This window comes from Odontesthes bonariensis, chromosome 24, assembly GCF_027942865.1.
Source record: "Odontesthes bonariensis isolate fOdoBon6 chromosome 24, fOdoBon6.hap1, whole genome shotgun sequence".
Classification (NCBI taxonomy): Eukaryota; Metazoa; Chordata; class Actinopteri; order Atheriniformes; family Atherinopsidae; genus Odontesthes; species Odontesthes bonariensis.
The window spans coordinates 17127152-17364273 of NC_134529.1; the positions used below are offsets into that span (position 1 = coordinate 17127152).

The 237122-nt window shown below is 41.6% G+C and overlaps 11 protein-coding genes across 19 annotated transcripts; 5 read left to right on the forward strand and 6 right to left on the reverse strand.

Moving 5' to 3' along the window:
• The first annotated feature begins 3325 nt into the window (after positions 1 to 3325).
• On the forward strand, positions 3326 to 10607 carry LOC142375108 (very long chain fatty acid elongase 4-like). Its single transcript, XM_075459032.1, has 7 exons — positions 3326 to 3603; positions 5330 to 5421; positions 5660 to 5847; positions 6551 to 6631; positions 7320 to 7491; positions 7606 to 7733; positions 8971 to 10607. The coding sequence occupies exons 2-7, from the start codon at positions 5355 to 5357 to the stop codon at positions 9238 to 9240; spliced, it is 906 nt and encodes a 301-aa protein (XP_075315147.1). The 5' UTR covers positions 3326 to 3603; positions 5330 to 5354; the 3' UTR covers positions 9241 to 10607.
• A 2853-nt stretch (positions 10608 to 13460) lies between these two features.
• On the forward strand, positions 13461 to 23138 carry LOC142375112 (microtubule cross-linking factor 3-like). 2 transcript variants are annotated; one of them, XM_075459035.1, is made up of 10 exons: positions 13461 to 14221; positions 14807 to 15031; positions 15355 to 15513; positions 16465 to 16533; positions 16938 to 17207; positions 17295 to 17672; positions 17915 to 18577; positions 18715 to 19030; positions 20689 to 20728; positions 23050 to 23138. In XM_075459035.1, the coding sequence occupies exons 1-8, from the start codon at positions 13478 to 13480 to the stop codon at positions 18823 to 18825; spliced, it is 2619 nt and encodes an 872-aa protein (XP_075315150.1). In that variant the 5' UTR covers positions 13461 to 13477; the 3' UTR covers positions 18826 to 19030; positions 20689 to 20728; positions 23050 to 23138. The 2 variants fall into 2 exon arrangements, with proteins under 2 accessions (XP_075315150.1, XP_075315151.1); XM_075459036.1 differs by having other exon boundaries at positions 20689 to 20733; positions 23050 to 23136.
• LOC142375113 (uncharacterized) lies at positions 21886 to 26952 on the forward strand. The gene is made up of 5 exons (XM_075459037.1): positions 21886 to 23325; positions 24233 to 24568; positions 24957 to 25036; positions 25143 to 26049; positions 26141 to 26952. Exons 1-5 carry the CDS (start codon positions 23182 to 23184, stop codon positions 26396 to 26398), a joined length of 1725 nt encoding a protein of 574 aa, XP_075315152.1. The 5' UTR covers positions 21886 to 23181; the 3' UTR covers positions 26399 to 26952.
• A 10634-nt stretch (positions 26953 to 37586) lies between these two features.
• Positions 37587 to 41631, reverse strand: LOC142375443 (E3 ubiquitin-protein ligase rnf146-like). The gene is made up of 2 exons (XM_075459462.1): positions 41436 to 41631; positions 37587 to 40260 (listed from the first exon to the last, which is right to left on the reverse strand). The coding sequence occupies exon 2, from the start codon at positions 40257 to 40259 to the stop codon at positions 39189 to 39191; it is 1071 nt and encodes a 356-aa protein (XP_075315577.1). The 5' UTR covers position 40260; positions 41436 to 41631; the 3' UTR covers positions 37587 to 39188.
• A 418-nt stretch (positions 41632 to 42049) lies between these two features.
• LOC142375126 (R-spondin-3-like) lies at positions 42050 to 45813 on the reverse strand. The gene is made up of 5 exons (XM_075459056.1): positions 44754 to 45813; positions 44222 to 44413; positions 42922 to 43062; positions 42657 to 42803; positions 42050 to 42577 (listed from the first exon to the last, which is right to left on the reverse strand). Exons 1-5 carry the CDS (start codon positions 44836 to 44838, stop codon positions 42384 to 42386), a joined length of 759 nt encoding a protein of 252 aa, XP_075315171.1. The 5' UTR covers positions 44839 to 45813; the 3' UTR covers positions 42050 to 42383.
• A 3384-nt stretch (positions 45814 to 49197) lies between these two features.
• On the reverse strand, positions 49198 to 51914 carry cenpw (centromere protein W). Its single transcript, XM_075459256.1, has 3 exons — positions 51745 to 51914; positions 51534 to 51647; positions 49198 to 49424 (listed from the first exon to the last, which is right to left on the reverse strand). Exons 1-3 carry the CDS (start codon positions 51829 to 51831, stop codon positions 49398 to 49400), a joined length of 228 nt encoding a protein of 75 aa, XP_075315371.1. The 5' UTR covers positions 51832 to 51914; the 3' UTR covers positions 49198 to 49397.
• A 310-nt stretch (positions 51915 to 52224) lies between these two features.
• hddc2 (HD domain containing 2) lies at positions 52225 to 54913 on the forward strand. Its single transcript, XM_075458570.1, has 6 exons — positions 52225 to 52309; positions 52864 to 52985; positions 53087 to 53189; positions 53287 to 53355; positions 53463 to 53601; positions 53705 to 54913. The coding sequence occupies exons 1-6, from the start codon at positions 52232 to 52234 to the stop codon at positions 53854 to 53856; spliced, it is 663 nt and encodes a 220-aa protein (XP_075314685.1). The 5' UTR covers positions 52225 to 52231; the 3' UTR covers positions 53857 to 54913.
• Positions 54485 to 71319, reverse strand: tpd52l1 (tpd52 like 1). 4 transcript variants are annotated; one of them, XM_075458566.1, is made up of 9 exons: positions 71191 to 71319; positions 65923 to 65943; positions 64461 to 64579; positions 64205 to 64353; positions 62607 to 62708; positions 60101 to 60115; positions 59470 to 59508; positions 59047 to 59107; positions 54485 to 55984 (listed from the first exon to the last, which is right to left on the reverse strand). In XM_075458566.1, exons 1-9 carry the CDS (start codon positions 71207 to 71209, stop codon positions 55862 to 55864), a joined length of 648 nt encoding a protein of 215 aa, XP_075314681.1. In that variant the 5' UTR covers positions 71210 to 71319; the 3' UTR covers positions 54485 to 55861. The 4 variants fall into 4 exon arrangements, with proteins under 4 accessions (XP_075314681.1, XP_075314682.1, XP_075314683.1 ...); XM_075458567.1 differs by lacking the exon at positions 65923 to 65943; XM_075458568.1 differs by lacking the exons at positions 59470 to 59508; positions 60101 to 60115.
• Positions 71320 to 72223: 904 nt separating this feature from the next.
• On the reverse strand, positions 72224 to 85224 carry rnf217 (ring finger protein 217). Its single transcript, XM_075458849.1, has 7 exons — positions 84139 to 85224; positions 81301 to 81522; positions 79682 to 79846; positions 78720 to 78817; positions 78531 to 78634; positions 77073 to 77144; positions 72224 to 76517 (listed from the first exon to the last, which is right to left on the reverse strand). The coding sequence occupies exons 1-7, from the start codon at positions 85129 to 85131 to the stop codon at positions 76435 to 76437; spliced, it is 1737 nt and encodes a 578-aa protein (XP_075314964.1). The 5' UTR covers positions 85132 to 85224; the 3' UTR covers positions 72224 to 76434.
• Positions 85225 to 87511: 2287 nt separating this feature from the next.
• Positions 87512 to 180904, reverse strand: nkain2 (sodium/potassium transporting ATPase interacting 2). 2 transcript variants are annotated; one of them, XM_075459427.1, is made up of 7 exons: positions 179526 to 180904; positions 132877 to 133014; positions 132173 to 132253; positions 117625 to 117825; positions 104898 to 104958; positions 96919 to 97000; positions 87512 to 92036 (listed from the first exon to the last, which is right to left on the reverse strand). In XM_075459427.1, exons 1-7 carry the CDS (start codon positions 179577 to 179579, stop codon positions 92027 to 92029), a joined length of 627 nt encoding a protein of 208 aa, XP_075315542.1. In that variant the 5' UTR covers positions 179580 to 180904; the 3' UTR covers positions 87512 to 92026. The 2 variants fall into 2 exon arrangements, with proteins under 2 accessions (XP_075315542.1, XP_075315543.1); XM_075459428.1 differs by lacking the exon at positions 132173 to 132253.
• A 21790-nt stretch (positions 180905 to 202694) lies between these two features.
• On the forward strand, positions 202695 to 221630 carry trdn (triadin). 4 transcript variants are annotated; one of them, XM_075459491.1, is made up of 6 exons: positions 202695 to 203120; positions 210851 to 211049; positions 212918 to 212959; positions 217960 to 218007; positions 219821 to 219952; positions 221347 to 221630. In XM_075459491.1, exons 2-6 carry the CDS (start codon positions 210863 to 210865, stop codon positions 221367 to 221369), a joined length of 432 nt encoding a protein of 143 aa, XP_075315606.1. In that variant the 5' UTR covers positions 202695 to 203120; positions 210851 to 210862; the 3' UTR covers positions 221370 to 221630. The 4 variants fall into 4 exon arrangements, with proteins under 4 accessions (XP_075315606.1, XP_075315604.1, XP_075315605.1 ...); XM_075459489.1 differs by having other exon boundaries at positions 219821 to 219982; positions 221347 to 221579; XM_075459490.1 differs by lacking the exon at positions 212918 to 212959 and adding an exon at positions 217559 to 217582 and having other exon boundaries at positions 219821 to 219982; positions 221347 to 221579.
• The last annotated feature ends 15492 nt before the right edge of the window (positions 221631 to 237122 follow it).

Below are 237122 nucleotides of genomic sequence, written 5' to 3' on the forward strand. Positions count from 1 at the left end.
GTACTGGTGAAGTACTGGTAAATACTTTCAGTTTCTACATCCACATGTCTTTTTACGCTAAAATCTTGTACACTGGACATCCATTAATCCCACTGGTGCCATTTCTAATCTTTTCATTTTTCCCTTTTTTCATTTATTTACCACCAAAAACCTGCACTTTTAATTTCAAGGACTTTATATTAATTTCTTTCCATGTTTGACTCAAACATCAATGAGTCACGAAAGACAAATTAAATTTCAAGTTTCCAGCATTTGTTGGTTTTGCCATTTTTATCATTTCTATCATTCTCTATCATTTTTCTGTCACTGTTTGTTTTAGTGTTTGATCTTATCGGACATGTTATGATTTCACCATATTTCTGTGGGGCTACATTTATGCTGATGGTTTCATATTTTTGACTTTCCAGTAGCTTGGAACATAATTTGCACTTTCTGATTTTACATTGACATTGTACGAAGTAGATCCAAGATTTAACCTAAATTCTGAAACACCACAAAGCTGAACAACCACATCTTAAAGGGGAATCAGTTTCCAGATGGGAAAGTCAAGTGAGCTTCCTTGCTATACACAGACACTGCCCTCTGTTTGAGAGCCAAACGTTGGTCAAAATGTTCAGAGCTGTTCTAATATTAAGTGTTTTTCTGCAGCCCAAAGCCTTCAGCTAGCCCAACCTCCCAGGCTGCCCTTATGTGGCTGGTGGAACCAAAGACCAGCAGTCATGACAGTTCTGATTACAGGATGGCTAACATTCCTTTTTCACATTCATCTGCCACATTATGAATAACCAGACTGGTACCTGAGCGTGTGTATACTTGTGATTGCTGGGACCGTCAAACCCACAGAGAGAAATCATGTCGAGACAGACGAAAAGGTGTGTGTTTGAATCTTTCTTTAATCTTTCCTGAGTCATTCTTAAAGCAAGCTTCCTATTCTCGTGATAGAGGATCTATTTGGCCACTGTCAGACCAGTCCAAAGCGTGTTGACCTGCACCACCAAAAGGGTGGGGGAGTATTAAAGGCACTGGTTTAGGTGAGCTGCTGATTAACATCTGGCCAAAACCACCAGTCAAATAAGATTATATATATTGCAGCATTTACAGTTTTGTAATCTGAAGGCAACAAGCACCAAAGCTGCCATTCCCTTGATGATGACAAATACTGACATGTTTCCAGATGCATGGCCTAACCATGTGCTCCGGCCTAAGACTCATGCAAAGGAAGAGTAGAATTTCCAGGCCTCAACAATCCATCTAGTTCCTCCTATTTTAATTAGAAAACAGCACTGACCAAACTGTTTGCACATTCCCGCTAATCTGATGATGATGATGATGCTTTAAGAAGTGCCGATTTTAGGAATGAGAGGGTTTTGCGTTGCCTGAGCAAATAACTCTGGGTACCATAATCACAGAGCAACTGCAGACATGAAACAAATCAGCAAGGCAAATGTGGAATCAATTGTGCCTGAAGAAACAAGTTGATTTTTTTATGCACTTTTATGCAGTGTGCAAAACGTGCAGAAGTCCCCACTGATATTACATACACTGTCTTTAATGCCGAGTTCAGTGGAGAATAAATGTCACTCTTTTACATTAGGGTATAGCGATACAACAAATTAGAGTGGTAGATTATTGGATATAATGAGTGCTTAGAGATGGGACTTCATAATTAAACCCACGGCTGTGTGTATTTGCAAAATATTCTAATTCCCTGACCACACTACAAGATAATTTTTTAAACACATTTTAGTTGTTACCATATGACTTGGTTCTTCCACTGCACAACTGAACACACACAAATACAAACACGTGCAAGCGCAGAGGCCCAATTTTCTGTTCTTCTTCACTGTTTTGAATCCCAACAGCTGTTTAGTTTTTGGTCCGAGTAAGCGCAGTCCAGCTGGATCTGTCACCCTTTTTGATGGAAAAGCAAAGTAACAGAGCAAAATCCATAAACGACAGTGTGGAAAGTCATAATAAAGCAGACTTTTAAAGGCCAGGGCAGTCCTGAAACCTCTGTGCCAAAAGACTTTAGATCTTTATGCTCCCTTGCAAGACAGTGTTTTGTGTCCTATGGGTGTTAAAAAAAATTAATTATGGCAAATAACCTTATACAATCTAAAACTTAAATGTAGAAAGAAATATTCATTAAGTGAATTGTTCTTTGGGAGAATGTTTTAGCAGACTGAAGCCAAAAGGACACTTCAAGTGTTTTACTGTCACAGCATAAAGCACACCTCTCTTCATGGAGTAACAGAGCGAGTGTGTTGAGGCACTGGGTGACATGAGGATCCATTTTTAGCTCGAGAGCACCATCTAGTGGTAGAATTGAAGCAGGAGTGATGTTTTTAACATCTGACCCCGTGGTTCCTAAGCTTTTCAGTTTCCAGTCCCTATAATATCAGTGGCAGAGATTTGCAATCCCCATTAGCTCATACAATTATACAAACATGACTACCAAATCAATAAAAACATTGGAAAATTGACCGTGCAGCCCAACAACTACAGTATTATGAGATACTGAATTTACTGACCAAGCACAGGCTCAAGATCAGTAAAAAAATGAAGGGGTTTATGACCTTAAAAAGATTATGTTGAATACATCAAAAACAGAATCCCCCCAAAAACCCAAAGAGACATAAAATGTGACACTGAATGAGCACAGATGAAAAAACGTTGAAACAGGGCTACAAATTTACCACAAAGGGATGAGACACAAATCATTTTATGACCAAATTAGACATAACATGACCAGGAAGATATGCAGAATGACACAGCCTGAATTAAGCAAAGGATTTGACAAACTGAGACTCAAAACCATCAACATTAGATGCTAAATGAAAAATCTGACACGAAATTGACCAAAGAGAGACAAAATAATAACAGGGTGCAGAGGGACCAGAAAAGGATGTAGAAATAATAGTTTTCTCCATACAGGCAGTTTGTTGACCACTGCTTTAATGTCCAAGTTAAGCTTAAATTGGATCATTTTGAATCTATGTTCAAGTTAGTTTTAGCATTCACTCCTTGAATACTTGACTTAAAACAGCGATGTGAAACGACCAAAACGAATTTTCAAAAAAAAGAAAAGGAAAATAGAAAAAAGAAGAAAAGATGCCAAATTATTTGAAAATATACCAGATAAGGTAAGAAAAAAAAACATGTTATAAGTTAATTTGTCGTTTGGATAATTAAAAACTGATAAACGCACAGGCAGTCAGGCTATATACCAAGAATGAGCAGAGCAGCCGACACCTGTCGCTCACGCGCATCCACAAGCCACACACGAAAGTCGATCCCCGCATGCGCAAAGCGATATGGCTTCTCTGTGTCCAGGAGATTGTGGGAAGATGATGCGGCTGAGCGGCCGGCGCGGACCTCATGCATAGCTGGCCTATTTTAGCCATAGATTTTCACCTGCCTTGTCTAGTTCCTTGCCAAATTTGCTGTTCAATGTCGAACTGTAAGCGGAGCGGAGAGGAAACTGATAAGCTTTGAGGCAGGAGGACGAAGAAAAAGAAGAAGAAGAAGAAGAGCGAAGCAGTATCGGGACGGAGTTGGGCATCACGTTACACCGGATGTCATACGCTTTTAAATATCGAGGAGGTAAGCAGCCGCTTGTTTCTAACGGTTTTTGTAATGTATTTTGCGCATACTGAGTATGTTGTTTTTTTAAATTGGTGAATTTACAGTTTGGGGGCTTTTTTTTAAGGGGCCTTAATTGGATAACTGTCCTCCGTGCTGTAAAACAGACCAGCCCTTTATCCACGTTTCTACGTGGGACGGCGTCATTTTGAATCACATTTGTGTTCTTCGTTAGCTTAACTTATCTAGCCTTTGTTATTTTCGCTCGCACCATCTTTCAACCACACACCTGTAAAGCTAGGGCGTCAACGGACACATCTCAGCTTCCATAGCTAAAAAACCCCGAAAATGAAACCGGCGTTAGGGACCTGGTTTAGTTGGCTGTGGCTGAGCTAGACTGTTGATGCATCATGTGAAGTATCCTCATCCCTTTTTTGTCGTTGCAGAATCGTGCAGTGTGTAGTAGCAACACTTTGCGAGCTTTATTCTCAGATTTATATTTTTTGTTGTTGTTGTTGTTGTTTATTTATTTTTTTTGCTTCTGGCATACAGCCTCACATGTAGGCAGATATCCATCAAACGGGCGTGTGGATCGTTGGGCATTTGTACTTAGGCCTACATCTAAGCTCGTTGATCAATTGAATTTAAGCCTCTAGAGCGGACCGAGCGAAAACCTGCTGACACATGCGCCCCTATCTTTTTGTTCTCGCACAGACCCGGTTAACCCTCTCTCATCTGGTCTCCCCCTGCAGCCACACATGGTGCGCTACCATATGAAATCCTGCGAAGATTGTCCATTCTGCAGATTATTTAATCATCACAACCATGCTGTGCCATTTCTCGCCACTGACATTGGAAGTAGACAGTAGTTACTGTATACCGAGCAATTAATCATTTAAAGGACAGCTGATCTGACGCATCGGATTAATAATAGATTAATATAAAGACAAAAGCTCTTAGCTCCGTGGTGGATAAGAGCTGTTTATTAGGCCTATGTAACGCTGGCGCTGCCTAATTAGTGTCAGTGAGGCGCACAGCTCCACCTCAGTGTAGACTGGAACCCTATCTATCTGTCTATTTATCTATCTAGCTATCTAGGCCTGTCTATCTATCTGAGGACAGCTAAAAACAGGGTTGGAGTGAGGCACACTTTAGGATGAAGAGTGGATCTGCAAAACTTTACAATTCTTTATTGTGAACTGCTTATAAAAGTGACTCAGCAAATGCAAGGCCCAGTTTTAAAAGCTCTCTCTTTGGGGGGTAATTCATCGTGTTGGACGTTTGGTAAAGATGTCAGTCCGGACGCCGTTGACCTGTTGCTTACTTGGAGCAACAGCTTGCAGGGATACACTTGATTCAGCGTGGCGTGATAAGAAAACTGGTCATCGTCCTCATGAACTTCATGGCAAAGAAGAGATGGGATTTCTCACCATGTGTTTCTCGCACACACTCCCGTTAAAATGGCTGCAAAAAACTTTAAGAGTCACTGTAAATGACAGTTCTGATTATTATCACATATCACCAAAAGCAGTGAAACTGATATTCTCCAGGATGGTTATTGTTCTGTTGGAATCTTGTATTTCTGCAGCGCGACCATGTACTCGTCAAAGATTATGCGCTGTATGCAACAGCTGCAAGAAATACTAGCGTGCGCTTAAGCTCGTAGGATGTTTGCATGGGCAGTAATCTAATTTGGTGTCTTTCACTGACTTTGCTATTCTTCCTTCTCTACCTCTCCTCACCGCAGTATAATCGAGACCAAAGGTTGAGCCATGGAGGTTGTAGCACATCTTGTGAATGACTCTGTAGAGTTTTACAAATGGAGCCTTACTATAGCAGGTAAGCAGGTGCACCTGTTTCCAAGCAACACATGGTTCACCGCTTCATGATTGCACAATCACACGTGTTCCCATGTTCATTGATTGGTAATATCCATGGTTTTTAGTGCTGTACAAACAGTAGTTACACAGAGATTTAAGACAATATGTTGGAGATGTAGATTGGTTACATGCCCCATTTTATAATATCTTCTTTTTAGAAGTTTCAACAAAAGTAACCTCAACACTTTTTCCCCCAGACAAGAGGGTGGAGAACTGGCCTATGATGTCGTCTCCCTTCCCCACCCTGGCCATCAGCTGCCTGTATTTGATCTTCCTGTGGGCGGGGCCCAAATACATGCAGGACCGTCAGCCCTACACTCTCAGGAAGACCCTCATAGTCTACAACTTCAGCATGGTGGTCCTCAACTTCTACATCGCCAAAGAGGTCCGTGCTGCTGTGGACTCAGCCAGGGAGGGACTTGTTGGTGATAATGTACAGATGCACTTCTATGCAAGATAAAGAACTTGCAACTTATTTAGATTTAATTACATTTTCTCAAAAAATGCTGTGGCGGCTTTTGAAATAACAGTCCTTCAGGCTACATTAAAGCCCTGTGTGTGATAATTAACTGGGCTTCAGACTAATTATTTTGCTAAAGGTCATCAAAGAAATCTTTAAAAGAAACTGTAAATACTGATTATTAAACATACTCTGCAGGTCTTATAGAGTTTAACTTCTGGCTTTGTAGATTGTAGGAGCACTAAAATGATAATAAAGGTCTCATAACAAATTAGATTTCCTTCCCTTTTTAGTGTGGCTGTTTTAAAATCCAGCTCCCTTTTTGAAAACCTATACCAACGTCTGGCCCAGAATAAGTCTCTTATTATAGCCCCTCCCATTAAGCATTTAGCATGTTTATAGTTTATTGTTGACATTACATTCAAGCAGAAGGCAAACACAGGTCTTACATGGGGCTCTCTTGTTGCAAATATCCAGGGATGTTGTCACCAAGCTTATTCTGGTTAAGTCATCAGGAATTGCTCATGTTCACTGCTTCAGCTGTAACTGTTTTCTAAATCAGTTAAGAATTGCAAACCATTCTCCTCTCAGCCTTGATCTGACTTTGCCGTTTGCAACCTCTCATCAGCTCCTGCTAGCATCGAGAGCAGCCGGGTACAGCTACCTCTGTCAGCCTGTTAAGTACTCGAAAGATGTCAATGAAGTCAGGGTAAGCTCACATATATTACCAAGCACATCCAGTTCACTATTGCACATTGATTCATTAACGCAACTAATTCACGTTTAAACTCGGGGACGAGTAGTCTATAAGCAGAGTCTTGCAAGCCTTAAGCTGCACCCCCACCTCAACCTTTAGACCTTTTTTCTCTCACAGTGGCCTTACTTAGGGATAAAAGATGCCACAGGACTGTGGCTTAGAGAGCGACGTCATAGACTTTGTGCACGTCTACAAGACAATGAAGAAGATAGCAAAGTTAAATTAGGGAATTTTCCTTTTCCTTTTTTTTACATGTGTGGTCACCGTGGGATTTTTTTCTTGAGTAGACACCTTCATTATGTATGGAACTTAACAGTGTCAGGCAAGGACTGAACAAAGCTAAATGATTTATTTTGTATGGTACATGAAGGCACACCTGCACATTACACTGATCTTCCCTTCATGCAATCACGATACAAGCTCTCCACAGCAGAGTTTTTAATGACAGTAAAGCTGAACAGAGATGACCATGATCTCTGTAGAACTTTCAGCTGCCTTCACTGACATGCAACAGCACCTTCTCCGGTATCTGAACATTGCGTTTATGTCACGTCAGATGCCGTTTCACACAGTGGTGTAGGTGTCTGCGATTCACCTCGGTGACATGCAGTAATTCACTCTGCCACTCTCCTGTCTTCAGATAGCCTCTGCTCTCTGGTGGTATTATATCTCCAAAGGAGTGGAATTCTTGGACACAGTCTTTTTCATACTGAGGAAGAAGTTCAACCAGGTCAGCTTCCTCCACGTCTACCATCACTGCACCATGTTCATCCTCTGGTGGATCGGCATCAAGTGGGTTCCTGGCGGACAGTGTGAGTTACAGGATCTTCATTTATTGTAGCATCCAGCTGCTAAAATCTAACCAAGCTTGTCTTTGTGCTCGTTAGCCAACTATAAATAACGCAGCCAAAATTACATCTCCGCAGCCTTTTTTGGTGCAACCATCAACTCTTCCATCCACGTCCTCATGTATGGTTACTATGGCCTGGCAGCCCTGGGACCTCAGATGCAGAAGTATCTCTGGTGGAAGAAATACCTCACCATTATTCAGATGGTGGGTAAAACTTGAAACTTGCATATAAAAAAAATCGAATGAGGATTTCACAACAGCGAAATTCTGTTCTGAGCTTTTTCTTCACAGTGCTGTTCTCCTCTGTTCCTCACACTTTCTTGGAGTGAACAGTGTGAAACTGCTTTGTCTACTCTTTAGACCTAAAGGCATCCACAGCTTGTGCTGCTTGCAGTGAATTGCTGCAAACATCAGATGAGGTTAGAGCTGCTAGCTCCTCCCCTTATTTGCTATATATGAGTCTCTTTTCACCGGGGGCAGGAAGGGGAGAGGAAGACGGTATAAATCCAGTTTAATGACTCAAAGTGTGCCTAGAAATCTACTTTCGTGAACAGTGGAGATCAATGACTTTACATAAATTTCAGATTAAATTAATTAGGTGTAATAAGGTTATAGCCTTGGCACACCTGATAATGAGATGATTAGGTCTGGTTTTAGCTTACAAAGAAAATATGTGTTTTCCTCTTCAATCTGTTTATAGTTTGATAGATAGATATCCCAGTTTAGGATCTGAATATGAAGCACAATAAAATTCTACTGAACTTTCACATCAGTGCATTTCTAACGACTTTGCTGGTGTGTTTTTGTGGGCAGAATTGTGTATCAGTGGTAATGCACTGATATGGGGGTGGGAATCTATAAGCTTGTCTTCGTCCCACTCCTTTCCAAGCTTATTTGAATCTAAGTTGAATAAATGTACTTCTAAAATACTACAAATAAGTTCAGTTTGTGTATTGTACAAAAATTGTAGTGTACTTAGCCGCTTGTTCTGTATATTACTTTTGCTTGGAATAAACTAAACTAAACAATGCAAGTCACACGGAAGGGAGAGAACGTACTTGAAGAGACGCTATTAAACTTGGCATAATATGCTCTCTAGGAATAACATGGTAATGCAGTTGCATTTAGTACGAAAAAGACAATGAGATGTAGCCCTGTGTATTTGCTCTGGAAGTGTTAGAATCTGTCACTTTATTGTTTAGGATTTGTCACAGTTCTTTTTATTTCACTTATATTTTGTCCTACAAAAATCTCTGTCTCTGTTCACAGACAGTACACCATGTGGAATGTCCTTCAATGGCAGCATTTAGCATGTGAAGGAAACTGCTTTAATGCTTGTGTACATTGCCGGATGCTCTGTCGTTTCATTTATTTATTTATTTTTGCCGTGTTTTGAGCATTTTTTACGTAATCATTTATTATTTCTATACATTTCCAACAGATCCAGTTCCATGTAACCATTGGTCACGCTGGCTACTCTCTCTATACTGGCTGTCCATTCCCCTGCTGGATGCAGTGGGCTCTGATTGGCTACGCCGTCACCTTCATCATCCTCTTCGCCAACTTCTACTACCACGCTTACAGACGCAAACCCTCTTCACAGAAAGGAGGCAAGCCTGTGGCGAACGGTACTTCTGCTGTGACTAACGGTCACAGCAATGTGGAGGAAAACGGAAAGAGGCAAAAGAAGGGAAGACCGAAGAGGGACTGAAAGAGGAAGAGGGGTTCACTTGATGAAAAGCAGAAAGAGGACAGATAAATAGAGGGGGAGGGGAAAGATAAATGGGAATTCAAACCAAACGACTAAAGTTTGGACCAACTTTCAAAGGTAGCAATGTGTATTTGTGGGCTTGGGTGTTGGTTGTCTCTATAACAGTTTTTTTTTAATCACAAAATGCTGATCACATAGGCTCCACACTCTTCTGTCCAACTGTTTTTTGGACCCTGCTAGGACCAAAATATTAAAGGACCTGCAACCTGCTCAGCACCGCAACCAAAAATTCACCTCCAATTTTTGTACTCTGGATTCCAGTATTGTTTTATCTGAGAGCTTGAATAGTCTTTAATATGCTAATTCATCTTCTAGTGCTCTAAAAATCCTTTAAATTAATTTAACTGTTACCCTAAAAGAACACACCAAGAGGTGATTTCTTTTTTGTTTGTTTTTGTTTATTTCTGTTTACTCACCTAAGGCTGCGGCTACACGAAAACGTTTTTCACTGTAAACGATACTTTTTCTTATCGTTTCGCTGTCGCGGCCACACGGAGCCGCCGTTCCCACTACCCCAAAACGATAGTTTTTGAGAACGGGTTCCAGAGTGGGAAAGTTTGAAAACGAGGTCGTTTCGTTTCCATTATTACAGCGAAAACGTTTTTGCGTCAGTCAAACGTTGACGCTGTGAGACTTCTCTATTGTCTCACAGCGTGGCGTGACACAGTGGCGTGTGTACTGCATCGTTTCATCGTTTTCATCCGTTTTCGTCTGGACCTGAGTCTTTACAGCAGCGTTGCCGTGTGGTTGCAAGAATTTTCGTACCCGTTTTAAAAAAAAAAAACTCGTTTCGTTTCCGTGTAGCCGTAGCCTTAGTTGACATGGTTACCAATTAAAACACCACAAATTTCTCACAATTGCCATTTGTATTCAACTTCTTTGCAGTCGCCTGCAGCAAACTACCAGTCCAAACTGTCACGAACTGTGTGTCGTTCTGCTGTCTCCATCTGTTACGACTGCGGCATTTACAATAACCTGCTGTTTTTTCTTTGTGTTCATTGTGAACCTAAAAGCCTGATTTTACTTGGGATTAAACTGTAGAATTGTTTTTTTCTTTGGAATTTATGCAAATTTGTGATTATCTTTGTGAAAATACATATTTTTGTGGGTCCTCACGACTTGTTTCTTTTTGCTGTGCGATGTAGCCGAGGTGCAAGACTAAAAAGATCGAAGTTCAGCTCGATATTGTCTCACTGCCACATAGAACTGAAGAGAAACGCAACCAAAATAAAGAGCTCTTTTAAAGAAAAATGACACAGCTTCCTGGCTGCACAAATAACTGAAATAAAGACAGCGTCAGCACTCCATAGCTTGGCTTGTGTGTCTTTCTGTTAGTTTTGGCAGGAATCACAAATCAGCTGCTTTGCTGCACAGTAATGCTCCCTCAGACTGAGGTCCTCCCATCCCACTTCCGACCGTTTTCTCCCTCTTGCCTCATCTCCCCCTCAGTTGTGAGATCTGCAGGATGGAAAGATCTCTTCTACAGGTGTGTGTGAGAGAGAGAGAGAGAGAGAGAGAGAGAGAGAGACAGAGAGAGAGGTTGTGTCTTTGGTCTGTTCAGACAGATCTGCCCTAATCTTGGAGTACAAATTGGCTTTAGCTCCAGAAGAGCTTATTTCCACGTCACTCCATGAGTTGCTCAGGAAAGCAGGTCACTGGAAGAGAAGCCTCCTCTAATCTTCCAACAGTTTGCTATTCTAAATGATCAAACTATGGATGGTACCAACAAAAAGAAAAGTGACCATGAAGTCCCGTCTCATTCACAAGTCTACAGACGTTTCCAAACACATTTATCCATTTCTTGAAACACACTACAGTCGACTGCACTTTGAACAAATTGTGGGCTCACTAATTGCGTCTATTTAATAATTCATCAACTATCTGTATCCTGTTTCCCAAACGCTCTGCTCGTATTCATTCTGTTAGTCGAAATGTAACTTTTTGTGTGTTTTTTTTTTTATTTTCCAAATTTTCCCACCCGACACCGTTGCTGACTCGCACGCCTTTACCGCGAGCTCTACTTTTTATTCGTCTCCACAAGCGCCAATTAACTTTACCTGTAATCCCAGTGCACCACCACCCATCTACCCCCACGGATCGCATCAGGGCAGAGGCAAAAGGAGGCCCAAGGGTGTAGATGTGAATGATAGACTCGAGGAGACGAGTGAGAGGAGGGGCATTTGTCCTCCTCAGGGACACAGAGGGATCTAAGCACGTACTAAGAGGATTGAAGAATGGCCAAAGCTTTTAGTACAGGTCACAATAACCTGCATCCCCCCCTGCAGGAGCAGGGATGAGCCAAAACATGAGCACATTCATAAAAGGAACCCTTGGCATGGACCTTTGTGGTAGATTTAGCAGATGCACAAATGATGCATTATTTGTGGGAACACATCCAGAAAACAAATCACTTTTAAAATCCAACTATTCCAAAACATGTCATTCCCACCGTGTCTTTAATTGTGAAGCATGGGTTTAATAGTGAGTTCCATGAGATTGCTGACCTTCTGTAGACCCTCTCTATGCAACATGTTAAAGGGTCAGTTGCAGGGGTTAATTCCCTACCAGCCTGATCCATCATCTCATTACCAATTAAATGACTAAGAGAGACTAACAGAGGGGAAACAGTCAGCGTTTTATTGGCTCTTTGTCCATGCAACAGATTACCGTCAGAGCTTGTGCAGAGGAAGCTTTGTGCATGAAGAGCACCCTCTGCTGGGTCCAAACTATACTTCTGGATCAGTTACGGACGAGAGGACGAGAAATATCATGTGTGCGCACCTGAAATCTTTATCAGCAGTCCACAAAATCTATGAGTTTCAACATAAAGGTTTTGATCAGTCCACCCTCAGGGGATTAAGTTCAGTTTCATCTTATTATGCATATTATTGGGGGAAAAAAACTAAATAAATCTTTGCACTTAAAAATGTTAAAGATAAAATAATCTTGGCCAAAATTGCTAACAGCTTCAATAGAGAGAAAAAAAGCCGGCACCGAGCATCGCCTCATTACAGCCGTTCCCACCGTCTAACATGGTGGTGGCAGCATCATTCTGTGGGGAGGATTTTCTGTGACTTGAATGAGTCAAAAATGCTGAAATGCTCCCTTCTTCTCTGGGTTTTTCAGGGAAGGCCTTGTTTATTTCAGCAAGACATGCAGAGTGTGCGAGAGTCCAGGTGATAAACTGGCTTCTTTGCAGTCCAGACTGAATCCACTGAAAACATTTCATATGCAGATTAAGATATTTCTCCAAAGATCTTGGAGAACTTTCAAAACTACAGTTTTTCGAAACCCTTAGATGGTTGTCAAAAGAGGAGGTGCAACACAGCAGTGCAGACAACAGCTTCTATCTATTCTCGTAAGAAACATCGTACAAAACCGATGATAAATATGTCCACGCCGCTTTATCAATCATTGCACTTTTTCTGAAGAAGACAGTTAAAAGGGACTCAACCTTCCAATCTCACTTTATCTAAGTTTCATCGACAATAATACAACACTGACAGGAGCCATTCTCCATTAACTAACTATTTTCGTTATGAGAATTACTAAATGTTTAGGGCTATGTTTTGTGTCATTAAGCAGAGATACAAAGAGAAATAAAGAAGTCTAACGGTGTCTTGAGCTCTCTTTATCTATAGATGCCACTGGAGAGGAAAATGAGGCCATACAATATTCAGATAATTCTGTCGCGTCAATTTGTGGGGCTGATTGTTTACTTCGTGGATTACGTCCATCCTCACGTCATGGCCTTTGCCCTTGCAGTGCCTGGTGGCACTGCGTGTTTGCGCTCTGTGGTAAGACCAGATGAACGTGGAAATGCATTTGCTTTAACTTTTTTACATGACACGACGTAACTGCCGGAGAGTGTTTATTGTTTTAATGTATAGTCGACACGGCTCGTCGGTCTCTGCAGGTTTGGAGGGGAATCCTTGAGTAAATTTGGGTTGGGGTGTTTATTCAGGAGCGCTCCCTGTAAGTAGAGAAGCGCGACATCTAATGGCCGGCTCACTAAAAAAAACTCAAACTTCATGTTGTTCACGTTTCGGTTTTTAAATCTTGTAAAGCTTGGCAATGCTTTGAAGTTTGAATCGTCAAGTCCTTAGCTCGATTTGTATAGATGGTGGGCATTTTAAAGTAATGCGCGTTTTGTAGGTTTGCTTCAGCGGAGAGGAACATGCGGGCAGCCAGCAGCGGCGCTGCAGATCCTTCATCACCGTCAAGATCAACAACGGACCACAGCTCAGGAAGCAGAAGCAGGCAGCACCGGGCTCCCTCGCCGGCTACAGCCCAGCGAACTGCCCCACATTCAAGTCGGTTGACATCCCCTCTCTGCGCAGAGAGAAGGAGAAACGTCGGGGTGAAGAAGACGCCGAGGTCCGCTGGCGGAAGAAAGAGGGAGCCCGAGAGCCGCGGCGGAGCAGCTGTTCATCCGGATGGTGCTGAGGCTGATCCAGTCAGAGCAAACAGGGCGGATGCTGTAGGAGAAGATCCGGCTAATCCATCAGCACCGGCCCGCCGCTCCGCTTTACGCATACCCTGCTGCAAAGGCGACTCCGACCGGCGTTTGTTGCCCGACAGAGCTTCGTCTCTGACGGAAAGCGAGAGAAAATCCGCAGAGGAGGAGGGGTACCACCCGGAGAGAAGCGGCGCTCCCGTGGGGTGCGGAGCGGGCCTCGGGTTGGGTTTGTGGAGAGGAGGATGCTTACAGGCTGAGCTGATCCACTTCCATCTGCAGAGGAAATTAAAAAGGAGCAGTGCGAGGATGCAAACCAAAGCGGACAGCACGGGCACGGTGCAGGCCGCGCAGGGCGAGCCGGAGCCGGCCGCAGGGGCGGCTGAGGCGGCGTCCGTGACACAGCAGGACCAGGCCTTCGAGGAGGAGATGGAGAGCCTGATGGAGGAAAATGAAGATCTCAAGGTCTGATACTTTTAAGATAACGTAGAATTTATCTAGTTCGTCGAAATGATCCTGAATACCTACAGTATAGAAAACCGAACGAGATATAGGCCACAAAAAAGAGTAAACATTTGCTTTACCTCTTCAGGATATCAGGAAATGTTTTTTTTTTTTTTTTTTTGTATAATTGAAACTTGTAGACCCATTTATTCTTAAATATTTGTTGTCTCTGTAGCATTTTTATTGGTTTATGAACAAGTAAACATCAGTTTATTTGTCTGCTGAACACCCTCCATGTCTCAACAGACCTCAACTGAAAACACACTGGCTACAGATGGTTGACTCATGATTGATTATTGATCCTCTAGGATCAATAATATGCATTGTAAAGAATGGACTATCCACACTGTCGATAGCTGGGATTTAAACTTTAAACATGTTCAGAAATGTTTGAAAATAGAAGTGACTGTTTTGAATGTTTGTGTAAAGATGGCTGTATTTTGTTGGCATACTCCATCTTGAGTGGCCGTTCAAATACTAAACTCCAGCAAAGTATGTCTGTATTCTGTAACTGAGCCACATGCACCGCCTCTGTGATTGAACTAGTGTGAAATAGAAGAGATGAGGACCGAGATGGAGGAGATGCGAGACACCTTCTACGAGGAGGACACTTGTCAGCTGCAGGAAATGAGGCGTGAGTTAGAGAGGGCCAATAAAAACTGCCGAATACTGCAGTACCGACTGCGCAAGGCTGAGAGGAAGAGGCTGCGCTACGCCCAGACGGGAGAGATCGATGAAGAGCTGCTCAGGAGTCTGGAGCAGGACCTGAAGGTAACGGGAGAGTGGCTGCAGGAGTGGGTCTGTGCTGATGCTCTGTTTTCTAACTGTTAAGATCCATGCTGTCGATGTGGCCACCGCCGCGGAAGAAAAACATGCTGATACTTTACAGATGAGGACAAGAGTGGGGTGGCTCCCGATGACTTTACTGGGGCTTGCCAGCTGTGGTTATGGAAAGTTTTGCGTAGTTTACAGCATGCAAAGCGATTCAAAAGCGAAGCTCAAACATCAACAAAATTGGACTTTAAAAAAACCAAAAAACTGTATGTCCTTACATAGCCTGATGGAGATAAGAGATTTCACTATGATTATTCCAGGTTGCAAAGGATGTGTCTGTGAGGCTGCACCATGAGCTGGAAAAAGTGGAGGAGAAACGCACAAAGACAGAGGAGGAGAACGAAAAACTGAGACAGAAACTCATAGAGGTGGAAGTGTCCAAACAAGCGCTGCAGAATGAACTAGATAAAACCAAAGAGGTAAGTATCTGATCTTTTCGGTTATATGTAGTACCCTGTAATCTGTATGTTTTGATTTGTTTAATAGATACACACATGTATAGCTTAGATGTATTATAATGTAAACTGCAAAAGTTAAAGTTATATATACTTTCTTTATGTTTTGCTTCTAAGCAGCCAGACTTTATTGTTATGGTTTAGAGATCTTTATCGATAGTTCTGCAGGCTTCCTGAAAATATTTCAGACTTTTGCCTTTTTTTGTAACATTGGCTGCATTTTCAAAGGAATGTGAATTCTATGTGGGTTAAGCCACGCAACACTGACCTACGGCCACTTAACTCGAGGGAACAACTGGTGTTGTGTCCACATGTAACAGAAGTAACTTAGCGAAGAACCATTTTTTCATTCTGTTTTCAGGCACTTTATTATTAGCTGCCTGCCAAAGACGCATCATTTGTTCCAATTTCTTTTGTTGCATCAGTGAAAAATACCAAAGATAACACAATTTTTGCACACATAACATACATTTGTTTTCAAAAACAAGATGATTGCCAAGAGCTTCTATCTAGAAAAGTTGCCGTGTCTCAGCATGGTGTGCAGTGCGTCCTGCAATGTGAGGACAAAAGAAGTGGCAGGCTTCCTCTTTGCAAAAAAAAGACCTGATACAGGACCTGAGAGATGGTTCAGCCCCTCAGATGATCCATCTGCTGTTCACTGAAGCCTCATCAGAAATGGTCTCCATGGAAGGGTGGCCGTGAAGAAGCCATTCTTAAGGAAGGGAAATCATTGGCAACAGGTCTTATGGAGGGATGAATCCTCCCCAGAGCCCGAACATCAACTTTACTAAAGCAACGCGGGACCATTTTGAGAGAGAACAGAAGAAAAAGACATAGGCACACGTGCTGTAAAAACAACATTCACAACAAAATAAATAAAAGATGATAAAGACACATTTTCTATCTTCTGTTAAGTCCCAAAAGAGAAGAGGAAGCAAGGACGTCCAGAAGACTGACAAGAAATCAGCACAGACTCCCACTGAGGTGAGCTGCTATTACTAATAACAGTGTTATCTTTGGTCATTATTTTGTGTCGTACTGCATTAACTAATGTATCATCCAAGATGATGTAAAGAAACAAAAGGAAGTAGCTTTTAGAGGAATATCCTCTGTCCTGTGTAATTTCCACACAATTTCTCAAATCAAACATTTGGCTTTTCACTTCAGGCTACCAGAATATATCTATGATTAAAGCTGAGAATTAAAACTTCAGCAATTAAGTTAGACTTTGTGCATGTTAAACATCCTCTTGGCAGATCTTTTCTTGGCTCAGAGAGAAGGTAGAAAATCTTTAATCTTAAGTCTTTGCAATTTTGAAGAAACTGACTTTAAAAAAACGATACGATCGTAATGTTTCACGAACTCAAGTCTGAATTTTGTTGTGTCAGGAGGATAACGATGACCTGAAGTGCCAGCTAGCTTTCATCAAAGAGGAAGCTGTGCTTATGAGGAAGAAGACGGCCAAGATTGACAAAGAGAAGGATCGTCTGGAACAAGAGTTGCAGAAGTATCGCTCCTTCTATGGGGAGCTGGACAGTACTCATCCTAAAGGGGAGGCCGGGGGGCCCCCAACCACCCGTGAGTCAGAACTGAAGCTACGACTTCGTCTGGTTGAGGAAGAGGCCAACATCCTGGGGAGGAAGATAGTGGAGTTGGAGGTAAAAGCAGACAGTTCTATGCTGGGTTTTTTTTTTTTGAGGGGAAGTTAAAGTCATTTATGAGCTGGTCGCTGTCTTTCCAAACAGGTGGAGAATCGTGGCCTGAGGGCCGAGCTTGACGACTACCGTGGGGAGGGAGAGGGTGCTGGGAGCTCTGGGAGCGGCGCCGCGGGTGGGTCGGGCACTGGGCGAGGCTTGGGTGACGATCTGACGGAGCTCCGGCAGCAGCTGCAGTTGGTGGAGGATGAAGCAGAGCTTCTGAGGAGAAATCTCGCCGATGCTGAAGAACAGAACAAGAGGGTGACTGCTGAGCTGAACAAGTTACGCTTCAAGGCTGGGACTCATGAGGGAGGCGCCAGGCATGGAGGAGCCACAGGAGGTGCAGCGATTGATGCCGCTAAAGTGGAAGCGCTGCAGGAGGAGCTGAAAGCAGCGAGACTACAGATTAATGATCTGAGCGGCAAGGTATGTAAGACTGAATAATATATGTTTTTCCTTTTTTATGAGCTGACTAATATAAATTGTTTTAAAATGATGTATTTGTCACCTTTTTTTATATTCAAATAAATCAACTTATCTAATAACGTTTCAAGCTTGTTTTCAGGGTTCAGCTTGCACAGAGGAGCTTTTAAAACAGAGTTCATAGGATTCATCATGTGGGCACATGAGTTTATTTGCCCCTCTACTGCCTCTCTCTCCCCAATCAGGTAATGCAGCTGCAGTACGAGAACCGTGTGCTCCTTTCAAACATGCAGCGCTACGATCTGGCCTCACATCTCTCCCTGCGCCCCAGTCCGCGTGACAGTGATGCAGAGAGTGATGCCGGAGGTGCCGCAAGCGGCCTTCGTGAAAGCGACGAGGACTCCACCTCCTCCCGCCTGCTTCCACCTCACCGCAAACGCGAGGGCCCTGTAGGCGGGGAAAGCGACTCCGATGAGGTGAGAAACAATAACGGCAGCAGCCGGTGCATGACGCCCACACGGGGTCTTTACACCCCCCCTGGGTCAGAAGGGGCTGCCTCTTCCGCCTTGGCCCGCTTCCTGCCTGGTGGCCGCTGCAGCTTCCGTGAAAGGCAGCAGATGATAGACATCCGCTTGGAAGCCGAGAGGCTTGTTCGCACTATCGACAGGCTGATCGCTGACACGGCCACCATCATCTCAGATGCAAGGGTCTATGTTTCAAATGGCGAGTTGATGTTTGGGAGGGGCGGAGACGAAGGTGGTGAAGAGGACGGGAGCAGGATCAGGGAACACGAACTGTTGTATCGCATCAACGCCCAGATGAAGGCCTTCAGAAAAGAATTGCAGGCGTTCATTGACCGACTGGAAGTGCCAAGGCTTGAGGACAGGCAGACAGAGGAGCCACTGTCGGTGAGGGCACGGCTGAAAATGTTTACGTTTCATTGGGTCATCCAAAAGTTCCCGAAGAGTAAATGCTGATTCTGCTTCCTCTTTTTTCTCACTTGGTTCTCCTCTGTTATCCTTTTCATTCCTCTCGTTTCCACCAGATGTTCCAGCCCATCATTTTGCTTATCCTCATACTCGTGTTATTCTCATCCCTCTCTTACGCCACTATCTTTAAATTAGTCTTCCTCTTTACTCTCTTCTTTGTTCTGTGATGTAAGCCTCCTTAGTTCACACCATCCCTCATTTGTTTTTGCTCTGTCGTCTTTCTTTTTTTTATTTCTTTTCCCCACCCTGCATTATTTGTTGCCAAGGTAACCCGAACGCACAGAAAAAGCTCAGCACTTGCCGCGCATTGGTTTTGACACTGGAGTCTACATTTTCACAACACTTCGCCCTCTTCATCAGTCTCTCAAGAAGGTGAGTTGCAGAGCGTTGCTGTGCTTTGAGACGCACTCAACTTAAAACCAAAAGTCTGAATAATTAATTTAAAACAAGGAGCAAGTTGAGTGTAATATTCGTGTCTCGGACTGTTACATCACATCACATTTATAGTGTTGTGTGTGGTGCAAATCACAGTCATCCTTATTTTCCGCTTGTCCAAGCAAACAAGGCATTCTGTGCAGAGACATACCTGAAATGAAAATATGTCAAATATATATGTATAAAAGTAGCATCACTTAATCAAAGACATCTCCAGGCACTTTAAAAATGTAAAAATAAATTCAGTCCTATAATGACCCATCTCAATAAAGGTCATATTTGTCAAATTAAACCAAATCAATTTAAATCTAAACCAGTTTGGGTTCTTATATTGCCAACTGATAAAAGTTGACTAGCAAGGGAAATCTGCAGATTGCGTTAAATCTTCTCTTCAGTTAAATCCAACGTCCTGATAATGCTCAAGGCGACAGTGGAGGGAAAAACTCCCTTTCAACAGGAAGAAATCTCCAGCAGAACACATGGAAAGTAAAGAGACCAGTCATAAAAGATGCCTAGTGCATAATGGGAGGTTCCCTAGCTGTCCATTCCTATCCCAACATAACTAAAGGGATGTATCAGGTTTACCCAAACCGTCCAAAAAGGAAAGATTTAATCCTAATGTTAAAGGTAGAGAGGGTGAATGCTTCCTCAAACCATACAGGCAGCTGGTTCCACAACAGAGGGGCCTGATATAGAAACTCTAGGAACGACCAGTACGCCTGCAGTTAGAGAGTGAAGTGCTCTGTTTGGAAAATACTGAGCTATGAAGCCTTCACGGTACAATGTAACTTAGTCATAAGTGCTATTAACATGTGAGGAGAAGTATTTTAAATTCTGTTCTGGACAACATGAGGCATAAGGGGGAAGGTACATGTGTCTGTAGTGTGCACTGTAAGATGCGGTATGGAACTCACTCACTTCTGTTTAAAGCACATTGAGAATGGAGGATGATGCTGCTTACTGGCTTTTTTTATACTAATATATACACAACATATCCCAACATGTTCCCAGTACTAATCGGTGAATAGAAAATAGAAAGCAACTCTTACCAGCACACACACACTCGGGAGTAAATGCTTTGGATAATCAGCCGGACATTTGCACACTGTTTCAGTCACTAATGTTCCGGACAATTTACTCCAACTCTGGCTGGAACATCTCCAGAACAAGTGTGGAACAAATGTTCCAGAAACATTTGCCAGCCCTCTGGAACATTTGTAGAACTTTTCAAGACTGTGTAAATGAAAAAAAAAACAGAAAAAAAAAACAGCAAATGAGATAGGTTTGCCTCACCCTACTGCAGCTGAGTACTGCAATCAAACTTACTCTACCCAACCCTTAAATAATGTCGGGCTCTTTAAAAGATAAATCCAGAATGCATTGCTGTATCAATAGATTGAAAAAAATTGAGGCCACAGTGTGATTATGGATACATCATTTAGAAAGTGAGGTCTGACTTCAAGGCTTCAGTAAGTCTGCCAGGGTGTAAACTCAACTACTCTTCCCAATGTGCTTTATCCTCTGGTTTAATGTTGCCACTGGCATTATTTTCTCTGGTAGCAGCTTCTGAACTCAACCGTTTCTTTGTTTTTCAGGGCGACATTTGCTGTGCCGTGCCGTTGTTGTTGCCTCAAGGTAAAGTAAGGACAAAGTTTGTTTGTATCCCTCCCCTCAGCTCGTGAGGGGTTTGTCATTTTGTACGAAACACAACAGGTGGAAGAATGATGATCACGGGGGGGGCTTTAAACTGGGAGGAATTTTAATCATCGTGTCAAGTGCCAAATGTCAGATCTTGTTATCTGGGGTTCCAAAAATTCCCAGAGGAGCCCCTGATTATCGGCAGGCGTTAATAATTGATGATGAGGCAGATGCAGAGTTGCACCTGCTCGGCATGAGGCAAGACTCCGGGTTCAAGCTGTTCCAGGATGTTATGCGTCTTCGCACAATTTGAACCATAAAGTGAAGCCTGTGATGATGTGTTGATTGCTTTACCTAATCATTTTCCAATACGCGCCATAAAACATTCAGGCCTGAGATTAGTCTAGGTGAACCATAAATTACATGTAAAGTTGTAGAAAAAATGTCAAGTATGACTGAAAAGTATGCCAAACGTGCCGGGCATCCAACTGCCAGTCTCCTTTTCGTGACAATCTTCAATAAAGATATTATTGACTGTGACACATTGTTACTCACTGTGTCACCCACACCCATTTGGCATCCTTTGGAAAGATGATTTGCAACACGACGTGGTCACAAGACCAAATCTGCCCAAGCATCCTAAAGCAGAGTAGCAACAGAGAAGCCGATTGGCCGGGAGACCGAAGCAGCTGAAATAGCTATGTAAACACTTTCCCTCGATCCGTGAGCCCCAGTAATTTTAGCCTGAATGCTGGTGACGACAGTCGTCCCATCGAGACTTCAAATGCTGGAATAAATGTGACATTATGCTATTTGAAACTGACTCCGAAGGCGCGCTCACGTAAACACTGGGAGGTGGTATAAAAACTGGGGACCCCGGCTGGAACAGAAGATGTTTACCCTTTAGCTTTACACGCCGGACCATATCCCAACAGCGTGAGGAGAAGGGGGCCCTTTAAATCGAGTCCGAGTCGCTTTACGTAACACGGCGAGGGGGGAAAAGTGAGTGGAAGCACCGCCGACAGGGGACTTTACAGTTTAACAAGGAGGGGGTGAATGTGCCGGGGAACCCAGAGCAAACAGCGCAGGGACTAGAGCTGGCTGCGGAATTATACCGCTGGGCAGGGAGCACCTCTGTGTGGACTCAGGTAAGAAAAGCGGGTTTAATTAAGCGAAAGTAGCAGCTTTCATGTGGTTTGAAACCACCTGAAATCTCTAAAACGTTTCTGCCGAGACTAATTCACATTTTTTTTTAATATTTCCATTTCCATTTTTTTTTTTTTATTTGAGTCAGAGTTGATCCCAAATGTGTTCCTTTCATTGCCTCGGACACGCACTCCCTCCGCGCGTCCCTGTCTCCTGTCCTCGGGACATTCAGTCACTTAATGAGGCATAGTTACAAGATTATTAATATCCCTACTCTTACATCACAGGTGGGAGGGAAGAGGCTGGTACATTCGGACACCTTCGACAATATACTTGCGATTCTGAATGATGTTAAAAACAATAACAACATCTGTTTTTTTTTTCAATTTGTACCCCGATTGGGGCTCAGTTTCATCAGCAATTATCTCGTTTGACCGACAGAATCGATCGCATCATAGATGTGACGCAGCAAATAAAATAATATAGATAATATTCATATGTCATGATATCACATTAGTGAATTCTGTACTTTTGGTGTCACACAATATCAGAAACCATTACAAGCTTTCATGTTTACGCAACTGACACCATTCGTTTAAAGTAGTGTCATGTTCCAAGCTAATGACCACCTCACTGCATGCTCGAGATATTTTTTTTTTCCCTCCACAAGTGTAGCAAGGTGTAACAGAGGCAGGCTTGAGGTCCAAGTGACCAATAGTCTAAATGGTTGCCTCGGTGCTGTCATGCTGTATTCTCGTCCACGCGTGCTGCAGAGTTACCGAAGACTGACATGCCTGTGAATTTTAGAGAAGAATGCCAAAGCAGAGGGCTGTAAATGCCTGACCTTTGTGAGAGTGGAAACCACAACAACATAAAAAAGAAAAGGTGATTTATGCCGTTAGGAAAAGTGGATGTAAACTAAGATTCACGGGGATTAAGGAAAATAAAAAAGGTTTAACACGCAGTTTAACCTTCATCAGGCATCAATGCGGCTGTTGAAGCAGCTTTTTCTTTCAGGCTAAAAAGAATATACACTAGAACCAGATTTTGATTCAGTAACACGGGAACACACGGAGAATGAAAATAAAGCAATGTTTGTTTGTTTTTTATTCATACATCTTTGGCTTCTGTTAACAGGCCTCTCTCTTTCTCGTTTCTTCGAACCTTTTTAGTATTTCCAAGCCATCAATCCTTCTCGTCCCCCTCGCTGTCAGCCTGACGGTGACCTCTGACAGGAAAGTGAAACGGGAGAAAGGGGAAACTGCCATTTGAAAAGGCCTCTGGGTATTGAACAGCCCCGCGTCATGGCAGCCATTGATTTGGAGGTTGGGCTGCAGCGCAGAGGCCGGGGATGGGGGCAGGAGAGGCCAGATCTGATGGACAACTTCGACTCAGAGATGCAGGAGTGGGAGGATCAGCTGCAGGACATCCAGAGGAAAATTGAAGAGGTACATGTTGTACACACAAACTGAGGCGGGTCGAATCCCATAGAGATGGGACTGTGAAGTCAGTTCTCAAATCATCTCAACATCACTTTGCTCTTTATTCCAATTATGTACATTGAATAATTCCCTGTAATGGGCAAACTAGTACGAGTAAGTAAGCTTCTGATACACCAGTGTAAGTGCCATAATTCAGACCTTCACACGACATCTGATGATGTACAGAAATAAAAAATGAATGTCCATAGCGTGTGTTCGTGGCAGGCGGAGCGTCAAACATTTTCTGTCGAGTAAAGTTGCTTAGATCTTCATCACAAAGAAATTTAGCGAGTTAGAACTTACTTTGGTTTAACAGTGATCCTCAAACACACGTGGGGAGCGTACTAATTGTCCGGTCTCGAAGTGAGACCTTTTGTGCTTCCTAGTGAGCATTAATTGGTGTAAAGTCTTTGTGTGTGCCATAATAAACCGTTGGCTGCACGCAGACCGACTCAGCCGCACGGCCTTGTTGGAAGGACGGAACAAACAAACGTTAACAAGCTTATTAAGCTGTGAGATGCTGGTCACGCGCAATTTTCCCTGTCATTCACACACACACACACACACACACACACACACACACACACACACACACACACACACACACACACACAGTCTGAAAGTGGATACTAACGGAGGCACCAAAGGTTGCGATGGCAAACGGATGCTCGTGCAAAGTGGAATAACACGTGTTGATCACAAATATAAGTTAGGTGGTGCTGAGAGCTTGTGGTAATTATAAGACCTGTTTGTTGTGGAAACATCACACATAGCTGAGGAACAGCGCGTTCAAGTTTAAATTTCTGAAAGGATGAATTAGATCCACGAGAAAGGAGCGGGAAGAGCTTCATGTTTTCCTGTTTTTCTGTTCCAGCTGTACAATGAAGTCCAAGCCCGCAGAGGAGCAAACGACAGCACTACTGACAACCAGAAAAATGGCAGCTCGTTGGAGTGTGGGCTCGGGCACCATGGCAACGGCCTTTTTGCGCCCGGCCACCACAGCGTGAATCACCCAGGAGATGTAGCCGTGCCACATCGCTATAGCAACAGCTGCAATTATAGTCCCAACGGGTACAGCTACCCCGGGAGTCATCAGAATGGCTACGGTCACTGCCGCTCCAACGGGGTCTCAGAGATCGGAGACTTACTGCAGGACTATTTAGGCAAAGGGACACAGATGAGCCGGAAGAACAATGGAGCTCGCCATGTGGTAAGTAGAGGCGTTTTGCCAGCTTGTGCCTCATTCTGTTGGTATTTGCACATTGGAAGAAACAAGATAAGAGGACATGATATGAGTCAAAGCTGCGGTTGTGGCAGGAACATATTGATTACAGTTACCCTCAAGTCTGCTTACAGAGACGGGCCACTAGACAAGAGTTAGTTTCACACTTAAGCCCAACTCTTGCATTTTCTTAACACCTGCTGATGAGAGCTCTTTCCTGGTCCAATATGAGCGTATCAGAATAGTTTCTGCTGTGCTATGTTGAGTGATAATCAGGAGTCAGTTCAGGTTTTGTTCTGGTACAGCAAAGCCACCCTCCCCAGGGATTCTGAATAGTTTTTTTTTTTTTTTAAATGTGTATTTTAATCTCTTTAAGCACTTCAGTGACACAATCAAGGTGAACCAGGGCATCTCTGCACACCAGGATGAGACGAGGAGAAGATCTAGAAATCAAAGGTAAGAAGTTTTGTCTTCTTAATCGTAATCATGTAGAATTAAAGAATCAAGCTTGTTCCCAGGTTTCTGATTGCTACTTTTATTTCAATTTTTTCTGTTAAACTAGGCTTGGGCAAGAGCAGGTTTTGGGCAGTTTTGAGGAAACTGAAAACAGGAAGAACCAAGTGTCTTACATGAAGAACTCCCCCTGCAGAGAGAGTTCCCCCAACAAGGAAAACACAGGCTCAAAGCCCCCTCTTGGACAGCGGGATGCTCCTTCTGTACAAGCACGCTCACAGCTGCCGGTCACAACAGCTGAGTCTCCCTCTCTGGACAGGAAGTCCTTCAGTCCAGGAGTCCTGGGAGACAGAAAGTGCGGCAGCCCCTCGGTTCTCAGGAAGTTTGGAGCCATGCTTCAGGAGAACGAGGGCAAAACGCTTACAGAATCTGGAGTTGTGAGCCATCAGGCGTCAGTCCCAGAGGCAAAGTGTCCCACTCCTGGCTGTCAGCGCAGAGCTTTTGGAGCCGCTGGAGCGGCCGGCAGAGTGCCCATGCGTGTGCCTAGTCAGAAAACCCAACCAGATTCCAACGTGCTGACAGCAGAGGTAGAAGCCAGCCAAGAGTGGGGTTTGGTATTAGACTCTGGGAGGCCGAGCTACAAGGATCAAAGAGGATGCTATAACAGTTCTAAAGGATCTCATCCTAGTCCCCAGCAGGCCCAGAGGAGATCACAGGTTCCGGGTAGCCCAAAGATGAGACCCAGGGCTAACAGTGGGGCTGAAAGAGATGGAGGGTTTGCTCAAGGGGAGAAGGCGAGAAAGCCTGCACTCCAACACGCTGACTCCAAAATGGACTACAGAGCCTCAAGTGCTTCCCCAGGAGCTCAGAGGATCCAGAGGGGACAAGAGTTGCCAGCTTGTGGCCTTTTGAGGGACGAGGGACTTATTGAACTGCTTGACATGCTCGAGATCCAACACGAGTACAGCTCCAGTCCCAGAACAGTATACACCGCATACCGACAGGAGTCCCAGCAGGTAGGTTGTGTTCTGCTTGGTTGTTTAGCATCAGGTCCACAATCAGCCAATCTCTGGTGCACACTGACACGTGGTGTGTGTTTCTATCCAGGTCCATTCGAGTGAGCTGTCCACAGCCAAACCCCAGAAGACTTTCTCTCGTCCCGCACGGCCGGCCAACCAGCGACCTCCCTCCAGATGGGCCAGCCGCACCCCTACTGCCAGAATCACTGCCCCGTCAGGCCCAATTTACTGCCCTCCGAGCCCCTTGATCCGCACCCCCAGCCCCATGAGTAGATCCCCAAGCCCTGCACTGAAGCACCGGCCTCTTATTTCCTATTCTCTTCAGGCTGAGACTGTCATTATGTGATAGGTTTCTATGTTAACAAAGCATGCTCCCTTCCCTCTGGGGCGACCCTCCGTGTAAATAGTATGGACCTTTCTCTTTGACAAAGTGCTTCAAGAGAGCTGCAAAGAAATGCGGAGTTTCATCTCAGTTTTCGAAATTAAACACATCCGCATCATTCTCCAGTGTTGCTGTGGCTTTAAAGTTCTTCTGTGCCTGACCTTTGCCAACACATCAGCATTTTGCTTTGCTGCCCCCCCCCCCCTTTATCCATATTCCTCTTTTTTCATAGTGAACTTTGGTGTTTCGTGTGTAAGGTGAATTAGCATGCAGCCCTAGATGGGGGCGCATGCTAATGTGTTCAATCCTCTTGGTTGCCATGTTGAATCAAATTCAGCCAAATTCAGTTGGAACTGCGCTACCGGCTGCAGCCTGCGAACCGTCGACACGTGTGTTTGATTGTATCATAATGCCGAAATATATTCAAGATGTTCAAATAACAGCTGTGAGAAATTATTCTAATATGCCTTTGATGTATTTTTTTTTCTTTCTTGGTAATAAATATGACAGTGCTTTGATGTCGAGGCTCCGACTCTGTTTTGCAGCATTGATGATGCTCTCATTCTTCAGGATATTAATGATTTATCACATATCACGCCTATGGCTATTTGATACCAGCAGATCCCCGCATGCCACTGCGGTGGAATCTCAAGTGCCGTAGTGTTGGTTGCCGTTGCAAATGAAGTAACTGGCCGCCAAACTGAGCAAAGCCTCAGCCGGTTGAAAAATAAGAAATGAAGATAAAATTCTTCATTGTAGTAATAAAAATAAACTAATTTCTTTTAGAGATGGCGTTCTTTTCGTTTGCACAACACTGCGCTGTGATTTGCTGGCTGGAATCCCTTTGAAGTACATTAGCTTTGTAGCGTTTTCATTCAACAGCATGTCATGTTACCCGTCGTTATCAGGATATCCAATGTGCCGCACAGACAAAGATCACTTTTCACGCAGAGTGTTTCGCGCCTCATAAGACTGCATCAACAACCTCTGGCCTCCTTGACACCTCCTCCTCCGTGCGGGGGGATTGAACGCACTTTCACACGCTCTCAAATTCACACAGATGCAACGCATAGAGAACAAAATGTCCATTATATGTGAGTATACACACACCAAGTAACCATTTTTCATACATGTGCACAATCTGTCACACATTCAAACCTTGGCAGGAGTAGCCAAAGAGTGAAATGTCATGTAAAGACTGGGTGGGGGGACACACGGAAGTCCTTTGGCCCCATGATGCCTCAGCCCTGTCACCCAACCTCTCGGTGCTATGTGGCACCTCAGATGGAAATAGCAAGCGTGACGTGTGTTTTGGTGCCAGAAATCTTAGCCTGCTGTCTTTAGGGGTATAAATAAGAAGTGGGAGGGGGGGAATTGGTTCCTCTCTCTGTGTTCTTAACTCCTTTTGGTTTATCTCGCCTGTCGCTATTTCTTCTCACCAGTGATAACACTGAAAGTTTACAAACTGAGGATTTATTTTGTTTGTTTTTAAAGATACGGTTTATCTGCCCCACATTTCCTCTTATTTCTCGACGCGATTGTTTTCATTCCTCTTCTCACTGACGTCTACATATTGCTTTCCCATCCTCTACTTTTCCTATCTGGACCTCCAGATTCATGCGTGTAAATGACAGGTTGGCATCTCCACCGGCTGTGGAATGTTAACGAGGCAGCCCATTGGCCACCCCTCTGCAATCCTCATCAGGGCCACTGTTAACTCGACCCCCTGCCTGTAAAAAACCAACTGTGAAACAGAAGATCCGCTATATGAAAGCGGAAAATTCGGTATATATTTTTTTTCCTCCTTCTCAGTCGCTCCCTTGTCCCGGCCCGCTCCCTTTCTCTCTGCCTCTAAAAGACACTGCTATCAGGCTGACACAGCATGGCAGAGCTTGGCACAGCGTGTCCTCCACTGGGCAAGCTATTCACGAGAGCCGAGACAGCCAGATGACAGAGGGAGAAAGAAAGGGGACACAACAGGAGCTGACAGCTGAACTGTAGCCATGGCTTCCTTGACGTCAGCGGGCCATGTTAACACACTCACTTTGACCCCCAGAGGAGGCGAACTTCTCAGAGCCTCTGGATTTCCTTACACAACTTGTGTTAAATGCCTGTGTTCGCATGTGCTACCCATGTTCAGTCCACAAACACATGTATGATTAATCCATCCTTACTGCTCATGTCTTATTTATGATATCTGTGTAGGATATGGTAAAGGTGCTGATCTGTCCCTCTGAATGAGTTACTGTCCCTATGTATACATTAATGTGCTTTCATCCCGGAGACATACGTGGACACCCGCATGACATCTGTCCTGTGAACCAATGGGAGTAATGCCTCGCCTTTAAATCTAACCTCCCCTTTCTGAGAATGAAAATGATGATAAATCAAATTGCAACCTACAGTCATTTGATGGTTAATATTAGCTGTACGCAAGTGCAGGTGCGGTGTGAGGGTGGATGCTGGGGAATCAGTGTCACAAATAGACCTCGTCCTCTGGGGATACTGACTGCGCTGTTAACCAAAAATTACAACAGGGGCTTGGGCACTTGATTTAACTGAGCCAAAGTTAAAAGCTACACCTGTGCATATGCTTCCAGATGACCTGCTGTTTAGTTAGCTGTTTATATGATAACATTTCATAAGTGACACATGATGTTGTCAGCTTATCATTTGATTATGGATTAGCATCAAAGTAAACATTTGCAAATAAGATCTGATCTTTCATACCTGGATCTTATGCTAAAAACTCCCTCAAGTCGCAAGTTGAATCAAGCTGCTTGACACACAGTATCTGTTCAACTGTCTTCTGGTAGTGAACACAGACTCAGGCCAGAAATTCTCGACAGATTTGGTTCGGATTTGGGCTAACCATGCGTGGACTGAGAATATGGTGTCATTTGGACCAACGGGTGTTGCAGTACTCTGGTACAGGCAATAAACGTTGCATTCAAAGAATGAAATAGCAATAAGCAGAAATACCAGAAGTGCTGTGTGGCCAAATGGAAAATGTAAAAGTAGATTACGCCCTTTTGTTGAAGGGTTGCCAACCACATTACACTTCCAGGAGGCTGTGCTAGAAAACCAGAACTTGTCAACAGGAGAGTTTTATTTTTATTTTTATTGTAGAATATATGATAGAATTATCTTATTCCCAAAATCGGTAATTCAAACAATGAAGGAAAAATTAAAACATTAAAAAATCTTGTCTGCCACTTCTCTGTCAATTCATGCAGTTAGGAAAAATACCTCGCAATAAGAAAGAAAAAACGGTCCCAAACATAAGATTACGGAGGTATAAATTGTGCGTGCATAAATGCTGTTTCACGTTCATCACTCGCTCCTGTGCTTTGCGAAAATGTATTTAAAACATAGGCTGGTTTTAAGCATGTAGACAGACAGCTAAAAGATTATGAGTGTTTCTGAATGAGCTCCGGGGGTCTGACATAATGTCTTCTAAGGTGTCTGACACACATGGGAGTCTCACGTTCCTTCTTGCCTCTTCTCGCCCCCCATCCACCTGTCCCCTGTCCTGCGCTCTCTGCCCCTGCCTGTCTTGTATCTCTGTCCTGACTTCCACCAGAGCTGGGCTGGGGGGGGGTCCACAATAAAACCCTCAGCATGTGTCAGTTGCTACTGCAACAGACTCAAAATAGATAGCGAAGCGCCTCCTTTATGTATGTGTATGTGTGCATGTCTCACAAAAAATGTGAATAGAGGAGTGACAGGACCACCCTGCTCCAGAGGTTAAACCTAAAGGGGGCCAGACGACCTGAAACTGAGATGTTTAACAGGCTCTTTTTACAAGTTTCTCCCTTTGCAATGTATGATGAGTTTTCTCTTGTTAAAACTTAACAGATAGGAGATGTTTGCATGGCACTCGCAACATTTGCTTTCATGTTATACAGTGTTTGCATGTCCCTGTCCCTTCACGGTTATCCACCTGCTCTTGACATGTGTGTGCAAGGTTTCGTAAATGAGTTGGGAAGATGGACACCTGCTTTACAGCCTTGTCATCATAATTGGCCCTCAATGCGCAGGCTTTGAAAAAAAAACCTTGATGAACTCATTGGTCAGCTGTTTAACTCGTGCTACTGTTCACGGTTTGAATATGGTGCGCTTTCAAATCCCATCGGAATAAACATCCACTTTTCAGCCATTTGTTCTGAAAGTACAAAACATTTAATTAAAGTGGTGTTAGTGTCACAATCAGGCTCACTTTATCTTTGTCCGTCTGTCCCAACTGTCAGTGCGGCTGCATCCATCCATCTGAAATGCCGTTTGATGAGCATAGCAGTGCAAGAGATGGGACCATTAAGGACAGCCTGGAGGAGCCTAAAGCACTAAGAATTCCAGACCTCTTTATTAAAATAGATAGGGGCCTAAATATCTCCGCTTTGAAATGCGATCCACGAGGGTCGCCTTTCAAAACAAGAGCTGCGTGCTCTCGTGGGATTAGCTGGTGTTGCTCGGCAGAGGTGACTATAGTGGTCTATTAATTGTGTGACAAATGGCAAATTTTAAGTTCAATGGAGTGGTCCGCTGGGAGTGACTACATGGCTCTAAGCTGGCCTCTGGCCCTTTGCCTCACGCAAATACAGAAGCGCACACACACACACATTCAGAGTGTTCAGCCATGTTGCTGAGGCCTGTGAAAGTAGGTTCCCAGTGCAAGCGTCAAGAGGAAGACAAATGATGTTGTGTTTCTTGACACTCCCGATGTAACTAAAGCGTTACACACTTTCATAGCTTAAAAACAAATCAGTATAAGGCGGTCAGCTCATAAACATTGGGCTGCAGCGAAAACTGCAACAGACCTCTATATATATATTTTTTAATCATGTGTCCATTATCCATTATACTAAAACACATACACCAATAGTTGGTCTACATTGTTGTGCGTTCAGATTCTGGTCACTGACGTCACGCTACACGTCACTTCCTGTTTTTACTGGCTATTTATTTTTGGCTATTTGGCCATCAGCCCCAAGTGAGCTCAGTCTTTTGGGGCTATTTAGAGCAAACTACACGACACATTCACACATCCACCTCCCTGCATGGCACCTCCCTGTTGTAGCCTAAAGAATACATTAGAAAACGTAAATGAGCTTGTAGGGTAGCCTAAATTAAAACATAAACCTAACTGAATATTTAATGAATTACATGAAGCACATCAGATGTAATGATTTACGAAAGGAAGGTGGGTTGTGTAGCAAGCGTGTTGTGTTGTAGGCCTTCTGTGCAACTGCTGATGCACCTATACCTCAAGAGTTTGACCCGGTAGCTATTAATCCAGGAAAAGGTTATTTTGATGTGATACATTACTACAATGTCTGTTGTAAAACAACAATAGAGAAGTTTGTGAGCCTTAAAACCATGTGTCTCTTACTCTTGTTGAAGTACACCAACCTTTGATAGACACATCCCCCCTGAAACTGCCCTCCAGTGCCTGGGGGCTGAGGTACAGCAGTTCATGACTTTAGTTTCCAGCCCTGCGACGCACTGTTTTGCTTTTGATGGCGTCTTCGTGGCCTCTTCAGCATGACAACAAATTTGTGTATGTGCAGGGCTCACAGAGAGACTAGTTTCTATGACAGCGATGTTACAGCTTGACCTTAACCACCTTGTTTTTCAAAACCTCACCTTAACTAAGGGGTCTGTAAAATGTAAAACAGCAACAAAACAGCGAGGGAAGGTCCGGGGAAACAGCAACTGAATTCAAAAACGACATTTTTAAAGTAGTTAACTCAAAGCACTGATAGTCAGGATGGCACTTGGTCAGTATCGTCACCCTCCAACCTTCGAATGCAGACCTTTTTCCTGTTAAATGGAGAGCAACGGTTGATAGTTGACTGTGACAATGTGTTAAATAAACCTGGATAAGATGTTTAGGTGACTGCTTCCCATTTTGCCACAAGACTGGCTTGCAGTTTGTCACAGGAATGCGACAAAGGCCTTCTTATTTCAAGAAGTCTCTCTTTCCTAGGCCGTAAAGGATTGTTGCATCTCTGGCCATCCCAAGATTCACGACCACTTGCGCAACTCTGTGTATGATGTGGTGGAGAGTGGAATGAGAAGGAGACTCACCCAGTTCTCCCACCAGAAGAGAAGATTCTCAACTGTGTGTTCTCACTCTTGGCTTCGAAGGTCCAGCAGCGCCGTCAGGCCCCCCTGCACAGCCTACAGTCGGGGTGTGCGGTGTGTGTCCTGCTCGGCAGATATCCAGACACACAGGCAGCTTTATTCATACGTTGCACTTTGCTGCTGTAGATGTTTAAGGTTTACCCAATTTCAGCCACTTTATATACGGTTATGTAGTTTAATCAGCAACATTGTGATCTATACAACTATCAGTGTGATTATTCAAATCAGTTGCTCTATTGTAATTTTTGCTCGTTCTTATATTTTTATTTTCTACAAACATGGTTCTAAAACTAAAATGTTTGCATCCTGCAACAGGTTTACTCTTGTTGCTGATATCTGAAATGGGTTATTGTTTTGTTCACTGATATTTTCTTTCATTTCAAGCTGAATGGGTCAGCTTTGGAGCCAACAGCTCTCGTATAGATTTAGTCACAGACTCAATTCAAGCTGTAAAATACTCACACGGCATTCCTCTTTCGGTGTTGCACGTACTGTGCGTTATAAAACGATCCATTTAGGGGACTTGTGCATCGAACTGGGACACAGCTTTTGTTAACTCGCAGATTGGCTCTGAACACACCACAGTGCTGTTACTGAGAAGAAAGTTACCGCAGCAGGTATGTTCGCGTCCATAAATCTTACCAAAGCAGATTTTTTCTTTTTTTTTTTCAAACACAGGCATCAAGTTTATCATCGGTAAATATCTCCTCATTTGGCTTTGAACCGTAAAGCAAGCCATGCAGTGCACATAAGCGGCAGGAACAGGGAGTCTCCATGGCACCAGCAAAGTCATAGATACCAAAATTCTCGGTAAGCACAAGGCAGCAGGCTTCACACTAAATTAATCTCACATTAGTACTGTATGACAGCGCAAGCCGATGATTGACGACTTGTAATTCATTTTGGCATTGGGAGCATAAATCCATGATGCAACGGTCTTCTTTTAGCAATGACATTCATAGCCCCCATTTATTAGAATAAGCACAACATTATTAACACACGACTACGGCACATTATAGTAAAGTATTCAACAATTCAAACTTAACGATTTAATATGACCCTAAGGTCGGTGGAAAATGGCAGACACTGCAATCGTGTGCACTTGCAGGCTCTACGTTTTTATGTTAAGTAGCACACAGAAACCAAAAATAAACTGTCCAATCATATCGCACTGTATTTAGAAATGGGGCATACCGCGTACTTTATGATTTTGGGCGTCATCATAGTAATAACATGATACGTTGCTGATAAAAATGGTTCAGTAGCACCAGGCTTAGGGAGGCATGTCACTTGATAGGCTCTAATGGTGTTCGGTCGATGAGAGTTACAGTAGGACTGAGGTCATCCTTGGCTCCTGCAACAGTGAGGTACCCCGTCTGTGAATCTCTGCGTTATGGTTTGAAATACTGATGACATACTGTACGCAAATTAATAGACAAAACATGCACAGCTGCAAGGCCGATCCAAAGAAGATATGCATGATATTAATGGGGATTAATAAAGTATAATTGAACCGATATATACGGCTACTGTTGTTTGAATATTTTTTTAAATGGAGCTACACATATGATGCTGCTGGATTTCATTTTTGGAAGAACTCGCACATTTTAAACGGGCACAGCCAGTCCACCTTGCTCAACAAAAACAGGGTTATAAATAATCCTCACATCAATAATGCTCAACTATGGGCCTCAGGGTGGCGAAAGATGCGAGTGTGACGGAACTATTTGCGGAAGGGCTGGAGGCAGGGAGTGTATTTTCTGTGGTGTGAAGAAGTGGGCTACAGGAGGCATTCTACCGGGATATTTGCACATATTTAAAGGGCAGCTATGCGCCTGAAAACATATAGCGCCGTTGTCTCCGGTCTGTCTGTCTGTTCAGCTGAGAAACTATGTCCGGCTGTATCATATACAGCATTCCCAGACTGGGGATAGTTTGACCCTTTTATAACTCACGCAATGAGATGCGCTGTGAGGTTGTCCAAAGCTTTAACTCAGCATGTTTCTTTGTCAGCATCGGCGTCCTTGCCCTTCACATTGTCACCCATCTCGTGTCCTCACACGCCCCCCCCACCCAACGCTCATCCATATATGTTTTCTCTAAATACAGTCTGTCTCCATGCCGCACAAATCTGTCAATGTGTTATGGTGTGCAGGGCGGGAGATGACCCACATTTTATGTAACAGACTATCGATGCATCTATAAAGTGTAGAGTGTTGCTGAGTGTCATAATGGAAAATCAAACAAAAAATAACCCCATGATGATGATGATGACGACACCCTCTTCTCTGGAACCCTAACCCAGCTACGGGAGTGAGGTTAATAAATGCAGTCTCATGTGTTCCCACGTGGGTTGAGCCCAGGCTGCCATTTTGGCAACTTTAATCAAAGCAGTTCTTGTCAATATTTTTATGTAAGCGGCGGACCATAAAAAGTATAGCGTGCATGTGGTCAGAAATGCAGAATTTCCCCCGACTGTGCAGCTGCGGTCAGCTTTAAAGAGAATTCTTGTGCATCGGAGCAGTACCAAACCCATGCCATCACTTTTTTTCATCCATAGAAGGACTCGGAGCGAACCTGTGACACTATTTCCACAGCGAAAGAAGAGGTGGAGTTAGTACAGCACTACGGATACTTGACTTTTCACCCGGACAGCAAACTTCACTTCCAAAAGGGGAAATGTAGAAATGCCAGGCCTCTGTACTTCGTAGAAGTCCCAAATTTTTCAGGAAATTCTGCACAGATCTTATAGTTCCTGGCACATCCACAGCCCTGCCCTGTTTTCTGTGCGCTTTGAGTCTGGAGTTCAGCTTGGCCATTTAAGCACAGACAGAGTTGCCTCGAAAACACTCCAGAGGGGTCTTGGTTGTATATTTCGACTCATTGTCATGATAGAGGAGGTCATCTAACTCTCTGGTCACTTCTTCAAGAACCTCTGTACATTTGGTTGTGTTCACCTTTCCCTCAGCTCTCATTAGTCTTACTTTCCCTGCTGCGCAGCGCCCCCCCCGTGTCATTATTCTTCCACCACCATGCTTCACTGTGGGAACAATTTCAGCCAGATGATGGGCAGTGCCTGGAGTTCAGCCCAGAGTTCAGTTGTTCGTCAAACCTTTAAAAGCCACTTGGTACACACCAAACAGACATTTACTATCACTTTCAAAAAATATTGCAATACAATTGGTGACATATTCTATAATGCTTTATCTCACCTTTATAAGTCAAAGTCCTTTAGGGAGGCTCAGTCAGTCCTGGCAGACCACAGCCATCCACTCTATAGTGAGTTCTCTCCACCAGGCCGTAGTTTAGCATTATTATTATTATTATTAGCAGCTTAGCATTTATTATCTTTTGTATATATTTCTTGTGATATACTCTTGTTGTAATGTTTTATCAAAGTGCAAATAAACCTATAAACTCTTCATGCATTTGTGACAATGGGATGTCACAGTTGCATCACGTTCAAATCTGCGCTGCACCGGTTTCTGAACCTGTTGCTCAACACTGAAGGCAGAAATTTAAACATTACATATAAGTGCTTCCATTCATCCGGTCACCACAGCTGTGCCGACTTATCCCTGCCATATAACTCATGAGTTAAAGACATGAATTCCAATAGGCGGGAGATAAAGATTAGAATATTTATGGCATAAGCATGTTTTACAGGCTGCTGCTGTAAATGACACCCGAGGATCCAAAAGCAGAAACACAACATCTGGCCATCATGATCTCTGACTGCGCAGCGCATGCACTTCTGTGGAAACTCTCCTGAGACGCGAGCCAAGATCTGGCCCATTAAGCCACGATTCTAATTCAAGTCACAGACCGACCGCACACACTGAGCTTGCGGCTTCTCTCCACTTGGCAAACGCGGCAGCTTCAGGGCCGGTGGTTTAAAAATCATTAAACTCAAGCACTGTGTGCTTCTGCTGATCGTTTAAAATTTGAGCCATTTCCCATGAAATTCACACCTGCGCAGAATTAACTGATCGCCTTTCTTTTGTCCAGAACAAATTAAGAACACACACTGTTCTGAAGGCAGTTATTGAAGGAAATGTTCAGTGTTGCTCGTCAGCCTTTACAATCAAGACTGCTTTTCTGCATCAACATCAACACGTGCATCGTAAGCACCAGCTTGAAAGGCAGCCTACAGATTTTACTATTCACTGTGCGCACAGAAAACACAGAAATGGGGCACAACAGCCTGTTTGTGTGGCTTCTCCGTCTCCCATTGGCAGATTTCCCACCAACTGAGTTGTTTGGAACTTGTTGAAGGCTCTCAGATTGGAGGTAGTTTCTTCATTTGTGCAACAGCAACACCCTGTGGACTACTGAGTCGCACTAGCGTGGGAATTCCCATGCTGCTTTGCGCGCGATTTCATTCACACTGCAAAGGCAGCCTGGAAACCACCGCCCTTATTTTTGCCTGAGTTAGGGAAGCAATCACAGAACGGGGGGGGGGGGGCGGCAGCAAGACGATGACGACGTCTATGCGCGACACCGAAGCTTGTAGAGTGTTAATCCAACAGAGTCTGCAGAGTGACCGTATATGCCTTCCACCCTCATATTAACTTTGCACAAACGACAATAATCTTTAAACGCCATCGTCTTCTCATACACAGTAAAGCGTCTTCTTCTTCCTCGTCGAATTTCTGTCGCTCTACATACGTCATCTGGTATAAGTGATACAATTGGCTATGAATCGCGCGCAAAGCAGCATGGGAAGAACCAGACGCCATTTGATAGACATTCGTAGCGCCCAATAAACGGCTCTAGGCATTCGTAAACCATGCCTCAAATACGAGAAAATGCACACCTAGTTCCCAGACCACCATCTCATCCAGATGTGGACGCGTCAGCCAGGCTAGAGTCGCACTGCATTTTGATCTAAAAATCACAATAGACAACGACCGCTTCTGCGTCTTTCCAAAAGAAAGTGAGATGTTTCACCTTCATCTCCGACTCCAATTAAAGCTCAGTTTAGAAACAGATGAAATCCGTCAGCAGGTTGATTTTAAATCATAAACACTTTTAATAACTTTGACAAAACACAAAAAGAGAAACACCACACAGACAATTGGTGGAGACAAACGGTGGAAAGGTCAAAAATGAGAGCAGCGGGAGCAAAAGGGGCAAGAAAAAGTGCGAGTGGCCCGAGCTCATCCGGGAGCGCGTCAATGCCGGCGCTTTGATAGCGAGCCTGTGGAGAGCGCTGCGGCAAGAAATAGAAATCCAAATGCGTCCCCTCTACATATATAAACCAATACTTTCCAGGGGATCTGCCAGTAGCTTTTCAGCACCCAGCGCTGCTCAGCACATACACGAGTTGTTATTTAAAAAAAAAAAAAAAAAAACTAGATTTAGACGCAAAATATGAGGGAACACAGCCTCCCTCTGCCTTCATACATCGTACACATTTACACACAAAGTTCAAACCAATTAAGTCACCTAAGCGTAGATATTATAAAAACTGATCAGCGCAGCAGGAAAAAAAAGCAGTTTTAACCCAGCTTTGTTACATTGGGTGCTACATTTAAGCTTGATTTTATTAAAAAAAATAAAATTGTTTTAAAGTGGAAAAATAAAAGGTCACAAAAGTATCAGCCGAATCAACGAGCTAAAGAGATCAGAGACCAAGGCCTCATTTTACATCTAAATGGTTGCAGATGTGAAGGCAGTGACGGATGGTGGTTTTTGGGCAACATTTAGCGACTCCATTGACAAAAAGAAAAAGGAATTTTACCTTGCAGAATATAGCAGGTGCTCATCTACTACTGCACCATTAAGTTTAATCTGTGTGTTGCTAATCACTGTGCTCAAAACTGGGGGCAATCTACTGTAGGGAACCGACTAATTAATAAAAAAAAAAAAAAAAAAAAAAACTTAACTGTCCCTGGAAGTTATTTGCATCAGCAGAAGTCGAACCGCCACAGAAAGGGAGTCTGTTCAGTATGCAGACGCTCCGCCATCGATCGATGACCCATGTGGTCTTTCTCTTTCTCTCTGGCTGCAATCAGACTTTAAAGCCTTTTGTATGAAAACAAGCTTGTTTTGACATGCATAACCAGCACTTCTGTACATTTATGTATGAAAACCAGTTTTTAAATAGGTGTTGGACAAAAAAACAGACAAAAGAAAAAGCTTTAAAACAGGTTAAAAGTCGCTTGAAATGTCGCTTCAGTGCTGTTACCGTTTCGTTTCTTTTATCCAGGTCCGAATGAAACACAATATTGGGTGGAGGACAGCACAGCCGAGTGAGTGTACCTAAGGTAAACTACCTTAGGTGTAAAGTCATTATATGCAAGCAGTAAGGAAACCTGACCTGTTTCCTGCTAACCGCCTTTAAAGACGGTTAAAGCTGCACAGTTTCAGTTGCCAGATGCGGATCTTTGATGAGTTTACTGAGACTGACGTAAAAAAAAAATGGGAAGAAAGCGATGATGGATGATATTTGGCACACGATCAGTGGAGGGAAATGCAATAACACAACAGCGGTACTTCTATTTCCACAGGACCTTCAGGATGCATGTTGGTTTTCAAACTTTTCTTTTTTGCTGAGCTGATAAAGAGTTTGAGAACTGTTATCTGAAGATAAGACGCCGCTGTGCGGTCACACTTCTGTCACAGTGCACTGTCCGTCAGGACTGCGAGAGCGGAGACTGAGGGCAGAGCTGGAAGGCATGCCTCGTGGAGGAACTCTGGTCGGCTGGCTCTCTCTCAGTGCCCTTTGCCTGGTTCGTCTTCGTTCCAACGGTTCCGCTCTCCCTCGCTCGCACTCTTTCTCCTCTTCACTCTCACTGCTCCCAGATGCAAACTCGTACGACTGTGGCTCGTCGTCTCCTTCCACCTCCTCGCCCTCTGGCTGACTGATGAGGAGCTGGGAGAAAGACTGTTCCAGGGTGGAAGGTGATGGAGACAGAGGACTGGTAAGATGGCGCCCCAGGAGTGTTTGGGGTCTAACAGGAGGGAGAGACACCAGAATCCCAAAAGATGAGGACTGCGGTTGGCCTGCAGAGTCTGATCCATCAGCTGAGCTGACGCGTTCTGTTGTTGCTGGGGCGACAGCTGGTAAAGCAGGGACAGGTCCAGGATCGGGCTCCAACCTCAATCCCGCCACCCCTTTTTTGGGGATATCGACAACATCCCTCTTTATCTTGCGTCTGCGGCCATGCTCATTCCTGCGATACTGCACCATATTTTCCAGATCGGCCACATAAAGAAACCCCGCAATCAGCATCTCTGTGCTCTTTCTGCCCTTTACAAAAGCCTCCTCCAACTCGCGGCTGGTTCTCTCGTCATACTGCCACCAGCCGTTGCGCCCCTCGTAGTACCATGCGTATTCTCCACGAGACTCACTCCCGCTTCGGCTCAGTCCTGCAGCTGCTGCCTTCAGTTCCTCAGGAGAGAGCAGAACCGGCCGCTCCAGGAAGTCCTCGGGGATCTCCTGCCGGCAGAGAGCACAGCGCTTGCTGTGCCACGAGGCACCTTTTACACACAGGAAACAGAAGACATGGCAGCAGGGGAGACGTACAGGATGGACGCAGCTCTGCAGGCAGATGGCACACTCCGGGGTGGTGGTGGTGGTGATGGTGGAGCTGGAGGAGTCCTCTCTTGCTTCGTCGAGCAGCTTGGAGGGAGCTGGGGCATTAACTGAAAAGTCCACTTCTCCACAAGCTGCCATGCTGCAGAGAGAATCAATCACATCAAATCAGGTGGGACACGCCTTTGACTGTACAGTTGAGGACTTGTGCACAAAACTGGTTTACTGACTCGGTTTTAAACATGGGAATGCCATTTAACGCCTCCTTCTAGTTAACGTGTAAATCTAACAGTTACAAAGTCTGTAGTGAGGCGACTTTGGGCTTGTTTTACAGGAGGCTCGTTTAGTCATTTAGAAAGTTTTGGGCTTAAAAAAAAAAGTGGACTTGCCAAATGGGCTTATTTCCAATGTGCATAATGTGCCTCTCCACTAAAAGTGAGAATAGACACTTAGTTTGTTGTAAAGACAGAGGATAAAATGACTGGATTTGCAAAATTACTAGTTACTGTGTTTACTATTAGCCTGTAAAATTCATACTGACAGACTGAGCTTCCGATCTACGACATTTGGTATAACTACACGTGAGGCAGCAGTCTAGTGATAAATCCCACTTTGGGATTATCACTATGCGTGGCTTATACTCATAAACATAAGTTTAAGAATAAACTGATTGTTTTACCAAAGTACTCCGCTGTATGCACGTAGAGATTTTTTTTTAAAATAGCCCCAGTCTCCATCACACACAGTAGGTAAGCGCGGCTGCTGTAGGTTCTTACAAAAAACCAAATGGCTTTATTCGGGGCTAAATTTCATAGACCTGGTTGCTTATCTTTGGCACGAGATCTGGCAACCCAGGCGTTGCTCTGTTGCTGCTACTTCTGGGAACGCCCTCGTTCACATGCAACGCCAACTTCTCCATTAAACCAAAAGTCTCTCTATAAATGCAATTACTCTGGTTTAGCTAACTCGTATGTCGACTTTCACGAAACGTGGAGCACCCCCGATTATTTTCCTCATTATTTTATTCAAATAAATGGCATATCAAGGGCCTTTTCTCTGTTTAACAGTGCTAACGTACCCGCCTTCCCTAGCTTGCTGCTAAGCTAACGCTAGCTGATTTGCAAATTAAATGAACACTTTTTATTTTTTCCTGATGTTGGATGATTGTCTCCGTGTTCTGAAGTACCATTATAACTGACTTAATATCACTTGAGGTCAAATATTCACCTTGCTGCCGTTAACTTGACAACTCCAGTAGCATATTTTTAGCCTGTTAGCTAATAAGTAGCTCTTTAGTTTCTCTATGGATACACTCACCTGTGCACGGGGAGCCTCTAAAAGCGTCTTCAACTAAAGCGGAGATGGAGATATTTATACAGCTGTATTCACATTTGGTTGTTCAGTAATTTATGCCGAGCAATGACAATGGTGCTGCGTTATTTGTGCCCTCGGAGTGGCAGTCCAGCCCTGGGCTGATTTCTGTGCGCCTGGATTGACCTCAAACCCACCAGCATACTGTGTAGATCTACTGCGGCTGCGCACTGTGCACCATCTTTCCACTCCATCGTGTGTTCTTATTTACTTGTTAATTAAAAAGTCCAGATGTCCAGCAGATGTATAAAAAGCTCCCAACTCTACCTACGAGGATCAAGACTTAATAAAGAAACAAAATCATAAAACACGCAGTTGCAGAAGTTTGTGGCTCCTGCAACTCCCAGATTGTATCTTGCAGATGTTTTGTGTCATTTCCCTTCTCACTGTGGGGCTTTTATTTGTGTGTCTCATGTAGGTCATTTTGTGGTCACTTAATCTCTCTGTGGTTCCTGGTAATTTTTGTATTAATTTGTGATCATCACAATTTTAATTAAGCTGAGCACCACTTGGTAGCTGTCCTGAATTATGCCTTTGTTAGGAGGTGAGATATAGACCTCTTTTCTTGCGTACAAATTTTATTTACATCATATTATCAAATTAAGAAATGCCTCAAGAGCCTTTACAATCTGTACAGCAGCAGACACCTACAGTCCACTGACACTCACCTTAGAAAGGATTCCGCTTCAAGGACAGACAGACATGCAATATATGTGTATACAGGAGAGCATTTACAATATGAACAATCAGGATTAAATAGCTAGAAGTTTTAAACATCTTTAAGCAACATCTGGGTGTCAATATTAGATCTGTAAAACACAGTAGGGTCATTTGTTTGCAAAAAAAAAAAAAACCTTTCGCAAGAATAGCAGGTTGAATGCTTCCAATCAAACATCACACCTTGGCTTTGTGTCTCTTTTTGACAACACACTTCCTGATCTCTGACACATGTGGACAGGGGTCACCGCAGGCGCTTGGGGAGCGCAGGACTTGTCGGGTGCGCGCCTCCTCTCCCCTCCGGTTGGCTCTCTTGTTTTCTTTCTGAGCACACTGACTCCAACCTGTCCACTCTCCAACCTCACAGTCAACTTGAAGAGACAGCAAACAATCAGAAAAACACTCGGTGGGGGAGACTGGTGAAAACGGGAGGAAGGGAATAAATCTCACTTTGAGGGATGCACTGCATTAATGGTACATCTGGCTCAAACCCTCTCGGACAGATGTGGTGGCACTGACCGTGGAGATGGTACATGTCGGCGTGACACTTTGTGCACGTGCCGCTCTTCACGCACAGCTCGCAGCCTGCAGGGCATTCTGACAAAGATAAGACACACATTACAATGCAGAGTGCTTTTGAAAAGGTGGAGAAACTAGTTTCAGCGATGCATGGAAGCTACATGCTCCAGATCCATGATGTGGAAAAGCTCCTTACCTGTGCACTCTTGCAGTTCCGCATTTGCTGTCCAGCCCTTTGGACAACTGCTTTCACATTTGCCTCGGAGCAGGAAGTGGCCCGGATGGCAACGTGTGCAGAAAGTTTCACTGAAGCAGGAAGCGCAGTCTGCCTTGCACTCTGCAGGCCAATGGGAATGAACCTTGGTCAGTGCAGAGTGACCACAGTGTTTAGTTTCTATTGAAACATGTCAGTTTTAGCACAGAGTGCTCTGTGGTTTGCAAGTATATTCCCATGTATTGTTAAAATAACGGTCATCAGAAATTTCGGGCTTTCAGAGATTTCTTTGAACTGACTATAGAACATCTTTAATAGAATATTGTCTGGATATCAGACAAGAATTTGGTTAACAAGTTCCATTTTGGGGTTTTGTGAAATAAAAACAGGTCAAAACTCTTAATGCACCCTCTTATATTATCATCCACCAAGGCGAATGTCTGCCAGGCACTGGAAGCTGCTGAAACACCAGCGTCTGTGTCTCATAGCCCGTTTTACTTTGCCATGAACTAAGAGGGTAGCGTCCAAGAACGAAGCCACTGCTCCAGACTCGACACCATCAAGCTCGACTTACGTGTGCAGCTGTTTGGAATGAAGGAACAGCCTTCAGGGCAAGCTTTCTGGAAAAATGCAATGTAATGGTTCCAGTGAACGCTTGAGATGTTTAGTCACAATGACCAGAGGTACCCGGAGTAAAGCACCATGCTCCGGGGATGATTTGGTAACCATAAAACTAGATGATGGCACAAAGTGAATGGCAAAACGAAGGTCTGAGGAATATCCCATAATTTTTCAGCATATATGCTCAAAGTTGAAACAGATAAAAACACACTTCAATACTGGCTGCGCAATGGATGAGGCGGTCTACGCCACGGTGCTATTTTTATTTTTTTTTTTACAAATTTGGACAAGAAGAATTATCAATTATCCACTAGAGCTCTTCCATAGAAGCCTGCTTATGGCTACCAAAGGCATCTGGTCAGTGTGAAACTTGTAAATGGACATTCAGCCAAGTATAGTGGAGTTGTATGTTCATTTTTAGCCCTTTGTAGGTTTTAGAAAAACTCAGAATAAAATAAAACTTGAGCTCCAAATTCTGGTTCTTTCTTTCTACTAAATATGAGCAGGAATACAAACATGCTGCCCTTGTAAAATAACTATTAAGAGAAACAACTGAGAGCCCAATATAGTCATGCTGTCCATGCTGATCATGAGTATATACCAAATTTGTTACCATATGCACTTCTTCAAATGCATCCACATATCAGCCACTTGTACCTACTGGTGCAGGTGCTGATGTGTGGAGAGCGCGTGCCAAAGTGACCTCGCGGACAAGAGGACAAACACGTCCCTTTCTGACGCATCCCGTCCAGCTCCAGGTGGAAGAAGAGGCGTGGTTTACAGGACAGACAGCCGTTCAAGGCTGAGCATGTCGCACATCCTGTCTGACAAAGCATGCTCGATGAAGAGCTACCTGTTGAGGATTTAAGGGAAACAAGGGTACAGATTTTACAAGTGTGTGTGTGTGCGTGTTTGTGGGGCTGGACGTTTCAAGTTGATAAAGTCCAACTATGAAAAAAAAAGTTTGGTTATCTATGCCCCATTTACAACATGCACATTTTTCAAACGACTTGGTTTTCCGATGTAAGATCCTGGCTGTGGAATGTGAAAGAACACACTTATTTATTCTCCATATGCAGTATCTGCCTACTCTGCCATCTTCTGCAAAACAATGATGGGGCACGTTTCACATGCCGTAGCTGACTGTAATATTGAAAACGTGTGGGTATGGAGAGTCATGCTGACATACTTACGTTTCCATCTCAGAATATTCGGGCCGTCTTGGCCATTAGAAAGATTCATTAGGTGCAGAATCCAAATCAGCGATGGTGTGTGCATTTTCCTTTTCCTTCAGTTCGACATTAATCCAGTCAGCAAAGACGCCGCGCCTCCTCATGCCCCAAATCCCATGGTCTATAATTGAAAAGTTGGTGCAGTACTCCCCAAGTCATTCAAATGGACCCACGTAGATACTCCAACTTGGGTAACAGAACAGCAGCTGAGAGCAGAGATGTTTTCTCGGGGGGGGGGAAAAAGCAAAAAAGAAAAGAAAAACTCCGGAGCATTCCTTGAGATCACTCGAGCCGCCAGAATGCCATGGAGAATGCAAACAGAGGAGCAACCATCATAAGATAGTCGAGTGTAAAGTTTGGGTAAGCTGCTGTGGGCTCTTTTCTTGCAAGCTTTCACAATCCCAGCCACTCCTCTCCTTCTTGTTCAACCCTCCTCCTGATCCATTATCACAGTGGCAGTGTCTCTTGCTCTAAACCGGCACACATAAAGTGACTAATAACGCTGCTCTTTCCAAATGACGAATCGGCTCACTCGACATATTCCTCCACGTCTGTGAAACACTCTGTACTTATCGGCCATCTAAAGCGTACCTTTCTGATTTTAATTCCTGCTCCACTGGGAAATCCGTCTCCCTAATTTCATTCCCCTCGGGTCTTTGAAACGCCCCTCAGGGGGAAAGCATCTGTGCTAACTTTACATCTGAATCCAGGACGTGGAGATAAAAGCAGGATTTTTGTGACATCAAACGGCCACTAATTAAACTCAGATGCAATTTACAAAATATAACACCTCCGGCGAACATAAACGGCATAAACACGTGCACTAACAGCCAAAGATCTTTCTATATCGCCTGGGGGAGCTCTATATTCGCTTATGACCAACACATGAACCAACCGCAAGACTCCTCAGTGTCAGACCGCTATGCGCAAGAAGACATTTTTCCATTTTTTCTTGTTTTTTCTATTGTCAGAACAATCTATAAAATCTTTAAATTTTCAAACCCTTACTAAATAGTTTTGGTAAGGGTTTACAAACCCATAAACCAAACCAGCTTTGGTCCTCACGCCTAGCCAATTATCAAGTGACCGTAAAATTAAATCAAGATAGGCCTCTAACAAGACTTACAAGAGACTTTGAGGAGTGGAATTCTCAGCATGACGTTGTAAAACACAACGAGAGTTAATGGCGAGAATACAATTACTGGAAAAATCCAGCATCGACCCATTCTCACGCTAAACTCATCAAATACCCGGCTGGTCGGGAGCCTGCCAGGCTGGTTCTGAACGCAGAGGGTACCCAAAGAGCGTCACTTTGAGACGCAAAGGGTTTCCCCTGAGCTAACGGCGCAACGATCGCAGGGCGTGTTGCCACTGCAGCATGGACAATGTCGGCGATGCTTGTTGTGATAAAATGCATTTAGCTGTGTTCTTGGGGGATCTAACAATGTTTTCTGAAACCATCCGAGTACTTTTGATGCCTTACAAAGTAGTGCAGTAGTAGAGCGAAGGAAGTCAAAATCAAGACCCGAAGTCAAAATAAAGACAAGAGTGAAAAGCTGTCTCAAGGTTGGACTTGAAACAAGAGTCGCATGCTTGGGAGTGGGGTGTCCGTCCTCCCTCCTCCCTAACGACCTCTTTATCGGCCCGTTTTAACTGTTGATAGCTCAGCACCATAGAATAAGTTCTCCTCGTTGCTGTTTAACATTACAGCGGCCGCTGTGTTACTTCCTACGGAAACTGACGGAAAAAAGGGGTACCCAATGCGTTGAAAACCGACGGCAGGGACCACGTGGCAGTACGTGACAAATTGTGGATGAGAATGCGTTGCATGCGTGAAGTGGCACAGACATAATAAAGTGTTAATATCTGAAACAACACAGATTTCTTTCAATAAGGCTGAAAACAGAGGAAGGCCATTTTTTTTTCAAATTTTTTAAATTCAATATGGTCGTGATGGACTTTTTGTGGAAAAACGAGAAAGGCACTAATGAATACATGTTAGTTAGACCATGTGTGGGGACGTTCTTTAACATTTACTAATGGCACAGTAATGACTGTGGAATATCATTTTCGAAAGGCAATACGGCAAATACAACATCTGATCAATTAACCATAAGAAAAAGAAGAATTAGCTTGCTAACATTCTGTCAAGTTCTTCATTGTGCACGTGTAGAGCTGAGAGTGCTCATCTGAAACACAAGCCTCTCCGTGTTCAAATCTCTGGCAAATCTATTCGCCACGGGAAATCGTGACCACGTAAACAAAATGTATCTCCTCATTTGTTTCCAATTACAATGATAAGTTTTGAAGCATTCATCACAACATCAACTCCGACATACAAAGAAGCTTTCGTGCCAACCGAGTAAAATCATAGTGATGGAGCAAAGTGTGATTCCAAGGTGTCCACACTTTATATATCCAAGTTGTGACACAAGCCATGAGCTGACATGGTGTGTTTCCCAATAGGATCTGGGTTCAGGAAACGGGGAACCCAAAACTACAGAATGATTTGACTGCCTCCCTGTGAGAAAGCAAAATGAAAAGAACTGGAGGTGTCAGAAAGGATCTGCGATTCCCTTCAAAATGCTGGAAGGTGATGAAAGTGTCTGTCCTCCAGGAGTTCAGTTGCTTGGAATCTCAGTGTGTATTATCAACTGTTTTGGGAACTCTGTGATTCAACTTCTCCAAAACAGACGTGAACTCTACCGTCATCCAGTACGCTCGTCTGGGAAATCCTTTGCTTCTTTAATTCAGTTCTGTGCTTTGTACCTTAACCTTTTCAGTCTGTCAACTCTGATAGCATCATTGCTTTTCTTTTTTTTTTTGCCAAATGTGATGAGGCATGTTCTTGTTGTCAGATTACTTTTAGACTCATGAGATGCTACTTCTGCAGGAAGACTAGCAGAGACGGCAAACCCTGTAAGAACACGTGTTCCTCATTAAGAAACGGAGAGCAAGTTTTCACTTCTTAGCTCGTCTGTAAAAACGTCACCGGAGGAATCGGCAGATTTGCAGTGAGACATTAAGGAGTCGATTTACCTTGAGAAACAGATTTAAGAGGACGCTGACAGGGCCTCATTGGTTGGCTTTAATTGTAAACAACTAGAGCAAACACAGACACAGAGAAAGAGTCCCTCTAAAATCGCCCTGGAATGAGACCAAACCTGGAATCAATGACAGTAAAATATCAGAGAGGAACCTCTGGATGTGCAGCCAACTGCTGGAGGGTTGATCATCCATCACCCTGTGTGCAGTGAATTAGTAAATAGAAATAAAAACGGTATAAAACCAGGAGTGTGAAAAAGGCTCAACTCTGTCGATGCTAACTGATTGCACCGCAACAAGAAGCAGGATTCAGAGGCAAAAAGAGTTCGCTTTAGTTCTGAAAACATATGCAGATGTGTTATCAGATGTTAGAAGGCTCCGTTGTAATAAAAACAAACACATATGTGAATCACTGAGCGGACAGCAAGACAGAGCGACTCCTCAGAGAGGTGTGAAAGGATCTGCAGACCCACTAACACCTCCCTAAATCTGACCGGGAACATAAACATGGCAAGAAGATGCTCACCGGGGTGCCAGATCAGATTCTTCAAGAAAATAACCACACGAGGCCAAGGAATGTCTGAACAGCCAAAAAAAATAAATAAATAAAGATGGACAACTTCAAGTGCAGAAGGTGGAGAACCGAGTGAGAAATAAAGCCCAAGCTGGGGACAAATGTAAAACACATGGACACATCACTCTTAAGTGAAGCCATTTTCTTTCAGATGCAGGCTCTTTCTGCTGCGTTTACAGATCTTCGCTGTAAAAACGGTCCAGTTTGATGTCAATAACGGGTATGAAACAAACCAAGCGGAACTTTTGCTTTGCGACAGACGACACCGTTCAAAGAATAATCTCCCAAATATTTAGCAGTTTTACAACATCAACTTTGACCTTTCTTTTTGAGGCAGATGTCTGGCTGTGAGGAACCCTGCGGTTATAAGGAGCGAGCAGGATATCATCTCAGGGCACAGATAATCTGTGTGGCGTGAAGAGGTGAGGAATTTGAAGAGGCTGTGAAGCGTGCAGCTGAAGACAAGAGACCATGACGGATGATAGGAGAGCGAGACGGGAGCTGAGAGTCATCCACAAACAGAAAAATGCTTTTAGGTTTTCTAAAAAATTTTGGTTACTGGCCTTTCTTTGCATGGAAGTATCTGACAAGTCCATATTTGGTTGCTCGTTGTTTTTAAAAAAAGCTGTATTGATGCTGGCATCCATTTCTTTGAAAAAAAAAAAAAAAAAACAGCTTCACAAACTGGCATTAAACATCATAGCTGCTGAAGCCATGAATGAATCATAATATAAGGTAGTTACTGTTTTCAGCATTTTAAGCCCCCAGATAAAATATGAGCCAGAATAAGGTTCACAAGAATTTAATAAAAAAAAGATAAAACGCACAAAACAATGACAAGTAAACAGATAGAGAAGAAGGGTATGTTTCAAACGAAGAGAGTAAATACATTACAGAGCAGATTTTCAAATGAAAACAAAACAAGGAAGAGCAAAGAGTCGTGCTACTGTCTCATCACAACAGAATGCGGGCGGTCCTCAGCATCTTCATCCTCTTGCCTTTTTCAGCACTTTCTACAAAGGAAGAAAAGGTCTGTCAGCCAATGTTATGTTCAAACAAACACCCATCCATTTTCTATACCCACTTAATCAAATTTAGGGCCTATCCAAGCTGTCATTGGGCAAGAGGCACAATGACACCCTGGACAGGCCGCCAGTCCATCACAGAGACAAACGAGACACACAACCATACACACTCACACTCACTCCTAGGGCCAATTTAGAGACATCAGCCCCAAACAAACATCGAAAGAAAAATATACCACAGCATAACATCTTTCAGTCCTGTTCTAGCCTCGTTTGCATGATTTAAGAAAGTAAAATGTTTATACGAGTACTGTTTTAATTGAAAAGACCCTGTTTATTAAACACCTTAGTTCAACACTACCTTTGTGTTGCTTTACACAGGCTAGATTGGCTAAACTTGTGATAAATCTTCCCCTCAAAATACATAAACTCATTCATCGTCAATAATAACAAAAATTCTGATAGTTGATCAGTCTAAATTTAGGTTGTTTTCGTGACACTCTCACCATAGTGACTCACCTTCACTTATTATCGGCACCAAGATGCTGGCCATCACAAATGAACACCTGGAAATTAGCGACGGAAATGATGCCATATTTCCACTGCGAGGTATAGCTCGACACTACTCGCTTTTACTACCAGGTACTTTTTCCCCCAACTTTGTTTTCAACAGCAGATGATATCCACACTATGGAGAGGATACTTATTTCATTGTGCGACATCGTAAAATGGAGCAATGGGCAAAAACCCACCGTGTGTAAATCCACGCCTCTGTTTGGCATCCGGAATTCCACAGAATATACAGACGATATTCAGTACATTTTTTTTCCTTTTTCAAGACAGAAACCAGATGTTCGGGGTGCCAGCTATGAAGCCATTTTTTTTCTTCTTAAGAGAATCAGAAACAAGCCTGTGAAGTTTTCGAAGCTCGACACAAATCGAGCAACCGAAACACTTGCCGGCCAATTTGCTTTTCCCAACATCCTGACTCGCTCTCGTTGTGGTCTCTCTCTGAAATCCACTACAAGAGCTGAGATGTGTCAATATATCTGAGTCAAAACCCAGATGCATATTAAAATACTAGAAATGCACTCAGAGAGTGCAGACCTCCGCCAATCGCCAACCTACCTGTGGATAGCGAGCCATGTATGGACATACGTTCCTGATGTGGGCTACTTGTTCTTTGGCGCTGTCAGCAGAAGAGGCATTCCCTTCTCCCTATTCATTATTGAACAGCAGTGTTCGCCGTTATTAATTATTATTAATACTATTATAATGTTTGGTCGGGAAGCAGTGTTCTGTCGGGAAGCAGTGTTCGACGTTATTATTACGCTATATGCAGTTATGCACACTGGCTTGCCGTTGCAATCTTTTGTTGTGCTAATTACAGCAAATCCGCGCAATATGCATTCAATCCGCGCACTATGCATTCTGTCTGGCTTTGGCTCTGTTTGGCTTTGGCACCTTGAGGTCGCGCCACCTTGTGGCAGGTCGCAAGATTGCAGCACGAACAGACGAACGAACATCCAGACAAACCAACAGACAAACTCGGGCGATCACATAACCTCCTTGGCGGAGGTAATAATGCAGAAACCCCACCACAGAAAAACTGTTGATGTGAGAATTCTCTATGATATGCTGGCAGTCCGCCATATTTTCATCTCATCAACTCTTAATGCAATGAAAACAACCTGATTCAGACCACCAAGAAGCCAACTGAGGTTTGGCCAGTGTGATACTAAATATTATCATTATTTTTATGACAAAATGTCTCAATTTCAATCATTATAGTCTCGCAAATAATAATCATTTTTAGTTAGCAAAGTGGCTATTTCCATGTTTTAGACTTTCGGAGACAAACAGTCATTCAAGCCAAGAAATGGTGCTGAACACTGTAAATCACTACGAAGACAGCCGCCGTTCTGCTAGAAGTTAACTTTAAAGGAAATTGAAAGAACACTTCATCAATAGTCTGTAAACAGCCCGCTGCGTGTGTGGACATTTCAGACAATGTTGTCGGCTGTATTGCGTCGAAGTTGTAACTAAAAGTAATAACAGAGTGAAAGGTGAAACATGACTAAAGCCCAGTGAAATCACCTTGTAAACTGCTCGGACATGGTGGGCTCGAATAGTTGCAGATTTTTCCTCGAACGCTTTGGCCTTCGCCTCCTCGGTCAGGCTATTCAAAAACACCAGCGTCAGCAGTTCAATCTGAAAACAAAGGGAGAAACGGAGTTGCTAAGTTTAACATTTCTGTTAGCGTGCTAACATTTAGACGAGAGCAAAGCAGACATGCACAACTACGTACCATGGCTTCTGACGCCGGCCCAACGTTGACGTGCCCTTTCGCTTTTGCTCTAATTGTTCTTTTTAATTTGGGTGCTTTGTTCAGCATTTTGGTTATTATTCCGTACAAAACACGCGCTCAGAACCGTCAACGAGTTTGTTTACGTATTCTAATCTCCCGCTTCTCTAACTTCCGGTGCAACTTCTTCTTCGTGTTTACTTTTCTACTTTTGTGTTGTCGTCCTGCCATCTGCTGTTTTCTTGTTGTTTTGTGTGGTGCAAAGCGTGGAGAAAATTCTATCAACTATTTGTCTTATTTTCACAAACATTAAAAGACAAAGACAAGACAATTTCTATGAAGAAATGGATCCCACGTAAAGCAAATTATTTAAAAACAAACTCAATATCTTTTCACTTTTTCCAATTGTGTCGTTTATGCTGCCACCTAGCCGTCGCTTTGAGCTACTACAATAGCAACCCTTGTTTATCTCTATCCGGGTTAGCGGATAATGATGGCAGCCTCCACGGAGAAAGCGGGCGGCATGAGTAATATGCTGCAATTTATGAAACTCATCGGGCAACTCAAAGTAAGGCTTCTTCCCAAAGTTGGCCTATGTCTAAAGTGATCTGCTTCCTGTCCGAGAGTAAAGAACAGAGTATATTAATGCTTAATTTTCTGTGTTTTTGGCCTGTAAAAGTTTTTGTCTGAATCAAAGTGGAGAAGCGTCTCAGCTCAAATAGCCTCTTGCGTGAAACAACATACACATTTGAATAAGTCAGTGTGAAGAAACGCTGCCTAGATAGAATAATTTCTAATGATCAACATGTTTATTTATGCAAAGTACTTCTAAATATGCATTTTAGATTTTAAAAAAAAAAACTAACTCACGTGTGATAAATGCAATAATACTTTGTGTATGACTTTAAATTGTAGTTAAGTTCCAAAGTGTGTTTTGTCCAATCCAGAGTTTAACCTTTCAGAGGCTTGAGAGTGTGAACTAGCTTAAACATGACCTGAAAGACTTGATGAAGTGCTTTCTGATTGCATTCATCAAATTAAAGAGATCTGGTGAGAATTGGTGTATGTTTGGGCAGATTTTTCCTCTGATGACTCATTTGTTGAGGCTGATGTAACTCACAGAGGGTGCCACGGACAGGCTGGGTGTACAGGAAGGTGGAGAAACCTGAGAGTGTATCGGACCACATGTACCGCATGGCCATGATGTCTCTGACCATCACCGACCCCACAGTGGACAAAGACAGGTGGGGGGGGGGGCATTGTGAAACGGAACCATGATCTGACTGACAATTGTTGATTATTTGAATCACAAGCAACTTTTCACCCATCATCTGTCTGTCCTCAGGTGCATAAAGCTGGCTCTTGTCCATGACATGGCAGAGTGCATTGTGGGAGATATCGCGCCATCAGACAACATCAGTAAAGCAGAGAAACATAGGAGAGAAGAGGCGAGTGACCAGCAGCATCAAAGCAAAGAGACTAATTGATAACACGATTCTTCTTTTTTTTTTTTTTTTAAACACGTTTCCCCTTTTGCGTTTCTAGGAAGCAATGAGACATCTGACCAGACTTCTGCCAGAGGGACTCAAACAGGAGATTTATGCACTGTGGGAGGTGTGCTGCTTTGGTTTAACTTGCAACAAAGCCTTTTAATATGTGGGCGTCCTGCTCGCGGCCCTCATAACCACATTTATAAACGGGATGTTCTGGTGAATGTGCAGGAATATGAATCTCAGAGCAGTCCAGAGGCCAGGCTGGTGAAGCAGTTTGACCTCCTAGAGATGATCCTGCAGGCTCACGAGTACGAAGAGCTGGAAGGAACACCCGGAAGACTGCAGGAGTTCTTCGACTCCACCGCCGGTAGACCTCCATCTCTCAGAATTCTAACCTTCTCATTTCAAGTCAGTCAAAAGTTTGTTTTATTATCAACTTTTACACCCCACTCTTATTGGTTTATCTTTAGGCCGGTTCGAACACCCAGCCGTGCTGCAGCTGCTCAGCTCCTTGAACGAAGAAAGAGGAAGTCACATGAGCAACAGCGATTGCACAAAGAATTCTGGGGAATCACAGACTGATGGTTCAGCATCTGAACAGCCACAGGCAAACACATCCTGACTGAATGCAAAGGAAAAGAAGAAAAAAACAACAACATTTGAGTAGATCGACGGTCGAAACACGAAATTCATGCGCAGTGATGCATCAATGGATCACACGACCAGGCCTGCAAACAGATGAGTGGGAAACCGCTCCACTGGTTTTAAAGTCTGTTGGTTCAAACTTGGGAGGTTGAACACGTCAATCCAAAGTTTCAACTTAAGCTGGGAAGTTCTTCCCTAAAAGAGCTTTTAAGATAAATCTGTTGTTGACGTGCCCCGATAATGTCACAGTGCAAGTAGTGAAAATACGGCTTAATGCCCGTAAATACCAGAAAAATAAAAAGATGGATTAAACAGAAATTCACCAATGTAACAATGAACGCGACGATTCTGTTCCTTCTACAGGGCTGTCAGTAGAAAATGAAAAAAAATAAGGAAATGTTTCAGCACCTTCCCACGTGGCTGTTCCCAACATCGTGCTCATACTCCCTCTGACGCAGTCTGCAGAACATCTCTGCGAGTGCAGTCGGAGACATCGCTTGAGGGTGTCGCGTAAAACTTCAGTTTTACTCGTTTATGTTTAGATTAACCACTGTTCTCGGTATACTGTCAAAGGAAAAAAAAAAAAACAGCCATGTCCTAAAAGATTTGGTTAAACAATCTTTAATTTTTATACATCAGTCATAAAAATGGCTATGTAAGTAGGTGAATACAGACGGTTATATTAAACACAACAGTATGATGCCGTTTGCTGCAGTACTGTCTTTGGGTGCAGGGGCACTCTTTAAGAAAATGTCTTTTAAGCGGTTTACTTTACTTGAACCCTTTGTAAGTGTTGAATATGTCATTTTCCCCAATCACAAACTGCTCTTTCAGTTCTGGAATGTTTGATGCAACTTTCAATAAAAAAAAGACATCTCAAACTCCCTCCTCTTCTGAAGCCACAGCAAACAAAAATGAACTCTGAGATCCGGGTGGTACGCCAAAGACGGTGAAAGTGATTCCATGCAGTGCTGCGGTATTAAATATGATTAGTGTTGCACCGGGAGGAGTTGGATCAGTTGGCAGATAAAATACGCTGTTATATAAACATGCTTTTTCATTGTGCTCGACACACACAAACACACGCACACAATGTTTTCATGCTTCATGTAGAGTAGTTCAGTCTACCGTGTCGCCAAATGTGAGAGCCATCGGCATGATGGGAAATTCAAACGGGCCTCAGCTGCAGGGAAATGTGCATTAAAGTGAGCTGTGATTGAAAAGTAGTTGTAGGTCTAACATTCAGCCGGTGACAGTCTGGGTGAATCCCACTAAGCCCCGTACAGCGTTACGTGTTAAAAAGCGTCGCTTTGGTGTAAAAAGGTAGCAGTTTGTTGGTGTCCTCAGACTGATCCAACATGGCTGCTTCCACTTGTGTCTACCTTAAAAAAAATTAAACCTTTTTCCTGAGGAATCCCATTTATGATGGTTTTTCTCTTATGACAACAGGGCAAACAAAAGCCCACACAAGTGGAGCTCGAGTTGAGTGATGGGGGGGAAAAGGACAGAAAAGCAGGGTTTAAGATGGTTTAGGTTTAAATCTGCTCAGTCTCCTTTGGCGTCACCTGAGGTTTGCCTGCTGGCTGGTGCGGTTTGGGAACCTCTGGAGCGTAGACGTTTCATTTTACCGATGTCAAATCCAGCAAAGGGCCCCTAAACATTGTAAATGTAGAAAAACACTGAAGGCTCATTGCACTCATTAGTCTCCTTGTAAGATCCCATCAGACCCTGCCTGCTTTTGACAATACCCGCCTTGAGCCTTCGAAAATCACATCAAAACAAACACGCAACTTTGGTCAAGTCCAATTATGTGGGATTGCAGGGAATTTCACAGAAGGGTCATGAGACTTACACAAGATTGTCTACGCTTATCAAATGGGAGTATTGTGCCATTTCGGTTAGAGCTTTGAGTAGATGCACGGCGACGTGCCGCGACACAGCAGAGGCAGTTTCTGGCTGGAGTCCCGCCTCGCGGCGCAGCTCTAACACGGCCTCTCTGCGCTGTCCGTCAAGTTGTTGGTGGGCGTGTCCTGAGAGCTGGCGTTTGCTGCCGATGAGAGGACTTCATCAAAGCTGCCGCCGGTCCCCGCGCCTCCAACCTTGGTCTGGTATGACACAAAAATGCAGCAAAAACAATAAGTAAACAAAAGATACACGGTCTTTAAGATGAAAGTCATTTTCCTCCTCTGCACCATCATGGCTGCAGGTGGCACACTTTTACAGGCGATGCCAGTGGTTAAACATTTACAGGGCGTGGACAACAGGATGAGAGGAGATTCAAATATTGGCCACCACAGTTTCTACATTTTGGGTTTACCCGCTGTATTCAAGGGGGCCTCATAAGTTCACGAAGAGTGTTCCGACAAACCGACGGTTAAAGGGATAGTTCACCTCTTTTGACATGAAGCTGTATGACATCCCATACTACCAATATCATTTATTAACATCGACTTACCCCCTGCTGCGTCCCGTGAGCCGAGTTCCGGCCTTGTTTTGGCGTTGACAAAAGTAGTCCGGCTAGTTGGCTAGGGCTTAAAAAATAAAGCGTTTTGCTTCTCAAAACAATATGCGTTCAAAAGAGTAATACATTTGCATCACAAAATCGTTCTCCAGGAAAAAGTCAGACCTCCCAATCGCTTGGCGCCATTTCCTCTCCCTTCGTATCACTGCGTGCTGTGTAGACCGTGCAGACCGAGCAGTCCCCTGCTTCTGAGCAGTAAACACCGTAACAGATGTGGCTGTCGGAAGATGGTAGCACGCAGTGATACGAAGGTAGAGAGAAATAGCGCCAAGCCATTGTGAGGTCTGACATTTCCCTGGAGAACGATTTTGTGATGCAAATGTATTACTCTTTTGAACGCATATTATTTTGAGAAGGAAAACGCTTTATTTTTTAAGCCCCAGCCAACTAGCCGGACTACTTTTGTCAACGCCAAAACGAGGCTGGAACTCGGCTCACAGGACGCAGCAGGGGGTAAGGCAATGTTCATAAATTATATTGCTAGTATGGGATGTCATACAGCTTCATGTCAAAAGAGGCGAACTATCCCTTTAAAAATAGGAAAGACATAAGCAGCGGCGTGAACTCTTCGTACACAGGGTAGACTCAGTGTTTCCCACACATAGACTAATTCGTGGCGGTGCGCCACAGATTAAACATCGGCCGCCACATATTGCGTTTCGTTATAATTTTTTAACGCTATTTAAAAAATACTCGTATTCGTTAAGCTGCATTTCCTTTCCCTGCTCTACCTCCGTCTCTCTCGCATAGCCTACTCACACACACAGCCCCTCCCCTCCGTGCTTCCCTGGAAGCGTGGAAACTTGCTAGCTTGATTAGCTCTATAGCTCTGGCTCAACCGAAAGAAGACGGCTGGCGAAATTCACGAAAGGTTGGTATCACGTGCACCTTTATAAAATCACACATTAAAAAGTCCTATAAAAATATTTTATATTTTTAATACAATGTTGTCCCGTCCCAACCCGACCCATAGCAAACAAGCGATTACGCCTTCTTTTTAAAGTTAACTAGTCGCAAGTTTGCCGTAAAAAAAAAAAAATGTAGTTGGGTTGTCGAGGTCAAAACACTATCAGCTGTGAATCAAATAAAGTAGGTTTTTTAAACTCTTACACTGAATGTTTGCTGCTTCAATCCAGATGAGTATTGAAAAATATTTTCCGCGATTGAAAAAGAGAAGTGTTGAGGATGAGGACCAGCCTGAACCGGAGGTATCAGTCTGAAACAGCTGAACAGTCCGACCGGTGTAATTAATGTTATTAATTTGTTTACAATGAAGATGTGAAAATCTGCAGATAAGCCGCACCTGTGTCACCCACCGTGACAGGTGTCACACATCCTTACGTTCCCCATAATTTTCCTTGATGGAGAAATTATCCAGGTTCTTAACTCCCAATGTGACACATATGTCACATTACAGATCTCTGACAGTGGGGGGTGGTATTCTGGAAAAAAATTCTGAAATGGGTTCTATGTGGTCTATTTAGTCTGTGTTATAACCCCCTTAATTTTAATTTAAGTAGAAATGGGTCTGGGTTCTTATGGGTTAATACAAAGGAATTATTTTGAAGAATTTTTTACCCCCCCCCCCTCCCGGCCCACCACCACCACACATTGCCTTCACATCTGTGGGAAACACTGGTAGACTGTTCCAGAAACAAAGTCGATCACACAGTTCGGGCGGGAAAACTCAACGCTTGAGCACCGTTAACATAAATAACCACGTCCCTCACTGTCAGAACGGATGATAGTAATTACACAGATTATAGTGTTATGCTGTCTCTGGTTCGCTGTCACTTTAAGATGCCTGGAAGCAGCAACTGGAGCACTTTCTTCTTCCTTTTTTCCCCCAAGGTTTTATCTATGTAATCATGAGTTAGATGACTGAGGAGCCATCTCATTGTGTTTGAGAATTTTAGATGGGGACATATCACAAAAAACTTTTTCGGTCCTCGATAACATATATTTAGGCGTCTCTACCTTACTAAAAAAAAAAAAAAAAAAAAAAAACAACCCAGCCCTTTGGGGTCCCATTAGGGCAGAAAATGCCACATTCATGGAGACGTTCAGCTTTTGGTCAGAACACCATGATGCATTGTTGCGTCAGTCCAACCTAAAGTTGTCCAGTTGTGATTGGACTGACACAATGAATCCGATTGTTCTCGTGTCATGTAAATGCATTCATTGCTGCCAGCTTGATGCTTGCTTTTATCGATTTGAATGCTTTTCAGACCTTTTTTTGGCAACTTCCTGCTTTCAAAAAAAGCCTACAGGGCCCGGAACACTGTGGCTACTCCACAGCTTAATATCAACACGTTTTTTTTTTCTTTCACGCGTCTGTTGTTTCCACCAACTTATTGATACGTCCGTTCTCCCTCCTGGGATGCTTTTCACAGCTGGAACAGACACTTTTTCTGGCGGGATTTTCCCCAACACCGATTCAAATTTCCACCTGACATCCTAAAGAGCGCGCATCTACATTTGTTGAGCAGGCAAGAACGCCATCGGTCTGAAAAGACTTGCAATTTTACGAGCTTGATTTTATGTAAATACCGCCTACTACAGTTTTACTGACGCAAACTCTCTGTCTTTTTGACAAAAGACACACACACACACACACGGACACAAACACTCAAAGGCACGGCTTACCTTGATATTGGAAACTGTACTCTCAACTTTCTCCTCAAAAGACTTGAAGCTGGGAGAGTTTCTGTGAAACAAAAACCCAAAATCTTGTTGACTTTTCTTTTTAGAATATGAACACTAAAGTATTTTGTATCGTGAATGGTAATTTCTAACAATATTCTTTGGGGCAGGGACAAACACCTAAGGTACATTATTGAAACAGGGGAAGCAGTGAAAGATGGGTTAGGATACACTAGGAAATGAGCCTGTGAAAACATTCCTGGAATTTTATTTTTCCCCAGCAGCTTTAACAGTGTTCAAAATCATAATTTGAGTAAGTACAACAACAAGAATAATAGCTATAAAGAGCCAATAAAAAGCTAGGAACAGTAAACGGGTCAAACTCTCGTACATATAAGCAGATACAGAAGCAGGAAGGGGTGTTACCTCATGGCGGGCATGCTCATAGAGTGTCTGACAGAGTAACTGTCTCCAGAAAGCGTGGCGAGAGAAGAGTCAGTGATTAGCACAAGTTAACACAAAAGCAACACCAACAGTTAGCAAGACAGATGCACACACCAGCAGGGAATGAATCGCCTTTACAGGGAAGCTGTTTGTTTGAGACAAAGCAGCCGCGGCCTCCACATAAACAAAGGGATATCACATCTACAGTGGAGCCACATACAGAGCTACAGTACGTTCACATGAAGGTTCACCTCATCATTTATCAGATCCACAAGGGGAGAAAAAAAAAGTCCTGCACGCTTTTTAATCAGTTTGCTAGCTTGGCCTAAAATAGCCTGGTTTTATCACTTTGCTGCATCTGAGGACGTGCAGGAACGTTCGGGACATCTCGCTCACATGGTTCAATTCCCTTCGCTCTCTTAGAGGCCGAAATCAGTTAGGGCTGATTCTCGGTGGAGAGAAGCACCTGAATGATTTTTCCTGTCCAGCATGACGGCAACATTTCCACAGCTGACTCAGGCCGCACTGTGCCATCAGCGTTATCAGCTGATCTGACTCAGTTCCACGGAGCCAAGAAACAATGGGTGTGGCTAATCAGCTGTGTCATTCTTACCCTATCGAGTTGGACCTTGGAAAGCATGCAGGGAGACGGGAGAACAGTTTAAATGCTTTCAGAAAAAACTTGGGACAGGGTAATGGTTACACTCGCACTCATCTCAGTTCACGTTGCTCAAACACTGATGCTAGCAATCTTAAAAACAGGAAGCAGACTGAAAGAAAGCGAACAATGTCGCATTAAGTAATTCAGGAGGCGAGTTTAAGGACTTTCTGTCACATGCGCACACAATGGAAATGTTTCACTGACATCAAACAACAGAAAAGCACAAAAACAGTAACTTCTCACGCTCACAGGAGTAAAACGGCCTCCTCAAATGAATGATTACCCAAAGCCTTACACACACAACGCACAATTCATAAAAAGAATAGAGTTAGCACTGAAAGAGAAACATACAGGGGGGTCTGTAATCACAGCTGTCAAAATATTTGAATGTTGGGATTTTGTCCATTGAGATCAAATCACTATGTTATCACATGTATGCCATCTATAAAATATCACTACTTACTGACATTTCTTTTACCACAATTATTGACAATACCAATCAATCATATGTTTAGGGCAGCTCTTTGATAATTAATGATTAGAGTAAGAAGAGTAAGACTGATACACGGAAAGCACATGCAGAAAGCAGTATATATACTGAATATATGTGAATATGAGGTCAGAAGGTGTTTCCAGAAGTTTGAAAGATCCCATGCAAGATCCGCACTTAATGTACAATTCAAACCAAAGCAAACTGGGGACGTACCTCCGTGGGAACAGCAACTCTAGACCAGCCATGCTGGAATATAGCAATGATTGAAATACATTTTTCCCTTTGGATAAGTCATATCCTAGAGACATTAGAACACAGTGGAGGATAAGAAAACCTGCTAACTGCATGATATTTTCACCACTTATCACTGTGGACACACAAGTCTCCACAGGACAAACCGGTATTTTTACTTTTTACTTCCCTTTTCACTCGAGATGCACTTTCTCTTTTAAAAGGTTGGGGTCATTCTAACTAAAAACTGCCTTTAATTCCAAAGTTTTGTTTTCCGTTTTGCAGCATTGTAAAATGAACATGATCACTTGGTCACACATGAGCTCACACAAGCCCACTCTCCAGGCTGTTGTCACCGTGCATACAAAATGCTCCCTTCACTTCACAATGAACAATGCAGCCACACATGTGCTTCCTCTCCGCCTTGCTTTTCATTCTCAGCATCTCAAACGGAGCAACGCGGCCCCGTCAAGAAGTCGACAACAAGAGGAAGAGCGTGGTGGAGGGAGGCGGGCTTTGCCACGAGCCGTTCGGCTCCTCTCAGAAAGCGGCTTAGTGCTAGCTTACATAATCCTGAGCTCTTCTGACCTGGTCAGAGCAAGAGTCAGAACTCTGCCCTCTGTGACGCAGAGATGGACGGCTAACGATAAAAAAAAAATAAAAAAACTGAACAAAAACAGGGCTGGATGAAAATGCAGGGCGTCAGGTGGTGGCGGTGGGCGGGTGGAACGGGTTAAACCAGGTTAGGCATGCAGAGGAGCCGATGATGAATCTTTATCATGAGCAAACGGTCTCCCCGATGATGCTGATGCTCGCACAGTGTGGAAACGAGGAGCAACGAAAATAACCACAGAGATAAGTTTTTCTAGAAAAGCTTAGTCAATAGAGGAGGGATTACACTGCATTGTTTGGAAGAGTAAAGGCTTATTTACACGACAGACGGCTACGTCAGTATGAGTCTGCATATTTAACGTAGAGTATAAATGAGCCTTTTAGCCCTCTTGCCTTTAAGTTTGATAAAAGTAAGTGGCCCTTAAGGTTTCTTCTCAAGCTCTCCGGGTCTGAGACAGTGCTGCGAATTTCCTTTGGATCAATGCAGCAACATTTATTGGATCATCTTATTATGTCTCACTTTGTCTTTGTCTATCCTGTTTTTGGCAGGTTAGCAGACGCAGGAAATCCGGCATAATATGCAAGAGGGCGCAACTCAATTCAGTGGGTAACGGTGGCCGGTTGGCAGGTCGTCTTTAGTGAGAGGATGCAACTGTATGATCTGCCGTATCCCGTGCTGCTTCCCCAAAAATGTGAATTGTCAGTAGATGTAAGCAGCGATGTTTGACGTCAAAGGCATTTGCCTCATCCAAAGCAGCAGGTTGTTTTCTACTGAAAAGGCTAAATACGAGGCAATGTCTGCTAAAAGTCAGGATGCTTGTGACTATACGCTGATTCTGAGCTCAAATCACGAGTATTTCCTTATTGCTAAACCTGATTGAAAAGTATCTAATTAAGTAATCCTCTGCAGGCAAACATGGTTTATCCAGTCTTATAAAGTGAGACCGTGAGGCTCCTTGACCACAAAAAAACAAACAAAAAAAAAACAAACAAACACTACTAAAAGGCAGCAAATTAATCTAAGAAATGTCGGAGATACTCTCTTGGATATTTACAAATCTAATTTCAGAATTCTTTCCTCCCTGGACGAATCGATTTGAAACATGCGACATCGCTGCTTACCTCATGTCTCCGAACTTCCTGGTGATGGTGCTACCGAAGTTATTGAAGGCTGCTGAGGTCTTCTGTCCTGCTGTGGAAAGCGTCTCTGATGTTTTCTTGTAGCTGACAAACACAAACACAAAAAAGTTGCACGTACTGCATGTGGAAATGAGGCCATATCGTACACGTGCAACTCATCTCCGAGTAAAAATATTTGTCATGCACACTCACACAAACCTAAGCTAAACAGACCAGCTCATTAAGTCTAGGTACATTTTGAATGAGTTCGACTGTCTTCATGTACATTAATCTTTACTAACTACCGTCTAACTCACTGAACATAAAACCATGTAACGTCTTTCAAACCGTTTTATCATCAACTTAAAAGGCAATAATTCAGACACAAAATGTCCTACCTACCATGATCACCTTATTTCCACTTAAATCTCCTAATCATCTTCTCAGCTAAATCCAAATTTGATCCAAATGCCTGTTTTCAAGTCCTGCGTTTTACATTAATGTTGGTGTGTGGGCTTTTTTCAACATCTGGATCATATATAGCGGCTTCGAGCCATCACGTGGCTGCATCGCCCAGTTTCCCCAGGACCTCACTCTGCTGCGGTCACACTGGTTCATAATAGATGAGGATGGAGGCTGTGAGTGTAAAGTGATCTTCAGGATGGAGTGTAACTGGATAAGAGGAGCAGCCTTCAGAGACTATCCACTTGCTTTTCTCTGTCTCTCGGTGTCTGGGTAAAAGCCCGGCTCTGGCCGTCTTATCAGGCAAATTTGATTGTTCATCTGCAGTACAGACGGAGTGACTCAAAAATGTTAAAGGAATAGTTCAACGGCTTAGAGAGCAAACTTTCTCTCTTAGAGTGTGATGATCAACAGCGAGCATGTCTGAAGCTCACTATCATCGTGCCATGTGATTCACGGTTAGTCCAAATATGTTAAAACCAGCAGAGCATCTAAAAAGGCACATTTAAATCAGCGTTTCGTTATTCTGACATTTCTGGACGATTCCGAAGGCATTTCAACCAGGATAAAAAACACATTTTAGTCGTCTGAATCCAGCACTTCTCATGGGAGTCGTCGCTATCGAGTTTGTTAAACTGAGAAGAGAGAAGCAGCAAATGCAGACAACATCAACAGAAAGTGTTCATGACGGTAGGAAACTGACATCTACCACTGGATTTCCACTGAAAGCGGTGAACATCTGCTGCTAATTGTGTTCCGAGGTCAACAACAACCTGAGGCGGTGTTTTTCCAATCAGGTTTGTGACGGCTGCTCCAGCAAGGACAACAGAGATCAACCGAGAAATCACACACATGCTGTGCAGCTACTAGCAGAGGATTATGCTTTTTAATTGGCTTTTGGGTACCGGTGTCTCATGGACACACTTAGTTTGAACTGTGAGCTAAATGCTGGCTGTTAGGAAACAAAAAACCTGCCATTGCCGTGTGTCAACTTTGACTTTGGAAAGGCACCCATGTTGACAGTGAACATAAACGCTGTCCTGCGATTGGTTGCTGCAACACACAAATGGAGGCACACACGCACGCTCCTTTCAAACACCCAAAATCTCTTCGGGTCTGCCATAAAGACACAAACTTACGCCGTGGAGCTCTGCATGTCGTACCAGCCTCTGCTGAAGTTGTTTCGGAACTCACTCAGGGGAGTGATACCCAGCTTCTGTTTGAGCTCTGCGTGCTGCTTCTCTTTGGACGTCAGAACCTGCCTCAGTGTGCTGATCTCCTCTTCCAGCTGCGCACACACACACACAGAAAGACAAGGGGCTACTTGTCATACAACACGTTGTGCGGTTGACTAACGCTCTGCTTGTGTGTTATCATTTGGGCATGTTTGCACACTTTAGCCAGCTCTTGCTGAATCTCCTCCCTCTCCTCTTCTGTCATGATGGAGTTGTTCAGGTTCACTTCGGACACCAAATCTTCGTCAGCCTCTCTTAACGGCTCAGAGTCCAGGAACCCTGTTTGAGTTACACACAGACAGACACATAAATGTACTTTCATGCGTGCGTGTACGGTGACAGAAGACAGCGATGGTGGATAAACAAACTCGTGAACTTGTTCCGTTTTATTTCTAGAGGAACTTTGTGACTTCCAGCTTTCATACGGAATCACTTTAGTTCAGTAAATGTGTGTTATATATCTTTTCAGCACAATCAGACACTTTTAAATGAGCCATGCCAGAGAGGAAATGCACCCACTTCACTTCTCTTGGTTTCCAAGCTGTTTGCCTTCCCTATGCTTTTGCACATGCAGTATCTTCATGCAGCGCCGGTGCTAATGCTGCTGTAAGTGTGTTCACACATCTGAGCGTTTGTCTCCATGTCGGACTGCGTCTCTGATAGTTATGTAATCTGTGGCTGCAGCCTGCAGGGCTCTAATCTGGCTTAACTAACTTGGATTATCTCGGCCCCGGTCAGACCAACACTACAGTGTACACTCACACAGGCCCGACGCTTTCAGATTCAACGGGCGGCCTGGATTTCAAGGCGGGATTATAGATTTCAGCACCTCATTGCGATCCTCAGACTTCTCTTTCCCCATGCACATCCTCTTACTCTTCTGGGTCAGATGTGTTCCCCAATGGGCCAAGATATATAATCTCTCCAACTGGGGTCTATCCTGAAGCCCCCCTCCTGGTGGGGAATACCCAAAACACCTTCCCTGGAAGGCATCTATAAGGCAAACCATCTCAGCTGTATCCTTTCAATGTGGAGGAAGCGCAACTGGCCATTTGTATTTGGGATTTCATTATTTCGGTCACTACCCGTAGCTAAGGGATGGTACATAGGTGGTGGCTCCACAAAAGGGTGGTCCCACGTAGCTGGTTCTGGCTGTATGCAACCAGATCTCATGAGACAAAAAGGTCACACCAACAGGGGCTCGCCAACGAGCCTCTGACCCAGCCCTGACTCCAGGGCGAAGCCCTGCTCTCTCTAATCAAGGTGAGGCGTTTGGGTGCCTTCTTTAAATTCATCTAACAAACACCTCACGATGTTATTCACATGCTGTATACCTCTGGCAACAACATACAACAGAAAACCTGACCCAACATACAAAAAAAACAACTAACACCATGAAAAAACAAAAGTCAACTTGTTTGTACGATTTGTCCTGTTTGTTGCAGGTTTTCTCAAAAGATATCTGTGAAACAAATATGACAAAGCAACAGCGGAACATTGTGTACACTCGACACGAGAAAGGCAAGCACATGCCGGTTATCGTATCAATGAATCTGTGGTGGACCCGGTGGTGGAAGTTTTGCACCATTTTGACATAATGGAAATGAAAAGAATTACTGTACCTGAAGCGAAGTGTCCTCTCTCTTCATGGAGCCGCATTATAAGACATTTGAGGAGACAGTGGGGTCAGTAAAGGCTGAATACTGCAAGTTATGCTGTCTGTCTGTATGATTATAGTTGTTACTATTAGAAACCTGTTGATAATTTAGTGTTTTGAAACATTTACAGGGGAAAGATTACAGGGGGCTCAGTAACACCTCACGCAGCTAACACACATATATACACACACGTATACAACTCTAACCACTTAACTCACAGCACAGCATGCAGCACAACACTTCAAGACAGGCTCCACTATAGCAGGGAGCTATTTCTACCAACATTACACAGCAGCAGGACAATGAGTGTTTCAAATGAATGTAGCACAAATGGAAGCTTTTCATGTCTAAGTGCATCAGGTATTGTTCATGTTTACACAGCCAAGACAAGGTATTAAGAAGCCAAGGGGAGTCGTGGTAACATTTTCTTTCTTTTCAAAAAACGCACACACAAGAGGTGGACACAACAAGGAAAACATGTACACAACAACATTAGCCAAGACAACTTTTATGAAAGAGCTTTTCAAGTTCAGTTTTGTTGTTGTGCAGGAATAAAATTAAAATTGTTCGTAGGTTTCCTTTTAGTATCAGTACCCAATGTGACCTGCTGGTCATGCTCCATTGATTTATCATAGCTATTATAGCTAAATGACGCAAGTTGCTAAACATGGTGCACATTGACACTCATTGTGTGTGAATAGCTAGGTTCTATCTAAGTATTATATAAGATTTTTGTTCAGGCATCCAAGTTCAAGCCCTTTGTTTTTTTTGTTTTTTTTTTACTTAAGTTAACATGGGCATGCTTTTAGCTAAAACGTTTCCTTTTAGCCATCATACTCTCAGTTTTCCATGTAGTGTTTAGCTAACACAGCCTTTGTTTCTAGTCATCACATTGGAAGGAAAAACAACTACAAAAAACTGAGCATGATTTTTTACACTCATGATTCTGCACCACTCAGAACTACACTTAACTACTTAACTATTTATTAATCCTGACTACATTCAGAAACATGTACATGTTTCTAATGTTATATGCTAACCATGTTCTACAACAGCAATACATTTAGCCTTGGTTGAACACTTAATGGAAGTAAATAAAATAAAATATTTCAGGGATTTGAATTTATTAACTTTTATTTTATTTATTTGGTTAACTTCTTTCCCCATTGGGGGCCAACATGGTCAACATGGTCTGAACAGAAGCAGGAACAGTAAGGGGTCAGTTTAATACAAATATCTTATAAGGGGAGTTCACCTAAATAGAAGTATTTATTGATTGTAACTAAAAAAAATAAAAAATGACATATTACTACTTCACATTTCTCACGTAATTATTGTATTAATAACATTATATAAATGATTGCATAAATGATTGGAACTGTACGTTTAGATGTTCAACCAAAGCGAAAGGTAATCTACTCTCTAGGTCATAGTCTATATCCCTTGTCACCTGTTCTGTCCAAGTGCATATCCCAAGTGGTGGACATAACCCAGCTGTCAGGGTGTGACACTGACGTGTGGCACCACTGATCCTGCCCTGGTGATGAGGTTTCACCCCAATCTGTCAGGTTTTCCCCATTTTGGACCAATGGAGCCAAGTCCTCCCCATATGAGATCCTCCGAATCGATTCCTCTCCAGAGGGATAAAACGTACTCTGATTCAAACCTGAGCAAAGTCACAGTGGAGTACATTTAAAGTACTTTGATGAAAACAGAAAGCGCTGGATTGAGCTCATCTCAAATAAGACAGAGATAAAATCATAATCTGAGCCCTTTAAAAGCGCCTAAAAGAGTGGCCGTTCTGTGAAAAGATCACGATACTTCCTGATTGGTTTGAGCTAAACGAAAAGACTTTTTGTACCGAGACATCGCACCAATCTCCACAGCAACGTGGCAAGATTTCAGAATCAGATTCAAATTTCTGTTCATCACAAAACATTAAATAACTTTCTAAAACTGCAAAAAATGCCTTCTCCCACTCTCACTTAAACACATTCTATAATCTGTTCCTGGTTTCTGGGAACAGCTTTATTTGGCAAATAAAACCCAACTGGGAATGATCTGCAGCTTTCCTCAATATATCTAACATGAAAGACAGCGGATGTATCTGTAAACTCACCTGGAACCTGAACAGATGCAGAGGCCAATGATTCTTGGCAGTAGCTTGTTTAAATTAGTACATTCTAACAGCATTTTGCTGAGGAGTTTCTGAATTGAGAGGTTCAAGCCTGTGAATGTCTTAAAGCAGATGCAAAGCCCTTCGTTACTGCAGGGGACAGTCTGGTGCGTTGTGGTAGATCCCTGCGTGTACACTTATTTTGTGTGAGGATTAACCAAAAATGTCCGAGGAAATTGGGAGCTTTGCGTGCTTAAAGGCGACAACACGGCAGACAGAGCGTGTGGGCATGAAGTTTTTTCCTCTGTGGCTGCTTGTGTGTGGCCACTCAAATTTGACAAATCCAAAATGTTGTGCATCTGAAAAGCAAACCGAAGACTAAATGCATTACACGACTCAGCGTGAACTCTTGTGGTTATTTAGGGGTAAAGTAAAAAAACAAAAAAAAAAAAAAAACAAGCTGAAAATATTCGAATGGCTCATCTGGTTTATCTGAGCAGAGAAAACTGCTTAGGATTATTCTAAGGATTTCAAAACCTATCTGAAACACTGTTTTAATCTTTCATGCTTATCAGAGGGGTCAATAGCAAAACTCAGATGTGGAATTTTCCATGTCTTTTTCAGCATAACAATGAAAGAAAAACTAAAGCTCTGTGTTTAACAAAGCCAAGTTGGCACGCTTTTTTTAAAAGTGCCACAGTGCCCACCTTATTTTGACGATTTACTCACTCAGAACACACTCACTCTCCGGATTATTTGTTAAATCAACACTGAATCACACTGGTCAACAAGTGCTGCTACGCTAATCTTTATTGACAACTTTTGAGGATGCTGTGCCTCTACCGCCACCCCGATGGGGGATACTTTGATGCCACTTCCATCACAGAAGCAGTTTTCTTTCTCCTTATCTTTTTTCTTTCTTCGTTCGTGATTCAGTGTGGATTTGCTTTTGTTTCAAAAGTTGCGTCTTACCCTGCTCTCCCTCATTTGAGGCTGAGTTAACCCATTCCTCTCCAGGGCCCATGCTGCCCCAGTCCACCACTGCTTCACTCAGAACACTAGAGTACAACTCTGCAGCACAACAAAGCAGCAGGGTGAGGAGAGACAAGAAAACTGGTTACAGACACACAAACACAAGGATCTGTGTTCACTCCAGCCCTGCCAATCCCAACGAGGCTTGTTCCCCCTGCAGTTTTATCTGACCGTTCATTTGCACAGGAACGGGAAATCTGTTTTTTCCACCTTTGTGAAACCATTCTAAAATTCTTGAGCTTCTTAAACAGGATATACCCGATTAGTATCATTTATACTTCCTTTAAACAAGAAAAAAAAAAATAATTGGTGCCACACAAGGTCCTCAAAAATATCTTGTAACTTTAAAACAAGCAGGACAACAATCTGAGTTTGTTCAGCAATGGAAGTTCTCTGGTTGCAGATGAAATCTTGTTACACCACGGGAGGAAACAGGCCAGCGCAAAGCCAGTTTCACTTACAATAATTTCCCTCCGGTTCCACACTCTGACCAGCTGCCCAGGGCAGAATAGACAGCAGAGCTCGGTGTGAAACAGAAACAAAGATTCAGGTTCATGTTACATGTATTTGCATTTGCATTTGTCAAAAATACTTTTTCACAAAGCTTCATTTGAGAGGAAGAAAAGCACTTCAAAGAGTTCTGCATGACTCTCTGCACCAATCACTGGCAGGTGGATTTTCTGTTTAAACATGGAAGAATACTGCTGTCTGTCTTTACTCCAACCCTCCCTCCCCTCTGCTTTTTCTGGGGGTGAAATACCTTTGGTCACAAGATTACCATTTAGCCCAGTGGTCATGAGGCTACACTAAATCAGAGGCCCGGCGATGGTCATATGGCTAGAAAAATCAATTAAATCTCAACTGGAGCTCAAGTTGAAAAACAGCCATAATAATGTATATACTGTATCTAAACTTTTGAAATACGAGGTCTTAACTTGCTACAAGGACACAACAGTTAAAGAAAACTTTGGTTCAAATATTTCATTTACTGCCTTATAACAACACATAAGAAGATTATTATGCTTTGGAAAGTTTTTGGGGAGTTCATGTTCCCATAATGAATGCAAAACATCCTGAACAATGAGTCTTTTTCTCCTCGCTCAAACTCTGCACTCACAGCCTCTCTGGCTCCATGTTAGCTTTTAACAGGTTCCCATTTAGGCCTGGAATGGAAAGGAATGCAATTACCTACCTGGGTAAACACAGCTTTATCTCACCGACTGCACACATGTAGATGTACAGCTCTATTTGGCCGGCTCAGTGTAGCTTGTTCTCATTAAAAAAACAAGCATTAGGAAACTTTACAAACTAAAACAGCTAACACCACTGGGTATGACACCACCAACGACAGAGAAGTTGAATGTCCATCACAGACAGATGAGTTAAAAGGACAGGAATATTCTTATAATTTAAATACAACTCAAAGGGAAGCATGCACTATAATCTGGATTCATAGGACCTTGCAGCAATGGCTCTCCTTCAGAGTCTACAAGTGCAAGTGAACATGCAGGAAAACATGCGAGGATAACATGGTGAATACATTGATTTCAGGGTTCAGTAGTAAGCTGTATGGCTCTTTTCTTATTTATTTGTTTTCTATTAAAAAAATAAAAAATAAAATAAAGAAATAATCGAAACCTCTGGCACTAAAAACAGCAGATATCCCCTGAACCAAAAAAAGTCTCCATACCTAGAGCTTATCTGCAGGACCCACAGTCCCACTTTGAACTTGTGAACGTCTCTGTCATCAATTCTTAATCCAGTCAAAAGAAAAAATAGACACCCATTCGAGCACAACAGGTAATTAATACAGTTTAAGTAACAGCTTGTTTTTAAGGACAAGTGGAGATGAAGTCGTCGCTCCATAACTATGACTAAATGACTGAATATTTCCTAATTTATTGTCATTCTCTTTTCGTTCCTCAGCGAGCGTGATTTACAGTGGCGCGCGCGGTCAGTTAAGCAAACATTTAAATTCAGCTCATTATCAGATCAACAGCAAACAGAAGTAACCCCTGGCAGCTGTGGCGTCTGTTTGAACCGCGATAAAGCTCCGTCATCAGCGGCAGCCGACGCCGACTCACCTTGTTGTCTGGTTTCCATCGGTGCAACACAGGTGAACTTCCCAAGTAACCTTCTGAATCAGACGAGACGAGGTAGCACGCGCAGCACCGAAAGATAGATCAAAAACAGTGAGGTTTCCTTCGATGTCACGCGCTGAGGAAGCTCATGGGCGGAGCTTGGAGAATCAGCCAATATGTTTGCGCGGTTGTAATTTACTAAATCTGACACGGGACATATTTTATGATCTTCACTCATTGGACAATATATACATATTTTTTTAAAACAAAAAGGTACATTAAAAAAACCATAAATTATTAAATAAGTCAATTAAATTAAATGAAAAATGATCATGCGTTTGTTGGTGGAATTTTTTTTATTTCTTGAATGAAAACAGGTAAACAACCTGCGACACAAACGCACCTAATTACGAGCAAAAGTCTTATTTCGAAGAAAAAGTTGGCTTTGGAATGTAATTGAAATACAACAATTCGCTGAAATGCTTGGTGGTACGTTCTGTTTGAGATATACTGGAGCAGAATAAAAAATATCGTGAAAATATAGAACCTGAAAACTAGAAAATACAAAAAAAAAACTATAATAAGGTTAAGTACGAATCATTTGCGTGTTAATACTTGTTTCAGTAAAATGCTTCGTCCATCTTTTATTTATTTCTCCTTCTGTTGCCTCGCTGTGTTAAGACCTTATCATTAATAATTCATTTTTTAAACTCCACTGATCAATAGTAATAATCTAAATCATCAAAATATTTATTTCTTTACATTCCTCTTCATATCTTTTTAAGCAACCTATTATTGGACTTCCATTGATGCAAGAAAAAAAAAGTTGCCAGTTTTCCCTTCCATGGTGCGCTTCTGACCCCTACTGACGTAAAATGATAGTCACAGCTGTGGTTGCAGAGCAGAGCAGAGCAGAGCAGAACAGAGGCTGAGTTCATGCTGAAACAGGGAGGGTGTCCTGCACACCGGCTGGTATTTATATACTCAAACCGACTGCAGGTAAATCTGTCAAAAAAAAAAGTAACACACATCCACATTTTTGGCGTTTGTCTCATTTTAGTTTATTCTTCATCAAGTCCTCAGAGAAAACAGTGTTGGCGCCTGGCTAAGTGAGCAATAATAACATCAGCAGGTATTTCCGACAGTGGCAGCAGGTGAAAAGAGGAGATTCTCAATTCAAACAAGGAGCATAACAATCAAGTCCATCTGACATTTCCCTGTAGGCAGATACTTGGAAACAAAGTGGCGTTTACACACGAACATGTTGCTGTTGCTCCAATAGGCCTGCATGTACCTAGAATAATTCTTGCACTACAACATCAGAAGCCTGTCACATGCGATCAATAACCAGACATTGGACTTAATGGAAATCTATCTTTTTTTCTTTTTGTATAATCGCTTCCTTCAAAGAGAGAGAGCCTGAGTGCGGTGACGACCTGGAGTCGGTGAAATGTTGGGAGGCCGGGCTCACGCGGCAACCGCTCCCCGGTTTTAATCTGAGAGGGAGAATGGCGCGAGCAAAACTAAAGTGACACTTACACTTGTGCAAACGTACAGGAGTATTTGGGATGTAGCTTAAACCCTGGACTGTGGTACTTCATCTCGACATGTGAAACTGCAAAGAGACCTGAAATGACTGCATATGTTGCCATGTGGTGAGTAAAGAGATCTCCAGTTCCACGCAATCTTCTCTCACAACAAGGGTGCCATTTTTATGATTTATTAAACTGCTTTATTAGATTTTCTAAGACATAATGTTTACAAAGGAAGGCTAGGCTGTGATAGATTTGACCCCCACCCCCCCTGCATTTTGTAATCTTGCAGCGGTCCTGAACTACAAGCAAGTAATGTGATCTATAGTTGCTGTGAAGGCACCGTTATATGTTTCTGACAATATCACAGGGACCATAGAAACAATAAAGTCAGGGGTATCGACCGGCCAATACATCCCAGCAAAAGGAAAAGTCATTCCCCCGGCTGACCGGGATAAGTACCCTGCCGTGACACAACCTGATTCATTTGCACTTACAAGAATATGGCCAAGCAAAACTAGCTCACAATACACAATTTCTTACTTGGAGAGTGTAACATTTTAACCAAAGAAGCCGTTTGCTTTCCCCAAATGTCAGTGTCGACTTCAAACATTACATCGGTTGTCTAGTTTCCCCCACTTTCTTGCTTTTCAACTATTTAATAGTTTCAGTGCACATACGGGGTAACTGTTTGGGTAGAATGTTGTGGAACAGGTACAAAACACATGTTCATGACATTGCAAGAAGCCCCTGGCAAATGAGAGCAAATTCCACTCCAGAGAGAACAATTTGAATCACAAATCTCCACCATATACCGTCAATAAAAAAGCAGCAGTTTCACATGTCAAAGTAGTATTAGCTGAGCACTATGATAAAACACGTGTGCATATGATACATGTGGGCAACTGTTACACAGCCCATTTCAGTATTTCGTTTGGCCCATAACTCAGACATTCTGTTGCCCAGTGCCGACTTACTAACGTGCTCGTCTTTTTCCTTTGTTCTCCTTTAGCGTCTCAGATCTAACTCTTGACCCGTATGTGGCGTTGGCAGGCCAGCTGAGTCAGGCAGGGAAACGCAGGCGGCGTTGGCAACGCCGAGACGGTTTGATCTCTTCCGACACTGCAGTGCTCTTGCTTCCTGGAATTCAATATGGTTGCTAGGCAGCTGCAGGAAGCACATCGAAGCTGCAGTGGTGTTCAGCGATTTCTTTGGCACAGCTCGTGTAGATGGAGGGCTCTGGGTACAGTGAACAGAACACAGACTCCCTGAGAGCGTACTCAACCCAGAGTCAGTACTGAAATCGGTGTGGAACAATATATATTCAGTGTCCTTTACAAAGCTTTCATGTACAGTGTAACTATATTGGAGGTTGGTGTTTATATCTCCTAGGTATAGAAAACGTTTCAGATCCCTGGGATAAAGCCCAGCAAATGGCTTTGCACTGCTGAATCTCTGCCAGCCCCACTCTTCCTTCATGTGGTTAATTCTGTAGTTGAGGATTCAGTGATGAAATGTGCCGTAACATTTATTCCACCGGTGACCACAACAGCGCATCCACTGAGACAACAATGCCCACCTTTCCATCTTCACTGTGGGTGTTTGTTTCCTATGGAAACACTTCCTCCTCAATTTCTCGTCAATGTATCAATCCATACATTTTCACACGCTGCTGCATCTTCTCCTCTGCACAGATCCATTGTGCTTATCCACGTCTTTTTCTTTTTTGGTTCTCTAAGCGTCTCTTTTGAAATGTAAACCGCTCACAAGGGAGTGCCGACACAAAAAACAGATAAAAACACAAAAAAGTCAGAGACCGATTTTGGAAACCTGGCAGCTTTGTGGGTTTTTTTTTTTTGCATATCAAGGGGCATCCAGTTTGGGTGTCTCTTCCAGCTCCAGTGGATGCACCTCCACTTTTTGCACTGTGATCATCAATCTCTCCACCTCAACTCATAGCTGAGGCGGGAGTCTGCTCCCACGTCAGAGGGTGGAACGGACAAAAGGTGCGAAAGGACAACCAAGCGGCAGTGCAACAGAAAAAGAAAGAATGAAAGAACGGGTGAGAGAAGGAGAGTCAGCTGACGGCTGCCAGGTGGTGACCTTTAAAGCTTTGAAAAATCTCGTGTCCTGGCAGCGCCCCACGCGGGCTCCTTCTCATGTGCCAAGAGTGAGTGATTGTGGGACGAGTATCTGCGCGTTAAAAGGAACAATCCAATCTCAGAGAGAAAAGCAAACTCTCTGCATCAATTTGCAAAAAAAACCTTGAAATCCATCGACATTACAATTTACATCCAAACATAATGGACCACAGCAAACTTATTGTAAAAAAAAATTAAAACTAGAACACCCTGTTTAACTCACTGGTGAATCACTGCACAAATACACATCAACAACAGCATTTCATTCTGTGCATTTATCTACTTTTACAGTAGTTTCTCTTCTGTCTGTGCTTCTGGACAGCTTCAACACCGCTCTCGCTCACACTTCTCAGCATTTGAGGAGCAGACGCAAGCGAGAGAGCGAACCTGTGCAAAAAAAGCCGACCTTAAAAAGTACGGCAGCAACAGAACCAACAAACAAAAGGGACAGAGCGAACTGCCTGTTGCGCCACATTCAGCGTTTTGTCTTGGCACCGGAGCCTTTTGTTTTGTCGATGATGCAGATACTGGCGTATCCAGTATGTGGGCACAACATGCCACACAGGAATGAGATGTGAGCATCCATTAGCAGAGAGGAGCAGTGAAAGGGAAGGAGGGAACAAAAAAAAAAAACTTTTCAGACCCAGCGTCGCTCTTAAAGTCGGGTACACGCCCACATTTCAGACCTTCTGGCAAGAATTTGAGATCCAGGTTAGTCTCAAGGTTGTCAAGTATCGCCCCTCCTGTCACATTATTCTCGCCGCTGCTCGACTCAGATTGCAGTGGAAACTTTCCACGGCCGGGAAAAAGATGAATGAAATCGACGTCCAGCTTTTGTTGCATCAGTTAGAACTCATTTCTCCGTCATGGCTTTTTTTTCCAAATTTGGTACCCAACGCTCACCTTTGGAATTCACACATTTCCTCACCCTTCTGAGAGATCCTGCCACAACCGCACAGCTCACCCCCTGCAGCATAGATCCGAACGCCCTCAAAAATCTGATTATCCAGCACTTTCAAAGTTTCCGACAGCATCCGATCAATGCTGACCAGTGCTAATGCATTCTCATAAGTAAACAAATCAGTAACTTTTGGTTTCAATTCTCCTGTAGTCAGATGTGTGATAAAGGAGTGGAAAACCTGCGACGTCCAAGGCCAAGAGGACAGTCTTCTATAGCTAAGGGATGTGAAATTTAAGGGATTCGTAAAATTCTCTGTCGCCGATGTGACGAGTGCTGTACAAGACAGTGGTTGCTTCGAAATTCAATCTAAATATATAAGATTGGATTCCGTTTTCCGCTTCAGTATCCAGCATCCTGATAAAGCATTTCTTCTTTTCTCGAGCAGTCCCATGCGATATAAATAATCTAGATCTGATTGGTCAATCATCCAGGCCTCTCTCTCCCGTTTATGGGGTCTCCTTCCTCCAGAAAGGTGCCAGTGTTCGTTTTGTGAAGTTTGTCTTGGAGTTCTCTCGTGTCTCAGGCCGACATGTCCGTCCCTGAGGAGATGTGGGTCGTCGCCCTTTCTGAGCTGAGTGTGCGTGGTCAGGGTGCACAGGAGGGCAAAAAAGAGTCAGATCCATCGCCCGGATCTTTGGGTGTGCTGCTGCTTCTTCCTCCTCTTACACATGTAGTAAACCGGGAAAACAACCAAACCTGCAGAAGACCCAAGAGAAGATAAAAGAAGGTTTATTATGTATTCTTTTTTTTGTTTGTTTGATCATTATCATCCTCATAGCCTGATATCAACAAATCTGGTATGTAAAATTAATTGAGCTGAAAAGTGGAGGACTGGGGAGAGACGGCAGCACAACGCTGATTCTATTAACGATGCAAGCAAATATGAATCTTCTGTCGCGGCGTATTAGCGTGCGGCAGATCATCTGTCGGATTTACAAACACAGGAAAGAGATTAACACTAATTACGGTTCAGCCGAGGCATCAATCGCATGCAATAAAGCCTGACAAATGATTCAGAGAGCACGAGCCTCCAGCTGGATGATGATTTAAACGTAGTTCCAGGAAGTGAATGTCAGGCAGTCGGGCTGATAATCTGGATCTACGGCTTTAGCATTTTTCAGAACAAGAAAAGTTTCCTTTTGTTTGTTTTTTTTGACATGAAACAAAACGGTGCCCATTGTTGAAAGTGAAAACTGCTGTTCACCTCACTGGAATCCACGTGGATTGTGTGAACGTGTGTAGTTATGTTACCTATCACCAGTGCGAGAGCTCCAAACACCACGACCAGCAGAATGACCACTGGAGCTATCAGCACCTTCGTGCCTGCGGACAGGAAAAACAGAGCAGTTTAGAGGTTATTGTGGGGGATCAACTCCATCTGAATTAAATACAAAATCTTTCCCGCTATCAAAGACGGCGTGAGAAAAAGCACAGAGCGCTGGAAAGGGCAAATGGTTCTTATTAGGGGACAAACTGGCCTCCCGCTGAGAGAACAAACTGGAGCTGCCACGCTGGAGTCGAAGGAAACAGATCCGTCGGGGGTTCGGCTCTCCGGAGGTTTGCTGGTTCACAGATCTGATAACTGTTACTGAAAAATCATGACTAAGAGAATCTGATGTGCAACACTTTTAAACTTCATTTCAAAGCTGTCCTCGTGAGCTTCTCCAAGTAGAGGTAGATGTGAATGTGTTCAGTTCTGCTACAAAGAAACTGTAAATTCATGTGAGTTTCTTTCGGCTTTACTAGACGCACTAGGTCAAGAAAAGAGTCATTCATAAGCGTTCAGGCTCCTTTCCTCCCAAGCTGTAAGTAGTACATAGGAACTTGAAGAAGAGCTCTTAATTCAGGTTATGGCATGAGACCTGTGACTCAGGTGAGCTGGCTTTGTTACATCCGGGCCAGGGTGGCTTGATATAAATGATGGAGCAACAAATTCTCTGAATAAAATTTTTGAATTCCTCTGGAAAACATAAAGACATCTGCCCTGAATCTTAAGGAAAAAGTAGATCATGCTGCCAGACAATGACTCAAAGCACACAACGGCGCCACCAAAGAACGGTTAAAGGGAAATAAAGTTTGTGTTTTGGAAAAGCTCTGGCCTTCTGACCTTTGCTCTGACTTAATCCAATAAAAAAGTCTCGGTTTGTGTGACAAAACCCACGACGTCCCAGAGTTAGAGATGTTCTGAAGGAGGAATGCGCCACTACTCCTCCAAGCCTGCACTCCAAGCCAAGCGATAAATATTTACTGAAACGCTTTGAGGGAGGTCCCTCCGCTTACTGGAAGAAGAGTTTAATATTTTGGATCATTTTCTTGTCAATAAATGAAAATAAAAATAACCTGCTTGTACAATTTAGTTAAGTGGGTTCTCTATATCTATTTTTAGTTCTATCTATTTTCAGATCTTCTGTTTGGGGGGGGGCAATGGTGTTTTTTACGGTCATTATCATGGAAGATTACGAGGGTTTAAAAAACTTCCAAGCAAACATCAAGCCCCCTGAGAGCGTTGCACCATGTAAACCCCAGAGGTTTGGAACGGTGGGAAAACATAACAATGCAAAAATTAATATATCTATATAAATAGATATATTATATAATATATAATTAAAAGTCTTTATAATCAGAGGGCTCCAAAAGCCTGACGATGTACAGAAGCTGTGGGAACAGTTCAAAAGGCAGAGTAACTTTAATCCCACCACACCAACTTACCACATACAGATCCTCTGACTAGCCTTCTAAGGTGAGGTTTATCAGGGAGATAGCGATACTTGCAGCCAAACACACTGAGGTTGGAAGTATGGTCCCCAAAAAATCTGACAACATAGAGAGAGATGAAATGAAAAAAGACATAAAAACGCAAACAAGGCGGTCAGAGTGAGGACGGAAGAAGGCTCGGACCTCAGGTGTCGGTAGCGCTCTCCACAGCGGTAACAGAAGTTTGTGTTGCACTGCGCGCAGGTCATGTGATCGCAGCCCTCAGTGCGCTGAATATGGATCTGAAGGAAAAGATAAGAAAAAAAGTGGTAAAAAAGTGTTTTAAAAAGTTTTCAGCCGACGAATACACTGCAAGGACCAAGCTCTGCGTGTAATACCTGGAAAAAGTCAACTTGGTACAATTTCCCAAAGAGAGTGACAGTTCAGTGCAGGGTTGTCACACTGCTCACACTGAAAACTGTGCAGTACATCTGTTGGATCGTCACTGTTTCGTAGCCATGGCTGCGAGCAGTCTTCCTATAAATTGTGCATTAAGTTAGTCCGAGTCTTTTACAGCTAAACACGGCATGACACCAATTTTGTCGACTCCGTGGCCAAACGCTCTCCTGTCTCCATGTGCTTCCAGAGCAGAAATCCAGAGAGGTGGAGCGGCAGTGATGAACACAAATGGAAAAGCCTCGCTGCTGTGGGAAAACACTAAAACCGGTAATTGGCTTAATTTATGTCTTCCTTTAGTCATCTGCCAGTCAGATTAGATATTGTGTAGACTCGCTTGGGTGTAATGAGACTGGGACATAAAACCAAGCTGGCTTCACGACTGTCAGAGAGATGCGAGTGCGTCTCGCAGCTACGGTTTTGTGCCGCAGAAACGCGGTCAGAGCTTTGTTCTGTTTCCAATACGTTCACCATCTATGCACCGCTACTCTGCTGTTCCGCGCGCCACCCCCGTCCCCAGCAGCTCTTCATCCATCACCCACCCCAGCTTTCACGCTTCTTAACCTTCAATGATTCCCTTATCTACACACATTCCATCCCCAATCAATCATCTCGCTCCTCATTTAAAGAAAAGTAACTGGTGACATCCGGCATCTAGGCAGCATCCATCCATCCAAAGCCCCCCCCCCAGCACAAATTCTAGTTCTTACCTTGCACTGTGGACATTTCTGGGCATTTCTCTGCCCGTGCTCGATGACACTCGCCCAGTTTCGTAACAGCTTGTCCCCTTTCCTGTACTCGCGGCATTTGAGTCCATTGTGCCAAGGCGCGTGGCATTTAAAGCACCACACAAACTGGCAGCTGCTGCACTGGATCTACATGAAAGACAAATGTTGCATGAGCATGATCACCAAATAACAGACAAGTGGTTCTGATAATGGCTACCGGAGGTTCGTTTGGTCGCTTTGCTCTTTGAGCACGGGAGTGGACAGTTTAGAGTTGTACACACACAGTGACTTACACAGTACACAGGCAGTGCCTTCATCATCTTAACAATGTGTAATTCAACAGTTTAATGCGCCAGGTCAGTGCCTGCATGCATTTTTCTTATTTACTGAGAGCATTTAAACTTTTGCCCCCAAACAAAATAATACAAAAGGCCTTGAGGTGTTTGTGCTCTGTTCACATTAACATTGCATTCAGCACCTTATTTTCTCGCCACGTCTCTTACTCACAATGTATGGCATTATCTATGTACAATTCATCAATGTGTAATTTACATTGCTGAGAAACTAGCACAGAAAACTGGAAAATATCTTTAAATATTGTATTTGTGGGACGGGTTTGGTGCTGCTACAGATCTACTTGATAATTAACCATCTCCCTCAGCACAATGCATTATGGTATACCTGCTGCCTGAATGACCATTGATTCTACACTATGTTCCACAGAGCATTGGGGGAACTCTCTACTAATTGCTAGTGATTTTGGACTTAGCCAATGACTGATATCTTTTCATAGCTCAAGGATAAACGTGCGCGTATGAGAAATTGATCCCACCTCACAGTTTACACTTTTTAGTCTATATGCAACTAGTAAAAGCTAAAATCGAGTGAAAAGTGGGGTCATTTTCCTCTGCTGGCTGTGTCATTTACAGAAAAACCTCCCGATAGTGTTCCTTTCTGCGGTGACAACACGCACGGCAGCTGCTGAGTGCGTAGCCAGAGCTTTGCTTCGGTCCTGCAGATTCCAGGGGGACTCCTGCGAGAGTGGAGCCCCCGCTGATTTCTGCTCCTCGTAACTTGTATTTAATCTATCACAGCAGAACTTAAAATTGAGCTTTCGGGAGAATCTGTTGTTATTGCAGAAAGCCACAAAACCCCAGTGGATGTATCACTGGCAGTCACTTTTTACAGAGAATGGAGCAGTTTTCTAGAAAACCTAGAGGGCTTTCCAACATTACAAATCAGTGATATAATGCAAGTTGCTTCTACTTTCTCCAATAAAATCTATTACATAAAGTCAGCAGAATGTCGGCCAAAACGCTGCTTTAATGGGAATCTAGTTAATGTCTGGTCACCTGTGGCCACTGAAGACACACGTGGAGAAGCTGTCGACCTGTAATCAGAACACCCGAGGTGCATCTTAATGTAAGCAGCATCTATGATTTCTACACGGTCAGAGCTCTTTTGCAACCACAGGAGTCATTCCCTGCTGAGCAGTAGTGATGACACGCAACCAATGTCTCCGCTGCGTCCGCCTGACTGCTGCCAGGAGTTTTTATTGCAAAAACATGACAGCAACCGTGAATGCAAGTGTCTGACCTTACCTTGTACTTGTGTTCAGAGCGGTTTGGGTTGTGCGTCTTCAGGGAGGTGAACTGGCTGCACTGGGGGCAGGGCTTTGTGCTGGAGTCCAACTGACTCAGCTCCAAAAAGTAACGGTACTTTGCAACCTCTTCATTGGCCAAATGGGAGATCACCAATCCCTCCTCCAGGGTGCCACTACACTCTGTGATCGGACATCTAATGAGAGCTTTGCCCGCCCACAGCTGGGAAACAAACACAGACAGATGTTTCAACATTGGACAAAAGTCTCATCTAGAAGCTTATTTTTGGCCTGCTATGGGCAGACTTCTAAAATCAGTGCTCCTCCTACAACATCAGCAGCGCACCAGCGTTATGTGTGCGTGTGTGTGGCTACTGCGGGTTCATGGTCGTGGGCTTCTCTGATTAAGAGCTTGACTATTGGCACCAAATATACATATGGAATATATTCCCACCACCGATGGGACCTGGTGAATAATTTACCAAAGAGCAGAGGGAGGGAGAGGAAGATGACTGGAAGGATGAAGCAAGCAGTGCAGAGTGGAGGTTAATGTGTCTCAAAGCGCACGGATACACATTAGTTAGCCCACTGTGAGCGCCCTGCAGCCACTTACAGTGAGTGGAACTCATCCACCGTCAGTTCAAAGTCTACCAACATCGTCTGTTCTAACATTTTTTAATAAGTCTCAAGTTAATGTATGTTTTATGCAGCACAGAGGTTAGTTATACTGTGTCACCAGTGGTTTCAATTCAATCAAAGCCATACCTTTGTTTTTAGAGCTCTTCTAATCCCACACTACATATATAAAACAGCATCAAAGCGTCCCCTGTTGGCTTTTTACAGTCTAGATATTTATTTACGCAGAACAACTAAGAGCCTATTACATGATTATGACAATGAATCCTCTGCGAGATTGATAGCTGTGTTATTGTTGTTGCCAAAACATCAACTCTGCGATGGCCGGACTGGTCTGACAGCTTATCCTTCACAAGCACGCGTCACGGTGTGTGGTCGACTTTGTTCGGTATTTCCATTGTCAGGAGGGGAAAGAAAGAAAAAAAAAACAATCATATATAGCCAATCAGGAATGATTTTTGAATAGGAGATAGGACAGCTTAAACGTCTGCTGCAACAATAGCTACAGCTAGGTTACAGCCTAGTGAAATGTTGTTACTATCACAATCGTCACCTGCATAGTCCTTCGAGCACAAGTAGCATGTAGAACATTTTCTATACCAGCCCCTATTATGATGTATACGTGTGGGAAAGGGGTTTATCTGTGATCTTAAGTAAAGAAACGTGTGCCATCAGGAAATATCAAAGGTCAACCTATAACGCAGCCTATAAAATTAGGTGAGCTGGACACGGAAGTGGGAAATGAAAAAAAAAAGAAACCGGCAACATGACAGAAACTAGAGAAAGCATGACAAAAAAGGAACCCCAGTAATGTTCCTTAGATTTAAAAAGGCCAAGAAATAATAAGCAAGTAGTTTGATAGCTTAATCCCTGTTTTCAACATGGTTCAAAGTAAACCAGTACAATCCAGTCTCCCATTTAAAACCGCAAACTGTCTGACATGACGCCTACTGAACCATACACCAAGCCTGTGTGCTAAAATCAGTCTGCAGTGCATTAACGGGGAAAAAAAAAAAAAAAGATCCACCTACACCTGGTGGTTTCCATGACCCTTCTCATTTTCAGTTAGCTTATCTCACTGCTGGCCTCTGTGACGGATGTGATTATTCGCGCCTTGTTATCAAAGCAACTGCAGATAAAACGTAGTCTGAGTGACTGATCAAACCGTTTCCTTTCAACAGATTAAAGCCGATTACAGTAGCAGTGGCAACGTCGGGCCCAACCTGTGTGACTATTTGTCAAATCTGGGGTTTTTTTTGGTCTGGGAGAACAAGGCCCTTGAAGACGAAGGAGAAGACACCCTGAAACACACGGACACCGGCAGGGAGTAGCAGCTGGCAGCGTGCCGTCGCAGTCTGTGCTCCCCTAATTGCAACTGTATGCCAAAGATTAAAGGAAGTAAATGCGCTTCTATCAATTATTCATTTCCTTGATGTATCAGAGTGAATCATCGGAATAAATGGAAAAAACTCTCCCCAGAAGCCTCTCCCACTGTAAACTAATTTGCTCTGAATTCATTGCATCCCTGTTGTCTTTATGTTGGCTGATGATGCCCCCTTTATGGATGTCTAAAACACACAGCTGGAGTGCTAGAGGAATTTTTTTTTTGGCATCCACACAAGGTATTTTTGGGGAAGTATGCTCGGAACACGATCCAGAGGAGGATGAATCAACATTTGTGTTTTGTTGGACTGGAGCCGTAGCTGGTAATGCACCTAAGGATAAAAGCACTCCATTTGAAGGTGGGATCTGACTGACCCCACCAGCTCACAAAGTCTGCTATTGTATAAACCATTTGTGCCAGATCCCTGTTTTAGTGCTGTGACCCAGATTTACGGCGGGAAAAAAAAAATGCTAATCACAAGATCAGGGGACCTGCAGGTGTTGGCCTGTAACATTTCAGTTCATATTTCATAAAGCTTCGCCTTCACCCGTTAAGTGACGTTGGAGAGCCTGTGGAGACCCTTAATCTAGATATTTTCAGAAGTATTCAAAGCATGTGGGGTCAACTTCTGGTGAATTTCCCAGAACCGGCCAGGCCCAAATGCCTCTGGGATGCCAAATATAGCACATGAGAAGTGTGACACAGAAAGGCAGTGCTGCTCAAAGACTCTTAGGCCAGCTGCTGAGTGAGCCAGCAACGACCAGGGGCCACCCTGCTCCCACTTCACTGTGCTGTGGTCTACCCCCCCCTCCAACCAACCTGGGAGGTGACGTAGATTTTTAGACATTCATCACACACGGCCTTCCTGCAGCAGGGCAGGGATGCGATTGTTTTCTCCACCAGGCACACCCGGCAACTTTGCATCTCGCTCTCCTCACCGGCCTGCTCCCTGTACAAACGGTTGGAGATATCCCCGAACGGATCCACCAGGTCGTCCAACGAGTACGGCACCGGTTCGGGACTCGTTCCCCCCATCTGTCCTGTCTCCAGATCAATCTCTGTTGCGTCAGATGTGAGCGTGTCATCGTGGCGGTCTGTGATTTCAGCGTCTGTTCGGTGTCTGTCGTTGGCGATGCAATAAACAGTGCAGTAGACGTGCTCCTTGGCACTAAAAGGCTCCCCCAAACTCGGTGGATTGCTGTCACTGTCACATATATGATGACACTGCTCTGTAACGGTTAAATATTCAACTCCTTGAACACCCGAAGTCGCTAACTCGCTCAGGGTTGGCTCGTTTTGTGTTTCCGGATGCCCCGTTTCTCCGTCCGACTTTTTACACTCGCCACATTCAGCTCCACATAGGTCCGTAACGTCGTTATTAACGCTTCCCTCGTTGGTTTCATGTTCGGCTCCGCTCTGCATCCGACTATTTGTGTTTAAATGGAAAGAGTGTGATTTGGAATCCCCGAAATTCCTCCTCAAAATCTCGACAGCGCTCGCGCTCCTCTTCGCTTTTCCTCCGCCGTTGCAGTTGTTGTTGTTGTTGCCCTCCGCTTCCCTCTCCACATCGCCGCTCCTCTCCTCCGAGTCTCTGCCGCCTCCGTCGAGTGATAACCGGGAGTTTGACCGGATGACACGTCGGTTCAAATCCCTCACCGGCCGCTCAACTTTACCGTCCGTGAGGGAACTTTCTGTCGGAAGGTTGCGGGACAATTTCGCCCTCCCCTCCTCGAAACTGCTGATAAAACTCGGCATCTTAGAGGCGTCAGCTATCGGTCCGTCATCTTCCATCCCCGATGTGGCTCTCCCCATTTAGTGAGCAGGTCTGCCCCGGGTGGACCCCTGCCTGCTTCCCCGTCTCTTCCCTTCAACTCGGACTGCCAAAACAAAACAAAGCAGGCAGCTCGCTGCTTCCGGGTGCAGTCGTAAGCATGCGGGGGAGCGGTGATAGGCCAATGGGAAGCCTAGTGGTGGAGCGCAGCCAAAGATCCTCTAGTGTTAGCAGAATAATTACTGGGAAAAGTAATGCTTTAACTGACTGTGAACAAGTTGAACCCCCCCCCCCCCCCCCCAGCTAACATGTCACCTGAAAGTTTTGGAATAATTTGGAATTGTTCATGTTTCTCCATGAACATAATCCAAAATTGAACAAAGGTGACCCAGTTCAACAAATAGCCAACACAATTTACACTGAGTTAAGTATTTACTGAAGAAATGTATATATTGCATATCTGTGCGTGGAAGGAATATGTGAACGACACGATGAGCAGCCAAATTTAAAGCCAAGTTAAAGTCATGTGTGCCCACACACTGGGATAACAATCAGGTGTCATTGGATGCCTTGTTTTATTGAAACATCAGGGACACACCAAAGCTTGAGGAGAATGAGCACAATGCAAAGTCAATCCCCTCCGAAAGCTCCTCTCATCTCCCTGAGTATTTACAGATATGCAAGTTATGAGAGGGTGATGCACAATCTGGGTCATTCCCTGTCTAGTAAACCTGCAGTGTTTACACTTCTGACTCGAGACACTGAGGCCTCTTATCTGGAGGACCCTGGCTGCTCAGGGCTCATGATAGTACAATAAGGTTAGCCTGACTCTTCACAATGACTCTTTGCCTGCTTACACCCATCACAAAAACAACCGACCAACATTTGGTGTGGGGGAAAAGTTGTTCCAAGATGATATGTAGTACTCGTCAAGTTGCAAGAGATGTTTAGTCTCTGTCAGTTATTGCTGCACACCGTATAGTGAAAGGCAAGATTCATCTACTTTCTTACCACTTACAGATATGTAACATTGGATCACTTTTTCCTGACTGCCAGGCTTTATGGAAGCCTTTCTTGTTAAGCAAAGCGAACCTCTTAAATCCATTCATACTTGTCACAGTGGGTGTCCAATCCAGAATACGAGTGCCGGGGACGCAAGCATCTGCTGGGCTGCAACAAACTTTGCGCCAGTACGTCAGTCTGACCTAACTTTGATTCACTGCCAAGCAGTGATCTGAGACCTCGATTGGCCAATTGTGCGTTTACTCTTTATGACTGAAAGTCTGTTTTGGTGTTATTGACCTCATCGAGCCCTACGATGGTGATTGGTGTCTTAATGGTGGCCAAGTCCGTGCTCACAGACCAAAATATGCATGTTATTAATGTTTGCCTTGACTCAATTGTAATCATTGAAGAGCAGCAGTGTGCTGTTTGCAGTTTGCATGGTGCCCACCGGGTCCCCCTACCCTCCATCACTGTTACCTCCTTCTGCCATCACACTCTGCTTTCATTATTATCATCACTACTATGATTACTGGCTGCTTTTCGTTGCGGGCCAGTTTCTTTCTATTGCATCATGGCATTCTTCTTTTCTTTTTTCCCCCCTTAAAATCCCTCCTTAATTCATAGCAGCCCATTATTTCCTTTCATCAGAACTAAAAACGTGAACGTGGTGGGAAGAAGGCAGTTTGAGCTGCCACATTTTTAGTTCAGCACTGTCGGCACAACCTGCAAGCAGACCTAACCGGCTGTCACACGTCTTCATTAATGCCACGGCCATTTGTTTTCTTGTCCCGGCCGTGATCAGCTGTGTTTCAGCTGAGGCAGCCAACGATGTTAAAAGACCTTTTACAAGTGCAATTACCAGCCTGCGACACAACACCTGAGAAACTACCAGACTTTTTTTTGTTGTTGTTGTTGTTCCGTGCTTAACAGGTCAGCCAGTGAGAAAAAGTGTGCGTGATAGAAATTGATATTCAAACTACTTCCAACTCAGTTTTTTCATTCAAGAGCAGGATTTTAGTCTAAGTTGGGTAGATGTTTCATGTCTTACTTTTACACTGTTATTCTCAGGAATTTAAGTATTGAGTTGACTATTGAATGAGTATTGAATTCACTCAATGAGGGTGCAAGATCACCCGTGACCCTGCTCCTTTAGCACTTCCTATCAATGACTGCAAGAGAAGGTTTAGGAGGTAGTGATAACTCCATGACTGATTCGAACATGATCAAGGTTTTTGAGATGTTCTTTTTAGATATTAAGATCATTTACCAATGGAGAACAGGCCTGGTTTCCTTTTTGTCATTTGAGAGGTTTTTTTATTATTTGATCGAACGACACAGCACTAATCAGCACTTAGCTGACAACAGCAGCTCGGCAAAAACAACAGAGAACAGACGACAAAGAAGACCTTCCTTCTCCACTCTCTACTTTAATCCCAGCAGTCTAGTTTATGTACAGTCACCAAACCTGTAATAAAACCATCATAAATAGAGAAGGAGTTCACATACATGTTTGGAGCCAGTGGCGAACTGTGACAAATCAACCCAGAACCCCAGAATTATTGGATATGTTGCTTGCAAATTGGCGCATTTCCTACAGTAAGAACATTGATATATGTGTAGAGATTATTGCAAAACCTTAAATGCAACGCTGTTCTCAGCAGTGGAACCCTTTACCTTTTCAGTTGCTGATCAATTAAATCAAAGAACTGCAAATGTCTTCAAGAGGGAAAAAAGGGCTTTTCTTTTAGAACTTTACAGTCGCTTGATTCTATGTCCATCGACAAGCAAATCATGGCTTTAATCTCTCTCCACTGCAAATTTAAAGCCCTCTGTGTGGTAGTGCGGGTTTAGAGCGACACAAAAAGGCGCTGCTGACTGGTCCAAAGTCAAACTTGGATCAATCAGCACTGAAGACAATCAAGGAGCGATGTAGATTGTTACAACTTTACGATGAATTCTTATTTCCTTATGTCTGTGAGTCATTCTCGGTGAGCTTTGCCTTCAGTTTTTAAGTGGTGTTGAGTTTCGGTGCAGATTGCGCTTTCACAGGATCTGGGTTAAGCGTTGTACGGTTCACCATGACAAAAAAACAATGAGCTGCAGTACAAAGTCCCATGTGTAGACACACACGCTCACACACAGATAATGATCACTTTATATTTCTATAATCCTTTCTGACTGGTGGAAGGTTTGCTGCTCATTACAGATGCCAAACTGGAGCTGTCCAGGCGATCGATAATGATAACAGAGTGTTAGTTAATGTCAAACTGATCAACTCCATCAAAGGCAACTTAGTAAATAAATTCACTTTCAATTCAAATGGTGTCACTATATAATCTGACTGTCTCTTTGTGTTAGGCCTCAATGAAATGGAAGTGTGGCCATTTTTACACTTTTCTGATTTAATTTGTTAAGAAAAGTGTGCTGCTGACATTTCAAATAGGAATCAATGGGCAATTTGCACTATACTAGTAGGGATGGGAATTGTTAGGAATTTAGCAATTCCGGTTCCATTATTGATATCGCTTATCGTTTCGGTTCCTTATCGGTTCTCTTATCAATTCTCATCCAATTATATAGGCTAGTACAAATATAGTACAATATATAACTCTATATATCTAACTCTGCGTCACTGTTGCAGTCCTCGTCAACTAAATGTTAATGTCAGATGGAAATTATTCATACAGCATGTGGCTAACATTATTACAACAGGGCTCAGAAGTTTTGAATGCCCGTTGGACGGGTCGCAGGAACGGGGGACTTTCATTAATAATATTAATTATATTATTAGTGTTGTTGTTGTTAATAACTGCTCTGCCGTGCTTGTTTCCTGCCATTTCCATAGCGATAGCGGCGCGCCAGAGAAATTTATAATATAACTTTTTTTCAGTGGGAGAAATACAATGTGTGGCGGGAGTGCGTGACAAAAGACTTCTGCCTCGACGCCATGTTGGAAAAGTTCTGAGACAAAACATGAAGTGTGCACATGACGTCATCGTGCAAATGCATCAGATGTTAGCAGAACCTATAAACGGGATCGTTAGACAGGCGGATTAACGATTCCACGGAATCGAACTACTGGGAGCGGTTCTCGATTCCCATCCCTATATACTAGTACTGATATGTCAATATCGTGCTGATATTATCGCAATTTGTTTGCGGCTGACAAATTCCAAACATAACTGAAGGCGGATTGGTTTTTGTACAGTTTTTTTTATCATTTCTTACTTCTATTTTGAGTGTAATTCACCTGCCGAAAAATGAGACTAAAAACGCCAAAAGCGAAGATGAATTAGTCTGACAGCTAAATGTTTTCTATCCGACACCACAGCTTAGTTTGAGCCTCTATGATGAAGTGAAAGTGAATTTCCGGCCCAGACTGAGCAGTGACTGAAAGAATTACAGACTATGGTGCAACTAATTCTGTTTCCTCTCATTGTCCACATACTGTCCCCTTTTAAATACACTGTACAGTTAGAAGAAATAAAACATAGTAGTCCCACTTATACACAACATCATACATTATTAGTCAACTAGAAAAAACAGTAAACACGGCCACACGTGAATAAAAAACGTCTAGTAGATCAAAGTTACGTTTCATTGTTTTACACTGTAGTAGCTATTTCTCTCCTGCAGACACGTTAGAGTCTTATTTATAGAAAAAAAAACACAGAAGTTCACATTTAGAACACTCTTTTTGAAGGGAGTTGAGGAGCATTCAACAAACCGGACAGTTCCCATTTTTACAAAGCTAGTTAGTCACACGCGGCATGAGATTAAATATGCAACTGTTTCGAAACACCTCATGCAAACACACAAAATGCCGTCTCAGTCCTCCGGAGAGACCGTCGGCGGAGCCACTCCGAATGTATCCCGCAGAGTTTTATTACAAAACTGATAAACTGCTGAATGTAACTGGCAGAGGGGAGGTGGTCTTGAGGGAACAGTCTGGTAGTCTACTCTTATGTGAAGAGAAGCCCCCCCTTAAGTGTTCCTTGGTGGAAGGAGAAGGCTTAAACTTTTGGTCCGGTGATTAAAACACAAAAGCCACATTTAGTCACATTTCCAGAAGGAGTCAGTACATTTTCTCACAACGGAATAAAAGAAAAAAAACCTGCTGTCTGCCTGGATTTTCTGTGATTTGCGATATCTTTCTCTTTCTTTCATGGAAACCCTGCGCAGTAAGCGTGAGACCTGTTTGTTTTTCGTCCCGGTCTGTTGCTAAACAAGTCCATGAAATGAATCAGTTGGCACTTTCGTCATTGAAATTCGGGCCTTGAGGTAAAGCTGCTACGCCTCCCTCTTTCCTCAGGGGTAATTTTAGTCCACTAGTGAGGGCTTATGTGTTCAGTGTCATCAAGGATTCAGCCACTGCTGCTTTTCCCGTGTCAGTCTTACCAATCTTTATCAGCCTCTAGCAGCTTGTAGGAGAATTAAAAGAACAAATAAATGAATCTAGAAGCGTCTCTTTTCTTGTAACCATAATTTTTTTTCTCTCTACAATCAGACTTTTCTTCCAAAGACACAAGACATGTCAAAACTCAGGCTGCTCTGACTGTGATTGTCATTTCTGTAAAGGGTGTGTCTTCTCTCTGAGTAAGCGTTACGTGCAGCACATTGCGGCTGCTTTTGAACTATTTCTGTCTTTTCAGAAGAGCGCGATACCGCTTATGATAATGCCGATTGGGCGCTTTATCTGCCCTCCAGCACTTTTTTTTAAGAATAAAATGAAGAAAAAAAGGGAAACACTCCCCTGCTGAAACATGTGACTAAGGGGGATGGAAAATGGCTGCCTGACCACCCTCTTCTGACACCTATCTACCTTTATGTGTCTGTCTTGAGTGGAAGACAAAATATCTAGAAAGCAAAAGACATCCCGAATAACTGCTTGTCTTTAGATGGCAGAGAAAATACTCCTGTCAGCTGGGATGCCTCAGCTCAGAAGCACGGGTCATCAGATGTGCCTCGGCCTGTCGATCAAGAGTCCAGTCTTTCTGTCAGGCAGACAGAATTTCTTTTGTAAACATTGAGATTCACATTAGTAGTTAAAGAGATGAGTGGTAGATCTGTTATAAGCTTGTGCATGTGTGTGTGTTCACATGTCTGCTTCTTGTCCACATGCAGGTATGAGGTGAGAGCATGGAAGTTTGACACATCACACTGTTGGTTAACATTCATGAAACAACTTGAGTTCAGTCCACGACTTGCACCGCGATCCATCTTCTCTGTCACAATGGGTTCACGGGTGCACCAAATAGTAGGTATGAGAAAAGAGAAGTCAAACATTCCTTGATCGGTAGTCTTGTGCGCAGGTTCCTGGTTAGAAGTCTGGTGTGAAATCTGTCAGGCACCAAGAGCATAAAGTTCCAGATAAGCTTAAATGGGCTCGGTTGTGTACACAGGGATGAAGCTCTGGGTTGACTTTGTTTGAACTCTTTGGTCTGCGCAATACTTTACCTCAAAAGGCTTTGAGACTTTCTGCTTTAGCTTGAAGGAACGGGGCTCGAAATTAACATTTTTTTTTGACAGCAGGAATGTAAATTCTCATCGGAAGCCTGAGGAAACGCATTGCCAATGAGTCGTTGCCTCTTTGCTTTCCTTCACAGTGCAGATATCCATTAGCACAATAGAGGGAGCAAGTCATTGGCTCCTAATTGGGTTACACAAAACATCTCAGTGTGGGTCCTGCAGTTACCATGTTCAGCCACGTGATGTCAGTGTTTCACCAGGAACTCCTTTAGCAGGCAGACAGAGCCGCAAGACGCCATCTGATCGAGCATTTGGGGGATTTGTGTTTGGAAAAGCAGAGTGTAATCTGTTCTCTGTCTCCTTTTCTGTGTCTCTGTTTGTTAAAAGAGGGTTGGAGAGGTAAAAGCAGGATTTCAAGCTGTGATCGCTGGTAAGGCAGCTCTCCCGGAGTAGCTCCTGGATTTATTTTGACCTGCGGGGAAAAAGGGAGAGGATGGTTAAAAGCAAATTCTAACTAGAGCCATCAAGCAAAAACATAACTTTAATTCTGCCTCTTAAGCTGCAACTGTTCCCCCTGGTAAGTCAGCATTTAAAGGCACATCTAGCCACCAAGATAAAAACATACAAAGTATGTGATATCATCATTTACTGAGAACTTTAAAGCTTTTGAAGAAGTTTCAAGTATAACTGAGACAACTGAAGGTTAAGAGTTTGATGATGAAACCCTACGCAGTCTGTTCTGTTCAGTATCATTCTTGAATAAGTAATTCACTCAGACAAATAAGCTTAATAACATAATGTTGCTTGAAGAGAACATCAGAAGCACTTGTTTTGTGTGTTTTATGTGCGATAAGAACACTCGAGAGACATCTTAACTCTCTCAGGGGGTACGCTGGTTCTCTCAAACGATTAAACGTATGTAAGGAGACAAAGTATCAGAAAAAGAAAAGAACATGCTCATCCATTTACAATCATTTATGTTTTTATTGCCAGTACAATCAATATGTGATTCAAAGCGAGATTAGAGCATCTTTGATTTAGTAAAACACACTATTGCACCCTTAATTTTAGACTGCAGTTTGCTACGAAAGCTGTGCTTTGTCAGACAAATAGTATCTGACAAAAGCATCAAAATCAGACTTTGTATTTGTATCTTTGCAATTAATACCATCTCATAACTGTCCCCTGTAGTCTCATTACTAAATACACTGCCAGTATGTCAGTTCTGCAATAGCAATGCTCCCAATCGGCCCCTTTCTTTGAGTGTCCTTGGTTACAGAGGATTACATTATGGCAATATATGTTCGATGCGGAGCCTGGGGAGGAATTACTTCCAGGATTCTAGTTTCTAAGTTATAAACAGTAAAATAATGAAAAACATTCTCAATTTAATGAGCCTAGATAGTCATAAATATGGAAGGAATCCAACCAGTGTAAAAAGTTAGTTAGTGACAGACACCCATGAGAATGCACTATAAAATAAAGATCATCGCCATCAGATATTCTAGGACTGGATGAAAAAAAAAGACATTTTAAAAAGAAATAGCAGGGACGAAGTGGAAAATTTTACAGCAGAATTTCCCCCTGGACCGACAGCTGTTCTTACTGGAACTAATACATGAATAGCACAGTGTTGCACTCTACGTATCCTGTTGATGGTAGCAAGGAAAATAATGTATAAATATTTTTTGGATGAATTCGAAATCTCCTACAGTCCTGCAGTGGCAAGATAATGGGAAACATGTCCTTATGATGGAGCACATAACTACATTGTTTGCAGGTTTGATTACCTTTATTTAGACGCAGATAGGCAGCAGTTGTTGTAAAAACTGGGTTTGCAAATTGTAGAGCGACTTCAGAATATTTATCAAAATAAAAATGTTGAGACTATAAACAATCCATCACCTACAGTACATAATATCATAAAAAAAACTCGCAAGGGACACGAATGAAAATCAATATTGGATGCCTGTGCTCTTCGGGCCCTCAGGTATCACTGCATTAAGAACAGAATTCTGACATTAGAAATCACTGCATGGGCTCGGGGACATTTCCAGAAATCACTGTCTGTGAACACAGTTCTCTGTGCTGCCCACAAATACAAGTAATAGCTCTATCGTGCAAAGAAGAAGCCATATGTGTACACGGTCCAGAAATGCTGCCATCCTCTCTGGGCCAATGATCATTTTAAACGGACTAAGGCAAAGTGGGAAACTGTTCTGTGGAAAGAGATATCGAAAATTGAAATTCTTTTCGGAAATCCTAAGCGCCACATCCTCTAGCTCAAAAAGAAGAGGGACCATCTAGCTTATCAGCGAGTTCAAAAGCCTGCCTATCTGATGATATAGGGGTGCATTAGTGCGACTTGCACACGAGGAAAGATGACGCCGTTTTCAGGGAAGGCCTTGCGTATTTCCGCAAGATGCTAAACTGCATACTGCATCTACTACAACTGCATGGTTTTGGAATAGGAGATAGGTGGTGGACTGGCCGGCCTCCAATCCAGACCTTTCACCAACTGAAAACATTTGGTGCATCATCACATGCAAAATATGAGAAACAAGACCGAGGACTGAGGAACAGCTAGAATCCTATATCAGACAAGAATGAGACGAAGCCTTCCCAAAGGTCCAGTAACTGGACCTTAAAACTTAAAAGAAGAGGGGATGCCACGCAGAGGCAAACATGGCCCCATTCCAACTTATTTGAGCTGTGAAATTCAAGATGAGCTTAAATTTGCCATTATATAATACATTTTCTATGTTTTCTATGCTCTATAGTGAATAAAATAAGGGTTTGTGAGGTTTGCAAATCACTGCATTCTGTTTTTAGTTACATTTCAAAGAGCATGGAGCAATTGGAGTTGAAACAATGACTGTTCTCACAGAATATGATAATTCAGCTCTATATAATTCCTTGTATCAACAGCTGCTTTATATGTGGTTATTCATATATTTTGTGCTTTTGTGCACTTTGAGTAATACATGATTATAGAGGTGAACAACAAGCATATCTAAGTAGTCTTTTTTTAAAAAGAAAAACAAAAAAAAAACTATGTCCACAGATCTCTGGAGGTGGCGATTGTTGTGACATTATTCTAGAGTGTGGGGGCGGTTGCGGTCTTGTGTGTGTGCTTCTCGGAGTGAGAAAAATTTCTTTGCAATGGCATGGCTGATGCTTTTTTATTGGTCCCTCTGGCCAGAGCTAATAAACGCCAAACCGAGGGGACAACAGCTGGGGAACAATGATAGCCTATTGATGATGCTTGTGTAGGTACGTGAGAACCTATACGTTTGTGTGTCTTTAAGGGCGTGTGTGTGCATTAATTTCTGCGTGAACAAAAGCCGTCTATCAGCTCAAATAATGCGTCTGGGTGTTTGTGCGTACAGTGTTGAGTGTGTGTGCATAGATGTGAGTATTCACGCTCCGACTGTTCCGAGTGTGTGTGTGTGTGTATGTTTGTGTTTGCAGCCATTATCTAGGGGGTCGATGATTTATGATCTGAGTTATGGCTTCCACAGGGGACATATAAAACTACAGAATGGTCCTTTATTGCCTTTCTTCTTTGTTTAGTCCAACGTGTCATCCATCACTCGGTTCCTCCTTTTTCTTTTTTCTTTCTCTCCATCAGACATCTTGATCCCACTTTCCCTCCCTCCCTGTGCATCTCCCTCTAATTTGCTCTGGCTCTCTTCTAAAACAAACTGGTATTGATAATCTGTCTGCTGCACATCAGTGGAATTACCATTATTTAATCTAGTTGTTTGTTACATTGCTGTAGCTTTTTCTCCATTGCTTGCTGCTTTCCGCAGGACAAAGTAAGACAGTGAGATTGATGCACAAATGTCCAGGCCCGCATCCTGACTCATTTTTGTGACATCTTATTGGCTCCTCATGCTAGAAATAGCTGGGGATTTTGGATCCACGGTTAGAGTTTCACAAAAGCTAGACTCACGCCCACAAATGCAGAGAACAAACACTTCTGCAAGAACAAGATCTACTTTATAACACAACTACACTTAAGATGGTGCTCTTCCCAGAATGCATGGGAAAGATAGCTGAGAGCAAGTAAAAAAGAACTTCCGCAAATACAATATGGTTTTCATTTCATACTCCACCTTTATTTAATCTATTTGAGAGCAGTGTTTAAAGCACCAACCTTATGCTGGTAAGTGATAAGCTCTTGAGCTGATGCTGGGAGAATGTGATTACATCATTCTGTGTACAGTGTACGTTTCAAACACAGATGAAAAGCACCTCCTGAACACAGCTCACAGCTGATGGCGTGGCTGAATCTTCAGTGTGTTTCTTCACTGTTAGGGGGATTTAAGACACCACGGAGGAATGTAACTAGATTTTTCATGATCACAAATAGGACAGTGGTGCCTGGAGAAATGGATGTGCTCTTAAATTCTGCCCCTATGTTTTTTTTTCCCCCTATTTTTTCAGGGGATAAATACCTTCTTTCATTAAATGGGACATTTTCAAAGCACTTTGCTGTGTCTGGTAAACTAAAATGGGCAAGCAGGATTTACACACTCTATTTTGCTCCTTGACATCAGGGTACGCATCGGAATGAAATCAATCTTGAGCCTAAACCTGATCAACCAATACCATGAAAATAAATTAACTTGGAGCACACTAATGGATTTGATGCACACCACAGGGGATTTAGAAGTGGGCATAGTCTATGATGAGTATACTCGCTTATATCCACACCACATCACTTGTAGCACTGTTTTATCTGTGCTGGAGTCAGCCTGAAAGAACCGGTTCTGGGTTTGGCTCTGGCTCTGAACCGTCTCTATAACTGCTTTGTTGGACAGAGGCCATTATACACCGATCAGCCACAATGCTAAAACAACCTGCCTACTGCTGTGCTCCTCCCTTTCCAAACAGCTCTGATCCTGGAGGTCATGAAAATGACACCTCTGGGTTGCCATGTGGGCGCAAGATTGGGACTTTGGCGGTAATAGATCAGGCTTGTTCGAGCACATCAACAAGTTTGATTCCAATCTTGAATTAGAATCTGGGTTGTTTGGAGATCGGGTTATTACTTTGGGATTTTTAAAAATCATATTTTTGTGTTTCCTTGAGCCTGGCGAGGCACACTGTCCTTCTGAGAAAGGCTGCCGACAAAGAGGGTGGTTACCACGGTGTGTCCTTGGTCCGCAACCTTCTTCATGTGGGTGGTACGTATGAAAGTAACAAAATGGTCAATGCTTTTCCAGCTGTTTTGGTGGTGTGGCTGATGATTGCATGCTATTTTACCCACACCATTACAAATTATGCTTTGCAGCAAGGCATTTGTGGAAAGAAATGCATACAAGCAGAGAGAGTGTAAAAGTACTTACATGTACATGGGCTGTAGCTGAAGGTGGGAGGTCTTCTGAGGGCCCTGGTAGCCATACGAGTCAAATCCTCCTATGAAATCAACTGCACACACACACACACACACACACACAAAAAAAAAACATTAATTAGAGAAAGCCTACATCGATGGTTAACATCTGGGAACCTCCCACCACAAATGATTCATTGCTTTCGGCATCTTACACCTACAGAGGTCTCATTGGAACATCTTGTACTTGAACCACCTCCTCCGTTGCTGCCTGCTAACCCTGCTAATCAGAGATGTGGGCATAAAACTGCTTCCAGTGAAAATTTGGCCTCAACTCTATGAAAATCAGTGATGCAAATCGTATTCTATTTTGGGGAGTAAGGCTGAGAATTATGCAGGAATACATTCACGCCTAGGGAGTGCGCTTAACTCCTAAATTATCAAGGATAGTTCCACAGATTCTCGAGCTGAGAAGCTGCCAGCAGGTGGTTGCTCTCCTCAGACAGAGCACAGAGCCTGGACTTCTGAAGAGAGGAAGCATTTTACTTTGATGTTGCAGAGCTCATAAAAGGGTACTTCTTTTCCTTGATAAGCAGCGCACTTTCTCATTTATTCAGTGAGATTTCGTAACATCCAGCATAAGATGGATTTAGAACGTCACTGCAGAGATGAAAAGAACACTTTTTGCTCAAGTCAGCAATAAACAGGGATATGTCCAAATGCCATGTTGCAGCAGGCACCATGCACACAGAGGAATTTTCATTTGCAAAACAAATGGCCAGTGTTGGAAGTAACATGTTTCAGCCTAGAGTACTCCTGTAAAACTAAGCAACGGTTTAGTCAGTTGAAGTGATCGTGTGCTGCCATGCAGAAAGATGTTTTCCCTGTACCTTGATGAGATATTTGCTGAAATGAAGGTCAACCTCAAAAAGACATTTGACATGGTTTAACACGTGTTTTAGCCACAGCAAACACTGGCATGCAAAAGAATGAAGGGCTTGCGTAATCTTTTTTTGGGAGTAAGGCTAAGAATTATGCAGCGATAGTTTCACGCTTTTTTCACAAGCTGACACAGTTCCTTGAGGTCTTACTGGAATGTCTTTGCTTTGGTCATCTTCCCTTAATTTACAATTACCGATTCCAATTTACTCTAATCTTCAGATGGACTATGGACAGCTGGTACTGACCCCTCTTTTAGGCATAGTCTCACTGTGAGTCATTTGTTGAACTGACCCAAGAGGTTAAGTCATTGCACTGCAGAACGGCCACTTGCCAGTTAATAACACCACTGAGAACTCATGTCATAATTTGTAATAATTTTTAGCTTCTAACATTAAAAACTGTTTCTTATATAGCCAATATTTCAAAGACGTTTGTGTTTGCAGCAGCTATTACCCTGTTCTGCACTAATGATGCATTCAATGACAAATAAAAAAATCAGAATCTCCAACATCCAACTGTTAGAAAGTTAAAAGGACATCAACTGGAAGTCAGATTTTCTTGTTAAACATAAAACAGTAAAAAAGCACTACTAGAGCATTTTTATTTCTATTTATTTCTTCTTTATTAAATTTGATGTTGATAGCTTAGCAGGAGCAAAAACTTCCCATTTCTGAATTACAGCAAATGTTGCATCATCTGAAGTTGAAGCTATGCTGAGATAAAGAGGAAGCAATCTGGATAACCTTGCAAAATGACAAATGCGTCTTTTTAAAAGTATAAAGACAAAGGGAAGAATCCATAATCTACTCAATAGAAAAAAAAAGCTAAGTGGAAGAAAAGGTTTTACATGAATTTATGCAACTTATGTAACTATTTCCTGCTGAGGTAAAGTTACCCAAACTCTCGAAAAAAAGTTTTTCATTTTGGCTTCCACACAAATTGAACAAATATGAAATGATGTGCCAATTATCAAAATTTAGAGGTGATAATAGATGGATTTGTTTCAAGCAGAGCCTCCTGTTCATGTCATGCTATCCAGCTTCTGGCTATGAGTGAAACTGATCCTGTGGCGATTTTCCGCCAAAATTTTGTAAAAAATGTCCTATTATTTATTGACTAATTCAAAAAAATTACTTTTATCGCTGTCAAATTTGTCTTGGTGGTTAAAAATGTGTGAAACACCCGTTGTGGCATCATCTTATCTATTATTTTTCACATTTTTCACACTGAGGCCATGAAAGATTCTGACTGCACCACGCAAGGAAACCCATGATCTTCTTTTTCTGGTCACGGTTTTCCTGATGGTATTTTCTGATCGTTGGGCTCATTATGATAGACAATGCAGAGCTACCACCGCGCTGGGTGTATTCCTTCTTTGTGTGGATCCTTTTGTTCGAGAGTGGCCTGGTGTAAACGGTTAGGCTTTCCTGCTGATTCATCCTGCAGTCAAATAGTCTCTGCGGAGTTTCTGCCAGGCTCGACCCTTTGAACATTAGAGGAAATGGAGCCTCTAAACCTGCAAGGGTGCTGCCTGTCAAGCTGTGGAGACCCAATTTAAGAATTCAGATTTGTTATTCATAAGGTTTTGGATTCTCCAATTCTCTCCAGAGTTTGAGAAAAAATTGGATGCAGGCAGAGACTCCCAGTGTTTCCATGTTATGTTTTAAGTTTCTGTGGCATTCGTTAATTTTGAACGTGTGAATTTCTGCTTGTGACTTAAGTGCCTCGTATGTTTCCATTCACACAGACTCATCAAGTAAAGTTGGCTTTAGTTACCTGTGTTTGTAGCTGTGTGGCTGATGGCAAGTATGTCTGATTAGAATCTGGGCATTTGAGTAGCTCTGAGACGGATAACACCGGCAATAATACATTATATTACACGCTCACACTCGCACACACACACACACATAAAAAATACACACAGACATACCCACACTCATAGAATAATTATCAGCGTAATTAGCTTTCCCAGCTATTCAAAATCTTCGTCAGTCCTCTGTGAGTATTAGCTTCTTAATTTCCCCACAAAGCTCGCTGATTATTGTTTATTCTCCCAGACTACATTACCGTGCAGCTCTCAGGCTATGCAACAGGAAGATTACAACAGATTTCAAAATTTTTCTGGAGAAAATAATCTGTTTGGAAATGGAAATGATGGCTGTGACGCGCTTTAATGCGTATTACGCCTTGATAGTAGCTGGAAACCTCAAATTGATTCCTGATTCTTTCTGAAAGCATTTGACCCTTAGCAAAGAAATGTTCAAATCAGTCATGCACCCGAGCATGTCTCAAATCTGGGAAGTTTGAAGTTTTTACTCATGCCTGCGAGATAGTGTTTGTCTTCCAACATGATCCACCCACATGCAATTTAGATGTACTGGAGGCTCTAAATTGGCCACTGATGCGATTCTTTACCATGAAATAAGCAGCAAACTAAATTAAAGTTTGATCAAAAAAGGTCTTGTGATGGCAGTGCTGTCAGCATAAACAAAGACTACTGCCTCATGTCATCATCTGCTGACTGAAATATTGGATTCAAATCAGTATTGGAAATACCATACATCCATCATCTTTCTCCAGCTGAGGCCCAGGAACTTAAAACCAGGCATCCAAATCTGTCATGTGAGACCCTAACATTTGAGTTATTTTATTAAAAAGGAAAGAATAATTGAATAATTGCATGTTTTAAAGCAGCATTGTTCCATATCGCCGAGCACTGAAGCATTCACATTAATACACAACATGCTCCTCCAGCTCTGTCTCCACAAACACTGCTGCTTAGCCTCACCAGACCCCTCTCTCGGGGTGCAAAATAAGCAGAAATGCCAGCACTGACAGCCAAGGGCCAAACCGCAACAATTAAAGAAAGGCCAAATACTAACAACTGTAAGACATTAATTATTTAGACACGGAGGCAAAAGGCAATTTGGCATTTTAGGGTTTACTGCCATCACCAAGCTCATTAGAATGCAGTGTTTAAAATAACTCATCTCAAAAGAAATAAATAACCCCTGAAACTCAATTACATTCCATTAAAATGGGGGTGAAAACAGTGTTCCATTACAATAAATTATTCTTCCAACTTTAACAATGTGATGGTTTAATATTTTACTGTGACCTCGATGAGCAGAGAGACAGTCTGGTCACACGAAGAGCCTCTCAGTGGTGACCTGAAGTTTTTATGAGACAGGCTAATTTCCCCTGTCAATCTTAACACCCAATCAGCTATGGGATAGAAGGAAAGCAGGAAAACGTGTCTACTCTCTTTGCTTCAAACCATTTCCACTGATCCCGTCTGCATTCATTACCTATCAATATTTATGCCTTAGCAAACAGCATCCTCAGTCCAGTGTTGAATAAGACATGCGTGGGTATTGATCCTCAGGAAGAACGGGTGCTCCTACTTTAAATGAATAAAGAAACTGATGGCCTCGGGTTAATGGGCTCATTCATGTTAATGCACGGAGACGCAGAGCGCATTTAAAATACAACAGTCGTTGAATTAACATGTCAGTTTGACTCATTTTCATTCTTTTTAACTGGTACACGCTTCACTAGACTAATTCAAACTGGCAAAACAGAAATTGTCAGTCAGTGTCACCTTGGTGAAATTCCAAAACGATGAATTGAAATATTGATTAAAGGCTGAATAAAGATAAGGTCCGTATTAATGGACTGGTGAGTAGTTTCTCTTCCTCTTCTTCAGTTTGTTGCTTGGTGATGGTGGTTAAACGTGGAAAGTATGTGGGAAAGTCTTACAGTTTGAATGAAGCAAGAATCTATTTTATCCTCCATACTCTAGCCCTCATTTCTTTCTCTGCACATTACTGTAAAAGAATGAGCCTGGCTGTGAGTAACTAGCAAGCAACAGGTTTCACTTTGAATTCTGTCGGTAAAGTCAGTGTTGCTTTGTCACGAAGAGAATGAAAAAGCCAGGGAGGACGGAGGGAGTGGAAGAGCTACAGAGCCTGGCTTAAAACCACCAAAAAGCTTACCTTACCAAGGATATTACAAAATGACTATTCACGATACCTCTCTAGTGTGTAGTCGGAGCTTAGCAACTGTAACTAAGCACAGCAGGTCTGCCAACCTTTGGATTTCTACATATAAAGAATTGGACAGAGCAACAACTCACACTTAAAGAGTTTTTATTTCTTAACCTTTCCAAACCCAAAAAAGCACAAGTGTCAGGAACGGATTAAACCTTGTGCTTATTTGCTCTTAAGTCCTGCCAGCTAGCATACAATATCTTTAGTGTCATTTGCTGTTAGACTCTGAGCTGTGTCCTGAATCACTAATAGTTATTGTGCCACATGTGTGTAAAATGTGCTCTGTCCTCTTATTACTGAATGTTTGTACAGATCTTGCTACTGTTGTTAAAAGTAGTCACAACTAACTCAGTTTTAACTCAGGTCAAAACTCAGATTATAAATTGGGCATTTTGCATTCATTTTCATGTTTCAGTGTTGGTGCAAAAATGTCCTAAGCTTGGTTTTCAGACTTTGCTGTGTGTGTAGGCAAACCCAGTTATTTTCTCCCATTTGGACTCAAATTTGTTTGGGCAGCAGGGTAGCATTAGTCAGAGCTTGAAAGCGAATGTTTCATTGCCAAAAGTCTAAGAGTTGGCAAGCCTAATCAAACTGGGATCAACTAGCACTATGCTCCAATACATGAACATTTCTTTTTCCATATGTCTCTGTGCTCTATATGCATCACTTGCTGGTAAGGATGCTAATTTAGTCATCATGTGCGAAATTAATACCCCTCTGAAATGCTCTCTCATATCAAATGGCTACATGAATAGTCTCTGTTTCCAAGTGATATGACTATTGGCCAGAACACTGAAGAGGTAAAGTGAAACTGCCATAATATTTTAAGAAGTTCAATTTTAATTTAGAATTGCTTGTGCAAACAAGTAAATATGGGATTGGTGTTGGGGTGGAGAGGGATCAAAAAGAAACAATGCAGGGAAAAGGAGCAATTTGTTCATTTATTTAGTCCAAAGTAGAAACATGGTGACAGAGGAAAATAAGGATAAGGACTGGTAGGTTATTTCATGCTTTTAGATTACAGATATTTGTTTGAAGGAAAATCGACTGCAAAAATGCTTCCAAGTTTAGTTACCGGCTGCAGACGCACATTCTTTGCGCTGTGAATTGAGTAATTTTCCTGGGACATTTTGCACCTGTTGGCAGATAGAACTGCACCGTGGAAGTGAGCTCTTATAAGGAACCAATCTAAACTTCAATATTCTATGGCTATACCACTGTCCAATCTACATTTAATCAATGACTACAAAAGGGGAAAAAAACTTGTTTACAGCCACTTTAAATAACTGTCCGGAAATAGCAGAATGTCAGAAGTATTTTTCACCTAACTCAAAAAGCTAGCTGTAATTATTCTAACTAGCAAGCAAGCTGCAGCTGAACAAATCCGCCAGCAGCAATATTTTAAGCACTATTTTCAGCTTATTGGCCTATGTTGTGTGATTTGCACGTTTCTTGTGTATAGTTTCTTGCCTCCCTGTCCTCCTTTCTTCCATGCATAAAAAGAGCTGCTCCAAAAGAGTGGCACTAAAATGAACACCTAAATATTTTGATAAAATTCTTGAGTTGGTATTTGCATTATCCTGGTAACATCACCACCTCAGATGAAGCTGCTCTTACTGCTGTTGCGACAATTGCAGCGTTTATGACTAACATTAATATTCATTAGCATAAATTTCACAGCTCATGCTACCTGAACCAAAGTTAATTTAGCTTTCAAATAGGCTAGTGTTAAGCTCAGATATCTGAGTTCACAGTTCCCTTTGTTCTGAGCTTTTTTTTTGCTCCCTATAAAGGGGCAGAGCCAAGGCCCCATGGCCACCCCTCACAGTGCCGACAGTGAAGTCCTTCAGAGGGCTACTCCTTCAAATGGGGTTGTAGTTCTAGAGACTATTTTATCAGTCAGTCCGACTTTATTTGCATGGGACTTTTTATGCAAACTAAATATAGCAAAACTGTGCTTGAAAACAAAAAATACAAACAGTTGTGTCAATAAAAGAGGCATTAAAAACAATTCTTTCCAACGCCTCATGCTGTCCTACCCACAGCTCTAAACAGCCTCCAGTTCCCACTTTAACAACTGAGCTGAGCAATGCATATATATATATGTAGTTATTTTATGTACTTTTAAAGTAAAATTGACTTTTATTATAACAATAACGAGACAGCTCAGTTCCTTTGCCACCCCAATAAGAGTGATTTTCTCAGCCGAGTTACCTCTATAAAGATTCTCTGGCTCCACCACCGCCCCGAAGCTTTGTGGTGTTATGGCTGAACACCCTGGCAGTGCTGGGAACTACTGGACAACTTAAACATACCCAAGTATTTGCAGTTCCATATATCACAAAACATTTTCACTGCAGACATTTTGGCTTATCAAAATAGGAATAACCAAAGACTGGCAACAAAAGATGGAGAGTCTCCATTAGTTGGAGAATGGTGGATTTGAAGCCTCGAGTTGGGCAATTGGGTGTCGCCATCTTGTTCTTTTTTGGAAGTGGAAGACACCGTATTTGGTCAAGAAAGTGGAGCTCGAAACAGCACACTGGTCAGAAGAAGAGAATCAGGTAAACTACTTTAGGAAAAAAATGTGTTGACTTAGCTAATAGCTAACTTAGTTAGTCTATTTGAGCAAGAGCAGATGACAGCATCCATTTGTTCCATACTTGGGGAATAACACAGGTGTGATCCAAAACTTTAAAAATAACTGCATTCCATTTAGGTGAGTTGGCAGACAGACACTGAGTGAAAATGAGCCGGACGGAATTTACGTCATCTACGTTTTTCCTTTAATGGCAACCTGTCTGTTGCTTATGTGTCTTATGTACATTGTATGGTATTATTTATTGTACACAGCTCTCTCTTATGAAAAAGACGGGACTGCTGATATTTTGTACGATTAAAAAACAATTAAATGATTAGATAAACAAATTAAAACTCCGAGAATACTTTTATATGGTGTTTGTGGGCATGCGTGAATGCAGTTTTGTGACTTTGTACTTACAGCTGTCCTCTTCTTCAGAAATGAGCTTGACCACATAACAGGCATAGATAAACCCCACCAGCTAGAGACAAAAGGAGAAGCAAAAACAGATATATTTTAATTAGTTTTTCTCCCTGTGCAACACACAGAGAGATAAAAGTAGGAAAACACAGACAAATAGTCAGAGCAGAAAGGGGAAACAGGTGTTGGTGTATGTGGAGCAGAACAGCAGTGTGGTCTTTTTGCTCCAAAATAGAGCACTTGAATCACACATACACGAAACGGTATCTTCAATGACAGCCACAAGGTTAGTCCAGATTTTCATGGTTGAGCTGTACTGACACTAAATGCACATCCTTACATCTTACAAGTTTATGAAAAAAAAGAAAGGCTACAACCTTCACCCCAGACGTACGTCTGTTTAGTAAGATAGTGATTACTGAAATTGAATTTTCAGCAGCCTCTGTTGTTTTTGTGTTTCCACATTGAGGTCGATAGCTCCGTATTTGTAACTATAATCCACACCTCTTAGGTCGGCCTTTGCTGAGTCTTGCTTGTAACCAAAAAGATCTGCATCACATTTCACCACCTCATAGACTCCTGCATCCATACCCATTCCTGGCAAAAATATCGGTTAAACTAAACAAAAACAACAGCAGTTTAGTACTTTAGTACAAAAGGTAGCATTAAACATGTGTGTCTGTTTCAGCGTGATAATTAGACAGCGATAACACAGTCCACACCAGCAGAACACCTTTGCTCGCTGATCTGCTCGCTTATTGGCTTTCTGTTTCCAAGGCAACTGATAGTAGGTGGCTGATTGGAGCAAAGACGCAGGAAGGTGCAGTCGATGTAAGGATGGCATTTTTGTGACCTTATTACCCTGCAATGATGAGGAAAGAGAGATATGAAAGAGAAGAAATGTGGAAAGAGAAGATACAGGCAGACATAGGTGTTTGTATGAGGTATTATTACACGGAATAAAGAGGATTTAGTCTTCAAATCAGGCTTTAAGTGTTGAGAGAAAATGACATTGACCTGGCTGGTATTCTATTGACTACATGTACAAGTGCTAACCCACCCACACACACACACACACACACACACACACACATAAACGCAGTTCAAGCTGCAGTACCAAGAAACCGCATTTGAGATTCAGCGTATATCTCAAGGTCTTGACCTCATTTAGTCTAAATAATGTTCAGCTCCCAAAGCTCCTCTCTCCTCCCTCAGTTTCTCCCGCACTGTTTCCTTCCAGCTTCCTGCTTCTCTGCCTTTGTCTCTTGCCCCTACAAACCGTTCCCTTCCCCTGTCTTTCCTTCCAGCTTTTCCTTATTTCTCCACCCGCTCCACTCTTTCTCATACAAGGAAACAAGTCAATGATATATAAGTGTTGGGGCCGTGTGGGGGATGCATTTATTCAAAGCTGAGCCAAATGCTGGAAGTAGACAATGATGCTGATTTCAGCACGGGCATCAACAGGGATGAGAAAATCAATGAGTTATATACAGCAGATATGCCTTGAAAAATGACCACTGATCAAAGATGCTGATAACCTTTAGTGGCTACAACATCTCAGCCGTCACTGCCATTGGCAGCAGTTTGTAATTTGAAAGATTAAGATGGCCTTGGCCTTCAGGCAGCCTCTCCTACGTGTCTGAAGTGGCATTTTCTATTTGTATTCACCTGAAGGAGACATAACATTACAAAGTCAAAATGTTGTTTAAGAGACTTTGAAGAGTTTGGGGAGACACTAGGAGCCCATTCTGTCTTCTGCAGGCTCATTGCCTCGGAAAATGACTTTCGGGTGCAGTTTAGTTAGCGCGACTGAACACGGTGCAGAGTGTCATGTTGGCCTTGCAGTACAGAACGCTTGATCAGATGTGACAGAGCAAATTTCCCTGCACATCAATATCCTGTTAATATTCCTGAGACTCAGTATTCCTTTTTGGTGTTGCTACATGTAAACATAATATCCTGTTTACAATAAATCTGATCTTATCTTCTTTCAAAGTGTGGAAATCCAAATATGATAGCTGGGGTGCATATCTATGGGGTTGTTATGTATGTGGCTTATCTTATTCATTGTTGCAAGTCTGAGAACATTTGGTGATTGCAGTTATATTTGAACTATCCTGCTCAAGAACCCTGCAAAGTTAAGCATTTACAGAGAATTTTTTTGAAAGTTGTTAGCCATTTGGGATTTTCTGTATTTCTTCATAAATATGACAGGAATTGGCAGCAATTTTTTAGTCAATGACAAAACAATCCCTGTTTTATTCAAACAACACGAATCCATCAAAGTCGGATCTTGACCATATATGTTTACTGAAGTGTATCTAGGCAATTTCTGATTCACCTCAGAGTTGCTTATCAGTGGAGAGATGCTTGTAAAATGATTTTTTTTTCAACAAAAGAAAAACGTGATTGTTCTGGAAAGGTTTGCAAATAATAATTAGAGACCATTCTGAGTGTGAGCCTGATCCGGGCCGGCAGAAGTTACAATCAGCCTACAAAACGAACCAGGGTTACATCTGAGCAACTATAAGGCTCTGTCACATCCGCCAGTGTTAATGTTAATAAGTCCTGAACACTGAACAACAATGGTGTGCCTGACAGGGCTGCAAGGACAAAGGCACTTCTCACCAAAGAGAACATTGCTGCCAATCTTCAGTTTCTTGAATATGATCAAAAGACTGTTGGACTTATGAGATCAAAGTAGAATTTCTCGATATAGATGACAGGCGTTATGTTTCGAGAAAGGAAAACACTCCAACAGTCCAGCAGTAAGAACCTTTTGCCATCAGTGAAACATGGTGGTGGTAGTATGATGATGTGGAACTGTTTTGCTGCATCTGGACCCGAATGACTTACAGTATTATCATTGAACAAATCCTGACTTGCAAATTTTAGAAGAAAATGTGAGGATATCTGTCTGTGACTGAAGCATAGGAATTAGTAATTAAAGAATTTGAAACTGAGATTTTCCTGCTTACAGATATGTCACATCGGATCGTTTTCCTCAATAAATGAATGTGCAACGGAACGAGTTTTGGAATAATGTTTGAGATCATTATCGCGCAGAACATAGAAAATTCCAAAGGATTTGCAACTTTTCAAGCCCCTCTGTCGTATTTGAGGCTTTCTTAGGCCAACCTGTTCCCAAATACGATCCTCATCTAAATTTTGATGAAATGCTTTCAAGCAACCATCCATGTCTCTTAACTCAAAATTAAAACTAACAATGGTACTGTCTTTGAAGGTAACTTAATTAATTTGCATTTCATTCTGTTGTACTGCACTCCCATTGCCCTTTTAAGCGTTCAGCATATTATACAGTTACCAAGAGAAATGAGAAACCTGATATAATAAATGAAAGTCTTAAGATTGCACTGGTTTCTGCTTGCGGGAGACTTCGCTCAGAGAAGTTGTTCATTAATCAGTTATTATGATACCAATTATATGAACGGATATTAATCAAGTAATTTGTATTGCTTTCATCTTTGGCTTATTAACTGAGCTTATCTTCTTTCACTTAAGCTGACACATCAAGCAAACACGTATCACCCTGGAATTATTCAAGTTTCTCTCCTTAAACAAAATATCCGACTCTCAGCACTTTCACTTTGATGTGACGCTTCAAATCGACTTCTTCTCAAGACGTACCACTACCTGTGCTTTATAACACATATTTACATATTTACTTGCCTCTCTTCTCTCCATCCTTTCTGCTTTTCAGCTTCTGTTTGCATTCATGTAATCTAAAAACAACCAAGCCACCCTCTAGTTTCTCAGACAAACAGTGGCTCGTTTTTTTTCCCTTTTGTCTTAAAGTTACCTGGTTACTGCCGAACAAGAAACGATTGTTCAGTGTGACGAGTGGAAATGGAAATATCAACACTTCAGCATGATCGCAAACAGGATGCCTGCCCTGATCAGCCTGACAAGCAATGACATGTTCACCCCACAGCTGTGTGTGCCTCACTCACTGTATCTGTAGCTGGTTTTTTAAACATACAGTAGAGCACACGCTTGCTGCCATGGCAAATACAGAAAATGTACTTAGTTGTTCAATAGGAAATCAGTTAACCAAGTGGCAACACCCTAAGCTACAGGGAGATGATGATAAACTGTATAATGCACACGCGCCTGTTATTTGCGTTGGTTGACTGTAACATTTTCACCTTCAGAGCTTGAACAGAACGGTCTGAACTAATATCTGCACTGATACTGACGGCAAAATTAGCTTCCTGTGCTGCTGCTGCTGTTAAACCCCCAAGTCGCACACGGTCTGCTCAATTTTACACTGCAACACTGACAGCAATTTGCAGCCACGTTTTCAATGTTAGCTCAAAGTTCATCAACAGCTTCTGGGTAATTTATTTCACGGCTCGGCATTTATAACAGATTAGTCTGCATTAACAGTAATTAAGTGAAATCATGAAATGAAATGGGATGTTGCAATGCTGTTACCTGGAAAGACAAAGCAATTATGTTCTTGCATTATACCTGCCTGTCAGCAGGTACTGCCAACAGTACAGTATAGTGTCTTTATTGGCCAGTCATGTCTTAGACTGTGACCTGATCATGAATCAACAAAAAGTAATGAATAACAAGACTACACCGTACATGTGTGGACTGTTTGTGTACAGGAAGGTAATGCTGAGTGAATTACAAGCATTCCAAAAGGATTTTTCATGACATTATGTTGTCTTGTTTGGACCCAGAACAGCACAGTGAAACAATGGCAACGCAACCGCCCGCTGGTACTGACAAAATAAATCCCAACAGGATAACAAAGTGCCCAAAGTGGGAGCCCTGTTGGATATAAAACAGTCAGTACACAGTTTGGCTAGACTGGTCAACAAATTAATTGCCCAATCTCTCTCTTCAGCTAATATCAAAGGAAAAAAAGGAATGACAGATTTTTTTATTATAGTCATCTCCTGCATTGAGAGAAATGGAGACCCTTAAGGTACAAACGGGGTACATAACTGTATCTTTGACAGCATCAAGCTATGAGCTAAACCGTTATTAGCTCATTCTGAGTTTTTAATCTATTTATTCATTTGAATTTATTTCAGGATAGATTTTATAATTGAGAGGGTTTGTTAATTTATTCACTATAATATAGTTCAATGCTTCCTCTTGTAATTTTGATACATTTTGGCATTCAGATCTTAGCCAGGACCTTTCTGTGTGAAGTTTGTATGTTCTCTTGGTGCCAGCTTGGGTTTCCCCCAGGTATTTAAGCTTCCACCCACCGTCCAAAGTCATGCATGTTAGGTTAACTGGTGGTTCTACAGTGACCATTAGAGTGAATGTGTGTGTGTATGCTATACAGGATAAAGAGGATATAGAAAATGAATGGATAGTATAAAAGTATATATTTTTGGTCTGATTATTTTTTAGGGTATGTTTTTTGCCTCCTACGAGGAACGTATTTGTACCAGGAAAACCAAAGTAAAGATATATGCACATTCAGGGATCTACTGGATTGGGCGCTTGAACAAACAACAGCAGACATGGAAAAAGTGCAAAACGATCCTAGTTTCCTAAGAGCCCAAGTATAGGATCTTTACTGTGATGACATTTTGAGCATCAGGCCCGTCTTTAGACTACATTTCTGTACCAGAACATAAAAGCCCAATTTTTGTCCCTAAGGATACAGAATTTCTCTTTCAAAGCTAGACTAGAAGGTAGAGAAATGCAAAGACTTTCAAAGCACAGTGCTTGTACCCCATTACAGTAGAGCTGGAGCGACAAAGTATCTGTAGCTTTTTGGAACCATCCCTGCACCTTGATTCCTTAGTGGGCATTCGGGTAGTTTAATTTGTGACTGACTTCTAAATTTAGGAGTGTGACACCTCACATAAACTACACGATGGTGCAATGAGAAGAGAAATTGCTCGGATTCCTCCTCTGAGCACCAAAAATGCCTGTTAAAAAAAAGAACAAGTTTAAGTCTATAAAGCACATTATAAACAAGTGCTGCCGACCAAAGTGCTGTGCATAAAAAAAGTAATAAAGGCAGCGCAAATACTAAGATAAGAGACAACAGCATTAATGCAATTGGAGTGAATAAGTAAAAGCAAAAAAATAAAATGGAAACAAAAAATGCAACCCCCATAAGGAATAAAGGGCCAAAGAATAGAAATGTGTTTTAAATGACACTTAAAAACAGAAAGTGTTGAAACCTGCTGAACATACACCAGCGAGGGCTAGCTCATTAAATACAAACAATAAAACCTAAAACGTTAATGAGAATCTAAAAACATTTAAGCTGGGTATTGTTTTTAACACACCAAACTGTGAGGTAACCAGCTGCTAGATATTTTCGTCTTCTTGCAAGGAAAAGTTCTAATAAAAGCCTTACTGATGATACCATTCGAGTTTAAGAATCCCATTAAAAGTGTGGAGACACTGTACATCTTTAGTGTGCAATTTTGGCAACGAGATCCCATTAAGCCCAAAAATTTACTGAATCACCACAATTTCCAACAATAATCAAGTCCCAAATGCTCACTTGGCAGAGACACTAAGAGCACCTGGAAGTTTTGAAAGCTGCAAAGGGAGAAATTAGCTGAATGTCAAACAGCTGGTGTTCAGTAAGGGAGGGAAATCTGCCGGGTGTGTTCTGCATAGCCTGAGAACACAAAAAAAAATAAAAAAAAATAAATCTAGTGTTAGCATCATGGGATGAAACCTTTTAGAAAAGTATGGACAGATACCAGGGGAGGGCATCTATAGGCCAGTCACCCCGAGGCGCAGTTTGTCCTCCAGCAGAGAGGAAGGTGAGGTTGCATTTTGCCCAAAACAACTGCAGCGAGAAAACTGCTGACGGCTTTGCATTTTCTCCCTGAAAGTCTGTAGACTTTTTGTGGGGGGGGACAAACAAAAAAAAACTGAATCAGCTCACAGGATTTCACAGCACAAAGTAATTTAGATCGTTAATGAATTCTGTCCTATTTCCTGTTTCTTTAGCCTTTCTCAGTGTTTTTGTTGAATCTTATTTGTAGAGTTTCAGTCTGTTTGCCTGCTCCACCGATCAGCTCCAACATTCTACATCTGACCTGTAGAGTGACAAACTCCACAAGATCGCTGAGGGTGTCCGAAGAGACTTTTAAAAGTGACAGCCTTATGAGCTACCAAACAATTACATTTTAACACAGAAGGTTTTGTCAGGTACGTAGTCCTGAATGGGAGAACAATCTGAAACTGAGCAACAGCATGTACTTTGACAATCTATAGCTTTTAGGATCCATTTGCCTGGAATTATTTCTTTGACACAAAATCCGCACCTGTGTAAATCTGAATACTAACCATCTCTGTGTTTTTTAGTATCTCAAGCACCTTCTATGATCTATGGAGCCCTCCTTAGGTGGGCAGGGCCCCAAGGTCAAGTCAAACATCTGGTGGCTCTGTGTGCAGCACCTGCAAGCTCTATAAGTTGTGAGTCGATGAGTCAGTGAGGGTTTGGCACCCGTGATCTGTTGTTAATTCACAAGTTGCCCTTCTTTAAACCACCTTTCAGTAACCACTGTGTACCGTCCAAGCCGCACAAGACCTGTGGTGCTGTCACCTAATCATCTTAACTCAGCTTTAAGAAATGCTTAATGTATTCCACTCATTCACACATACCACTGTAACGAGATAATCAGTAGCATTCACCTCAACTGTCAGTGGTTTTATTCTTGTGGCCGACAGTTGTAACCACGCTTTGTGTCGGATATATTACCCCATGTTGGAAAAAGCATTCATCTGCAGTGAAAGAATCCATTACAGCTGTGTCATCTTCCTGCAGATGAATTGCGCTGTGATGAAGGTGTCCCATCCAGGGGATTAAATCTGCTGATGACGCCTGGCTAAACTCAAACCTGCCATGTTCTCTGTGAATTATGTGATGAAAATATTTTGCCATCAAAAGCTGCACTAAAAAAATTACCCAAATCCTAAAATCAAGAGTTACATCTAATCAACTTTCATCGGAAAAAACAGAACAAAAACAAATAAATGGTTTGACGCCTGCCAAACAACACACAGCTCACAGCAACCTCAGATGAAATTAGGGAAAAGCCAGCATCAGACCCGCTCACCCTCAGAGGATGCTGGCTTTCATCTGGAGTCTCTGCCCTCGTATGCAACAGTTTTTCCGCCGCCTCTGATGCATGCTTTTGTTTAATTGATTCAGGAGTTTCAGTGCTACCTTGAAACAAACAAACATGAGAGGTTTAACTTATTCAGCAAATATGGGATTAGCGCTGTGGAGCGCAGCGGTTGCTTTGCTTGACTGATATTCAATTTTCCTACATTGTTCTTCCTCTTTCCTCTCTCTTCCATGATCTTTGGATGACAACAGCTATGATAAGCAGCCTGGTCTGCTGCCATGGGTACAATTTGACCCAAACATGGTATTATTTTCTGAAGCCAGAGAAAACAAAGGTACAGCCAATTCAGCACAAAAAAAATGAAAACAGAATCAACAGTCTGCATGCCAGTGACTTTGTACGTTAGCTGGTGGGGAAGGAGAAATTTGACATGTTCCATCATTAATTCCAATATCTTGTAAGTGTATTAACAATCATGTTTTGACTCTATTTCAGAATGATCACTCGAGAAGACTGATATCATCACAAGAATCTGAACATTGTTAAGACATTGAGTGAGGCCTTTTTAGAGGAAAACAGCAAAATGACAAGGATGAGGTGTATGATCTAGACCACAATGGGCAGGTTCGAGGATATTACTGCTTTCTTTTAATTGCAATTCAAATAGGGTTTTTGGTGCTGCAGGACGCAATACGACAATACACAAAAATGGTAGCTGTGGCTGTGGAGGTGGAGCGGTCCTCTGCCAATTGGAGGGTCAGCGAGATTGATTGCTGCTTTCCCAGTCCACATGCCGAAGTGGCCTAGGGCAAGATTCTGAGTCCCAAAACTGCCCCTGATGCATTCATCAGGGTTTGTATGGAGTGTGTGTAGAGAACAGAGTGCTACGAAGGCTGAAACAAGCTTGCTTAGACTGAGAAGTGCTGTATGAATGAGTGTGGGAATGAGAGAATCTGGCTCACAGTGTAAAAAGTACTTTGAGTGGTCAGCAAGAGCAGAAAAGGACTATTCAAATACGGTCCATTTAACAAACTCATCTCATAATAACTGATGTATCAGGGTAATTTTCTGGTAAATATATTCCTTCAGTCCCAGTCTTTTTCTCGTAATATCTCATCCCTCCCAGGTTTCATATTTAACCATTTATCATTCTTTGTTGCCTGAAACTGCCCGAAAACATAATCAAATATCGGAAATACTTTAGAGCACAGCACATTTAAAAAAGCGTGTTGCTATTGTGTAGCGTTAAAATGGCTGTGACTCGTGCACAGTCAGTGTCGCTCCTAAAATGTGTTCCATAGTCTAGTCTAAAAAGCTAATGATTATTTTCCTCACCCGTAATCATAATCCGCAAGGTTACACAGCTGTGTGCGGTGGAGGCCTGACTGTGTGCAAGTTTTCTTCTCAACCAAAAACAACAGTGGGTGATTCCACTGATTAGTTTCCCCACTTTAGTTAATGGCTGTAATTATTTGCCGACATGCACTTGACACCGCCGAGCCAGCAGAAAGAGTCGTCTTAGATGTCTTTTTGTTGTTGTTGTGAAATCTAGTTTAATTGCCCCTTAGCCTGTGCTATAAACAGGTATCAAAAAAGACTAAAGACATGCCTGCTATGCTACAGCAATGGGCTGTATTTCTTTAAGAGCTCTTTACATTACCCTGAAATTAACCAATGCTATATGTCTAAGCAAAGATTACATCCACACTGTGAAATATTTTCTTTTCAAAGCTTGCAAAAATGGAAAGCTAATATGTCCACTTTTTACTGCAACAGTCATGCAGCAAACTAATCAACCTGTGCAGCAACATTACAAGTGAGTAAATTAGTGAACAATAGAACATACATGAGATATTCAAGCCTTGGGGCACTGCCAGAAGGATCTTAAAACAAGATGTGCCCTCATGATATGAACATCAACGCTTCTCGTGGAAATAAAGAACAATTCAAGAGATTTGATGTGCAGTCAGTGGTGGTACAGTCCACCATACGGAATCTGTAACTCTGTAAACTAGAGACAAAATGAGACGGTCAGTGAGCCAGCCAGCTAGGCAAACTAGTCCATCACATGCCCAAAAGACCACCCAGCCAAACGAAATCATGCTCTGTGTTAGAACTTGACAGCTGCTGTGCCTCAGTGGCACCGCTCCACCCCCCCAACACTGTCCACATATATCATCATTTGCAATTTTTTTTTTCATACCCTCCCTTCCCAGAAGAGGTTTATTGAGGAAAAATCTTAAATGTGTCCAGTCATAAATACCCCCCCCACCCCTTTTTTTTTTTTAACTGCCAAGTATCAGAAAAGGCAGCCAACCGGTTTTTTAGTTTACGGTGCAACCCAATAAAATACTAACCTCCCACTTAGTCCAGTACCTTAAACCAGTCAGCCAGTGAACCCAATCAGACTGTTGAGTTTGTGCTCAGGGAGCATGACAGTGCTTCAACACACCAATTACAGTGAGACAGTGGTACAGCTGTTTGGTAGCTTGGCACTCAGCCACACTATAAGTAGCACTATCGATTGACAGAGAGACACAGTGAGCGCACAATGAGAGGGGACAGTAGCGCATAAGGGATGAAGATGCGGGAGAAAAAAAAACAAAAGAGACAGACGTTCATTCTTCCTGCAGGCGTAATGATGCGTGCGGTCACATTAAAGCACTGGCTTCTTTACTGTGTCTGTATTTGCCTGTATGTGAGCACCCAGAGCCGCACCACAGAGGAGACTGATTTAAAAAGTGGCAGGTCCGTCTCATTGCCGCTCCTCGTTTCTCCTTTCCGTCGTCTGATCCGTCTAATTATCACGGTTTGACAGTGCAGGAGAGGAGGAAATGCAGTGACAGGGTAAGGAACGGGCCAAAGAAGACGGAGAGAGGGAAATCGGTTTTGCAACAATGAAAAAAGACTTAGAGACATACACACACAGGAAACTGAGATAGATGGGGACTGTTTAAAGCAGCTTATCCAGGCATTTCTATGTTAATTAGAGTATGAAGTTATTAACTTAATGGAGCCTTGATACTTTATTTTGCTCTGAAAGAGATAAAGCAAGCTTGCATCACTATTCACATATCCCAAAACCACTGCAGCAGGCAAAGAAGCTGACATTGTTGTATATGATACACTTGAGAAAACATTGAATTTAATGTACTAGTAACTGTACAGATTATCAAACCAATAGTAACATTCATTTCAAAGCAACAGCCCAGAGTTTAAATACTAGGAAATTTACAGGTCTAAAATTTACAGGTAAAAAAAAACAAAAAAACATTTTAAATCCAGTTTTTCTAATCAGCGGCTGTATTCAACAAGGTCAGAAGCTGAATATTAATTGTCAATAGTTTTTCTCTGTAAGAAAGGTGAAAGTAATCATTAGGCAATAAGATGTCAATGTTGGGGTCAATTCTTGTTCTGGGTTACATCTTGTACTCACAAAAAAAGTGAATTTTATTGCTGTTTTTTCAGGTCAGTGCTGGAGCTGCTGCTGCGCTTCGACTTGTTTAAGAAGCCCGCTTCTGTCTGATGTTATGCAAGCTACTGACCTCGTCTATGCATTTCACAAATGAAGAACGTGAAGATATGTTAAGCTCTGCTTGTGCATGGACAGGAGCGCCATCTTGTGAGGAATGCTCTCCCATTACCTCCATTTAAGACTATAGCTGCCCAGTTACATTTTGTTTTGTCTGGCTAAAAACAATCAAATCTTGCAGAAAAGAGAAGACATGGAGAAAGCGAAAAAGACAAAGAAGATGGACCTTATTGGGAGTAACTGAATCACACTGCTGAATACATCCATTCATCCATCCATCCATTTTCTATAACTGCTTAATCCAATTCAGGGTTGAAGGGGGGACTGGAGCCTATCCCAGCTGCCATTTGACAAGAGGCAGGGTGCACCCTGAACGGTTCGCCAGTCCATCACAGGGGCACACGGGGACAAACAACCATGCTCACGTACACTCACTTCAATTTAGAATCACCAATTAGCCTGACATGCATGTTTTTGAACATTGGAAGGAAGCACATGTGTGCAGGGAGAACATGCAATCACAATATTGATGATGAAAATGTGTTTAATATCGAAACTCTATGAAAAAAATCTGTTTTAACTTGCAGTGAACAGACATGTTTAACGTTTAGCTACGATGATGAAGAAATGTACTGACACGAGATTTCGGAGAGGCTGATTCTACAGCTTAGAAACATTATCCTGAAGTCAGACTTCAGGGTCTGTGACTTGAAAGGACAGACTCAGAGCCAAGCAAGAGCACAGTATGGTGAAAACAAGTCAACTTTGCGTTCTCTTTTTGCAAAATGGAACTAGTTGTCTTTAAATGCTGGAACATTTATCTAACTTCAATGACATGAGTCACTTTCTCCTTGTAGCTTCTAGGTCTGACATGAGTCGCACCTGCGCTTTGTCTTTTGAATAGCTACAGCCGATAGACATTATGTACATGTTTCATCTTGTTTGGTGGCTTGCCAAAGCTTGACACTTATACAGTGGATGGCTATTTTCAATCCAGTCTCTCATGCTTTTGCTCTTCACCTGAGCTAATCAGCTAATTTTCCATCATGGGACAAAGTCTTGCCGTTTACTCATGTCATTAGTTTCTATTGATGCAAATACTCACAGCCAGGAGTATCTGCAGCGAGGAATGAGCCACCTCGATGAACTGAAAATCCATCAGACAACCAGATATAGATATATATCTGTGGTCCTCTGGTGCCCAGGAGGGAGGAGGGGTGATGGGTGTCACCCTGCACCCTGGGCCGTTCTCCATCCACCAAGAGCGATGCATGGACAGGTTGAACGTCAGGACAAGGTCAGAATCCTGGCAAGACAGACAGACACGGAGAGAAAGGGAGATAAAAGGTGAGTTGAATTACACCCTCAAACGGAAGACAGATCAGGTACATGGCAGAGGCAGGATGAATATCAAGACGGGCTCTAACCAAGGTTTAATTAAAACCAGACGGTGGAGATTTGAGCTAAAAATAGATGTGAAATTTATAATTCCAACAATGTGGGTTCACTTAAGATTAGATCTGAATCGTGCCATGCTTGAAATACAGACATCGAAAGAAGGGTGATGGGGAAAGAGGTAAGAGAAAGAAAAGATTACAAAGGAAAAGGGTGATTTTGAGAGATTCGTTTGACAATTTTCCTCGGAGCTGTTGTCTCGGCTTTCAGCCTGGAAGAAAAAAAACTTTGTGCTATTGAGTCTTGACAGGGTTAGTAACTAAAAATGCTGCCGCTTTAGTTTAAGGAAACACAGTTAAGTTTTGTTCTCGTGATTTGCAGAAAAGCCTGAAAACTCTGGGAATTAAGAGTTGGTTCCAATAATATAAATAGAAATCCACCAGTTTGACCCCGAATTTTTATTATCCCCACAAATACTAAATGGGATTTCTGTAGAATTTTTCTGAATCTAATAACTTTGGTGATTCAATTTTCCCAAATATGAATTTCTTTCTTTTTTGTTTATATCACTACCAGCAGATCTAACCACCATTACTCGACTTAATCACCTGTTCTTTAGGCCAATGATCTTTAGTGACCACTTTTTAGCTGCACTTGTGCTTCGACACAGGTGGTAAATGTTTGGCAAGCAGACTTGCCTTATCATTTTATTACATTACAGCCTAATCCCCTGCAGTTACCAAGCAGAGCATCTGCTTAAGCTCCTTTTCACTCTCAGAGCCTCAAAGATGCAGGATGAATCGGCCACGACTACCGCCTTAGTTTTAATAATGCACATATTGTGTTTGCTCATGCACTGCTTTGTCTTTACCCGAAAGGCTTTCATTTCAGTGTTCTTGAAAGGCATGGAGAAAGTGAAAAATGGCTTATACCGTGACATCAAAAATGCAACATTTTGATTTCCTTGTGTCTGTCCATCAAAACGTTTTATGTGAAAGAAAGCATTCCATTGTTGGCTCTGATGTTCATCATATGACAGACAAAACCAAAGCCTGAAAGAAAGAACAGCAACAGGCTCTTAAACGCAGCAAAGTTGGAAATTGCCAGGTTAATATACTGCCACGCTATTTAAATTCACTTAACCTATCGAACAGATTTAAATAGAGCTGTTCTTGATCAATGCTTAATTCCATTTTGTTACTACTCTGTATATCCATCTTATCCTCTCACCTCATCGCACACGACTCTTTTACCTCTCTCTAAACAATGCTTCTGTTCTCTCTCTGTGAACTTAAAATGCATCTATCTTTCCTCTCCCTCCCCTATTTCCACCCTCTTTTTCTTCCTTGGCCTCTCTATTTCAGCATAATGACTAAATGCCTCATTAGCACAGAACTCTGATTAATGCCATCTCCCCTTGTTTTGCTCCTCTTTTTAATGAGTAAAATTTCTCAAAATTTCTTTCTTTCCCGCTCTCTACCATCATTCTCCCTCTTTCCGTCCGTGCCTTCCTCCAAATATTCCCCCTCCCTCTTTTCTATATTCCTTTCTTTCTCTCACCTCTCCTGTTTCCTTCTTTTTTCTTTCACTGCCCTCACTCTCTTTTTCGCTCTGTTAAAAGGGCCACTAATTATTTCACTAAGGGAACATCCATCAGCGCTTGTCTAATGAGCCTCTTTATAAACCACACACACAAACACTGACGTAATATTCAATGAAAAGCCGAATTTGGCAAAATGTCATCAAGATCAGGCTGGATGCACTGCTGCTAATTCTGCAGGACTTTCTCGCTTTGTGAGGGTAATGGAAATGGGCATGTGAGGAAAAATGTGTCCCAGCTTCTGCAGTGAGTTGTGCTCAGCCAACTTGTGGAATATGGGAACAAAAGAAGCTTGAAAAAAATAATAAAAGGCAAAACAGCATGACGTAATTTATAAAAAAGCAATTTATACACATGCCTCCTTTCGTGTAAAGGAGGCCCGTGTATTTGCATTCTGTGATGTACAGACTGCGCCCCCTAGTGATCGATTGAGGAAAATGTTTCTGTTTTTTTTATGAATAGATTAATTTCACTTCACTTCAGTTGTTACACAACTTCCCATTATTTCTGAACCAATATTGTATAAATACGACTGAATTTTTCCCAATGACATGTTAAAAAGTAGCGATCAGTTAGACTGTGAAGCAAGCAGTTTGTTAGCCTGTTCGCTACTTTGTTTCTCAACTTCCTGGCACACCGCAAAAAGTTACCTTTTTTCAACAAACTCGTGGCTAATTGTGTGGAAACAAGGTTTTAAATATCTTTGCAAAACAACGAAACAAAAAAAAAAAACAAGCTATCCTGTTTCAGTCCGAAAACAACAAAATCTCCCCGAATCTCTTAATAACTGTCTCCATGTATCTACAGTTTGTGATTCTACTCAACACAAAACATAACAAACAAATCATGAAATTGTGTTTTATCCTCTCTTTATTTATCGATAAAAAGTGCCACAACAACTCACTACCAAATACATAAGGAGGGAATGTGATATCAGGGAAAAAAATATGATTATTATTATCAAACACAAAATTCCAAAATACTCAAAATGTTGAGAGTTGTAGGGTACATTAAAGGTTCGGAGACAAAGCTCAAATGACTCCTCACTCACTAGTAAAACACAACCCAATTAACTGCAGTTGTGCACAGACAGTGATGTATGGATCTAATTCAGAGGGACTTATTTTGCAACGTTACATTTAAGCCATGAAGCCACAGCCTCCCAAAAAAAAAAGAAAGAAAAAAAACTCATAAGATATTAATCTTGTCTCGTGATGAATGAGCTGTTTAGTCTGCAACTTCCAATAAAAAATATTAACCAGACTTGTGTTAGTAATTGTGTGTGTGATTTTCTCACGAAGCACCTTCACTGACTGTTCTGCAGTCATCTTTCCTCCGCATATTTCCGCCCCTATTTGCCCTCACACACTCAATAACACACACTGTCTATAATTTCCTGTGTGCTAGTGGAGGATCATGCACTCATGCTCTCAGGTCTTTGTCTCTGACTGTGGGCTAGTGCCGCTTCAATGAACCACATCTGTTTTTCCTCTGCCTTCCTCTTCACCTCTCCCTCGCTTTATGCCGACGGCTTTCTCCCTCCCTGTCTCCTGCTCTCTCAATTTCCCCTCAATTTCGCACCTCTGTATTTTCCTTTGTCTTCCTGTCCCAAGAGGTAAAAGAATGAAGGGGAGAAAAATACCTTTCAGAATGGTCTATCATCTGATTGTCTGATGGTAAACAAAGGTGAAGTAATTCCTCTTTAATGGTACCTGGAACCACAAAGACGAGTTAAAGAAAAGAAAATAAAGGCAAAGACAAATAGAAAATACTATATGTACATTTTTTTGTTCACTGTAAAAGTATCACAGGATTCCACTGGGTGTGGATCTATAACCTTTTGTACGCAACATGGTTTGTTTTGCCCCCACATGGCATTGAAAACACCAGCAGCATCTGTGAATGAGAGGAACTTTACTTAATTTGGCCATAATCATGAACTTTGCCCAAATTTAGAATTTCCATAATGGCTGATCACTAGGTTGGTCCCTTCCATAATCCCTAAATTCCAATTCCATGCATTGTCATTTCTGGTGTTGTTCTCATAAAAAGGAATCTGTTGATTCTTATGAAAAACTGTGGCGAACTGCTTAAAACACGGCTAGAGCTGTGTGTATGCACAGCGACTGAAATGTGTATTAAACGTATGCGTACGTATGGTTGTCTATCTAAATCATCAGGGAACTCTACACACATTCACAAACCTTATTTCCACGGCCATTTTTCACCCGTGAATATTGCAGACACTCACATGATAATGTCTATGGTAATGATAACAGGCGTGATAATAAAAGCAACAGCAGATAACTGGTTATCTCAGTTCTGTAATCACCAATGGAACGAAAAGGCCTGAATTAAAAAAATGTAACAAGCGATCACCTCAGACCAAAAGGTCCTGCAGAGGTAAAAAAAAAGAAACCTTCGCATGACAAACCAGTGGCCCAAAACGTGCATCAGCTCACGCTTCAAATCAGTTCGAGGCAGAGGAACATCTTTTGTTTAATCTGCAGAAGAACCCACATCCTGTACAGTATACTGTCTGAATGACTGATCATCACATCTGCCAAGGATGTTAAGGTTTATCACTTCTGACGCAGATCGGGACGTGGATCATGGATTCTTCTAATTAAAATAAAAATCTCAGAATGCTCTTGTGATGATGTTGTGCTTTGGCTTACATGCTCTGTGCAGCATCGTGCACTTCTGTCAAAAATAGATGGAGTGTATTTTTAGCAAAGCAGAGTGGAGAAAAATGAATTGAGTCGTGTGGCGGAATCTTAAATGGGTGCTTCTGCAGCTGGAACGCTACTCAGCCGTCCCCGTTGGAATCCCGTGGTTAAGTAAAAGAGACACTTGGAGATGAATGATGAAAAACTTGGCAACAGTTTTGGCCTGTTCCAATCAAGTCAGCAAAACTGTTGTTTTTCTTTTCCATGGTATCAATCCTCTTTTCCATTCACAGAATACACTGATTGGATTCAGTTCAGTATCTGCACTGGTACTGGACTGGATTTAACAAAGTGTGTCCATTGACTGATTCTAATCTTATTCAAGACAACAGAACCTATTGAAACCATCAATCTATCCAAATCATGGATGGAAAGTGGACTAGTTTTTCCCCCCCGAAGAGCAACATCTCATCCCTGAGCATGAACCATACTGTACATCAGCTTGTGATGTAAGCACCTCATAGCGGTGTGACTCACATTTAGTTTATTAGCTTTTGAATAACTCAGCTGATCATCATACCAGGAGGCAGCAAATCAGGGAGGGGACCATTTCATTTCTATTCTCTCTAAAGTCAATCTTTAATCTATCTAACTAAACCAGTCTATTTCTGTGACACTGTCCTCTTTTCGATCACTTTGAACTGTGCTGTCTCTCTGCCTGTAGCTCTGCGTATGTTATTTCACACCAACACAATCAGTCACGGTGCATCTCACCACATTGTTTTTCAATGATTTCCCATGGGTGTTAGATGAGGCCTTAACCCATAGTGCTTGAAGCTCCATCAGATTGGTCAGGGGTGTTTGGGAATTGTTTGTGGGCCTGTGTGTGCAAATTTGCCAGAGGGTAAGTAGAGATGAGGTCTGTTCCAGATCTGAACCCTGACCTTAACCATACCAAACCAATTACCATTTCTAATAAAATGCCTCAACGTGGCCATTGAAATCTCCTCAATCTTTCAAATTGGTGGGACAATTAAAGCACTCCAGAGAATTTGCTTTTTTCACGAAAGGGCAGAAGTTGCTGATAGAAGCTTTTCATGGGTAATTCTTTGATTTGTAAACCCTCCAGCCACACTTAACCCATTAAAACCAGAAGTGCCCTCTGGGCATCGGCACAGGCATGCTCATATTATACGTCAGATCTTGATGGGTTAAGTCATAAATTGGAATCGTGGAAGCAATGGCACCCCTGTGTGAGGAAACTGAAGCTGTACGTTACGCAAACATTCAGAAAAAGGAGGTGAAGGGTGATCAGCGACCGCAATCTTTACTATGTGGAGTTGTGGAAATTACTCTATTTAAAGATGCATCACAATACAATTATGGAAGACTACATCAGCACATCAGCATAAAGGGTCAAGAGTTTGCACAGTCACGCCCCTGCTTTGCGTTCAACGTCTGTAAAATACCAAAGATTGAGAAGAAGAGATTGAGGGACAGATTGTAAAACAGATATTATGAGGAATCATTGGTAGCCTTTTTTCCCTCTGGCCTAACCTTTGCAAGTTCAGGGAACACAGGCAGCCTAACTAATCAGTCAAGAATTAGACAATTTAAAGAAGGGAGATAATTACCAAAGCTGAAAGGTTATTTAAGTGATTCATGAGGCCAGAAAAAAATGGCAAAACCTACAAGCTAAGAGCTGAGGTGTTAGAAAAAGATATTATACACTGATGTTTAAAATAAATGATCTTACTGTCTGTTGGACATAAGGACTACCTTAGGATAAATCTGAAATAAGTTGAAGGTAAAGGGGTGTTGCAATCCAACACTGCAATCCAGTCCAAACCAAATCCTGAGACAAGTCTGACTGCAGTCAAGTCACTCATGTATTTTATCTACTGCTGCATAAGCCGATCTGTGTTCAACCAACTTTTTCTATCGGAACAAGAAAAAATAAACTCTTGTCGTTTCACATGAAACTATACAGTAACAATGAATAATCAAAGCCATTAATCAGCTCAGAGCTTGGAAGATAAGAATTTGCTGGTAGGAAAGTCCCTCTAGAGAGGTCTGGATGAAAAAAGGTAATTTCATGCCATGATTTCACCAAATGCATCCATTGATCAAACACAGTCAGGGCTGATGGATTAACTCAGTGAATCAGGGTGGATATTTCAACGAGAACGCGTGTGATTAAATGTGTGGGATCCTCTCATTCACCGACCCAATCGTCAGTACTGAATGAATACTGCGTGGAGGAAAATTAAGCAGCTATTAGCATTCAAACTGGTCCATCTGATCTATTTTTTTTTACTTTCTTCAGGGATGAATTGAGTGGTTTGCAGTTTGATATAGTGTCGTATTTCTTTTACAATTTGTCCTGCAATAAAAAGCTTCCCTGCACTGACAACGGTGCCTATTCAGGTTGATGTGGAATTGATTTGAAAGGCACGTTTGATCTTCTTCTGTATTGTGTTAGACAAGCAAGCCTATCTTCCCAAGAGGTTTCACTGAGCTAACTTTCTGTGTTTCTACTTCCACTTTCTTCCAAGTCCCTACTTTCCTTCTTTTCCCTCTTTTTTTCTCTTGAAAGCGACTCTGATTCACATGTGGCTTCATCCCAAAACACATCATCTTCAATAACGCTTATCATACCTTCGGCTGTCTAAACCTCTGTGTCTCTCTCTGCCCCTGATGCCTTACTTCTCTACCTAAATATTTCAGTTTTTTTAAGTTCCTCTTATCTCCATCTTTTTTTTCTTTTTTTTTTTTCTTTAAATCCCTCATTTTGCCTCTTTCCCTCTGGCCACTGGAAATCAGACTGACATTGCTTTGAAACAGGTTGCATGTATGTAAAAACGTGCCCTTTTTTCCCCCCTTCTGACTGATATAATAAATGACAACTCCTACCGACTGGCAGAGCAAACAGACACCAATGCATGCATACACACTCTTCACAAATGCGCACATTCATTCACTCATATAGCATGCAAAAAAAACGTGGGACAAGCCTCCCACACAGCACCCCAACCCCCTCGATAAATGACTGACAGTTGAGCTGGTCTATGTGTGTATCTATGCGTCTGTATCCGTGTGTCATCTGACTCTGAAGAAGGGGGTCTATATCTTTCATTTGACACAGTGAACTACTGACAGTTTGCTGTCTGAGAGTGCACATCTATATGTGGGAGATAGCCAGCTGATGCAAATATGCAAGTGTGTGTATGTGTTGGGAAAACTGTGACAGGCGTTCTACCTCCACAGGCTCCTCTCCAAATCTGTCAGGGATACCACATCAGAAATCTTTTTAAAGATTGGTTCTATGGCATTGCTGCTATATTAGATAGCGCAGCAGCGAGTGACAGGGAGGATGGGAGTGTGACAGACTGATATGTGGTATGAATCTCAGGCTTAAACTCAAATTAATGTCGAGACCGGATGTTCACCTTATCTTGCCTCTGGGGCTACAGGGGCCTTGTGGAAGGCAAAGATACTGATTAGATAGAAAGTTCCATTAAACACAGATAGTTGAAAACTAAACTCTGCAGATTCAATCACTCAAAATAAATTGTCAGTCATTTAATCGGTCAAAAGTTAAAAGTTGTGCAGGTAAAAATTGTCTATGTGTGCAGAGGAGAGTTTTGGAAGCCGACTAAGAAAAGGTGAAGTCTACTGGGCTTCAAGAACTGGCCACATTTTTCTGAAAAATATCAGGTGATTAATTGGGTATGATATGGATGATACCCACTCCTAATTTAGATGGGTGGAGAACACCTGTGTACTGTGTGTGTGCTTAATGGGTTGAAAAGCATAACTCCAAGAGGGAGATCAGTGCCCATCCCTTTTAAACCAAAATGTGTGATTTGAGAGGAAAAACTCACAACCTGCTGCCTTTGTTGGATTCATATTCTGTTACTCGTGTTATTTCAGTTGCTGTGGTTGGTTAACCGGTAGCAGTAAATTATCTATTTTCATAAAACAGTATGTTATTGCAAAACAGGCAGAGAGCGATGGGTAGCTGAACTGATCATTATCACCGGTTTAAAGCGAACGTGTCTATGTGATGATGCCAAGTTGAGCAGCAGAAAATAACTTATTAGAAAACATGATTCAAGTAAGACTCATTGTTCATAATATTGCCCACAACAAGCATCAAAATGGTCAATAGCCAAAGAAAACGGTCTTAGTTTCTACTGAAAAAAAAAGAAATAATCTATAAGAAATTTAATGCAATTAATTATCCTATCATACTCAGTAATCCAGTACACTGTTAAGATGAATTAGAATAGATAGACTATAAAGTAACATTAAACAGTATTTTACTGTTAATTTACAGTGAAATTATTCACAGACTAAACATCTAATATATGTGAACAAATTCAATTGGCTGACGAGGGCTGTGAAATACAGTCAGATCTACATAAGCAGGGAGTACCCAAACTTTAAGTTGAAATACTTTTTCAACTGCGTTTTTTCCCTTTGTCCAGACTGAGCTGTTAATCCCTGATTAATTCTGGGATCGAAAGAGAGTTACATAAAACCTTGGATTATATCACCACAGTGCATCATTTTCACAGGCCTATTGTATGCAAAAGGTCGCGTCAGTGACGAATCACAGACCAAAATGTCCTACTAACTATGAGTGTTACAATTTCTCATCAAACCCACCTCGCCATGCTCTCAGTCATGATAACGTTCAGCCTGTTCCTCCGATGCCTGGCCATCTGACTGCCTGACTTCAGGACTTCAAACTGAAGTGGGGAAAAAAAAAAAAAAACTTTGCTCTTTCTCCCTCCTGTCAATGTCTGGGGTTTGCTTTCCCTCTCCAGAAGAAATGTCAGTTGTGTTTGGCAAACTTCACGCACAATATTTCTGACTTTTCTGTGACGCAAACAAAAACTGTGAATATTTGATGTTCACTCACTGAACATTAAACAGTCGGAGTGTCTAAAAATGACACAGCAAACACTTCTCTGATCATGTTCCAAACCAAGCAGAACTGTTGTCCTTAGGTGCATTTTTTTCCCTTTTATATAGCATGCATAAAAAATAAGTTATTACATCAGATTTGGAATATGAATCCAAACCTACAGACATTCACTTAGCTCCTCTGCAGTATTGTTCTGATAAATGCGCACTGCTGAAACTTGGAAGTGCAGGCTCGATATCATGTCTATTCATATTTTTTAAAAAAAAGGATGTTTGCAATGAAGAATTACATCAAAGCTACAGCAGTAACCCAAGAGTCACTGATAATATAGAATAAATCAAAGCAGCCTCGTCCTCTTTCATACACAGACGACAGATTTCGATAATGAAGAAAAATGGAGGATGTCACAATCATTTTCATGCTATGACCCCAAAGTAATGGCCCGAGTGAATAAAGTAATGTGTCAAATTGGTCCTCTGTACTGGCGAGTACATAAAGCCTTGCATTGTGACCTGCTATTGACCATAAATAGAGGGGGCCTCTTGACATAAACATGTTTCCCGTTGTCAAGTATTGACAAAGGACATACAGCTAAAGAGAGCGCATGAAAAGGAGGCGAGGGATAAAGACGAGCGAGACGGAAGAGGAGAACGGGACCAATTCACACAACACTTTGGAAACACAACATGAAAAAGACTTGATCATAGGGTGAGCAGAGGGAGAGGAGGAATGAATTACACGCAGATGAAGAGAGCGGAGCACGGGAGGAGGGAGAGACTGAGACCAAAAAAAAATAAGAAAAATGAGACAGGCGGCATCAAAAAGCAATAGAGAGGAAGGGCTGATAGAGATTTCATTTTCATCACAGTATTCTTGAAATGCAGTGCCATCGTTATCCCTATCAAATACCAACGAGTGCGTGCAATATGCATAAAAAGAAGTAAGACTCAAGAAAAAACATGTCACTAAGGTCTGTAATTAATATACATACTCCATGTGTTTTTATTCCTCTGAGATCTATATGTAAACCTGTAATCTATTTTTGCTCTATTTTCATGACATAAGATCTCAACCTGAGTATCTCAGCTTACGTTAACCAGCATCATTTTGTCACCTGATTTTGATTTGGTCCATAATCTTGACATTTGTGGTTTGAAGTGGAATGTCTCAACGTCTATTGGCTGGATTGCCGATACATTTGGGACAGGTATATTTATGTTATCCTCAGAATAATTAAAAAGGCCTAATCCAGCTACTTCCCATCAGTCTCAGCTATATCATACTTAGAAATAAAGTATGTTGGTGCACGAATGAAAGGCATTTACACGCGGCTGCTGGCGTGGCTATAAAGCATTTTAAAGTCCAAGTTAGATTCAGACGCCAACTCGCAGTTTTACATATTTCATTAAAGCTTTTGGAACGGGTTTGATTTTCTGTTTTCAGCATTCGTCAAATGCATTTTCTAGAGTCGCTTTGACCTGCTCTGAGCTTCCGTACGCGTAAATGTCATCATCCAACAATTTCTCTTTATTTCACAGCCCCAAGCATTTCTGACGAACGCCTTGAAGAATACGGGGTTTAATGGATCGTGGAAATTTGCAGACTTGTTGTTTAATGTGCGGTTCCAACATTGCCAACATGATATCAAATTGGAAAATTGACATGCTGCAATATTGCTGGAGGTAATCTGGATATCAGTTTCTTGTTTTTGAGCTGGTGTAACTCCTCTTGCTCCTGACTCCGGGTTTGGAGGTTTTGAGCCAGTGTCTATGTTTTCTGCTCTGAAGAGCACAGAGGTCCAGAAAGTCATCCTCACTGCTGCGTGTGACTGTGACTGTGCAAACCTTTTGTGCTTAATGATTTGTGTTGGTTGTCAATTAAAACCACAAATACAAAAAAAAAATTTCAACTTGTGCTTAAAAGCTTTTAGTACCTTAAGAGTTCAGAGTTTTTTGGGTTTTTTTTACGCTGAATTTTATGCGCATTTGTTAAAAATTATTCCTGCCACCGATCATGTTCATCGTGCTATATTTTTCAAATGCTGGTCTGACTTTTTACTTGTTTGGCTTAAGCTGAAAGTTCCCGCTTGTCAATGGACTGGAAAAGTTGTTCCATTCCTGGTAGAACCTCTAAAGATTAACAGGCTAGTAACACGAATTGATATAAAGAGAACACTTGCAGAGTAAAAGATGGGGAGAGATTTAACTCACTATGAGAGACTGTGTGGGCAATAATTCAACAATTTCAGGATGATGTTTCTCAGCTTAAAATTCTAACGAATTTGGGGATTTCATCATCTACGACCCATAAAATTCCATAGAAATTCAGCAAAATCCAGAAAAAATGTCTGTACACAAGAAACAAGGCTAAACTCAACCCTGAATGGCCTTTAGCTTTGGGTCCTCTTGAGCATCTAGAGGTAATCTGATCATCACCTGAAAAACACTAATAATTAGATGAAACATATGACAATGGAGGTCCTGATGTGGGGAGCAGCTCAAATCCTACACCAAGCAAGAGTCCCCTTTCAAAACCACCTTTCATCGGAAATCCGGGTTTGTTATGTTTTTCTTCTTCTTCTTTTTTTTTTTTTTTTTTCTGTTTGTGCATTTTCATTCGTCACGAACAAAACCATACGTGTTTAACTTGTAAGTGCAATCACAGCCGTCAGTTTCAGTGAGTAGACACTGCAACTGGAGGTGATGGATGCGTGTCTCACGCTGTACAACAGCTGGCAGATCCAGTCGGGAGGTCGGGGGAGGGGTTGGAGACTGAAACTTTGAGGCTCCCCTTTCCATCACCATCTGGGTCAAGGTTGATGAGCCCTTGAGCGAGGCGCATGGAAACTGTTCTGGTCATAAAAACAAGCTGTTCACCGTCTGGTTTGTGGGTGTTTGTCTCTGATTGGTCAGACGGTAATTGACAGAGGTGCCGCTGGTTAACTCGCCCTCATTACAAACCAGATGTGTTGATTTTGGTCAGGGGAGATGAAGCCTTTCAAATGACTTTTTAGATTGTAATGAGGAGAAATATTACACTCAAATACTTTTACAACAAACAACGAAACATGTGGTGATATAATCCACTTTTGTTTTACTGCACTGCTTTACCACATGTTCTACTTTGCTGTCTAGCCATCTAAAATGAGAATTGTGATTTGGATGTGATTAAAAACAAAACCCAATCAGCAGTTTCAAATCTCAATCGTCCTCAATTCTAGAGTTGCTTTCATATCTGTAGGGCCATGGAGAGAAAGAGATGTGTAAATGTCATTGAAATCAGTGATCAGTGAAGCACAGACAGAAGGTGGAGGACAGTGCATGTGTGTGTGGGGGAAAATCTAAGTGGATATGAGTGTATTTAGAGACCTCAGAGAGCAGGAGCTGAAGAATACAGTATGCACCATTTACTCGGGGCCCAGACTAATGTGAATTATGACTGGAAAGATGGGAAAACCAATAAGATAAGGATGATGTGTAGTATTGTACGAGCAATTTAGTGTGATTTAATAAACCGGGAACGAATAAGTTATATAACTGCTTGGCAGAATGAGCAAATTGTAGCAAATTGTGGTGGGAAAACTGGCTTTTTTTCAACACCACAGCATAATCAACCACAATCAGCACTCCCATCAACTGATTTCTGCTGTTTACGGAGGCACTGATTGGCCTTAATCAACTGCCAAACTATCAATGTAGAAATGCTGAATGGTGACTCTGAAAAAGTCACCAAATCAAAGCTATAATGCTGTGCAATAATAACGCAAAGAACTGACACAAGGTACGCTGCATCAAACACGGGGAGGTATGCCAAGGTTTGGGGATCCCTAGTTTAAATTTCTGTGACTTGGAATCGTCAAGTGAATATAAATCCTAAAGATTAAACAGCCACAGATTATTAATGTTTTAAGGGAATAAAATTGCATAAAATTATTGTTTGTAATATATCTTATATCTGCATTAAGCCATTTGCTGCTACTAATAGAAAAAACAAGCAATGTCTTAAATATAAATAAAATCATCAGAGGAGGTTCACGTGGCAGTTGCTCAAACCAATTTGAGACCGGTTATCACTCAATTCACATAGATGCGAATAAGAGCTGTGCATGAATCCATTTCTCCTGGCTGTGATAATTACCTTTAGGTTTGTGAGGTGCAAATGTGCGGGTAAGCAGTCTGGGGAAGTGTCTGCTGCCCCTGTGATCATCTGAAGTTGAGCTAAAATTGCTCTAAAATGATGACTTCTCAGCCATCTCAGCAATTTCAGAACTTCAGAGAAGGGGACATCTTAACACAGCCTTTTATCATACAGGACTTAAATGGCCTCTGAAATGATCTTTGCCGAGCACAAAAAGCTGCCTGATGCATTACAAGCCACAGATTTGCATCACAGGTAAGAAAAACAAGATGAATGCAACTAGATTTATGGAAAAGTAAATGTAAACAGACATTGATTCAATGAGTATAGATTAATCCAAAATCATTAAGGTATTAATCGCATTATTTTCCAACCAATGCCTGTAGCTCCTGCTTACACAGATCCACATCTTTTTAAAAAACTCAAACGTTATTATCATTACTTTAAGCTAAATTATTGAAGACAAACATTATTCCAACAGGAGTAAATCATATATTTCGGGGCACCATTTTCACAAGAAGATCAATACTCATTGAGCAAACTGGTGAGTGTTAGCAGCAGCAGGGCTGTCCAGGTGAGCGCCCATGTTGGAAAAGTGTAGCTCCAGAGAGTGTTGAATATTTTTTTGGACAACAACTGCGGCCCGTAGCTCAGAGGAGTACGATATTATCAGGCTTGTGGGCAACACTTGTTCGTAGGATCAATGCACTGCTGGCTTAAGCCTTTTCAGGGGATTTATTGAATACCCCCAGCCCCAGTCTTGCATGTGAAACTCTTGAAATGCATGTGTAAATGAGGCTTTAGATGCTCTCCTACTTCAGAAATCCCACATGCAACAGTGCTGTAATACTATGTTAGTACTGCGAGAGCGGTTGTTATTCTGGGCACGAATAAGGATCCAAAAATTATGTTTCCTTACTCTCGATAGATCTCCAACCTCCAGGTAAAAACAAATGATGAAAACATTCCAGGTCATCCACACGACGAGCCAGGCTGCGTACTGCAGACACACAGACAGACAGACAGAGAGACAGAGAGAGAGAGAGAGAGAGAGAGGAAAGTCAGATAAAGACAGGATTTGACAGGACTTTGTTGAAGAATTAAATGCAAAAAAAAACATGTTTGTGCTTTTGGAGTGAGCGAGACGTAGAGAACAGACAGAGGGATGCGTCACTTTTGAGGTTTATAAGTGCAGAGAAACAAAAACAACAGTGAAGATATCAAATCAGACAAGGAGAGGCAATCAACAGCAGTGCCTTATTTGTGTTTGTGTAAAAGGGAAGAAATGAAGAAATTGTGGAATTTATTGAGCTTTCATTGTTCGAATCGTCTCACTACAAAAATGTCTGTGCAACTGAAGGTCGTTCGGTGAGGGGCAGAAGCTGCTCATTGCTTAATTGACAGCAAGAAAAGATAACCTAACTTGTTTTAAACTAAGCTATGACTTTGAGTTTTTCATTCAGTGCCACGATCTCTGTAAACGTCTCTTCTATCAGTCCCAAACTCAATTTAACTGTCACTGATTATCACAAAATGAGAGGCCGCTGCAAAATTCATGGCAAATACGGAAAATGGCTGCTTCCAGGGAGTGCCTGTGTGTGTACGTAAGTGTGTAAAACTCACTCCTGTGACATATCTCGGCCTGAACTGAATCGTGCCGAACAAGCCGAGGATGACGACGATGATGTGTAGGAAGTTGGTCAGGATGGGAGCCCACTGGTAGCCTAGGAAATCTATCACCTGACGCTCCAACACACTGACCTGAGGAGAGGAAGAGGGAGAGGAGGAAGACGAGATGAGATTAGCGGCATATAAAAAATTAAAAGAGAAATTGCGTTCGTCACAGCAAGAAAAAAACACATCGTCATATCAAGCTGATATGAGCCTCAACTACATGACGGCAACTAAAGCTGACATGCTGTGAAATCTAAAACTATGAGTGTGGGTCGTGGAAAATGATTCATTAATCATGACTAACTTCAATTTATAATTAATTATTGCCGTTCCTTCCAGTGCAGTTTCTGGCACTTAACTGAACATTTAAGAAGGGATATGATTACATTTGCATTTTATAGGTAAAAATGTTATCAGATAAATGAGAAAATAACCTTAAGAGTTTAAGAAATATTCATTAGCTGAAGCCCAACTATGAATGCCCTGCCATCAAAACTCAAAACAGGAGAGGAACCATTATTACCAGACTGAACAAAACAACATTTAAATAGAAATCTCAAGTCTTTGCGGCTGGAAATGAAAATTCAGGTTATGATTAATTCAGCAAAAATCCCTTGTCACACCAGTGTCACGGAATCGGGCAAATGTAAACCGTCTTTCATGGCAAACATGACATGTTGAAGTAAGAAGACTTTACTTAGATTCAAATAGATAATTTGATGCATTGTCCAATCTCAAATGATTAGCGAATATCAAGCACAGACTGTGTATGTTAACATGCACAGAGAATTGAACCCAGTCGAGACCTTATTCAGAATAAGATACTTCTGTGTATACAGTTTTGAATGTAAATCACAGTGGTGTAGGGGATCATTATGTGGGTGCAGGTTACTGATTGGATTATACTCTGTAACATGCAAACAATAATATGAATAGAAAATGGAACTAATTTAAACATAACCGTCATAATCGTTATCTTCTTAAAAATAAGGCCAATAAGTGGAACGTTGCTGTGCACGTAAACATAGCAAACGTCACACTTTGGGTATATCTGAATGAAACTGTGAGGAAAAGTGCTTAAGATGCTGTTCTTTAAATGATTATGGCTAAACGCTTAAGGTTTTCGCATTATTTTTCTTTAAACTCAGTTGGGTGAGTCTTTTTATACAAAGTCGATTTGGGAATTACGAAAAACTGAAAGGGTCCTCACCAGTATTTAAATGATTCAACAGCATAACAATGTCTAAAATATTAAAGGGTCTGTGGAGAGAGGACGTTCATCAGAATATATCAGAAATCAGAAATACGTTATCGTAATGATGTAAACGGTAATCAGTTACACACGCAATGCCGGCAAGCTTACAGGGCAGAGTGTGTCTGTGTGTGTGTGTTTGGGCTTATTATCCTTCAGTCACTGGAGCTTCATGCTGAGATAGTTAATGAAGTCAGCGCAGCGTATGATACGGCGCTGCTAAATATATTAACACACGCAGACAGAGAGAGGGCGACAGGGAGATGGTGACAAAGAGAAGGCATGGGGGCCGGAGAAAGTGCGCACATAAAAGAGAAGAAAAGACACAAAAGTATAGGACACTGTTGGGACTTTGATTAAACCGGAAACACGCTGATATTTACTGTTGTTTCCTATCGGCCACACGTATTCAAACGTTGGCAGCCTACATATCAAAGGCTTTCTTTCCCTGTCATCCCAACTCCCTTCTCACATCCATGAACACAAGTTTCTGCATGGCTGAGTTTAGTGTGCCCTAATGTGAGACCATATGGCAACACCACAGCCGCACAGGAGATAGGTATACACACACTTAAGACAAGAAACTGACATACAACACAACAAGATATTAGTTTTAAATGTGCGGTACGGAATAAGAGGTTTAAAACTAAAAGGTTTGTCTGAGCGAGCGCATGGTGACATATGTGCATCTACCCATGTGTGTGTGTATATTTGCATGTCAGGGCAGGTCTGCTTTGCTTGCACTTGACAGCACCTGCTGTTATTGGACACACTGGGCTCAGCTGGCACTGCAGTGTGAGTGTGCGTGTGTGTGTGTGTGTGTGAGAGAGAGAGAGAGAGACATTGTGCTTCTTTGTGTGACTGCCTTTATACCCAGTCTATCTGCTTCTTTGAGCATTTGCTTCATTGTATTATGTAGAAGTGTGTCCTCTTATTGACAATTATATAGTGCCGCAGTTGTGTGCCCTTCTCATGAGCGTGCACACACATCCATGCAGGGGCCATTATAAAAAGTCAAAGGCCTACCGGCACATTACTGAAGCCCCTGGGGGCCCCTTTTTCAACACCAATAATATAAACAGTCTTCACCCCAGCTGGGGATGCATACACTTAAACACTTCCCCCAAAAACATATAGTAAGTGAAAGTGAAGTGAAGTGCAGGAGAGGGTTTTCAATAGGCAGAGAGAGGGTAGTAGACTATGATCCACGAGCCATGACAAAATTAATACCTTGTATTAATACAGGAGCGAATAAAAGCAAGATTCCAACCCAGAACATCTGCGTTTTAGCACCACACTCGTCTTTTCATGTGAATTTCTCATTAGCCTACATGGCTCAGCTGCAAAACAACCAACATCATCTGCCTCAGTATGTCGTTCTTTGTAATTCAGCCTCTCAGTTCTCCTGACAGACAAAGGACAAAGCATGTGCATAGCCCCTTCTGCCAGCATCCTTTTGCACCCATCAAATGACAGAAGAAGCTCGGGATGAAGTGTGAAATCACCCCAGCTTTTCAACAACTTTGACTCAAGGGGATACAGATAGGGTGAGACGCACACAGATCACAGTTGCTAGCAGCAGATAAGTTAGCAGATATGTCAGTTGCATACATCTGATGAAAGATTCTGAAGTGTACAGGTGGAGCTTCAAGCTGCCTCGCTAGGTCCTGTGGGATCTGCTGCGACACACTTTGAAGCTGCAGAGAGATGTTCATTTGAGCGCTGATGCGTGGGCCAGGGGCACACTCACTTTCAACTTTTCTTATCCACCTTAGGTTTATACGTTGAAGCCAACAGTGGACACTGAACATTCATCTAAATATGTGTTGATTTGTGCAAAAGTGTTGGAAGTGTCAGAGAATGTCGATGTGAATATGATTGATGCATGAGGAGTTCAATGTGTAAGTCTCTATTTAGTTCGAGTATGGTTGACAAAACGCAGAAAAACAACTTAATATGCAGCCTTCTGTCAGTTTGTCTTTGCCAAAACAAAACCCCTCAGGGAGCAGGAATGTTTATTCCACCTACTGCGTTGTTAGCTTAAGCTGATGCTTTTGCTCTTCTTACCACTCAAATGCATGACTTTGAGTCTGACTTAAGAGCTAAACTGCATCAACATCCTGTTGACAACTTCTGTAAAGAGAAGCCAAATGGCACAGTTTTTGTTGCGGCAACTAAAAAACTTTGGGTTCCGTTTAAAGAAGAGGTAAACAGAAGCACCGAGTAGCTACAGTTCACTTCTGCTTGTTGCCGTTATACTAAATTTTGGCTAAGGGGGAAGAATTAACTGCTTGTAAGAGAAGTGTGAAAGAGTATAATTTTCTAATCCAATAATGGGGTCTGTTATACTAAGCAGCAGGAGGTAAAAAGGCTTCGTTGACAAGTTTTCCGAAGACTGAGGTGACAAATGACACTTGCAAACTTACCCTGCTGTTGCTAATTAACGCAGAGTCTCTGAGCTGGCCACATAGTAGTAATCAGTCGCGTGGATAAAGCTGTCTCTCTCAATGCTTAAGTGCTACTCTATGGGCCTCCAATCACCATCTCTGTAATTGATGGCTGTGAAAGGGTACGCCAACATCAACTGGCATGGATTTTATTTTCTTATTCCATTTTTCATGTGGGATTGTGTGAAAAACTCACAGTAGACAGTGTCTTACATTCAGGAGACATGGTCAGAATGCTCTCAGTATCTCAGTGCAGATACTGAAGGCCAATCCTAGCTCACTCGCTAGAGGCAAATAAAGTTTTCATCTTCACAATAGTACTGAACGTGTGGTCACGGGTGCAACAAGTTGTAAATATTAGCAAAATGCAGCTAGTGTGTCAATCACAGCCAAAAGTTGCAGTTTACAGTCATTTACAGTAAGAGAATAATGTTTTATCAACAGTTTGAGACTGCATTTTTTTGTCAATCTAACCCTTTGATGCATTTGACGATATAGAGTACATAGCGCACAACATTAAATTGTGAGCTATTACTGAGAGTATCCACGACAGTGACACTTATCTTGTGCTACTGAACAAATTGTGATTTTTGTGTATATAGTAGACTGAAACAACTGAAACCGTCCTATCTGTCGTTGGTTCACACCCTTAAATTCGACTCATAATTCCGTCTTGTAAAGTACCGCCCCTATGAGCAGCATGAGGGAAATGTGCCTCATAAAAGCATTTCCACATGGGAGCCGACGTCGTTGTCAATCATATCATTCAATAAGCCACAAAGTCCGCATAAGAAGGAAGGAGTGGTGGTTGGATGGAGCTGCTAAATGTTGCTCTCTTATGTTGAATTTGTGAGATCGAGATCAACGCACATTCAGTCGATAACACAACAGCACTGAAATATTTTGTTTCTTCTTGGTTGGATTTAAGTAAAAAATGTCGTTGGTATAACAAGAAAACGATCATGGTTTGAGCATCATTACCTTCTCCCAATCAACACCATTTTACAGGCTGCCATGGTTGCCTGTAAAGACAGAACCCGTTCTGATGAAACTTTGTAATTTGTTGGTTGGCTTTAGGCTGTTACATCTCCTGGTTAGGGAAACAAATGGATCGTGTTTAGGGCTAAAATACATTCTTTTAATGATGTGACCTAGGTTTCATGGCAGTTTTACTTTTTACACGTTGCTCTCAGTTGCTCTTAAGACTAATAAAGGTTGAACATCCGCCTGCATCTGCATAAGCCACAAAGGACAGTGCTGACAGTGACGCAGTGAACCTTCAAACGCACTTCAAAATAGAAGTAAAGGCTTGGAAAAGAAAATGTCTGTTTTTGATATTATGCCTGATTGGATGCTATGATGAAAATAGATACCGGTAATCTTCCTGTTTGTGAACATGACTGAAGAAACTAAAGTTCTTTAGCAGACAAAAGTTGCCTCTTTTATACAGCTGTGGTGAAAGTTAAAGACCAAATTGGTTTAAAAAATGTAAAAAAATTTAAAAATTAAAAAAATGTAACCTATAAAATTGATTTATCACCCAACCCTACAGCAGTGCTTTTTGATGAAGTTGTAGCAAAAGAGGGGTTCCTGAGGCACAGAGTCAGAAAAACTCAAGGCTGCCAGTCACCGCTAATCAAGCTGAAAACAGTTGATGCACCAATCCGTTTTCTATGCCTGTTGGGACCAGGAGCTTCCTTGCAGTGAGGCGACAGTGCTAACCACTGCGCCCCTGTGCTGCCAAAACCTAAAAATAAATACATGAAATACAACACTGCATTTGTGTTTCGTATCTTGTGTGAACACTTTCTGCCTCTCAGTCAGATACACATGAACATGCATCACAGGGCTGTAGCTGCAGAGACTGGCTGAGACACTCAAACACTTGGGAGCAGCTGATGAAAGGGACAGCAGAAGCAGGGAAAGAGTGCCTTAAGTGAGTTTGGAAAAGGTTTTGCTCTGTTTGATTATGTATGATAGAATGGTATCAAAGAGTTGTCAAAACTCCAGACAGTAAGTCACGACGTGACCATTATGAGATTGCAGAGAGATGCAAGTGTCTTTAATCTCAAATAGAAGAGGAGGGGAGAAAATAAAATGGAGGGACAGAGACAGAGAGACCCGATGAGAAGGCATGAAGCGATGACGAGGTGATTAAGATCTGACTGTAACAGAGAAAAGAATAAGACATGAGACAGAATCAGTAAGTGAAAGAAATGATTCATCACACGTTCTCCTCCTTCATTCCTCCTGCCTTGCCTTCTTTGCTTATCTGACCACTCATTCCTCACTCTCATCTTATTATTTCCTCCCATCCTCTTTCCTCCTCAAGTCATTACCCTCTGCTCTCCTACATATTTAATATGCATTCATCTGTTACCTGATCTGTTGTCATAAAACAGCAAATTACCTCATCAGCCTACTCCCTTTCTCCCTCCATTAAGGCACTACCTCGCCCATCTCTTCCGTATTACCTCTATCGTCTCAAACTCTCATCTTCCATCCTCTCGCTCTCCTTCACTCTCCTCTCCCTCTCAGTGACTTTACCTGCTCGTCATCTCTTTCTTTTTCGTGCCTCCTCCTTTCCTCAGTCTCACCCTTCCTAATCACGCTTCCTCAGCTCTTTGGCTGAGAGTTTTCGCCTGGTTCTGCGACCTTTAAAAAAACTGCTGATCAAATTCTCCTCCTCATCCCATTATAGATGGCATGGAGAGAGAAAGAGAGCGAGAGAGGCAAGAGGTGGAGGGATGAAGGTGACAGAGATCAGGTCAGATGGGGTAGGTTGAGATAGATGTTGAGAAGAAGCCAGAGAAAGAGATCAAAGAGCAGAGGTGGTATGGAGAGCAGAGAAAAACAGGGAGATAAAGTTAGAAAATGCCCCAAAACGCTTTGTGAGTCACACAGGGAGCATGTCGACTTAGTAGCAGCATCCAAGCAAATCAGAGACACCTTGAAGTGAATATGTTCCCATTTTTCCTCTTCAGCTTTCAAGCCAAAACAAATTTTTCTGCTCATGTGATCATCATAAACTTTATTGTCCAAATAAAACACAAGCAATGTTGGTTTATTCTTAACTTAATTAAGGCCGCCTGCCTGTGCAGTATCCCACCGTGTACAGCAAAAGCAATCACCTATTGATTTAGTTCACACAAGGATCAATTCATCTCCATTGGAGGCAATTAGGGACCATTTGTGGCTATTTAGCCTGCTCTCGGAGAAAGAGTAAAGACGACGGGGATGATGGGATGAGCAAGCCAAGAAGGGAAAGATCAAAAGATGACATGAAAAGAAAAAAAAGGGAATGAAAGTGCAGGAGTGGGAGCAAACGGAGATGAAGTAAAGAGCGGGACAATGGAAAAGTGGTGATGGAATGACATAATCACGGTCATAGGTGAAAATCTCTCTGTTAAATATCCAATTTTCCCCATCCAGGCCCACTCATTGTCATCCCAACTGTTCAATCATATCAGTAATAGCCATAATTTCCTTTGTCACTCAGCTATACAAAGACTGCACACAACTCTGACTGAAATTTCCACTTGAGTTGACATTACAGAATATCGACTACTACACTCAGCATAGCAGTGGCTGCGATAGGAAGCCATATAACTTTCATGAGGACAGCCACAAGAAAAAAATACCTGTGATTCACACAGATGATGAGCTACCTTTGTGTGAGCTGCCTGAACTTTCAACGGCCGAGCACAAAGGTATTTCTGGCATTTCATCACTCTGCTCTGTACCTTTCCACGTTGAAGGTGGGCTGGGAGGACAGTGGTGATCGGGAGCGCCAAGAAGAAGTTATTCCGCACCATACACTGGATACGGATCCTCGACTTTTTGGATGTCTTGCTGGTAAAGTTGCAACTTGTATGTCTTTCACAGGATCACGTGTAACCGTCACAATGTGGTGCTGTTCAATGAGAGCCGTGGTCAAAGATGAACTAATCATCTCGGCATATAATACATTGTGTTTGATAACAGTTTCATGCTTCATTGGCTGTATGGGACGATTGTGACAATAATAGTAAAAAGGATTCATAAAAAGAAGTCACACTCAATTTCTGTCTGACGGAAAAGCAAAACAGGGTGAAAATCAGCGATACGGCATTCACTTGAAACGCTGCTCTGGTCTCGGCAACGGTTAGCTATGAGTCCTCTCTGATTCTCTAAACACTTCACACAATCCTACTTCAAGGAAATCAAAATATCCTTTCAAGGTCACCTGATAAGATCTGCCTAACTTTGTCATTCCAACTGATGTAACTGTATTTCTGTTGCTGTCAGCAGGCGTCACCGGAGTGACTGTGATTCGACACAACACTAAAGGCGGTGCCACTAGATGGTGGAATACACAAAGCAACATCTGTTATCTAATTATAACATCTTTTGCTGAGTAATAACATGAGTTTAGTAGAAGCAGGAGGACACATTATCAAACCAAAGTCAATGATCAGGATGATCAGTTCTCACATTTTTTCCAAAAGTTTTTTCTTTATGTTTTTTGATTTTTCTGAATGTGAGGCATGTAGGGAACATGTATAAATTATTTCCACACCACACTCCCCCCATAAAGCCACTGCACTCTAAAGCCAATACAAAAACAGACAGGTGACGCTACATGACACTAGATGACCCCTTCTGTCATATCTGCTCTTAAAACATTTTATCTGGTTGTGAATATAATTGAACAAAGATTAAATGAAAAACGGATAGATTATTTAATAGAATTTCACACATTTTCTCTTTTTAGCTGTAAGGGAAGGGAATAATGTGATTTAATATCATCACTGATATTAAAAATACGGGTCCAACACCTGTCATAGCTCAAAGATCCCTGTCCAAATTAATTTGTTTAGCACTTTTGTTGGCTCATGGAGATGTCAGTTTTCATAAACCTGGCTGCCATGGCATTCAACAGATGGAGAAAGCGGATGGAACCAGTGTAAGCCAGTTAGAAATACCCTGTAGGATAAAGATGGCAGTGTATTAATGAAAGCTGTGCTGAAGAAAAGTACTCGCAGGCCGACATTATGGTCACTCATCTTAATACTACAGCTCTAGACAGACGTGATGAACAACTGGCTGGCCTACAGGCAAAATCCATTTTCTCACCTAATTTGCTATAATAAGCTCCGGCACCTGAACAAATTGTAACAGCAATTTGGATCCCGAAAAAATGTCCAATAAATTCACGTGGAAAGTCACTGGTAAAACAGACAGATGTCAGATAACATAATCACAACTACCACTGAGGGATTTCCTTTTTTCGGCTCATGTCTGCTTCTCTTGTTTTTGTCGTTTTCCTTCACAGCTTGGAACAATACTTAAAAAGGTGTTTTGGTGCAGGGATACTTCAAGTTATTTTCTCACCTCAAACATGGAAAAGACACCATTGAGCCACATGGTGAGAAGTTTCCTAATGGCGGCAGTCAAGATGAAGATGCTTCAAAGCATGATTTCACCTATTAATTCAATGGGCTGTGCCATGTTCGCACCAGTGACGTAAAAGGTAGCGCTGACAGTATTTTCATTCAGCACTAAAATTACCTTAGATTTGCTTAAAAAAAACAACAAAAAAAAACAGAATAAACTGTACTCCTTTATGGTGCTTTTATACAGTATGTATGGGTTATAAAAATATGTTAATATGTTATAATGTTAACAAGGGAAGACATCAGTGGTTATTTAAGAGGAGTCCATTGTGAGACAGATTTTTCACAAGTGGAGAACATTCAAGACAGTTGCTAAACTTCCCGGGGGTGGACGTCCAATCAGGTTTGTTCCAAGGTCAGACCGTGAAATGCTCAACAAAACTGCACAAAAACACAAGAGCTACATTTCAGACTCGGTTAGCATGTTAATGTTAGCATTCGTGATCCTACATTTGTAAAAAAAACTGAACAAGCATGACTTGCATAGAGGCGTTGTAGGTGAAGGCTTCTTCTCTATAAAAAGAACATGGCAGCACAACTTGGACTGAAATGTTGTAGCATGATTATTTTTATCAAGTCCTGTTATGTAAAACCATTTACAGAGTCATTTAAAGAGGGTGTAGTGTCTTTTTCACAATTTCCAGAGCTCCCCGCTGCTTTTATTCCTCTCCTTCCTGCCACAAGCATCGTGAATCTATTTCACATTCTCTTGGGAATTAACTAGAGTGATTAATATTCCCGGGAAACATTTCTTTATGTAAACGTGGCATTTAAATGTCAGAAACACCAGCTAATCAGTTTGGTATTTCAACAGATCTTCCTTCTCTGTGTCTGACTGTCCACCCTACTGTTTTATCTATCTCTGCCAATGCTCTTTTGTTTGCCTGTCAGCTGGGTGCTGCTCTCCCTCTGCCCGGAAACAACAGTATTACTGAATTTAGCTTTTTTTTTTTTTTTGCAACCGTTACCTGTGATTTTGACGCCCAGTTCAACATATCACTAGCATGATGATCGGCACACTAAATCATAATACATCATGTTATGTAACATTGATAACATTCAGTTGTTTATGCAACTGATCGAATCAGGGATAATTTGTCAAATAAAATCTGAGTATGACCCCATCCCAAAACAATGACAATGTGAGGGTTACTCATAGCTGTTACATCTGAATGTTATTGTGCGCACACGCACTCACGTACACTCTACTAGGAACACACACAGTAAAGCGCGCGTTATGAAACAAGGGCCAGGCAACACGGTAACAGATACAGACACACACACACACACACACACACACACACACACACACACACACACACAGCTGGAGGACATTGCCTCTCTCAGACTATCAATCAGATATGATTAGCCTGCTTCAAACAAGAACACGTGTGTGTGTCTCAGAGAGTGTGCGCTGGACTGTGTGCTGATACTGAGCTGAATGTGTCATTAGCAATAATTGCAGGTTACAGCAGAGGCTCTTTATAGTCATTTACCATGATTGACCAACTGATTATCATCAATATCATACACATCATCTCCCTCCTTTCTTGCTCTTTTTCTTCCTTCTCTTTCTCTACACCCCTCCACCCCTGCCCACATGCTCATCCTCTTTGCTCCAATCTAATCTGTGCTTTACTGTAATAATCAAACTATTGAGACATGAATTTAATGTCTTTGATGGAGGCCCTTGTCCATATGTCTCTGCTGCTGCCTTTGAAATCCCTCTCTCTCAGATTGCCTTTTTTGTCTGATCCAACCCAACCAAAGAGATGCTGACATTCTCAGAGGAACGGAAGAAGAATGAAAAGCATAGATTTGTCTCAATATCTTCATCTGCTCTCTTGCTTTGATCTAAACTGGACCAACTTTGACGTAAGCACCCGAGAGATAAGAGCACAACAAAGCTGGAAGAAACTTGTTGGACGATAAAGTGAGAATGTTTGCTCAGCGATGAGGGAGAAGGAGTCTGCAAATTTCAAATCATACTTCTGATTTGTTATTCAAATCTTCCTGATAGATTCTGAAGCTGTTAGTGGTAAAATCTCATTCCTCCCTGAGGTAATACTCTAAGGATTTTTGTGGTGAACGGTATAGTTGCAGTAATTCGAAACAGATGCGAGCCGTTAAAGAATTTGGGCAAATGGTTGTGTTGTTTCGCCTTTTATTACCTGGTTCTTTAATGGCTTTAGTTTTCTCCCTCTTATTGCTTTTAGCTTTCATCCCACACAGTGCCCCCCCCCCTCTCCTCTATCACAAACGTTTCCTCTATCTTGCTTTTACCTTGTCAATTTATCCGTCTCCTCGTTTGTTATCCTCCACCCGTCGCTTTCTTTTTCTTCTGTTCATTTCCTTTTGGTATCCCTGTCTACTTCTTGCCTCCACTCCCATTATCTCCCCTCCCACGTCCCTCCACCCCTTTCGCCCGCACCTCCATCCTTCCCTTCCTCTCGTAATCGGTTTCTGTGTCACTATTCAAGACACACACACAAATGCAATAGTATCCCTCCTCAGTCAATCTGTAAATGAATTATCAGCCCACCGATGGTTTTCCATTCGTACACTCCTATATCTTAATGGCCGATCTATGCAGGCAGTGCTTTTATGAGAATAAAGTGTGTGTACGGTATGTGTGTGCGTGTGCCGGTTAGTTCAACTGCCGCATGATAAATAGGAAGTATTAGGAAGTACCTCAATCGTACCCATGGGTTCTTGTTTTGTGCGTGTTAAGTGCATGTGTGTGTGCTGAAGTCTGCATGTTTCAAAGTGTTTGTGTGCTTATTTTATCTTTTTTTTTAGGTTTTTCTGCGTACACGAGCAGAGTAATGGAGCTGCACGCAGCGTGCGTCAAGCGTGTTTTGTATTTTTTTCTGCGAGTGCACGTGTGCGAGGGAAGAAGCGCGAGAGGAAATGACACCAGATAAACCCACAGATGGACGCCCAGCGGGCTGAGAAACATTAAGACCGCACAAGCACATTAACACACGCGCTCGCACACACAGAATGGTAAGTAGATACTAGCCTCTCCCTCTCTCTGAGTAACCACATGGGAGGCGAATGAAATCAACCACATCATTGGTGGTTGGGGTGTGTACATGTGTGTCTACACATGAGCAGAATGCAGCTCAGTGTGTGTTGTGTAATTGGTGTTTTTGGTAAAAGAGATTACTTTGAGGAGATAAATGAGATAAAATTGGATTCACATGCACACTTATTGCATCAGAGAACTGACTAAAGCATGAAAACAAGCAGGTATACTTTCTTAGCACATGCTGCTGACCAAAGTACCTCAGCTTCCTTAGTAACGCAGCATGAGTGTGGCATATTGTGTTTGGTTCAAGGCCAAAACCAAATTAACTTTGACTCCTGGCCTGAATGGGAGACATGAATAGAGCCTGTAGTGTCCCGGCCAACAATGAACTGCAGGCCATCTCTGTCACCTTATTTAAATAAGCTTCATTGTGCTCACGCGGCTCATGGCATCAGTGGGCGCCAGGCACCTGATTTCCTCCTGCTCACCATTGTGAAGCAGAAAATGTGGGCATATTTCCATATTATTACTCCATCTGCTGTCACTGAGGCCACTGATCGCCAATTCACCGTGAGTAGAGCCCAACCAGGAAGGTGTATGTGTGCGTGACAGATCGTCGGTGTGTTTACTGTAGGACCACAGGCAGTCTACACTTAAGCTATTCATTATGCTTTAAATCTGGAAGCCTCTCCATCAGCAGGCAACCTGCTACTGAAGGGCAGACGTTGGCAAACAGCGTTTACAACCTGTTTTCTTAAAAAGTTTATGACAAAATAAAAAGGGCACATAAAGTGATGTGAATTTGAATATAATGCCAGCAAGCCAAAAAAAGGTTGTGATAAAGGCAGGTTTAGAAGTGCTTTGAATGCATGTTTGGGAACTGAGAAGAGAAATTATGCGGGTTTCTAAGCTTGTGTTTTTACAGCTTTTCAATGTATTCCAGTGTCTTCCTCCAAAAAGATGTCATCTGGTTGGCAGCATATGATGTTCTAATGCCATCACCGATGTTGGCTTTTGAACTGTGAGCTGGGAGAAAGCTGAATGGTCCCTGTGGTCTCTAATGTGGAGAACAAGGTGTTAAATTTGGGGATGCAGCTTTAAGCTGTAATCATTGAAAATGGTACACGGAACTCAGAAGTGTTCTTGATTTGTGTCGGAGCCTGAGGATCATGACCGTTCACCACTGGTTTTCAGCCTTTCCCCAGATTTACTGTTCTAGTATATATAATATAATATATATATTCAAAAAAGAAAGCTGATTTCACGTAATCAGGATATAAAAAACAAAAAAATCTAAACAAATCATCTGGTCTTTACCGAGTCTTAAAATAAGGTAAATAAAATTCAAGATATATACAGTATATAAAAAAAAGAGATATTATAATGTAGAATTTATAATTAAAAAAACACAACTCAATAACCCAACTCAATAAAAGCTGAAGTGGTGTTTTGCATATTCAGGTGTGTGTTAATGCCAAGGAGGAAAGACATTGGAAATGATCTTGGAGAAGCAGTTGTTACCGCCAGTCAACCTGGTATGGGGTTAAAAAGCCATTTCCAAGCAATTTGCAGTCCATCATTCTACAGTGAGAAAATTATTCATAAGTGGAAAACATCCAAGACAATCTTGCCTGAATGAAATTTTCTTTCCAAGGTCAGACCCTGCAATGCTCAGAGAAACTAGAAAAAAATTAAATAAAACTCTACAGACCTCTGTGAGCATGCTAAATGTCAAAGTTCATGACAGTACAATTAGAGACTGAACAAGCACGGCGTGTTTAGACAGGTCGCGGGAGAAAGCCTCTTCTCTCTGAAAAGAACACGGTGGTGACGGCCTGATGTATTTGGGCTTGTTTTGCAGCCACTGGAGCTGGACACCTTGCAGTAACCGAGTCGACCATGAATGCCTCTCTCAAGTCAAATATGAGGCCATCTTTCCAACAGCTAAAGTTGGCTAAAACGGAGTCAAGGACTTGTACTGGTCCTGTCAAAGAGAGCTGTGACTAATCAAATGCTCGAACCTTCCATGAACCACAGCAACATTACCTTGATTTTCACACTGCTTCTGTAATTTGGTTAATTTTTTGTCAAATAGACTAATGTGGAATATGCCATGCGATGTTGTCTACTTTTAAGACCTGATATCATACCGTGATCACTAAACCTTTACAACGGGGGTGTGCTTTCTTTGCACATGACAGTTACCGTCATGATTTATTTGTGAGACAAAACAGGACAGGAGAAATACAAATAACTAATACATCCCACACATGTAGCACTCACTTGATACATTTGTTGGTATAATTGGAGCCAGTTATATCCAATGTAGATGAATCCATCTGTTTTAACGCAGCACTTGCTTATCCGATGAAACACCTTGAAGCGGTAAGATGTGGCAATACAAGTCTCCAGAATGAGGTTTTCATGTTGTTTATTTTGTCTGATAAATGCAATTGTCTCATCCCTGAAATAGACTAGAATGCTTCTAAAAAATGCCATTAAAAGTAACCGCTTTATGTAGAGAACATATGTCCGAGGCTCAGAGGAGCCACTTTAGATGCCAATTAAACTGCTTTGCTGCATTTGTGTTAGGTCCCTTTCTTCACCCAATCAGAGCTCGAGTATCCCAGCCCACTGTACACTTACAAGCTTGCGGCCATACCAAATGCATTACAGTCTTCAGCACTGAAACATTTGTGGCAATCTCTGAAATATATTGCAATGTTCTCTGGGCACTGAACCTTTGGAATATAATCCTGTTGTCTATTACTGTGGCCACATGAGTATGAATCAGTTCAGCTGAACGCACTGCAAGCAAAATACACAAACCACTTCATGCTTACCGAGATAGTTGTGAAACACAGAGAATGCGAAGAATATAACAATCCAATATTAGCCTCAGACTGCAGCCCGCATAACTTAGTACTGACCAGAGACTGTCGTACTACCAGGAGTAACGCTATAAGTGTACCTTTTATGCTTGGTTGGATGTACTCCAACACACTCTATTACTCAAAGAGAATAAAGTGATTTACATACACAATGACGGACAACACAGTTGGTGCAGTGGTTCACTATCATCGGTTGAAATCAACTTTTAGGTAGTATTCGCCCATATAGTTCAGAACTGCATTTCTCACCGGCATTTTTAAACATAAAATCAACAAAAAAAAAACAAGGTCACAACCCGATTGGACACTTTTGTCAAGCGGACGTACAAACTCCCTAAGCACGTGTTGGTCTAAATTAACGCTAATTAGCATTAGTTGCTTTTAAATAGTATATATAAGGTGGTATCTTTACCAGCAAAGATGTCACAAAAAACTTAAGTAAACTTAGTAGTCAAAATAGCACAAAGAGATCATGTGTTACACACACAAATAAAGATATGCTGCAAGGAAACAGTGGTCTCTATCTTTTAGGTTATTGTGCTACCCCAGCAATAAGCCAACAAGTATTAAATTTGCAACCTGACCTTTTTTAATTAAACAGAATGTCGTGCAGTGATGAAAAAAAAGAGAGAACCACTGTCAGCTGCTGTGACGAGGACAGACGAATCTCACACACTGAGCGTGAGACTCAGACAGCTGATATGTTTCACATGCTCTCACATCACAACTCCATCTTCTCACACAGTGAATATCAAATTTGAAACAGATAACAATACGGTGTGACAACGGATCACTCACACCGTCACCACATCTTAGGGTTTTCTGACGAGCAGCATTATTGTGACTGGTGTTGCTTTCACCTACTGAGTCTGTGTTACCTCGTGGTGAAACGTCCTCCCGGTGACGTCTATTGCAGCAGGAGCTACCACGCAGATGGCTTTGAGGACTTGGCAGTAGAGTACAACAGTTCATCTTTTCAAAAAGAAATCCTGCACTCAACTAAAAAGTTTTTTTTTAAAAACCTGAAAATAGTAGATTATTCTGCCAATAGAGTAAGTAAAGGTGCGATAAACCGATGCAATCTGTGGATAAATGTTGGAAAAGCCGTTTAAAGCATGGTGGGATTTTGAAAATCGTGTCATATCCCATCTGACCTATGTCAGTTAATTTCTCCCCACAATGATTATCTATCAAACACATATAAGGCAGCAACCTAAAAATGGGAGAAAAGCGTACTATTCGACTATGATTTTACTTACTACTTTGTCATTCTCTCTTCCAAATATTCTGCCCTTTTAGACTATGCAATCATGAAATGAAATCATACAATTGAATATACCCAAAATTTCAGGATATTCTCTTACTAAATCTGTAGCCAAATTAAGGGTCCAGTGTGTGTAACATGTGACATCTAAAACTGCAATATGGAAGCAACTAAATGTAGTGATGCGGAAGGCGCTGCAGAGTAAGTGTTTGTTTTTTACCTTCTGGGTTACTGCAGTAACACGGCAGCGCAAGATGGTACCGGGGCAAGATCTTTTGCATATTTAGATATACAATTTGTGTCTGTTGAAGTGCGCAGATGAATGTTATTGCCCGTTCATGACACAGGTCTACTTACCAGGAGTAGAAAGACTTAACTTTTGGAGAATTCGAATGTGTCTGCAAGCTTTTATTTGAAAAGCTTAAGAAAATCAATGCAGCATCAATTTTCTCCGTGCCAAATTAAACTTTAATCGTCCGTGCAATTTTCAAAGATACTGAGCTAAAGTCAAAAGGAAAACAAAAAAAGAAGAGAAAAGAGAAAACAAAAAAGCGTGTAAACATGATCTTTTTCACAATAGCTGCAGTTCAAGAAGTTTCTGCTGGTGTGATCATGTGGGTGGACTCTAGTTCTTTTCTGCCACACCTTTTCTCGTCTAGGTACAGCCCTCCTCTCTCTTCTTTTATGTTTCTACACTGCTCTATTACTTCTTATCCATCCCTCTCTATCCTTTTTCTCCATTCACACCACTTTGCCTCTTTCTTCACACCTGCTACAGATGAATTGCTCCATGCATCCTGCCCCCCTTTTCATTTCTTCCTTTGACACAAGTCTTGTGTACAGTTTTCCTCTTCCCCTTCCCTCAGTCTCCGGCTCCCTCCTCCTTTCATCGCTCCTTTTTTTTTTTGCTACATCCCCTCTTGTCCTGCACTGCCTTCTTCCCTCTTTTAGTCCCACATTATCACCGCTACCACTCGGGTTTCCACAGCAACAAACACACAAAGAACAGGATCACAAAATCGCACGCAGACACACATAAATATAAGCAGGCACATGCTTGTCACTATAATCAACCCCACATGTGCCGACTCGCACACAAACATCAGGGCTCCACTGCTCTTGTCTCTCTACACGCACACACATTCAGATGTAATCACCGTGAGTGCTGAGAGTGCAGTGCAGAGGTGTGAGAGCTCTCTATGCTACTGCCTGCCATCAATCATAAAATCCTTTCTGGGGATTGGACAGCTGACAGTGTCGGCATTACGCATCGTCTCCCTTTATTTCAATCAATCACTTCCTCTGCTGCAAAAGGCCTACAGATTGCCAAATGATATTGGTCTGCTTTGCTCAGACTCGCTGAGTGATTATCTCGTGTTCAGGGGATGGATTTGTTTTGTGTTAATATTTGTTAAGCTTGTCTGTTTTTTTTCTTCTTTTCTTTCTGTAAAACTGTGAGCAGAATAAGAAACAAACGCGCAGGTAGACATGAGTCATGTTTGATGCGGATGGCGCGTGGCAACAGCAATTCCCAAAGGCGGCTATACATCCAACCTCTTCTATCAGCACTCACTGACTAGTTGGTCTCATTGTGAGAAACAGAAAGATATCAGTACATTACCTTAAATGCTTTCGATTTTCTTTCTTATAGGATCCTGGACTCTGATTAGTCTGATGGCATTTTATGTGATTTTAAATGGAAGACAAATTATCCAATTTATCATGTTTTGTTCAGTTTTGAACCATATTAGCCAATAAATGAATCCAAATCAAAGGCCATGATCCTAAAGGGAATTCATTTCAGCAAAAAATCCTAATCTTTAGCTCTTATTCTGTATGTGGAACATATGTACAGCGATAAAAAAAAGCACATTTACACAAGTACTGCACGTCGGTATTTCTTAACCTTTCTATTTTATGCTTCCTTTCCAGTACATTTCAGAGGGAAATATTGTATTTTGTGCTTCACTGCATGTCTTTGAAATGTTTCAGTCATGGAAAATCAAACATGAGAGAAAAAGCCAAAGAGCTTTACTTTAAAAGCTTTACTCTCTCATGACCTCTTAGATTTATTTGATGCCCTTGTTTATAAAACTGTGTATAAGGTACTTCAAACTGGCTGCACCTCAAGCAACGAAACCAGTTACAAAACCAGCGCTTTTTTAAGAAAACTTTAATGTTTTCTTGCAACAAACCAACCAACTGCACCACACCGCAGAGGACAAAAGTAAACATGAAATGCCAAGCACACGTTGGTGGGTCGGTGTACCAGCGCAGTCATGTTGATACCTGATACCCCAAAAATACAATTTTTACAATACAAAACAATATGCAGGGACCCCACACAGACTGAACACCACTGCCACCACCATGTCTCCTCTTTTCAAAAACATACTGTGTATCTATTTTGGTGATGTGACTGTGGTAGGGCTGATATGCTGATACGGAGCCGGGCTGTAAGCTGACACTGTATCCGCATCTCACTTTAGCTGCCGTATTCAAAAATACAAGCGATTGCCGGATCTGATTACTGCACCTTTGTGTGTTTGTGTATGTGTGAGTATGACAGTGGGAGCAGGAGAAAAAATAGAAGGCAGCACTTGGCATATATGTGTGTGTCTACATGAGCAGCAGACGGGACTGGAGCCAAAGTAGAGGGCAGGTGTGTAAGGTAATAAGACGAAATCAATTCATACTGAGAGGAAGAACGAGGGGGAAGAGAGGAGGGCATGAGAGAGGGATGAGCGGTGGAGGAAAAATGATTAGAGGTAAGGATGAAAGTGTAGTGCCGAGCTCCTTCTGCTCTCACACATCACTCAATACCTTCTCTATTCCTTGAAGGGATTCAAAACTGAAACAAAACTCTCCTTCATTAGGGCCTTCTGGGGCCATGTGATGAGAGGAGGATTCTCTGGATTCATATTGCAAGACACCCGAGCAAAGAGCACCAAGACTGCATCTGCACGTCACTGTGTACTTGCATATGAACTTGTGCCTTGCATGACAATGTGTGTTCATTTGTGCGTGCGCATAAACGGACAGAGAGCCAAGAAAAATATGTATTGATCAAAATAATAGCTGCTTTTAGAGCAGTGACAGGGGAGCTGGTCAGGCAGAAGTGACAGTGACCTACTGCCAATAAGAAAGCTTTTCATGCAACCACGCGCAGAGGCGAACCATTATCAGGGATGTGAAACGATTTGCTTAATCTTTGCTTTTCAAAACGTTGTCAAAATAAGAGCCGCCTATACGCCTGATATCCAAGTGTTTCGTAAATACGACTTTTTGGGGATTTTCAACCGAATATAGGGTATTCTGTGATAATCAAATAAAAGGACAAGATTCAACAATTAAACCATGAAAAAAGTTTAATAATGTCTGTAAATTCTTAATGATACCCACTTCAAAATAATCCCAGACAGTTTCACCATCTCATCAATCATTTAGTTAGAAAAATGAATAAATAAACGAAACTAGCTGTGCTGTGTGGATAACACTGTCACCTCATGACAATGCAAGGTTCTTTTGGGAAGCCTTGGCTTCCAGGATGTGAATGTCACTTTAATGTTAAACCAAGCTCTCCCCCAGCTGCTCAGGAACAGCAACAGAAACAGCCCCAGGCAATAATCCAGCTTCCAGGCTCTTCAGATTTGCAGTAACGTGTCCATAGGCTGTGTAGGATCAAACCAGACCCACTAACGTCCAAGTCCCCGACACCACAAGACACGCCACAGGGCCTGTGTCCACGTCCCTCAAGGTAAGAGGCGTTTTTGGCAGGACGAAGGGAACCTACACAATATTATACAGGTGGGTTTAATGTTGTAGCTGATTTGTGTATCATTAAAACAGATGAAAAGAAAGGACTGCAGACTGTTGACTCTGTGACTGTAGCAGCAAACATTGTGTATAACAAATTTTCTTCTTATACATTATATCATATGTATATTTAATAGTCCCACTTGTGTTTTTTTCTTCTTTTGGCCTAATTAGGCCTAGACTATGCCAGATGTGCTGAGGCTTTAGTTGTTTAAGAGCATTCTGGCTCAAAACTGTGGCACACTGATGTCAAACAACCTGGAAAAAAAGAAAAACAACAGAACCATTTACGTAATGTAAGCAAAATTCTGGAAGCCGTACCGAGCTGTTTCTGTTATCACAAATTACAGGAGCCACAATCCCACCGACTTCAGCATTATGATTAAAGTATTTGCAAAATAAAAAAAAAATACAAAGATGCAGTGTCTGGTTTGGGAGTCATTACAGTAGACAGCAGCCTTGTGGTTGAAGGAATATCCCACTAATCTGAGGTGTGTCAAATATAACTAAAACAAAAAAACAGTTCCAATTTTCCTCCAGACCCATTTAAGATGTCAAAATACACCACTATGATTTATATTACATTTAAACATAGTTTTCCCACAAAAAAAGTGGAAAAACTTTTTCCCTGTGATATATTTCAACCACTCCTGCTTGGCCAGCTTTATGAAGTAGACAGTGGAGGATGGAACCACAGCGCCTTCTTTGTCCTTGTACAAATTTCAAATCAGGCTGCAAGCATGGATGCTGATGAAACCACGAAACATCTTGAAAGGAGACATTTAGCAACACATTAAGATTCAAATGAAGGTTCCATTGCACACCGAGACCGGTGACCACCGGAAGGGTAAACGTGGTTAGCATCTTAAGCTTGTTTCTTAGGATGTAACTGGCAGTGGCTGACATATTGTCAGCAGCAGGGTGCTTTTATAACTTTTAACATGTCACACAAACTCTTGCTGTCTTTACTGACAAGCTCTCAGCTTCTCTTGGTGCCATATGAGACTATTATTATTGAAACTTATGACATACCAAATCTAGCTTTCTCTGGGTAGGTATGAGATATAAAGGATACCCCTTGTGACACTTTGATGGGGAAAAAGTAAGACAGATATGTACATTTTTGTTTGAAACTCCATGTTAAATTCATCTTCAAAATGAAATGTCATATTTGTCTGTATAATAATTCTCTGATGCTTTCCTCCTGTTGCCTGAGGTGACCAGAATCTTGTCGTCAACACTTAGCACAAAGGAGCAAATGTGTGGTTTGAGTTTGAAATGATGTATGACCATACATGTATAAAGTACTAGCGATTCAGACTTGAGTAGAAGTACAAGTACTCTATCAAAAAAGTGACTTGAGTAGAAGTCGAAGTGCTCTTTAAAGGGACACTATGTAATTTCTTCCCCCATCTAGTGGTACAATTTTATTTTGCAAAGTTGAATGAATTTGCTCTCTAGCGCCTCACGTTTTCAAATGTGCGCTGCAACTTCTTGAACTACGGCAAGCGGAATGTGTCAAGATTCAAGAAGCTATAGCTTCAGACTCAAGGTCCATACAAACAAAAAGAAATCAAGACACACAGTACAAAGGATTACATAACACACATACAACAACACTATGAATACAGATGACAGATAACATGTCAGATAACATAACATCTCCTTTGGTGTGCAAGCAATGCAATTAGTCATATTCCGGGAGTTACCGGAAGTGACGTCGACGCAGCGTTAGCATTAGCCTGCGTTAGCAATAGGAGCATTAGCAGCGGTAAATAAACTCCCGGTAAACTTACAAACTTTCTAATGCCTCGTTTTGTGAGTTAAGAGCCTATGTGTACTACGGCAGAAGTTTGGTAACAATCAATGCATTATTAGTGGGATCATTTACGAGATAAAATCTATTTAGCATTTTTTTTTTTTTTTTTAAACTTTATTAGTAAATCAACAAAATAACAGTTTACAAATGTGAGCATAACGCCAAAAAGAAGATATCCAGGGGGAGCATAGGAATAATAATAAAAAGAAGAAGATGATGCACTTACAAAAAGAAAGCTAATGAACACAAAGACATATGTGCCAAGGAATAAAATCTATTTAGCATTAGCGGCTGTAATAAGCCATTTGGCGGAAATGACGTCACAATGACGTCATTTCTGCTTGTAGGCCTGGTGGGGTAATCGCGATTCGAAGTGCTTTATGTCCCTCTCAGCACTTCGTCGTTTTTCATAGACCGGAAGAACATGGCAGCCTCCATAGAGCTTACCTGCTCTATGTAGATACAGACAAGTTATTCTTCACTCAGGAGGATAAGTGAGATTTTTGACAGAGATCATTTTACACCAATGAGGACTAACTTATGAATGAATATGTTGATTTGAGCTAATAAATTACTTAATTTATTACATAGTGTCCCTTTAAAGCATCTCCCATCACTTCACACATTACACATTTTCTTTTCATCCTTGTCATTTTTTTTCAACTTGTTAAAAAAATCTCAAGGCCAGTAGGCCACATACAAATGCAAATGTCATGTAAAAACAAAAAGTGATTAGAACACCTGAAAACACTGGGCTTAACTCTTTGTGAACAAACAGAGCAAGCATGTCCCCTCTCTTCCCTGCTTGTGCTTTTTTTTCTCTACAACTTTTCCCCTTCTTAAACTATGTGCATGCGTGTGTATCTCTCTGTGTGTGTTTTTATATGTATGTTTGCATGTTTGTATGCGTGTGGGTGTGTCTGTGCATGAATGAGAGTACGTTTTTATGTGTGTGTGTGCGTTTATAATAACGAGTAACTATGCAGCACATAAAAAATGTATCGGAGTAAAAGTACTAAACTCATTGAAAATATGTACTGAAGTAAAAGTGGAAGTAGGAGAAAAAAATAATACTCCAGTAGACTACAGATACATCATTTTAGTACTTAAGTAGAGTAGTGAAGTAGTTCTACTTCGTTACTATATAGTTAATTCGATAGTTAATTTGCAACAGAACGCAACACTTAACATCAGTTGAAATTTTTCTTTGTGTGGCTGCTGAACTACATTACACTCTTTCCTCTTAAATTCAAGACCTTTGACGTTTGTGCGTGTCAAACCACTGAATCAGAGGAGGAGTCATATTTGACATTTCTTCTATCGCTAACGGCTTTACCCTGTACAGAGTTGTAGGGACTCCGGAATCTATATGCCAGCTGCCACTGACTACAACCTGGACCGGTCGCCAAGCCATCAACCACGCACACACGTCTTTGGACATGTGGCAGCCATGGAGAGAACATACAGTCTCCAGACAGAAAGGCCCCAGCAGACCAGAACTTTCCGGCTGTGAGGCAATACCCTGCCGCCCTAGTATTGACCGGGTGATGGTAAATCATTAGCAAATACATCGATAAAGGTCATATCCATTTTTTTTTCAGGCAATGACCTTTGACGTTCTTATTTCAGGATATTATTCACCTCCTATGAGTGTCAGCCAACCACAACACATCAAGTGGAAACAAGGGAGTGACAAAAACAAGCAGCTAAAGATCTCAGAATGATACTGTTCAGTAGCTGTGTTGGATAAGTAAATAACATAACATCAATGTCTTTGGAAAACCAGTAAAACTCTTTACAGCAAAGATGTGTTTCGACAGTTTTTCATCTTATCACAATGCGCAACATCCATCAATACAAACTTCCAATTTTAATGGACGATAGGAGATGTAAAAATGCACTTCTGCTATTACATCAGTTTCTCTCAGATCGACTAATGTGACTCTCACGTCTAGCTCTGCTCCGTATTCCTGGAGGAAAATTATTCGAACCACAAAGCTGAATGCTAATGCAAAAACCATCTCAAACGCCGTAAACACAATGTCAGTAACAAGTAACTGCAGACAACTAACCCAGACCTAATTCCACAGAGGCGAGCCGAACTTTATGTGTAAAAAGAGTAAATGATGTCATTGAGGCTGAAAAAAGGACTCTGTAGACCATCCCTTGGTGAAATTAACAGGCTGCTCATCATTACCCACAATATGAAATAATTCTGACCGTAGCCATCAGCAACATTAAGGTGAGGCACATTTTAATGATGGAAAATTGGAGAGCAATCAAATTAAACACTACTTTCAAATAGATCATTCTGCAGAATGGCACCTTCTAATTTTTGTGCTGGAAGCTAACGTTTGTGAACTTTTTGGATTTTGGCCTCAATGCTTATTTCTGATAGTGTTATTTTCTTATCATGTTCTTCTTCTTCTTCTCCCTTTCCTAGCAATATTTATTGATGATTTAATTCCATCTATTTGCATCTGGCCAGGTCTGAAAAGCAGGATGAATGGTCTACACTGGCCTCTTATGGCTCTTTTGGATTCTTGACCTTTAATCAGGTTCGTGCTTCAGAGCAAAAAAGGCTCAAACGTGGGTTTGTGACAGCGCTGTCAAACTGCAGCACGTGTTCCATGTTTGCCTCTCTGATACAAAATCATTCCAAAACCTATTCGGCTCTCCTCAGCATCTTCCATCTCTGCTCATTACCGCTAAATTTGCAGTATTAAATGACCCATTCATCCATTAATCATTTCTTCATCCATATATCTTGGCTATCTATCCATCATCGATTCATACTCTCTTGTTATCATGTGCCCTTCCCCTGCTTCCACGATTCATCTCCACCCTGCCCTCTCCTCATTCATTCATCCAATTCTCATTCCCTCCATCCCAGTATTGATCCACACACACACACACACACGTTCATCTATACTCTATCTATCCAACCATCCCTTCTTCCTGCCCCCCCTCGGCTCCTTATCCCACTTGAAGGGCCTCTATGGCAGGGCTTAACACGCTCCACAACCTCCGTTGTCCCTGCATGGGAACACACACACACACAAACTGACACCCACACAAAGACCGTCTCTACAGGATGCAGACGCAAAGACACACAGACATCGTTTTCACAGCTCCCTGAGCAACTCAAATGGCCCGGGAGAGACTGTGCAGAGCGGCGAAAGGAAAGAGAGAATAAAAGAGGGACAGGCCGAGAGAAAAATTGTCAGGCAAGAAGGGCAACAATGATGGAGAGAAAGAAAAATATGGTGGAACAGCTTGAAAACTAAAGGAATGATAGATGGTGAATCGCATGAGAGAAGGCGCAACAGAAATGTACAGGTTTACCGGGTTTATGTCACGCACGGCAGTATGATAAACTTCTCAGACAGCATAAGATGATGTTTTACGTGGAATAAGTTTGCTGCTGAAGGGAGGATGATTACATTCTTAGTAGAGATAGAATTCATTTCTGAAGCAAATGTCAAAAAAAGATAGCAAAACGAAATTACATCACAACTCCCATCTGAAATTCTTGTAACTCATTTATCTTGCTTTCATAGCTACATATAGAGTGCTGATAACTTTATACTCCCCTCTGAAAAACCTCCCCTCAAAATCCATTAGACTCAGCAAAATATCAGTGTCATTTCGAAAATTCTCTCAAAACCAGAGGTGTTCCTCTGACACAAGTCATATTGATTTCTCATAATTATATGTAATGAAGCTCAAGGCACTGCTCAACAGTCACCCCCCATTATAATTAAAGCACTCCTTTGATGTAATGAGATCAAAACGATTGCGCAGGCGGAATATCAGAAATCACTGCAACAACAACAGTAACAACTGCTCCAACAGGATACGAGTTTTCAGTGAACAATGGGAGCATCTCACCTTGAGGGGTAAATATAAAAACAGAAGCAACAACAAGAAGAAAGTCAGCACTGCAACAGTTTGAGCTGTATTAAAGCAAGTCTCTAGGCTTTTCTTTTTTTTTGCAATCTTCCTGTTTGTCTGCAATAGTGTGTTAAAAAAAAACTGAGGCAAACACCATCTCAACTCATCCATCAGAGGTGGCCACACACAAGGTCAGCTTCCAGGACCATCGATACGCATCTTGGCAGATCGGCGGGCCCATGAGGCTTTGCTATCGCATGCTACAATCTGGCACGTGACCTCTGTTGCATCTTGTCGCCTCACTTTCCTGTCACTCACCACCGCTGCATGTCAATATGGAACCGGCAGCGATTATAAAAGATGGGGTCAGGACTCGGGAGTACGGGGCAGGAAGACTGAAAATGGCATCCAGATCTGAAGACACAAACAATCGAACGTAACCAGCTGCAATGACTTTGCCAGAGTCGCGGCAGCAATTTAAGATGAAAGGTTTTGAGGATTACTTTTGAAAATGTAGATCTATAAAAACACTCACTAATGATTTGTATTGAAGCATGCTTTTAAGCATTGAGACCATTGTTAAGTGCCACTTTCTTTGTATGGTTTATTTTTCCTCAGAAGCACTTACATCAATGTGTTTGCTGATGTGAAACTGGGGTTAAATGTTATTGCCTTTCCAGTCTAAACAGTTTTGTGCTTTGAGCTCTGAGCTTCTATGATGCTTGCTATGCATTGCATTATCTTTGATACATTGCCTCAGTCTTGCATTTTAGCTCGGATATAAATGAAAAACTCCTTGCAATTGAAATACATGTATCAAGGGGAGCAGTACACACTAATAGTTTGCAATTAGGGAGATTTATCTGGAACGTCCCATTTATTTCAGCAGAGGCAATAGTAGGTGACTCACACTTGAGGCATTTCTTAAGCTTGAATGGGCATGAAACTCTCTATGAACTTCAGATAAAAAATAAGCTCAAACTGCATTAGAAAATATCCGTCTCTGTGTTTGAGAAAAAATATCCAAGAAATAAGGCTATGTGCATTAAAATGCGTGTGCATGTTTAGCAAGATATATTCATTTTCCAAGATTACGAATAATAACCTTATCTAAGGCAGTAAAACAAACAAATACTTCACAATTGTCAGGTTAGAAATAGAGGCCCAAAAGCGAATACATCTGCGATCACTGCTGCAGGAGACAAATATAAGGTTACAAAATTACCTGTGAACACACCACAAGCTTTTCAGTTTTGGACATGCGGGCGGTGTCTATCTTCAAGTGGCCATATCAGCTTCTCAAGGAGAAGAATTGCCAAAGGAACTGAAAAAAAACTGATCATGAGGCTACACAAAGATGAAAGAAATCATGAAGGAAGATTTGTAACCAGCTAAAACGAACTGACACATGGTAATAATCAGGCAGAAAAGAAAGGGCCATGGCACCACTGATCCACTGGTCAGGACAATCATGGTGAAGGCATCGTGAGGCACAGTAGTGGGAGATTGATGATATGGGTCCGGATTAATTCAAAAGATTTTGGAGTGAAGACATTTATATGGGCCACAATGAGGAGCTGTGACTCATTTGGGCAGATGCATCTCTATCTAGAGGAGGCTGAAAGAAGAGAAATATTTTAGCATGATAGTGATCCAACGCAAACTGCCAAAACTACTCAAAAAGCTTAATTTTGTCCATCTATAAAAACAGCCAACTTGCCTAAATCCAAAGTGAATGCCTTTGGGCATATTTTTAAAGAATAAAGGCAGAGCAACACTCCACTTAATTATCTGAAGAAATGTTTCTCCATATTGTTGGAACATTGGTGTCCTCCAGAGTAGTCAAAAATGTGAATTTTTTTAATACCTGCAATGAAAAACATGATTACTTTTGTTATACTCTATTAGTTTTCCATTTTCCATGAGAGCAAATCCCCAACTGTTCATCTCTACAGTAATGTAATTATTGAGCGTTTTTTTCAGTGAAGTCTATTACGTTTCTGTATTATCAGCTGTGAAATAATGTCAAAAGAAATTAAATATAGCCTCACAAACAACAGCTGCATTTACTTCACAAATATTTGTAAATAAATGTTAAGAGTTCTTATTTGTGTTCGTTTTCGTAAAAAGAGAATATAGAAACTAACCAAACCCATCTGCTCTGAGTTATATATATCCATAATACATTATACTGTATACATATATATAATACATTTATTAGATGACATTGTGTTGTACTTTACAATGTTTTTCCACACGCACAACAAAGGTCTGTATGCTGGAAGCAAATATGTGTGTCAGGATCACTGAGACTATATAACAAATAATCCAACTGTGTAAGGGATCAATTTAAAGCCTCCACTGAGCTGCGGAAGAATATAGATTGAGTCAGCTTTTCTAACTAGAACAAAAAGACTTCCCAGTGTACCAAATCCACTCTTTCACAGTTGCACGGGCTCTTTTATGATGACACTGTGAGTTGATAAAGTATCATGGTTTTTGCACCCTTTCTGTGAGCCTCTACATGCTTTTACAAGGCATGCACCCATCTCAACTGGGAGAGAAACTCATGTTGTTTTTAAACTGAAAACTTCTAGGGTGGAAAATTACAGTTAAGCGATAAAGCCCTCCAAAGAAAGAGGCAGTTGTGCTGCAGTGCGGCTCATTCTGGCGGATATATCTATAGACGGTTTGTGTTTTGGACCTGATGAGAGCAGAAATATGACATTAATCTGGGACTTATTGTCTGAAGCGAGAGTGTGAAGGTCTTTTTTTTTTTGCAACGTGGTCATCATTTAGCCTGGGCGAAAGCCGACTGTTGACTCTGTCAAACAGTCTGGGAAAACCCAAGAGGAATCCGTTTCCATGGAGGGCGGGACCTTACCCAGCAACTTAAATTCATTGGAGTAACGGAGTTCCCTTAACCAATCATAATGTTTAGAAATGACGTTGGTTATGCGCCGAGGTTCATGCTTACTCTCGCGAGGCTCTAGCTCGCGAATCACGCTTCCCACATCCGCTTTCATTATACCGGTACCATTTGATAAATCAAACTTTTCCCAAAGCCAGTTGGAAGGAGAGCTTCGACATCCTTGCCACTAACAATATTGAAGAGGCATTCCTCTTGCTCTCGTTTTAATTGTGTAATGCTCTCCAGAGTTGAGACAACTTCATGGATAGCTTCTAGCGTTCTTCCGTCGCCATGTTTATTTCCGCTGCGGTTGAACTACAATTATATGGACTACAATGGACTCCGCGCGTGAGTTCTGCGTCACCACTCGCAACTGTTTGCTGATTGGCAAAACACTGAGCGAACCGAGGTAGGGGGATTTGGCCAGACTATGTGCGGAGCCAAAATCTTTGGGCGGAAGTACGTAGGATGGCGTCGCCAGGCTAGTCATCATTCAACACAGCCAAAGAATTGCATGGGGATAAACAACTGAACAGATACCAAAGCATTGGCTTCAACAGGGCAATGTTGGTGAGTCAATTACCTAAACACTAGAAGAGCAATGGATTTGAAAAATGTAACAAACCTTCATAAATGTAATGCTGAACATTGGCAAAGATTTTCTCTAGTGCCACCATGGTTAGAACTTTTATGCCCTCTTCAGGCTTAATTGTAATAATTTAAGTGATCCAGCACATAACAGAAGCCCTTTTTGCCCTTTCCAAAAAAAAACATGAACATCTTTTGACATGTGGCTTTCGAGTACAATAATAATTGTGATTAATCTAGCATTCAGCATTCAGTAGTCGTGGGTCGTTATTGGCTCCGCGGCATCCAATATTAACACAGCAACCGCTAATTTTCAATGAGGGAGTTGCAGTCTGTGCTTAAAGAGAGAGCTCAGCTCACTTTTCCTCCACATGCATTTACTGACCACTACAATGGAGGCTGTGAAACTGGCAGCAACAACTCAAGGACAAAAAGACATGTGACTGATTGATTTTACCTGACAGCTGGCAGCTAACCTTCAGTTCTGCTGTGCAGGGCTGATGTTGGCAGTCCAGGCAAAAATAATAAATGAGTCTTATTATTTCAGAAAGTTGTGCTTATTAGAAACTGTGGTCCATCGCAGCTAGCAGGATACAGTGGAAGTGTAATGCCATACCGTCATGTTGCACTGGCAGGGTTGTCCCCCGGGAGATAGAGGTATGCTGTATTGGTTCTGAATAAGTTGTTGCCCTCAAAGCACTCATGACAGTGGGAAAATATTCAATAGGCTTGTTTTTAGGAGCTGCTCGTATGACACTAGAGCCAGTTTTGTTACACAACATATATTGAGAACCCAAACCAACATCTACCTATTTCATTAAATACAAATAACATGTAGTTGTACTATTCATCACATTTTAATCTAAAGATCAAATAGTAATTCAAAATGCAATATGTTCTACAAAGTATATTTTAGCTTTATGGAAATCATTAGATGCTACTGGAACACAAGCCAGCATGGAAAGACACTCCTCTGTTGTCAAAGTGACTAATGAGCTTAAATATGATACGAGGAGCTAAGTGTAGGTCTCGAATACCCAGATGACTACACAGTTATGTGTGTCTAAGCCATCAGACATCCGCTGGGAGAGGATCATGGGAGAGATGCCTCATCCCAAGATGCTTTGGCATACACTTTGTCATCAGACGGCAGCAGTCAAAGCATAAAATACACTCATTGCATTTTCAAATTCAAGAGTTAGTCTTTATCCAAAGCTAAATGTATTGACTGAATTTGAAGACTCCAGCTTCAGAAGAATTATGTGCTGTTTGGGGACAGCTTTCTGATGGACTTTTCGGGCTGATTGATTTTTCAACAGCACAACAAATATTTTACCACATTCAGAAGCAAACAGCACGGCAAATTTTTCCCCTTGAACTAAACTTGTGCTGATATTTATCACAATTCCAGAGATTCCTTCTTTTAAAGTAATACATTTTTTACAAATTCCATTAAATTGCAAGTTGTAAACAAAGATGATGGGCTTCTCAACATGATACCTGATCTCTCTGCTAATGACCAAATTGTACCACTATTAACATAAATGGTTGTCCTGCTGCTTTACCTTTTTTTTAAGTTTAGGCATTGATTTGGTGTGTGAAGGACATGACTTTAAAATAATTCTAATTGCATTTGCGGATGCAGGTAGGCACAAAAGGCAAAAATCAATGCTGAGAACTAAGAAAGGCTGCTTGGGCCCTTAAGTATAGGAAGCAGATGTTCCAGCTGAGTAATTAAAAGAATCTGTTAGCCTGAACAAAGCCGATCCACTGTCTCACATAAGATCATTTGTATCACAACACAGTGCTCAGTCCCCTGAAATCTCTTAGTGGAACTGACTGTCAATAGAAGTATAATTATTTTTGGGAGAGTTCAGCAACTGCAGATATACTGCAGCAGAAATATGACTTCTGCATTGCAATGTTTGCAATTAAACCACTGTTTCCTGGTTGGCCCTTTGTATTACTGTCTATTACTTACAATCGCAGATGAACTGGGCAAAGAAACTCAGAAAGTTGTCATCGATATGGTGGTAACGCATCGATTTTGACAACCTGACTTCACAGGACACAAAAACTTGCACAAAGTGACATCTCACAGGACTCCTCTCAGAAACAGATGCTATAAAATCAGGCAGGTCCGTCAGAAATTAGACTGACTGACAGGAGCAATTCTTTGTATGGAAGGACCTTAGGTGGTTATATTTGCCAAAAAATTCAAGCGCAAATGTAAGTTCTGTACACTGTAATCATCTGCTCAAATGCAAGTTGCTAACGTTACCATGTCTAGTAAGTTCAGTGTAGAGCAGTTTCTTTAACTGCCCTGCATGTTTTAGATATATTTCACTTCCGTGTCACTTCACTGGTCACTTTATATTTTTATATTTTATATTCTTAAACAGTTTTTTAAATTCTTAGATTGTTTTTAAAGTGTTTATTATTGTATAAACATTTGTATTGCTTTATTATGTCTGCTACTGGATGCTTGAATTTCCTTCAGGATCAATAAAGTATCTATCTATCTATCTATCTATCTATCTATCCTTCTTTTCTCAGAGTGCATGCTGGGAGTTTGTTGAAGGAAGGTGTGGTGAGTTTGCTGAGAGTTTGTGAACTTTTTCTGACTCATTTTCTCACTGTGTGATTATGATGTAAATCGTGTGGTTATTTTGAGGTAGGTTTTGGTGTGTTTTGGTGTAGTTTGGCGGAGGGTTAGCCGTGTTTCACGGCGGGGATGGCGTCTTTGGAGACGCTTTCCCTTTCAATCCGCCATGGGGTGCGGGTTCAGCCCGACCCGTTAGTACCTGTGGAGGAGGTTCTCCTGGCTGTAGGAGACCAGGTGGGACATGCAAACCTGTCCTACGCCTCCAGGATGAACAGAGGGGTTGTGGTGTTTGTGAAGGAAGAACGTTTGGTGGCTGAGTTGTTGGCGAACGGAGTGACTTTGAACGGTATGTACCTGCAGGTTTCCCCACTCGCCGTGCCTTCCACCCGAGTCACCGTCTCCGGTGTTCCCCCGTTTATTCCCAACGAGGCGCTGGAGCGAGAGCTGCAACGCTTCGGGAAGATGGCGAGTGGTTTCAAGACAGTAGGTCTGGGGTGTAAGAGCGACAAACTGAGACACGTCCAGTCGTTCAGGAGACAGTGTTTCATGTTCCTGAGCTGTCCGTCACAAACGATGGACGTGTCATTCAGAGTGAGACACGGAGAGGGACTCTACATGGTGTATGCCAGCACGGGCAATATGAAATGTTTTGAGTGTGGAGATGTGGGGCATAAGCGGGTCGCTTGTCCTCACAGGCTCGCGAACGAGCGCGCTCGAGGGGATGTGATGTCGGGTGGCGAGGCGGCGGCTAGCGCCGCCGCGCCCGCACCCACGCCCACCCCCACAGCTCCCACGGCGATCGAGACCGATTCAGGAGAGGGCTCCAGCGGGCAGGCAGGGGGGAAAGGACAAGGAGCTAAGACAGCAGGTAATGACAGTTTGGCTGGTTCAGAGCCAAAAACAGGAGAAACTGAAAAAGCAGAGGAGGCTCAGACAGCAGAGGAGATACAGCTAGCTGGAGTAGATCAGGTACAGGCAGCAGAAGCAGAGGAGGTCAGTGGGGGAAACAGCTGGGGAGGGCAGGCAGCTGGATCTGACCAAAGTCAGGCTGCTGGTGTACAGGTGAGGAGTGGGCAGACAGGTGTGTCACAGAGTGTTGGTGAAGTAGATGAGGAGGGGATGGAGTGTGAGTCGGACTCTGACTGTGTGTCTATTGCAGATTCACAGTCATTGAGTGGAGATCTTTACACTCTGGAAGACATTAATACTTTCCTCGATGAAACCTTTGGGCAGTCTGTGAAGGTGACTGATTATTTCTCAGATCCAGAAAAGTTTTTAAAAAGCGCACTAACGTTACAGAAAATTGTTGGAGTCGACAACCTTGATGAAAAGAAACGTTTTCGTCTAAAAAAACACATGACCTCTATCAGAAAGATGCTAAGACTCAAAACAAGGAAAGGATTAAGAAAGATAAGATAATGACGATGATGAATGTGGCACACAACTGTATCCTCTTACTGCTCTCTCTACCGTTTCTTTTCACCTCTTTTCTGCCTCTTATGAGTAAGCTGAGGGTAGCATCTTTAAATATTAACGGTGGGAGGGATCAACACAAGAGGGCGCTAGTTTCAGAGATGGTTTCTCAAAAGAAACTAGATATAATTTTCTTACAGGAGACACACAGTACTATAGATAATGAGGTAGACTGGGGTCTGGGGTGGAGAGGCCTGTACACTCTGTCACATGGCACCAACCTGTCTGCAGGTGTGGCCACCCTGTTTTCTCCAGGTCTGGACGTCAGAATCACCTCTACCACAGAGATCATTGCAGGCAGGGCTTTAGCTGTTAAAGCAGAGATTCAGGGTTTCATCTTCTGTCTGATAAATGTCTATGCTCCCAATCAGGGCTCAGACAGATTGGACCTTTTCCAGAAGATCTCTGTGTTTGTGAAGCAGTGTGCTCAGGATGAGTGTGTAGTCATGGGGGGAGACTGGAACTGCACCACAGAGTTCACACTCGACAGGATCGGACAGGAGCCTCATCTACAGTCTGCTGCAGCATTATCTCGGCTGGGAGCAGAGCTGGGTGTGGTGGATGTATGGAGGGTTAAACATCCTCACACAAAGCAGTACACATGGGTGAAGGTGGTGGATGGGGCTATGAGTGCAGCCAGGCTGGATAGGGTTTACATGTCACACGTTTTCAGCAATAGATTACTGAACAGTTTTATTTACCCGGTTGGTTTTACTGATCATCACCTAGTCACTTTTGACTTTCATATTTCACAAACACCCAAATGCAGCTCTTACTGGCATTTCAACGTAAAGCTCCTTCAGGACACTGATTTTTGTCAAAGATTTGAGGTTTTCTGGGGAGTCTGGAGAGGGAGGAAGAGGGATTTTGAGTCTCTTAGTCAGTGGTGGGAGGTTGGGAAAGCACACATCAGAGCTTTCTGTCAGCAGTACACCAGCCACTCAACCATACGAGTTAAACGAGCCATACAACACTTAGAAGAAGAAATCAGGGACCTGGAAAACAATTTTTGCACGCACAACAACACAGATAGTCACACATTGAAACAAAAGAGACAGGAACTGAGCACTTTTTTACGGGAAAGGGTGAAGGGGGTTTTGGTGAGGGCACGGTTCACTAGTGTCAGGGAGATGGATGCTCCCACCTCCTTCTTTTTCAATCTGGAGAAGTCCGTCTCACGGACAAAACAGATGGTTTGTCTCCGCCTTCCTGATGGGACAGTAACCACTGACCAGAAAGAGATGAGGGGGCACGCTGTGGATTTTTACAGTACCCTCTTCCGGGCAGAGAACTGTAGCAGGGAGTGCCAGGACGAGCTGCTGCAGGGACTTCCTCAGCTGAGCAGCGAGGATAGAGCCGCCCTGGATGCTCATATTTCCATGGAGGAACTCACTGCTGCAGTGGGACAGATGGCCTCTGGTCGGGCTCCAGGACTGGATGGACTCCCTGCAGATTTTTACAAACGTTTCTGGAGGTGTTTAGGTGCTGACCTGTGGGAGGTTCTACAGGAGTGCACTCTCACAGGATTGTTAACAACATCTTGTCGATACGCAGTTCTTTCTTTGATTCCAAAGAAAGGGGACCTGGCTCTATTAAAGAACTGGAGGCCTGTGGCCCTGCTATGCACTGACTACAAACTTTTTTCGAAAGTGCTTGCCAACAGGCTAAAAAATTGTCTTGACCTGATCATCCACAGAGACCAATCGTACTGTGTCCCGGACAGATCCATCATGGATAATCTTTTTTTGATGAGGGACTTGTTTGATTTTTGTAAGGTGTACAATGTTGATGTTGGGGTGGTTTCTTTAGACCAGGAGAAGGCGTTTGACAGGGTTGATCACAGTTATCTTTTTTCCACCTTAAAGGCTTTTGGTTTTGGGGATGGTTTTTTGTCACTGCTGGGTTTGTTGTACACAGATTCTTGTTGTTTGGTGAAGGTGGGGGGTGCTTTGAGCTGTCCAATTAAGGTTAAAAGAGGAATCAAACAGGGATGTCCTATTTCTGGACAGTTGTATTCCCTCGCCATTGAACCTCTTTTGAACAGGTTGAGGTCTAGACTGTCTGGAATTTTGCTATCAGGTATACCTCAGCGGCCCCCCCTGGTAGTGTCAGCATATGCTGATGACATCAGTGTTTTTATTAGGGATCAGGGAGATGTCAACCACCTGACCAACAGTTTGGATCTCTATCAGAGAGCATCCTCCTCAAAAGTAAACTGGGAGAAGAGTGATGCTCTCCTGGTTGGTCAGTGGATAGACACGGAAATACCAAGGCTACCAGGACGTCTCAGCTGGGGAAGAGAGGGACTAAAGGTCCTAGGTGTGTTTCTGGGGACAGAGGAGTTTAAAAGCAAGAACTGGGAGGGTGCTATGGAGAAAGTGTGTGCCAGACTGTCTAAATGGAAATGGCTGCTACCTCAGCTTTCCTACAGGGGAAGGGTCCTGATTGTCAATAATTTGGTTGCCTCGGCCCTTTGGCACAAACTCACAGTCCTACCATCACCAAAGGGCCTGATTGAAGAAATCCAGAGAGCAATTGTGGACTTTTTTTGGTCAGGGAGGCACTGGCTAAGGCCAGCAGTACTGTACCTGCCGGTACAAGAGGGAGGACAGGGACTGGTGGACATTGCCTCCCGTGTCACGGCGTTCAGGCTGCAGACAGCTCAAAAACTCTTGTACAGTTTTGGCCTGCCATGGGTAGACACAGCTTCTTTGTTGCTGAGGAAGGCTGGACGACTGGGGTACGATAAACACCTGTTCCTGCTTCAGCCCCAGTCGGTGGATCTGACTGGTCTTACACCCTTCTACCGGTCAGTGCTACAGGCTTGGCAGGTTTTAACATCAACACGTAAAGCAACAACAACACCAGGGATGTGGCTATTTGAAGAACCGCTCATTGGGAATAGTTTTATTGCCTCCCAAGTCTTGTCTTCTGCCAGCCTGAGGTCCAGACTGAGAGAAGCAGGAATTGTGAAGCTGGGCCATCTGGTGAAGACATCCATCCCTCATCTCGCTGACCTGCTCATCATCAAGTCAAATAGGGTGCTACTCCGCCTGGTAGAAGAGGTCTGTGCCTCCCTGCCTGGAGGTTTCAGAGGTTTTGTTCAAGACCCCTCTTTATTTAATCTATGGGACCAAGAGTGTGAATATGTCTTTCCTTCCTTGGCTGTCTCTCCAGCTGTGGGACAGTGGCAGCCTGAGGAAGATGGCCTGCTGTCTCTGAAGACCTCCGAGTCTGCAGACTTTGAGTCTGTTGGGAAGAAGGATCTCTATCTCCTCAGTGTTAAAGTTGGAAACCTGCGCACCCTGGTAGGTTTAAAGGCGTCAAAGTGGACAGAGTTTTTTGGCACGGGACCTTCCCCAGGAGGCTGTTGGCGGTCCCTGTACAAACCTCCTGTAGATAAACGGACAGGAGACCTCCAGTGGAGGATCGTACATGGGGCCATAGCTACAAACAGGTATCTGGTGCACCTCGATCCTGGCACAGGGGATAGCTGTCCGTTCTGCCCTCAGTCAGAGACAGTCTACCACCTCTTTGTCCAATGTCCCAGACTGGAAGCGCTGTTTAGACAGCTGCAGAGGTGGTTTCGGGGGTTAGGTGAGGGTTTCTCCTCCAGCCTGTTCATCTTTGGGCCACATTATTGTGCAAGGAGGAAGGCTGTACTTCAGTTGCTTAATTTCATTTCAGGAACAGCAAAGCTAGCCATCTGGAAAACCAGGAAGAATAGAGTGAGAGGTCAGGGGTCAGAGGACGTGGTGTCCATGTTGACTGGGTTGCTAGCAGCTCGGCTCAGAGTGGAGTTTTGTTTTTATAAACTCACCAGACAAACAGACGAGTTTGAAAAGCTTTGGGGTGTGAGGGATGTCCTTTGTTCAGTCAGAGAAAACTCTCTGATCCTGAACCTTTAACTTGATTTGCTGGTTTTTATTTGTGTGTTTTTGTTTGTTTTTCTGTGTTTCATTTTTAGTTAGCGATGAAAAATTTATACAGAGTACATAGAAATAAAGGTTTGCTTTAAAATTCAATTCTATCTATCTATCTATCTATCTATCTATCTATCTATCCCTGCTCCAACACACATGATCCAAATAAAATAGCTCTCCTCAACAGCTTGTCTTCAAGTTCCACAAAGGCCTGTTATGATCCGTTATTTTCAATAAATCCATGTGTTGAAGCAGGGAAACATCTCAAACATGCAGGGTATTGGCCCCCAGATGACCAGAGCTGAAAAACACTGATGCTGGGAGTGTCATTAGCTAACGATATTATTTTCTGTCTTTCAAAAACATGATCAGTGCTATTTCTTTACATGAGCCCAGTGCCCTATGATGCACACAAATGCAAAGTACAGTTATGATTCCTTTGTGAGGTTATGTTCCAACAGTGCCAAATTTATATGGTTTACATTAGTCACGTAATCTCGTAATCAAACGTTAGACAAACTTTAGGAATAGTTCATGAAATCATTGTATTGCAACTGATTTATTAATAAACAGCTTTAACATAGTTAAGGTACACCTGATGGACTCCAGCATTGATAGTAATCAATCTGATTTTTTTATTGTTTCATTTTGTAATGTATAGTGTCAAGGTTTCTGCAGACTTCCTTTACTGACTTTTCCTTTTAACTGGTTAACTTATAGACAAGAAAAAAGAAAGAGGAAAAAAAAATCCAATTCACTGTAACCCGCTGGCAGTTATCTAACACGCCTGCATCTTTAGGCTTGAAAAGATATTGTGAAACAATAAAAAAAGACCTTAAATATCAGTAAGACAGATCTGACCATGTACACCTATTGACTGCCAAAACTTTATTGAATTATTACATTTGTCAAACTTATTGATTATCCCTTATCCTCAAATTTTTCTCCTGTTGAGGATACAGTTTTTTGACTCTAGCACATTATCAAATAGACTACATATAATGTGCAATGGCGTATTACATCATCAAGTTTTTGAAAATAAATTAAATGGAAACACTAATAAGTCAGCAGAAGTTTTGCCTTTAAATCAAGATATTAAACCCTTTTTAAATCAACGACTCACAGTGCCAGAAATTACAGCTAATTTTGAAATGCAGATCCGTCACTGGTTTTGTAAGCTGCATCCCACGGGAGAAGGGAAAGCTTGAAAGCTGGAGCAGCACTATATAATGGGATCAGAAACAGCTAATTAACACCTTCACAAAATCACAGTACAAAATGTAAAAAGGAAAAAAACATGTAAGCGTTCAAAGTGGCCAATTTTACAAAAAGCCAGCACTTCTTAACAGACTGGTCTTTATTGATAAGTGAATGCCAGAAAAGTACACCCCGAACAACATGAATGCAGGTGGCACTGATCTATGAGATTTGAGCACTACTGATGGAACTACATGTACCTCATCAGGACCAGCAAGTGAAGACTTGTTTCGTGCACAGATGCTACTCAAATGCTTTGAGCAGGCCACTAGTCAAGTCGCTGGCCAAGGTGTGCAGGCTGCATTCCTCTCAGCAGAGAAATAAAGAGAGACAAGGTGGAAGCAAATAAAGACATGAAAATAGCCAGGAAGACAGGGACACAAAGGGTGAGCATGTTTAAAAAGACAGAGACCTGGGGCAAGAGAGGCTGACAAACTGGATCTGTGAAAAAGAAAATGTGATAGGAAATCTATGGACTCAAAGCTGAGATTGTGTGCTGCCCTCGTTGAAAGCAGTGTCGCACATAAAGGACATAAAGGACATAAAGGACAGGAAAGCCTTTTTTTTCTCACCGGGTTGCTGAAATGAGGAAGGAAGTCTGGAGAATATACTTGTTGCCACAGAGCACGAGATGCTTTTGCCTTTAACTCAAACCGTTCTCAAAGTGGATTTCCTTTGAAACGCCGACAAACGAACGGCATGAGATGCACACAGACTGCAAAAGTAACTGTGACGTATCTCATGAAACCATAGGGTAATTGAGTCAGAATCCATCTGACCTTTGCAAAACCGCAATAACTGAACATTTATGCCAATCTGCAAAGCAATTCTACAGCAGTTAATAAACCAAAGTCACCTGGAAATGTTTTCTTTATATCCTCTGTTATGGCAATTGACGCTTGCCTGTAGTGTTGAAGGCAATGAAATTTATAAGCACTTTTGAGAACTGCAGCGTAACAGCTCTGATTTATTTGTGTGCTTTGCGTTTCAAAAAGCGTTTTGGATAAGTATTGACGTCTGAGGTGGAATGACTGCACAGCCGCAGTTTTGCAATCAGGTAACTCACACGGCACACGCGCAGAGATACCGTTTCTGTATTCATGTCACAGCTTCCAAGAAGTAAATTATTCATTATGTCCCTCAGTGGTGGAAATGTCACAAGAATGTACTGCCACAGACAGACAAACACAATGTCTCAGATAGCCTGAGGCCACTGTATGACCAGATTTGTGTTCCATGCATAAATCCTTATTTTGAAAATAACTATATTATTTTTTTCAGCAAATGTGTGCGCGTGCGTTTTCAGCAACTTTTTTGTTGGGAAAGTTGAGCACGCCTGTTCCAAACAACCATCTGACAGCGTCTTGCTCTACATTGTTTTATATTCTAAAAGATTAATTATCCACCTACTTTGCTGCTGGATTATGAATTATTGTCTCCCTGTAACTGTTCACTCTACTGAATTACAAGCCTATAATTTTACTCCATTTACTCTTTTCAATTAACGTACACACCAACAACATAATTAAAGCTCTATCAACATCAAACACCCACGAGCCGTCTGCCCGAGCTCGACTGAAGCAGCCAACGGTTACTGATAGGTAACAGTTCTGTTACCCATTATTCTTTTGGATGATTGAGTCATCGTTTTGGTGACAGCAGCTGGTGGGTGCTGCCGCCTGATATAGCCACGAGGACCTCAACCATTGCCTCTGACAGTGAGTCACCGGTGACAAATCTGTGTATTTGTGTTTGTGCGCGTGGGTGGCCGTGTGATCAAAGGCGTCGGTAAAAAAGGACCATCGAACCTGTTATAATCTCGTTTGCTTTGTTATGTTCAATCCACATTTCTAACCCTTCTCTTTGTTTTGCTCTTAGCACCTTACAGTCTGCATGTAACGTTACATGACACTACTTTTGAGTTAACACTATAATAGCCTAACTCTCAAATTTGAAGAGGGAGTAAATGAACTTGCTTGTTTGTGGAGTTGCTGGGGAGGAGACGACTGAAACCGCTCACGTGTCAGCAGGATAAATGTCATATCTTGTTTCTTTAATGGTGCTGGACTATTTCTTGGCCAGGCACAGACTTATTGGTGTCTGCGGTTGTCTGACAAGCTCTCGCTGACAGAAAGTCACTTTATGCAGTTAACAAACAAGTCTGTAGGGATTAAACAAACAAGATGTAAAGTCTCAATTGGTTAAAAGAGATTGGACTTGCAACTTCTCGACAGTCGTGTTGGCTGTAAACCCATGTGTCAAGAATTTGTGAGTAGCAAAGATGAATGGGTTTAGGCTGTAACAGGTTTACTGTCAGGTGTAAGTTTGGTAAAGCAAGAGTGGTATCCTTCTGTAGCCTGATTAACATAGACTTTCAAATCTCTTCGAGATTCTGGTCTGACCAAGACCATAACGAATACGATTCGAAATGGCCTGGTCAACCCGCCTCCCTCGGGTTGCTACTGGTTGTGGCCAGAAAAGGCTGTGCCTAAGCTTAAGCCAATCACACTCTCTTTCCTCTGACGTATGATTTAGCTACCAGCGGGGCTAACTGGTAGATTAAACTCTTACCAAAGCCAGTAGGGAGCAAGGCGAAAACATCTTTCCTGTCAAGAAATGATTCAAGGGCTGTTCTTTGCTCGATTTTTAACGAGAATCTCCCGTCGAACACTTTCATTACAGCATCTACAGCAGTGTCAAAAGCTTGACGCTGCTCCATGTTGATATTGAATGAAGCGCTTCCGTGTACAATCCATGGGTTGAGTGGCAGTTCAACCACGTCACTACCTTGAACACGCCTCTACCCTGGGCCGTTGGCGCTGCTCAAAGTTGATTGCTTCCCGACAAAGTGGGTGGAGTTCCCATTTTTTCGGGAACTCGAATCCACCTGAATGAGCAGTTTGCCTGAGTAAGTGTAGCAGAGCCGAAGGTGTTGCGTCACTGCGAGGGCGGAGCCTGGGTAATCCTTCTGTCAAAGTAGAGAGAAATAAAAACAAACCCTCTCAGAATGCATCTCCTAAAGCCATGTAAATAGGCATAAATCAACACCAACTTCCAGATCCTCCAATCAGTGTTTGCCTCTAAATGTTATACTTTTTAGTTTAGGCTGTCGGCCTTTAAAAAAAACACCTGAAACTATATATGTCTATTAATCAATCTGGTTGATTGACAGAAAAAAAACATGAGAGCAATGATAATGCAACCTTTTCTCACAACAGAGCATGTGATAGTCCACACTGCAAAACCGTGCAGTTACGCTGTAAAGGCTTAAAATAATAGTAGTTACTGAGTTTAACTCGCTCATTTTTAAATACTGAGACGCAGCTTACGTCTCCCTACAAGCTGACATCGACGTCTGACATCTGGCTACATGATGGAAAGATTTTGAATATCTCGTTTCATGAGGACTTTGATGTTCGACATCTCGCTGCTCGCCTCATGGCATCAACCGTCGATTTATCACCACACTATGATAAAGACACCATTAAGGGGGAGGCAGAAGGGGGTGGACAGAGGTCTAACACTGGCTTCGCACCAGAAGCGTTGCGTGTGCGGAATGAGAGGATTTTCATTTCAGGACCCGTGTTAACAAATTAGAGCATCCAGGCTGCTGAGCCACGAGGTGTTCAGAGATTTGTCCCAGTGCCTATTTTCAACCCGTCAGGTAAGCGTCATGGATGCGGTTCTTGACAGAAAACACAGTGACAACATTTCTAGGTCATCACATGGACTTCATGTCAATAGAAATACATCTTCTATTGTAGTTTCAGTATGTAAAATGTATAGCTATAGCTTACCTGTAGTGGTGATTATGAGCATTATTGATAAAGGGTTGATAATTTTCAGTTTTTTTCTGATTTGACTATTCCTTAAAACAAAACTATATACTTATGCTCATTGTCAGACACATGCTCTGTTTAAAGATAATGAATAACGCAGCAGCACAACAGAGAGGTCGGCGGTGTGGATACACACATGTAGCCAAGAAACAGCAGTTTAGTGAAACATTCCCATGTTGCCGACCCGAGTTGGAGTTAAAAATATATATTTGGGATTAGGAGTCATTTGCATAATTAGGCTTAGGTGTTGTAAGAAAATGGTTGGGGTTGAAATTATAAATGATTAGCTGTTACACATTCCACCCTACACGGGTTGAGCTTCCTGTCGTGCGGGGGACCTAAACAAAAAATATCAAGCAAGGGATAAGCAGTGGTGAGTAGCTTAGTTGTGGGGATAGACACGGGGTTAACTTGATAACACACTCTGATTTCAAGCCTATATCTTTTTTAACAATTTATTTTTTGGGCTTTTTATGCCTTTAATGGATAGACAGTTGGAGAGAGAGACAGGAAGCAGAGAGATGGGGAAGACATGCAGCAAAGGGCCGTCCGGTGCGGGACTTGAACCGGGGCCAGCTGCAGCGAGGACTATAGCCTCTGTACATGGGGCGGCTGCTTAACCCACTACGCCACCGACCGCCCCTCAAGCCTATATCTTAACGGAAAATGCTTCAAACGCAACTTATCCAAAGAATTTGATGTCAAGAACAGATTTTAAAAAAGCTGGAACAGAGATGAGAATTTGGGGGCTTCACCAACCCCTGCAGACAAATTTGAAATAATGAAGTAGTTAATGGAAAATATATTAGACAGATTTATTGAGCATGAATATAAAAATGAGTTACAGCAATTGTTTTGGAAATCTGAATTTTGTGTCCTCTGCAAGTTTATCATTTAATAATCAACACGACACTTATTATTTGTCAAAAGCAGAGAGCAACTCTATTTAAACTACTTGGTGACATTAAAATGACCTAATAACCCCAGTATAAATGAATACTCTACAAATGCTAATCTGTATCGAAAAAGCAGGCAAAAATTCCCCAGGTTGGACTGAATGTGTTTGGCACTTGGTGACGTCCGCTGTGAAGTGATATCTCCAACTGCGGATCATTGATCTCTGCTCAGCTGTAGTGACATGAATTCTTTGCAATTAACCCAGCTAATGAAGCAGGAGTCAAAACTGCTGTTAAGTTACATAAGCCATCAGTTCTACTACTTAAGACACACTGAGCAGAATTGCTTTTTTTTTTAGGTAGGTCACCTATTAGGTGGAAGCTTACACAGCAAAAAATAATTACTTCCAGCAGCGGGCCCCAAGCAGAGTAAAAGAAACTGTTAATTTGCAGTCAGTGAGATTTCTCACGACAAAGAATGGTGGGAACTTTGGTTTCTAACAATGGTTTGAAAAAAAACCATTCATATTTGAAGAAATATGCATACTCTAAGAGTGTAGAATTGTCACTTATAGTGAAGACGTGGATTTCATCATCAGGAACCCCCAAATGCAACAGGGCTTACCGTGCATAACTGAGCTGTAACATACAGTAGTGTTAGAGCTCCAGCTCAGCTTGTGGTGGCATCAGCTGGCTTAGCTATTACAACAGTTAACAGAGCAAAACATGTTGTTGACTATGGCATAGCATTAGTTCCACTGCATTAGACACAATGACTATCTCTGTGACAGCATCTCATTCACAAGCACGCAAACACATACACACACACGCGTGCGCGCGCACACTCCCTTTATATCACCCAGCATCGCCATTTACAGCACAGTGGCGTGTTTCATGTATGCGCGCCACATGTGGCACTTTCATTTGCATTCTGATGTAGACATCTTAACTTCCACAGCTGTATGTCTAATGGAAATGTGCCCAGCCACGTCCTATTTCACACCACAATAGACCTTTTACAAGCACTCACTCTCACAACAAGGGCCATATACATAGCATCTTGTGGTAAATTAGGTGATTTTCTGAATTTTTTTCCTTTATACCAAACACACAGCGGCTGCATGGAGTCTGTCATAGTGTCTTATTCAACACGACAAAAGGTCCTCAGTTCACACAGGCTCACTATACGTCACTGCATGAGCTGAGAATGTCCCAACACACGCAATTCTCTTCATGTTTATGCATCTGTACACATGCTATGCACGATGTCACATTCTATATCACAGTACGTCCTCAGTTTCTGAGCACACAAAGAGAGCAATTCTGACAAAAGATCCTCTAACAGTAGCATCTTGCCGAAGCCTGTCGAGGACTGTGCCTGGATTTCTTGTACAGTATGTACTGCACACTGAGTACAGTAGTAATGCTCCTTTGGTTAAACATGTGGCCCAAGAGAGGGGCTTAATTTGTGACCGTAAAAAAGTGGGGAGACACAAACAGTCAACACATCACCAAAATGTCCATATTCTAAGATGTGAATGATGTTTGCAAGTTAGAACAGCTGATATTTAGCGGTACAGTGGAGCTCCTATATCATCCATTCTCATTAAGAAATATATATATATATACACATATGTGTGTTTTTATTATCTAAAGTTTTCAACGGTTATCAGAAATCTTAACAAGGAACCATGTCATCTAATAATAATGATTGATAATGCTATTTATAAGATCAAAGTGGGGCAATTCCTGCTCCTAGCACTACTTGAACTATGGCATATTTAGTTTGCCACTGCCTCAGCATCACTCCGGCAGCGGTTTGGAGAAAGGAAGGAATGGATGAATAAATCAGCACCAAAACACAGACTGTTTTCATGTTCCCATTAAGGCATCCTCTCCAGACTTGTTACCGCTTAAAAAAAAAAAACCCTCAATGAACTCATCTGCCGGAGCCACCGTTGTACCAAAGTCTACATTTTCCCAGGAGGTGCAGATGGCTACGTTTAACTTTGTAGTTCAGTGTGCATGCAACTTGAACAAGACACTGCTGGAAACACATCACACTGTTTTTTTTTTTTTGTTGTTTTGACTATTTAATAATCAAAGGACATCGTCTTGTCGTGTCGCACACCATCATGCAATGGCATGTTCCACTTCCCCCTCAGCCATAACAAGAACATGTGTGCGTTGACCCACTCCTGAGACCTGTGGTCCTTCCTGAGAAAATTGCTTATTTATTTACATATATATTTACATTTGTATGAAAGTCTCTCTGAGATTGAGATTCAAATCTTGCAATAGCAAGACTAATCATTTGCCACAAATATTAACATATGGTCCTGCTCCGCATGGTTTGACCATGTAGAAGGGAATGGCAGGTGACTTGATTGCGGTCTGTTCAGTGAGTGGCAGAGAGGACAGGGAGTAATGCAGTAGCAGACAGAAACTTGACACACACGCACACACACACACACACACACAAAGACATTCTGTCCCCAACCCAAAAAAGCGACTGCTGCTCTGAGTTTATCTGCTCCTTCTGTGTTGGATTTTTCCCTGCACGTTTGTTGAAAAACTGGGGAGAGTCTTTCCGGTCGAAACAAACTCAACTTAAAAAAAAAACATGTAGCAGCAGGTCACCGACTAAGTCTGAAAAGTTATGGGGTTGATTTTCTTTTTAATTTGCAGAAATGACGCAGACAGGACCAATCAAACTGCTTGTGCTGGTGCTCGCACATCCTCACATGGATGCACGCGGCCCATCCCTTCCTCCCTGTCGTCTAGACTGGAACCAGTTCCCAGTAGCACAGATGGTATGGGAAGAAAGAGAGGTGCCAAGAGTTTAAGTCTGTTTCCTTCACTTTGTCTGTAAATTGTTCTCTACATGTCACATGCACTTAATGGCGATGCATCCAAACCACATTTTTCTCCAAGGTCGGCATCTATCATTTCTCACTTCCCATTAATCATAGCCCTGTGTGGACTCTTGGTACAGTCTTAAAGCTCCCGTCAACAGCATATCAGCTTCTCAAGCAAAATTATACCGTGTATCATGACCTTTTCCACACCCATCAACTGCTGAAATTCTGACCTTCCAAATCCATCCACCCAAGATGAAGATGTGTCTTTCGCTGATTCGCCATGATAAGTTGTTTATGTGTTGAACTCTTACAATATTTTTTTTCAAAAAACAACCTTTTTCTCTCTCCTGATCGATCACCCCCCCATACAGAATCAATAGTAATCTTAGTACTTACCAGCTGCATGCCACAGATGAAGGCCAAGGTGCATCTGCCACTACAGCACCCCATGACGTCCTGCTCCTTCTCTGCAGTGGTCCACGTGGAGCAGAAACTCTGGATAACTCCCAAATCTCTCCTTCACAATCCAAAAGCCCCCCCACCACCACCACCACCTGAGGGCCTGTCTGGCTGGCTGGCAGCCCAGGTAGAAGCGCTCGCTGCCCGGCCTCACAGAGCAGAGCACAGCCCCTGTGCTGTCTGGGGCTCAAGGGACTCAAAGGTGTCTACTTCATTCAGATGGACAAGTTGCTAAAAGCCCCAAGAGGTCCCCTGGATTTCCAACACACACAGTCGGGGGATCAAAGACAGGACGATTCAAGTCCACAAACTGTTCTTTATGTATCCACAGTTTGGAAGCTGATGTGAAGCATTTTAAGGGACACTGAACCCATTCAGATTTCTGATCATCAAGGTTTAGTCTAAGAAAAAACAACAAAAAAACAAAAAAACACCTGATTTGTAAAACACTCCTAAGGTTGCACTTGTGTCCACCTGCTCAGGCACCACTTACTGGACTAGTTAGTCCGCTTAATGACCACCTCGATTAGACGCATCCTCATCAGTGTTAACCTGACACAGTCCTTGCAAAGCAGCCACTCTGTCACAGAAGAAAGAAACACAGAGATTGGTGATATTCCCCAGATTACATATCTTGCTTCATAATCCGATTAAGCGCCACTTGCATTTGGCTGTTTTGGAACATCTTAATTTGTTTCGGGATGGAGAAAACAAGTGAAAGAGGTCCCTGGCTTTTCTCACAGACGAGCTCCTCTCCTCCTCTCTCAGGGGAAGTAACGGGCATGTAGCGGCAACATCCTCACCCAAACACCGCTGTCCTGTCTCCGGAGGCGCGTCTCAGCTTTTATTCTAAATTCTGTGCTTTTATCCGGTGAGACAATGGTAACAAAATGTTGTTGCGAGGGTGTTGTGATATGTCAACAGCCACTGGAAGATTATTATAGTGGCTCTTATGGATAATAAGTCCCCATCCTCCAGTTCATCTCCTCCATCAGGTCCACACCGTTTTTGTCAGAACCGTCAGCCGCCGGTCGGTTTATTCGCAGCTGTCTCCGTTACAGTGAGGGCATTTGTGCCATAATCATGTTTTCAAAAGAAAAAAAGAGAAAACATTTAGCAGGACCAAATTTCGGGCTCTGAATTTTCGTTGTCGGGTTAAGTCTCCAAACGCAACGCACAAGAGGCGAAATGGGCGAAATAACGGCTAAGTTTAGTTAGTCGTCTCGGGGGTTGTCTTCAAGGAGTGAAAAAGGCAGAGACAATGGGAACCGGGATGGACCAACGGACCGAGAGAGACAGCCGAGAGGAGCGTCTCCCGCCTGCCATCTGTCAAGTCAAACACCACATTACCACGCTACCGTTCCGGTACAGATTTTCAAAATGAAAGAGCTTAAACTGGAAGTTTAGTCAAATAATGGCACGGCATGCCGGGCTTTCAGAAGAAGATGACAGCTATTTAAACTAGACGACTTGTATTTATACAGCTGGGCTACATTTACATTCTGCAGAGTTCCTCTTATATTGGGGCCACACCCAGGGGCATGGGTATGCTTAACTTTGCATAACTTCATAAATATACATTGAAAGCCTTGACTCACCCCACATTTCCTTATAATTTGCTTCCACAGAGACAGACTTGCTCGTAATCTTTTAAAGTGGTCTTGAGCAAGAGTTCTCCAGGGTTTCTGAAGGTCTCCCAAAGTTTTTCTTTGGACGCTGGCTGCTTTTTTACTCATTTTCAGCCCAATTGTTGCAACTGGCCATGTTCAGAGGAATATGTTCTTTTTTTTTGTATGTGTGTGTGTGTGTGTGTGTGTGTGTGTGTGTGTGTGTGTGTGTGTGTGTGTGTGTGTGTGTGTGTGTGAAGCCATGAGTGCTGTGTCTACACGTAACGGACAACTTTGAACCCATTTTATGGGATCTGGAGCTCAACATTATTGAAGCAGCATCTTGACAGAGAACGGAACAAAAGGCAGTCAACATCCAAAGAAGACTTCAATAACTATTCCTGAAGACTATTTCGTCAGGTCAAGTCCAGTCAAATTTATTCATATAGCACATTTCATGTACAAAACCATTCAAGAGATAAAATAAAAGCATTGCAGCGGGGAGTGGAAGAAGCATTAAAAATATATAAAAGAACATAAAGAGAAACAAATAAAATAATTGAAATTAATTCTAATTTTTAAAAACAAGCAACAGTCTAGATAAGTTAAAAGATATCGTGCAGATTTCATGCATAGACACATGAGAAAAGAAATGTTTTTAACCTGGATTTAAAAATGTCTACATTTGGTGAAAGTTTAATCTCCACTGGCAGTTTGTTCCACTTGTTTGCAGCATAACAGCTAAATGCTGCTTCTCCATGTTTTGTCTGGACTCTGGACTGGACCAGCTGACCTGAGTCCTTGGATCTAAGAGCTAAGAACATATCACAGATGTATTTTGGGCCTAAACCGTTCTGGGATTTGTAAACCATCAGCAGGCTTTTAAAATATATTCTGTGACTGACTGGAAGCCAGAGTAAAGATTTTAAAACTGGTGTGATGAGTTCAGATCTCTCAGTCCTGGTTAAGAAATTTAAAGAAATTACAAGACAACTTCTCTAAGAAGGGCTGTTTTGAAGAACAAAAGGGCTCGTTCCATACTCAGTGGAATCATACAAATTATGTTTTTGCCTCACATGCTGTATTTCCATTCACGTTTAACTCCATGCTCCAATTACTGAAGCGAATCCATATATTCCTGGCGATATATAAACAAATGAGGGGTGGCTCAAGATTTTTGCACAGTAATGCGCATTTCACCACTTGTCTCTGGCTTAAGAAGCCACAATTCTCCAAGAGTGCTTGTACACACAACACTCAATTGAACTTTCCACCGTCTCTGTGTTTACCTGAATCACGGTGTGACTCATACTAAGCAGCAGATCAGTATGGGAAATCCAGTAGGACTTTATTTCCCGTTTGATTCACAGAGGTTAAAGCACAAACATATCCACACACCTGCACACCCACACACAATCCCTTCTGTCTGTTAACGGCTTTCCCCAAAAGATCGACAACCTCAGTCACTTGTCATTTAGTCACACATGAGAGCCCGACGGTCAGATAGGTTAGTGATAGGAGGAAAAATGTTGTAATGTAATGTTGTTTTTATCCAGTCAAGATCTCGAAAGTGCCTGCCACTTTCAAATGATTTCCCCGATGTTTCTGCGAAGCAAACCCTCTGATGTGGCATGTCTGTCTGCCTGTGTCTCTGTTGTTTGATCATTTTCTAATTTTTTCACCATGGGCTGAAACTTCAGTCAGATAACTTAACAGAGCACAGCATCAGTGGAATGAAAAACTAGCTTGTTCGCATGAACTAGTTGCCAAAAACCTTAAGGTGGTCAGAGATGGAAGGTTGGCATTGGGAACAATTCATTTCTATAAATCGTTTATTTTTTGGTTAGGTACTGTTTTTTTGCTGACACTGAGTGAATTAAGTTTTTTGGGAGGGGAAAAAAGTGGGTCTATTTTAGGATTAAACTGGACTTTTTAGTTTCAGCTTCTACCATGAAGATTAAATGCATTCATAACAAACCAAAATCCTTTGAAAATCGATTGAAAATTCAATGAGATTTAGGAATGGACCTCCTGCTGATCCTGCTCACCCAATTACAGCATTTCCCTGTGGGACTTTGGTTTAGGTGCAGCTACTAGACTTTTCTTCTGGTCCATATTGTAATCAGATAAATGAGGTAAAAAAAAAAATGTGAGCAGACTTTGATCTGAGTGACAAATGCCAGAGTTTCCTAAAGCCAGCAGAGCAATGGATCATATACTGCATCATTACACAGGGCATGTCTGTGATTTATGGCATGCTGCTGTGCTCGTTATCAGGTGGATCATGAGGCTTCATAGGCCGCACCATTTTGGATTGCGTCTATTCACTTATGTGTCTATTTAATGTATCTGTGCAGACAAGATCATGTTGATTTTGTGTGTTTTTTAACATATACACCTGGGTCTAGGTAGGTTTTCCAGGGGTTTTACACTGTCCACCAAAGTCACACCAAGATGTCCCCGAGATCACTCTGAGCTCCACAGTCCTTACTTCCCAAGATATCGAAGGCTCTTCTTATATGATGTCATTTATTTACAATGATGGCTGTATGATCTGAGTGCAAATGTATTCTATTTGTGAAGCAAATTTGTGTATGGATTCGGTCCTTAAAGGTCTTTGAGGTTTTTATTTTGAAGGCAAGCAGCCCGACTCTCCCCCAAGCTGTAGCTGCTGCTGGCTGACTTGTTGAGGCTGGTGCTCATCTCGGCGGGGGAGCGGCGGGTTTCTTTCACTCTCAAACACAAACACAGACAGAGAAAGATGCAGCTTTGGTCGGTGTGCAGCTGCTCACGGGCATGGTCCTCCACCATAATCTCACCACAATGACAGTGCTCCCTCTCTGTGTCCTTGGGGAGTCCTGCTTGAGTTGTCAAGATGTTCATTCTAAACTCATTTTTCGTTCCTTAAATCAAGGCTCAAAGACTTACTGATAAGTTTTAATATTTAAGACAGAGCTTATTGAAATTGCTCACGTGTAAATTACTGGAAAGGAGTGTGCCTCATTTATAAATGACACTTAATGTTGCTCATCTGCCTTGTGTTTTTCCTGCAGTGGCTACAGTTCAGCAGGAGGTATTCCAGTTATGGACGACAGCCAAATGAAGCAGCCAAATGCTCTTGAAAACAAGCAGTTAGATCCCAATTAAAAGTAGGAGAATCAGTGTGTTTGATTGTACCAGGGGTTCAAATGTGCCACACCTATAAAATGGCCAGTAGCTTAAACAGACACTGAGGTGGAGAGGCTATCACTGCTTTAGCTATACAACATAATGGCCTGCTTTCCCCTCACCATCCATCTCTGTCACAGTCTGCTCCTCCCACACACACACACACACAAACACATACACACACACACACACACATACATTCACCAAGAAAAGGAACACACAGGTAAACACATGCCTGCGCAAACAAATGCACGCGTGCGCACACTCATGCACATTCAAGCCCCACGCAGTGCGACAGGAGTTTAATTATGCCTCTAATCTTGAGTGACAGTTGCATGTATAATGGCTGATTCCCCGGGGCCATGTGTCGAGGCATCCACCCATTCATCCATCTATCCCATCTCCTATTTATCATCTTACTTAGTCATCCACCCATAACCTCTTCCACCAATATTTCCACTCAACTTCTTGCTTATCTTCTGAATCAACCTCCTCCTCTCAACTCTTTTCCTTTCATTCCCTGCTCCCTTTCTTTCTTTCTTTCTCCTCCTGTTTTTGTCTGGCCTTCTTTGTGAGTCACTGAAGAATTTAGCCTCTTTAATCTTCCCTGCCACACATCATCACCTCTTCTCTCATAAAGGTTACCAACTGGGCCCTCTCGGCGCGTGCCCCCTCTGAGCGCTGAAGGTGGGGTCTCTGTTGGTCAGAGGTTAATAAAGGTCGAGTTACAGTTGTGTTTGTGCTCATTATCTTTGCACATTGGAGAAATGTGAGCGCAAGAAACGATTATCCTGATGAAGAGGCTAAAAGGTAATCAGCGACAACATTACAAATCTTTTAAGCATTCGGAGGAATTCAGTGTTGATTTATCCTCATTTTTAAAAAGTGAAGTTAACCCCCTAAACATCTATATGGAGCAAACATCCCAAAATATTTACCATAAATGCCTTTCTGTACTGTATGTTTATCATAATTTACCATAATGCTCTGATAGTTTCTGGCATTTTAGGTTATTTTCATGGAGTGGAAACAAGTACACATGACACTTTTAGGTGCTTATTTTTACATCATTTGACCTCATGAATATTTATGGAAACTAGTGCACATTTAATTAGAACCTTTTTAGCATATTTAAACATGCAAGTTGATAATACATGGAATGTAAAGAATGTAATCAAATGAATAAATACATTTTTGAGGTGATGTCAGTTGTTATTCATTTTACTTGACTGATCTATAGTATCTCCCCTTTACTCAGTATTCTTACACATAACATCTTTTGTGCATTTAAAAGGGGTTCATTTTTAAGCAGCCATTAGAATGTTCATATATGAAAATCTTCCATCCATTTTTTATAACTGCTTTAGCCTGCTCAGATTCATGAAGCTGTCACTTGGTCCCCAGTCCATTAACCCAGGCTCATATGGAGTCCCTTTAAGAGCAAAAGAACATTTTTTAAGGAAAATACGAAGGTGTGATCATTTCACTCTGGAGCCATGTGTGCATATTTCCCACTAAGGTTAGTTAGTAAAGTTAGTTTAGCTGGGAAATTATCCTAATTCTTGAGTAGTGCCCGAGAAAAGTCATATAGTTAGAATTTAATGTGTCAGCTCTGCAGTATTCAGCTTGAAGAGGAACTTTCATCAAGATAGCCCATCAGATTTGAGTCATTAGTTTTTTTTTATCTATTTCTTTTAAGAAGATAGATTTTTGATGGTAGTTGCTGAAGTACCTGTGTATCAAGGCACCAACCAACAAATCAGTTAAAAACTTCATGCTTGTCAGTTGACACAATAATCTCCCCATAGCTCTTCTGGAGATTCACTTGGCTCGTAGCCTATTGATCTTCCTCAGCTGTGGGTCCAGCTGTCAAGGAAATTTATAGATTCATATTTCCATTTCTGAAATAAGGATTTCTTGTCCGTGTTGGATGAAAAGCTTTAAAGAACTCGGATGGAAAATAACCCCAGTTTATGCTTCTCTGAGGAAGACACTATTACATACTGCAAGGATGTATTCAAATAATCATTGGTCTGTCCACCCATGTATTCGTCGATCCAGCCTTCAAACCTTGCACAGAGATCATCATTTTGATTTTGGAAAATAGCACTGCTTAAAAGAGGGGAAAGGAAAATAGACAAAGAGCGAGGGACAAAGAGGAGGGGGGGCAAAGAGGACAAAGAGGCTTAAATAAAACTGCGCGTTACACAATGTTGTTTAACATATATCTTAAGTAACGTTGGCTTTAATTTTATTCTTTGTTATCACTCTTGTCATCTTTTTCCTCAGGTGAATTTCTGCAGTAATGCCAACATATATTGCTTTCCTGTCATCAATAAGACATGTCTGAATTAGATTTTGACACAGACAAAAAGTGATAACACGAGACAGATAGAGAAAGGGTGAAAGAAAAAGACAGGGAAAGATAAGCAGATAGTGAGATAGTATGTGTTTATTACTTTATCTGTCTGGACCAGATGTCACCAGAAGCCCGCTGCTGCCAGACAATCTCAGCTCCCACAAACACACACCCCCACACACATACATGTTCACAAGGAAAGCACACAAACCCCTTCACACTCTGACATGCTATCCCTCCTACACCTTGTCCAATCTGGAAACAATCTAATTGCAGACCCTTGACAGTTGAAAAATATGTGCTGGTATACTGTCACAGTGACCAAACTGTTGCATTTGTGCAGTTTGCTTCTCATAAAAAATGAGAATGGACAGAAATGAGATATGAGTCAACACAGATGGAGAGAAACAAATAAAGAGGGAAGAGGAAAACACAGAAGGGGGGAAGGAAATGTCAGAGAGAGACAAGGTGGACATGGAGGGAAAGGGTCCCAAGAGTTGGGAAAAGAGAATCTCAGTTTTTATGGTTTTGAAATACGTATAGTTTAAAGTAAAACAGTACCTTCAACATTTAAAGTAAAGCGGCTTATCATATTTTGTAAATATTTAAGGCTGAAAGCAGGAAATGATCACCAGGCTCCCGGAAAGATTTAAAGATCTAGATAACCCTCGCCAAAGTCTTAGAAATGATCGAGCTGATTACTGAAAGTAATTATCAGTAGCAATGGACTCCTCTTCCTAGATCTCTGAAATGCTAGAAAACGATGGAAATGCTAGAAAACGATGGAAATGTCCTTTCAGATAACCATTTCTTTAGAAAAATAGGAAAAAGGCGAGGTCAGTAAGATCAAAATACTCTTAGAGAAAAAAGGAAGATTGCTCAAGAGATCAAACGGAAACGTTGCGAAACTGCAAAAGACTTTTACCACAAAGATTTGGTGTTGAACGTTTACAAAGGTAGAGTATATCTGCAGAAAAAGGCTGTGGAATTTCAGAAAAATGTTGGGTGCTTTTCACCAAAATATTTCAAAGATGGAGGGAAGAATGCACCACATCAGCAACATCTGGAACCAAATATTACACCACGTGTAAAACAACTGAAGATTAAACATACATTGTTTCTACAAAAGGAAAAAGACACCAAACACTCCTCCAAATACTAAATGAATAATTTCAGTGGGCGCAAGATGAAGATTTTGCCGTGGTGCTCAGAGTACACCGACCTGAACATCATTGAAAATCTGTGGAAAGACCCAAAAACTAAAAGAATAAGTTGTGCAACCTTTGATACTTGACAAAGGGGCATTACTAAGAGCCAAATATGCTGGGTGCACAAACTTTTCCTTCAGGCTTTTCTTCCTTTTCAGTCAGTTTGAAACTAAAAACCCAATAAAGATATGTGATTTACCACATTTACATTCACCGACGGCTGCAAATAAAAGATGAACTGCTGTTTCAAATACAGTATTTGATTTAGCTGTCGCCCTCTGTCTTATTTGGAAAAGGGGGCGGAGAGTGATACTTGAAAGCTGAAAGGTAAATAAAAACGTTTTTTCTTTTTTCTTTTCTTTTTTCTCTGACTAATATCTATCCAACTATCCAGTTATTTTCAGAGCAACCGCCAGAAACCTGATAGGAGGGAGTTATTCAAGCCAATGGCATCGCAATGACGGGAAAAATGATGAAAGAGAGGAACTGGAAAACCGCCCCCTCATCCCCAAAAAGCCCAGTCTGCCCCCCAGTTGGCTGGCTCCAGCGGCTCCAATTCGAGACGGAGTTTAATTAAATGAAAAATTAATATCACCCTCAAGTGCAGGGTGACTCATCAAGATGTTTTCATCCTTGACGAGAGAAGGTCAAACTCTAAAATATCAATAAAAGTGTCCACAAAACACCTTCGTTATTTTGTGCATTTTGGGAATCAGATCATCTTTTTTTTTAGTTTGGAGTTAGCTTTGCTAAAACATGATGATATATGACCTACATATTATTAGAGTTTGTGAAATTTTCTTTCTTCTTGAAACCAGCTTTAGCGTTAGCATCCCTTTGGGGTCATGCTTCTGGTGACTGTTAGGCCAAAATTAATTCTCTTTCTATTCATGCTTATGGGCTCCACTAACTCCAGAGAACATCAGATTAATGTTAGTTAGATCATAGGTTCCACAGAGTAACATTTAGCTCCACTATCTGGCTGCATTTGTCTATTTGTAATTTGGTGCTGGGCAAGTAGCACAGGTTTGTTTGAGCATGTGGCTGGAAACACTCTCTATTGTGGCTGAAAATGACTTTCTTGAGAGGAGTGACACTGAACTAGAACAGTAGAGCGCAACCTACCAGCGTCTCCGTTTAGCAGTTTGACAGTGAACTGCATTCAGACTGAGGGCAGCCACTGATACTGTAAAATAAAAACTGACTTATAGGCTGACCTAGAACTGAAATAACTGTGACAAAAGATTTCTGCACTGGTTGTGAAGTTGACAGCTTGATCTGGATGAGTAGGCTGTTCCAAACTTTCAAAGCTAGCACAGAGAAAGCCCATTTGGCCTTCAGAGTCTGGACAGAGGTTGCCAAAAACTGCACTATAGATGGTAGGTGCTGCCTTTTCATCAGTGTAACGCGTGGGCACAGAGATCGGTCCCTGATTTGCTATTCATTTTCATGGCTCGCGCTCATTGACAAACATTGGTAAAAACAATTTTGTGATGAGAAATTGAGTTAAAGAGGCTGTTTGGAAAAATAGCCGCTACATTATATTTCAATCAAACAGTCTAGAAACTCTTACAGCACTGCTGTGGAACAGACTCTGCAAACAATTTCATATTTTCCCAGTCAGAACAGCACAGGTTGGGAGTCTGGAGGAGAGAGCTTATTGTTTGGCAAAAGCTGAACCAATTGCAGTTCAGTGTCAGCAAGATGAAGAGAATCATTTCAGACAAAGCAGGCAGGGAAATACGCACACTTGTCACAATGGAGGCTGTGGAGGTGGATATGGCAAATGCTCACATTTTTGTATATTAAACTCAACAGTATTCAACGCCACATATTTACCCGATGCAAAAAGCCTAGTTCCTTTCGCAAAGTAAAAAATAGTCCTAAATTGGAAACCTCTTCACTGTTCTTCTGTGGTACATAAAAAGGAATCGTGAGGTTTATCTCACATATTTAGTTAGACTGTAATATTTAGCCTGAACCCAGGTGGTAGGATCAGGCGGTCGAGGCAAGAGTGAGGTCCAATCCCAGAGAGATTTTCATAGATATCTCTCAACCATTTGATGTGTTTGTGAAGCAAGAGAGCAGCTTTTAGCTTCTGGCTCAGCACCACCATCATTCACCACCAAACAGACTCCTGTTTTTCTGTTTTCAGCTCTGTGGTTTTTCATTCTTGATAAAGCCGTGGCACTTGCAGCAATGAGCACCCTACAGTTCTCAATTCTTTCCCACAGATTATAGAAAATTGCTCAGTTTTGTGTTTAATTTACACTTAAAACAACAAAGTACAAGGTGAAGTCGAAAATGTATCTCATATTTCAGAAGATAACCAAAACTCACACAACAGTCCCGTAAACTAGCAAACATTAATATGAAGTGTTTAGTTGAATGCACATTATATTATTTAGCTTCAATTGTGTCAGCGCATTTTTAAGTGGACAGTTTTGGTTTTTTTTTTTTCAATGTGCTGTGTGGATGTTTTTCACTTCTTCGTTTTTGATCATTCACTCCTCTTGGATTCTCATTCCTACTTCACAGCTACATGGTTAGGATGAAGCAACACAGTTTCCAATTTCTGGTACTAAGGTTCGACATGTTCACATATACATTTAAAGTTTTTTGTACGCCATTTTACATACATAAATTGCATTTAAAGGGTTTAAGGGTAAAAGTAGAAGGCAGGGTGTCCTCCATTCACCATATGATGTGTTGTGTGCGGCGTAATGACACAAAATATGTAAAAAAGATGTATGTTTCATTACATCGCAGCACACCAGTTCGTTGGTTGCCAAGGTAATATGTCAACACCATTATTGGTATGTACCAGCATGAGTCCGTAGGTGGGTACCCACCAGTCAACATAAACAGCAAGACTCTGTACTGATGGCACCTAATAGTCACAATAACAAGATCAGCTGAGATGTCGTTGCAATATCTAGAAAATACTTTCTTCAAAAGTAAAGCATTTTATGCAGAACACTATACTTGTACATTTTTATGGCACATGTTTACCCAACCAAACATTGACAAAAGTGCTGCACAAAACTGCGCACTTTAAAGGATTAAAACAAATCAAAACGGATGAAAAGAACATCGCAGAGGCCGAAACAACATGACAAATAATTCAAATCAATTTAGCCCTTGAAAATATTAAAATGAAACTACATCAGATTAAACAATATCTGAAAGAGGGTGAGAAAGTAGACGTTAAAAAACCTAATTAGGACATCAAAATAGGTTGAGACATCAAACAATCAACAAGAGCTCTCATTTATACTGCACACTGAAAATTTAATTATAGGTTGACCTAGTATGGAAATGCTTTTAATTGAACACTGGTAGTAAAGTTGATGACTTGATCATGATGAGAAAGCTCAACCAAAGTTTCCGAAACACATAGGAGGCCCGATTGGCCCGATGTGCCAGCCTGTATGTCAAGGCTACTAAAGTCTTTGGGTCAAGTTCAATAATGAACAACGAACAAAATTTCTTTTTGAAAAAAATCTTTAAGATTAGATCAAAGAAAAATAGATCAAACACTAAAAATCTTCACATAAGAATTATATCGTGGTGCCAGTACAGCAGGAAGGTGAAGGAGACTGGGCAACTCACATTAATGCAAACAATTTATTTACTATAACAGGTTCAAGAAAAGATTTTTTTTTAAATGGTCCAGTGTTATTTTCCTTTCCATGGCTTAAAGAAGATGGCACAACTTAATTTAATTAACATCCAATTCACTCTCATGGTGAAGCTTTGCAGCTAAGTTATCATTGCTCTCACAATTGGAATATTGTTATTTGCATTCAAGCTTATTCCAACAGCCAAGGTTTCTCTGCTCCCATACTTATACTAGCTAGCCAGGTGATTAATTAAAGCACTGCAGGTGTTCCAATAGTTTCTCCTACCACCGACGGTGCTTCCACTAGATGTTTGAACAGAGACCGATGGGTGACCAGTCCTCGCTTTGTTCCCTCCCAGGAGTCCAAAAAGTCGTTCATTTTTCTACAACATTTCAAACTGTGCAGAGTGAAAAACGTCATCCCCTAAAGTAATGGCCTTGAAAAATTGTTCACCTCTTACGGGGACAACACAACTTCACAAAATAGCACTAAGCACATTTGGTGTTTTTAATCACCTTACAGAGTGACTTAAAACCTGTGTGTGTTCGCTCTCTGCTTTGCGAATGTAGACATTTCTGCCATGAATCACACACTAATTCAGTTTTATTTGTGCTCCCTGTGTGAGGAAGCATTTTCCTTTCTTAATAGGCTGGCCTCGAGTGTGTGTATGTACTCAGTCATGTGCGTGGCTTGCCTGCGGCCAGAACTCTAAGTGCTATTAGGCCTGGATATTGCAGCAGTGGCTCACCCGAGCTCGATACAGTTCAATGCATTTGTCATTTTTATCAACAACTGAGACTAACTGTATAATGTAAATCACAACAAGCTTCGGCCCCTTTTACAAATCCACTCACGGGGTCAATTTCTGTTTAATACGTTTGACTCTGCAGTTACTTTCTTCTAATGGTAAAAAAAAAGAAAAAGAAAAAAATCCTCTCAAGGGTAGCTTTGCTACTTCCACCTACTACTGTTTCTCTGCTAAAACCAAACCAAAATTCCTCTAAGAAGCCTTCTATCAAAATTCTTGCTTCGTGCTTTTGATAGACTAATCCATAGCAACCACAAAATTATCATTAAATGAATCATGATTTCAGCTGATCAGAATGTTCTCTGGGAAAAATAAGAATGCATGGAGAGATGTACTGCTCGACATTAAGAAATGTTTAACTCGTGTTTTTAAGAGTTCATTCAGCTATATAACATTTGTTCAATTAGAAAAGTGTGGATAATGGCACATCTTCTCATACTGTGTATCCTCAAACAGACTACTCACTCTCTCATGTACCTTTTATACCAAAAGCAGCATGTCCAAAAAAGGTTTTTCTAAACTCAGATACACATGCTTAGACAAGCAGATTAAATATCCCTCCCATTAATAACCTGTTTACCCCTCAGTGCTTTGGGGATTACAGTAGAATTGGAGTTATATCCAGTTACAAGCTGCTACTGCTTCCCTGGGAACAAGTTTATACTCTACAACAACATGAAGGAATGACATCACACCATCTCCCGAAGGTTTTGTTGCAGAATTTCTCAAAAAAGCTCAACTTTCTGAGGATCAGGGCCAGCTGTCTTGCAAACACGTAGAATCTATCAATCCCATCTCATTTTGTCATAGAGTTGTTGCTGTTAGTTTCACAACCTTAATTGTAGATGTTACGCTTAGTAAATATGTTGGTCTGTAAAGAAAAAGTGAGCCGTTCACCGTCTTACAGCCCTGAGTGCAGCACCTCCAATAAAATCAGTGCGTGCGCTGGGGTGTTGTTTGACAAGCTTGAGCCGCTAAATACATGCCAGTGCTGCAAAGTCATTGAATAAAAGGACAAATGCTGATTAAACATGTTCCCTTTGTACTCAGAAGCCAGATGTTAGCGGGTGTTAGTTATTTTTTTATTTTTTTATCAGCATAAATAAGGGCTTTACATCCATTTAACGCGTGATTTTGTTTTCGTGGCACATGCAAAGCCTCCCCATTTGCAGCATACCGTCTGTGTGGTTACAAATTCTGGACTAAACATGGACATCGGAAGATGGTGATATTACAAGCAAACTCTCTGCAGATATTCGAATGCAAAAATTAGTCAGGACATGTGGTAAAAACAAGCAAACAAATCCCTTTCTTCGTTCAGAATTAGGGAGCAAATTGTGCATGTTTTCTTACTAAGCAGTGCTGTCAAAAAAGAGATTTATAAGAGATAATACACCACAGGTCATTATCGTGACTGAGATGATAAAAAAGGAAACCATATTGTGTTCCTCAACCTAAATAAGTGGCTTAAATGTTTCATTCTAATCAAGTTGTTTTTAATTCTTCAAGCTGAGCAGGTTTTAAAGCACTGGTCCAGACAGGAGACAAGGGGTCTGATGATTAATTGTTCAGCTGTCTTTCTGTCCAAACACCCAAAGATGTCTTATTCACTTCTTCAAACGATATGTTTGTTTTTCTCACACCACGAATTAGAAAATAAAAAAAAGTCAGATTGAAGAACACAAATCAGTTATTCATTTTGTGATTTTGTGCATGATTTCCAGTGAGATGTGCTTTTGGGAACCATGTTTGTGCCGCGAGGCATCGTTTTCAGAACATCATTGTTGATCATTTCATACTGAGCGGTATGCTGGTATGTGCCACATTACATACAGACTTGGGGATTGCATGTGCAAAGTATGAATCATTTAGAGAAAGAAAGAAAGAAAGAAAAAACTAAGAAGCAATGAAAGAAAAAAAGAGAGAAACAAAGAAAAAGATGGTAGATGAAAAGATGGTATCAACAGAGGCACAAAGCAAAGAACAGACAGTGACAAGAGACAGACTTGAGGCAGATATTGTTACAAGAGTTGGAATGAGAGGGCAAACAAAGTGAGATGAGAGAGACAGAAACACACAAACAGCAGCAAGAAGGACAGTGAGGACAGGGACGGAGAAAAATGGAGCAATGGAGAGAGAGAAAGAGATGCAGAAAAGAGGATATTGATTGGTTAAAAATGCATGAGATGTCTCTAGTGTGCAGCTCCTCATTTCTAATGCCTTCTGACCAGACAGTCTGAAGCCAAAACATCATCTTTCTGAATAGTAATGTTAAATAGCTGATTTCATAATGTTTGATTTTAAACAAAAAGCCGTGTTTTTAGGTTCAAAATGCACCAAATGTTATCAGTTGGTGACACGTGTGGACTGCAGGCAGGTCAGTTCAGCACCAGGACTTCTCAGCTGCTGTAATACACGCAGGATGTATTTTGGCCTTGCCTTGAAACAAACAATGACTTCCCTCAAAAAGATGTAACGTGGATGCCTGTGTACGTTGGTCTAACACCTGCATAGCATAAGCATTAACAGATTCCCAGATATGCATGCCACCTATGCCATACGCTCTAATGGACCCTTTCTTTCTCGTAGTACGTTGGATGCAGCATTTACAACTTCCCAAAAGAACATCAGTTTACATCAATCACTACACAGGACAGAAATCCACATCTTAGATTTGTTTGAGCTGAGAAGATGGAGCCCTTTCTGTATCATATTCAGGTATGTGTTTCTATTCAAGTTTTGTGAAGCATTTGTGAATGCACCAAAGAACTGCATTCACCGATAATGGTGTTAAAAACAGGATTGTGACTGTTTTAATGTAGAGCTACTGGAGAATCTAATGATCACAGCCATTCAATATTAGTTTTCAGCTTTGTCTCTTGTATGAAGACATTTTTCTGAATCCTTCAATGATATTATGAGTAATGTAAACCCCAAACTGCAAAAATGATGCTTTAATACCAATCATGTTACTGACCTGTGAGTTAGCCTAACAAGTTCTGTGATGTTCCACCAGCTATTTTCCTTAGAATTAGAAAGAAAATCCTGTTTTTTGTTGCCTGTCCAATTTGTTTTGTTTTTGAGCTTGCCTTAAATTTGATGGCAACAAAAGTCTGGAAGATTATGTTACACTAAAAAGAAACAGCTGGAGGAATATGTTGCAAGTTATTAGCTTAACTGACAACAGGTTGATAACATTTTACTCAGGAGTAAAGATGAGGTTCATCAATCTGCAAAAACTGTGTCCATAAATTGAGGAGAAATTGCAGAATAATGTTTCTCAACATAAAATTGTAAAGACTTTGAATATTCCATCATTTAAAGTGCATAATATCATCAAAAGATTCAGAGAATCTGGAGACATCTCTGTACTCAAGGCAGGACATAGCCGAAAAATCAATATTGGATGCTTGTGATCTTCAGGCCCTGAGTCAGCACTGCATAAAAAACAAGCATGATTCTGTTGTAACAATCATCTGACATTAATCTAATTAATCACCCACCCCCCCTCCCCCCTTCATACAATGCTGGAGGGGAAAGGAGAAGAGAAAGCAGTAGAAATGCCTAGCAGTCTTTGCTCATCACCACAATGAGCTGGTATGAGTGGCTACGAAATGTCAGGCAAGTATGACACTCTGCCTTTACATGAAAAAGAGTTACCTCTGCAGTTCGACATTTATATAGAGGCCTTTTGATTCCCCGTAAACATTGATTCTGCTTTATGTTCTTTATCCACACTGTTAAAGAGCTAACTGTTAACAACTGTGTTTGTGAGTGTAGAGTTGAATCAATTTGCCAAACATTATGACACAATGATAACGTATTGAAATTATGTTACAGCCACAATTTGACAATGTTATGTTTACGTTTGCAAACGTATTCCATTTTCATTCTGTTTTCAGTAATATTTCACATGGCACACAAATGTTTTAGTAGGCTTGCAAAAAATTTTCTTCAATCAGGATCAGGAATTGCCATCATTTTTCTCCAGTGTATTCTAGCTGCACATTCACAAGTATAATGCACCTGCAGTGAATTTCCCTGCTGATGTTCAGTCAGTACGCATGAACTGTATGTATTGTTAGTCCCTGAGCTCTAATTGTTTGTCCTGACACTGTGACTTTAATTTCCTCTTCCTCCCTGCTCTCTGCTGCCTTTCCATCTGTGCTGCTTGGCCATGCCAATGTTGTGTCTGAAATTGTGTATTTGCATATGCAAGCTCATGTGTTTATTGTACCCACTGTAGTACGTTTCCAGTTCTTTGAACTTCTATCAAGACATAGTGTGGTTTGGCAACTCTAACCAGCCAGTGCCAGTATCAGAGCGATTATGAGAGGACTTTGGCTCCCTTTTCCAAACCACAAAGAAATAATTATTCCAGAAGGTCATGGGCAAATCAGGTACTTGTAGGTCACGTCCAGCTTGGCCCCAGTACGCCCATCAGTCTGTTTTCTTTGAAATGTTCACATATCAAACATGACTGTTAAACATGGCACAGACAACTAAAGGTAAAATAGAGTAATTAGACACAGGTGCAGAGAAATGAAAAAAATAGGTGAATGTAATTGAATGACTTAATTCAGAGCTTGAGAACACAGAGACAAAGACAAGCTGCAGCAGGGAAGTTTCCGGGAAAAAAACCCAAAACGAATAATGAAGAGTTCTGCCTTCAAAAATAGCCAAAGTGTTGAGTTTGTGACATTTTGAATAAAAGATGTCCTGCGTTTTTTGTAGCACACATTGTCACTCCAAGGCAGATATCACAAGCCGCAGGCCTTTAGGACTGAGCAGATTTCATGCTAATACACACATCAACTCCACTGGTTGACATAATTATCTAAAACAGCAAGACATCTTTCCTGGCCAGCACACTTGCCCTTCAAATGGTATGTGTGTGAGTGCGTCTTATCCCATCAGTGGTATGGCTTTAGGCTGGTTTACATTTGCATAATGAAGTCAATAATGGTGGCCTCCTGGGAAGAAGCATGGTAACATTATTACTAATTCAATAAGAAGCATTGTGCTCCTGTGAGTGTGTGTGTTTGGGGACTGAGAGGAACAAATGCGAGCGAGGTAAAGTGTAGGTACAGAGACAGGGCGACAGAGATAAGTGCAGCATGTGCAAAGACAAAGGATGCGAGGTGGGAAGAAAAGGACTTTATGAGCAGAGAAGACAGGATAAGGGAGATGTAAAGAGAAAAAAGTGAGAAAGAAGGACAGGAAAAGCAGATTGGGAGAAAGGAAGGTGGGGACAGAAAGGAGCATGAGGTGAAGGTGAAGGGCTGACGTAAGTGAGGCGAGAGAAATGAAAGGACAGAAAAGGGAGAAGGGGAAAAAAGTAGTTGAAGACGTCAGGCAGTAATGAAGGGGCAGAGGTTGTTATCGGGAGACAGATGGCTGATGTATGACCATGCTGTTTTTCACATCTGTCTTAACAACACACTTAGTGTCCTCATCGTCCTCACTGGTTAAAGGCCTGCAGCTGTCTGCATTTCCGAAATAGGTACTGCTAGTGACCCAAGAACATGAGCAAGCCTCTGCACACAGTGCTTAGTCTTATACAAATGCAACTTAGTTTGACAAATCATGTAAACACTTCAAGTAGCCTAAAAAGCTATCGTATATGTCATTTACCAGCAATCTCAAAGGTGAATAATTGCATACCCTACTCATTCACTTCTCAGATTTTATTATTGTAATAACAGTGTGGAATTGTACAGTTGTTAAATTGTATGTATAAATAAGAATTACACTCACTTAGTGTAATAGTGTAATAGTCTTTTATGTGTACGAAATCAAAAGCATAGTGGAACAAACAGCACAGAAAGAATGGAAACAGATAAACCTGAATTGTCAATAGAAAAAAAACAATGAAACCCAACTTAGGATTAGATAAGAAACGTATTTTTGTGTATAAAAAAGTGAAAATTTCAAAAGCAGACATGAATATCTTTGTGTTCATAACTGTGGACTATTAATTTTACCACAGGTAAAGGGGTATTTGTTTTCATCTACTTGAATGAATACATAAATTGAAGTGAAAATTTAAAAAAGAATTAAATACAGCTGAAAGGTCTCAGCTACAACGTCTCCTCAAGAATGATACAACAAACACCTTATTAAATCAGCTTTCTCGTGTCACACTAATTGTAGCTTATGTTTATGAAATTTTCCGGCCTTCACTTGTATCTTTTGCTTAGAATCAACCTGTTTTCATGACTTAAACTTTCACCAACGTTTCAATAGCTTCCATCCATCATCCAACATCACTTGTCATCTCAAATGCTGTCTTTAAACCTTTAGCTGACATTTTGCTTGGTACTTCTTACACTTTCATTTATTTGAGCTCTTAGCTGGTGTAAACTCGTTACATCATTGTTGATTTCTATAAAAACTTAAAGCTTAGCACAATACTTAGGCAAGGTAAAAGAGTTCTTTGAATGCTAATATGCTAATGTACTCCCTTTTTTCTTTCCTGGAGGCCATGGCCTCGTCTCCAAAACAATCTGTGCTAACAAATGTACAGTGTTCGGAGCCAAATAATAAGACTTAATTATTTCAGAAATTTCACACGTCACTTTTGTAAAATAAGCATTGCTTCTCTTCCTTACTGGCCAACATCATAAAAGCTTTACAGGCTTAAAGGTCTAAATCTACAAACCTGAGTTGCAGCAGTTCACCTTGAGGCATTGGAGCAACTTCATGGTCATGTCACATACAGTTGTGGCTCCTTAAGGTCTCTAATGTCCGCTTTTCCATGTTGCAGCATGAGACACTTGGGAGGAAAAAGCAGGGTTGGGCTTAAATGTTTTGACCTCTGCTAGAGCCAAAGAAGCAGTAAAACTCAATTTTACAGAGTCAAATCTTCCTTTATATTTGACTGGGATGTCTGACCATTAGTCTCCTAAAACCTTACAGTAATGCAGAGTTTTTGAGTCTTAACTCTTCAATATACTGAATTACAGATGGAAGACAAAAAAATCATTAAAGACAACTCTTTTCACACAGTGTAGTGCCATTTTGGCTTAAAAAAAAAGCCCTTGCTAAGCTTTTCCTGTTGCCACTGTGTCATTGATGAAGACTAACATCAGAGGGTTCAGTGCCACATCAGTGTGTGCTTACACACAGCCAGCTGGCATAGTGGAATCAGCTGTGAGACGACAGTATTGTTGGTCAAAGCAACGCGTCATGTACAGCTTATACTTACCGTTCTCTACCTCATAAATGCAGCATGGACCAAAATTGACATCACCATACCTGACGTTTAAGCCATGCAAATTCAGATTTTTTTGTTGCTTGATGTGTGGTGTGAAAGTGGCGGGTTGGAAGAACAGGAAGAGCAGCAAAGAAGAATGTCCCAGCAGGAAGTTTAAACTGTAATTCTTAATGTAGTTCCCGTTTAGCTTCTAGTGCTGTTCCTGAGGTGTAGGTGTGTTTTTTTTCTTAGTAGTGACACCTGCTATTTAGGATGAAGACTGCACTGAGACTGCATAAACAGTTAGGTGGGTTGATGTCACAATTCACTCGCACAATGAACATTAAGGCCAGCATTAACATTAATTTTATAAGATGCCCGTTCTCCCTTACGCACACAAATTGTTTTGCCACTGTGACTACCTCTGCTCCCGCTTAGAGGCGTATCAATGGTGAATTAGCTTCTACCCCGACTCTGCCCATGTGTTTTCACACAGGGCATGATGGACAAAGAAGGCACATCTGTCCCGCCTTGAAACAAGGCTGTGAAAAAAAAGTTGTTGTATCTTTCTCCCAGACTAATATAAACATCCATACTCTCATTGTGTCCTGAAGTGCAGACATGAGAGTTTTTCTTGATGTTGCTGTTGGTTTCATCAGAATTACTTTGAATGGTTGGTTTCATCAGGTCATCTCTCATGAGAGAACTTATTAACAGGAATATCCAGCATAGCAACTAAAGGAGACTGAAACAGTGTGAATTGTTCTGGGTTTTTTTAAATTTCTGCATAATTATGACATTCTCAGATTCACAAACAATACCATAATGTTTATGCATTTGTTTATGCATTTAGCAGACGCTTTTATCCAAAGCGACTTACAAATGAGGATAAAAACACATAGTCATAAAAATGTAAAAATGGTTCTTTTATTCACTGAAGAAAATAGCACAATCCTGCAAAGCCGCGAGTGGCAAAATCCTGCCAGCCTTAGCTGCATGTATCTAAATCTCCTTTGCAGCAATATCTGCAAACCAAACTTCCCTTTTTTGAGATTTTTTTGCCCATATCTCCATACAAAACAGCATCAACTCTAAGATTTTGGTGGGTCTCCGTAAATAAACTACTTGTTTCAGGTCCTTCCACAACCCTTCTATTGGATTAAGGTCAGGACTTCAATATATCCTTTAGCACAATAGTTGTGTGCTTAGGGCTATTATCTTGCTGCATGACCCTTTATTTTATTGAGATTCAGTTTGTGGACAGATATACTTACATACCCCTTACTAAATGAAGTGGGAACGAGGCAATAGAAGTAGGAAGTAAAAATGTAAAATCTAAACCGTAATCCTATATAAACACATGTTCTAACACTATAAACACACGGTTTGTCTCTCCCGGAGTGATGGGCTAACAAATATCACTCTTCAGGTCATCAGGGTAACTGAGAGTGGTTACAGTCCCCCCTCACATCAGTTTACGTTAATGTAAAAAGTACAACATCAAGAGAAGACTGAACAACAAAGATGTGTGTTTAACAGCTAAGAGGAGAAAGTTACTGATATCCAAAGAGAACATTGCTGCCCATCTACAGATTGAAAGTGATCATGTGGACAAACCAGTAGGTCGTTGGAAAAATGGGAAGCGACTAATTCTCAGAATATGTAGTGGGAAAAGTTAATACCATCGTGTCAACTATACATGAATAGTAGTATATAGTACATCATTTATGTATTTGAATTCAATTCAATTCAATTCAATTCTTTTTATTTATATAGCGCCAAATACAACAAATGTCATCTCAAGGCACTTAAATAATAAAGTCCAATTCAAGCCAATTGGAATTCAATTCATTGTAATCAATTATGTTTCTCATTTTTCTGTGCTTTTGGTTTGCTGTCGAGGGAGATTTGCTGGCATTGTTTGGGTCACTGCAGTTAAAATGAAAGTTCCTCTGAGAAAATAGCTTCTTCTGAACATTTCTGTCCTGATGGGAATGGTCTCTTCTGTGATGATAATAACCCAACTGAATATGAATTGGAGTTTTAGAATGGTAATATATCAATTCCCACCATCTCAATTTGTTAATAATTTACCACTTTGAGTTTTTGATTAAGCAAGAGCTTCCAGTTTAATGGGGATGTTGTTGTAGCTAATAAAAAAGGGAAGTGTTCAAGCTTCAGCTGCTCCCCATCCCAAAGTGCTCAGACGGACACCATCACTCTCTTTTATATGTGTGGTTTCACTGAAACCTGCAGGTCTCAGACATGAAGATAGGACCTGGATTTTGTGTGTATGTTGCCTGTGTGTGTTATGTTCCTCAGCCCCCTCTGTGCGCCCTACATTTAAAGCAGTCCAGTCCAATGTTAACACCAGCTGCTGTCTGTGTCTCTAATTATAGCCTCTGCAGTGCAGGCTCCCAGGGCAAGACTGGGGGTCAGGTTACTCCTTCCGACAGCTCTCACTCATAAACACAGTTGCACACACATGCATGCATCATAATTTGAAAAGGGCCTTAAAAAAAAGCATTTAACAAAGTATAGAAATACACAAGGCTGCGTTTGATCATAACTAACGAAGGTTGGGAGATTTAGCATTTTAAAGGGCTTTACTCTGAAAGTTGTCAAAGACACAGAGTGAGTACATTTGGTACCTTGTAATAAAATTGTCTCTTGCTGTTGTTTTCAGGGAAAAGGCAAGCATTTAATCTGGTCAGATCATTTAAACATGATAAGAGAATATGAAATCAAATAAACTGCCAGTTGATATAATTTACAAATGTACAAGAATTGGCTTGATACTTTTGAAGCAAATAAGTCAGATAAGGCGAGATCAGAGATAGAAAATAGGCTTCTGAGAGAAGGAAACACTGATTAAATACCAGCTGTTTGCTAGTCCCAGTTGCCTCCATCATTAGAACATGATTAACAAGCTCTGTGTTTTTGAGACATATTGCACAGGAGACTCTCAGACCTTTATCTCCTCACCTCATTCTTTCATCTTTCCTCCCTCCTCCCCATATTTCAATCATTTGCTCCTTTTCACCAGGTTCTCTTCCTTTCCATGCTCTCACTGCTTCCCTTTCGTTCCTCTCCTAATCCCTCCCATCACCTCTTTATCTCTCTATTTTGAACCCTCAGAGGGGGCAGGGTGACTCTGAGAGGGTTGACCCCCTTCTCCGTTGGTTTCTCCCTCTCTGTCTCACTCTCTCCAGCATTTCAACGTCAAAATCTCAGGAACCTTGAATTAATTTCTTGGACTGAAACTGCAACCTTCAAAAGCAACTTCAAAAAAGAAAACTGGGACAATAATACAGAGGAATAGTTCACTGGATTTCTCTCCTGTGGGGACAGTTTTAGTGTATTTTTAGAAGTGCTGTGATCCAGCCTAAGACAACTGTTGCATGCTTTTTGCTGCATGTTGAACGTTGTCTTCTCACAATCAAGTGGGGCCAAAAAGGATTTAACAAAGAAGTTGAAGGCGCGTTTCTATGGTAACACTGCCTTTCCAGAACCTCTGAAGGACCAAAGGTTATCACTGAACATCCAGCAGACTCAAAGACTAAGGTACTTAAAAAATCCATTTCACTCTGGCTGAACTTTACAATAATGATCTGATAGCGGTGTGTCTGAAACCCAAGGGCCATTGCACAGTTTATGCAGTTATTCTTTCTCATCGTCATTCAAAATATCTCATAAAGGCCAGCAGTAAGTAATGGTATACATCTTATCTATCTTAGCTGCAGGACCGTTTGTTTTGTAGTCTGTAAAGCTCCGTAATATATCGCTTTATAGTCAAATTCTACATTATAACCTGCTGCTCTGTTAATACTTGCAGCATGATTATATTGTACACGTCAATTTATTTTGCCAAAATATATCGCCATTTATGCATTTAAAAATGGTCTTAAATATACCATTCTTAAGAATTTGTAATTAAATGGATATCTAACTATATTATGAACTTGATGTACAGTGTTTGTTATATAGAATCACCTGGGAGGTTAGAAAGAGTAGGAAAGTTATAAAATGCAGGCAGTTTCAGAGACTGGTGACGACATTCACAGGGTAGATTCAACCAATCAGATCAGTCGAGTTGGTGAATCAAATTCTTGCCAAAGCAAGTTAGAAGTGAAGCAATAAAAGCCTTTAGTGTTGTTGTAGCTTCCTTTCAGTGAAGAAATACCCTTCAGTTCTGATATAATTGATGCCAAAAGCATCAATGCTAACTTCTGTTGGAACTTCAATTGTTGACACATCAAAAACCTGCCAGAAGCTGTCAGTATAGGACGCTCATTTGTCTGACACAACTGTTCCTCAGTTACAAGCACATGGCTTGGAGCATGGCAGGATAGATTCTCTCATAATGTGTAATTCTGTAAAAATCTATTTGTGTAGCAAGCTAATCAGCACACTGTCAGATCAAAAGGATTCAGACAGCAACATTTTACTTATAGACCCTTGTTGGAATCATAATTCAGTCTTCAGTTACTTCTTTCACCATCGAAACCAATGGTTCAGAGCCTTTGTGACCCCATAAACAAAGCAAAATGCGCTATTTCTAAAGCCTGAAGACTTCAAAGTATTCAGTATTTCAAAAGGAAGAAATGTTTTTCAGTTCTTCTTCTATTCTCTCTTTTAGCTTCTTGGGACCTCTCAGATCTCCACGTATCCATCTGAGAGGGGGGTGGAAGTAAACTACTGCAATGAAAAGCATTCACTTTGATGTTGAATAATTTGATCAATTATCTGTTTTTTAAACCTTCTTTATGTGACTGTTTTTTGTTTTTTATTTAACATAGAAGAAAAAATAGCTGCAGTATCACCCTCAGGGTCATTATGTAATTTGTGAAATGTAGCTGAGAAGGATTATTCATATGTTAATCTCTGCTTTCAGTATTTGTGCACAAAATAACATGCACTCCACGTTGGAACATACAGTGCATTGGGGAAAATACGCAGTAGTTTTGTCAGCTTTTTTCTGTTGCGAGAGAATTGGTTGTGTTTGGACTTTTGTGTGTTCAGTGTAGTGGGTTTCTGTGCTAAGCTGATAACAAGCAGTGATCAATGGTGGTGGCTCCGTGTTCGGCGATGATCCTTTACAGCAAAACACTCCCAACACAAAGAAGAAAAAAATACTCCATTACACGCAAAAGCATTGGATTCAAATTCTGGTTTCAGCTGAAGTAAAGAGGTATCATCAGTAAAGTCTGTATTGAAGTAAAGCGACTCATTTAGCTGAAAAAAGCAGGCAAAATAAACTTACAATATAGGTTTTATGATGTGACAAATGATGGGAAGGCAAAAAATGAAGTTAATTTAGTGACAACAGCTTGGATGTACTAATATCCAATAGGTTTACTTAGGAAGCATCTCCAAGCCTGTTTGTTGGAAAGTTAACACACTCCTTACATCATTTAGTGACTCACAGTTTCGACTGAGCTGTTGCTGCCTTTCATTTGCCCTCAAATGCCAGTTCGTAGCCTGCACCCACATTGTTCTAATTCTGTTCATTCCTCTGGTGTGGAGGAGGCAGCAGCAGTTGGTGTCCGTGAGCGTGTGAAGATCAGCTCAGCACTTAATAGTAACAACAGGTGGGCTGGGTCATCTTTATTTGAAACGAGGACAGACTCAATAAAGGGGAAATAGTTTCAGACTATAAAACATAGAAGAACTATACTGTGGATAATGGTACTTGCACGATACAGGTATTCTCCTGTTTGCTGTGGGATATTCTGTCTGCGCTACAGTCTTCTATCAATCTAACATCGTGGCTGTTTTACCTGCCGTTGATCAATATGTTGGTCTGACAAGCCGTTGCTAAGGCATGGCTTGATCAATGGTCAGCTTTTATATCACACGCATGCTCGCATGCCCAGGCTCTTTTAGCCTTCACTTCTGATTTAACACACACGCCAGCCGTTGTTTAGCGGATCGATGCCCTCTTGAATCCGACGCACACACAAATGCACATCAGAGCGTGAGAGAGTAGAATTATGTTAAATTGATTTTGCAGTTTGTTAACTGAATGCAGCAACACAAAGGTCAGTCTAAGAGCAACTACTGAATCAAAAAACGTCGATTCCTCACATTAAATTCTACAACCACCCTGATTCAACTGCACAGTGCAGATAGATAGATAGATAGATAGAGAGAGAGATAGATAGATAGATAGATAGATAGATAGATAGATAGATAGATAGATAGATAGATAGATAGATAGATAGATAGATAGATAGATAGATAGATAGATAGATAGATAGTTGAACAGCTCTGTAAAACATAGCTCAAAACAAAAAAAAAGGTTGTAATTATTGGTAATTCCCATATCAAGAAGAAGAAAAACATGATGGCATCACCTTGTGATTTGCATTTCTAATACAAATTTCTGCACAAGTCTGAAAATGCAAATGAGTCGCATTTAAAAGAGAGTGCTTGCGCAGCTTAATGAGCTGTTGTACCTGGCTGACTGAAAGGCAGCATGGCCCTTCCAAGGAAGCTGTCGCTGGAAACAGTGGAAAGGATTACAAAACTCCTTGAAGGAGGAAATTCAACTCAGAGTGTGGCAAAAGATTCGGTTGTACCAAATCAGCTGTGTCTTAAATATGGAGCTAGTGCAAACTAAATGGAAAAGTTATATAAGTGAAACATGCGGGTCAATGACTGCAATATGTCTTATAGAAATGCAACCTCTCAGAGCAAGCCACACTTGTTCAGTCTTTCAGTCTAATTGTTCTGTCGTGAACTTTAACATTTAACATGCTATCTGACCTTGGGGTAAGCTTACTGGGACGCCCACTCTTTGGAGGATTTGCAAGTGTTTTTCGTTAAGCACACACTGCCTCCGCATTTTGGGTTGTTGTTCATCATAGGTTGTGTTTATCTCATTTTAAGACCTGGCAAGGGAATGCGCAGCTAAAGAAATAAAAAAGAAAGCAGGGGCCAACGTTTGATATCAAACTGTAGGAAACTGGCTGAAGGAAATGGGATTCAGATCCAGAAAAGTCAAATGTAAAACTAATACTAAAAGGGAAAAAGACGAAAACAAGGTTACAGTTAAGAGAAGCAGTCATAAGCCGCTTTCGGACAGACCGTTCTAAGAACCCAGTTATCAGAACTGTCCTACTCGAATTTCGTTCTGATAACTGTCCTTCTGTTTCAGTCTGCATTCGCACATGAGTCGGGACCAGGTCGGGACTGATGCGCCGCGCGCAGCCGTCTGCGTCAGTGACGTGTTAAAGGCAGATTACAGTTCTGCGTCTATCGTCTTGACGTGTTGCTTTGCTCTGGTCGTGAACCACTTTTCATGCTATGGTTCTGCAACCTTGACCTAGAATTTCTAGTGACGCATAGCAGTTTCCCGCCAAAACGCTAGTGGGAGCCCATTCGAGAACTCGCGAGTCGTGAGAACTTCGGTGGGGGGAGTGTATATATTACAACAACCGGAACAACCAGACAACCGGAAAGGCATACCGAGGCCCAATCACAGCCGCTTTTGTCTGCGCACTTCCGTTGGTGGTCTGCGTCCGTCTGTCGCGTAGTCAGGATTTTTTGAGGCGCACGAGAACGCGCGCAGAGCCTCTGCGTGGGGGAGTGGTCAAGATTTTGATGGTCGCAGAGACTATGCGTCTGAAGCATAAATTAGGCATTAGCCGTTAGCCATTTAGCGCCACATTCAACAACAAAACAGAACAAAACAAAACCCGTAAAAGTAGGAGAGAAGAAAAAACACCACAAAGAAGCTATAATATGGAGAGCTAGGAGGGCACTGTGTTCATGGTCTGTATGATGGTGATATTAATCATGGACGATCACATCAGGCGTCTAATATCGAGGCTGGAAGAGCTCACAGAGAGAGTCAGGAGATACTTTTTCATTTCATGAAGGAAGAAAGGAGAGCAGAGCGCTGCAGACAAATGAGACCAGTATAAGTTTAACTTATTAAACACCCGCCGGTTGTGTCTGTGTTGTATGAGTAAACATTTCAGCCGTGATAGCATGACATGGGGCGTAGCTACCACACACCTCCGTCAGATGCGTTCTATAGAACCATGAAAAGACCCGACCTCGGAGAAGGAGCTAAATAGTTATAGGAACTAAGGGAGATAGCCCCGAGTTCCTGTATGTCCGAACACGGGAGAAAACGGCCCCGCGGATTAAAAGGTTATTGGAACTGCCAAAGGTTCCTACAGTCCGAAAGCGGCTATAGACCGTGGATTGGAGAAAAGTGCAATCAAACTTTTCTTTTGGAAGGACATATCAACACAATGAAATATCCAGCCAACAGTCTGGTTCTCAGTCCAACTGAAAACGTATAAATTGAAATATAATCTTCACAAAGCTGATCGAAGAATTCACGTCATCATCAAATTCTGTGGGCTTTTTTTCAAGATACCAACATTTGTTTTCCTCAGCTTAAACCGAAAAAAAGAAAAGAAATGAATTAACTGGAACAATTTTGCACATTCCTTCTGAATTCTAATGTGTGACCTATAGAACAGCAAACAGCTAACACACACAAGCCATTTGATTAAATTCGCACGCACCGGTTTAATGATAAAAGGAATGCTTTGCTGAATTGCTCCTTGAAGTCGGTATGTGAGCAGAAACATTGCCGCCTACAAGTGTCACAATGACCTGGACCTGCACTCACAGAGCAGCACTCACATGGCTCTGCATCACTTTTGTATTTGCTGATGGACGATGTGAGATTCAAGCAGAGAAAGAGAGAGAAAAATAAATCAACTCAAGCAGTGCATACTGAACACAAACAACCGAACGCGGGCACATAATCATGTTATTGGAGCACGGCTCCTCTGCCCTACAATGATGAAAACTTTCTTTGGAGAAGTAATTTGTCTCGTAGCGCAGATGTAATCTCCTCATCTCCTCTGCCTGTCTTCCTGTTTCATTATTCTCTCCCACTCCAACCCTCCTCCCTTACCTCCCACTTGCATCTCTCATTCTCACCCTCACACAGATAAACAGAACATACTCTAATGAGTCACCAGCATCTGCGTAAATAAACTGCTTCTGTGTGTGGATTAATCATGCTGTTAGTATTTCTCATAGCACAGATTGAGGTTGGATAAATTTGGCTTCAGTGGTGAATTCACGGTGGGAGGATGCCAATATTATTTCATATGGTTTGCATACTCAACAACAACAACATCATAGCCTGAAGACACCAAGACAATCTTAGCACTCTGCCCAACACCGCTGATTTCTGTAGTTTTTTTTTTGTTTTATTTGTTATGATAACATGAGTTAACAACAGTGTCTTAACTGTGCAGGGGTCTGCCACCAAAGCATTTCTTACAAACCCCTCATATCACATTTTATCCATAGTAATATAAGATGCACCACTATTTGAGTCCCATGTAAAAAAAGAAATACATACTTTACAACATTGCTTCAGTTCTTAGAGGTTGGCACCATAAGTTCATGCACAGCTCTCTTAAGGTCCCACCACAGCATTTTAATCAGGTTGAGGTTTGGACTTTGACGGGATCATTGCAACACCTGCATTCTTTTCTTTTTCAGTCATTCTATTCTAGATTCGCTGCCGTGTTCGGGATCTTTGTTCTTTTCCGTGACCCAGTTTCATTGGAGCTTTATCTGTCAGATGGTCTCGCATTTTAATGTAGAAAACTTTGATGCACAGAGGAGTTCATGGTCGACTCGATGACCGCAAGGCATCCAGAATTACTGCCGTGTTTGGGATCCCTGTCCTGTTGCGTGACCCAATTTCAGTCAAGCTTTAGCTGTCAGACAAATAGCCTCACATTTGAATACTTTGGTTGACAGAGGAGTTCATGGTCGACTCAATGACTGCAAAGCTTGCCAAACAAGCCCAAATCATCAGCCCTCCACTAACGTGCTTGGCAGTCTGTGTTTATGAGGTGTTTGTGCTGATGTGAGGTCTTGTGGCTTGTTCAGATGTAACGTCACAAACCTAAGCTGTGCTGCCATGTTCCTTTTAAGGCGAACAGGCTTTCTCCTGCAACCCTTTCAAACAAGCCATACCTGTTCAGTCTTTTTCAGTTCACTGTCATGAAGTTAAACATTTAACATGCTAACTGAGGCCTGTGGAGAATGTTCGTTTTTTTTTTGCAGTTTGTCTGAGCATTACACAGTCTGACTTTGGAGGGAATTCGCTTTGATGTTCACTCTTGGAAAGACTTGAATGTTTTCCACTCGTGAATCATTTTTCTCACTGTAGAATGATGGACTCCAAATGATTCGGAAAAACCCTTATCTTAGATTTTGTCAGCTAAATGATGACATGGTGTAATTTGTATTGTGTTGTTTGTATCTTTGTAAGACTCAGTAAGGGCGGGAGGATTTTTTTTACTGTGTAACGATACATAAAACCTCACTGAAAGACAAGTGTACTAACTTCTTTTATATGACTGTACCCGCATATAACTTTAAAATTTGTGCTGTGAAACGATAATGCCGTAAGTCGCAGAAGGTGATGATGACCTTGTTCAAACAGACTAATAACCGATTTTGTGACTTTAAAGAGGTTTGTTGATCAATTGGATTAGTCAGAGGGATGATCTCCAGAGACTGGTTGTTTACGTTGTCAGATATCTGAGCAGCTGGATACTTTAAGCTCTGGAAATATCCAGAATTTTTTAAACCACATTCCTTTAAGATAGCTACGGCTATCTGCCGAAACCGTTGGTGCTTTCAATCTGGGGTGTTGACAGCATTGCTGTCAGAAGCAGAGCTGTCAGAGAAATGTTAAAGAAGCAACTCAGCCAAGTCCACAGCCAGAGCATTTAACTGCCCTGTGACATTTTCAGATGTCCTAATTATCGTCAACTGCCTGATAGTGAAGGTCTACATATTATCAGATAAGGTAAGATGGTTATAGAAATACACATTGGGGATGGCTTTTCAGTTTTTATGTGTTGTCATTCCTGTCATTTCACATGAATGCTGCCCAACAGGTTGGGATACGTTGCCATCTCACAATTTATAAACGCGGACTGTGACAGAACGACCTTTCGAACAAGTAGACAAATGTTTTTGATGAGACTGAGCCGATTTTTCGGACTGGAGATTATGCAGTATGCGTATGGAACAAAGCAAGCTCTCTAAATGATTCTCTTTAAATACTTGAACTTGTGTGTGGGATGTCACGGCTCATGCTCTGCAAAACCGTTTCAGAAATTGTAGGGCTTTTTGCCTTTTAAAAATGTGATTTTGTTTGATCATCTTAAGCTGCCCTCTCCAAACTCAACTCTCTGTTTTTGTTCTCCCTCTTTAATTTCTCCATCTGCCTCCAGCTCTGTTCACCAATGAGCAGTCCGACCAACAGCGGGGAGGCGGCCCCTCCATCTCGGTCCAATCAGAAGACATTTTTGGATGATGTCATTTTAACCTTCAGCTCGCCGATGGCTTGGCTGCTGATTGTGGCCCTGATCATCACATGGTCAGGAGTGGCCATTGTTTTGTTTGATCTGCTTGATTATAAGACTCTAGCAGGTAAAAGTCATTTACTTTTATCCTCATTTTCTTATTTCACTAAATTTTTTGCACTTCATATAATGTCATTTTACTTGCCATGGTTAGCATTTTTTTGGCCCTTAAATAATTATTATAATTACATTAAAATGTGATTATAATGTGGTTGTAAGCTTTTACAATACCTCATTGACACTTTCTCTCAACTCCTGCATTATTCATTTTTCCACATTTCAGTCACACATCCATTTCTCACCCAGGAAACATTTTTGAAGCAGCCTTCAAAAGTGGATGTGCTCTCAGGAAGGTTGTCATTTTTCGACAGCATCTGTGTGACAAGTTATGGGGACGCAAATCATCTACGGTCTCTTTCTGATGTGGTCGTGCTTAAAGTGACACATGGTGTATTTCCCACTCGACTAAACCCACAGATGCTTTGAAAATGACACACTTTCCCCCATTTTTAAGAATTCATCTCTCACACCCACATGTTCAGATCGACTATAACATCAATAAGTCGACCATTTGGCAGTTTATGTACCAGCGCAGTAGCTGTGTGCATCCAGAGGAATTTTCCCACCTCCTCATTTTCTTTTTAATGTCTGACTCATACACTGGTAGAATCGATTGAAAGGGTACCCCCTGATGTGAACATGCATACTAATAACATAGTTACGTGGCTTGAATACCACAAGGGGCTGTCAGTAACTTCATTATTTTATTTTTTTTTTTAATAATCCGGTTTACGTGGACTTCTTTGCATTTTTTTCTGCCACCTTAAAGGAAGTGGGAGAAGATTTGTTTCTCACACATCTTGTTATCTCAGTTCACAGCTTAATTGTCTGGGTTGGTCACATTTGATTTTTCTGTGATCACACTTTAATTCCTCCGATGCCGTGTGATAACGGAAAACGCATTCCCCCGAGCTTATGACTATGTTAAAGTAAACGCAAGATGAAGGATCTCTTCTTCAAATAGTTTCTCGCTCAATGACTAGGTTTACAAATCTGTGAAAGAACATTCCATCCACAAACCTGATCAGTCACGACAATAAAACCACTGACAGATCTGTCAGTCAGCTGTCTCATCACAGTCTAAAATAAATCATCAAAAATTTAGCTTGTTAACACCAGTCTGGCAGTTCTTTGTTCACTTATTTTTCTGCTTAGGTTCAGGCATCAAACCAACTTAGTTTGGTTTAATAACCAAAAGGCCTTGGCTATAGAAAATCTGGTGCATCAAATAGTGACATGAAGATAAATAGTTTTGCCAGTAAGTCTTGACAAAATGGTTGAAAAGTGAGTATGCAGACATGTGTCAGGAACTTTGACATGGATAAGTTGGGATGGTTGGACAGATGGGCAAAAACATGTCAAAATGTGAAGGTCTTGGAATCCCTGGTACGCTGCAGTTGGATCCCCTCAACAGCCTTTTTTCTTCTTCTCATCATTCAACAGTTTAAGTAGGCAGCCCATGTTCTGCAAATTCTGCCATCCAGGGAAGACTCAGAATTCACAATTCTCAACCTTTTCACATGTTTTAAGCGGCTGCTGTCTCACCCATAAAACATGTGTCCAATGCAAATCTCTGAAGTCGTTTTACTCTCCCTCCACACGAAAACGAAATCAATCATTTCAGGTTTTGGTGTAAAGTTAGTTCACTGCCATAAAGACCTTTCTATCGATTCTACTCACATCTCTCCTTTACCACTCCCACCACTGCACATCTCAATGTATTTGGATTATCCTACATTGTAGGGATACTCCTGCCTCACACATCCAACACACTCATCTTTAACTCCTCTCCTCACTCTCTTCCTTTCTTCACCTCCCACCCCTTCACATCCTCTCCATCCTCATGCTGTCAATCATCTGCCATCTCATCCAAAGACTACACATCATACTGTGACGACCCCGTGTGTCTATCACCTGGTAAAAGCAACCAACTAAACCCCGATTTGAATGCACTGCTTGCTTCTAGAGTGCTGCATGTAACAGTTTAGACTTACATGTATAAGTCTTTGTCCAAGAGATTTCACTCTGAATTTGGCTTTTAAGGGGTAAATCAACACTAAATCGGCACAAAAATCTCCCACTGGCCATGAAATCATAAACAGCTGCTGGTAACCGCAGATTTGAATGAAGGCACGGTGCTTTAAGTTTCAAATTATGCAAAATAGTGTTTCAACAATTTCAGCTCATTCAGCCCAGAAAAGACATTCTCTAGTCCAAAGCCTCACATACTGAAGAGCTCTTTGTCAAGAGTGCCTCGTTGCAATTTTCAGGGCACGAGATACCCCTTCGCTGTCACTTTTAACACACAGGGAAGTGCTCTACAGCTGCATTTTGCCAATTATCTTTCACTGTAGTAGGCGATTCACCGAGTAGCCCAACCGAAAACAACAACAGGAAAATCTATTGTGCTTTCTTATCAACATGCACAGAGAACCACGTAAGGGAAGTTGGAGGAGTGGACAGGTGGATATAGACTAAAAAAATAAGGGACTTATTTTCTCCTCCTTTTGAGTCTTCATTTTGACTTCTGATCTTCGCTTTGACTTTCTTCAGTCTACAACTGCACTACTTTGTTAGGTATTGACAGTACGTAGTTAAAGTTAGGAATCACAAGAATTTGATCAGGCAACAAAAGTACTTGTTAAAGGTTAGGAAAGACAACGGTTGGGCATTAAAATTCACAACAACTGCGTGTTATTGTGGAAAGCTTTGCTGACATTTTCCACATTGCCATGGCAACGTCTGCATTCATAAGTGACACATAAGGCTACAGAACAAGCGTCAGTCGGTGATGAGGTGGGAGTGAGAACAGCTTGACACACTGGATGCGTGTTCCAGACCACTTCATGCATATGTACCTATTTTTCTTTTTTCTTACTTTTAATGACTTTGGGCTATTGAGCGTACATCAGCTTTATCTACAAATTTGCAGGTTGTAAGGTACAGATGGGGTTGGTGGATATTGCTAAAACAAGCGTTTCCACCTTGAGTTTGAGTCCTGCAGAAAACTCCTCATGTTGTTTTACCTTGGATATCACTAGAAGCAGCCAGTTTCCATGGACCACTTTAATTCACATTGCCAGTCTTGCCAGAGTTTAAAAAAAGCTTGATGGCAAACACTTGAATCAGATCAGACTGATCCGATCCAGCTTAATCAGTGTACACATTTTAATCAGATTGAGACCGGTGTTGTCAACCTTTTGATAATCTGATCAAAAGGAAAATGTTCTCAAGTAAAAACTTCATCTGATTGTTGATCTCTAGTTTAAAAGTAGGTCCGTTCTTTCGGTCCATGCTAGCACCACTAAGGGGTGTGGAAACATAATGAATTTCTGAAGGGTTTGAACACGATGGCAGCAAAACAAGACTGGTCTCTAAAGGACACTTGTATGTTGGAGACTTAAGAAGAGTCAAGGATTAAAGAACATCTTGACAACGTATTTCAACAGTGCTCCATTCCTCAGTGTTTGTTGATTCATTGGAAGCAACAGAAAAGCAGAAGTGGTTTGCACAGAGTGAATATGTCTGTATGACGCTCGTTTTTTTTTTGCTGAGTAAATGGTATTTTATCAATAAAGTTGCAGAACAGCAAGCATTCCCACTTTTCCCATGAGTTTAATTCTGACTAAATCTTTGACAAGTGTAAAAGAACAACTTATCAGATGTCATTAATCAGTGTAAACACTGTATTGTTCACCGAAGGCACCAAGGCAATAAATCTACAAGGAACATGGGTGTTCTAGACCTTCTAAATGTGCAGATTATCATGATTTGCTGCTAGTTCTGCAAGCTGAAAGGATTCACTGTTGCTTTACCCTTTGAGCCTCTCATTTCCTTAGTGGCAGCATCTCCTCATCTTATGTCCCGCTATTGAATCATTTTTTTTAAAATTTGTTATCTATCAGTATATCATCTCACTTCTTTAAGTGCACGACAAATCAACCCCACGTGCTTGTATTAACACTGTAGAATCCGAGTGTGTGCCTTTGTTTTATCTGGATCTGCTGATCTTCGTCGGTAAAGAATGGCTCTGGGTTCTGGGTGTTACAGTACAGCCAATCTGTAAACCAGTTGGGATTTTAAATGGAATCATTTCTTCAATTTATCAGCCCAAAAAAAAAAGAATGTAATAGATAAGGTGGATGAAGTTACTCGTTTATCACTTTATGAAGTTTGAAGAAAGGTTAAACGTCTTTTAGCTTAGTCAGGAAAGCATTTTCTTCAGCTATAAGTCTTTAATCACGTTTTTTTTTGTACATTAAAAAAATGCATTGTACTTATTGTAACAAAAGGGTTGCATGTCAATGACACAAATACAAAAAAAACAAAAAGAAAGGAGCCTCCGTGTGTATGTGTGTCCAGTGGAAGCAGGAGGACAAAGACATTCTTTATAAATGAACACATTCATTCTGGGACTTTTAAGCAAAAGGAAAAAAACTGCAGGATGTCAGTGAGTGTTATACCCACCTTAAAAAACCTTTGTTCGTCCTTTGAAACGGAGAGAAAGAAAAGGAGTGTTTCTTAATACAAGTGATTTTCTTTGAAAGGGAAATTTGGCAATGGAGACAGATGAAAAACATGACTGGACAGTAATACAGTGTTTATCTTCTTGTTCACACATTAACGATGGAACTTTAAAGTGTTTGACCATTATTTAAGCTCCTATTGAAAGGATAGGCAAGCGAGCAGATGTGCATCATTTAGCATCTCTCGTCTGGCCCAGATGTTTCCCTAACAGTTTTCCTTCCGAGGGTTCATCCAGAGTCTCAGTGGGTTTACGTCTTCTATCTCTGGCACAATTGGTATTTTTCTCTTTCCTTTTCTTGATGCCCCCTAGAATACCTGCACAACCCCCGAAAACAGAGAAGTAGACAAGAGGAAAAGAGACATGAAAGAAAAAAGATGACACCAAATAGATTTCAGGAGACAACAGAGAGGAAAAGCGCCCTGTTTTGGAGACGGGAAGAGACAAAAAAAAACAGAGACTGAAAGACTAAGTTACTACAATAAAATGAACAAAGGCAATTACCAAGGGGAAATTGTTGCTGTCTATTCCTGGTTTCTCTGGCATTGTGTGTTGAGTGCCAATCAAAGAAATGTCAGTGCATTAATCAGTTGTTTATGAGGCTGCATTAGCCTCTGAAACTCCTCCACACCGGGAGAGAAACAGGCAAAAAGCATCTTCCATCTGGTGGAGGGAAAATTAAAGAGATTCACAGTGAACATCAAAACAACGCATTTAGCACTTTAGAGACCACAGTTAGCATAACACACACACACACACACAGAAGTGATGAATGTCAAATTCACTCGTCTCCTAGAGAGAAGAATGCAAATTACCTTCTCTGCAGCAGCGGTATGTCATCATTGGGTTTTAGCTCTCTAAGAACAAGTTTTATTTCATCAACCACACTCCAAAGTAAAATGGCCAACTTGCCTCTTAGAGATAGATTCTGACAGAGCAGCAGCCGTAATTTGTATCAGTAATGTACCCTTTCCACATTATTGTCATTACATTCAAGATCACTGCTGCACTTCATTTTACACTTCGCACTGATTTAGTTGGGATTAGTGTTTAATGACAGATGAGGAAACTGTGACATAAAGCCAAGCTTAGATGGGAGAAAATGTGTTTAAAAGGAACACTAAGCAGCCCCTCTGACCACGTGTAGCATCATGGTCTAAGTGCAAAAGTAAAGTGGAGCATACACTGTGTCAGGTTGTAATCAAACCTAAGTAGGAAAATGTTTGGTGGAAACAAAATTTCCTACGAATGAAGTGAACCCATCAAACAACATCAAAGATACCGGTGAATTTTGAATTCATCCTTTACAAAAGCTAAAATGTATAAGTGTACTCTTAAAACACATCAGGTTTTTCAATTTTACACACACACACACAAATATATATACATATATATGACCAAGCTCCTTCAGTTACAGGTTCCTTCACCCTACGTGTGTGAAGGAGAGGCACCGCAAGCCCTTTGTTCCTGCTCCGACAACAAGTGCTAAAAGGACACACCAGTCACTGAGAGGGCGAACACACAGAGACAACCGTGCACACTCACGCTCCTTCCCACAGACAAATTAGAATCATCGCTTAGCAGCAATGTGCAATCAGTTATGCGTGATTAGAAATCCTAATGAAGTCCTGAGCAAACAAATTCCATAATCACTCATTTAGTCAGCTTTTTTCATGCAAATAACATTTTTTTGTTCAAGAAGTTCTTCATCTGCTTTACTTTGAAAAGGTCAGGGCTCAAACAATCCATCGAAGCGTTCCTCGTGATGATTAAAAGAGTGAAATAAACAAAGCCAAAACCCCGCTTTGACCATAATTACTGGCTACTGGCAACGATCAGCAATGATGGAAGTGAGAGATTTGCTCCTTTTTAATGTGTGCCCTAACAGAATGTTCTACCAGCATATTTTCGGTACACGTATTTGATTTTCTGCCATTTGACACCACTGTGATGGAAAAGTCTGTGAGTGACACTTCCTCATATCTATACAGACAATGTCAGAGGTGGAAGAACAGGTAAAAATCTATCAAAAATGTTTCAGTTATGTGGTTGTTTCTTGCCGTGTCTTCATTCAGCATGTCTTCTGCACCTTGGAAAGATGAGTCCTAACATGTTTGAAAAGTCTGTTTTGAGTTTTTGTTTTTTGTTTTTTTAATCATATTTGCAGCATTATAGTGGCAAAGCTGTAAATCTAAAGCTGTATGTGGGTTTGACTGCTAAAACATGCAGTGAGATGAGGGTTGCTGATCATTTGGTTCTGCATGACTTTCTCTTTTTAGATTTTTTGTCTGTCATGTGTGTTTTTCCCTCTTTTTCTTTACCTTTTTCTCTCACAGACCTGGGCTTCACATCATGAAATCTATGTTAATCTTTGTGTGCTTCTCCTGACCAGGTCTCCCTCCTCCTTCTGCAATTGCCAAGAGAGGTTTGAAGGCTAGAGGCAAGCTGAAATAAATCCCTTTCATATACATACGAGAACTAATTTAAATAATGGAATATATACATATATATAGTACAGTACTCTCAGATATCCTTCTGTTGATAAAGGCTAAACTGAGACATTTGGTAAATGCATTTTATATACAAAACATTCTGTATCTATACAGATGTTGCCACAGACTAAACAAGTTGAAACACAGAATCCAACAAAGAAACTGCAAAAAGAGCTGAATTCTTGCCTATAAAGAATAAAGATGCATATTTTATAGTTAAGATACAGTATTTGAAGCAGCCTATTGTTCACAGCCAAAATAACAGATGTCTTCCATTTTACATTCAGTCTTTCAGCCGACCTAGATGGAGATAAATGCTCATTGTGCTGCTTGGTTTAATTGAGTTTTCAATACAGAACATGGACAAGAGAAATAAAACAGGGATACATCTGAGAAGTTAAGAGAGAAACTAACTGGCAAGCCTGGTCAAGGTAAAAACAGCAAAACCATCTTCCCTGCAGTCCAATGATGATTAAGAAATCATTAGGAGGTTTTTCAGGTCCAAAACCTAAATCCAACAGCCCTGGATGAGTTTGAATGAAAGAAGAAAAGAAAAAGAAGAAGGTACACCAAGGTGCAGTTTGACATACAGGATCCAGATACACCAATACGTTGCACTCTGAACGGAAGTGGGCTCAGTGGACAGATAAATATAAAAAAGCCTGATGTGTATACAAAGCAGCGGAAGGTGTTTTGGTAAGACACATCAGCTCTAAGTCTGCAGAGTAAAAACATGAAGCTCTTAAAGCAGAGAACACCAACCTCACTGCGAACAGGGAGAAACTTCAGTTTCAGTTGATCTAGTTGTTATCATGCCAGTCTGCAAGTATCGCCAGTGCCAATACATACAGATCAGTGCGTTCCAGCTGTGCTCACCTGTTCATGTTGTGAATTCTGGTATTGACGCATCACCTACACAACTGACAACATGGTGTGCTGTATAGTGGAATGTATTTTAGCTCAAACTTTGATTCTCTCTAACCCCAACAAAGCAGTTTGATTCATGAGATGAGCCAAGAAGCGGTGATGCATAAACACTGAAAAAACAAATAAAATGAATCCAAGCAGTAGGACGAATTGTGGGGGGGTTCAACCGTGGGACACCTTTTCGACATCCAGATGCAACAACAGTTTTTTTGCTCCGGGGTTCTGCCAACGACTCAACGGCATTTTACTAAAATACTTTTGACGATTCTTTTTTAGGTTAAAGCAATGACATCACTTGGTTAGGGTTCGGAATGAAAATCATTTTGCTGGTTGCCTCAGTGATAAGTCAACACAACAAAACCTTCTGACACCATGTACTGGTTGGGTTAAAGCAATACCAACACTTCCTTGGGTTAGACATCGAAACTGCTCGGTTTGGGTGAGCAACAATCGCAGTTTGGACTAAATTACATTATCGTAATACCTCAACTTATCATTAATGCACATCATTTTCACACTTTCACGCAAGAGGTTGCATATTCTTTGAAAAAAAGTATTTTTTGGGAGGCGGGGTGTGGAAGTAAGGAGTATGCTCATTTAAAATTCAAGAAAAAAACAGCTAAACTATCAGTGGTGAAGTCTCATTAAGAGTGAAAGGATTCAGTTTTCGGTCACGGCCTCCTTAACACGTGTGACAAAATGTTCCGTTTAAAGTCCCATGCCCAAATTAAATAAATAAATAAAACAACAACAGTGTATCATTTGAATTAACATATCGCATCAAAATGTTAAACATACTCTACAGTTCTATGTGTGTGTTTTGTTTCATCTTAGGTGGGGTCCGTTTAGTTAAACCAAGCCCTGCTGGAATTCATAGCGATGTCACAGCTCAGGAGAGCACCGATTGGTTGGAGATGATGTGGACTCTTGTAGTCAGTTTGTTTGCTCCCGATGAGGAAGAGGAAGGTATTCATCAGCTAACTGAAACCCTCACATGTAAGAAGACATCCCCTCACACCGATTAACCATTGAATGGTGATAATGACTTAAAATACAGTACTCATCCTACCTAACATTTCACTCAGAGCCATGAGAATATTAGCACTCATTAACTAATAGAGTTATAACGAAGACCATGCTTAAAGGATAACTGCGGTATTTTCAACATTAAGCCTCTTTTCTGAGTCGTCTGCAATGTTTTAGAACCCCCCTCATCGCTTTTTTGATGTTTACTGCTGTCTCCGGTATTTGCCTAATTTGATTCATCTCAACCTGCTTCAGAATGGCAAGTCATGTGCATGTCCAAAAAGGTCCGTAAAAGCACAATAAACGTCTGTTTTCAAAATAATCAACTCACCGGAGTGGTTACTGGTGTGCACTGGTAATCCGTATCAAATTTCGTTGCGAAAAGTTGCTTCTGTCGTGTTTTATTTGACATTTTGTAAATCCCATTGAGTTCTATTGAAGACTGGATATTCGTTGATATTACTCCTTCACCGAAACCGGAAAGAGGAGATGTTTGTAGTTCTCTCGCACCGGAAATGCAAACCAGGATAATACCTAGCTGTAGTCCTGTCGCTCAGTTGGCCTACGGACGAACTGCTGAGCGGAAGTTTATCCACGGCTGTGAGGTGGCTAAGAAAATAGTTCGAGCATGAATGAGCTGCCAAATAAAACACGACAGAAGCAACTTTTCGCAACGAAATTTGATATGGATTACCAGTGCACACCAGTAACCACTCCGGTGAGTTGATGATTTTGAAAACGGACGTTCATGGTGCTTTTACGGACCTTTTTGGACATGCACATGACTTTCATGCACATGAAAAGCGGTGAGGGGGGTTCTAAAACATTGCAGACGACTCAGAAAAGAGGCTTAATGTTGAAAATACCGCAGTTCTCCTTTAATATGATACTATATGAGAGGGTGGAGATAGACAATACATTTTTGCTTCAGTTTTTATATTTAGTTATCAGACCCAATGTTCCTTTAAAATGCTACCAGTCAACTGCATTTAATACTTCACCTTATTTTAACTATACCTAAAGGAAGCATTAATTGATGCAACTGGCAATCAGTTGAAAGATACATAACTGAGTTATTGTATCATGAATATAAGTTAAAAATAAATTCAGAGAAACAGCAGACAGGCTGAACAGAAGAAAACAAGAATGAAAGCATTGCTTTATACACATAAGATAACAGTAATTGCTAATATCCATCATTTTTTGCATGCAAAGAACTATTTCTCTGTGAGAAACGGCTACAATCACTAGATCTTCACGTGCATAATTTACCGCCCAACAATGTGTACACTTTGGAAAATTTAGACTGATGAACTGACCCCTGTGTTTTTCAGCTTTCCACTCAGAGGAGCTTTAAAGGAAAAGGAGGTGGAGGGGTGAGACGAATGGAACGGTATTCAGAGCCGCGTGAAGAGAGAAGACACGAAGGAGGAAAGAGCTGCATGTGGAGAAGAGAAACAGAAGGAGGAAGAGGATGTTGTGCATTAAATCCCAATAATATCTTTTTCTGTAGATTGCTAAATGAGATTTAATCAATAAAGACTCCCAAATTAAAAGCTGGACTTTTATTCATTTTCTTAGAGTGACTGCCATACCACTGTAGTCTTTTTCCGTGAACTGTATGTTTTCCTTTTGTGGTTTTCTGAACGTTCTTTATTTGCTTTAAAAGTGTAATTATAGGTGGGAAAAAAAATAGCATAGGTAAAATAGGCATTTTACAAAGTGTATCCTTCAAAACGTTTGCAAAAAAAAACAAGCAAATAGTCACAACAACATGCAGAGTTGAGGGCATTAACATCTTAACTGTGGGAATGAGTCAGGAATCACCGCTCTTTAATATGTAGGGGCTCCATTGTAAAATTGGCAGCTACCGTAACAGCCTCCTTTAAGGGGCCGCGCCTACAACTGGATAAGGGAAAATACAACTCAGGGTTTTGACATCAAAGCAGACATGATGCCCATTTTTTTTCCTTGAAAAGATAAAGAGGTAGGGGGTTGGTGGATGGAGCAGCTAAGCACTGTGATTTGAACCAAGGGCCTTCATGTGCTGTGAGATCCAGACCGACATGTTGTCAACAGCATGGCAAGACTTTGCTAAAACTTTCTGTAATTTCCAGGTTGGATTTAGACCTCACGTGCTTTGGGTTAGAAATCGATCGCGATCGGGTCTCAAACCCATTCCTTTTACAACAGAGCCGACTCCATGGAACCGATTTTACTGGTTGCCTCGGTGTAGCCCAAACATGCCAAAATTTAGTCACTTCCTGGTTGGTATTAGATGTTAACATCAGCTGATTAGGATTAGTCATGCCATTATTACCCCTCACGTGCAATCACTCTCACAGCCACTAGAGGTTGCTTGTTCTTTTAATGTAATTATTGGCCTTATCTGCCTGCATAAACCAACGCCACACGGACACATTTGGGGGTGAAGGACAGTTTTGACGGAGCAGGGAGTTTGTTCAGTAGATTAAATTAAGTTATATGGTTTTATTATATACTCAAACCAATCTTTTTAGCGGGAGATGTTTATAGAAATCATACAAGATGACCCGCCGACACACACACACACAGCTGGTTTTTAACATAATCACGGCCTGCTAAAAAAAAAAAGGTAAAATTGAATGATGGAAAAAAAAAGTTGAAGTAGTGAGTTTCTTTTAACATACAAATCAGAAAACGTGACATCGTCAGAACAGAGAAAACAGAGGATAAAGCCACTTAACCCTTGAGTGCGTTTTTCTCTGTGTGAATGTTAATGAAAAAAATATTTTGATGTGCGACAGCAAACACTCGATGCTCTCAAACACTCTTACAGCCACTCATCTGAGCTGAGCAGCATTCGCACAATACTCCGGCACAGAAATGTTTCTTTTAATTAACTTTGTATTTCATGAACAGGTAAAGGGGTGATCGTTTTTATGTTATGATGATACTTTTTCAAAATTTACGAAGAATTTGATGATTACAGTAACTGGCTTGTTAGTTTTCTTGTTGTGAATTCGACAAATAAAGAAAATCAATCACCTTTAAAGCTCACTGAAGCATGTCATATCAAATTCTTTTCACCTGCACAATAACCAAAAATGATGTCTCATGGATTAACAAATGTTATGTGATCATTTCTTGGCCAACCTTGAAAAATTACGGTAATTAGGGAGTTTAAGAGGCTTATTTTCGCTCTTCAGGCAAAACCAAGTTAGCCGCTTTTTTTCAGTCTATGTGACAAGCCAATTCACAGCAGTTCCATGCTTAGTTCAGCCATGCAAATTATATCAATTATCTGTATGTACACAGACATATAATTAGAGTTAACTCTGTTAGGTACAATAAGAGAGATTATAGATTAGATTATAGATTATACTTTAATTTAAACTGAAGAGAGCAGAATCTATGTTGGTCTAGAGCTACTCATCATAACTATGTTTCTCAAGTTTTAAACAAACCATTAACTTCTAAAAAAGATCTTCAAATATCATTTTAAAGATAACATTGCCACAAGTGTAATACTGCTTTACAATGCTTTCGTCTTTTTCACCCTTTTTCTTTGAAAAATGCAGGTATAAAAATGTTCTCCGTTCTATCCTCGTAGACTTAAGTATCAGCTCTCAAAGATCTCTTGCACTAGATTGTGACCAGAATCTCTCAATTTTAGGCGAATTAAAAAGACGGCTCAGCAGCCACTGTTGTGGTTTCATAGAATGTAAACGGCGCTCAATTTCATCAGCGAGATAATGTGATGAGGTAAGGGCCGTTAATCTTTGAATAATTGACAAAAAATAAAAAAAAAATACTGAAACACACACCTGCTTTTTGATTCCCGGCAGTAAAAGTCATGAATAATGGATCTTAGTTTTCCCTGGCCTGAGGGAGAAGCTTTTAAACATAATTTGTTGCTTTAATTTATTTACACAACCTGGCAACATCAGCCCTCAGGCTGGGTGCATTACACAGAACTGAAGCACATGGGGTGGGGTTCATATACACACACACACCAGGGTGTATATGACACACACATATCTGCACCAGGTATTGTCTCATGCTTTCAAAGAAACCTATTGATGTTAGATAGTGTGATAATGATGCAGGGATCCCATCAGCAACGTTCAGCTCCAAAAATATGAAGTTCACTTTCCCCTTCGATACATATTCAAAGAAAATCAATATGCTTTCCCAGCCAACAGACAGGTTAAGTGGTTACGTGTCACTGAGTTTCAGAGTTACGCAGTCGCATACAGCACTCACTTCCTCACTATGTTCAAGTGCACATCATCACATTGTTGATAAAGTAGAATGTGATCTTCATCTAAGCTGATCGGTAACATTGCAGCGTTTGAAAAAGATCCACTTTACTTCCAAACGGAATATTTTCCCAATGAATCCAACAGAATATTGAAAATATCTAGAGCATATATTAGGATTATTTACAGGGAGTCAAAATGGGATCAGTGTGTACATGCTTTAATGTAAAAATAATAATAAAAAACAATTATTCTCACGTCATTCTGCCTGAAATGTTCTGTTTTCGCTCCCGTCGCTTTAATGCCCCCCTCCCAAAAGGTCCAGTCCACTCTCATTGGTCATCTGAAGGTTGAAAAGTGGTAGAGTTTGAGGCAACATCACATTCTCTGAAGAGTGGCATTTCAAAAATATCTTCCCCCTTGATCTTGTTAACTAAAGAAAAAAGCATTTCAGAGAGTTTAGGAGCACGGTCTTCTGTGGCACAGATTAAAACCCTTTGTTGTGGACTTTTGGGCTGTTCTACTTTGCATGCCTTTTTACTTTTAGGCCTTTTTTAAATAAGCTGCATGATACACAGAAATGAAGGGGGAAGCTAACCAAAAAAAACCATTATACTATATCAGCAAAAGCCACCTTGTGACACAACTCAGTAGGGAGTCCTCTGTATGACAAATCGTGCTTGGGAAGGGAGTAAAGGAAGAAGTTGAAAAGCTAATGATCCCAAAAACAATGAGTGGGTCGTGTTTCATCCTTTACATCTTTTGGGTTGCCAATTTTTTTTTTATCTTAGCTTCTTCCCCCGATGACAAGCTCATACATCTGCAATTGTTGAGGGTTTGCCAGCTTTCCAGGTTCAAACCGCTCATCCAGCAGTCTGAAATGCGGCAGAAGCTGCCAACTGCTGATAGTGTATTCAGCATCACTTTCACTTTAATGTTTAAAGAAATATCTGTGCATTTGACGTCGATCAGTGACTAGGAACCAGCAACATAGTTGGGAAGATTCAGAACTTGACTCGCTCTATGATGTATTATTCAAGATTCTTCATCAGCTTGCCCATAAAATAACACATTTTTTCACAGACTCACAGCACATATTCTGTAAGCACAAAAGCTAGCTTTGATTTGAGGCAGATGTCTTCTCACTTCCAGTGACTTCTGTCACGGACGTGTACATCCACAGCAGATCTTTTGGATCAGCAGTGCCACACAGCTTTGATCACACTTACCCCATGGTGTGCCTCGTATTGCCAGTAGTTGAAAATGTGTTTATAGAAGGTGTTTACAGCACTCGGGTTTGTCAGCCGCACTGACTTCATTATCGCAGTAAGCTGTTTACATCTTCATAATCTGTTCATTATCAGCTCAAAATTGTACACAGAAATCAAGCGATAGGCACAAAAGTCAACATCTGATCAGATTATGAGCCTGAACACACTGCCCGGCGTTGTAGTGGCATGCTGCTGCTACTGTTATTACTGTCTCTGTAGGATTTTAAGGGCTTTGGAAAACAAATTAATAGCCCTTATGGAGTTATTAGGGTTCCTAAAATCAGTGCTTCGGTTGTAAACGCACGTAAACGCACGTAAACGCACGTGTAAATCAATGATTTCCTGAGTAGTTGTTTTTGTAAATACCGTAAAAAGAAAGACCTTTTTTACAAACTGTTAAATCAGTAGGGTCCAACTGCAGACCTCCCTTCTCAGGCCCGTGTGCTCAGCGCCAATCACAGTTGAGCACGAGTAGATCGTTACCGAAATACGAACTGAAGGTTTCCACGACACAAGTGGATTAAAGCTGCAGTCTGCAACTCTTTTTCAAGCATAATGCCTGGAACTGTCCGGGGATTCTGAAAGTAGTACATTAAAGGGACACTATGTAATTTCTTCCCCCATCTAGTGGTGCAATTTTATTTTGCAAAGTTGAATGAATTTGCTCTCTAGCGCCTCACGTTTTCAAATGTGCGCTGCAACTTCTTGAACTACGGCAAGCGGAATGTGTCAAGATTCAAGAAGCTATAGCTTCAGACTCAAGGTCCATACAAACAAAAAGAAATCAAGACACACAGTACAAAGGATTATATAACACACATACAACAACACTATGAATACAGATGACAGATAACATGTCAGATAACATAACATCTCCTTTGGTGTGCAAGCAATGCAATTAGTCATATTCCGGGAGTTACCGGAAGTGACGTCGACGCAGCGTTAGCATTAGCCTGCATTAGCAATAAGAGCATTAGCAGCGGTAAATAAACTCCCGGTAAACTTACAAACTTTCTAATGCCTCGTTTTGTGAGTTAAGAGCCTATGTGTACTACGGCAGAAGTTTGGTAACAATCAATGCATTATTAGTGGGATCATTTACGAGATAAAATCTATTTAGCATTTTTTTTCTTTTAAACTTTATTAGTAAATCAACAAAATAACAGTTTACAAATGTGAGCATAACGCCAAAAAGAAGATATCCAGGGGGAGCATAGGAATAATAATAAAAAGAAGAAGATGATGCACTTACAAAAAGAAAGCTAATGAACACAAAGACATATGTGCCAAGGAATAAAATCTATTTAGCATTAGCGGCTGTAATAAGCCATTTGGCGGAAATGACGTCACAATGACGTCATTTCTGCTTGTAGGCCTGGTGGGGAAATCGCGATTCGAAGTGCTTTATGTCCCTCTCGGCACTTCGTCATTTTTCATAGACCGGAAGGACATGGCAGCCTCCATAGAGCTTACCTGCTCTATGTAGATACAGACTAGTTATTCTTCACTCAGGAGGATAAGTGAGATTTTTGACAGAGATCATTTTACACCAATGAGGACTAACTTATGAATGAATATGTTGATTTGAGCTATTAAATGACTTAATTTATTACATAGTGTCCCTTTAAATATCCCAATACAAAAAAAAAAATGAGTTCTCTGGGTCCCCTAAATGTCCCGCTAGGTCCCTCCAAAGCCAGCAGGTTTGTTTACAAAATTGCAGACTGAACCGGTAAAAGGTAACCAATCAGGTTACGAGCTGGGCTCTGCTGCCTGTCAATCACTGATTGTGCACGCTTATTTATCTAGACTATTGAACTTCATTACGGGCTAGTCTACTTACTGTGTCTTCCATGATCGCAAATGACAGGTGAGTTGATGAATGAGGAGTCGTGTACGCGCATCTGGCGTGCACGTAGGCGTGCACGAGTTCTCATGTGTTTTGATGGGGCGGGACAGGAAGTTGAATAACTTTTTATTTTTCGGTTAAAAAATAAGCATTTCTTGCATTTTGCGACTACGGAGGTCACCGTTTTCAACTTCAAGTGTTCTGATAGATCATGTAAACTCTTAAAATGCCAAAAATTAGGACTTTACGTATGACAACAACAAATCCTGCAGACTGCAGCTTTAAAGCTGCAGTCTGCAACTCTTTTTCAAGCATAATGCCTGGAACTGTCCGGGGATTCTGAAAGTAGTACATTAAATACCCCAATACAAAAAAAAAAGAGTTCTCTAGGTCCCCTATATGTCCCGCTAGGCCCCTCCAAAGCCAGCAGGTTTGTTTACAAAATTGCAGACCGGACCGGTAAAAGGTAACCAATCAGGTTTACGAGCTGGGCTCTGCTGCCTGTCAATCACCGATTGTGCACGCGCGATACAAGGTAGGCTCGTCCCCACGCTTATTTATCTGGACTATTGAACTTCATTTCGGGCTAGTCTACTTACTGTGTCTTCCATGATCGCAAATGACAGGTGAGTTGATGAATGAGGAGTCGTGTAGGCGCATCTGGCGTGCACGTCTACGTGCACGAGTTCTCATGTGTTTTGAAGGGGCGGGACAGGAAGTTGAATAACTTTTTATTTTTCGGTTAAAAAATAAGCATTTCTTGCATTTTGCGACTACGGAGGTCACCGTTTTCAACTTCAAGCGTTCTGATAGATCATGTAAACTCTTAAAATGCCAAAAAGTAGGACTTTACATATGACAACAACAAATCTTGCAGACTGCAGCTTTAAGATTTGAGTTACTTCACTTTCAAAGTCTATCACACTTTCGGTTATTCTAACATTGCTCTTCTCAAAGCCAACAGACTAAACTAAAGGACTTTCACATTTGAGAATAAAACCGGTAAAAAGTTTGGACACATCCACTCTTTCCAAATGTATGGAAAAGGGTGTCCAAACTTTTTTACTGGTACTTTATATAAGTGATCACTTATATAAAACTAAACGTTTGTTTTTTGTAACGTGATATTACAACTATGTAAATCTAAATATGATTGCATATTCCTTGTAAATACAAACAGACAACATTACAGATTAAAACAAATGAGGTACAAAACTATAGTAAATAACCCCATATTTATATCATAAATGTATTCATATGTGAACATTTACCGTATTATGATGGCTTCACGGCTTTGTACAGCTTTGCAGTTCAATACTGTAAACTGAGTAATGTTCAGTAATTTACAATATAAACTGTTTATGAGCACCTGACCAGTTTCAGGAAGTCGAGCTGCTTACTAGTTCTACCAAAACCTTTAGGTCGCAGAAACTGCAAGCTTTTGTAAATTAAATAGTTGGATATCTAAATGAGAAAATCGAAAACCACTCTCATTGTAAGCGTGCCAATTACGCAGCAAAGGTTAGCGCAGCACAAAAACTGGAAACAGGCAAATATTTATCATGGTTCTGTGCAAAGGTAACAAAACCCGCCAGAGAAAGCTTCCAAAATTTTGGATTTAACTCAACTTAACTGTTGGTTTGCTTTACAACCTCTCGGTGAAGACAACAAAAGGCCTAATGTGCTCAGCCATGCTGCTGTCATTAAATCCTCACGTAAGATTTGAACTTGTCTTTGTTTCGCACGTTTTTGGAAAAATCGAAAGAATCAGTTAATGGTGTAATAATATGGCGCAATCATAAATTGGACGGTGATTGTACATTTTGTCAAACATTGTGCTAGGCTAGAGGTAACAGTCAACTTACAACATGTGGGGAGTCACAGGTGGAAATGTTAGTGTTATTTAGCATATAAAAACAAAATATCAAGCTCATAATCACATGATGGACGGGACATGGTATGTCTGATTTAATGAGAAACAAATAGAATTACTAATAAGCTGTATAACCACAACTTGAACTTTTATTTCTGAGTCGGATTTTGAGACTTTCTGAAAAATGCACATCTGGTTTGTGGTTTTGTTCCAGTGGAAATGTCCCATATACAGAGCTTGAAAATTCTAACTTCCTAGTTTAAGCGCCAAAAACTATTTGGTTAGACTTAGGTGAAAGAACTATATGGTACAGGTTAGGGAGGGATTAGCCTTTAAAAACCCGAAGCATACAAGTTCTTGTAGGCCAGTGTTTGTCAGTGAAAAGAGAATGATATTAAATTTGCTGGTGAGGTTTGTCAACCTGAGTGCGCCTCTCTGTCCCCACAGCAGTGAAAGGTAATCTGTTTCTCCATGCAGCTGTCATGATCAAAGGGATCACACTCCCATGTCTACCACACACAACAACCCACACAGAGGAAATGGCACAATTATGCACATGGATACACCACAACATAAATGTGCTTGCGCCGACATACACGCCTTCATGCATGCAAACGCACACAAAAACAGCACATGTGCACAAAGACTGTGACTTACAGTCATGCACAAAGCAAATCTCACTGCCGCTTGATGTTGTGGTCTTTCTGTAAGAGGCTTGGCTCCTACTGTGAACACAGCAGTGAAGGAATGAACACACACACACACACACACACACTCGTGCACTGGCACTCAAAGCAGCTGCACAGCAGAGTCTAACACAGAAGTCATGAGCTGAAGCTCCCACCTCATTTAAAAACTTCCCCAAGTACGAATAAATCTTTCAATTTGTAATATTTCAAAGTATTTTGATCACCGTGTCGAATTTACATGAAGACCTGAGAGTCTAATGTGACTTTCAATTCATTTTAATTGAATAAAACAAACATGGGGCTCCTGCTGTGGCCTCCATATTGTTTCAGTGTGCACACAGCTGCTGGTCTAAAATAGTCAGTACGTCTTTAGATGCTGGATTTTTGCACAAAGAAGGATTTATTCACCAGAGAGTCATTTGTAAGATCCAAAGGCGGCAGCTATGCTTTCGAAAGAAAACAAAGCAGAATTTTAAAAAAAGCAGTTGTATTTTGGTAGCTTAATTTTTGCTCCCTTGCTGCACCTATTAACAGGTATTTTTGTTCCAAAGATGTTCTGAACCACGGTTTAAGACGTGCTGCAGCAGATTTCTCCACGCAGACTTCCAACCCCCTCCCTTCCAAGGGAATCTACCCAGCCCTCTTTTCATGCTTAAGTCATCCCGCCCCGGCTGATGCAACATCCCTCCTGGCTCAATTCCCAAAACATTCCCCAGCTCTTACATATAGGATTTACCCCCTAACACACCCTGTAGTAACACCGATGGCTCCGCAAGACCAATGACACTGAATACAAACTCTGCTGCTCTAACTCACAGTGTACTTTGAGGCATCAGTCAGTCATCTGCATTCTGTCCTTACCTGCCACTTAGCTCTCCTCTCCCCGCAGCAGGCTGGTTAACCACCCACCACACCTTCTTTTGAAGGTGGAATAACTTCGCTCCAGTCTGATCAGCGGAGCCTCTGCCTACTTCCTATTTTCCCTAACAGATCAAAAATCTGTCTCTTCAACAGATATATCACATCACATGTCCGCCCTGTGATCAGAATGGAAAGTAGGTGCATAAAAATGATTCAGAATATACTGAATAAAAGTAACTATGTGAAAATCATTGAGTATGCCCTGAATAACTTTTATGTATTTGCTTTGCGTTCTGATCACACGCCTTTGAAAGAGTAAATTGGTCATTTGCAGGTTGTGTTTATGGTGGTTTATTGTAGAAGAGAAAAATGCACTTCAAGCAAGGAGACAGAACAATATTTGTCTCAAACGACTGGTGAGGAAGTAGATGAAATAATGATTCCACTGTGTTTGGAACAACATGCTGAACAGTTTGTGCAACAAAAACAAGGCCCAAGTGGGTTTCTGTAAGTTAGAAAATGTGATAAAACAAAAACACTTTAGTGCTCTGCTGCATTAAAGCTATTGACTGACTTCAGTCTCTTGAGTCTACTTTCAATTAACTGATGAAGCATTTCAATCATCAAATGTCCCAAATTGTGAGCAATTCCCACGATGGAATGGCTCAAGCTGGCCGTCTTCTCATTTCTCATCTGGTATAAATTACCCTAGCTGAATTTTATGAAACTTGGTGGAGAGAGGTGTTGCATGATTAAAGGTGGGACTGATTTTTATGCAGATTTCCGTCACTTTTATCAAAACAGCTCAAATATGGCTCTGCATATATCTGAGGAACCACTGTCTGAGTGGCCTCTCTGGCTTGAGTCTTTACTGCAGGGGCGTGAATATTGGTTGGTTGATCGAAATGTGTCTGCATGTTTGTTCCAAACGTAAATATACTAAAATCCATTAGATTGACAGGTTGATGTTAACTTTGCAAAGACATTAGCGATAGCCCCGAAGTATTCACTGATTCTTAGGCTTCTCCTTTGGCATCTTTAGCACCTTTCTGAAGAATACGATGGAATAGTTTTGGTGATGCCATTTGTTAGCTTGTGTACTCCCATTTTGAAGCACTTTTTCAGTATTATAGCAACCTTTGACATTTAAAACCATAAGTTATGGCACGGCTGGGGATCTCTTATGGGTGCTCAGAGGATAGTCACTTGTCAATCCCAATGAAACCCAGCCTTTGGCAAACCTGATTTGTTGATTTATTTTACTTTGAATTAAAGCATAATTCACAAAACTGACACCATGATAAATAAGATAGTATGTAATTAGCGATAAACTCAAGTGACAATTTGATTTACTGTCTCATATTCCAGTCACAGGAGTCGCCCCCTGCTGGTCATCCAATAAAATGTATGTTCAAGGATTTTATTTTAGTCATTAAATTTTATACACACGTATTTAAGCAACCAATCAAAGCAAACATAATCTTTTTGGTGGTCCAGTCATTTCCTAATTTGTTTTACTGTTTTTTTTGGCTACAGAATATCACTGAATACCAGCAAACACCAGCAAAACTAGTGACATGATCTCAGCTTGGCTTTGTGCTAAGATGCTAACACTAATAAAGACAGAGGACAGTAAACATAAAGAACATCAGCATGTTTGGTTTACCACTATGAGCATGTTAGCTCGCTGACATCAGCATTTTGCTGAAAGCACTGCTGTGCTTATGTGCAGCCTCACAGAACTGTTATCATGGCTGTATATGTGTTTTTTGCTGCAAAAATCAATCAAAGCAATGAATGGATTATCAAAACTGCTTTGCAGTCATTTTCAGTCATACATCCATCAAAAAGACTAATCATTCCAGCCCAAGAATCAATATTTCTCGTCGATTCTAGCTCCATCTTGGACATTGTGAAGTGAATGTGCAGGTTTAGTGTTAAGAGATATGATATTGATCAAATGTCTGTTACGTTTGCTCACATTACCCTGTTTGCATTTCTTTCCATAACAACAGTCGAACCTAAACCCAAGAGATGCATCACGTATTACTCTTTGAGCGAACAATATGAGCACATCAGGCTGATCTGCTTTTCTGCTGTCGCCTTATTCGCCTCCCCCTTTTAGCCTCAACTGAGTAAGTCAGGGGAAGGGAGTGCTATTTAATCAGAAAAAGTGTCACATTAATTCAGACAAATTCAAGCAATCTAGTTTTCTAATAAAGCTGTCATATTTGCATCCGGTGACTTACACTCACCATCGTTTTAGATTAATTCCCGTCACAACCTTTTGATTTATGAATGCATAATGACTGAGGGCAATGCCTGTGACTGCGTGCACAATTGTGTGTCTGTGTGTGTGTGTGTGTGTGTGTGTGTGTGTGTGTGTGAATTAATGTCTACAAAGCCTTGACTTTTAATCTTAACATGTTGACTGTGCCTAGATTAGAGAAAAATCATATTTTGCTTTAACTTAGGGTGTTAAGAGGGAAGGATCAGACTCCTGGTGAGAAGAAACAGGAGCTGCGTCACTGGGTCCCTGTTCGAGCGCATCCTCTCATCTGTGCTTATCTCATTGCCATTCCTATCGGAGCACCATGACAAATAATTTCTTCTTCCCACTTGACGTTGTCGTTCCATATTCACTCTATGCATGTAAAATCCAAAAGTCAACATCTGCTTTCCAGTATGCACCCACAGCAGGAGTTTTTTTCCCTCCAATTGTCACTTAATGCGTTTTTTTTTCTTCGGTTTCTTTTTGTTGTTTCTCTTTGTATCTATGAAGACAAATCTGTTAGGACAAAAGTCATGATGTTATTTATTCATTTTGATGTATTTTGTTGCCGTAGAATAAGTGTTTTTCCAAGTTTCCATGGGCAAAATTAGGAAATTCTCCAGCATCTCAGCTTCTATAGCCATATCTTAATAACTAGTTCATCCTCTATTGCTTTACTTCCAGTTCTTCTGCTTTCTGACACAGTCATAACCTCCAAAATGATCATTTAGTTCATCAAGGAGTCCAGAACTCTTCAGTGGGAAAGTTAGTGTTGTGGATTAAACAGGAAGAACAAATGTCAAACGACTAGAAAAAGGCTCAACGGCAACAGTGAACAAAAAACACCAATTTGACCAGAGAAAACCTAAATTGAATGCAAATGACCGATTGGAGATGCCGATATCACCAACATAAAATAAACGCACAAAGACACGAAATGACAACAAACACAACAACCGCAAGACAACATAAAATGTCCCAAAATGTGATACAAAATGATCTCAAGGCGACACATCCCGGCTACAAAAAAACATAAAAAAACAAGAAAAACCGTGATGAAACACAAAGTCAGTGTGGTACAAAATGTATCATTGAAAATATGTAAAACTGCCTCAGAGTGATGAAGGACAAACTGTTGATAATAAATCACACCTGCATGGTTTATGCTTGTTTTCTAATTCGGCCACGCCTGATAACATGTGCAGCCACGTCATGTCCATTTAACGTTTTGCTTTTCCACGGAAGAAATATGGATGTAAAGCTCAAAAGGAAATGAGCGTTTGATCAGCATCACATTTGTTGTGTCCAAGAATGTAGACGAGCAGCTGCCAGGCTTAGAGTCAGAATGAGGCATCTTTCCACATGTTTTAACCTCCTTACTCTGGCTCCTGGTTTAAGAATTGATATTCTTATTGATCCTCATGGCCTTGGTAGTTGCAGTATTTTTGACCTTTTAGTAGAAGTTTGAGGTGTGATCTGTGCTTCATGGATCTCTCAGATCTTTGTTGCCTATACTTTTCTTAGAAAATATATAAGAAAGATTATCCTTACTTTACTGTAGCCATTTTATTTTCATTTGTGTTGCATTATTCTGATTTGATGTATTTACTGTTTTTACAACATGATTGAATTTATCATTTTTGATCAGGTTTCTAAGTGTCCCATAAAGCTTTGCTTATACCCAGAATCAAATATCTTTGATGTCACCTTGACAGTCATAAATAAGACCAGCGAGCAATGCTGAGACATCACTTTGCGTTAACTGTTGGCTCCAACTCAAATTTTCCAAAAGCGCTGCCCACTTGGCATCATGTCAAAGTGTCCACCAGCCAAGTTAGCCCTTCATATTGTTTTTATTAAGATTAATGCATTTACTGAATCTAACATACACACTTCTGATACCTGATTACCATCTTCTGGCCAAAGTTAGCCACTGCTTCTACAAAAAGACAATACACTCTGGACCAGCTTCTCAGTTAATTGTAAGTTTACGGCAGCCAAAAAGACAGCAGAATCAAAACACTCTGGCTCTACACTCTGCTATTGATATTCAGTCACTATTCATGTTTGTGTTCTATTCAAAGATGCCTCAGAAGAGGCTGCAAGAGCTGAATCAGAGGCATCTCTGCTGATGTTAAGCTGTTGTCGTGGGAGTCTTTGAATGCCATTGCATAGTGGTGCGTTACAGTGAGGTTACACACAAAACTCTGCCTTATTCCTTCACCAAAGTCTGTGCGAAGGAGACTTTCAAACAGCTGCTCGCATAAGCAGAGAATCAACAGAGAAACACTGTGATGATGATGATGATACTTTAGGGTCAGATTTATCTGAAATTCTTTCTGCATCAAAGCAGTTCCATTTGCAACAACTCAAAAAGGCAGCAGATATTTTCAGTTATACATAAAAACACATTACAGACAGAAAGAACAACATTAACTGCTTCCAGTGCATTTGATTTGGCATCAAGCTCCTTTGAGTCAGAACTGACTGTTGCACAAGGGAAAGGTTTATTTCAACCCTATTAAACTCAGCATCTTTGATTTTATGGTAAAAGTTTAGATTTGCTATTCAGAACAGGATTGGGATCAGAAATGAAGTTGCTGGCCAGTCTTGACAATGCTGTCCTCCTCCCAAATACGACCACCGTGGTTTGCACACTGCTACATGCCGATAAGGGCTGTAAACATGTTTGAAGAAACTGCGTGAGAAGCGCAAAAGCAGCGCCCGTGAGGCTGAAAGTCACGTTGTAAAAAGAGTTGTCAAGTAATATGTTGGTCATCCACACGAGTGACTGATGGGGTGCCTCCTCGAAAGGATTTTGTGGCCTTTTAAAGGAAAGACTTGAAAATGAGACGTGCTCCCATTTGGAAACACAAGTCAGATTTCCCTCCCCTCGGCTTGCAGTGGTCGTACTTTACAGGATGCCGTTAAGGGGTCATCATATGTGAGGGCACAAAGAGACGCCCTATATGTTTGGATTGAATGACTTGTTGGTCCTATGATAAGCTGATGTATAAAGTTTTTGGTCTGGTTAACCTACTTTTTTTTCGTAACAGGTTTTCATGATCTTGACTTTAAGACAAATACCTGAAAGTATGTCAACTTGGTATATCCATACCAGGGTCAGCGGTGTAAAGAGTACAAAGCATGGCGATTTTTAAGAGATTTCTGCTGCTTTTTAAAATAAATATTTTTTACTCCTCGATCATTTGTTAGCAAACTCACAAAAGTACTGCAGGGGGGTCGCGAAATCTTTGGTTGATTAGGTGAGTTCTAATATTTCTTTTTTTTTTTTCCAAACAGTTTTTTTCTCACAAATTGCAATGTCTTTAAATGCACATTAACACAAATCCAAAAAATTGTAGCAAACGGAAAAATGGAGGCAGAAGATGTTATCTTTCAGTCAGCAATGCACGCATTCACGGCCACCCTGTACCTTGCGCATGTGAATATATTAACCTTTGTATTATTTGAATAGCTTAGTATTGAATGTACAATAACAGAGTAGCTTGGTTTATACACGGCACTGGGCCCTGTTTAATATAAAACACAATTGTATGCCATATAAATAGTAGGGGGGTCCCTGCTCCAACTCTCCATCAGTTTGGGGGTCCCTGGCCTGAAAAATGTTGAAGACCCCTGGTCTAAACTAACCAACAGGCCATTAATTCTGTACAAAGCAAGGTCATGTGCGTCGGTTGTTACAGAAACGCTCATTAGATTATTCTTTTTACAGATTTCAAGGACCTTTAGTGTTCCGTTCTATCCAAAATGTCCACATTTACACAGTGCACAACATAAATAGAGGACAGCGTGTGCCTGACACCTAAAGTAGGTGAGTGAGCAGGCAGCGTCGTTAGAAAAACTGTGCAGTGCTGCACCCTGCTGGGTTTGCTATGTGAACATGCTGTGCTCCATCATGAGACCTTAAGCCACATTTAAGGTCAGAGGGACTGAACACAGGGAACGAGACAATTATTGGTCTGTGTAGTGTAAAGTCACAAGACACAAACTATGAACCTTGCTTTGGCTAGTTTACTGTAAAATAGGCTGT

Coding starts and splice junctions, on each gene's coding strand:
- LOC142375108 (XM_075459032.1), top strand. CDS start 5,355: ATGGAGGTTGTAGCACATCTTGTGAATGACTCTGTAGAGTTTTACAAA. Junction 5,422..5,659: donor ATGGAGCCTTACTATAGCAG/GTAAGCAGGTGC, acceptor TTTTTCCCCCAG/ACAAGAGGGTGGAGAACTGG. Junction 7,492..7,605: donor GTGGGTTCCTGGCGGACAGT/GTGAGTTACAGG, acceptor ACATCTCCGCAG/CCTTTTTTGGTGCAACCATC.
- LOC142375112 (XM_075459035.1), top strand. CDS start 13,478: ATGCGGGCAGCCAGCAGCGGCGCTGCAGATCCTTCATCACCGTCAAGA. Junction 17,208..17,294: donor GGAAGATAGTGGAGTTGGAG/GTAAAAGCAGAC, acceptor CTTTCCAAACAG/GTGGAGAATCGTGGCCTGAG. Junction 18,578..18,714: donor AGACAGAGGAGCCACTGTCG/GTGAGGGCACGG, acceptor CGTTTCCACCAG/ATGTTCCAGCCCATCATTTT.
- LOC142375113 (XM_075459037.1), top strand. CDS start 23,182: ATGGCAGCCATTGATTTGGAGGTTGGGCTGCAGCGCAGAGGCCGGGGA. Junction 23,326..24,232: donor TCCAGAGGAAAATTGAAGAG/GTACATGTTGTA, acceptor TTTCTGTTCCAG/CTGTACAATGAAGTCCAAGC. Junction 26,050..26,140: donor ACCGACAGGAGTCCCAGCAG/GTAGGTTGTGTT, acceptor GTTTCTATCCAG/GTCCATTCGAGTGAGCTGTC.
- LOC142375443 (XM_075459462.1), bottom strand. CDS start 40,259: ATGGCAGCTTGTGGAGAAGTGGACTTTTCAGTTAATGCCCCAGCTCCC.
- LOC142375126 (XM_075459056.1), bottom strand. CDS start 44,838: ATGCACACACCATCGCTGATTTGGATTCTGCACCTAATGAATCTTTCT. Junction 44,414..44,753: donor GAATATTCTGAGATGGAAAC/GTAAGTATGTCA, acceptor AATCCTCAACAG/GTAGCTCTTCATCGAGCATG. Junction 42,804..42,921: donor GGAACTGCAAGAGTGCACAG/GTAAGGAGCTTT, acceptor TATCTTTGTCAG/AATGCCCTGCAGGCTGCGAG.
- cenpw (XM_075459256.1), bottom strand. CDS start 51,831: ATGCTGAACAAAGCACCCAAATTAAAAAGAACAATTAGAGCAAAAGCG. Junction 51,648..51,744: donor GGCCGGCGTCAGAAGCCATG/GTACGTAGTTGT, acceptor CTTTGTTTTCAG/ATTGAACTGCTGACGCTGGT. Junction 49,425..51,533: donor ATGTCCGAGCAGTTTACAAG/GTGATTTCACTG, acceptor CTTCCTTTGTAG/AAAGTGCTGAAAAAGGCAAG.
- hddc2 (XM_075458570.1), top strand. CDS start 52,232: ATGATGGCAGCCTCCACGGAGAAAGCGGGCGGCATGAGTAATATGCTG. Junction 52,310..52,863: donor AACTCATCGGGCAACTCAAA/GTAAGGCTTCTT, acceptor TGTAACTCACAG/AGGGTGCCACGGACAGGCTG. Junction 53,356..53,462: donor AGATTTATGCACTGTGGGAG/GTGTGCTGCTTT, acceptor GTGAATGTGCAG/GAATATGAATCTCAGAGCAG.
- tpd52l1 (XM_075458566.1), bottom strand. Junction 64,580..65,922: donor GAGAGGACACTTCGCTTCAG/GTACAGTAATTC, acceptor TAACTCAAACAG/GGTTCCTGGACTCTGAGCCG. Junction 59,108..59,469: donor ATGAGCATGCCCGCCATGAG/GTAACACCCCTT, acceptor TTTGTTTCACAG/AAACTCTCCCAGCTTCAAGT.
- rnf217 (XM_075458849.1), bottom strand. CDS start 85,131: ATGGGGAGAGCCACATCGGGGATGGAAGATGACGGACCGATAGCTGAC. Junction 78,818..79,681: donor AGAAATGTCCACAGTGCAAG/GTAAGAACTAGA, acceptor CTTTTCCTTCAG/ATCCATATTCAGCGCACTGA. Junction 77,145..78,530: donor AGTCAGAGGATCTGTATGTG/GTAAGTTGGTGT, acceptor TCCTGTCCGCAG/GCACGAAGGTGCTGATAGCT.
- nkain2 (XM_075459427.1), bottom strand. CDS start 179,579: ATGGGGTGCTGTAGTGGCAGATGCACCTTGGCCTTCATCTGTGGCATG. Junction 117,826..132,172: donor AGGTTGGAGATCTATCGAGA/GTAAGGAAACAT, acceptor CTGTCTTGCCAG/GATTCTGACCTTGTCCTGAC. Junction 97,001..104,897: donor TTCTGAAGAAGAGGACAGCT/GTAAGTACAAAG, acceptor GTGTGTGTGCAG/TTGATTTCATAGGAGGATTT.
- trdn (XM_075459489.1), top strand. CDS start 210,863: ATGAGCAGTCCGACCAACAGCGGGGAGGCGGCCCCTCCATCTCGGTCC. Junction 211,050..212,917: donor TGATTATAAGACTCTAGCAG/GTAAAAGTCATT, acceptor TCTCATCCAAAG/ACTACACATCATACTGTGAC. Junction 212,960..217,959: donor CCCCGTGTGTCTATCACCTG/GTAAAAGCAACC, acceptor TCTCCTGACCAG/GTCTCCCTCCTCCTTCTGCA.